Below are 264,947 nucleotides of genomic sequence, written 5' to 3' on the forward strand. Positions count from 1 at the left end.
GTCGGTGTGTCCTTGCTGGGTCGGTTGACATATGGGCTCAGATCATTTGAGTGGATCTTTGTCCAATTGGAGTCCTCTTCAAAGGAGGCAGATTGGGAAGTCACAGTCCTGCCCCCTTCTCCCAGGAAACGGTAGGCCTTGGAGCCAGGAGCATAACCCAAGAACCTCAGTCTCTGGGAGACAGATCTGGTCCACAACACTGCTCCAGGTGCAGTTTAAGGTGTAATTGGCGTAGTGTACCACCTCTGCCCAGTATGATTCTGCGACCCCAGCGTCTGCAATCAGACTGCGCATCATAGTTTGCAGGATTCCATTTCTTTTCTCTGCCACGCCATTTTGAGAGGGAGTGAATGGCGCGGTAAGAAAATGGCAGATGCCCTTACGCCTTACCCAGTCCTGGAATTTTCGGGACATGAACTCTGCCCCGCGGTCGCTCTGCAGTTGTGCGATCTTGGTCTTATACTGGGTCTCTACAAAGTCATACAGTGATTTAATGGCGTCAAAGGCTTCGGATTTTTCTGTGAGGGTATACACATGGCCGTATCGTGAAAAATCGTCAACAGCAGTGAGAAAATATTGTCTTTTCCTTAGGGATGGTGTGAATGGCCCAACCAAATCAACATGTACTAGTTGGTACGGGTATTGGGCCTTACGCAGTGACACCTTAGGGATGGGGGCAGCCTTCCTCTTTGTCCTCTTACAGATGGCACAGTCCAGGAACACCTCACAATCCTTGAGCTGGACTCCCTCAGCAAACTCTCCCATCTTTTTAACCACAGGGAAGCTTGCACGACCTAATCTTCGATGTAAGAGATGGGCACACTTATCGTGGAGCGGCTTCCCCACTGACACCCTCTTGGCTCTGGTTGCCTTGAGCGGTGCTGTAGGTGCCTGCTGAGATTTGAGTTTCTTGTCCACACTGCCTTTGGAAAGCCGTGGGGTTGGGTGAGGTGGCTTGGGTGCAACTGCTTCGGCCTTGCGCTCCTTAGACAGCCTTGGGGCTCGCTGTGGGGCCCCTTCTGAGGTGGCACCCTGTGGGCTGTCCTCTGTGGCTGGGTTCTCAGGGGAGAAGTATGGCAAACCATTAATGATGGCAATACTTCCAATGACCCTCTGGTTCCGGGTGACATGACCTCCCCCTTTGCAAAATAAAACTTCCACCCTGTCATCGTCACATAATTTGATAATGCTTAATAGGTTGTTGGCAATGGAGGGAGCATGCAATACCCCTTCAACTTTTCCCAGCCCGGGTACAGAAACAGTGCCCTCCCCAACAACCAAAGCCTTATCACCATTGGCCACCTTGACAGATGAGTTAATTTTCTTTAACCTTTTAAACCCTTGTTTCATATTGGTAATGTGAGATGAAGCTCCAGAGTCCAGTAACCATAAGTCAGTGGGGCTATCAGCCTTTGTGGTGGGGGTGAGAGGACAAGTATGCACAAAATTGCCCTTGGCACTACCTTTGCCCCTGCCACGCCCCCTTCCTTGCCCCTTGCCCCTTCCTTGATTGGGACCACGCTTGGGGCCTTGTTGGTGATGGGGGCAGTCCTTCTTCAGATGCCCCTCAGAGCCACAGATGAAACACTTAAGTAGAGCATTAACCTGCTCTGAGCTGTGGTGCTTCCTGCTGGTTCGCTCGGTGGTAAATCTGGCGTATTCTCCTGCATCTCTTCGTCTCCTATCTTCCTCAATGAGTCTGCCTGTGAGGTAGGATAGAGTCATGGCTTCCTTCCTGGTCCCCTCCAGTGAAACAATGAAGCTGCTCCAATTTTTGTCCAGGGAAGCCAGAATGACAGCGACCATGTTCGCATCAGGTACAAGGTAGTCTCTGGACATCAGTTCTGCCCTGAGTGTTTTCAATTTTCCCAGGTGTTCAGCGATGCTAGATCCAAATCTGAGTCTGGTTGTGTAAAACTCAGTTGTGAGTCTGGTAATCGAACCAATGCTGTCGCTGTTGAATAAATTGTATAATAACCGCCAAACTTCACCAGCTGTGAGCCCATCTGGAATGCTGGAGTACAAGTTAGTATCCAGTGAGCTCAGTAGAGTGGTGTATGCTTTCCTATGATACCACTCTTCTTGGGGTCCCCAGGGAAGAGGTGGGGGGTCCAGAACCATCTCTAGAGTCCCTTGCTCTAATAGATACATCTGCACTTCTTTACTCCATCTGCTGAAATTTTCACCCCCAAGTTGCAGTTTTTCAAATTTATTTAAGAATGCAGGAGCAGATGGAGGAGAATCTTCCATAGCTCTATATGCATTGTTATAGATCTGTGAACTTTCCATTGAACTGAATGGAAGAGGGACCCCTCTGCTGGTAGATGGTGGTATTTTTCTCTGATTTTTGGATGGCCCCGACTGGGCATGCTCAGAGCTCATTTCAGTCCAGGGAGCGGAGAGAACAGACGTGTCTCTTCCTGCTTTTGTGCTAGGCCCAGCCCTGGGCTTGTAGGCCGGAATTTGGGGTGAAGGCCGCAGCAGCCCTGAAGATTCCTCCTGAAGCCCCCCCGGCACTGGAACACTTACCGGGGGGCAAAGATCGCAGGATGGAGCTTGGATGACACATGGATTGCCTGGATTGCCCTGAGAAGCCCATCGCTGGTCCTGAAGACCCTGGAGGCAGGAGGGGGCCTCATCCGGAGCCCCCCCGAAGACCATCTGGCAAGCAGGGCATCTGGGCTGCAGCAAAAAGTAGGCTGGAGGGCCCGGGGGTTCACTGGGGGCCCTCTGGGGTTGCAGGACGTAGTTGGGAGGCTCCAGGCCGGACGCCTCCCGGCAGTTAGGCCCCGGAGAGAGGGTTGGAGGCCTCTGGGGGTAGCGAGGGAGGCTGGCTACCCCCGATGTGGCTGCGGTGGTTTTGGCCTCCAGAGCTGCAACCAGGGTTCGGATAGTGGTTCCAATCTCTGCTATAGCAGTCTCGGCTAGGCAGGCTTTGAGGCTATCATAGACCTTGAGGCTTTCTGGTGGGGAGGACCAGGGGGTTTCCATGCTGCTTTGGCTGGATGCAATCGATTGCTGGGCCTCGAGGCTTGGCTGAGGCCTATCAATATCGGGCCATGTGGGTGTCCTGGGGGCCGCCATCTTGCTTCCGGTTGCCCCAGGAAGCTGTAGGTCACAGTTTGGTGGGAAATTTCGCGCCAAAAGCTCTGGGGTCCCAGGGTCACTCAGGGTGGCCGGCACCATGTTAGGGGGCCTTGTGGGCACTGGGGAAGGACTCACCCGGTGTCCCGAGGCCTCCTGCGCTGGCATCCCCCGTGGAGAGGCTTGTGATGTCCTTTGTGCTGCAAGGAACTTTAGAAGCAGCTCCTTGCGTTCCTGGTCAGTCATCTGGTCCACGCGGCGCCTGTCTTGGGCCCGGGTCATTTCCGCTGCATCTGGGCAGTCTTGGGTAGACTGTAAGCCTTCCATGCTTCCCTCTGTGGCTTGCAGATGTAGGGAGGCATGTGAAGGGGTCCCTGGCGCTCCGCTGGGTCCTCTGGGGGAATAGAGGTCATCTGTGCTCCCACCTGGAGCGGAGCTTGCGTCAGGGGCTGGATGCAGGGCTGCCGTCTTTGATTGAAGACTCCTTGGCACAATCGGGGACCTCCTGCAATCCGTTTCAAATGGGTTCTTTGAACCTCCAGGCATCTTGCGTGGCTTGGAAGCATTGCCTTAAACCATCCTCTTGCTTCCAACTTGTGAGATGGTCTCACGAGGTCGATGTTCGTTAAGGTGCTTCCAAGTAAAAGGCATCACGCAAGGATGCAATCATTCAAAGCTTTATTTAACGATAAAGTAAATAGAAAGAGTTTCCTGGCATGGAGGCCTCCATGCCTGGATTGAGCTCATGGATAAGTAAGCAAGCAAAAGAAAGAACAAAAGAGAACAGAGAGCAAGCAGAGCGCAGCCCCTTGAGCAGAGTTATTTATGGGGGGTCTCAGCCCCTCCCTTACCATAAAACTCTCTCGCCAATGGGGCTGCAGGGGCCGGGGACCCCTGACCCACCAGTGGGAGCAAAGAAGCCTCTTTGTTCCCATCTGATGACCTTTTTGGGGAACTGCCATGGCTGGCACAAAACATCTAACATTCTATGACAGGACAAAGTATAACAAACTGTACATATAACATCTGTAAATTTTTGGGTAAACTGTTTTTCAGTCGTCCACGTTATATTTACTTATCTTTCAGTTGTGTCCTGATATAGGTTCTAATAAGAAGTCCTTACATTATCAACTAATGAAACAATAGTCATCTCAGCAATCCTCCTTATCTCTAACCAATCGTACAAATTTTGCCAAATTTCATAATATTCTGTTTCAGTTTTATTTTTAATCTCTAGGGTTAACCTGTCCATTTTGGTGCAGGATAAAATTTTATCTATTATTCTTCAGTGGGGGTTTCCTTTCTTTTCCATTTCTGGGCATATGCCAGTCTTGCTGCAGTTAAAATATGCAATAATAAGTAGAAAAATGCTTTGCTGAGTTTATCATTAATAATCCCTAATAAGAAGGTTTCTGGTTTTAAATCAATTTTTTGTAGTAATATTTCTTCCAACCAATTTTTTATCCACTGCCAAAAATTTTGCGCTTTTGAACATTCCCACCCCATGTCCCTGGAAGCCTTCTGCATTTCCAGCATGTCGGTGAGATTTTTTTGTCTATTTTTGCTAACCTTGTAGGGGGAAGGTGCCATCTATAAAACATCTTGTACAGATTTTCCTTATAGGAGGTGGCTAGCGTTAACCTCCTGTTTCTATCCCATAGTGATTGCCAATAATCTAGGTCAATACTGTAACCAAAATTTTTACTCCAGGTTAACATTGTTTCTTTTACCTGTTCTTCTAACAAATATTGTTCTAATAGATATTGATATATCTTTTTAATCATTTGGTCTTCTGTTCCTAGAAGGATTTTATCTAATTGTGTATGCTCTAATTTTATCCCTGGTTCTTTTTTGTCTTTTCTGTATCGTGACTGTATTTGTAAGTATGCCCACCATTCCAGCTCTATACCATTTTCTAATAGTCTTTTTCTTGTTTTCAAGTCTCCATTCTCGTCTAAGATGTCTTTATATGTGATTACTCTTCCTAAATTTATGAATTTGGGGTGCATGGATATCTGTAATATGGATAGCCAATTGGGGATTTCTATATAATTATTTTTTTTTATCCACACGTCTAATAGTGCCCGTCTAATATGATGATTCTGGAAGTACTGATGAGCCTTATATTTTCCGTCCCACGTTATAGCATGCCACCCTATTTGCACATCATGACCTTCTAGTGCTAGTAGTCTTCTGTTCCTTAAGTGTATCCAATCCTTCATCCATACTGATATTGTCGCTTGATAATATTTTTCCCAATTTGGGAGGCCGAGCCCTCCTCTTTCCTTTCAATCCTGTAATAATTTTAATTTAATTCTCGGTTTTCTACCTTGCCAGATAAATTTGGATGTAATTCTGTTTAAATTTTCAAAAAAATCCTTGCCTAATTTAATTGGTACACATTGGAATAAAAAGAGTAATTTGGGAAGTATATTCATCTTGATTGTCGCTATTCTCCCCATAAAGGAGAGCTGCAAGTTTTTCCATCTGTCTAAGTCTGCTGTAATTTGATCTATTAATTTGTCATAATTTTCTCTTTTGAGTGTAATACATCTTGCTGACAGTTTGATCCCCAAGTACCTTACTCTTTTAGATGTCTGGATAATAATTTTTTCTACTAGCTCAGTTTCCTGTAAATTGAACATATTTTTAACTAACATTTTAGTTTTTTCTTTATTAATCTTCAATCCTGCAACATCTCCATAATTTTCCAGCACCTGTAATAATCTTGTTCCAGATTCTAAGGGGTCTTCCAAAATGAAAACTAAATGGTCTGCATAAGCCTGTAATTTAAATGTCTCTTTTCTGATTTCTAATCCTTTAATCAGCTTATCTTTTCGGATTATTCTTGTGAGTGCTTCTAAAGAAAGAATAAATAATAGAGGAGATAGTGGGCAGCCTTGTCTCATGCCTTTTTGTATTTGAATGCTATTTGTTAATTCTCTGTTTATGATTACTTTTGCTTCTTGTTTGGAATAGATTGCTTTAAACATATTTATAAATTTCCCCCCGAATTCCATCTGACATTATCAAACGCTTTCTGAGCATCAACAAAAATCAATGCCATTTGTTTTTCGCTGTGTAATTCATAATATTCTAAAATGTCTAGTATGATCCTGACATTACGTCTAATTTGTCTTTTAGGCAAGAAGCTGTTTTGGTCAGTATGCATAAATTCAGCTAAATATTTTTTTAATCTTTCTGCCATTATAGTCATGAAAATCTTATAATCCGTGTTCAGTAAAGAAATGGGCCTATAGTTTTAATGCAGGTCAAATCAGAGTTTTCTTTAGGAATTAGTGAGATGATTGCTTCTTTCCATGAGTTTGGGGTTTTTGCTGTGTTTAGTACCTCATTAAATATGTCCAATAGGATTGGGGCCAAAGGTTCTTGGAGGTTTTTATATATTTCGGACGGTAATCCATCAGGGCCAGGTGTTTTATTACTTTTTTGTTTTTTAATTGCTTCTATAATTTTCTGGACTGTTATATCTTTATTTAATATATTTTGAAATTCTTCCAAAACCTTCAGTAAGTCTGCTTTCATAAGATATTGTGATATTCTTTCCTCAGTAATCTTTTCATCCTCTTTATAAAGATTTTTATAGAATTCATACGTCACCCATTTTTTTCCTTCATTTTGATGTACCTTCTCCCCTGCTTGATTACATAATTTACTAATCCATCTTTTATCTTTTTGTTTTTTCAATCTATAGGCCAACCATCTCCCGGGTTTATTTGCCTGTTCTAAAAAATTTTGTCTAATGCTTTTTATTTTTTGTGCCATTTCTCCCTTTTCTATAATATTCAATTTATGCTTATTTATATCTAGCTGTTGTTTTAGATCTCTACATTGTGGGGTTTTTTGTAGTTCTAATTCTATTTTTTTGTGTTCTTCCTCTAAACTTTTTCGATATTGCCTTTTCTTTTTATATTCATTGGCCATGTACGCAATTGCAGTTCCTCTCATGACAGCCTTGGCCATGTCCCATAAATTTTGAGTGCTAGTCTCCTCTTTCTTATTTGTCTGGAAGAATGTCCACATTTGTTCCTCCATCTTATGCTTAAATTCTGTTTGGTTTAGGATTGCCTTTTTTAGAGTCCACCTCCTTGTTGTTGTCTTCTGTTCTTTCCATTTAATTATAATGGGATTATGGTCTGCCCAAGTATTAAAGTCTATTACTATGTCATCAATATCTGAATTTAATTCTTTTGTTGTCCAGACCATGTCAATTCTGGACCATGATTGATGCCGCCCTGAATAGTATGTAAATTGCTTTTCATTCAGATTTCTCTCCCTCCAACTATCTTGAATATTTAATTCTTTCGCCATTTTAAAAAAAGTACCGGGTAATATTCTCCTGGTTCGTTTCCTTACTTCCTCACTCTTATAGTCTAATTCTCTGTCTATAATTGTATTAAAATTGCCAATTATACAAATGTTCTCATATTACATATCAGCAATAACCTTATGCAGTTTCTTATAAAATTGTCTTTGTTTTTCATTGGGGCGTAAATTCCTACCAGGGTGACCTTTTTTTTATTCAGGGAAATTTCAGTGATCAGTATTCTACCTTCCTCATCTCGATAGATTTGTTTTGCTGGGATTCTTTCTTTAACATATATCACAATTCCTGCTTTTTTCTGCTGTGAAAGTGATACAAATTTGATTACTAACTTAGGGTAGTTTAGTAGATCCTGATCTTGAGTCTTTTTTTTTTATTGAAAAGTTTTACAGTACATTTTATCTTTAACAATCCCCCTCCCCCCACCCCTACCTAGCCCTCCCTGTCCCTCCCCCCCATTTCCCCCTCCTTCCCCCCCCCGACTTCCCAGAGCTAAGTACAAGGTATAAAAACAAAGAACAATCATAAACATCCATATGCTAACAACAATAAACTATTAAATCTATTGCTCTCTAGCTCATATAAGATAACTACAAGCAATATTAATATTACATATAAAAAAAAGAAAAGAAAAAAGAAAGGAAGACTTATTCAAATGCTAAATGAAACTTTTTAGTCCCATATTTGTTCTGGATATAATCAATCCATTTTTTCCACTCCATAATATAACGTTCTTGCGAATGATCTTTCAAGTAAGCCGAGATCTTTGCCATTTCCGCCAGGTCAGAAACCTTTAGAGTCCATTCTTCTATAGTCGGCAGATCCTCCTTCTTCCAATATTGACCTATTAAAAGTCTTGCTGCTATAATTAAATTCAACATCAACTTAATGTCCACAACAGTAGCATCTGTAATTATGCCCAACAAAAACAATTGTGGACAAAACTTTATCCTTTGCTTGAAGATCTTCTGCATATTCCACCAAATTTTTATCCAAAAAGCCTTAACCTTTTTGCAGGTCCACCATATATGAAAATATGTTGCATCTTCGCCACCACACCTCCAACATTTTGGCTGATAGTTCGGATACATACTTGCAAGCTTTTTAGGATCTAAATGCCATCTATAAAACATTTTATAAAAGTTCTCTCTTAGGTTTTGAGCTTGTGTGAATTTTACGTTCCTCACCCAGATCTTTTCCCACGTATCCATTGTAATAACTTCTTGGATATTCTGGGCCCATTTTATCATACAATCTTTAACAAGTTCTATTTCTGAGTCAATTTCTATCAATGCAAGATATATCCGTTTGATATGTGCTGGACCCTGATTTCTAATTTGCTTTATCAAATTTTCATCAGTCATTGCAAAACCAATTTTCTGATCTTCTTTCCACCTGGCCCGTAGCTGAGTATATTGAAACCAATTCTGAACAATCTTCTCATCTCGCAAGAGACTATATGGTTTCAAACACCAGACATTTCTTTCCAAGCTTAAAATCTCCTTATACGTAGTCACATCATGTTTGAAGCCAAAATTTATGTTTTCTATTGCGTGTTTTGGAATTGCCTACAACGGCATCTTGTAATCTAATTTATGTCTATACTTCTTCCAAACTCTCAACAATGCCTGTCTTAAAATATGCACTTTAAACACATTATCTACCTTCTTATCATACAACAAATATGCATGCCAGCCAAATAACAAGTCATGGCCCTCAAGATTTAATAATCTCTCTTGTGTCAAATTAATCCAATCACTTATTCCTGATAACGCAGCAGCTTCATAATATAATTTAAGATTAGGCATTTTAAGACCACCTCTTTCACGAGTATCCTGCATAATCTTAAGTTTAACTCGTGGCCTTTTCCCTGCCCAAACAAATTTATTGATACCCCGTTGCCATTCTTCCAAATTAGAATCTTTTTTAAGGACCGGTATCATTTGAAATAAAAATAAAAATTTAGGCAGGACATTCATTTTCACTGCTGCAATTCTTCCCAGCAAAGACAATTACAGTTTTTCCCAGCTCTCCAATTCTTTTTGACCTGATCTTGAGTCTTTATATGTGTTTCTTGCAAAATTGTTATATCTACGTTTTTCTTACTGAGCTTATTCAAAATTATATTTCTCCATGGAGACATTTGTTGTTATTGTTAGTTGCGAAGTCGTGTCCGACCCATCGCGACCCCATGGACAATGTTCCTCCAGGCCTTCCTGTCCTCTACCATCTTCTGGAGTCCATTTAGGATCACGCCTACTGCTTCAATGACTCCATCCAGCCACCTCATTCTCTGTCGTCCCCTTCTTCTCTTGCCCTCAATCTTTCCCAGCATTAGGCTCTTCTCCAGTGAGTCCTTCCTTCTCATTAGGTGGCCCAAGTATTTGAGTTTCAACTTCAGGATCTGGCCTTCTAAAGAGCAGTCAGGGTTGATCTCCTCTAGGACTGACTGGTTTGATCACCTTGCAGTCCAAGGGACTCACAGGTGTCTTCTCCAGCACCACAGTTCAAAGGCCTCAATTCTTTGGCGCTCAGCCTTTCTTATGGTCCAACTTTCACAGCCATACATTGCAACTGGGAAGACCATAGCCTTGACTATATGCATTTTTGTTGACAGGGTGATGTCTCTGCTTTTTAGTGCGCTCTCTAGATTTGCCATGGCTTTCCTCCCCAGGAGCAAACATCTTTTAATTTCTTGGCTGCAGTCCCCATCTGTGGTGATCTTGGAGCCCAAGAAAATAAAATCTGTCACTACCTCCATTTCTTCCCCATCTATTTGCCAGGAATTGAGAGGGCCAGATGCCATGATCTTAGTTTTCTTAATGTTTAGTTTCAACCCAACTTTTGCACTCTCCTTCTTCACTCATAACAAGAGGCTCTTTAGTTCCTCTTCACTTTCTGCCATTAGAGTGGTATCATCTGCATATCTTAGGTTGTTGATATTTCTCCAGGCAATTTTAATTCTAACTTTTGATTCATCTAGCCCTGCCTTTGTCATGATGTGCTCTGCATATAGGTTAAATAGGCAGGGCGACAGTATAAAGCCTTGCTGGACTCCTTTCCCAATTTTGAACCAATCAGTGGTTCCGTGTCCAGTTCTCACTGTTGCTTCTTGACCCGCATATAGGTTTCTCAAGAGACAAATAAGATGGTCTGGTACTCCCAACTCTTTAAGAACTTGCCACAGTTTGTTGTGATCCACACAATCAAAGGCTTTAGCATAGTCAATGAAGCAGAAGTAGATGTTTTTCTGGAACTCCCTAGCTTTCTCCATGATCCAGCGTATGTTGGCAATTTGATCTCTCGTTCCTCTGCCTCTTCGAAATCCTGCCTGTACTTCTGGTAGTTCTCGATCCACATACTGCTGGAGTCTAGCTTGTAGGATTTTAAGCATAACTTTACTAGCATGTGAAATGAGTGCAATGGTGCGATAGTTTGAACATTCTTTGGCACTGCCTTTTTTTGGAATTGGAATGTAAACTGATCTTTTCCAATCCTGTGGCCACTGTTGAGTTTTCCAAATTTGCTGGCAAATTGAGTGTAACACTTTTACTGCATCGTCTTTTAAGATTTTGAATAGCTCAACTGGAATACTGCCAACGGGCCTGAGGAACCCAGAATGGGATGGAGCCCATCAAGGGGCTTATTTGACTATGTCATAAGTGTGAGGATTAGTTGTAAGTCACTCTTTTCAGTACTGCTGTAACTTTGAATGGTTGCTAAATGAATGTTTGTAATTCAAGGACTACCTGTAGATTTGGAAAGGCTATGCAGTATATGCAGCAGGCAGGCAAACCTCAAGGAAGCTTGCCAGCTACATGTGCCAAACTTGTGCTGAACCATGACTGCTACAAACCCTCATCTCTGCAAACATTTTCACATATATTTGCTTACAAGCTTCATAAAAACTAGGTTCAGATGAGAAAAAACAGTCTTCCCACCTTGCATTATTTGTCAGATGGGCGTTTTGGAGCAGAGAAAATTGAGTTATAAAATATATCACAAAAGGAACATAATGTGATTCTTTTTCTGTCATCTTTTGTGCAAGGGAAACTGGGAATCCTAAAAGTTAATATTAGAAAATTTGCACAGAAATAGCACATCCCCACTTCCAGCGGAAGTTGTCAGACTTGATGGCAACAATCTTTTTAGATTGTTACAGACTCCCCTGCAGTTATATGTTTTAGAAAGCTTTCTAAGGCAGAAGAAACTTCCCTGGAGAAAGGGGAAGTTCTGGAAATCAACCCTTTTGCTCCCACGGACAGCTGGGTGCTCTCAGAAAGCTTCTGAAAGAAGAAGCACTGGTCGGGTGAGTCTCTGGCTGGGGGCTGGGCAACCAAGAAACAAGTTCACTGTGGAGGAACCAGCCGTTTTAAATGGACAATAAAGTCTGTCACCACTTCTTAGAAACTAGCTTTTGCATACTTACCTATGCTTCTTAAAAGAGGCTTCCTCTGGCTGCAGCCTGCCTTTTCCTTTTTGTGGAATAATTGTCATTTCTGAGGCTTCGGGATTTTAAGATGGTGAGCTGAGGAGTTGGTGCATCTGAGCCAAATTAAAGAAGTTAGTAAACACTGTGGAAACTATTTTTGAAACTTTTGGATTTAAAATACTTAGAGGACTTCTTATCTTCAACAGACTCTGCTGAACACTTTTACTTTTATATCAAAGCTTCGGTGCTTTGTTTTGGCTGGAAGGAGTGGGAGAAACAGTTTCAGTTTCTTTTACTTTTGATTGGCCTAGCAGCAGACAAAGATGTGAGATGGCCTCATGAGATCGATGGTTCGTTAAGGTGCTTCCACGTAAAAGGCAGCACGCAGGGATGCAATCAGTGAAAGCTTTATTTAACGATAAAGTAAATAGAAAGAGTTCCCTGGCATGGAGGCATCCATGCCTGGATTGAGCTCATGGATCAGCAAGCAAGCAAGCAGGCAGAGAGAAAAAAGAGAGCAGAGCAGAGAGCAGCCCCTGAGCACAGGTTTTTATAGGGGGTCCTCAGCCCCTCCCTTACCAATTAACTCTCTCCAATGGGGCTGCAGGGGCCGGGGAACCCTGACACACAAGTGGGAGCAAAGATGCCTCTTTGCTCCCATATGATGACCTTTTTGGGGAACTGCCATGGCTGGCACAAAAACATCTAACAATTCCCCTTCTTGCCAGCCAATGACAGGGACCAGTGAATGTATGTGAGGGGGCGAGCAGGTGTCATAGACATGCATATACACGTTTAGAAGACCAAACACAAACGCTTACACAGAAGGTTGTGCCGGTCAATGGGAACAGGTTTGGTGAACAGGTCAGCTATCTGGTCAGTTGTGTTACAATGCTCAACATGTATAAACCCCATTTTAATTTAATTTAATTTAATTTAATAACATTTATATACCGCCCTTCTCCCTGAGGACTCAGGGCGGTTCACAGGGCAGAATAAAATAGCAAATACAAACATTAAAAGGAGATTAAACAATTGCCCTAATTAAAACAATAGAAGTACAATTCTAAAAAACCCCGAGATAAAATTAAAAGACCAAAGATAAAACAACCCCACCGATCCCCATCAGGCTAGGCCAGCTTGTACAAACAATAATGTCTTAAGATCGCGACGAAAGGAGCGAAGATCGGGCGCCATCCGGAGCTCTACCGGTAGCTGATTCCACAGCTCCGGAGCGCCCACAGAGAAGGATCTCCCCCTGGGGGCCACCAATCGACATTCTCTGATCGGTGGCACCCTGAGGAGGCCCTCTCTGTGGGAACGCACAGGGCGCAGGGAGCTTGATGCCGGCAGCAGATGTTCCCTGAGGTACTCCGGCCCCATGCCATGGAGGGCTTTAAACACCGTTACCAGTACCTTGAATCTCACCCGGAAGACAACTGGCAACCAATGCAGCTCACGGAGCAGAGGTGTAACGTGGGAGTATCGGGAGACTCCCAACACCACTCTCGCGGCTGCATTCTGTACCAGTTGGAGCTTCCGGGTGGTCCTCAAGGGCAGCCCCATGTAGAGAGCGTTGCAGTAGTCCAGACGAGAGGACACGAGCGCATGAGTGACCGTGCACAAATCATCCCGGCTAAGATAGGGCCGCAACTGGCGCACCAGGCGAACCTGGGCGAAGGCCCCCCTAGTCACAGCTCCTATGTGGTCTTCTAAGGTGAGCCGTGAATCTAGGAGGACTCCCAAGTTGCGAGCCCTATCTACGGGGGGTAATAGTTCACCCCCCATAGCCAGAAGTGGAATGTCCGAATAAACCCGGGATGAAGGTATGCAAAGCCACTCAGTCTTGTCGGGGTTGAGTTGAAGTCTGTTCCTCCCCATCCAGACCCGAACCGCCTCCAGGCAACGGGACATCACGTTGAGGGCATCACTGGGGTGGTTTGGGGTCGAAAAGAAAAGTTGGGTATCATCAGCGTACTGATGATACCCAACTCCAAAGCCACGAATGATCTCACCCAGCGGCTTCATGTAGATGTTGAACAGGAGAGGCGAGAGGACCGACCCCTGAGGAACTCCACAAATGAGAGACCTCGCGGTCGACCTCTGCCCCCCTGCCAACACCGACTGCGAACGTCCCAAGAGATAGGAGGAGAACCACTGTAAAACTGTGCCTCCCACTCCCAATCCCCTGAGACGCCGCAGCAAGATACCATGGTCGATGGTATCGAAAGCCGCCGAGAGGTCTAATAGGACTAGAACAGAGGAATGCCCTCTGTCCCGAGCCCTCCAGAGATCATTCACCAGCGCGACCAATGCCGTCTCCGTGCTGTGCCCGGGCCTGAAACCCGATTGGTAAGGGTCTAGATAATCCGCTTCATCCAGGACCAGAGGGAGCTGATGCGCCACCACACTCTCAACAACCTTCGCAAGAAAGCGGAGGTTGGAGACAGGACGAAAGTTGTTCAATACAGCTGGGTCCAGGGCAGGCTTCTTGAGGAGAGGCCTAACCACCGCCTCCTTCAAGACGGCGGGGAAGATACCCTCACTCAAAGAAGCCGATATAACTGCCTGGAACCAGCTGCGTGTCCTCTCCCGGGCTGCATAGACCAGCCAGGAAGGGCACGGGTCCAATAAACATGTGGTGGTGCTCAGCCTCCCCATGATCCTGTCCACTTCCTCCGGAGTCACAGAATCAAACTCCTCCCAGGTGATATCGACAAGACCACCCATGTCCTGATCGTCAGACTCTGCCCAGTCAGAGTCCAGACCGGTCCGAATCCGAGCGATTTTGTCCGACAGATGTTGGTTAAACTCCTCGGCACGACCCTGCAAGGGATCCTCCCTCACCTCCTGATTTAGGAGGGAGCGAGTCACCCTAAACAGGGCGGCCGGGCGATTATCTGCGGACGCAATAAGGGTGGCGAAGTGGTTAGACCTCGCCTCCCTTATTGCAGCGAGATAAGACCTAATATAGGCTCTTAGTCGCAATCGGTCGGATTCGGATCGGCTGGACCTCCAACCGCTCTCTAGGCCCCGTCTCCGACGCTTCATCTCCCGGAGCTCCGCAGAGAACCATGGAGCTCGACGGGATCTGCACCGGGTCAGGGGCCGCAGGGGTACAACTCGGTCAAGAGCCTCAGTGGCCGTCCTTTCCCAGGCTTCCACTAAGGCATCAGCCGAGCTGTGAGCAAGGAAGGCAGGTGGGGACCCCAGCGCGGCCTGGAACCTCTGGGGATCCATTAAGTGTCTGGGGCGGTACCATTTAAGTGGTTCCAAACACCCACGGCGAGGGGTGGCAAAACGGAAGACCAGCCGCAGGAGATGATGATCGGTCCATGACAGGGGCATAATAATTGGAGAGCCCCCACCAAGATCATCTAACCACCGTCCAGACAAAAAAACTAGGTCAAGGGTGTGGCCTCCTTCATGAGTCGGTCCCAAAATTACTTGCGTCAGGTCCATGGCCGTCATGGAAGCCATGAACTCCCGAGCCAACTCAGATGATCCTCCCAGCGATGGTAGGTTGAAGTCCCCCAAAACTATAAGTTTCGGGAACTCAACCACCAGCCCAGAGAGGACATCGAGCAGCTCAGGCAGGGCTGCTGCTGCGTGACTAGGCGAAAGGTACACCAGCAGCAAGCCCAACTGCGCACCAGGGCCGCATCTCAAAAAGAGAGACTCACACCCGACTATCTGAGGAACGGTGGCCTCCCGCGGACACAAGGTCTCCCTCATAACAACAGCCACTCCCCCACCCCTACCCTGAGCCCGAGGCCGGTGCAGCACCCGGAAACCTGGTGGGCAAAGATCAACCAGAGGAATACCGCCCTCTGGGCCCAACCAAGTTTCCGTGATGCAAGCCAGGTCAGCCTGCTCACCCTCGACCAAGTCTCGGACGAGAGGAGCCTTGTTAGCGACCGACCTGGCATTCAAGTACACCAGCCGGAGCTCAGGAGGCTGCACATCCTCACTCCCGGGACCTCGGGGCGGAACCAGAGGGTCGGAGTGCCTCACCGCTTGTAGGCAGCGGAGAGGCCTTCCCTGAGACCGATACGGCCCTCTTTTCCTACACCTGCTGCCATTCCCTATCGTCGTGGGGATGGATAGTCCCACGACTGGCCCTGGAGCCCCAGAAGCAGCCGACCCCCGCTCCCCCCCTCCGCGATCAGCCTCAGCACTAGCCTGAACAGAGGTAGTTGGACTGCCCCCCTCATCCAAACAACCAAGAAAAGAACCCTCCCTCCTCCCTAACCCCCAAAAAAATTTTGACAAAAAGCAAACCAAGGACCTCCTATTAGGTCTACGTCGGAGGCCCATAGCCGTGCCCGGCCATCTCTCAGGATCCCAATAAATGGGACCTTCCTCGAGATTGTACTCGGCTGGAAAGGCGGGCCGCCTCCAGGAAGGGGGAGCACCCCTGAGGGCGAGCAAGTCCGTAGAGGAGTACCTAAAACAAGGCATAAGAGCAGTCCAGATATAGGCAGTCCATAGTCAATTGATTTAAGGAGGAACCAAACAGAGAGCAAATAGGTGTCCCGAGCCTCCACCCAGCCACTGCCACTCAGCTGGGTGCCACCCCAGGACAGGCCAACCACCGCCCTCTCACGACAGTTGGAGAGCCTATACCAGGGGGAATGGTCCGAAACATCCATCCTGGGTACAGCATGTCCCCTAGAGCTCTCACCTCTAGGGGCAGCAGATGTAAGTTCAGGCCACCCTCTCACTGTGGCCAGTACCCAGGGAACTCTGAATCCTTTGGGGACGATATGTGAATGGCAATAAAGAACAGTCCGAAGGCAGGGATGAGATAGTGTATTTCATCATCAAAGTCTGCACTACTAGATGGCCAAATCCTCCGTTGCTCTGTCCTTCGAGAAGATTGGTCATGGCCAGTTCTGCAGTCATTGGGGTCTTCCAAATTATCTAATTCTTTTAGGTCCACAAATCCAATGGCACCAACCAAAGTCACAACTGGTGCCACGGGAAGCATAGATGTTTCAAGGGACCACTGGGCTCCACTGGGATCCACCGGAATTAACCGGCTAGCCCAGGAACCTTCGAGGCCACCAACAGCAGTGAGAGTACCAGGCCATCTAGAAAGAGTAAAGCAAGCAGAGGAAGCGATACGTTGAGTGCAGCATCGCCGCTGAGTCGCCAGGGCCACTGCCACCACCGGAGCGTTGCTGCAGACGCCGCCGCCATTGCTGCCGCCGCCAGGACGCTGATGGAACCAAGAATAATCCAGCCCTTCCCGCCACCGATCGAAAACGGGCCAACAAGGCTCAGGCGGGAACGGGCAAACGGTCAGACAGACAACCCAGCAGGCAGTCGATGGAGAGAAAGGCCTAGAGCGGCCCTGGAGCAACGCCGCCGCCACCGCCATCCCCGTCACCAACGGAGCGAGCCAGGAACGCCGCCACCACCACAGCCGCGGGAGAGCAAGCCGACCACAGAAGCGGCCCGAAATGGCCCGAAACGCCTCCACCGAGACCGCCAGCAGCGAGGGACCATCCGAGGACCGGCTCCGCTACCGCCGAGGACGCCCAGCAAGCTGCCGATGGAAGGGAAGGCCTAGAGCGGCCCTGGAGCAACGCCACCGCCGCCGCCGTCCCCGTCGCCCTCGAACAAGCCAAGAACGCCGCCGCCGCCACAGCCGAGGGAGACCAAGCCGACCCCAGAAGCGGCCCGGAATGGCCCGAAACGCCTCCGCCAAGACCGTCAGCAGCGAAAGACCCTCCGAGGACGCCGGGTCCGCCACCGCCGAGGACGCCGCTGCCGAAACCGCCGGCCGCCGAAACCACCAGGTACCGCGAAAACGGCCCAGAAAACGCCCGAGGGAGCGGGTCGGCGCCGCAAGCATCCAGACCGAAAAAGCAGCAGGGCCGGCAGCAAAACAGCAGTCCAAAACCTTCATCCTTCAGCTGCCACATCAATTGCCCTCACTATCCCCCCAACCCAGAGGGTATAAACACCCCTGGGGGGCTCCTAGGACGCCTATTTTCTGAGACTTGCAGAGCTCACCCTAACAGATCCGCCTGCACGTCCGCCATCTTTAAACATGAAAATTTTGGCAAGCTGCCTGACATTTTTATAGCATATGTCTATGTGGCGGGACCTAGAGCCGACCGCATATGCCCCCAAGATCCCAATTGTGGCTGTATTGTCTTCTTGAATCTGGATGGGCAGAGGAGGAGGTGCCCAGATGCTCGTTATCAGAGCATCGAACCAAATCAAATCATTGGCCGTGTCCGACAGGCTGGCATATTCCGCCTCGGCCGTGGAGCAAGAAACAAATTTTTGCTGCCTAACATTTATTATTTATTTATTTATTAATTTAATTTATATACCGCCCTTCTCCCGGAGGACTCAGGGCGGTGAACAGGGCAATACATAAAAACTAGATACAAAAATTTAAAATTATTAAAACGTGATTAAACAATGCCCATAATAAATTAATACAGATTAAAAATTGAAGTCCATTTATAAAAATCCCAATGCCAATGGATAGGACAGCCATTTAGCAATATGAGGAAACCAGAGGTGCTCCGTCTACTCTTGGTGTCGCCAGGCCAGTCTGCGTCCGAGTAAGTGGAGAGCTGGGCCGTCTTCCCCTTCTCTGGTTCCAGCACAAGGAGAGGATCGGTCATGCCCCTGAGGTACCTAAGTACCCTCTTAACAGCAGTCCAGTGGAATTCCCTTGGGTGTTCCACATGCCTGGACAGTAGATTCACAGCTAAAGCTATGTCAGGCCTGCTCCAATTGCTGATATATAGCAAGGAGCCGATCACAGATCTGTAAAGCATATTGTCTGTGAACTCAGGACCGTCCTTGTGAGTGTGATTGTAATAGTCACTTTATATCGGGCTACGTGTTGGGATAGATTCTGCCATTTTGCATTTGGCCAATAACTCCTCAATCCTTTCTTTCTGAGATAGGGCGAACCCCCCCTTAGTGGCCAAGATGTGCACACCCAAGTACTTGTCAACCTGCCCCAAAGACTTCAGGGTAAACTTTTCCTCCAGGGCCTTGGCAAATTCATCACACCCTTCCTTGTCAGGCCCTACATATAGTAGGTCATCCACATAAACTAACACCCGTTCTGTGGTACCCTTGGAGTTGCGTGTGAAAACACATTCATCTGCATGGGATGCAGTGAAATCAACTCGTTCTAAACTTTTTCTAAGGCAGTCGTACCATAGTTTCCCCGACTGCTTAAGGCCATATAACCCTTTGTGGAGCAACCATGTATTTCCCCCTTCCTGCTGGTAGCCAGGAGGGGCCCTCACGTAGATCTGCCGGTCCAAGCTGGCGTGGAGGTAAGCCGTCTGGATGTCGAATTGGAAGACTTCCTCCCGCAGAGCAGCTGCAGTTACGAGGGCGGCCTTGACGCTCTCTGCCCGGACGGTTGGAGAGTAGGTCTCCCCGTAGTCCTCCATGTAGTGCTGGGCGAACCCCTGAGCTACCAAACGGGCCTTATACAGGTAGAGGCCATTGGCAAGTGGTTTGGCCTTGAAAACCCACATTGTGCCAATGACTTTCCTCTCCTTTGGTGGTTGCTGGGGGGTGAAGACCTTAAGCTTTTTCAGGCTCGCCATCTCCTGCTCCATCGCGAGCTGCCATTTCTCCTGTTCTTCGATGGGCAGCTCCTGAATGTCAGAGAAGGATTTTGGGGTGACCACAACGCTGTTGACAGATGCAATGTGCCCAATGTCGATTCTCTTTGGCGGGATCCCTTTGTTGGACCGCTTTGACCTCCTGACCTTCTGCCACTCACCGCCCATTTCTTCTGCGGGTTCCACGTCCGCCAGCATTTCATAATTGGGACGTGTAGACCCTCGGTCCCAGGTGCTGGGCATCATGGGTCTTTGAGGCGTTGCTGGGGGTGAAGACGGCGTGTCTTCCCCCTTGGGACTGGACGGCTCATCCTCCCCATCTGAACCAGGTAGGATGACATCTTCATCTTGTTCCTCACTTTCGTCGGTGGCAGGGTATGTGGTCGTATCAGGTGATGTTGTGGTCGGTGCGTCTTTGCTGGGTCGGTTGACATATGGGCTCAGATCATTTGAGTGAATCTGGGTCCAATTGGAGTCTTCTTCGAAGGAGGCAGATTGGGAAGTCACAGTCCTGCCCCCCTCTCCCAGGAACCGGTAGGCCTTGGAGCCAGGAGCATAGCCCAAGAACCTCAGTCTCTGGGACACAGATCTCCCCTTCTTCCGCAGCTGCTTGGGGATGTGCACCCAAGCGTAGGAGCCAAACACACGCAAGTGTCCCAGACTTGGTTTCCTACCGTGAACCAGGAAATATGGGGTCTGGTCCACAACGCTGCTCCAGGTGCGGTTTAATGTGTAATTGGCGTAGTGCACCGCCTATGCCCAGTATGATTCTGCGACCCCAGCGTCCGCAATCAGACTACGCATCATAGTTTGCAGGATTCCATTTCTTTTCTCTGCCACGCCATTCTGAGCAGGAGTGAATGGCGCTGTAAGAAAATGGCGGATGCCCTTACGCCTTACCCAGTCCTGGAATTTTCGGGACATGATTCTGGGAGATGCAGAATCCTTTTTTGATGAATATACAACCCGAACACATGAAGCTATACAGGCAATGGGAACTAAGCTTGAATTAAAAATCAATACATTGGTAAAGGAACTTTGTGAGGAGATACAATGTCTGACAGGAGATATTAAGCAGGTAAAGTACAGGGTTGATCTTATGGAGCATAAAGTAAAAAAAACAAGACAATTTGTTTGAAGCTGAGCTGGATAAGAGGGTGTTCTTGGAAGCTCAGGAAAAGAGTTTCAATTAAGATTTAGAGCAATCCCTGAAAGACCTGGAGAGTATACTAGATCAAGGATGATTAAAGAAAAGTGCCTCGATCTTGAGATCAATAAGGCCTACAAAGTAAACTCAAGATTTACTACTATGAGAAAATTGCCAAGGGATGTCTTAGCCCATTTTGTAAGAAAAATAATGAGAGATTGTGTTCTGGACTGCCACTATAAATCTAAATTACGAATGGAATATGTGGACGTAATTATTTTGAAGGAAATTCCTGTAAGAATTTTGAGAAAAAGGAAAGCCTACTCATTCCTTACAGATATTTTGAAGATGAGAAAAATTCCCTTTTGTTGGGATAAGCTTGAGGGGGTGATACTTACATACTGTGAACAAAGATTTTGACTGAACTCTATAGAAAAAGTCAAGGACTTCTTGTCCAGACACAAATTAATTTCAGAGCCAGTTGAGGAGACGGAGATAGATAAGACTTTGGAGGTAGACCAACTTCAAAAACCATCACTGAAGATGAAGAGATGAGGTGCCATACAGGAATTTGATATTTCACCCAAAGATGGAAAGTAACTTTATTACATGGAACATTAATGGGGCCAATGCCCCATCTAACCATAAAAAAGTAGTTCACTATTTGAGAAAACTTAATGCTGACATAATTTGTCTTTAAGAAACACATATTAAGAAACAAGAGGAGAAATATTTAATAAATAAAAGACTAGGGGAGGAATTTATATGTGCTGGGCTAAAAAAGATTAATGTAGTGGTTCTATATACAAAAACCCCAATTTAAGCCCAGGCTACTTTTATCTGATGAATATGGCAGATTTGTAATAGTGGAAATTGAATTTAATGGAATAAAATCCATAGTAATTGGTCTCTATGTGCCAAATGAGGGGAAAAGCAATTTTTTGAGTATCTTATGGACCAACTCTTGCCTTTTTTATATGAAAATTGGCTTATGCTGGGGGATTGGAATGAAGTGACTTCGCCACTTTGGGATAGAACATCTACTAAGGGGATCAAACCATCCCAGGGCAAACTACCAAAGTCATGTTTTAAAATGATGGACAATTTAATACTAATAGACTCATGGAGGCATAAAAATGACTCCACAAGAGAATATACCTTTTTTTCAGAAAGGCACAAATCTTTCTCAAGGATCGACATGATATGGACCTCTAAAAACGTAGCAAATAGAATTTTGAAAGTTGACATCCTACCTACAGTAAATCTTTTTCTGACCATAACCCAGTTGTTTTGGTCCTTAGAAAAAAGAGTTTGAGTTATAGATGGAGATTAAATGAATCTATTTTACAAAAGGAGACAACGGTAAAGGACTGCAAAAAGAAATTGCATGAATATTTTGATAATAATTTAGGTAAAGGGACAGATCTAATAATGGTTTGGGAGGCTAGTAAGGCAGTTATGATGGGCTATTTTATACAATACAATCGGTTAGAGAGGAAAAAAAATCTTTGGAAAAGACCCAAAAGATACTCGGTGTAATCAGACAGAAAGAAATTGATCTGCAAAAGTCACCCACAGACCCTAAAATTCTGCATCAAATTAACTTACTACACCAACAACTGTCTACATTAACAGTCCAAGAAATAGAAACAAAACTGAGTTATGTGAAGTAAAAATATTTTGAGTTTGCAAATAAACCAGGGAGATGGTCTGCATATAGATTTTGGCAGAAGGACTAAAAAAAGTTTTACAGGTATATATATTCATGACAACCAAGCTGACTTTCTGTCAAAAAGACAGCTAAGGAATAATGTGACAATGGTTTTGAATATTATTGAATACTTACAATATCATAACAAACAACAGTCATCTTTAATATTCTTAGATGCTGAGAAAGCCTTTGACAACTTAAATTGGGTCTTTATGTTTAAAGTTCTGCAAGAAATGGACTTTGGGAAGAATTTTATTCAAGGGGTCAAAGATGTTTATACATTAGAGCAAGCCAAATTGTTATTAATGGAGATCTAACTAACTCATGTGAAATTGGAAAGGGTACAAGACAAGGATGTCCGCTGTCTCCACTGTTGTTTATTTTGGTGCTGGAAGTCCTGAATAGAGATATCAGGCAAGACGAGAAAATAAATGGTATAAAGGTCATGTTTGCCATTGGTTTACATATATGCAATTGAAAAAAAGATTTAAGTTAAATAAAAAGAATCATGGGTTTAGTTTTGTTAAAAATGAATTGGAAATCCTACTGTGCAGTACTGATGAACATATTATTGCTAAAGTTTATGAAATGTTATTGAATTTAAATTTGGAAAATGAACAAGTAAAACATTGTATGATTCAGTGGGCAAGGAATCTAGGGTATAATACAATGCTTGAACATTGGGAGAATATGTGGAATAAAGGATTAAAATTTACATTAAATTATAATTTAAAAGAAAAATTTTACAAGATAATGTACCATTGGTACGTAACACCAGACAAGTTATCAAAAATGTATAAAGGTATTTCAAATGAATGTTGGAAATGTAAAGGTAAAGAGGGGACGTTTTACCATTTATGGTGTACGTATGACAAAGCAAGAAAATATTGGAGTAGGATTCATATGTTAATACAGAAAATTCTTAAGTAAATATAGAAAGAAAACCAGAGACTTTTCTCTTGGGGCTAATGGACAAAGACCTGGGAAAAAATATATGGAACTTTGATGTTATATGTAATGTATTGGCCTTAATTGCTGTAATCAGTTGAATGATTGCTTAACGGCTGTATTGTTTGAAACCCAGACTGCTTGTCTCCAGGACTGTTAACTGTGTTTTTGCACGGGAATTAATGCTTTAATTCTATTGGTTGCCGCCTAGTGGTGATCCATATAAATAGTAGTTCAGCAGCCATTAGGGCTGCTTCTGTTGCTACTGAATAAACTTGTTGCTGTTTCACCACTCTGCCTTGTCATTGCCTAACCGAACCGAAAACATAACAGTGGAGACGAGGGTGGGATGTGCTGCTTAATGAAGAGAGCCAGAAGTCACTAGGGGGTGAGGCCAGCATCAGAGTCTGGCAGGAACCACGTTCCCCCCCCCTCGGTCTGCCAGCAAGCCACACTGGAGACCACCACGCCCTAAGGATCCATCCTAGGGCCAGCACAGAAGCCTAGCAGCACAAGGCATTGTGAGCACGAAGACAACTCACCATGGCCAAGGTCGGCAAATTGGAGGAATTCGATGTGGCGCATCCTGAGAGGTGGAGTTTGTACATCTCTCGCATCGAGAATTATCTGCGAGCTAACCAAGTTAGCGAAGATGGCTTGAAGACCATGACTCTTCTGTAGGTGTGCAGCCCGGCAATGTTCGACATAGCCGAGAACCTAGTGGCCCCTGCTACACTCGAGTCAGTCACCTACGCAGATCTCAAAAAGAAGCTCAAGGACCACTTCGAGCCAAAACTCTCCATCATTGCATGGAGACAGGCGTTTGAGCAGCGGGAGCAACAGCTAGGAGAGTCTGCCACCGAGTTCATAGCCACCCTCTGACAGGCGTCTCGGCTTTGCAACTTTGCAGACCTCAAGGAAACACTAAGGGACCGTTTAGTCTGCGTACTGAGAAACTGAGAGCTCCAGCAGAAGTTATTCGCGAAGGAGACCCTCTCATTACAAGACACCTTGAAGCAGGTGATGGCCGATGAAGCTGCCAGAGGGGCTGTTAAAGCTTTGCGGCCCTCCAAGAACACTCCTAGCCCAGAAACTGTCCACCACAAGGATGCCGAACGAGCAAAAGATTCCGACTTGGACCTCGAGGTCGACCAGCTGTGGAAGCAACTGGAGAGGAGACAGCAACCAACTGACAAGGCAGTTTCCTTCCCTCGATGTGTGGGCTGTGGAGGCTGACATAGATGCTCGGAGTGCAGGTTCCGAACAGCAACGTGCCGGGCATGTGGCAAACCAGGCCACATTGCCGCCATCTGCACAGGTCACCAGAGGGATGGACCACAAGAAAAGCATTCAGGAGAGGTACCAGTGCCCCGGAGCAACACAGGGTAGGCTTTTGTTCCAGCCGGAGGAGCGTGTTCAGAACTGGTGCCCATCACCCCCTTAAAGAGAAGCTTAGACTCAAGGTCAAGCTTCAGGGAGTTCCATGCAACATGGAAATGGAGACAGGGTCAGCCCTATCCATAATTTCCCAAGGAACTTTCAAGCATATTTGCAGTCGCAGCAGCCAACGAGCTAAACTCAGGCCATCTAACCTTTTGCTGATGGATTTCCAAAACTCCCACATAGCGGTCAAAGGAGAGGCCATGCTCAGTGTGCAGTTCAAGGGTTTTGAGGGTCCACTAGACGTCGTAGTAGTGGAGGGCCATCGCACAAGCCTCATCAGCTTAGACTGGTTTGATGCCTTGGGCATCTAAGTAACCAGCATTCACAGAACACAAGTGGCAGACCTGTCGGCAGTTTGCCAGGAGTTTGCTGATGTCTTCAGCTCAAGTCTAGGGAAGTACAAGGGTCCTCCTATTGCCCTTCACCTTGATCCCACCCTAACCCCAATAGGGACCAAGCCTCGTAGAGTGCCTTTTGCCGTCAAACCCAAAATCGATGCAGAGAAGGACAAGCTGGTGCAACAAGGGGTGTTGCAGCCAGTAGACAGTGGGGTGTGGGAGACCCCCATAGTCATGCCACTTAAGGCCAAAGGTGAGGTGCACATACGCGTGGATTATAAGTGCACTATCAACAGGGCACTTTAACAGCATGCATATCCAGTGCCTGTAGTCAGCCATATTCTGGCGTCACTACAGGGAGGTCGCGTATTCGCCAAGCTAGATTTGGCACAAGCCTACCAGCAACTGCCTGTGGACAAGGCCATGGCAGAAGCTCAGACCATTGTCACCCACAGGGGGACGTTCAGGGTTAAGCGCCTACAGTTAGGGGTTAGTGTAGCCCCAGGGCTTTCCCAGGGAGTGATGGAGCACACACTCAAGGGCATTCCAGGGGTGTGTGTTCTGTTCCAGCCTACGACCATCCCAGTTGACTTCAAGGACAACCCCTTTTGTCTTTGCAAATGAATAGGCTGGAAAAACCCCAACCCAAATTTATTTACAGTTCCAGAATAATAAAGTCTTACAAACAAAAAAGCAGCAGAATATTTTCTTCAAACAAAAATAAGTGATTCAAAACATCAAACGAGTCAAACAACAAACAAGAGTCAAACAGATTAGCAAGAACAGACCAGGATTCTCTTTGAATGTCTATGAACGGTTGCCTTCAGCAACCAGCACTGCCCACACCTTCCCCTTTTATTATCAGTCCCAAGGCATGGCTTCTCAAATGCCTTTTCCTCCTTTCACTGAGTTGCCTCATTGATTTTCTCTGGTATGCTCTGCTGGATTGCCTTCTGCTTCTAGCGTCTCTGAACAGATTCAGCTGTGACTCCTCTGAGTCCGACACCTCCTCCTCACACAGCTGAGCCTCATGAGGAACATGAGGGGCCAGGCTGAGAGTCCTGCAGTGCATCAGAGCCTCCCTCCAACACGCCTTCAGTCTCCAAACCCCTCCTCAGATTCCTCGGACTCAGCTGCTGGGAGCACAGGCTGATACTGAATCACAATAGTGTGCCCCTATTTCGATGATGTCCTCATAGCACGGGAGTCAGTGGAGATTTTGACAAAATGACTTAAAGCTATCCTTCAACATTTCTGCGAAGTGGGGCTGAAATTAAAAGGGAGAAATGCAAGATTGGGGTTGATTCAACTGAGTTCCTAGGTTTCTGCATAGATGCTGCAGGCAGTCATCCTGCAGACTCCAAGCTCAAAGCAATTCAGCAGGCCCCCAGTCTGAAGTCTAAGGGGGAGCTTCAGGCCTTTTGGGGGCTTTTGAACTTTTACCATGCCTTTCTTCCACACAAGGCTGCAGTGGCAGAGCCGTTACACCAGCTCTTGGACAAAAAGGCACAGTGGCAGTGAACAAGCGTCCATGAGAAAAGCTTCTTGGCAGTCAAATCACTGCTGTCTTCGAACTCAGTGCTCACCCACTTTAATGAAAAGCTTCCTATCTGCATTGCTTGTGATGCATCTCCATATGGGGTTGGGGCCGTGTTGAGCCACTTCTTGGCTGACGGGAGACAGACTCCCATCGCTTAATACTCTAGGACTCTGTCGTCAGCTGAACGCAATTACACACAAATAGACAGGGAGGCACTGGCCATAGTGGCTGGTATAAAAAAGTTCCATGACTACTTGTATTGCTGCGATTTCACGGTCTTCACGGACCACAAACCACTTCTAGGGTTGTTCACCACAAACAAGCAGACACCTCAGATTCTATCTCCATGAATGCTGAGGTGGTCTATCTTTCTTTCAGCTTACAGCTACAGGCTGATTCACAAATGGGCCATGAGGATGGCCTTAGCAGGTTGCCCCTGCCACACGTACAGCCAGATCCTGCTCTGGCTGCATGCATCCTGGCTATCCAGGATTTGCCGGAGTCTCCCCTTCACGCTGGGGACATGGCTGCTGAGACAGCCGCTGACATGACGCTTAGCCGCGTGTTGAATTGGGTGCACACAGGATGGCCAGACAAATGTCCAGGGCCAGACTTCCAGAGTTTCTACATGAGGAAAGATGAGCTCTCAGCTCATAAAGGGTGCATTCTTTGGGGGAGTATGGTCATAGTCCAGAGCTCTTTGAGGCCCAGGGTTTTAGAGTCTCTGCATGAGGGACATCCGGGAATAGTCCGGATGAAGGAACTTGCGAGGAGCTACCTTTGGTGGCCTGGACTAGATAAAAAAAATTGAGGCCCAAGTACACGGCTGTTACACTTGCCCACAATCCAGGCCCGAGATGTCACAAGCTCCTGTCCACCGATGGGAACCCGCACATGCACCGTGGTCAAGAATCCACATCGACTTTGCAGGGCCATTTCAGGGACAGCTGTTCCTCATTGTGGTGGACAGTCACTTGAAATGGTTAGAGGTCGCACCAGTCCCTACTATGACTACTGCCAGGACCATCCAGGAACTGCACAGGATCTTTACATCGCGTTTAATTACTACGCTGGATCGTCTGCACCCTGACCAAGTTGCCTCGGACACAGCACAGCCAAAACCACCGCAAAGTTTGCAAGTTGGTGACTGGGTTTGGGCCCGGAATTATGGTCAAGGGGCATTGTGTGTGGTAACTGTGGTTGCTAAGGTGTCAGGGCCAATTTGTATGAAGTGGTCCTGGAAGATGGTTGAGTAATTTGACAGCAGATTGACAAACTGTGTCGGAGGCTAGTGAACCAGTCACTGGCTCAAGACTCTCAAGAGGGCCAACTACAGGGGCAGCGTGACAGTGGCCCAATGGTGGAGCCTGCATGCTCTGACAGAACTCTCAGCCAAGGAGACCGGGGGTTGACCGTAGGTGAATTTTCTCTGGACACACAGACTGCACCCACTTAGCAGAACCAGCAAGCAGCTCCGATTTCCAGCCCGGCAGACTCTGTTCCTCAAATGGACTTTGGCTGGGGCCTACCGGAACAGGCCAGTCAAAGGGACTCGAGTTGGCCCGAAGCAACCGGGTCTCAAAGTCCTGGTCTACCCAGCCTGGCAGGTGAGCAGGTAGACCGGGAGCCTCCAGCGACCTCAATACATTCAGAATGGTCGCGAAGCCTGCCTAAGTATTTACAGGACTATGTCAAGTATTTGAGATTATGAACTATCTAGGGGGAAGGAGTGTAATGTATTGGCCTTAATTGCTGTAATCAGTTGAATGATTGCTTAAAGGCTGTATTGTTTGAAACCCAGACTGCTTGTCTCCAGGACTGTTAACTGTGCTTTTGTGCGGGAATTAATGCTTTAATTCTATTGGTTGCTGCCTAGTGGCGATCCGTATAAATAGTAGTTCAGCAGCCGTTAGGGCTGCTTCTGTTGTTACTGAATAAACTTGTTGCTGTTTCACCGCTCTGCCTCGTCAATGCCTAACTGAAGCGAAAACATAACATTATATATGTTGACAGCAGCAAAATTACGCTCAGAAATGGAAGACTACATTGATTCCCACAACAGAGGAATGGTTACAAAAACTGATGGAGCTAGCAGAGATGGCTAAACTGACTGTACTAATATTATTTAACAATAGCAAGAAATAAAAGACTAAGTAAAAACTGAGCCTAGACTTTTGTATGAGAGGATTGAATTGAAATGACTAGTTGCATATCAACCAGTCCCATAGTACATTATAGTTTGTTATGAAGTGAGATAGGGGAAATCTTGGTTACCCAAAGTCTGAAAATTATGGATATCAAAGGTTAAGTTGGAATATTGATGAGAAGTTAAAAATTATGTAAAAATTAATAACAGGATATGGATTGTTTATGAAGATTGAATGTAGTTAAGATATGTATAAGCTAAAAATTTATTGATAAATTTAATAATGATATCTTTATTGAGTTGATATAATTAGAAATGTACTAGTTTGAATACGAGACAGAAAATGTTAAGGGAAAAAGAGAAGAAATATCTGATGTTGTAACCTGAGATTTGCACTAAAGATTTTGTTGTTGAACTATTGATTAACCCAGTCACCATGTTGCTTTTTAAATACTCAAATGGAAAATTGGAAAATTAATAAAATATTATAAAAAATTCCAAGTTTGAAAAACAGTGAGTTAAATGGTTTTGTCTCTTCATTCCCTTCATCATTTTGCAAAGTTTTACACTATTATCCACAACCTAAATTGCCATCTGTTAAACTAAAATATCCCACATGTTTTAGATAGCCTTCCCAAGCTCGAGCCCAAATACATTGGGATTGCAACTTTCAAAATTTTCAGCCCACCTCCTGTTTGGGAGAGGTTAGGTAGGAACACTTTAACCCTTCATACAGAAGATCTTTAAAACTCTTGCTAATTACAACTATACATTTTCTGATCCTTTCCCAGTACCACAAATACTATTTATGGTTCAGGAACAATTAGAATGATACACAATAATCTAAATGTAGATGTACCACAGATTGGTGTAAAAACTTTACTGTATAGCAGTGCCTTTCTTTATAGTAGTGTATCTCAATCTTGGTGATTTCAAGATGTATGGTGTTCAACTCCCAGAATTCCCCCTCTTGGAATTCCTTATTGCTGGCTGTGAAATTTTGGGAGATGAAGTCCACACATCTTAAAGCTGCTAAGGTTGAGAAACAGTACTTTATAGTTTCTTTCTTAACATTTGCCAAAATGCTCTTCAATTTATGCTTTTTATATATTTTATTGATTTTTTTAACATAGTCACCTTAATATTTGGTAAACGGTGTGTTGTCTGGGTTTACATTTAAAAAACATTCACTAACAGTTGGTTTCTATGATCTATAATCCACATAATAGCTTTGCTTGATTTCCTCTTTTTCCCATAATGATCTCTTTTGCCAACCTCAAGTTAATACAATTCTTGTTGTTTTGGTAGAAAACAAATTGAGTATAATTTTTTTTCTAATATTTCTACAGATAATCATATCAATATAATATTTCTTTCTTATCTAGTCATTCTGGTTGCCTCATCATAAATCCTGTTTACAGTTCTTGTTTACATTTATTTTTCCCACCAAGTTCAAGACATTCTTACTGGTTAAGTTTTTCTCAAAGTTATTACATTTACATATTTAAGTCTATTTTTTCTCATGTAAGCCATTCCAATACTTTTACCTTTCTTAAGGAATAAATAAGACTAAAAAAAGAAAAAAGAAGAATAGGAGTAAAGAAAAAAAATGATAGTATGCTTCTTAAAATCCATGTTTCCTATAAGAGCCTTGGTGGAGCAGTGGGCTAATGCCTCCTTAAGTAACACCAGCTGCCTGCGATTAGTGCAGGTTCACATCCCACCAGGCTTAAGGTTGACTCAGCCTTCCATCCTTCCGAGGTAGGTAAAATGAGGACCCAGATTGTTGGGGGCAATAAGCTGACTTTGTAATAATGCCGCTTGGGGGGGGGTACGAAAGCCCTAATAAGCAGGCATATACATAGAATGAAGGCTATTGCTAAGCACATTGATTTGTGCTTTAAATTGTAAGCCGCCCTGAGTCTTCGGAGAAGGGCGGGATATAAATGGGATTTTAAAAAAAAAAAGCTAATACATATTTATTTCCAAAAACTTTTCTTTCTTTTTTACCATAATTAAAAATATATGTAATCTTTAAACGTTCCATTTAATAAATCTAGTCATCTGGTCTTTTAACTCTTATTCAAAACATTTTTAATCCATTGTAATTTTCTTAAAGTCAAACACCTTTAAATATCTAAAACATTTCCTTTATATAAGCCATTCCAACTCTTTTATATTACTCATATCAAGAAATAAAATAAGAAGAGAGAAGAAAAAGAGAGTACTATGTTACTTGAGGGGCTCCTCCCTCTTAAAACAAATTCATATACAAAATCTTTCTATTTCTTTAACCATATTCAAACAGGTGTTTCTTTTTTAAATATTCTCTCTGATAGGTCCCATTGTCTATTTTCCTAATTTTTACTTTAGCCTTTTTCTTTTGCCCAGTATCTTTCTTAATCAATATGTTCTGCTGAATCAAAGAATCTTTCCATATTCTTGTGTTACTGTAGATATAAAAGGTAAGTCAAAGTTTTCTTTTCTCTGCAAATAGCCTTCTAATCTCAGTTAAGTAAATACTTGTAATCCAGAAAGTTCAAAAAAAAAATAATTCTGAAGTTTATAAGTCTCTCTTTGCAGCCCAGATTATTTTCTTTTTTGTCACAGCTTTTCTCTATTGTTACAGCTTTGAAGGTCACAAGCACAGATTAATGTTTTCCAAATTTTGCCAATTCCTGTATGAAAGCCATAGCTGTCATAGTCTTTATCCACCACTAGACGTCAGCACCGGTTTATTTTTCAATTTTCAAAGTAAACTGTTGCCTTTAAAATGAGAATCTTAACCATTCAGCAATTTCAAACTTATCCAAATTTAGGTTTTATATTAATTTCATTTCATTTCAATATGTTTTGGTCCTCCATAAAAGGTTTAATTCGCCACTTCTGTTAGTAAAAGGGTGGGGCAAAGATCCCCCTCCTTCACTTTCGGAGGTTTTTTGCTTCTTGGGATTTTTTTTCTTCAGGAAAGTTGATAAGTAGGATAGAGAAAATTGATGTTCTTACCCAGATTCAAACATGCTGTTTACAATCAGCTTAAAGTAGTACTTTTTTTTACTTTGGTTGCTTGTAGCTTGGGCTAAACTCTGAAGTTAGGCTAGCCTTTCTCCTGTTGGTCTCTGGAAGGCTTCTCCTGGACCTGGACCGATCGGGTTGGCCACCATCTCTTTGTGGTCCATGGGACTTCCTTCCTTCTTTCCTTCCTCCTCTTCGGGGCAACTTCTAGCCCATTTAGGGTCCCCTAACAGGAAGAAAATCAGCTGAAGGGCACGGAGCCCCGAGATCCCTCGGCTGCTGCACTACTGCGCAAGACCAGAAGTCCTCTTGAATTTATGCTTTCATTGAGCAATCCACATCCCCAAATTGCTTGTTCTCCTGGACCTTTTAGACTTCAGTGTTTTTTTAGGGGTGCATGCATACGCGTGTACAGGTTCATGTGTACATATATATAATCAACTGAAATCTATCCACTCTTCTTTGAAGATTGTGGACTGTAATCTATCAACATGATCCAGTGTGGGTTGGCAGATACATGTTTTTGACTTCCCTAGCTAGGGCTGAGAGAAAGCAACTAACCCAAAGAACCTTAGCTGCCTAGTTATAAATCTGTACATCCATAATAGTTAGACCGCCCCAGAAAGTCAAGCACCACCAAACCCAAACCACCACATGTCCAGGAGAAACACCTTTGTGGCTGACGTTCCCAAGCCACTGGAGCCACAAGCGGCTCCCAAGCACCAGCCAGGGTACCAATCAAGTGCTACCGGTACGGTCAGATGGACCACCATGCTGTGGGGCACCCAGCTCCTAACCCTCAACACAGGAGCATGCCAGTCACCACTGCAAAGCCACTGTTAGGAATTAAAGTCCTAACGTGGTTTGGGTGAAATACATATAATATGGTTGTGTACCTTTAAGAAGAGAAAAGGCCTAAGGGTGTGACTAACTCTATTCAGCATAAATGAATTTCAGATGTTAGACTTTCTCTCTCTCTCTAATGTTTTTTCTCTGACTGACTTGTTACTGTGTGTATTGATATTTGACTTTTAACTGGTAAGGATTTTTTTATTAAAGAGTTTTACAGAAACAAGATTTTACAATATATCCCCAAATCCCCCCCACCCCAAACCACCCCACTTCCCCCCCCACTTCCCAGAGCTAAATACAGGATTATAGTTATAATAATTATATTCTAAATAAGAATTATCCATAATATACAATTAACCAAATTCATAATGTGCTTTAACTCCCCTTTAACATAGATACATACAAAGTACTAACACTAAGATAACAATATTCCTCTAAAATCTACTCATAAGCTAAATGGAACTTTTTAGTCCCATATTTATTCTGAATATAATCTATCCATCTCCTCCAAACTGAAATATATCTTTCCTGTGAATGATCTTTCAAATAAGCAGAAATCTTAGACATTTCTGCAAGATTCGAAACTTTAAACACCCATTCTTCTATAGTAGGCAAACTATCCTTCTTCCAATATTGTCCCACCAGTAACCGTGCTGCTGTTATCATATTCAACATCAAATTAGTTTCTTTAACATCACAATCTACAACAATACCCAATAAAAACAATTGCAGAGAAAACTTTATCTTCCTCTTAAAAATCTTTTGAATGTTCCACCAAATTTTAATCCAAAAAGCTTTTATATTTCTACAAGTCCACCACATATGAAAATAGGTGGCTTCTAAACTACCACATCTCCAACATTTAGACTGCAAGTTAGGATACATATTAGACAACTTCTTGGGATCCAAATGCCATCTATAAAACATTTTATAAAAATTTTCTCTTAAGTTTTGAGCCTGAGTAAATTTAACATTTCTGACCCAAATTATCTCCCAAGTATCCAGCGCAATTGGTTCCTGAATATTTTGTGCCCACTTTATCATACAATCTTTAACTAATTCCGTTTCCGAGTCCAATTCAATTAAAACATTATATATCCTCTTTATATGTGCACAATTTAAGTCTCTAATTTGTTTTACTAAATTTTGATCTGTAATTGTGATGCCAACCTTTTGATCTAACTTCCACCTAGCTTTCAATTGGATATATTGAAACCAAGAGTAGCTTATATTTTCTTGTCTTAACTCCTCTAATGATTTAAGTTGCCAATCATTCCCTTCCAATCTAAGTAATTCCTTATAGGAAACCATATCCAAACTCACTCCCATAGATACGCCCTCTATCGCGTGTCCAGGAATTCCCCAAATCGGTATTTTATAATTTAACTTATAATAATACTTTTTCCAGACACGCAACAAGGCACTTCTAAGAATATGAGATTTAAAAGCCCTATCCACCTTCTTGTCATAAAGCAAATATGCATGCCATCCATATACCAAATCCCAACCCTCAAGATGAAGTATTCTCTTATTAGTTAAATTAAGCCAATCACTAACCCACGTCAAGGCAACCGCATCATAATACAATTTCAAATTCGGCGCCTTAAGTCCCCCTCTTTCCCTAGCATCTTGTAAAATCTTAAATTTAACTCTTGGTTTTTTCCCCGGCCAAATAAATTTATTAATACCCTTCTGCCATTGATCAACTGGTAAGGATTTTTGACTTTGATTTTGTTTACTCCTGAACTGTTATTCAACGGTGATTCTTCGTTACTGACCTTGGATTGAAAACTGGACTCTATGTAATTGTGTTTTTTTGTTTTGTGTTATATTGTCTGAGTAAAAATATTGTTATGATACAACTCAAGTTAGTTTGCCTTTTACTGTTTGCTTCTTAAAGGTCCCAGTACACTTTCCTTTGTGCATTGCAAGCCTTGTATAAGGCATTTTGCACATTCTAATTTTGTTTCTTATTAACAGCCACAAAAATCTCCCAGAGGGGGAATAGAAAAAACAAACTGAGCACATCAGGACCTGAGTGTCAAGGCCTCCCCTCCCACCATGCTTGAGGCCAAAACCCAATCTGAGCCACAGCAGATGCTGGCACCTTATGACAGTGACAAGAAAGGTGAGGAGGACCCCATGGTGAGTCAGCCCATTCCCTCCTTTGCCATTCCTGCTAGGCTAGTAGTTCCCAAAACAGGGGGCCACATGAATTTGAATGTCCTAATAGACTTGGGGTGCACTAGGTGCTTAATTAACTTACCCACCGTCCTCAAACTGGGCATCCGAGCCAAACTACTACCCCTACCCATGAGGTTTGAACAAGCCAATGGGTCCCTCATCGGAGGTACCCCTGCAATGCACCTAACAGAACCTGTGCATTTGAAAGCGGGTTGGCATTGGAAAATCATCCATTTTGTGGTGGTTCCAAAGATGACTGAAGCAGTAATTTTGGGACTAGCATGGCTTGATAAATGGTGTCCCAACATCTGGTGGGAGGAGGGAATGCAGAAATTAAGACTGGGGACAGGACCCCTCTCACCTGCCACTGACTGATAAAATAAGACACTGGCCATCAGCAAGATTCAAGGGGAGCCCCGTGAAACCCTAAAGACTGTAGCCAAAAAGCTGCTGGGGATTGGATATTTTTGCTCTGACAATATAAGAGGCAGCCTTTCACTTTAAATTGTTTGCTTTGATAAAAATGAATGCTAACCCGGTTGTTTTAAACAAGATAAGGCGCTACAGACAGGAAGTGAAACTTGGCATGTTACAGTAATTGGAGAATGTGAATTATGATGTGCAATTAAGGGAGAGAATTGTGTATGATACAATGTGTTCAGGGGAGGAGAATTCAGATTCTGGCATCCATCCATGACTGCTGATACTTCGTTCTCATTATTATAGACTTTTAGAAAAAACAATGCTGGAATGTTCTTTGATCTGTCTCATTAATCAGAACCATGACATCATGCCAGAATCTATTTTCTTTCAAACAAAATGGGGGTCCTGAGCCCCAGCCGCTGTCTCTAGCCTTGAGAGAAGCTGGCAAAGATTCAGGGAAAAATCTTCATCATGGGAAAAGAGAAACTGCTTGGAGACGGTGACCTGCCAGCTACTGACACCTCAGAAGAGGAAGTAACAGACGGCATGCTGTGGGAAGATGAGTTTGTGCAGGTCTCCCAATTTCGGGGAGATCACAAGCAGTTAGAAGAGCTTATCTGGTTATCAGGCTGGAACCACTCCAGCAGAGAGTACAGATGCCTCGAGACTGCCCTGCCAAGGACCTCAAAAGCAGAATGGTGGAGTGCTACCAGATCATCTGCCACTGAGAATTTGGGTGAGTGGAAAATCCTGTCTTCAGACCAGACAGCCTGCCAGCTCCAGGAGTCCCCTGCCAGGTGCTCCAGACCCACAGAGACAGAGAACCCCAGCCTGGGGCCTCTGCAGCAATGGGAGAATGGGGAACCCCTGCAAGTGAAAGGCCAACAACCTCTGAGATGGCACAGCTAATACAGGCCTTGCAACAGCTTGGGGTGGTGCAGAAGCCTGGAAATCAGCATCTGGTGGGAGGATGACCACAGCAAGACGATTGGTCACCGCCCCCGAACATGCAGCAAATGCTGAGGGGCCCGCAAATGAGGGAGACCCAGCAGCCTCCCCTCAGACAACCACAGCAAGGGGGGCAGCAGCAGGCCATGAACGTGCAACCCCTGGGCATACAGCAGGACCAATGGGGTCGCCAGCAACTGGGGGTTAAACAGCAGCAGTAGGGGCCCCATGTTGTGATTCAGTGTCAGCCTGTGGGTTCAGCAGTTGAATCGGACAATTCTGAGGAGGAGGAGGAGGGTGTTAAGGAATTTGTTGTGCAGAGGTCTCCTTGTGCTACCAAAGAGTTGCACAGACAAGGAAGGGTACTGAGAGCAGTAAGAGTCACAGTAAACACAAGAGTACACTGAGTTGTAAAAGCAAAAAGTAGTTTACTTTGAGGTGGTGTAAAAACAAAAATGCACAGTCAAAAATAAACAGTCCAGGTCCATTAACTAAACATTTATTCCACTCATAGCCTGATTGTTTCAATCCATAGAGGCTTTTCTTTAATTCCCAACAATCATGGTCTCTATCATTGGTCAATACTGGTGGTATTCTTAAATAAATAGTATATTGCAATGGAGCATGTAAATATGCAGTTTCAACATCTACATGGTTAACCATATATTGGTTTTTAGCCGCCCATAATAAAGCTGCTCTTAAAGTAGTTGCCCTCAGACTGGGTGCAAACACCTCGCCATAATCCTCAGTAGTTTGGGCAAAACCTTGTGCAACCAAATGTGCCTTATGGGTTACGGTCCCTTCTACACCCTTCTTTATTTTGTATATCCATTTGCAACCTATAGCTTGCTCACCAGGTGGCAGTTTTGCTTTCTCATAGACCTTAAGATCCTGCAAAGACTTCAACTCCCTGTTCATTGCAGCTTTCCATGATGCCTGTTCCTTTTCAGGATACATCCTGATCTCATCATAGTTAGAAGGCTCTAAACTAACTTGACATATTACACTGGCTTCATAGTGATCAGGTGGATGTCTGATGCGCGTTGAACGCCACGGAATTACAGGGCTTTGAATTTCTGACTTTTTTCCTTCCTCTGATTCATCTATTCTCTCCCCTATCTCCTCTTCATCTTTTATATTTACAGGAGATGTATTATCATTACTAGTTACGTTATCAAAGGAGTCCTCAAACACTAGAGGATCAGTATTAACAGTTTCTTGCTCTAACCTATCCCAACCAACGTGCTCAAGGAATTTGGCACTTGCACTTTTATATACATTAGTTGTGCCTTGTTCCCAGAAACGATATGATCTGTGATTAGCTTCATAACCTACAAAGTATAATTGCCTAGCCCTATGTTGGCCTTTACTCCTGAGTTGTGCAGGAATGTGGACCCAAGCTGGGGTGCCAAACGTGTGCAGGTAATCAAGGTTTGGTTTTCTACCATGCCATATTGTGTATGGTATTTTACCGGTAGAAGTATTAACAACTATATTCAGAACATGGTTTGCACATTTTGCTGCCTCCCCCCACAGTCTATCTTTTAAGCCAGAATCTTTTAACATGGTTCTCATCATGGCTTATAACGTTTGCCCACGTCTCTCAACAAATGCATTATGTTGAGGCCTATAAGGGGCTGAATGTTTATGCTCAATGCCAGCTGATTCAAGCATATCTACAAAGCGCTTGTTTGTAAATTCAGTGCCATTATCAGTAATTATGCACTGAACCTTTCTCTTTGTTTTTCTCTCAACGAATTTGAGCCAGTTTGCAAATTGTTGGAAAGTGTCTGCCTTTGACTTAAGCAGATAACAAAATCCATATCGAGAGTAATGGTCAAGTATACTTAAAATATAACATGACCCTCCTAAACTTGGTTTCATGGGTCCAATTAAATCTGCAAACACAACTTCCAAAGGAACAGTTGTTTTGAAGCCATTTAACCTTTTTGCAGGAGTTGCCTTACTCTTTTCCTGATTACAGGCATTGCAATTCAAATACTTACTAAATGGCTTCAGTTTAATTCCTTCTACTAACTCAACTGTTTTACGTAGTGAGTTAAAGTTTACATGCCCTAACCGCCTATGCAATAAATGTATACATTCATCATGTGGCTTCTTGTTCTCACATATCGAATTAGCTTTTACTGTACTAACCTGGTTACTTGTGAGAACGAATAAACCATTTTTCAAATTAGCAGTTACACAGGTTCCATTCCTTTCAATAGTGCATTGCTCCCCTCTGAATGTTACCACAAACCCAACTTTAACCAATTCCCTTACAGATAACAGGTTGAATCTTAACTTAGGTATATATAACATAGGTAACTGTTCATTAATGCATGGACAATAGGAATTACCTTCACCAGAAGCCTTCATTCTCCAACCGTTTGCCAGTGAAACATATTGGTTGCTGTTTTTCATATAAATAAACCTCTCTTTCACTTTAGTAATGCATTGTGAAGCCCCACTATCAACAACCCACAATTCATTGTTTCTGGATGTTAGTTCACCAGAAACAGCCAAACCAATGCCCTTCTTAGCCTTCCCACTGCTATTTACATTCTGTTTTCTTCCCTTTCTACAGAATTTGGCTATATGCCCTTTAGCCCCACAAGAATAACATTTCTTGACGTTGTAAGCAGTGGTAAATGGCTGCTCCTCTCATGGCTATGTCTCTCTCAGCTGGTCTCTGTCACGCCTCCTTCTGGACTCTTCCAGCAGTCTCCCAGTAATGTTAGTCAATGTCAGTTCCTCTCTGGTCAGGACTTCCAAAGAAGAAACATACCCATCATAACTCTCATCCAAAGATGACAGAATAATGTAGACCTGATGCAACTCTGAAAAAATCAGCTCCTTTTCATGAAGCTCTTGAAAGGTTGCCTTCATGTAGTTTAAATGGGTCAGCATATCTCCATTCTTCCGCAGACGAGCCCTAAACAGCTTACATGTAAGGTGTATATGTGCACCCACACTGTCTCGAACATAAAGCCTTCGCAAAACGCCCCAACACCTAGCAGCGGACTCCTCACCACAAATATGGACAAGCTGCTGGTCATTCAGTGTTAGTCCAATAATGCAAAGAGCTTTCTCATTGTTTCGTTTAAAGTCGTCTATCTTCTTTGCATCCTCTTCGTCATTTGCATCCCAAGCAGTAGTATCTGGTGGGTTATTTACAACAGTCCATAGTCCTTCCTTGCGCAAAAGCAAGCAGCATTTTGTGGACCAGGAAACATAGTTTGTCCCATCCAACCAGGTTATCCAGGAGATGCCTGACAACAGTTCCTGTGCCATTTTACACCAAATAGCTAACACAAACTCAGCTAGGAATACTGTGTGTACTAACTCTCAGTACAGGCCTGGGCCCATAACCAGTGTTAAGGAATTTGTTATGCAGAGGTCTCCTTGTGCTACCAAAGAGTTGCACAGACAAGGAAGGGTACTGAGAGCAGTAAGAGTCACAGTAAACACAAGAGTACACTGAGTTGTAAAAGCAAAAAGTAGTTTACTTTGAGGTGGTGTAAAAACAAAAATGCACAGTCAAAAATAAACAGTCCAGGTAGCAATCCAAAATACAAAGTCTTCTTACCGGTCCAGAGGTCAATACACAGTTCAGGTAACAGAGCAAAAACAGTAACAGTAGAGAGCAGTGAATTCAGAGAGAGAGAGAAGCTACGTTCCTAGCTTCCTCTTATGGCCATGAGAACACTTACACACCCATTGGCCAATTAACTTCCTTTTTTTTATTGAAAAGTTTTACAATACATTTTATCTTTAACAATCCCTCCCCCCCTCCCTCCACCCAACCCTTCCTAACCCTCCCTAACCCTCCCCCCACCCCTTTCCCCCTCCCCCCTCCCCGACTTCCCAGAGCTAAATACAAGGTATAAAGGTAAAAACAATCATAAACAACCATATGTTAACAACAATAAACTATTAAGTCTATCGCACTCTAGCTCATATAAAATGACTACAAGCAGTACTAATATCACATAAAAACCTTATACAAATGCTAAATGAAACTTTTTAGTCCCATATTTGTTCTGGATATAATCAATCCACTTTTTCCACTCCATAATATAACGTTGTTGCGAATGGTCTTTCAAATAAGCCGAAATCTTTGCCATTTCCGCCAGGTCAGAAACTTTTAAAGTCCATTCTTCTATAGTCGGCAGTTCCTCCTTCTTCCAATATTGACCTACTAAAAGTCTTGCTGCCGTAATTAAGTTCAACATCAACTTAGCGTCCACAACAGTAGTATCCGTAATTATGCCCAATAAAAACAATTGCGGACAAAACTTTATCCTTTGCTTAAATATCTTCTGCATATTCCACCAGATTTTAATCCAAAAAGCTTTAACCTTTTTACAGGTCCACCATATATGAAAATACGTTGCGTCTTCACCACCACATCTCCAGCATTTAGGTTGATAGTTCGGATACATACTTGCAAGCTTTTTAGGATCTAAATGCCACCTATAAAACATTTTGTAAAAGTTCTCCCTTAAGTTTTGAGCTTGCGTAAATTTTACGTTCCGACCCAAATCTTTTCCCAAGTGTCCATTGTGATAACCTCTTGAATATTCTGAGCCCACTTTATCATACAATCTTTAACAAGTTCTGTTTCTGAGTCAATTTCTATCAATGCAAGATATATCCGTTTGATATGTGCTGGACCCTGATTTCTAATTTGCTTTACCAGATTTTTATCAGTCATTGAGAAACCAATTTTCTGGTCTTCTTTCCACCTGGCCCGTAATTGACCATATTGAAACCACGTTTGAACAATCTTCTCTTCTCGTAAAAAATTGTACGGCTTCAAACACCATACGTTCCTCTCCAAACTTAAGATTTCCTTATATGTAGTCACATCATGTTTGACGCCAACATTTATGTTTTCTATTGCATGTTTCGGTATTGCCCATAAAGGTATCTTGTAGTTTAGCTTATGTCTATACTTTTTCCAAGCTCTCAGCAATGCCTGTCTTAGCCAATTAACTTCTTAAACACATAACATCTTGGTTAATATATTTTCAACCCAACATTGTAGGCTAACACCATATGCCTAAGAGAGGGGATTGGAGCGTCTGCAGAGGACAGTTCTGAGGCATCACAGAGCTCTCAGCCAGGCCCCTCCTGTCTGGTTCCTCCTCAGACCCAGCTGTGTGAGCCTCACAGCTTGGACGAAGACGACCCACAGCTGGCCTTGTTCAAGGACGCCCAAAGCAGGAGGCAGGCAAGCAGGAGTAAACAAAGGAAGGCAATGGGGCACCTAACAATTAACTGATTGACCTTGTGCTGAACAGGTGGTTTCATTATGGCTCATCTTCAGGAGACTGAGAAACAATTGTTTCAGCTGCGCTTCTGCAGCCTGCAATAATTTCCCTACATCTCCTTTTTTGTTTAACTGCCATACAGATCTTTATGTTGATTCAACAGTTTGTAGGCGTATAACACCTCTTTCCAGGGTGGTCATAACTGCCCACACATAAACCATAAATTTGGTAAGCATTGTATACGACAGCACAAACCAATCAGCAAACACACAACTCCAATTATGATGGGGACAATTTGTCGCACCCATCCAAAATCAGGTAGCCAAGACCATAACCAATCCCATGGATTTGTCACTGCAGAGCCAATATAAACTAAGGAATTTTTATTTAACCATCTTTTCCATAACATCAATTGTATGAGTAATATTAACATGAAAATCAGAAATATAAACACAACAGTGACTATGAATTAAAGCAGACACCCCTCTTTTTGCGGCTAACATAATATCTAAAGCCATGTGATTCCACAATACAACATCTCTAATGTCTGAAACTTCTTGTTTTAACAATTTAAAGTCTTGATAGTTCGATTAAACATAGCTACAATCCAATGATTCAAATATATGCAAATCCCTACAATTCATAGCAACCCCCGATGGTGGTATAAGTCCTCTCGCCATTTGCGTTTCAATCCTTCAGCTTATTGGACTTTGACCAAAGTTCATGTTTCTTCTGTTTCTTAAACAACCAAATGGCAACTCATTCGTTTTGTAGATTGAAAGTGCAACACATATACATTATTTCCCCAGGCTCCTTGCTCCGGTTTCCCTTTTCCTCAATTGAACTGAATAAACATTGACTTCATTACACAACATACCTAAACAAATCCCAAATATTATACATATAAAATTAACAAACATTTCAATTTTAGCTGAATGTATAATTTCCTTCTCCACATCGTTTCCAAGAGTTTTCTCCTTATGCGATACAGATTGTTCATCCTGAGGTGGAATTTCCTTTGGCATTTTGATTGTTATCCTTTGATTCTTTCGGAAACCCGGAATAGGATCGTATAACCCTTGATGCCATGGGTTCATGATATGGTCTCACACACCTGGCTGGAATCCAGACTGGACCTGTTGGAGCAAGCCCAGCAGCATATCCTCGCCCCCATGTTAACAAAGGCATAGGACCATGCCAAATGGGATCAGGTGGAGTTCTATGCCAAACTTTAGCCTTTTGCACCTCTAACTGTTGATCAAAATGTCGTTCCACAGCTGTGGAGTCCAAAACTGAATCTAATTTCAAAATATTTAAATGATTTAAAGTAAATAAAGTTAAAGATAACCATTCCTGCAACACTGGTAAATTAGTCACAGTTCCTCCTTTTTTGTTTTTATGTTTGTCAAGAGCCTCCTTTAATGTCCTATTTGCTCTTTCTACTATTGCTTGACCCTGAGAATTGTAAGGAATACCAAATTTATGCAAAATATCCCATTTATCACAAAATTCCGCAAAAGCCACACTGCAATATGCAGGTCCATTGTCCATTTTAATTTGTACAGGTTTTCTCATTATTGAAAAACTTCTAATACAATGATTGATCACATGTTTCACTTTTTCTCCTCTTTGAGGAGAAACAAAAATATACCCAGAACACGTATCAATAGAAACATGTAAATATTTCCAAGGAGAAAAAGGAGGATATTGAGTAACATCCATTTGCCAAATTTCATTTGCTTTCAATCCTCTGGGATTGACACCCATAGAAGGACCGAAAACATTCTGACCACAGGATGTACACTGCTTAATAGAGATTCCAAATTGCTTACATAAGGCTTTCACATTTTGATGAAAATAAGAATGACTCTCCCATGGCGTAATCATGGCCGCCAAAGCAACCCCTGCTGTAGCCGCATCTGCCACTGCATTGCCTTCTGAAAGCCATCCAGGAAATGGTTGATGACTTCTAATATGAGACACATGTAAATAATATCTTCGGCTAGCTAATAACTGCTGCAGTGTAAGAAAAAGAGAAAATAAATTGTCTTCCACACTGGGAGAAACATAAGCATGAGAAAGATTCTGAATAACATTAGCAACATACAAACTATCAGTAATTAAATTAAATGCTTGATCTTTAAACAATTGCAAAGTCAAAATTACTGCGGCTAACTCTGCCCTTTGCACAGACTTCTGAGGAGGGGTAATTTTCGTTTTCCATTGGCCTTTTTCCTGCCAGGATCCAGAAAAAGGCCTCCCGTTAATAAAACAAATTTGCCTAGGTTTCTCCTTTTGTAAATTTTTTATAATAGCTAAGATTTGAGGATCCACAGTATCTGTAGAGCCAAACCCTCCAGTTCCTCGAATCCGATCAGAATTCCCCCCCAGGTGTTACATAAGAAAGCAGTATTAATTGAGCCACGGAGTCCCCTTTTCTTGCCAATTGAGGAATTTTCACCATTATTTGAATCATAATCTGTCCTAAATAGTCCGAATCAATTACTCCAGGAATTATGTGAAACCCTTTTTTCGCTGCTGAGGAACGAGGAAGGATTAAACCTACTGTTCCTTTAGGCAATGGTCCCCAAAGTTGAGTTGGCATACAAGTCACAACGTCGGGAAAATCCAAATTAATATCTTGCTGATTAATCAAATCTATACCTGCACTACCCTTGGTGGCTGTGGGAACGTTCTGAACAGACAATTTTTCACAAATAGGTGCAGCATTGCCCTTATAACTTTGTTCATTTTGGCAACAAGCAGCTTTACTTCCTGGGCTAGCTTCTAGCCCGCATCCCAGTTTCCCGAAGTCTTAACATTTCTACATTGGTTTGCCCAATGAAATCCCTTCTTGCATTTTGGACAAGGCTGTTTCGGGCGAACTCCAGATTTATTATTTCCCTGTCTACTTCCAACACTATTCCCTCCTCCTGGAGCTCGACATTGTGCCTTAAAATGACCAGGTTTCCCACAGTTGAAACAATTACCCGTTTGTTGACCAAATTTTCATTTTTGCAAAGCATTAGCTAAAGCACTCATATTCCACACCCCTGTTCCCACAGAGGAACATGCTCTTAACATATCTGCTATTCCATAATTTGGTTGACTCACTATATTAGTTAGAGCTTTTTTACAGTCTGCGTTTGCAGCTTCATAAGCCAATTTCAACAAAAGTTCTTGAACTGCTTCTGCGTTATCAATTTGTTTCTCAATAGCCTCTTTCAATTTATCAATGAATTCTGGATAAGGCTCAGTTGGCCCCTGTCGGACATTAGTAAAAGACTTAGTGGGTTTGCCTGACTGAGGTACCTTTTTATACGCGCTTATCACACAACGGCCAATTACAGGATAAGCGGCATCAGGAATTCCTCCTACTTGTTGTAGAACAGTGGTAAATTGACCAGAACCATAAAGTTGATCTGGAGTGTAAGCTCCTCCAGAGTTGTTTCCAGCTACAATAGCATTAAGCTGATATTCAGAATCCCAAACTACATACTGTGCCGGTGTTAAAAGCATTCTTTACAAATCCTTCCAATCTTGTGGAACCATATTATATCCTGTAGATATCCCTTCTATGGTTCCTTGCACAAAGGAGGAATGCAATCCTGTCTCAGTTATACTTTTCCTAATTTTTCTCAAAATAGAAAAAGGCAATGGCTGCCAACGATATTGCCTATTTCCTTGACCATCTATCTCCACCGTTACGGGAAAAGCCTCCAAACCTTCTACCAATTCCTCCGGTGACAATAACCCTTTCCCTTGAGCTTCGTCAAATCCTGCTCTAACTACCCCAACTGCCCCTTGACACTTTAAACTTTTTGTACTTGCTTCATCAACTTTTTTGGAACCCTCCAAATTGTTAATTTCAGGTAATGATGTATATGACTTGGATATTAACTTAATCTCTTCCGGAGCCTTTGGGGTTACTAAACGAGGCATTGGAGTCAACACATAAGGTAGTGGGGCGGACAGTTCTGGTGAAAGGAACAAAGGATTAGAATGTGCTATTAAAGCTTCCAAATTTTTTTCCCAAAGAAGTAAATGATTAATTGAGGCTCTTGGTTCCTCATGTAAAATTTTCCCTATCCTTTTCCAATCCTGAACTTCTAAAGTTCCTTGTTCAGGATACCAGGGACATTGAGCTGAAATAACCCTGAGTAAGTTTTATATGTCTCCTAAACCTAGTTGACAAAAAGCAGGAAACATATTCTTTAAGATCTGGCGTAACTCCTTCGCATGGAGTTTTTGTGACGCTGAAAAATCATTCCCCATACCTATGAATATTCGGTCCCGTCCTGCAACATCCGATGAAGTGCACTGTGCCTATGCCAGGCGTAGGTCTGAGGGTCTCAAAGAATCACATCGGGGTCACCACATGTGGTGGTCTCTCATGAAAATAAGACAGAGTCTTTCCTGCCTCGGGATGAGAGCCCAGAGCAATGTCCAAAGCTCCCTTTTATTTACAAGGAAATACACTCATTGGATTGAGCTCGTGTACAACAAAAAATCCCACCTTTCCATTGGCTCTGAACCTGCATGATATTCCCCCGGCTTGGTTATGTCAGCTGCATTTTAATAGCTAACAATTAACTGATTGACCTTGTGCTGAACAGGTGGTTTCTTTATGGCTCATCTTCAGGAGACTGAAAAACAATTGTTTCAGCTGCGCTTCTGCAGCCTGCAATAATTTCCCTACACAGATGACACCGTTCTTGGCCAATGTGGGATATCACCCCTGGTTTTTCCCCCTTTCTCCAGTGGACTCACCAGAGCCAGCAGCGAACGACTACATGGCAGAGTTACAGGCAATCCATCGATTGGTGCGACGTCAGTTACAGAAGGCCAAGGCCGATTACAAAAGGTTTGCTGATCGGTCAAGGCGGGATACACCTCCACTATCGGTGGGAGATTGGGTCTGGTTGTCCACCAGGAACCTACAGTCAACACGGCCGGTGAGAAAGTTAGATCACCGATATTTAGGACGGTTCCCAATCGAGGCTGTCATCAATCCAGTCGCCTATCGCTTAACTCTGCCATGTTCCCTGCACGTGCATCCAGTCTTTCATTGGTCTCTGTTGGACCCCGAGCAACCAGCCTGTCCACTCCGCCGAGCGGAACCTCCCCCATCAGGACATCATGATGGAGACAGCACCCCCAAGTATGAGGTCGCCAGCATCAGGGTCTCCCGTTGGCTGAAAGGTCGTTTCCAGTACCTGATTGAATGGAAAGGCTATGGACCAGAGGAGTTCACCTGGGAGGATGCGACCACCGTTCATGCTCCTGCTTTGGTGTCTGCTTTTCATGAACAATTCTCATCCCGACCGCATCCGGATCGGCAGACCTGGGGGAAGGGCCCTGCAGTGCAAGATAATGTTGTGATTTAGTGTTAGCCTGTAGGTTTGGCAGTTGAATCGGACAATTCTGAGGAGGTGGAGGAGGAGGGGTTTGGAGAGCCTGCAGAGGACAGTTCTGAGGCATCGCAGAGCTCTCAGCCAGGCCCCTCCCGTCTGGTTCCTCCTCAGACCCAGCTGTGTGAGCCTGACAGTTTGGACGAAGACGACCCACAGCTGGCCTTGTTCAAGGACGCCCAAAGCAGGAGGCAGACAAGCAGGAGTAAACAAAGGAAGGCAATGGGGCACCTCGGGAGGAGGCAAAGAGAAGCCACGCCTTGAAACTGTTTAAAAGGGGAATGTGTGGGAAGTGCTGGTTGCTGAAGGCAACCGTTTGAACAGCTTCTGATTTAGTCATGGTTTGTATTTGTTTTGCTCTGTTTGTTCTGTTTTGGATCTGTTTTGTGTAAATAAATTTGGCGGGCTTACTTCCAGCCTATTGACTTTCGAAAAGGGGTTGTCCCTGACATTTCTGCAGGGCCGGTAGTAGGGTGGAACAGAACACCCCAGCAGCTGTTGAATCAACAACCAGGATGGAGCCAGCAGCAGTGGGGGCCCCAGTCAAATGACACGCGAGGATACAATTGTGCCTGAATGTAATGTTATAGCACCATCTGCTGGTGAATCTGTTTTACAAGATGCATTTCAAAGAATGCAGAATGCATTTTCACAGATGTCCCTTCATCAGGCATCGCTCCAAGCTGCCACACCTCCTCATTCATTGGGAGCTTCAGCTAGAATGCCTATTAATACTGCTACTATTCAGGTTCCTGTCTCAGATGGAGCACAGCAGCCTTCAGCCCAAGTGCAGCCTCCACTGGTTCCTCAAATACAAAGGCCAGTGCTAACTGCAGGCCAACTTAATGTAGCAGCTCAAGCGCCAGCACCTTCTGCTGGCCAGGGTGGTATTGCAGCTCAGGTGCAGCCACCCCCAGCACCAGTACCTGTAGCAGCTTCAATGCAACTGCCGCAAGCCCTGGCACAGGCGGCACTGGTGCCCCCTGCTGGTTATGTCCGGATGGCACAGCCAGCACAACCAGCGCCTCCTGCAGGCCAAGTCCAATTTGCACAACCTGCACAACCAGTACCCCAATTGCATGTTCCTCAACAGGCACCCTCTATTGTACCACTGGCTGGTGATTCAAAATTGAAGCGGTCAGGACAGAATTACAGGGCATGGGTCAGTGAGGTTGGACTTCTGCTTCGTAGAGAAGGTACCCATGTGATGGTGTTTAATCCTCCTGCCCAGCCATGGCCTCCTGTCATATGGGACTTAAATAATAGAGCATGCACAACGTTATTGATGTCCATGGACACTGAATTGCAGCTCACATTTTCACAAGATGCAACTGCCCAACAAATTTGGGCTCAGTTAGAAGCATGTTACCGGCCTACGTCCATTGAGTCTACATGTTTGCTTTTGTCCGAGTTCCATGGTTCTAGATTAAAACCTGGTGAGCATATTGGAGAACGCTTAACTAAAATGAAAGGAATAAGAAAAGAACTGGGTGAAAAAGGCTATCCTATTAATGATTTTCAAATGATCAGCATTATCATTAACTCATTGAATTATGAATTGAAAGATGCTATTTCCAAGATTAATCAAGTGCCTATTGCTCAATGCACAGTGGATCATGTATGCAGGATTTTAACTGAAGAAGAGGCACTTATGCAAGCCACGCCGCATTTAAGGGAACCACCTGCATCAAAAGCTTCAGTGAGGCGTTCCTTCCGTGGAAGGGCCTATGTTCCAAGGATGCCAAGATGCTACATCTGCAATCGTGTGGGACATGCCACCCGGGATTGTCCCCAACGATTTCCAGCGCCCATCACGTACCAGCCCAGAGGAACAGATTCCAGAGGAGGCAGAGGTAGAGGCGGACGACAAGGTCATGGTCGTGGTCCCAGGCATCATCCGCAAGCTCCACTTGCCACATTGGTTGTAACCAACAATCCACAGCCTCAACCAGAGTACGACAGATGACTTCTTTGGACTTTGGACAGTGGAGCAGCATTACATGTTACCTACAGAAAAGAGCTGTACACAGAGATGCACGAGTCTGAACCTGAACTTCGTGAACTGTACTCTTTTTCAAATCATCCTGTTCAGGTCATGGGAAAAGGAACTGTTTATATTGAAGAGCTCGGTGCATTCATTCCTGATGTTTACTACGTACCATCAGCTAATAGTAGTTTGCTTAGTCAGAGTCACTTGTCTAGGGTGTCAAAATTCCAGGTACATCATCTCGAAAAAGCAAGTTATGTAGTTAAAGATGGAGATATTGTTGCTGAAACAATGTTGATTGGTGGTGTTTATTACTTAAAGCCAAAGACTAAGCCGCAAGAGCAGGCAAGTATACAAGCTCCAAAAAGGGAGAGCACAGGCCCAGTGAGAGATATCCCAGAGAGAGATCCTGTTGCTACCCCAAAGGCTCCTAAAGCCAACAGAAAGACAAATAAGACACAGGTTGCTCACGGCAAGCCTGAGGTTCCTAACAAACATGCTAATGTTGAGAATTCACTAACAGTAAACCTTTGCATTCCAGGTGTATCCATAAGTGGCATAGAAGATTGGGTCATGCCAGTTTCCGTGTTCTGAAGAAGATGCCAGAGTTCGCAAGAGGTTTGGATCTAAAGGGGTGTAAGGTGTTCTTGGACTGTGCTGTCTGCAAGAAAGCCAAATCCAAAGCAGCAGCAATTCCAAAACGTGCTACACGCCTGTCAGCACGCATTTTTGATTTGGTACACACTGACATAGTGGGTCCTTTTGCACCAACACTTGGTGGTAAAAGATATTTCTTGACAATTGTTGATAATTATTCTAGATATGGATATGTATTTCCTATGAGAGAAAAATCTGAGACCTTTCAGATCTTTAAAGACTTTGCCAATCTTGTCTATACCCAATTCGAAGTCAGCATCGCCAGAATTCAGAGTGATCGTGGTGCTGAATTCATGTCTCAGCGTTTTCAGGACTGGATGCGTAGGAACGGCATACTACACCAGACCTCAGCTCTTTACACTCCGGCTCAAAATGGAGTGGCAGAACGCAGAAATGGAGTTCTGCAAACCATGATGCGTTGCCTTCTTGAAGATGCTAACCTCAGTCTTCCATACTGGGGTGAAGCTATTAAATATGCTAATCATATCATCAACCGTACTTGGAGTAGTGTGATAAATCAGACCCCTTATTTCATGTTATATGGACACAAGCCTGACCTCTCACATCTCCATATTTTTGGTTCATACACTATGGTCAATATTCCTTTAGCCCAAAGAAAGAAAGGGGGTCCTGCAGCAAAAAGAATGCAATTTATGGGTATTGATGATAATTCAAAATGGAGCAAATACATGGACTCTCATCACATCGTAGTGATTTCACAATCTGCTATTTTTGAAGAAGATGCTGACTGGTCCAGGATTCATTCTAACGATCCTGGAGTTTATTTTCCTAGAGATGATGCTGCTGATGCCACGCAGCCTGTTGATCAAGATGCACAGGCGAATGTTCCTTCCACGAGTTCTTCTCAACCCATTGTTCTGTCTTCGCAAGCCACCGATGCTGCTGCTGGTGACGATGAAGATGAGGACGAAATGGAAGAAGAATGGATGGTTGTTCCGAGACGTTCCAAGAGAACCACAAAGGGAATTCCTCCAAAACGGTATTCGTGGCAAGTAACGAAAGCACCTTTACCTTTGATTTGTAATGTTACACTTCCTCCTGAGAAGTTCACACAGATCAAACATCTTCCTGAATCAGAGCAAGATAAATGGTTTGAGGCAATGCAGGCTGAAATGGACAGTCTAAAGAAACTTCATGTGTTTACACCTGCAAGTCCTCCAGCAAACAAGAAAGTTATTGGCACTCGATGGGTCTACTGAATTAAAAAGAAGCCAAATGGTGAGTCGTTGTACAAGGCCAGACTTGTAGCCCAGGGTTTCGCTCAACGTTATCCTGAGGACTATACAAATACCTATTCACCCACAGTGCAGACTGAGAGTGTGAAAATCGCCTTAGCCACTGCAACTATCCTTGGTTTCGAAGTTTTCCAGTTCAACGTTGAAACGGCTTATCTACACGCTGATCAAGATGAAGAAATTTATGTGAAAGGTCCTCCAGGTTTCCGACAGCAAGAAGGGGATACTTGGTTTCTACACAAAGGTCTTTATGGTCTGAAACAGTCTGGTTTAATGTGGTACTTATGTCTTTCTGACAAACTAAATTCAATGGGCTTTATTAAGTCTGAAACAGATGAATGCGTGTTTACAAAAAGATCTGATAATAGGTATGAAATAATTCTTGTTTATGTTGATGATATTGTTTATATTGGTCCAAATAAGCAGATGAGTGAATGTTTTGCTAAAGCTTTACAACAGTTTTTCACATTGAGGTCTTTAGGACAGATTAACACTTATTTAGGTGTTCAAGTTACCAAAACTCAGAAGGGGTTTAGTCTTACACAGGAAGATAAGATTGAACAACTGTTGCATCACTGCAACATGAAGGATACTAAACCAGTGAGTATACCCATGCAAACCAACTTTCACAACTTGACACATGAACCGAGTCCTGAGTTCGAGGATCAAACACTTTATTGCTCAGTCATTGAGTCGCTGCTATATATTAGTAGTTGGACTAGACCTGACATTGCACTTAGTGTTAATCTCCTATCATGACACGTAGGCAAGGCAAAACAGTTTCATTGGACATGTGTTAAGAAATTATTGAGATACCTAAAACATACTAAAAACATGAAGTTATTGTTAGAACCCACACATACTGACTATGCAGAGTTATGTTGTTATGCAGATTCTGATTGGGCAAATGATAAAAAAACGTAAAAGCACTTCAGGTTATATGATGTTTTTAAATGGATGTCCTGTTTACTGGCATGTGCATAAACAGAATTTTGTTTCTCGTTCATCTACTGAAGCTGAATATGCTTGTGTTTCAGATGCATGTAATTCTCTAATGTGGTTTGATGCCTTAGTCACAGATATCTGGACACCTCCGATTCGACCAATCACTGTGATGTAGGACAACGAATCTGTGGTTTATATATCTGAGAATTGCTTTACAGGTTCCAGGTCTAGACACATTGACATCCGTTACCAAAACATAAGACAAGCAGTTAAACAAGGTTTTGTCAAATTGCAGTATGTGCCTACACATGACCAAATTGCTGATATGCTGAACAAACCACTTCCTACAGCCCAACACGAGTATCTGCGCAAGAAGATGTGCCTTATCCGATTTTCTGCTTTGCTGACAAAAGGAGATGTCACTGCCGTTTTTTTAAATTTTGTCAGCAGCTCGTTTCTATCTGTACATTTTTCCCTGCTCTCTGCACCTGTGTTATTATCTTATCATGTAACCATAGTGAATCTCATATGTCCAGCTATGTTATGGTTTAAGACTGTTTTGTGCGCATGCCTAGAAAAAGTTTCTCACAGTTACTTCTTACTTTTCTCTTCTGCCTGATGAGAGAATGTAGTCAGTTTAGGTCTTTTGTTTTCTCATTAAACGTTTTACAATAGACTATGCCTCGGATTTTCTTTCTTTGATATTCACCATGCAAATGAACCACGGTCCATCCTCCTCTGGTTGGAATGTTAATTATTCCGCGACAGCCTCCAACGTCGAAAGACCCGTCGGACTGTCTAGGAGCTGCCCACGCCGCCGTCTGCACATGTACCTCCGTGTCCTGCACCAACACCGTCTTGGGTTGCCCCACGTTTCGTGGCAACTGCAGAGGAGCCAATGGAGCTGGGAGCAGCCAGACCTCACCTGACAGCCCAGGAGAGAACTCGGAAACATCAAGGGGGGGTTGTGCCTGTATTGTGGGGAGCCCGGACATTTTGCCACCTCCTGTCCCAGGAAGCGAGGTGGGGCACCAAAGTTTGAACCTAGGTCTCGTGCTCGGACTGACCAGTTGGGAAACGGGGCATGTACCACACCCCCCACCAGGAACAGCAGACATGGAGTATGGACCCCATCAACATCTGATTGTGGACACTCGGGTCTTTTTGTCTAACCGACTGGGGGGGATCCAGGCACATGCACTGGTGGATTCGAGGGCCACGACCAATTTTATGGACCAGGCCTTTGCGGCCCATTTTGGTGTTCCCTTGGATCTGGTGGACCCTACATTGAGGGTAGAGACCATTGATGGGCGGGAACTTGTATCGGGCCCCATTAAGTCCGCCACCCAGCCTTTGCGCCTAACCATTGGGGCACATGAGGAGGCAATTCAGTTTTACATCACAGCAGACCTCCATTTTCCTTTGGTCCTGGGTATGGCCTGACTTCAGACCCACGATCCTCAGGTGACATGCTCGCGGAACGCCATCTCCTTTCCGAGCCTGCAGTGCATAGACCACGTCCGCCACACCTGTGCCAGCCAGGAAGTCTCCACCCCTGCTGTCTCCTTGCCTCCTGACCTGGCGGACTTCGCAGATGTGTTCAGCGAGAAGGAGGCAGACCGTTTGCCCCAAAACGGTCCTATGATTGCCTCGTGGACCTTCTGCCCAATGCGCCACTGCCAGTGGGACGGCTGTACCCCATGTCAGAGCCCGAGTTGGCTGCTTTGCGGGACTTTTTGGACAAGAACCTGGCCAGGAGATTCATTTGGCCTTTGTCGTCCCCTCTCTCGGCCCCAGTCCTCTTCGTCAAGAAGAAGACGGGGGATCTACACTTGTGCTGCGACTACCGGCGACTGAACGCCATCACGGTGCAGAATCGGTACCCCCTGCCGCTCATCCCGGAGCTGATGGAGAGGCTGTGTGAGGTAACCATCTTCACGAAGCTCGATCTCTGAGGGGCCTACAACCTAGTACGGATGCGAGAGCGGGACGAATGGAAGACGGCGTTTGGCACCCGATACGGTCATTTCGAATACACCGTTATGCCTTTCGGGCTGACTAACGCCCCAGCAGTCTTCCAACACCTGATAAACGATGTTTTTCGGGACATGCTGGACCAGTTCGTGGTGGTCTACCTGGATGACATTCTGATCTACTCCCGGTCCAGGTAAAGCCATCTGAAGCACGTCCGCCTCGCCTTGTAGCACCTTCGGGAGCATCAACTCTATGCGAAGCTGGAGAAATGCCTCTTCTTCCAGACTTCCATAGAGTTCCTTGGCCACATCATCTCTCCCGAAGGCATCGCCATGGACCCGCGCAAGGTGGAGGCCTTGTGTAGTTGGGAACCCCCTCATCGGGTGAAGGAAATCCAGCACCTTCTGGGGTTCGCCAACTATTTGTCAAAGCTCGTCCTGCAACAAGCAGGGTAGGTGCCGAACACAGGAACGAGAGACTTCTGCTGCAGTCTAGAAGCACTTTATTCTTCAGAGCAATAGCCGCAACGAGAAACAAAGCCAGCGTTGGCTGCTATCTGCACCCAACGCTGTTATATACACATCCGAAAACCCCACCCAAACTCCACCCAAACATGCCTCCGCCCTCCCATTCCCTATAACTTCTCCACCCCTCCCCTACAAGGCCTTTCGCCCGTCGCTCAGGCAGGTAAGGCCCTCCCAACGTGTCGCCACCACCGTGCCCTTTTCCCTCACCCACTCCCCGCTGCACCCACCCCCGAAGCCCCCTGTCACCCAGCCACCCGGACACCATAGGGGGGAGGGACCCATCCTCTATCGGCGTTGCCACACAGTCCCGCGCAGGCATGGCGTCGGAGTCCTCCCAGGCCGCAGAGACGTTGAGGCTCAGGCCTCCACCGGGCAGGCTGCAGGCCGGGGTCCGTTGCTCACCCTTGCCGCCGACCGAGCACAGCAGCCGCGGCGCATTCCGAGGGAGCAGAGGCCGCAGCGCAGGTCCCGGAGCCGTCCGAGCCGGAGAGCCGCGCGCAGACGCGCCGCAGGGCGAGGCCGGCAGCCGCGGCGCGTCTGGAAGCACCGAAAGAGGCGACGCGGGCCCCGGAGCCGGCCGAGCCGGGGAGCCGCGCGTAGTCACGTCGCCAGGCGAGGGCTGCCGCTGCGGCGCATCCGGACGCGCCAGAAGAGAAGGCTCGGGTCCCGGAGCCTTCCTCGCCGGGGAGCCACGTGATGACGCGCCGCCGGGCGCTGGAAACAGCCGCGGCGCGTCCGGAGGCGAAGAGGGGAGCGTTGCGAGCCTCTGAACGCTCCGGACCATGCGGGAACCAGGTGGGGCCGGTGGGAGGGAAGCCGGGTGTGCCGGGGGGGTGGAGGGGCCCCCCTTCGTGTGTCGGGCTGCCGAGGCCCGACATGCTGCCCCCTCTACCAGGGGCCCACCTGGAATGCAAGAAGAGAGAGGTGAGCGATCCGTAACGTGAGCAACTGTCCCCCCCGAGGTCTCCCCCGGCTTCCCCGGATGTTTCCGGTGGAAAGCACGGAGAAGGCGTGGTGCACACACATCCTCTTCCCGTACCCAGGTGGCCTCCTCCATGGGGTACCCCTTCCAGAGCACCAAGTATTGCACCCGCCCCCTACGTTTCCGGGAGTCCAGGATCTCCTGTACCTCATAGTGACTGCCCTGTACAGGTCCCGGGCCACCCTCCCCTGCCGCCGCGGAGGCGGTCGTAGCAGGCTTCAGCAGGCTGCTGTGGAAAACGGGGTGTATCTTTCCAAGTAGAGGAGGTAGCCGGAGTCTGACGGTGACGGGATTGATTACCTGTATAACTCGGAAGGGTCCGAGGTATTTGGGTCCTAGCTTTCTACATGGCACCTGCAGCCGCAGGTATTTTGTAGAGAGGTAGACGAGATCACCTACTTTGGGAGGTGCTAACGGCCGTCTTTTCCTGTCCGCCTGCTCTTTGTATGATTCTGCTGCTCGCTCTAACGCCTTCTTAGCCACCCCCCACACCTCCTCCAACCGGTGCATCCACGCCCCAGGTGTGCAGGATGCTGGGGCCCCCTGATCGCACCCTGCGATAGGAACAAACTCGTAACCGGATACCACTTTAAAGGGGGAGAACCCAGTGCTGCTATGCACTGCGTTGTTGTAGGCAACTTCCGCGAAGGATAACAAGTCCACCCATTCGGACTGTTGGTATGACACATAACAACGCAGGTATCGCTCCACTGCCGCGTTTGCACGTTCCGCGGCTCCATTCGTGCTTGGGTGGTACGCCGAGCTCAGACCCTGTGTTGCTCCAATATAACGTACGAACTCCCTCCAGAACCGAGCCGTGAACTGGACCCCACGGTCGGAGATGATACGCCGTGGCACCCCGTGGAGACGATAGATATGTTGGACGAACAACCAGGCCAACCGACGGGCCGAGGGCAATCCCTTACAGGGGATGAAGTGGGCTTGTTTCGAGAACAAGTCTACTACTGTCCACAACACGTTATATCCCCTGCTTTCCGGTAGCTCAACCACAAAGTCCATTGCAATGTCCTGCCAAGGTCTTACGGGATCTGCCACCTGTTGCAGGAGGCCTGCCGGTTTCTTGGTAGAGGGCTTAGTGGTCGCGCAAATGCGGCACTTCTGCACATAGCTTTCAATGTCCCGTCTCATGGTTGGCCACCAGAACTGGCGGCGGGCCAGATGCAGGGTTTTCACGAACCCGTAATGACCTGCCTGCCTAGCGTCATGGCATTGGTAGAGTGCCTGATGTCGTGCCGCTGCAGGCACATACAACCTGGCCCCGTGCCAAGCTAAACCATCCCGCAACGAGAGGGTGTCGGGGTGCGCCCGCATCCAGTCGTCGGTCGCCAACGCTCCCTTACACGTCCGCAGGAAATCGTCTGTCACGGTGTTGGCCCTGTGCTCCGTCTCCTCCACCGGGCGGGGCGGCGGTACCAGTGCCTGCACTACCTCCTCCTTCCGGCAATCGTACTGCGGTAGCCGAGACAAGGCGTCCGCCAGGAAATTCCTACCCCCAGGCACGTACTTGAGGCGAAACCGGAAGCGTTGGAAGTACTGGGCCCACCGTACGTGTTTCGGGGACAGTCGGCGGGGGGTTTGCAGGGCTTCCAGGTTTTTATGGTCCGTCCAAACCTCGAACTCCTGGCTAGCCCCCTCCAGAAGGTGTCTCCAGGTCCCCAGGGCCCAGCGGACCGCAAAGGCCTCTTTCTCCCAGATAGCCCAAGCCCTCTCCGCGGTCGTTAGCTTCTTGGAGGCGTACGCGCAGGGCCGCAATCCTCCCTTCGCATGCCGTTGCAGAAGAACAGCTCCAACAGCCACGTCGCTTGCATCAGCCTGTACTACGTAGGGCAGGTCAGGGTTCGGGTGTTGCAGAACGGGCTCCCTGGCAAACTGCGCCTTGAGCGCCTCAAAAGCCCGCTGGCATGTAGTGGTCCATGCAAGCTTCTGCCCTGGCCGCGGCGACGTTGCCATCTGTTTAGTTCGCAGTAGGTCCGTGAGCGGCAGGGCGATGGAAGCGAAATGCGGAATAAATTGCCGATAAAAGTTAGCGAAGCCTAGAAAACTCTGCAACTGTTTTCGGGTCCGTGGGGCTTGCCACTGCTGGATAGCCTCCACTTTCCCCGGGTCCATCTCCACCCCGCTGGAGGACACCCGATACCCCAAATAGTCCAGCCGGGGCTTGTGAAACTCACATTTAGAAAGCTTCACATATAACCGGGCATCCCTCAACTTGGTCAGCACACTCCGCACTAAGGCGACATGCTCCTCCAGCGTGGACGTATATATGAGGATGTCGTCAAGATAGACAAGAACCCCCCGGTACAAATGGTCATGCAGGACTTGGTTAATCAACTGCATGAATACCGCGGGGGCTCCTTGCAGGCCAAACGGCATTACCCTAAACTGGAAGCTCCCCAACGGGCAGTTGAAAGCCGTCTTCCATTCATCACCAGCTTTTATCCGAACGCGGTAGTATGCCTCCCTTAGGTCTAACTTGGTGAACACCCGGCCCGTAGCCAAATGAGCTAAAAGGTCCTTCACCAAAGGGAGGGGGTACAAGTGCTCCACACATACCGCGTTGACCCCCCGGTAATCAACGCACAGTCTTAGGGTCCCGTCTTTCTTCTCTCTGAACAAGACAGGGGCCGCCATCCTAGACCGAGCGGGCTGGATGAACCCCCGCCGCAGGTTCTTGTCTATGTATTGACGGAGCTCCTGCATCTCCCGGGGTGCCATTGCGTACATGCGGGGTTTCGGCAATTTTGCCCCTGGCTCCAGTTCAATAGCGCAGTCCGTGGGGCGGTGGGGTGGCAAGGCGTCACACTCCTTCTCATCAAAAACGTCTGCGAGATCGCTGTACTCCCGTGGTACCTGTGTCTCAAGCCCAGTACCCACCCCTGCGGCCCCCTCTGGTCCACCGATCCCCTCCGGACCCAGGAAGGAATGCTTTTCAGGAGGCTGGGGCCCTGTCCCAAGACGAAGGTGCCGGCATCCCCCCTCCCACCAAACCGTGGGGCCCCACCTGTCCAACCATGTAAGCCCCAAGATGACTGCCTCCGTCATAGACGGCACCACGACAAACCGGAGAGTCTCCCAGTGTGTACCCAATTCCATCCTCACCGGTGCCGTTACATGCGTAATAGGTGCTCCACCCAAAAGAGACCCGTCTACCTGCTGAAAACGGATAGGTTTGGGGAGCCGCTGAAGGGGTATACCAGCCTCCCTTGCCATCACCAGGCTAATTAGGCAGCGTGTGCTGCCTGTATCAATCAGAGCCTTACACTCCCTTCTCTCACCCGTTCGTGGACTTATCAACACCACGGGCAGCACAAAAGGACACACCGGAGCGCTTACCATCGGGTCCTCCTCGTACTCGGGATCCTCAGAGCCGTCGGACGTGTCCGTTCGTCCATCCGCCGGGCCCACTGGACGTATCGGTGTCGATGTTCGGGGTGTGTTGTCAGCCACCTGGTACGCTGTTCTGGAGCGGTCTGCAGCTCTTCTGGGGGTCGGGACCCGCGCCTCCGGAGGGTTGGGCCCCGGTCGCGGCGGAGGCAACGGGCAGTCCACCGCCCGATGGCCCGGTTGGTCGCAGCGAAAGCAGCGGATTGTTGGACGGGGCGCCGGTGGGGGGCCGGGTTGTGTCGCCGCCGCCACAGGCTTCCGGCTCTCTGTCTTCGGGCCCTCCGGGGTCCTCCAGGCTCCAGGGGCCACTATTGGTCTGCCCCGGGTATCCTGCAACCCAATGTCTAGCTCCACCGCCACCCGGAACCAGTCCTGAAGCCGTGCAGGTACCCCCCGCACCACACATGCCCGCCGGAGAGCTCCATCAAGACCGGCCCGGAAGTGGTGCACCAGCAAGCGCTCGGGCCACGAGCGTAACCTGCCCGCAACCCTGCGGAACTCAAGCACGTACTCCTCCGCCGGCCGTCCTCGCTGCCTGATGGCCAACACTTCGGCTTCCGCGCGATGTAAGCGGGATACATCCTCGAAGCGGACGCGTAGGGCTTCCAAAAACAGCCCCACGTCCCCGAGCTCACGGGCGTGGTCACTGTAGAGGTCCGCTGCCCAGGTCGCAGCCTCACCCTGAAGGCACGCGGTGACCGCCACCACCATCGCCCACTGTGATGAATAGGTATGGGCGTACCCGTCCAGATGGTTAATCACCTGCCCTAGGAACATGGCCAGGCGGTCGGGATGCCCATCATAGGTTGTAGTGAGCGGTGGGGGTCCCCACACCACGCCCGGTCCCCAATGGCCAACAGGTGGTCGGGTCTGAGCCTGGGACACCCCCACCGACCTGGGTGCGGGACGTCCAGGGCCCCGGTCAGGCGTTGGCCACGCTTCACGCCCCCCTTGTGCTCGTGTGGATGGGGGCCGAACGCCCCCCTCCCCGGGCACCTTGAACTTTGGGCTAGCCAGGCGGAAACGGGACGTTGCTGTCTGACTGGGTGCCCCCCCCAGAGACCACTGTCCAATGTCTTCTTCAGGAGCCATGACTCCCCAGGAACCGCCGTCACGTGCCCCGACTTCTCCGAACCTTTCGCGCAGCACATCCATAGTTTGGCTCCCGGGTGCAGTTGAATAGCTGTATTCCTCGCCATCATCATCGGTAAGCCGACGCTCCCTCCAACCCAGTGGAGCCCCACCGGGCCGGGCCGTTCGTCCTTGCTCGGGCCCCGTGCGCCCCAGGATCGAGCTCAGCCACCACTCCCCCCCCTGGGTTTGGCTACTGACGCCCTGGGACTCCACCGCAGGGTCTGTTGGCTGCACGTCCCGCACTTTGGGCCTCACAACCGGTTGGACGTCCTCCACGTCCCTCTCCACAGGGGTTGTCACCTCCGCCCCGGCCACACCAGCCTCCTCCGAAGCAGGCTCCAACGCGGCCCCTTGCACACCCTCCGCCATGGCGCACGAACGGAACACAGCCGAGAGGCAGTAGGGCCGCAATGCTAGAGGCAACGCTGGCTTTCTGTCAAAGCTCGTCCTGCAACAAGCAGGGTAGGTGCCGAACACAGGAACGAGAGACTTCTGCTGCAGTCTAGAAGCACTTTATTCTTCAGAGCAATAGCCGCAACGAGAAACAAAGCCAGCGTTGGCTGCTATCTGCACCCAACGCTGTTATATACACATCCGAAAACCCCACCCAAACTCCACCCAAACATGCCTCCGCCCTCCCATTCCCTATAACTTCTCCACCCCTCCCCTACAAGGCCTTTCGCCCGTCGCTCAGGCAGGTAAGGCCCTCCCAACGTGTCGCCACCACCGTGCCCTTTTCCCTCACCCACTCCCCGCTGCACCCACCCCCGAAGCCCCCTGTCACCCAGCCACCCGGACACCATAGGGGGGAGGGACCCATCCTCTATCGGCGTTGCCACACAGTCCCGCGCAGGCATGGCGTCGGAGTCCTCCCAGGCCGCAGAGACGTTGAGGCTCAGGCCTCCACCGGGCAGGCTGCAGGCCGGGGTCCGTTGCTCACCCTTGCCGCCGACCGAGCACAGCAGCCGCGGCGCATTCCGAGGGAGCAGAGGCCGCAGCGCAGGTCCCGGAGCCGTCCGAGCCGGAGAGCCGCGCGCAGACGCGCCGCAGGGCGAGGCCGGCAGCCGCGGCGCGTCTGGAAGCACCGAAAGAGGCGACGCGGGCCCCGGAGCCGGCCGAGCCGGGGAGCCGCGCGTAGTCACGTCGCCAGGCGAGGGCTGCCGCTGCGGCGCATCCGGACGCGCCAGAAGAGAAGGCTCGGGTCCCGGAGCCTTCCTCGCCGGGGAGCCACGTGATGACGCGCCGCCGGGCGCTGGAAACAGCCGCGGCGCGTCCGGAGGCGAAGAGGGGAGCGTTGCGAGCCTCTGAACGCTCCGGACCATGCGGGAACCAGGTGGGGCCGGTGGGAGGGAAGCCGGGTGTGCCGGGGGGGTGGAGGGGCCCCCCTTCGTGTGTCGGGCTGCCGAGGCCCGACATTATTACTGCACCTTCATCCCGGGCCTCGCTACGCTGACAGTTCCGCTAACACAGCTCCTTCAGAAGGTCCCGTTCCGGTGGGGTCCCCCGCAGCAACAGGCGTTCAAGGCCCTCAAGAAGGCCTTCATCACAGAACCCATCCTGAGGCACCCCGACCCTAACCGCTCCTTCATAGTGGAGATGGACACGTCCAACGTGGCTCTTGGGGCACTGTTATTACAGGCCCCTCGCTTACTATTCATGGAAATGCAATCCTTCCGAGCGCAACTATACTATCTGGGAAAAAGAGTTGCTGGCTATCAAGGTGGCGTTCGAGGCTTGGTGGCATCATTTCGAGGGGGCCCGACACCAGGTGGAGGTCCGGACGGACCATCAGAACCTAGAACACCTGAGGACGGCCAGGAAGTTGAACCAGTGGCAGATCTGGTGGTCTTTGTTTTTTGCCCGGTTCAACTTTCATGTGACCTACATCTCCAGTGGTCACAACCAGAGGGCAGATACCCTGTCCCGCAAGCCGGAGTACCTCCGCACCAAGGACCCACTGCCCCCGCAGATGGTGCTGCCCGCGGAATCCTTGGCCACAGTCCATGAGCCGGTGGACTTGCGGGCTCAGGTGTGTGAGGCACAGTGCCTGGACGACTGGTCGCAACAGAGGAAGGCTGAGGTTGGTCCCGCATCCCCGTGGACTTTGGAGGAGGGCTTGCTGAAACATTGGGGGTGACTATATGTATTCACGGGGCTGCTCCGAACCTTCGTGATGTCCCAGTGCCATGACAACCCTGCAGCGGGGCACTTTGGGTTTTTCAAGACCCTCAACTTAGTGACGCGGACCTTTTGGTGGCCTCGGGTATGGCACGACGTACATGCATACGTGACGTCCTGCGTGCCATGACGACAAGCAAAGGCCGTCACGGGCGCACCTCCCAGACTCCTCCAGCCCCTGCCTACACCAGAGAGACCATGGGGAGCAATCTCTTAACAGACTTGCCACCGTCCTCAGGGTTTACTACCGTCCTAGTGGTGGTCGATATGTTGACCAAAATGATGCATTTTATTCCGTGCCATGGGCTGCCAACAGCCCATACGACTGCCCGGTTGTTCCTGCAGCACATCTTCCATCTCCACGGCTTGCCAGACAGGGTAGTTTAGGATTGTGGCATGCAATTTACAGCACAATTTTGGAAAAGCCTGATGGCCGCATTGGAGGTGCAGGTGTGTTTGTCATCGGCACACCATCCAGAGACCGACGGGGGGACGGAGAAGGTCATCGGCATCCTGGAGCAGTACCTGCGCTGTTTCGTGAACCAGCAGCAGGACAACTGGGCTGATTACCTTTCCCTAGCGGAGTTTGCCTTCAACAACTCCCAACACACCTCCACCCAGACCACCCCGTTCTATGCCAACGTGTGGTACCATCAGCGGCTCTTCCCTCTGGCTCCCTCAGATTCTCTGGTTCCCAAGACCCAGAACTTCCTGTCCGAGTTGCAGGCAGTCCAACAATTGGTACGTCGCCAATTGATCCCGGCCAAGGAGGACTATAAACGGTTCGCCGACCGCTCCCGATGGGCAACGCCACCGCTGGCGGTTGGAGATCGAGTGTGTTTATCCACGAAGCATCTCCCGACTGACTGCCCAGTAAAGAAATTGGACCATCGATACGTCGGCCCATTTCCGATCAAAGCGGTCATCAACCCTGTGGCCTACCGGTTGACCCTGCCATGCTTCATGCGGATCCACCTGGTCTTTCACCGATCCCTGCTGGTCCCTGAAGCCCCCTCGTGTTCTGTCCGATGCCCGACGGCTCCTGCTCCACCACCTACACCCAACCAGGATGGCTCAGAAGAATATGAGGTGGCCAGTATCCGGGACTCCCACTGGCTAAAGGGGCGCTTCCAATATCTGGTCGAGTGGAAGGGGTACGGACCTGAGGACTTCTCCTGGGTAGACGCTTCCGCAGTCCATGCCCCTGACCTCATGCGGGTTTTCCATGAACAATTCCCATCTCAACCGCATCCCGACCGTCAGACCCGGGTGAAGGGCCCTGCGGTGAGGGATAGTGTTGTGGCCCCAACCCCCGAGCCTGTCCTACCTGAGGAAGAGGACTCTGAGGATGATGGGGAGGAACTGGCAAGGCCTCCCTCTCTGGGACCCTCCCCTCTGGCAAGGTCTCCCTCTCCGGGGCCCTCCTTTCTGGCATGGCTTCCGTCTCCATCTGAAGGCCAACAGGAGCAGCCTGTAATTAGTCAGGCTGGGAACGAGCCCAAGCAGCTGCAGCAGATGGGGAGTGACGAAGATGAATCATGGCTGGATCCCCGAGAACGACACAGAGCCAATCGTTTACAGCAGCGTAAGAGTAGGAGGGCCAAGGATTAGCTGAGTCACTGAGCCACACCCCACAAGGTACAAAAGGGGGTGTGGCTGCTCTCAGGACTTTGTGATGAACAATAATTCAAACAACTTCTGGTCACGTCTTCGGAACTCTGTTGGATTTTCTACCTGTGTGAAACCCTGGTCTGGCTTCTTGACAACGTTTCTGTATTTCTGTATTTCTGGACTGTTTGTTTGGACATTATCTCATTTCAGAAGACACTTGAGGTAACGAGTTTATTTTGGCAGACTGCTTGTATTTTGCTGCCAAGGCTTTATCAGAAGGCAAATTACTTCAGCCAGAGCAATTAACCCTTGCTAGTCGTGCCTGCTTGTCTGTCTGTTTGTACCTCGGGGGGGGGGAACAGAACAAATGGTGAGCCGACACGTCCGACCTTTCTCACTACCTGCCAGATTTCATGGTTCCGATTAAAAAACACATTAAAGAGTACAGCATAATTATTTATTCTAAAAAGTCTATAATGAACAGAAATGGAGCATCGGCACTCATGGATGGATGCCAGAATCTGAATTCTCCTCGCCTTGACACACCACCTCATACAAAAATACCCTCCCTTATTTAAACGTTCTGAGTCACATTTACCAATTAATTAAACATACAAAGTTTCACTCCTCTTCTGAAGCAGCTATCCCTTATCTTGTCAAAACATCCTGTTGCATTTCAACCGGGCTTTTGTGATTCAAAACCAAACAGTTAAAGCAAAAGGCTGCCTCTTATATTATCAGTGCAAAAACATGTCAATGTTTGTAGCATTGACATCTGGCCCTCTGTACAAAAAAGATAGATCCTGTAATGTAAATAAAACACAAGTTAGGAGCTGGCTTTTGGTTTGTTGGGGTGTTTCTCATAAAACCTTTTGATAAGTCTGTCAGCTTTCACATCACTAGATTTCACCCAAATGGCTTCAGATAATGGGTATCCCTTCCATTGTACTAGGTACTGCAATTTTCTCTCAAAGATTCTAGAGTCAAGAATACGTTTCATTTCATAATGGGTCTGACCCACTACTACGAGGGGTCCAGGTGCCTTCTTAGGGGGAGGTCTTAAAGTGGAGGCCCGAAAAGGTTTCAGTAAGCTACAATGGAACACTGGGTGAATTTTTCCCAAAAATCTGGGGAGTTTTAATTTTACTGTGACCGGGTTGATGATTTTCACAATAGGGAAAGGCCCCAAGAATTTCGGTCCTAATTTCTTGCTGGGTAATTTGAGACGTAAATATTTAGTTGACAGATAAACCTTTTCCCTCACTTGGAATGTTCTTTGGGGAGCTCTCTTTTTATCAGCTTGTTTCTTATAAGTCTCAGAAGTCTTTTTTAATGCGATTTTCATGTTTCTCCAAACCTCTTCCCACCCCCTCACCAATTGATCAAGTGTCTGGGAAGCAGAGGGCACCTGAGGATAGTCAGGCATCAGGCTGAACTCTTTTCCTGTGGCTACTCTGAAAGGCGTGTAGCCAGTGCTGCTGTGGACAGAATTATTGTAGGCCACTTCAGAGAAAGGCAGGAGGTCAGTCCACTTTGTCTGTTGGTAGGAAACATAGCATCTGAAGTATTGCTCCACCATTTTGTTAGCGGATTCTGCAGCCCCATTGGTAGCTGGATGAAAAGCAGATGATAAGCCTTGAGATGATCCAATTAGTTTAAGGAAATTCCTCCAAAATTTCACTGTGAACTGCACTCCTCTATCTGAAATTATTCACTTAGGGGTGCCATGCAGTCAGTAGATATGTTTCAGGAACAATTTAGTCAGTCATTGGGCAGATGGGAGTCCTTTACAGCCGATAAAATAAGCCTGCTTCGAAAACAGGTCTATCACAGTCCATATGACAGTATTTCCTCTACTGTTGGGTAGGTCTACAATAAAGTCCATAGCTATTTCTTCCCATGGTTGAGAAGGGTCTGCCACCGACTGCAGTAACCCAGGGGTTTTCCCTGGAATTCTTTTCATGGTGGCACATATGGTACAACTCCTGACATAGTTTTCTGCATCTCGATTTAGCCCCGGCCACCAAAATTGCTGGCGGATGAGGTGTAGAGTTTTTAAATATCCGAAGTGTCCAGCCTGCTTTACATCATGGCTGTGTTTGAGAGCATTGAGATGGAGGGCTTCAGGTAGATACAATTCCCCCCCCCTTGTATGCCAAACCATCCCTGCATGTTAGGGTGGTTTGATTATCTTTGAACCATTGATTGGTGAGGAGCTCTCATTTTAATTTCTTCACTCCAGGGTCATCAGGATTAGGGGTTCTGTGAGGTGTGAGTTGTGCCGCAGGTTGTGAACTGGGCATAATTGCCTCGTAGACCTCTTTGCATTTGCTTTTGTACTGTGGCAATCAGGATAGCGCATCAGCTGGGAAGTTTTTTCTTCCAGGTATGTACTTTAGAGTAAAATTAAAACAGTTAAAGTACTGTGCACATTGCACTTGCTTTGGGGACAATTTACGGGGAGTTTTTAGTGCTTCTAAATTTTTGTGATCTGTCCATACTTCAAAAGGCACCTTGTTCCCTTCTAAATAGTGTCGCCAGTTTAATAGCCCCCACCTAATTGCGAAGGCCTCCTTCTCCCAGACTGTCCATCTCCTCTCGCTTTCAGTGAATTTCTTAGAGGTGTAGTCACAAGGTTGCAGGACCCCACTTTTATTCTTTTGCAGTAACACAGCTCCAACTGCCACGTTGCTGGCGTCCGCTTGAATTATGAAGGGCTCCCCTGGGCAAGGGTGCTTTAGAACCAGTTCAGCCGCAAATAGTCTTTTTAAATTCTCAAAAGCTTTCTGACAACTCTTAGTCCGTGCTAGTGGTTGGCCAGGTTGTGGTTTTCCCCCTCCCTTACCCGTTTTGAGTAGTTCTGTAAGGGGTACAGCAATCTCAGCAAAAGAGGGAATGAATTGATGGTAGAAGTTGGCAAAGACTTCCGGTTCCTGTTTTCCAGCGAGCAGTCTGAAGATTCGGAATGCCGAACTCTTCGGCTGAAATTTCTTTTTGTTGGGGACCCTAAGGGGCCAGAACCCACCCTGAAGGGGTGGAATGAAGGAAGGAAATCCCAGGGACTTAGGAGAGATGGCAGTCTCCCCGAACGGTCCAGGAGAAGCCTCCCAGAAACCAACAGAAGAAAAGGCTGGCTAACTTCATGTTCAGCCATAGCTGGTGACAATGGAAGTCATAAGATTTAAACTAAGTGGATTTGAAACAGCATGCTTGAATCTGGGTAAGAATATTGATTTTCTCTATCCTACCTATTTTCCTGAAGAAGAAAGTCCCAAAAATAAGATGTCTCTGGGGGAAAAAAGGAGGGGGATTTTACTCCTTCCTTTTGGTTACCGGAAGCAGCGAAACTTACCCTTTAGAGAGAGAGAAAAAAAAGACTAGAAAGACCTGAAAAATGAGCAGACGCTGACACCTACTGGTAGGTGAGGATTTTATTTTTCTCTCTGACCCTCAAAGTTCTTAGAAAATGCAGCTGTGTAAACAAAGTGAGAGTAACAAATCTGAAGCAATGAATACTTTACAAAAGGAAACATATGATAAGTGGCAACAATTTCAAAGGACAATGATTTTAAACTACAAAGAAATACAGAACAACTTTGAGAGTATGAATCAACTTATCTCCAACTTAATTTCACTCCAAGAAATTTCCCAGGAAAATACAGTACAGATGACTGAACATAATACTGAGATAGAGACTTAAAAATGGAACCGTATAAAATAAAAAATCATGATTTAATTCAAATGGGAAATATTTCAACATGTCCAAGCAACTTTGAAGATAAGGAAAAGAATGAGAAAAAATACTTTACAGGGAAATGAATGATGCAACAAAACACACTGATTAAGAAAGGCAATGGCCAGAGAAAAAAGATTAAAATGGAAATCAAGAAAATAGATGATGGGACTTATCAGAGAAGAAGAAAGAAACATTTGTTTGAATATGGCTAAAAACGGAAAAACGTTGGAATATATTACTCTTAGAGAGATGAATTTCTTTTTTTGTTAACAAATACAATAAGAAACATTTGTTTGAATATAACTAAAGAAATGGAAAAACTTTGAAATATATTACTCTTAGAGGGATGATTTTTTTAAATTAATACAATATTTTTTTTTCTTTTTCCTTTCTGTAAAAAAAAGTTGAAATGATTTAAACAAAGCAAACATTTTAGTTATTTAAATGTGATGATAAGAAAAACATTAAAAATGTGTTTTGAATGAGAGTTAAAGGATTAAATGATTAGATCTACTGAATGGAATGCTTAAAGTTTAAATAGATTAAATACACTCTCAGCTATGGTAAAAAAAAATAAGAAATTGAGGGAATAAAAATATATTAAATTAGGAGGGATACACATTTTAAGTTGTATGTTATTTTTTGTATCTCAGTGCTTTTGTCTTTTTTTCTTTCTTCTTTTTTTCCTCTTTTTTGTCTCTCTCCTCTTTTCTCTTCTCTTTCTACTTTTTTACTTATTGATTAAGAAATATAAAAGTATGAGAGGGCTTATATGGAAAAAATAGAATTAAATCCACCAATGTAAATGTAGTTAATTGTTGAAAAATTGTCACTAGTAAGAATATTTAGAATTTGGGGGGAGAAATAAGCTGAAATAAGCACGGTAACAGGATTTGCAATAAGGCAACTAAAATGAGAAATAGGATTATTGGAAAAATTATATACTTAATTGTTGTTAATCAAAATAATGAGAATTGTCTTAACCTAATGTTTTGCAAAGAAAGATACTTTGGGGAAAGGGAAAATCAAATGAAATTAACATATGGAATATAGATTATAGAAATCAATTGTTAAAGATTATCTTATAAATGTTACCCAGACAACATACTGTTTACAAATTACTGAATGATTTATGTTATGTTAAAAAATATCAATTAAATATATACAAAAAAAGAGAAGAAGTTGGCAAAACCTAGGAAGCTCTGGAGCTGTTTGCGAGTCTTTGGGGGCAGCCATTCAATTATAGCTTTCACTTTGGCTGGGTCCATTTTGATGCCCTCGTCGGAAATTCTATAGCCAAGATAATGTAATTGGGTTTGGTGAAATTTGCATTTCGAATATTGGAATTCAATAGTTTCTTTAACACATCTTTGACCAGTCTTATGCGGTCAGTCATATCCATACTGTATATCAGGATGTCATCAAGATACACCAGAACCCCTTTGTATAAATGATCGTGTAGGACCTCATTAATCAACTGCATAAATACGGCTGGGGCACCCTGCAGTCCAAATGGCATGACTTTGAACTGGTAGCTTCCCAAGGGGCAGTTGAAGGCAGTTTTCCACACATCCCTCTCCTTTATTCTCCCCCAGTAATATGCTTCTCTCAGATCTAATTTAGTGAAGACACTCCCCTTTGCCAGGTGGGTTAGTAAGTCTTTTGGGGGGGGGGGGTGTATTTATTTTCCACACTCACTGCATTCAGACCTTTATAGCCCACACAATGATGAAGAGACCCATCTTTTTTTTCTTTGAATAACACAGGGGCTTCCACAGTAGACTTGCCCCATTCAATGAATCCCCTTGCTAGGTTTGTATCCACATACCGCTGCATCTCCTCCATTTCAAGGGGGGACATAGCGTACATTCTTGCTCGTGGAAGTTTGGCCCCTGGCAACAGTTCAATGGAACAATCATTGGGCCGGTGTGGGGGCAAGGTATCGCATTCTTTCTCACTAAATGCCTCCTCTAGGTCCCAGTACTGTCTGGGGATGAGCGGCCTGCCTGGTGGCTGTGAGGCAGCCATGTGCGCTCGCTCATTGTGTGGGCTAAAATCCCTTGTAACATCTGTTGAATCAATGGGGGGATAGGGCCCTATGGGTAGTCTCAGTTCTCATTCCTTTCTCCCACCAGATAAACGGCTTCCATTTGTTCAACCAGGCTAATCCAAGAATCAGAGCCTCAGTCATTTTTGGAGCCACAAGGATGCAAATAAATTCCAAGTGCTCACCTATTTATAGGCATAGGGGCTCCATTAATTGCGTGACTAAAGTCCCTCCCATCAGGGAGCCATCGGCTTGCTCGAACCTCACAAGTTTGGAGAGCAGTTTTGCTCGTATGCCCAGTTTCATGGCAAATGGCAAGCTAATGATGCATCGGGAGCATCCAGAATCAATTAGCACCTTTAAATCTACCTGCATACCCGATTTAGGGATTATGAGCTTGGCAGGTAGCGAGAAAGGTGGGACATGTCGCCTCACCATTGGGTCATTCTCTCCTTCGTCGTTGCTGTCAAAAGAGGGTAGAATGGGGGCAGGTCCAGCCTGAGTTCTGGCGTCCTCCCATGTGGGGGATGTGACCTGGGCAACAGGTTCCTGTGTCATCCAGTTGGACTTCTCTCCAATTAGCCGCTGTGCAGGTTTCTTTCTCACTACTGGTCCTGGTCTGTTCTGCTGTTGGGGGAAGGGGACTGGGCATTTCGCTGCTCAATGACCCTGCTGCCCGCATCGGAAACACTTATGTGCCAGGCCTACAGGTGTCCTGGGTCTTTGAGCCATCACAGTAGCTGGAGATTTTCGTGGGTTTGATTGTCATTTGGGTTGTTCTGACCTCGGCTCGGCTTCAAGTAGGAGAGGCTTCTTATAGCGGGTGAGCTGAACATCTAATTTCACCACTGCCTGGTATCATTCATGCAGCTGGTCAGGCACAGCTTGGTAGATACATGCCTGAGAAAGGTGGCCATCTAACCCTTCTCTAAAAAGATGAATTATGGATTGCTCAGGCCATCTCTCTATCCGACCAGCCATCTTTTAAAACTCCCGCACGTACTCCAGGCCAGGCCGGCCAGCTTGTTTTATCTTGTGGATTTGTTCTTCCACTTTGAGGGAAATGGATGGGTCCTCAAATCTTTCCCTCAGCCCTAGGAGGAAAAGGTGGGGGACCTCCAAGTCAGGGGCTTGATCGCTATATAAATTCTTCAACCATTCGGATGCTTCTCCCTCTAGGCTGTACACAATCACATCGACCATAGCACCTGGGTCCGGGTAGAGATGGGCCCAGCAATTCAAGTGAGAGCATACTTGGTTGAGGAAGAATATCAGTTTTTCTGGGTCCCCATCGAAGGTTGCTCTGAAGAGTGGGCTCATCATTGGTTGCTGGGGCTCCCATGGCTGCTGGCCCCAGCCTAGTTGTTGGTTCAATGGTTGCTGGGGGCCCCACTGCTGTTGTTGTGTCTCCAGTTGCTGCTGGCCCCATCCTGGTTGTTGATTCAACGGCTGCCAGGGCCCCCACTGCTGCTGCCCCCACTGGTCCTGCTGTATGTTCAGGGGTTGCACATTCGGGCCCTGCTGCTTCCACCCTTGCTGTTGTTGTCCTCCCACCAGCTTCTGATCTCCAGGCTTCTGCACCACCCCCAGCTGTTGCAAGGCCTCTATTAGCTGTGCCAAGCTCAGAGGTCATTGGGCTTTCACTTGTGGGGGTTCCCCAACCTCCCATTGCTGCAGAGGCCCCAGGATGGGGTCCTCTGTCTCTGTGGGCCTGGAGGGCCTGGCAGGGGACTCCTGGGGCTGGCAGGCTGCCTGGTCTGCAGACAGGATTTTCCACTCACCCAAATTCTCAGTGGCAGTTGGTCTGGCACCTCTCCACAATTCTGCTTTTGGGACCTCTGGCAGTGCAGTCTCAAGGCCTCTGTAGTCTCCACTGGAGTGGTTCCAGCCTGACGACCCGATAGGCTCAATTAGCTGCTAAGGGTTGTAGATCTGCCCAAACTCATCTTCCCACAGCAAGCTGTCTATTACTCCCTCTTCAGAAATTTCACCAGCAGCCAGGCTTTCTCTTTCCATTGTCGGATTCTTCCCTGAATCTTTGCCAGCTTATCTCCCTGACTCGAGACAGCGGCAGGGGCTCAGGACCCCACAGGATGTTTGAAAGAAAGTAGATTCTGGCATGATGTTATGGTTCCGATTAAAAAAACACATCAAAGAGTACTTCATAATTATTTATTCTAAAAAGTCTATAATGAACAGAAACGGAGCATCGGCACTCAAGGATAGATGCCAGAATCTGAATTCTCCTCCCCTTGACACACCACCTCATACAGAATTACCCTCCGTTATTTACACGTCATGTGAGAGCCCTCACAAGGCCAATGGTTCGTTGAGGCGCTTCCAAGAAAAAGGCAGTACGCAGGGATGCAATCAGGTGAAGCTTTATTTAAAGATAAAGCAGAGAAAAAGAGTCTCCTGGCATGGAGGTATCCATGCCTGGATTAAGCCCATGGATCAGTCCCTAAGGGAGCTAGAACAAGAGCCAAAGAGCAGCCCCTGTGCAGGGGTTTTTATGGGAGTTCCCAGCCCCTCCCTTACCAATGAGAGTGAGGGGGCTGGAGGGCCATTAACTCTTCCCAATGGGGCTGCAGGGGCCAGAGGCCCCTGACCCACCAGTGACCATCTGGTGACCTTTTAAGGAACTGCCATGGCTGGCATGAAAACATCTAACAATTCCCCTTCTTGCCAGCCAATGACAGGGACCAGTGAGAGTATGTGAGGGGGCGAGCAGGTGTCATAGACATACAGATGCATTGTACACGTTCACAAGACCAAACACAAACGCTTACACAGAAGGTTGTGCCGGTCAAAGGGTACTGGTTTGGTGAGCAGGTCAGCTACCTGGTCAGTTGTACTAAAATGTTTGACATGTATGAATCCCATTCTGGCAAGCTGCCTGACATTTTTATAGCGGATGTCTATGTGGCGAGACCTAGAGCCCACCGCGTATGCCCCCGAGATCCCAATTGTGGCCGTAATTGTCTTCTGGAATTTGGATGGGTAGAGGAGGAGGTGCCCAGATGCTCGTTACCAGAGCATCGAACCAAATGTGCTATTGCTAAGCACATTGATTTGTGCTTAGATTGTAAGCCGCCCTGAGTCTTTGGAGAAGGGCGGGATATAAATGGGATTTTTAAAAAATCAAATCATTGGCCGTGTCCGACAGACTGGCATATTCCGCCTCGGCCATGGAGCAAGAAACAAATTTTTGCTGCCTAACATGCCAATGGATAGGACAGCCATTTAGCAATATGAGGAAACCAGAGGTGCTCTGTCTGCTCTTGGTGTCACCAGCCCAGTCTGCATCCGAGTAAGCGGAGAGCTGGGCCAGCTTTCCCTTCTCTGGCTCCAGCACAAGGAGAGCATCAGCCGTGCCCCTGAGGTACCTAAGTACCCTCTTAACAGCAGTCCAGTGGAATTCCTTTGGGTGTTCCACATGCCTGGACAATAGATTCACAGCTAAAGCTATGTCAGGCCTGCTCCAATTGCTAATATATAGCAAGGAACCAATCACAGATCTGTAAAACTTATTATCTGTGAACTCAGGACTGTCCTTGTGAGTGTGACTGTAATAGTCACTTTGTATTGGGGTACGCGTCAGGTTAGATTCTGCCATTTTGCATCTGGCCAACAACTCCTCAATCTTTTCTTTCTGATATAGGGCGAACCCCTTCTCAGTGGCCAAGACGTGCACTCCCAAGTACCTGTCAACCCACCCCAAGGACTTCAGGGTAAACCTTTCCCCCAGGGCCTTGGCAAATTCATCACACCTTTCCTTGCCAGGCCCTACATATAGGAGGTCGTCCACATAAACTAACACCCGTTCTGTGGTACCCTTGGAGTTGTGTGTGAAAACGCACTCATCTGCATGGGATGCCCTGAAACCAATTCGTTCTAAGCTTTTTCTAAGGCAGTCGTACCATAGTTTCCCCAACTGCTTGAGGCCATATAACCCTTTTTGGAGCAGCCATGTGTTTCCCCCCTCCTGCTGGTAGCAAGGAGGGGCCCTCACATAGATCTGCCGGTCCAAGTTGGTGTGGAGGTAAGCTGTCTGGATGTTGAATTGGTAGACTTCCTCCCCCAGAGCAGCTGCAGTTACAAGGGTGGCCTTGACGCTCTCTGCCCAGACAGTTGGAGAGTAGGTCTCCCTGTAGTCTTCCATGTAGCGCTGGGCGAACCCCTGCGCTACCAAGCGGGCCTTATACAGGTAGCGGCCATTGGCAAGTGGTTTGGCCTTGAAAACCCACCTTGTGCCAATGACTTTCCTCTCCTTCGGTGGTTGCTGGGGGGTGAAGAACTTGAGCTTTCTCAGGCTCGCCATCTCCCGCTCCATCGCGAGTTGCCATTTCTCCTGTTCTTCGATGGGCAGCTCCTGAATGTCAGAGAAGGATTTTGGGGTGAACACGACACTGTTGATGGACGCGATGTGCCCAATGTCGATTCTCTTTGGCGGGACCCCTTTGTTGGACCGCTTTGACCTCCTGACCTCCTGCCACTCACCGCCCTTTTCTTCTGTGGGTTCCTTGTCAGCTGGCCATTCACAACTGGGATGTGGAGGCCCTCGGTCCCAGGTGCTGGGCATCATGGGCCTCTGAGGCGTCGCTGGAGGCAAAGAGTCAGGCAAAGATGACGTGTCTTCCCCCTCGGGACTGGACGGCTCATCCTCCCCATCTGGACCAGGTAGGCTGACCTCTTCATCTTGTTCCTCACTCTCGTCGGTGGCAGGGTCTGTGGTCATCTCAGGTGGTGTTGTGGTCGGTGCGTCTTTGCTGGGTCGGTTGACATATGGGCCCAGATCATTTGAATGGATCTGGGTCCAATTAGAGTCCTCTTCGAAGGAGGCAGATTGGGAAGTCACAGTCCTGCCCCCCTCTCCCAGGAACCGGTAGGCCTTGGAGCCAGGAGCATAGCCCAAGAACCTTAGTCTCTGGGAGGCAGATCTCCCCTTCTTCCGCAGCTGCTTGGGGATGTGCACCCAAGTGTAGGAGCCAAAAACACGCAAGTGTCCCAGACTTGGCTTCCTACCGTGGACCAGGAAATATGGGGTCTGGTCCACAACGCTACTCCAGGTGCGGTTTAAGGTGTAATTGGCGTAATGCAGCGCCTCCGCCCAGTATGATTCTGCAACCCCAGCGTCCGCAATCAAACTACGCACCATAGTCTGTAGGATTCCGTTTCTTTTCTCTGCCACACCATTCTGAGCAGGAGTGAAGGGCGCTGTAAGAAAATGGCAGATGCCCTTACGCCTTACCCAGTCCTGGAATATTCGGGACATGAACTCAGCCGCGCGGTCACTTTGCAGCGGTGCGATCTTGGTCTTGTGCTGAGTCTCCACAAAGTTGTATAGCGATCTTATAGCGTCGAAGGCTTCGGATTTTTCTGTGAGGGTATACACATGGCTGTACCATGAGAAATCATTGACGGCAGTGAGGAAATACTGCCTTTTCCCTAGGGATGGTGTGAATGGCCCAACCAAATCAATATGGACTAATTGGTATGGGTATTGAGTCTTACGCAGTGACACCTTAGGGATGGGGGCAGCCTTCCTCTTTGCCCTCTTACAGATGGCACACTCCAGGAACACCTCACAATCCTTGAGGTGGACCCCCTCAGCAAACTCTCCCATCCTTTTAACCACGGGGAAGCTCGCATGACCTAATCTTCAATGTAAAAGATGGGCACACTTATCATGGAGCGGCTTCCCCACAGACACCCTCTTGGTTCTGGTTGCCTTGAGCGGTGCCGGGACCTTAGGCTCCTTTTTGGGCTTACCTGCCTTAGGTGCCTGCTGAGGCTCGGGTTTCTTGCCCACACTGGCCTTGGAAGGCCGTGGGGCTGGCTAAGGCGGCTTAGGTGCAACTGCTTCGGCCTTGCGCTCCTTAGACAGCCTTTGAGCTGGCTGTGGGGCCTTTCTCTTTTTCTGTGTGCAGGCCCCTTCTGAGGTGGCACCTGGTGGGCTGTCCTCTGTGGCTGGGCCCTCAAGGGAGAAGTATGACAAACCATTTATGATGGTAACACTCCCAATGACCTGGTCCCGAGTGACATGACCTCCCCCCTTACGAAATGATACCTCCACCCTGCCATTATCACATAACTTAATTATGCTCAACAGATTGTTAGCAATACCCCTTCAACTTTTCCCAGCCCCGGTACAGAGACAGTGCCCTCCCCAACAACCAAAGTCTTATCACCGTTGGCAACCTAGACAGAGGAGCTAATCCTCCTCAACCTTTTAAACCCTTGCTTCATGTTGGCAATATGGGATGAAGCTCCAGAGTCCAGTAACCATAGGCCACTGGGGCCACCAGCCTTTGCGGCGGGGGTGAAAGTACAAGTACATACAAAATTGCCCTTGGCACCACCTTTGCCTCCGCCACGCCCCCTTCTTTGCCCCCTGCCCCTTCCTTGATTGGAACCACGCTTGGGGCCTTGCTGGTGATGGGGGCAGTCCTTCTTCAGATGCTCCTCAGAGCCACAGATGAAACACTTGTGTAGAGCATTGACCTGCTCTGAGTTGTGGTGCCTCCTGCTGGTGCACTGAGTGGTGGCTCTGGCATATTCTCCTGCATCTCTACGCCTCCTGTCCTCCTCATTGAGCCTCCCTGTGAGGTAGGACAGAGTCATGGCTTACTTCCTGGTCCCCTCCAGCGAAACAATGAAATTGCCCCAAGTTTTGTCCAGAGATGACAGAATAACAGCAATCATGTTTGTTTCAGTTACAGGGTAGTCCCTGAGCACCAGTTCTGCCCTGAGCTCCTTCAATTTTCCCAGGTGCTCTGCCATGCTAGCCCCAAACCTCAGGTTGGTGTTATAAAACTCAGATGTGAGCCTGGTGGTGGAGCCCAGGCTGTCGCTGTTGAATAAGCTATATAACAGGCCCCAAACATCGCCAGCTGTGAGCCCATCTGGAATGCTGGGGTACAAGTTAGCATCCAGTGAGCTCAGTAGAGTGGTATATGCTTTCCTATGATACCATTCTTCTTGGGGCCCCCAGGGAAGAGGTGGGGGGTCCAAAACCATTTCTAGAGTCCCTTCCTTTAAGAGACAAACCTGCACTTCCTTATTCCAGCTGCTAAAATTTCCCCCTCCAAGATGCAACTTTTTAAAATTATTTGGAAGAGCAGAAGTAGATGCAGAGGTCTGGGAATAAAGGAAATTTTCCCCAGCTCTTTGTCCATTTCTATATCTCTGTGAACTTTCCATTGAGGTGAAAGGAAGAGGGATCCCTCTGCTGTCAAGTGTTGGTATTTTTCTCTGATTATTTCCCTCCTTTTCAGATGGCCCCGACTGAGCATGCTCAGAACTCATTTCAGCCCAGGAGGCGGAGGGAGCTGATGTCTCTCTCTCCACCTCTGGGCCAGGCCCAGGTCTAGGCCTGCAGGCCGGGGCCTGGGCCCGAAGAGGGGCCGAAGGCTGCAGAAGCCCCAAAGATTCCTCCAGAAGCCCCCCTGGCACTGGAACACCTACCGGGGGGAGAAGACCGCAGGCTGGTGCCAGGAAGTCCCGAAGATGCTGAGGATCGCCCGGAGGGACCCATCGCTGGTCCCAAAGACCCCGGAGGTGGCTGGAGATGGCACTGGAGGTTTGGGCCTCATCTGGAGGCCCCCCGAAGATCATCCGGTAAACAGGGCATCTGGGCGGTGGCGTAGGGTAGGCCGGAGGGCCTGGGTGTTCCCCAGAGGCCCTCTGGCATTGCAAGGCACAGCTGGGAGGCTCCAGGCTGGACGCCTCCAGGCAGTTAGGCCCCGGGGAGAGGGTTGGAGGCCCCAGAGCTCCTTCAGAGGCCCTCTGGAGGCACAGGGTACAGCTGAGGGGCTCCGGATTGGATGCCCCCCTGTAGTCAGGCTCCTGGGGGTAGCGAGGGAGGCTGTCTACCCCCGATGTCGAGGCCGTGGTTGTTGTGGCCTTCAGGGCCGCAACCAGGACCTGGATGGCTGCTCTAATCCCTGCTGTAGCAGGTGCAGCTGGGCAGGCTTCGAGGCTTGCATAGGCCTCGAGGCTTTCCGGTGGGGGGGCGGGTGGTTTGCGTGCCGCTTCGGCTGGCTGCTACCGGTTGCTGGGCCTTGAGGCCTAGCTGAGGCCTACCAATCCTCGCTGGGGTAGGTGGCCTGGGGGCTGCCATGTTGCTTCCAGTAGGCCCCGGAAGCTGCAGGTCACAGTTTAGTGGGGAATTTCCCGCCAAAAGCTCCGGGTCCCCGGGGTCCCCCAGGGTGGCCAGAGCCATGTTAGGGGGCCTCCTGGGTGCTGGGGAAGGACTTACCCGGTGTTCAGAGGCCCCCTGCACTGGTATCCCTCGTGGAGAGGCTTGTGGTGTCCTTCACGCTGCAAGGAGCATTCGGAGCAGCTCCCTGCATTCCCAGTCAGTCAGCTGGTCTACGCTGGGGGTGGCCTGGTCCCAGGCCGCTTCCCTGGTGTCTGGGCAGTCTTGGGTGGACTGCAGGCCTTCCATGCTTCCCTCTGTGGCTTGCGGCTGTAGGGAGGCATGCGAAGGGGTCCCTGGCGCTCCGCTGGGTCCTCTGGGGGGATAGAGGTCATCTGTGCCCTCACCTGGATCGAAGCTTGTGTCAGGGGCTGGATGCAGAGCTGCCATCCTTGATTGGAGGCTCCTGGTCACAATCGGGGATCTCCTACCATCCATCTCAGAGGGGTTCTTGCTGGAACCTAAAGGCATCTTGCTTCTGCTGCTGGCTTGGAAGTGTTGCCTCGAACCATCCTCTGCTACCCATTGTGAGAGCCCTCACAAGGCCAATGGTTCGTTGAGGCACTTCCAAGAAAAAGGCAGTACGCAGGGATGCAATCAGGTGAAGCTTTATTTAAAGATAAAGCAGAGAAAAAGAGTCCCCTGGCAAGGAGGCATCCATGCCTGGATTGAGCCCATGGATCAGTCCCAAAGGGAGCTAGAACAAGAGCCAAAGAGCAGCCCCTGTGCTGCATATGCATATGAAACATATGAAGTTTCACTTCCCTTCTGAAGTGGCTATCCCTTATCTTGTCAAAACATCCTGTTGCATTTCACCCAGGCTTTTGTGATTCAAAACCAAACAGTTAAAGCAAAAGGCTGCCTCTTATATTGTCAGTGCAAAAACATGTCAAGGTTTGCAGCATTGACATCAAGCTCATAATCCCTAAGTTGGGTACACAGGTAGATTTAAAGGTGTTAGTTGATTCTGTATGCGCCCGATGCATCATTAGCTTGCCATTTGCCATGAAACTGGGCATACGAGCAAAACTGTTCTCCAAACCTGTGAGGTTCGAGCAAGCCGATGGCTCCCTGATGGGAGGGACTTTAGTAACGCAATTAATGAAGCCCCTATGCCTAGAAATAGGTGAGCACTGGGAGTTTATTTGCTTCCTTGTGGCCCCCAAAATGACTGAGGCTGTGATCCTAGGATTAGCCTGGTTGGACAAATGGAAGCCATTTATCTGGTGGGAGAAAGGAATGAGAACTGTGAGACTACCTATAGGGCCCTATCCCCCCATTGATTCAACAGATGTTACAGAGAATTTTAGCCCATCCAACGAGCGAGCGCACATGGCTGCCTGAGAGCCACCAGGCAAGCCGCTTATCCCCAGACAGTACTGGGACCTAGCAGAAGCATTTAGTGAGAAAGAATGAAATACCTTGCCCCCACACCGGCCCAATGATTGTTCCATTGAACTGTTGCCGGGGGTCAAACTTCCATGACCAAGAATGTACGCTATGTCCCCCCTTGAAATGGAGGAGATGCAGCGATATGTGGATGCAAACTTAGCAAGGGGATTCATTGAACGGGCCAAGTCTACTGTGGGAGGCCCTGTGTTGTTCAAAGAAAAAAAAGATGGGTCTCTTCATCATTGTGTGGACTATAAAGGTCTGAACACAGTGAGTGTGGAAAATAAATACCCCCTCCCCCTCCTGAAGGACTTACTAACCCACCTGGCGAAGGGGAGTGTCTTCACTAAATTAGACCTGAGAGAAACATATTGCTGGGTGAGAATAAAGGAGAGGGATGAGTGGAAAACTGCCTTCAACTGCCCCTTGGGAAGCTACCAACTCAAAGTCATGCCATTTGGACTGCAGGGGGCCCCATCCATATTCATGCAGCTGATTAATAAGGTCCTACATGATCACTTATACAAAGGTGTTCTGGTGTATCTTGATGACATCTTGATCTACAGCACAAATATGACTGATCATATAAAGCTAGTGAGAGAAGTGTTAAAGAAACTATTGAAGGCCAAGCTATATGCCAAATTGTCAAAATGTGAATTTCATCAGATCCGATTAGATTTTTTTGGCTACAGAATTTCCAACGAGGGCGTAGAAATGGACCCAGGCAAAGTGAGAACTATAATTGAATGGCAGCCCCCAAAGACTTGCAAACAGCTTCAGAGCTTTTAAGGTTTTGCTACCTTTTATCGCCAATTCTTCCCCTCCTTTGCTGAGATTGCCCTACCCTTTACAGAACTACTCAAGACAAGCAAAGGAGGAGGGAATCTGTGACTGGCCCAACCACTTGCTTGGAGGATGAGCTGTCAAAAAGCTTTTGACAATTTGAAAAGACTATTTGCTGCTGAACCAGTCCTAAAGCATCCATGCCCAGGGGAGCCCTTTGTAATCCAAGCTGATGCCAGCAACGTTGCAGTCAGAGCTGTATTACTGCAAAAGAACAAAAGTGGAGTCTTACAACCCTGCACCTACACCTCCAAAAAATTCACTGAAAGTGAGAGGAGATGGGCAATCTGGGAGAAGGAGTCCTTCACCATTAGGTGGAGCCTGTTAAACTGGTGACACTATTTAGAGGGGAGCAAGGTTCCATTTGACTTATGGACAGATCACAAAAATCTAGAGGCACTGAAGACCCCTCACAAACTGTCCCCAAAACAAGTGCGGTGGGCACAGTACTTTAATCATTTCAACTTCACTCTAAGGTACATACCGGGAGGAAAAAACATCTTAGCTGATGCACTATCCCAATTGCCCCAGTACCAAAGTGAACGCGAAGAGGTCAAGGAGGCAATTATCCTCAGTTCACAGCCTGTGGCACAACTCACACCTCGCAAAACCCCTAATCCTGATGACCCAGGAGCGAAGAAGATAAAATGAGAGCTCCTCACCGATCAATGGTTCAAATATAATCAAACCTCCTTAACATGCAGGGATGGTTTTGCATACAAAGGGGGGAAATTGTATCCACCTGAAGCTCTCTGTTTCAATGCTCTCAAACACAGCTATGATGTAAAACAGGCTGGACACTTCGGATATTTAAAAACTCTACATCTCATCCGCCGGCAATGGTGGCTGGGGCTAAAACGAGATGCAGAAAACTATGTCAGGAGTTGTACCGTACGTGCCACCATGAAAAGAATTCCAGGGAAACACCCTGGGTTACTGCAGTCGGTGGCAGACCCTTATCAACCATCGGAAGAAATAGCTATGGACTTTATTGTAGACCTACCTGAAAGTAGAGGAAATACTGTCATCTGGACTGTGATAGACCTGTTTTTGAAGCAGGCTCATTTTATCGGCTGTAAAGGACTCCCATCTGCCCAACGACTGACTAAATTGTTCCTGAAAAATATCTACCGACGGCATGGCGCCCCTAAATGAATAATTTTGGATAGAGGAGTGCAGTTCACAACGAAAATTTGGAGGAATTTCCTTAAATTAATTGGATCATCTCAAGGCTTATCATCTGCTTTTCATCCAGCTACCAATGGGGCTGCAGATTCCGCTAACAAAATGGTGGAGCAATATCTCAGATGCTATGTTTCCTACCAACAGACAAACTGGACTGACCTCCTCCCTCTCGCCAAGGTGGCTTACAATAATTCTGTTCACAGCAGCACCGGCTACATGCCTTTCAGAGTAGCCACAGGAAAAGAGTTCAGCTCAATGCCTGACTACCATCAGGTGCCCTCCACTTCCCAGACACTTGATCAATGGGTGAGGGTGTGGGAAGAGGTTTGTAGAAACATGAAAAAGGTGTTAAAACAGACTTCCGAGGCTTATAAAAACAGGCTGATAAAAAGAGGTCTCCCCAAAGAACATTCCAAGATGGAGAAAAGTTTTATCTGTCAACTAAGTATTTATGTCTCAAATTACCCAGCAAAAAATTAGGACCGAAATTCTCGGGGCCTTTCCCCATTGTAAGGATCATCTACCCAATCACAGTAGAATTAAAACTCCCTAAGCTTTTAGGGAAAGTTCACCCTGTCTTCCACTGCAGCCTGCTGAAAGCTTTTCGGGACTCCACCTTAAGACATCCCCCTAAGAAGGCACCCGGGCCCCTTGTAGTAGTGGGTCAGAGACACTATGAAGTGAAAGGCATTCTTGACTCTAGAATCTTTAAAGGGAAATTGCAGTACCTAGTTCAATGGAAGGGGTACTCACTGTCTGAAGCTACTTGGGTGAAATCTAGTGATGTGAAGGCTGACCGACTCATCAAAACGTTTCATGAAAAAAAAACCAACAAACCAAGAGATAATGCCTGACATATGCTTTTGTTTACATTACATGATCTACCCTTTTTGTAAGGGGGGGGCCTGATGTCAACACTGCAAACATTGGATATTTTTGCTCTGACAATATAAGAGGCAGCTGTCATGTCCATAATGGTCCTGGCCTTCCCCAACACCAACACAGGAAAGAACAACACAGGAAACCGGGAAACAGGAACAAATTTTAACAGATGCTGAAAACGCAAACAAAGTTAGCACTGGGAATGATTGCTCCCAGTGCTCTAAGTACCCTGCTCCTGCTGCTCCACCCTTCCCTTCCCAGCAGACCAGCATCCTGGTAGTTAGGTACAAATCCCTCCCCCCTCCCTGGCCACAGCCTTTGTTTGTCCTTTGCTTGCCCGTGCAGCTCTCCGTCCCACCGTCAGCTTCGTTGTCCACTAAGCCTCCTGTTTTCATTCAGACGTATAGCCAGTAAGGGGGGGGGTGGAGGGAGGTTCAGCTCCAGTATGCCAAGCCTGTCTGCAGAGGCCCTCCCAGTAACCCGGAAGTGCTAGGGGCATTCACCAGGCCCACCAGCTGTTTGGCAGCTGTGGAGCGCAGGCGCCGTCGTTTCCAGCTGACCAGCACCCCCGGGAGGACGCAGCTGCCACCTCTGCTCCTCTGGTGGCCGCTGAGGTCTCCCGCAGTCCACCGGTGGCGAGCCCGACATCCAAGCGACCCAGCTGATTGGCGGGGCTCCCAGGTGGCGTGGTGGTGTTGGCTCCGGCATCCCGACCTCTCAGCTGAGCGGTGGAGCAGCACGTGGCTGGCAGGTCAAGTGGTGGCAAAAGGGACGGTTGGCGGGCTGCATCAGAAGGTATCCCCCCCACCCAGCTGAATGTCGAGCCTGGGGCTTGACAGGCGGCTCCCCCTACCAGGGGTCCATCTGGAAGACAAGAAGACACATGTAAGGACATGTTGAGGGACCGGACGGCCACCTCCCCCCCGGCTTACCCAGGTATTGATGATGGAACCTGCGCACCAACCGGGCGGCATGTACATCTGGTTCCCACACCCAAGAAGCATCCATCACGGGATACCCCACCCACCTTACCAAATATTGCAGTTGTCCCCTTTGGAACCGGGAGTCTAGGATTTCCTGCACCTCATACTGGTCCCCTTGGACGGGACATGGTTTCCCTTCCCCGGGTCTACAGGGGGTGTTCCCAGCCGGTTTTAAGAGGCTACAATGGAACACCAGGTGTACCTTTCCTAAGACCCGGGGTAGATGCAGTCTTACGGTCACCGGGTTAATTACCTGTGAGACCCGGAAGGGGCTGAGGTATTTAGGGGCTAATTTCCTGCAGGGCACCCTTAACCGTAGGTATTTGGTCAAGTACACTTGGTCCCCCGCCCGGAACTTGTTCTGGGGACTTCGTTTTTTGTTGGCCTGGCCTTGTGTGCTTGCCTCTGCTTTTACCACGGCCCATTTCACATTACCCCATACCCCCCCCGATGTGGGTTATCCACTCCTGTGGTTGGTAAGGCATGGGGTCCCCTTGTGGGTACTCAGGGATAGCGACAAAGTCCTGGCCATTCACCACTCAGAAAGGGGTGTATTTGGTGCTGCTGTGCACCGTGTTGTTATAGGCCACTTCCGCGAATGGTAAGAGGTCAAGCCAATCCGCCCGCTGATAGGAGATGTAACTTCGTAGATACCGCTCCACCATTGCGTTGGCGCGCTCTGCTACTCCATTAGTACTGGGGTGGTACACAGAACTGAGGCCTTGCGATGACCCAATGGACCGGACGAAGGTCCGCCAAACCCTAGCTGTGAATTGTACCCCCTGATCTGAAATGATCCACCAGGGCACCCCATGTAGGTGGTATACATGCTGTATGAACAGTTTCGACAATTTCCGAGTGGACGGTAACCCCTTGCATGGTATGAAATGGGCTTGTTTTGAAAAAAGGTCCAGATTACTGTGTACCCACGGCTCTCTGGCAGCTCTACAACAAAATCCATCCCGATGTCCTCCCACGGTTGGGTCGGGTCCGCCACCGACTGCACCAAACCTGCTGGTTTCCCTGTTTGGTGTTTTGTGGTGGCACAAACATGACAGCGCCGAACATATGCCTCTATGTCTCTTTTCATGTGCGGTCACCAGAATTGGTGTCACACGAGGTGCAGGGTCTTGAGGAATCCAAAATGCTCTGCTTGTTTTGTGTCATGGCATCACTTTAGCACCTCTTCCCATAGAGTCTGAAGAATGTAGAGTTTATCACCCTTCCATGCCAGGCCCTCCCTTTGTGTCAGGAGATCCGGGTGTTCCTGTACCCAAGGATCGCTCTGGACTGCCTTATGTAGTTCTTGCAGCATATCAACAGCCAGGCTATGGGGTACTGCTCGCACTGCTATCTGTCGGTAAGGAGGCATGATTGATTGCACCACCTCCTCCCGTTTACTATTATATTGTGATGTCCGCGAGAGGGCATCAGCAAGGAAATTCTTGCCTCCTGGTATGTACCGTAGCCGGAAACGGAAACGTTGGAAATATTGCACCCAGCAGATATGTTTGAGAGAAAGGCATCTGGGCATTTGCAGCACCTCGAGGTTTTTGTGGTCCATCCATACCTCAAATGGTTCTGCTGCCCCCTCCAACAGATGTCGCCAGGTAGATAACGCCCACCGGACTGCAAACGCCTCCTTCTCCCAAATAGCCCAGGCCCTCTCGGTTTCCATCAATTTCCATGACATGTATGCGCACAGTTGCAACGACCCCTGCCTATTCTTTTGCAGTAAGACCGCTCCCACCGCAACGTCACTGGCGTTGGCCTGAACCACAAAGGGTATCTCGGGATTTGGGTGCAGCAAAACCGGGTCCCTAGTGAACAAGTTCTTCAAGTCCTCAAATGCCTTTTGGCATGCCATGGTCCACTGTAGCGGCTGGCTGGGCCGTGGCTTTGTTGCAACATGTTTTGTGCAGAGTAAGTGCATCAGGGGCAGGGCCACTGCCGTGAATGAGGGGATAAAGTGCCTATAGAAATTAGTGAACCCAAAGAAACTCTGCAATTGGCAATGAGTTTGAGGGGCTTGCCACTCCAACACAGCTTTTACCTTGTTCAGGTCCATTTCCACTCCTGCCCCTGATATCCTATATCCAAGGTAATCGAGTTGGATCTGGTGGAATTCGCACTTGGTAAGCTTGATGAACAGGCGTGCCTTCAACAGTTTTTCCAGCACCTGTCTCACCTGCTTCACATGCTCATCCAAGGTATCAGTGTATATCACAGTAGAATTAAAACTCCCTAGGCTTTTAGGGAAAGTTCACCCTGTCTTCCACTGCAGCCTGCTGAAACCTTTTCGGGACTCCTCATTAAGATCTCCTGCTAAGAAGGCACCTGGGCCCCTCATAGTAGTGGGTCACAGACACTATGAAGTGAAAGGCATTCTTGACTCTAGAATCTTTAAAGGGAAATTGCAGTACCTAGTACAATGGAAGGGGTACTCGCTGTCTGAAGCTATTTGGGTGAAATCTAGCGATGTGAAGGCTGACCGACTCATCAAAACGTTTCATGAAAACAACCCCAACAAACGAAGAGATAATGCCTGACATATGCTTTTGTTTACATTACATGATCTATCCTTTTTGTAAGGGGGGCCGGATGTCAACGCTGCAAACATTGGATATTTTTTCTCTGACAATATAAGAGGCAGCCTTTCACTTTAAACTGTTTGCTTTGATAAAAATCAATGCTAACCTGGTTGTTTTAAATGAGATAATGTATGGCGCGCTACAGACATGAAGTGAAACTTGGCATGTTACACTAATTGGAGAATGTGAATTATGACGTGCAATTAAGGGAGGGAATTGTGTATGATACGATGTGTTCAGGGGAGGAGAATTCAGATTCTGGCATCTATCCATGAGTGCCGATGCTTTGTTCTCATTATTATAGACTTTTAGAAAAAACAATGCTGGAATGTTCTTTGATCTGTCTCATTAATCGGAACCATGACACTTGTCCCCACAGAGTACCATGATTTAGCAGAAGCATTTAGTGAAAAGGAATGTGACATCCTTCCCCCACACCAGGCTACAGACTGTGCTATTGAAATTCTGCCCAGTGCCAAGCTCCCAAAACCAAAGATGTACTCTATGATGCCCAGAGAGATGAAAGAACTGAGAGAGTACATTGATAAAAACTTAAGACGGGGTTTCATTCAGCCAGCCAAATCATGCGTGGCTGCTTCCATGCTATTCAAGGAAAAAAAAGATGGATCTCTTAGATTATATGTGGATTTTAAAGGTCTGAACACGGTCAGTATAGAAAATATGGACCCCCTCCCCCTGATGAAGGACATGTTAGCCCAGCTGGCTAAAGGAAAAGTTTTTACCAAACTGAATTTAAGAGAGGCTTATTACCAGATCCGGATTAAGGAGGGGGTCAAGTGGAAAACTGCCTTTAATTGCCCTTTGGGGACATTCCAATTTAAAGTGATGCCTTTTGGACTGCAGCCCCCCCCCGCCCCCTGCTGTGTTTATGCAATTGATAAATCAAGTGCTCCCTGATCATTTATACAAGGGGGTTTGGCTTTATCTTGATGACATCCTTATTTACACCAAAACCAAGGATGAACACATTGAATTGGCCCGTGAGGTGTTAAAGAGACTGTTAAAAGCCAAACTGTATGCAAAGCTTTCAAAGTGTGAATTTCACCAGACACGCCTTGATTATCTGGGGTATTGGATTTAAAATGAGGGGATAGAGATGGACCATGCCAAAGTAAAAGCGGTGCTAGAATGGCAACCCCCATGCACCCGTAAGCAGCTTCAAAGCTTTCTGGGTTTTGCCAACTTTTACTGTCAATTTATTCCCTCTTTCGCAAAGATAGCCATGCCAATCACCGATTTACTCAAAACAGGAAAACGAGGGGGAAAACCCCAACCTTGACAGCCATTGCAATGGTCATTAGAGTGCCAGACCATGTTTGAGAAACTAAAGAGACTCTTTGCAGCTGAACCAGTCCTTAAGCATCCTGACCCTGAACAACAATTCATCATTCAAGCCGATGTAAGTGAGGTGGCTGTGGGTGCCATTCTCTTACCAAAAAACCACAGAAGGGATTTACAATCCTATGCTTACACTTCCCGAAAATTAACTGACATCAAGAGGAGGTGGGCTATTTGGGAGAAAGAGGCTTTTGCAGTTCTTTGGGCATTGGTGACATGGCGTCACTTCTTGGAAGGGGGGAAATACCTTTTGAGGTGTGGACTGATCACAAAAATTTGGAGGCTCTGAAAACCCCCCATAAATTATCTGCAAAACAAGTTCGGTTTGCTCAGTACTTCACCAATTTTAATTTCACTTTAAAATATTTTCCTGAGGGTAAGAACATTTTGGCTGCTGCCTTATCTAGAATGCCCCAGTTCAAGAGCCATCGAGAGGAAGTAATTAACTCCATTATTCCTCTGCCACAATCCGCTTCTCAAATAACAACCAGATCGCAAACACAGAGACCCCTGCTGGTCCTGAGATCGCTTACTGAAGGAATTGAAGGAAAAGTTAGAGACTGACACCTGGTTTAAAGACAACAAATCTATTTTAACCCTAAGGGGGGGACTAGCTTGGAAGGGCTCTAAGTTATACCTCCCAGATGGCCTCAGACTCCAAGCACTGCAGTGGAGCCATGACACTAAGCAGGTGGGTCACTTTGGATTTTTGAAGACATTGTATCTGGTGCGGAAGCAATTTTGGGAAACACTGTAATATGGACTGTGATTGATCTATTTTCCAAACAGGCACATTTCATCGCTTGCTAAGGACTTCCCTCTGCCCAGAAGCTAACCAAGCTGTTTTTGAAACACATATATTGACTCCATGGTGCCCCAAAGCAGATTATTTCTGACAGAGGGGTTCAGTTTACTATGTTCTGGAGGGAGTTTGTTAAACTGATTGGGTCCACCCAGGGGCTTTCATCGTCTTTTCATTTGAATACTAATGGAGCTGCTGAAAAAGCTAATGCAATGGTGGAAAAGTACCTCAGATGTTATGTAAATTACCAGATCTCCTGCCTTTCACAGAGGCAGCCTACAACAATACTATGCACAGTAGCACTGGACTCACCCCATTTAAGATGGTAATGTGTCGAGATTTTGTGCCCATGCCTGAGTACCCACAGGAGCCTCCTACTTCCCAGACTTTGGATCAATGGGTGACATCCTTCCAGGGGGGTTGGGTGAATGTGAAGAAAGCATTGGCTAAACCTATAAAGGTTTACAAGGAGTAAGCAGATAAATGACGCTCCCCTCAGAAACCTTTTCATGTTGGGCAATTGGTTTATCTTTCAACAAAATATTTAAGGTTAAATTTACCCAGTAGAAAATTGGGTCCAAAATTCCTTGGTCCTTTTCCTATTACTAAAATCATTAACCCTGTCACAGTGGAATTGAAACTTCCATGGTTGTTGGGAAAAGTTCACCCTGTGTTTCATTGCAGTCTATTGAAACCTGTGTCAGAATCTTCTTTGAGACTTGTCCCAAAGAAGCCGCCGGGTCCAGTAGTAGTAGAGGGGGAGACACATTATGAAATAAAACAAATTCTTGATTCTAGGTTGTACAAGGAAAAGTTACAGTATCTCATTCAGTGGAAAGGCTACCCCCTTTCAGAAGATACATGGATGAAATGTACTAATGTGAAAGCAGATAGATTAATAAAAAAGATTTACAATAAATATCCTCACAAGCCTCGAGGGAATACTTAACCTGCTTTTTGTTTCCCCTACAGGAGACTCTTCCTTTTTGAGAGGGGCCGACTGTCAACTCTACAAATGAGCAGGCATTAGGAAAGCCACACCTTGGCTGCATAATAAAAGAGAAGGTGTGAGAGGTGCTTGTTGCCAAAGGCAACCGTTCGGGTTAAAAATCAAGTTGCGATGAACTGTGTTTGTTTTTCCTCAAGTCTGTGAGTAATTAAAAGGTGTTTGGGTTTGTCCTGTGGTTTCTGCCTGGTTGATTTGAAGAGAGGTTTCTCCTTGTGAACTTAACAAGGAGCTCAAGTAGGCTTGGAAAGAACACATACCAGATTCACCTAGTGGCATCCACTATGACTTGGATTCTGCAGTGTCCCCTTGAATGGCATATGAATTCATAGAAGGCAGCAGGGAGTTATAGGCCTACCATCTGGGACTCACCAAAACCCTTCTTTAAAATCTGCCTCATACTATTCTCTATACTGTTCTACCTCCCCCCTCTCCAAAAATATTTTTGTAAGGGTTTGTACAACTGGGACAATAGTGCTTGGGGTTATGTGCTGTGTTGTCATCCATTTTGTGGTGGAATCCACATATTGGTTCCCCCTTGTAATTAGTGAGTCATCCTTTTGATGTGCTTTGCAATGGATGACGGATAAGGCTGAAGGCAATTGAATGGCCTGCCACAGTTTGGAAACTAGACATTCATGGTCAATAGGGTGTCCTGCTGAGGTCAGGAACCCTTGTTGTTTCCATAGGGCTCCTGTGGCATGACATATGCTGAAGGCATACCTCGAGTCCATATAAATGTTGGTAGACTGGTTCCTTGCAGCTTCGCACACTTGAGTTAAAGCCACAAGTTTACCCTCCTGAGCACTGTAAGATGAGGGTAGCAGGGAAGCCCAGATGATCTCATGGAGGGAGACAACTGCAGTGCTTGAGATCCAGGTTCCTTCATGTATGTAGGATGATCCATCAGTACAGAGTTCTAGGTCCAGGTTTTGTAGGGGGGGTGTCAAGTCAGGTCGGGGTACCTCTGCTTTATGGACGAGATGGAGGCAATCATGCAGTATGTCATTGGAATGTTCAGTAGTCAGTATGGTGGCTGGGTTCAAGGTGGTACAATGTTCAAAGGTAATGTGGTTTGAGTTAAAAAGTTTGCCTTCGTACTGAGCCAGTCGTTGCTGGGTGAAGGCTTGGGTTTGAGACTTTAGAAGAATGACATTTTTGACAGTTGCAGCAACTGCTCACAGGCAGCAGATGGCTCCTCGGGCTACTGGATCCAGCTAGATGGAATAATAGGTGACTGGCCACAGTGTGGGACCGTATCTTTGTGTTAACACTCCTGAGCCTATTCCCTGATTCTCGTGTATGAAGACAATAAAGGGTTTGTGATAGTCTGGCAAACCTAAGACAGGAACTGAGGCTAATGTCCATTTTATCTTTTCAAAGGCCTGGGTTAATGTTTTAGTCCATGTGATGGGGTCTGTCATGTCTTTAACTGTCAGCTGGACAAATGGTCTAGCCAATTCTCTGAAGCAGGAGATCCAGGGGTGGCAGAATCCCAGGACCCCCAGAAGGGCTCTGACTTGGCACTTGGTGTTGGGAGGTTTCATGCCCAGTATGGTTTTGACACATTCTGGAGCCAATTTGTGGGTCCCCAGGGTGATGATGTAACCCACATAGGTTACCTCCTGTTGCAGGTACTGGAGTCCAGGTCTACTGGAATGCTAAAGAAAGCTGCACAGAGATCTATTATGGTGAAGTAGGTGGATGAAGTTGGGATTTCAGTAATGATGGTGGCCGGGTTAGGCATCACTGGAGCCCTCAGTATTACATAAGCTTTCACAAAATTTGGATCATGCACGAAACAAAAGATGGGGTTGCCTTCTGAATCAGTTTGAGGTTTTTGTATGGGGAAGATTGTGGTATTACATGGAGATCTGCATTTTTGGAGGACCCCTTGCATCACATGTGCCTTAATTAGTTTCCTCACAGGTTCAATTGCCTCAGCCAGAATTTTGTATTGTGGTATTGTGGTATGCCTGGGGGTGGTCCTGCTTTAACCCGTATTTTAACTCAGGTAGCCCCTTTCAGGAAAGCTACCTTGATGAAATCCCATCCCACTGAAGTAGCCAGAATCCCTTCTGTCATTTCACAGGGCTGCGAAGATTTTTAGGTCTTCCTTTTTTTCAGCTCTCCTTTTCCTCTCTCTCCCTCTCTTTCTCTTTCTGCTTCCTTTCTCTTTTTATCTTTTTCTTTTAACTTTTCCCTTTGGTCAAATACAAAATTGACAATTCTGTGCAATTCTGAGATTTCCATGGTTGACCAGTTGCATACAATCCTATGGAAGTGGCTCCTAACGTCGCTAGCCGACTGGTCAACGAAAGCTGAGGCTAAGATTCACTGGTCCTTGGGATTGCTGATATTCAGATGGGCATAGGCAACCCCTACTTCTAGGAGATGAACCCAGAAAGCATCAGGTGTCTCTCCCTCCCATTGTACAGTATGTTGAAACTCTGACCAGTTCAACGGTTTTTGCCCAATTTTCTGTAGAGCTTCTAGTAAATTCTCCTTAGCCCAACTATACTTGTCCCAGTGGAAGGTGGTATTATAGTCCCAGTTGGGATGGTTCAGTGGCCATGCAACTCTTACCAGGGCCACTTGCCCAGGTATTATACTGGTGGGCCATTTCACAATCTCTTCAGTTTTCTCAAACAGCTTGAGAATCTTGTCCTTTGTGAGGAAGATATGAAGCAATTGCATCATATCTCCCCAGGACAGATTGTGGCTGTTAATGATCAACTGAAGGGTGTGAATCACAGTTTGGGGATCTGATTGGAAGGAAGGTGTCCTTCTTCCAGATCACCAAGTCAAATGGGGAAAAGGGGGTGTAAGTAAGGGCATACTCAAACTGTCATCTCCCTCATCCAGGGACAGGCTTTTGTAGCAGGGGGGCCATGAACTTGGTTCCTGCATTATCATCTAAGTGAGGGGTATTTGCATCTGGTTGGGATCCCTTGTTGCTAATTGATTGGGGTTTTTCCAGATCCTACAGCTCTGCCCAACAATACCAATACAGTACTTGAGAGGGTTTTAATAGAGAGACAATCGTTATTACTTAGGATTTTCAGGTGGCTTCTTCTAATGTCCTTTAGACTCATTAGAAATTTCTGAATAATATTTGATTCCTTTCAGGCAGGAAACCCTATACCAGGGGTAGGCAACCTTGGCTCTTTTATGACTCGTGGATTTCAACTCCCAGAATTCCTGAGCCAGCTATGCTATGCTGGCTCAGGAATTCTGGAAGTTGAAGTCCACAAGTCATAAAAGAGCCAAGGTTGCCTACCCCTGCCCTATACCAACTTTATCAAATGTCTTACTGAAGTCCAAGTAAATTGTATCCACAGCATTCCTCTGGTCCACTAATTTTGTCATTTGGTCAAAGAATGCAATAAGATTTGTTTAGCATGATCTGTTTTTGACAAACCCATGTTGGCTTTTAATAATGACTTTGTTTGCCTCTAGGTGTTCACTGATTTGTTGTTTGATTATCTTTTCCAGAATCTGCCCAGGTGAGGTCAGGCTGATAGGTCTGTAGTTTCCTGGATCTTTTTCTTTTTTATTTATTTTTTTCTTGTTTCTTCCTCCTCCTCCTCCTCCTCCTCCTCCTCCTCCTCCTCCTTCTTTCCCTTTTTTTTAAAAGATGGGAAGTACATCAGCTCTTTTCCAGTCCTCTGGTAGTTCCCCAGTGCTCCAGGATCTTTGAAAAATATAGTTCAGTGGTTCTGAGATCATATCTGCCAGTTCCTTGAGAACCTTGGGGTGTAATCCATCTGGTCCTGGTAATTTGAACCCGTCTAAGCTGGACAGGTGCTCATTTACCATTTTCTTGCCTATCTTAACTTGTGTCTCTAATCTATTTTTTTATAGTACTGTTTTTGATAGGTTTGACTGTTTTTTTCTTTCTCTTTGTGTAAAGACAGATGCAAAAAAAGAGTTAAATAGTTCTGCTTTCTCCCTGTTGCTTGTCACCTTCTTGCCACAATCATTTCTTTAACTTTTTTCTTGTTTTTTTACATGTTGAAAGAGGTTTTTTTGTTGTTAGTTTTGACTTTGGTCACAAGCCTTAGTTCATTTTGAGCTTTAGCTTTCCTCACTTCATCTTTGCATGCTTGGACTATTTGCTGATATTCTGCCTTAGTTATGTGCTCCTTTCCACTTTTTATACTTCTCTTTCTTATCTTTCAATTTATCAGAGAGTTCTTTGTGCAGCCATGCTGGTATCTTTTGAGAGCTGTTATTTTTCTTTTGTTGGTATTGTGCTAGACTTTTTTTTTTCAAAATTTCCCAAGCTTTTTGAGTTGTTTTCCCCTTGAATATTCTCATCCATGGAATCCTTCCCAAGCCTTCTCTAAATTTATTGAAATTAGCTCTCTTAAAGTCCAAGACTCTAGTTTGACTGTATTGCTTGTGCTTCCATAATGTTGAATTCCAATATTGTATGATCACTCCCCCCCCAAGGTTCCTGTGGCTTCAACACCTTCTATCATTTCATATCTGTTAGTGAGAATTAGATCCAATATGGTTAATTCCCTAGTTCCCTTCTTTACTTTTTGTTTGATCTTCCACTTGGTGCAGTTTGTCTCTCAGTTGATGCCAGGATAATTAAACTCCCCCATTACTATTGTGAAGTGCTTCCTACATACCTTAGTTAGCTGACTAGCAAAAAGTTCATCTATTTCCTCTGTTTGGTTGGGTAGCCTATAGTATACACTTAGGGCAATGTCATTTCCTCCCCTTTTATAGTGACCCAAATGCATTCAAGACAGTTTTCATCATTGTTGGGCTCTATTTGGAGGTCCAGCCGATCCGAATCCGACCGATTGCGACTAAGAGCCTACATTAGGTCTTATCTCGCTGCGATAAGGGAGGCGAGGTCTAACCACTTCGCCACCCTTATCGCGTCCGCAGATAATCGCCCGGCCGCCCTGTTTAGGGTGACTCGCTCCCTCCTAAATCAGGAGGTGAGGGAGGATCCCTTGCAGGGTCGTGCCGAGGAGTTTAACCAACATCTGTCGGACAAAATCGCTCGGATTCGGACCGGTCTGGACTCTGACTGGGCAGAGTCTGGCGACCAGGACACGGGCGGTCTTGTCGATATCATCTGGGAGGAGTTTGATTCTGTGACTCCGGAGGAAGTGGACAGGATCATGGGGAGGCTGAGCACCACCACATGTTTATTGGACCCGTGCCCTTCCTGGCTGGTCTATGCAGCCCGGGAGAGGACACGCAGCTGGTTCCAGGCAGTTATATCGGCTTCTTTGAGTGAGGGTAGCTTCCCCGCCGTCTTGAAAGAGGCGGTGGTGAGGCCTCTCCTCAAGAAGCCTGCCTTGGACCCAGCTGTATTGAACAACTTTCGTCCTGTCTCCAACCTTCGCTTTCTTGCGAAGGTTGTTGAGAGTGTGGTGGCGCATCAGCTCCCTCTGGTCCTGGATGAAGCGGATTATCTAGACCCGTACCAATCGGGTTTCAGGCCCGGGCACAGCACGGAGACGGCATTGGTCGCGCTGGTGAATGATCTCTGGAGGGCTCGGGACAGGGGACATTCCTCTGTTCTAGTCCTATTAGACCTCTTGGCGGCTTTCGATACCATCGACCATGGTATCTTGCTGCGGCGTCTCAGGGGACTGGGAGTGGGAGGCACAGTCTTACAGTGGTTCTCCTCCTATCTCCAGGGACGTTCGCAGTCGGTGTTGGCAGGAGGGCAGAGGTCGACCGTGAGGTCTCTCATTTGTGGAGTTCCTCAGGGGTCGGTCCTCTCGCCTCTCCTGTTCAACATCTACATGAAACCGCTGGGTGAGATCATTCGTGGCTTTGGAGTTGGGTATCATCAGTATGCTGATGATACCCAACTTTTCCTTTCGACCCCAAACCACCCCAGTGATGCCCTCAACGTGATGTCCCGGTGCCTGGAGGCGGTTCAGGTCTGGATGGGGAGGAACAGACTTCAACTCAACCCCGACAAGACTGAGTGGCTTTGCATACCTTCATCCCGGGTTTATTCGGATATTCCACCTCTGGCTATGGGGGGTGAACTATTACCCCCCGTAGATAGGGCTCGCAACTTGGGAGTCCTCCTAGATTCACGGCTCACCTTGGAAGACCATGTAGGAGCTGTGACTAGGGGGGCTTTCGCCCAGGTTCGCCTGGTGCGCCAGTTGCGGCCCTATCTTAGCCGGGATGATTTGTGCACGGTCACTCATGCGCTCGTGTCCTCTCGTCTGGACTACTGCAACGCTCTCTACATGGGGCTGCCCTTGAGGACCACCCGGAAGCTCCAACTGGTACAGAATGCAGCCGCGAGAGTTGTGTTGGGAGTCTCCCGATACTCCCACGTTACACCTCTGCTCCGTGAGCTGCATTGGTTGCCAGTTGTCTTCCGGGTGAGATTCAAGGTACTGGGAACGGTGTTCAAAGCCCTTCATGGCATGGGGCCGGAGTACCTTAGGGAACATCTGCTGCCGGCATCAAGCTCCCTGCGCCCTGTGCGTTCCCACAGAGAGGGCCTCCTCAGGGTGCCACCGATCAGAGAATGTCGATTGGTGGCCCCCAGGGGGAGATCCTTCTCTGTGGGCGCTCCGGAGCTGTGGAATCAGCTGCCGGTTGAGCTCCGGATGGCGCCCGATCTTCGCTCCTTTCGTCGCGATCTCAAGACTTTTCTGTTTGTACAAGCCGGCCTAGCCTGATGGGGATTGGTGGGGTTTTTTATTTTTGGTGTCTTAATTTTAACTTGGTGTTTTAGAATTCTATTCCAATTGTTTTAACATGGGCAATCATTTAATCTCTTTTTAACGTTTGTATTTAGTATTTTATTCTGCCCTGTGAACCGCCCTGAGTCCTCAGGGAGAAGGGCGGTATATAAATATTATTAAATTAAATTAAATTAAATTATTTCTGTAGAGATGTAGTTATTTCTTATATAGAGAGAAACTCCACCTCTTTTATTTGGTCTGTTTCCTATAAATAATTTAAATCCCTCTAGATGTGTGTTCCATTTGTGGGTTTCATCCCACCATGTTTCCATAATGGCAACAATATCATATCTGCCCTCATTTACATGAATTTCTAGTTCACCCTGTTTACTGTTCATACTCTGGGCATTGGTGTATAGACATTTGAGTCCTTTATGACTGACCCTGTGTTTACTTTCTACATAACCTGTGTGTGGTGCCTGAGTTCCCCTATTTTCTTAACACCTGTTTGGTTAGTGCATTTTGTGTGGCACTCGCTATTAAAAGCTTGATTTTGCTTGAGAGCAAGGTTGATATTCTTGTCCACACACACATCTATGTTACATGCACTGCTAACCCTATAATTTTTTGATTGCCGGGGACAGGGATGTTCTGTATCAATTAACTCACTGTCCCCATTGTTTAGCTTAAATATTCCTCCAGCAAATCTGTGAGTTTATTGCCAAGTAACTCAGTCCCTTTCTTTGATGGATGCAAACCATTTTTTTACATTGTTTCATTGGACCAGCTACAAACATTGTGACTAATATAACCTTAAGTCCTAACATGTTACAAATGTTCAGTTCAGAAATGAGACCTTTCATGTATGTTCTCTTACCAGAATCCAGCCTTTCTTTTTTCCTCATCTGTGATGTCCTCATTTTGTCTGCCTATCTGTTTCTTTACAAGCTACCCCCCTCCCAAGTCTACTTCTTCTTTTTTATCCTTTGTTCTCCATGCCTTTGTCTACCTTTCCTGGGAGAGTTCACCCAGAAAGGGGGGAGGAGTTCTTGTCATGTCTTTCAGCCCTGCACAGATGAACCCCCCCCCCAAACCTTTGGATGCAGAGCACACTGACCCAGATGCTGCCTCCATCCATTTGAGCCATGGAATTGAGTTTTGAATCCAGCCATCCACAAAAAGCCACCATGCAACCTGAGGATTTCTCAAGTCCTACCAGTCCCCCAGATGCCTGTGAAAAACTGAAGAAAGAAGGAGTCCTAGAGCCATGGGTTCCCATGTGAAGCCTTAGAAGAAAATTAAGACTATGGGGGAGGGTGGAAACTCATTGTAAAGTTTTATTTCTTGCTCCATTTGCATTGTAATAAGCCAGTTGAATGTATTTATGGAGAGATGGCATTTGGGAATAGTTGGCACAAGTCCTGAACACCTTGGAACTTCTGTCTGGTGGGAGGGAAAATTTAACCAGAATGTTTGTATTGCCTGTTTGTATTAGTAGCTGCACACACACACACCATTTAGAATCACATTGAGTCTATCCCGTCCACTTACCTTCAGTAAAGCTCCAGCCTGATTCTTCCCCTGTGTCATTAAAACTTTGTAGGAACAACTTCTTGCAAATTCCAAGGGGGAGGGAACCAGCACCCCCTCAGGTGATTTGCAATTCATATGCCCTGACTGAGGAGGTAGCAGGAAAGAGATATCCTACCTAAGCCCTGAATATCTTGCACTTGGTGGACTCACATGCTTTGGTAAGGCCACACCTGGAATACTGCATCCAGTTTTGGTCACCACGATGTAAAAAAGATGTCGAGACTCTAGAAAGGGTACAGAGAAGAGCAACAAAGATGATTAGGGGGCTGGAGGCTAAAACATATAGGGAACGGTTGCTGGAATTGGGTATGTGTAGTTTAATGAAGAGAAGGGTGAGGAGTGACATGATAGCAGTGTTCCAATATCTCAGGGGCTACCACAAAGAAGAGGGAGTCAAGCTATTCTCCAAAGCACCTGAACACAGGACAAGAAGCAACGGATGGAAACTAGTCAAGGAGAGAAGCAACCTAGAACTAAGGAGAAACTTCCTGACAGTTAGAACAATTAACCAGTGGAACAACCTGCCTCCAGAGGTGGTGAATAATAATAATAATAATAATAATAATAATAATAATAATAATAATAATAATAATAATAATAATAACAACAATAACAACAACAACAACAATAATAATAATAATAATAATAATAATAATAATAATAATAATAATAATAATAATAATAATAATAATAATAATAATAATTTTATTTGTATACCGCCCTTCTCCCGAAGGACTCAGGGCGGTGAACAGGGCAAACATATAAAAGTACAGGAATACAAAACCTAAAAAAGAATTAAACAAGGTGCCCAAGTTAAAACAGTAGATTAAAATACATTTAAAATAGCAATAAAACCTAAACCCATCCCCCATCAGGCCAGGCCGGCTTGTTCGAACAAATAAGTCTTCAGATCGCGTCGGAAGGAGCGAAGGTCGGGCGCCATCCGGAGCTCAACCGGCAACTGATTCCATAAATCCGGGGCGCCCACAGAGAAGGACCTCCCCCTGGGGGCCACCAGACAACATTCTCTGACCGGTGGCACCCTGAGGAGGCCCTCTCTGTGGGAGCGCACAGGGCGGAGGGTAGTTGACGCCGGCAGCAGGTGATCCCTAAGGTACTCCGGACCCATGCCATGTAGGGCTTTGAAAACCATTACCAGAACCTTGAATCTCACCCGGAAGACAACTGGGAGCCAATGCAGCTCACGGAGCAAAGGTGTAACATGGGAGTATCGGGAGACTTCCAACACAATTCTCGCGGCTGCATTCTGTACCAGTTGGAGCCTCCAAGTGGTCCTCAAGGGCAGCCCCATGTAGAGAGCATTGCAGTAGTCTAAACGAGAGGTCACGAGTGCATGAGTGACCGTACGTAGGGCATCCCGGTCTAGATAGGGCCGCAACTGGCGCACCAGGCGAACCTGGGCGAAGGCCCCCCTAGTCACAGCTATTATGTGGTCTTCCAAAGAAAGCTGTGAATCTAGGAGGACTCCCAAGTTGTGAGCCCTATCTACGGGGGGTAATAACTCACCCCCCATAGAAAGAGATGGAATGTTCTGAATATCCCGAGATGCCGCAGCCACTCAGTCTTGTCAGGGTTGAGTTGAAGCCTGTTCCTCCCCATCCAGACACGAACCGCTTCCACGCAACGGGACATCACGTCGAGGGCATCACTGGGGTGGTTTGGGGTCGAAATAAAAAGCTGGGTATCATCAGCATACTGATGATACCCAACTCCAAAACCACGAATGATCTCACCCAGCGGTTTCATGTAGACGTTGAACAGGAGAGGTGAGAGGACCGACCCCTGAGGAACTCCACAAGCGAGAGGCCTCGAGGTCGACCTCTGCCCCCCTGCCAACACCGACTGCGAACGTCCCAGGAGATAGGAGAACCACTGAAGAACCGTGCCTCCCACTCCCAATCCCCTGAGACGCCGCAGCAGGATACCATGGTCGATGGTATCGAAAGCCGCTGAGAGGTCTAATAGGACTAGGACAGAGGAATGTCCTCTGTCCCGGGCCCTCCAGAGATCATTCACCAGAGCGACCAATGCCGTCTCCGTGCTGTACCTGGGTCTGAAATCCGATTGGTACGGGTCTAGATAATCCGCTTCATCCAGAACCAGAGGGAGCTGATGGACCACCACACTCTCAACAACTCCCAAGCCGCCTTGGCCCGCTTTGGTGGTGGTGTCGCCCTCGGGCCGTTTTGGCGGTGGAGAGGGTGACTATTATTACTCACCTTGGCGACGATGGTTGACCTATTCCCTTGCTTCAGGCCGCCTCTTATGGCGACGGCGTCTTCGGACCGCTTGGCTGGCGAAGAAGACGACTGGGAGTCATCTTACCGGAGCAAGGACGACATGGGGCTCCTGCATTGTGTATCATCTTTGGACTGCTCTTGCAGTGACGCCGGTGATTCAGACTACTTTTACTCTGGCCTGCCTATCCTCCTTGTCTTGGACACACTTTTTACCATCTGCCTGCCTATCCTCTCCCCTCTCCCTTTGGACTTTCGACATACCTGGGTATCGGCCACGGTGGGAGAGTGGCTGGACTTTTCCATTTGCAACCTCATAGAGGTGGGAGCTCTATGGGGTTTGCCTACCCAGAGGATATCTGGTCCACCCCCAGGAACGGAGTCTCTACCCGTTGTGAGAGAACGGGCTGCGGCCTGTCTTGGGGGCCACCCAACTGAGTGGCAGTGAAGTTGGGTGGGGATCCAGACTTCTGTCATGTTCAATCCTCCCATGGACAACTAAGGGATGCCTATCCTGGACTGTTTGGACTTTTTTATACTTATACTTATGCGGCAATATACGAGTACACGTTTGTACGCCCTCAGGGGTGCCCCCCTCTCCTGGGTGCGACCTGCCTCCTTAAACGTTGATGACCTTGATGACGGGCCCGAGTTTTGGGTCTCTGAGAGATGGCTGGGCAGGGGCAGGGGCTATCCATGTAAATCTAGAAAGCCTCTGATTATTTTTTTATCCAAATTTTTTATAAGGTTAGGGAGCGGGGTGGGAGATAGCGGTGGTTTGGCTATGGGGGGTGGCCGATCTACCATGGTTCAGACCAGCCTTGGGTCTGATAGCACGGGGGGAGAACGGGGTGGCGTTGTCGCCGGGGCTCATGAGCGGGTCGTGGGATTATCAATTCCCACGACGGGGAATGGCAGCAGGCGGATAGACAGGGGGCCGTATCGCTACCGGGAGGGCCGTCCCCGCTATTTGCAAGCGGTGAGGCGCTCCGACCCTCTGTGTCTTCCCCGAGATCCCGGGAGCGAGGATGTGCAGCCTCCTGAGCTCCGGCTGGTGTACCTGAATGCCAGGTCCGTGGTTAATAAAGCTCCCCTCATTAGGGATTTAGTTGAGGGTGAGCAGGCGGACCTGGCTTGCATCACGGAGACTTGGTTGGGCCCAGAGGGTGGGGTCCCTTTGGTTGACCTCTGCCCACCAGGCTTCCGGGTGCTACACCGGCCACGAGCTCATGGTAGGGGTGGGGGAGTGGCGGTTACCATTAGGGAGACCTTATGTCCGCGGGAGACCACCGCTTCTCAGATAGTCGGGTGTGAGTCTCTCTTTATGAGATTTGGTCCTGGGGCGCAGTTGGGCTTGCTGCTGGTGTACATTTCGCCTAGTCGCACAGCGGCAGCCCTGCCTGAGCTGCTCGATATCCTCTCGGGTTTGGTGGTTGAGTTTCCCAAACTTATAGTTTTGGGAGACTTCAATCTACCATCCCTGGGAGGTTCATCTGAGCTAGCTCGGGAGTTCATGGCTTCCATGGCGGCCATGGACCTGACGCAAGTAATTTCAGAGCCAACTCATGAGGGAGGCCACACCCTTGACCTGATTTTTTTATCTAGACGGTGGTTGGATGATCTTGGTGGGGGCTCTCCATTTATTATGCCCCTGTCATGGACCGATCATCATCTCCTGCGGCTGGTCTTCCGTTTTGCCACCCCCCGCCGTGGAGACACGGAGCCAATTAGATGGTACCGCCCCAGACGCTTAATGGATCCTGATAGATTCCAAGCGGCGCTGGGGTCCCCACCTGCCTCCATTGCTCACAGCTCGGCGGATGCCTTTGTGGAAGCCTGGGAAAGGGCAGCCACTGAGGCTCTTGACCGGGTTGTACCCTTGCGGCCCCTGACCCGGCGCAGATCCCAGCGAGCTCCATGGTTTTCCGCGGAGCTCCAGGAGATGAAGCGTCGGAAACAGGGCCTAGAGAGCTGCTGGAGGTCTAGCCGATCCGAACCCGACCGGTTGCGGTTAAGAACCTATATTAGGTCTTATCTCGCAGCGATGAGGGTGGCGAGGTGCAATTACTTCTCCACCCTCATCGCGTCCGCAGATAACCGCCCGGCCGCCTTGTTTAGGGTGACTCGCTCGCTTCTTAATCAGGAGGTGAGGGAGGATCCCTTGCAAGGTCGTGCCGAGGAATTTAGTCAACATCTGACGGATAAAATCGCTCGGATTCGGACCGGGTTGGACTCCAGCTGGGCAGAGTCTGGCGATCAGGACACGGGCGGTCTTGTCAATGTTACCTGGGAGGAGTTTGATTCTGTGACCCCTGATGAAGTGGACAGGATTATGGGGAAGCTGAGTTCCACCACATGTTTATTGGATCCGTGCCCTTCTTGGCTGGTTTATGCAGCTAGGGAGAGGACACGAGGCTGGCTCCAGGCGGTTATATCTGCTTCTTTGAGTGAGGGTTATTTCCCCACCGTCTTGAAGGAGGCGGTGGTGAGACCTCTCCTCAAGAAGCCTGCCCTGGACCCAGCTGTACTGAACAACTTTCGTCCAGTCTCCAACCTTCGCTTTCTTGTGAAGGTTGTTGAGAGTGTGGTGGCGCATCAGCTCCCTTTGGTCCTGGATGAAGCGGATTATCTGGACCCTTACCAATCGGGTTTCAGGCCCGGGCACAGCACGGAGACGGCATTGGTCGCTCTGGTGAATGATCTCTGGAGGGCTCGGGATAGGGGATATTCCTCTGTCCTAGTCCTATTAGACCTCTCGGCGGCTTTCGATACCATCGACCATGGTATCTTGCTGCGGCGTCTCAGGGGATTGGGAGTGGGAGGCACAGTTTTTCAGTGGTTCTCCTCCTATCTCCTCGGACGCTCGCAGTCGGTGTTGGCAGGGGGGCAGAGGTCGACCCCTAGGACTCTCGCTTGTGGAGTTCCTCAGGGGTCGGTCCTCTCGCCCCTCCTGTTCAACATCTATATGAAACCGCTGGGTGAGATCATTCGTGGTTTTGGAGTTGGGTATCATCAATATGCCGATGATACCCAACTTTTTATTTCAACCCCAAACCACCCCAGTGATGCCCTCGCTGTGATGTCCCGTTGCCTGGAGGCGGTTCGGGTCTGGATGGGGAGGAACAGACTTCAACTCAACCCTGACAAGACTGAGTGGCTGTACATTCCGGCATCCCGGGACATTCAAAATGTTCCATCTCTTTCTATGGGGGGTGAGCTCTTACCCCCCGTGGATAGGGCTCGCAACTTGGGAGTCCTCCTAGATTCACGGCTCACCCTGGAAGATCATATAGTGGCCGTGACTAGGGGGGCTTTCTCCCAGGTTCGCCTGGTGCGCCAGTTGCGACCCTATCTGAACCGGGATGCCCTGTGTACGGTCACTCATGCGCTCGTGACCTCTCGCCTTGACTACTGTAATGCTCTCTACATGGGGCTTCCCTTGAAGACCACTCGGAGGCTCCAACTGGTACAGAATGCGGCCGCGAGAGTTGTCTTGGGAGTTTCCCGGTACTCCCATGTTACACCTTTGCTCCGCGAGCTGCATTGGTTACCAGTTGTCTTTCGGGTAAGGTTCAAGGTTTTGGTTACGATCTTTAAGTCCTTACATGGCATGGGTCCGGGATACCTCAGGGACCACCTGCTGCCGGCATCAACTCCCCTCCGCCCTGTGCGTTCCCACAGAGAGGGCCTCCTCAGGGTGCCGCCAGTCAAGGAATGCCGACTGGTGGCCCCCAGGGGGAGGGCCTTCTCTGTGGGCGCTCCGGCATTATGGAACCAACTGCCGGTGGAGCTCCGGACGGCATCAGACCTCCGAACTTTCCGTCGAGGCCTGAAGACCCACCTATTTGAAATGGCTGGTCTGGCCTGACGGGGGATTATGGGTTTTAATTTGTTGTTTTAGATTTGTATTACTGTTTTTAACTGGGCATGGGTTTAATCTTTTTTAATTTTTGTATTGTCTTTTTTATATATGCCCTGTGAACCGCCCTGAGTCCCTACCAAGGAGAAGGGCGGTATACAAATTAAATAAAACTTGAAACTTGAAACTTGAAACCTTCGCAAGAAAGCGAAGGTTGGAGACCGGACGAAAGTTATTTAACACAGCTGGGTCCAAGGCAGGCTTCTTGAGGAGAGGTCTCACCACTGCCTCCTTCAAGACGGCGGGGAAACTACCCTCACTCAAAGATACAGATATAACCACCTGGAGCCAGCCTCGTGTCCCCTCCCGAGCCGCATAAACCAGCCAGGAAGGGCACGGGTCCAATAAACATGTGGTGGAGCTCAACCTCCCCATAATTCTGTCCACTTCCTCCGGAGTCACAGGATCAAACTCTTCCCAGATAACATCGACAAGACCACCCGTGTCCTGATCGTCAGACTCTGCCCAGTCGGAGTCCAAACCGGTCCGAATCCGAGCAATTCTGTCCAACAGATGTTGACTAAACTCCTCGGCACGACCCTGCAAGGGTTCCTCCTTCACCTCCTGATTAAGGAGGGAGCGGGTCACCCTAAACAGGGCGGCCGGGCGGTTATCTGCAGACGCGATAAGGGTAGCGAAGTGATTAGTCCTCGCCGCCCTTATCGCTGCAAGATAAGACCTAATACAGGTTCTTAGTCGCAATTGGTCGGATTCAGATCGGCTGGATCTCCAACAGCTCTCTAGGCCCCGTCTCCGACGCTTCATGTCCTGGAGCTCCGCGGAAAACCATGGAGCCCGCTGGGATCTGCACCGGGTCAGGGGCCGCAAGGGTACAACTCAGTCAAGTGCCTCCGTGGCTGCCCTTTCCCAGGCTTCCACTAATGCTCCAACACTGGAGGTTTTTAAGAAGAGACTGGACAGCCATTTGCCTGAAATGGTATAAGGTTTCCTGCCTGAGCAGGGGGTTGGACTAGATGACCTCCAAGGTCCCTTCCAACTTTATTATTATTATTATTATTATTATTATTATTATTATTATTATTATTATTATTATTATATTAATTTAAGGAAAATTTAATAGCCTGGCTTGCATACTGGCTAACCTCAATTGGACATTACAATCCTGGATGCACTGAACTAAGAGCTAAGACAGGAAACAACTCTTGAAAATGGGCAGCCAGTGTTTATGTACTAAGGCAAACCATGGCTCTGAAGAATTTTGGGAGGAATATGCAAACCTGACTGGAAGCTAAAAGTGACATCCAACATTTGAAAATGATTGGCACAGAATATTGGACACTATAAATTTCTTTTCCACCTAACAAAAATTTTGTCCTGAGTTTTAAAACTTTATGGGTTGAAAGCTCCCCTTTGGGAGCCAATGCAGGGACCTTTTTCTGCTTGCTTCTATTAGTGTCTTCCTTTTTGTGGCATAACAGTTTAAAGCTTGTTTACCAAGTCTCCCTGACCAGATCAATTTTAATCTTGTGCCAGTAAGTGTGTCATTCACACACTTATGGCACAAAGGGGGATTTGTGGGAAGTCAGCTCCCCAGAGAAGGAAATATTAAAAGGGAAGAAAAATATATTTCCTGATAGAAGTAAATGAAAGGTCTTCAAATTTTAATATTGAAAGAGAAATTTAAAACTGAATATGCTGCAGTGGAAATTTACTAGGTGAATGGAGAAGATGAGAACCAGGAAAGGAGAGCACAAAGAAAGGATGTTAAGTGAAACAGGTAGGCAAGAGCAAGTAGCCAGGAGCGCATAACATTTCCTAAAAAGCTATTGAAGAAACAGAAAAGCATGCCCAGTTTGCTTAATAGCCCCAGCTCTCCCTCCCCCAAGCTCTGTACAAATGCAGATGTAGAAGGCTAGAAGCTTAGGAAGACAAAGACACCTAAAATCTACATACCCCCACCCAAACTCTAAGACAGGACATAATAGGATGGATTGACCCACAACCATTGAGAATACCAGAAAGGCACACCTAGACTCAGGACAGAATATGTGACACAGGAAATACAAAGCCTGAAACAGGAAATAACCAAACAATAGACACCAGGGGGTATAAAAACCCACTCCCCACATGTGCTCAGTCCTTTTCTGCTGGATCCATCTTTCTGTCTGGCTTTCCTCTGCAATAAACTGTAACCTTCTTTCTAAAGCAGTCGCCATGTTGTTTATCCCCAGCTTGGATGGAACCATGATGAAGACATTTCTTTCAACATAACTGAGACACAGGATTGGCTGTGAGAAGCATGTGAGCCAGCCTAGGTCTGGGCGTGGTTTAATCTTTCACTGTGTCCTGATCTTCTGAGTAGAGTTGTTATCTACCATGTTGCCAAGAACTGAATGAAACTGTATGTGTCATGTGTGTTTGTGTGTGTGTGTGTGTTATGTGCTCCTGGCCACTTTCCTTCATGACCAGAGACAAGCTTGCCTGACCAATAACCAGCCAAGACACAGTGAAGGCCTTTTGTTTCATTTATTGTAACAAGCGGGGAGAGTAGCTATCAAAGCTTGGTTCTCTCCAAAGTTTCAACCCAAAATATTCCCATTTTTATAGATCCCTGGCCCTGGCCGCACATCCCTCCTCTTTCCTCATTGGCTGAGGTACTATGAGGTTACACTCTTTCAGACCGCCTCCTACATATTTCCTGCTACATACTAAATCATACATCCCATGTACATTAAAATTAAGAGATAATTTATGCAAGGTGTGTCAGTTAATATTAATCAACTAATTGCACATGCGCAGTTGCTTGAGTTCTAGCCCCCCTTTTATGATGTTGCAGAATCAAGAGACTCAGACCCCGGAATCAAAAGAAGTTTGGTTTATTTTGCACAAAAGGTTCAGAACAAAAAGCAATGTCAATGTCTGAACACCTTGTCATGGAAAAGCAACTACATATATAGTCTCCAAAAGTAGCAAAACACGGAAATGTAACTTATGATCTCTGATTGGTTACATGAATTCTAAGCCCCCTTCTAGCTCATCTCTAGCCCCCCTTTGCGTTGCTAAATTATAGCTAAATATCTTGCAACCCTGTCTCAAGCAAAAGTCACAGGTGTCTTGCGAAACATCTAAGTTTCCGGCACCATTTGTGGTTTAGCTACAAGCGAGACATATGTGGTAAGCGGTAACTGACCTTTGTGCTGGCCTACGAGGTGTGACCTACAGTTGAACTTGTGGTTTGGCATTCTCCATTTCCTTGTTCCTCTTCTAACTAATACACGCATTTTCTTCATGCCTCACTTTTATGTCCTACCTCACTTTTATGACATGCAGCATTTTTATGTATTCTTTGTATCTTTCTTGAGACTCTATTTCATCTGACAATTGAGTCTCACCTTCAGAGTTACTCCTTCATTTCAGCAAGTAATTACATTTCTTCCAGCAAGTGAAGATAGACTATCAGAAACATTGTATACAATAGGCAAAATGTAGGGAAGAGTAAAACTTTAAACTGGCACTCATGTTTTCTGTTTCCTGCTGACAGTTCAAGAAAGACACAGATAGCAACAAGAAGAGAGAGAGTAGAAATCTATAAGGTAGTTCTTAGAACTCATCCACCTCAGGCACTTCCTCTAATCCCCAAGGTCCAGACCGTACATATATTCCACCATCTGGATCCTCACTCTCCCTTAGGATACCAGGTGTGAATCCATTTTCCAAAGGTCCCTCTATTACAACCAATTCCTTTTCAAACTTTATCTCTTTTATTGACCTCATGGCCAATTGTCTGAGTAGGGGTATTACACACGGGTTGAAGGCTAGTCCTGCTATCCCACATAACAACAAGAACAGCAACTGTTTGACCCAAGCTGTTCCTGGTAACCATGAGAACCATTGGTCAGTTCCTTGTATTCTCTGACCAATTCTGGATGCTCTGTCTTGCAGATCCTTTGCCACCTCCCTGACTACTCCTGATTTATTCATGTAAAAGCAACATTCTTCTCCAAAGAATAAACACAATCCACCTTTCTCAGCTGTCAGGAGGTCTAGGGCATGCCTGTTTTGCAAGACTACTGCTGCCAAGGAATCTATTTGGTCTTGTACTTCGACCAAGGTCCCAGCAATCTGAGTTAGACTTTGTTGAAATTCCTCAGAAAGCTGCTTAAATTGTATTGTAGAATGGGCTAAGCCTCCCACTCCTGTTCCAATTGCAGTACCTATCCCTAGGATAGCTAACAATGGTATCACTAGGGGTACTCTTTTTTGCAGATGTCCCATCAGAGGGATGGGGACCGCTTGCTCCCCATTAACAACACCCATCTTTGGGGAGAGGTGTACCAGAGTACAAGCTCCAGTCCAGTTAGTAGGCAAACATACATACACATTTTCTCCACACAAGAAAAAGACTCCATTCTCTTCCAAATACACTGCCATACTCAGGGAAAAGGCATGAAATCTATGATTATACTCATTACTCCAAACCTTGTTTTAGTTTAGGAATAACACGCTTAGGTTTAGGAGCTGGGGTTGGCCTGGGGTGCACTCCCCACCGGGAAATAAGAACCTGAGTGGGTTTGCTCCGGGGCCTCTTTGCCGAGTATCTCCAGTGGCCCCAAAGCCTGGGCTTTCCTTGTCCCTTCAGGATCTTCAACAGCCCGAGGCTTCCTCAAAGGTGAAAGGAGTTAATTGGCCATTCTCACAACATTTAAGACTACCATGCAAGGCCTTCTTACCCAATAGGCCACTTGCCAATAGTAACCCAAGCCACAGTATCCTCATGTTTGACAATCTAAAATGAGTTACAGGTGAAACTCGAAAAATTAGAATATCATGCAAAAGTTCATTTATTTCAGTAATGCAACTTAAAAGGGGAAACTAATATATGAGATAGACTCATTACATGCAAAGCAAGATAGTTCAAGCCGTGATTTGTCATAATTGTGATGATTATGGCGTACAGCTCATGAAAACCCCAAATCCACAATCTCAGAAAATTAGAATATTGTGAAAAGGTGCAATATTCTAGGCTCAAAGTGTCCCACTCTAATCAGCTAATTAAGCCATAACACCTGCAAAGGCTTCCTGAGCCTTTAAATGGTCTTTCAGTCTGGTTCAGTAGGAATCATAATCATGGGGAAGACTGCTGACCTGACAGTTGTGCAGAAAACCATCATTGACACCCTCCATAGGGAGGGAAAGCCTCAAAAGGTAATTGCAAAAGAAGCTGGATGTTCCCAAAGTGCTGTATCAAAGCACATTAATAGAAAGTTATGTGGAAGGGAAAAGGGTGGAAGAAAAGGGTGCACAAGCAGCAGGGATGACTGCAGCATGGAGAGGATTGTCAGGAAAAGGCCATTCAAAAGTGTTGGGGACTTTCACAAGGAGTGGACTGAGGCTGGAGTCAGTGCATCAAGACCAACACACACAGACAGATCCTGGACATGGGCTTCAAATGTCGTATTCCTCTTGTCAAGCCGCTCCTGAACAAACAACGTCAGAAGCGTCTTACCTGGGCTAAAGAAAAACAGACCTGGTCTGTTGCTCAGTGGTCCAAAGTCCTCTTTTCTGATGAGAGCAACTTTTGCATCTCATTTGGAAACCAAGGACCCAGAGTCTGGAGGAAGAATGGAGAGGCACACACTGCAAGATGCTTGAAGTCCAGTGTGAAGTTTCCACAGTCTGTGTTGATTTGGGGAGCCATGTGTTGGTCCACTGTGCTTCATTAAGTCCAGGTCAACGCAGCCGTCTACCAGGAGATTTTGGAGCACTTCATGCTTCCTTCCGCAGATGAGCTTTATGGGGATGCTGACTTCATTTTCCAGCAGGACTTGGCACCTGCCCACACTGCCCAAAGCCCCAAAACCTGGTTTAATGACCGTGGGATTACTGTGCTTGATTGGCCAGCAAACTCGCCTGACCTGAACCCCATAGAGAATCTATGGGGCATTGCCAAGAGAAAGATGAGAGACATGAGACCGAACAATGCAGAAAAGCTGAAGGCCGCGATTGAAGCATCCTGGTCTTCCATAACACCTCAGCAGTGCCACAGGCTGATAGCTTCCATGCCACGCCACATTGAGGAAGTAATTGCTGCAAAAGGGGCCCAAACCAAGTACTGAGTACATATGCATGCTTATACTTTTCAGAGGTCCGATATTGTTCTATGTACACTCCTTATTTTATTGATTGCATGTAATATTCTAATTTTCTGAGATTGTAGATTTGGGGTTTTCATGAGCTGTACGCCATAATCATCACAATTATGACAAATCACGGCTTGAGCTATCTTGCTTTGCATGTAATGAGTCTATCTCATATATTAGTTTCCCCTTTTAAGTTGCATTACTGAAATAAATGAACTTTTGCACAATATTCTAATTTTTCGAGTTTCACCTGTACAATTAGCTTTTGAGGCCTTCCCTTCACAAGGTGTCTACATGTACAGTTGCAAGAAAAAGTATGTGAACCCTTTGGGATTACGTGGAGTTTTGCATGAATTGGCCATAAAATGCGCTCTAAACATCATGTAAGTCACAACAATAGAAAAACAGTCTGCTTAAAATAATACTACACAAACATTAGCTGTTGTCATGTTTTAATTGAACATAACATGTAAACATTCACAGTGCAGGGTGGAAAAAGTATGTGAACCCCTAGCCTAATGACTTCTCCAAGAGCTAAATGGAGCCAGGAGTGAGCCAACCTTGACTCCAATCAGTGTGATATTGGATGTGTTGCTGACAGCTGTCCTGCCCTTTAAAAACACACACCTGTTTTGGGTTTACTGGTCTCAAGAAGCACTGTCCGATGTGAACCATGCCTCGCAGAAAAGAGCTCTCAGAAGACCTACGATCAAGAATTGTTGACTTGCATGAAGCTGGAAAGGGTTACAAAAGTATCTCCAAAAGCCTTGATGTTCATGTGTCCACGGTAAGACAGACTATCTACAAATGGAGAAAGTTTAGCACTGTTGCTACTCTCCCTAGGCGTGGTCGTCCTGTAAAAATGACTGCAAGAGCACAGCGCATAATGCTTAATGAGGTAAAGAAGAATCCGAGAGTGTCAGCTAAAGACCTACAGAAATCTCTGGCACATGCTAACATTTTTGTTGACACATCTACAATAAGGAAAACATCAAACAAGAATGGAGTACATGGGAGGACACCACGGAGGAAGCCATTGCTGTCCAAAAAAAATATTGCAGCACGTTTGAAGTTTGCAAAAGAGCACCTGGATGTTCCACAACACTACTGGCAAAATATACTGTGGACAGATGAAACCAAAATTGAGTTGTTTGGGAAAAACACACAACACTATGTGTGGAGAAAAAAAGCACAGCACACCAACATCAAAACCTCATCCCCACTGTAAAACATGGCAGAGGGAGCATCATGGTTTGGGGCTGCTTTGCTGCCTCAGGGCCTGGATGGATTGTTGTCATTGATGGGAAAATGAATTCCAGAGTTTATCAGGACATTTTGCAGGAAAACGTACGACCATCTGTCTGCCAACTGAAGCTCCGCAGAGGATGGGTGATGCAACAGGACAATGACCCAAAGCATACAAGTAATTCAACAAAACAATGGCTTCAACAGAACAGAATACGCCTTCTGGAGTGGCCCAGTCAGAGTCCTGACCTCAACCCGATTGAAATGCTGTGGCATGACCTTAAGAGAGCAATTCACACCAGACATCCCAAGAATATTGCTACACTGAAACAGTTTTGTGAAGAGGAGTGGTCCAAAATTACTCCAGATCGTTGTGCAGGTCTGATCTGCAACTACAGGAAATGTTTGGTTGAGGTTATTGCTGCCAAAGGAGGGTCAACCAGTTATTAAGTCCAAAGGTTCACATACTTTTTCCACCCTGCACTGTGAATGTTTCCATCTTATGTTCAATTAAAACATGACAACAGCTAATGTTTGTGTAGTATTATTTTAAGCAGACTGTGTTTTTCTATTGTTGTGACTTACATGACGTTTAGAGCGCATTTTATGGCCAATTCATGCAAAACTCCATGTAATCCCAAAGGGTTCACATACTTTTTCTTGCAACTGTAAACCTGTATTGCAATGGTTTTTTCAGAATCCACCAGCTATTCATGTCCCTTGGAGAGACACTTGGGGGAGAAGGAATACAGAGAGAACAGTTCCACCCTGTTCTTGGATGTAATCAGCTTTTTCAACACCCAAAGCTGCAGGATACTTTGAGCAGCAGAATGCCCTCTCTTATATCTGGAAGGTAGTGCAAGAACAGCTGGAAAGATACTGCCTATGAGCATAAAGGATCTTTAAAGAGAGAGGTGGGTACAAGCATGGATCCATGTATATTACTAGGCTGATGGCTGAATGCAGTCTTTCCTACCAGAATGGCTCCATGCTTCAGATCACCATGTGCATCAATAATCAGCTTTCTTCCAGTTTTCTAAAGGCTTAGAGTAGGTTCTAAAAGTCCTGGATCTTCTCTAGAAAGAGTTAAACTTTCCACGTTTAAAATAAATCAGAAGTCTGGAACCTTTTCTATATCATTGATGCAATCTGGAAGAATGGTTTTATGGCAGATTTTATAGAAAGACTCATCTACTACTGTGCAATGCCATATTTCAATTTCAACAAACTATTAAAATAAGACCCAATCCTTCGACAGGATAGTTCAATTTACTCCCCAGGTTTAACAGTCTAATAGGCACTGATCATGTTTCTTCTTTCTCTGTCACCAAAATCCTAGCTATGTTCCCCCCCCCCCCAAAAAAAGCTTGGAAGCCAGAGCTACTTCAGATAAGCATGCTAATCTGTTGGTAATGCTGCACTTATTGGTACTTTTCTTCTGCAACCATTACTTCTCCTAAACTATAACCCAACCCACAAATTATTTTACCAAGGGAGAGAAAAATTCTCCTTTAAAGACACCAAATATGGCCATTAAAAGGAGGTAAAATTTACTTTGGAAAACTGAAGTCTGATTTGCACAGTAGGCTGAAAACATGAATTTTAATTCTTTTCCTGGGTTGCGTTTTACTCCTTTCTTACTTGAACTCTGGGTGAAAGTCAGGGAAACAAGAATTTAGTAAAGTTGTGGAAACTGTTTTTTAAGAAAAAAATCAACACAAAGCCCAGTTCCAGCAGAAATTCTTCCTCTTTGGTCAGTCTAGGACAGGTAATATCAACCTAACTGGGAAGCTACAATGCACCAGATCTGAAGAAATAGGATGTGATGTACAAATGGTCAAAAATTGTTTTAACAGACTCAATTGTTAGGAGCCTCTCAAGGTGTAGAAACAAGCTGGGAGGGAGGTGCTAGGAATATGCAGTACATTTCTGAAACAAGAACAATGGAACAAATAGCCATGCTTTATCTCATGCTTCTTTGAGAACTGGGGGGGGGGGAAAGAGGACATAAACCTGCCTACCACAGGTTTTTCCAAAATGCTTTTTTGTGTCATTCTCTCAGAGGTCTCTTCCAGAGGGAAGGGTCATTTCCAAAACGCAGCCTGTCACAAGCCCAGATCAGTTTTCGCATCAAATCCTCTTTTAACAGAATGTACCAGAGCACTTGATGGAGATAACAAAAAGCCCTTTCTCCACTTGTGTGCTCACTCTGAAACCTAAACCAGTTCTTAGGTCTCTCGGGTCCTCCACAACACCTGGAGTTGGAAGATCCCACCCCCACGTTTTGGATTCCCAAGTGATCAGATGGGAGGTATCTAAATTTTAATGCTCCCCTGAGTGTCCATCTCTGTTTCTGAAGAGCTGCTTTCCGAGTCTATGTCTCGATTCTCCTGCTGGTGCTTCTCCTGCACCTTCAGGTGGATTCCTTGCAAACGTGCTAGAAGGGACTGGTAGTCAAAGTGTCCTCGCTTCTCCCCAAAGGGGTCCTGAAAGGGAAAAATGCAAAAAAAGTAGATTTCAGGGTCAATGGCAGATCAATCAGAAACGAAATTGGACATTGAGTTAACTATTCCAGCAATAAAATAGCTCTTCCCCAGCCACTCTAAATTGCATTAGCAAATGAAGAGAGCCTGGAGAAGCTGGGGATATAACACCATGTATGTAAATTCTGTGAGCAATATGCAGTTTTGGTACTAAAAACTAATTGGTGGGTTACAAATTCTTTCATTCTAATGGTAAAGCTTCTGTTTTGGGCTTCAATTTAGGGACCAGTTCTGGATCCTCAGCTGCTTTGGCAGTCTTGATGATATCCTTGATCCTACAGTAGAACAGTATCTCTGATATCCTCTATTTATTCACACAGTGTTTTCTTCTGCATGGACAATTACAATTTATTCTGGACAAAGCAGAGAGTTGGTTTTGGCCATGCTGCCCTGCCTCAAGAATCTTCATCCATCTTCTGCCTTCACCCAAAAAGGGAAAATCCAAATGAAACCCCCGCAGATTTGGCTCTTTCTAAATTGGGTTGCTTCATACCGTCTCCTTTTGAAGCAACCTTTATACTGCAGAGGAGGAGGAGGGAGGAAAAAAAGCTAATCAAACTATGTTTTATAGAATTAACTTGCATAACACACTGAACCATACAATAACCTCAACTTAGTTCAAAAACATACTGAGTGACCAAGCCAACCACAATGTAGCCTAGCATGTTGTGTATTCCAGCCAGTCTGTACACACATCTGAAACAAAACCACAATGGCATCCTGTAAACACAAATATAGCTTATCTTATGCACACTGAAACTTTGACTATAAATACAACATGCATTTTAAGAAGCTGTTATGGTCTAGAACAGGAGTGTCAAACTCAATTTCACTGAGGGCCGCATCACCATTCTGGTTGCCCTCACAGGGCCAGGTGGGTGTGGCCAGCTTGGCATGGCTGTGTCTTGATTTCGCTCATGTCAAGAGGCACTTGTGCTAGGCTGCAGGGTCCCGGTGCCCCAGGGGCTCGAGGGCTGGGCTGGGTGTTTGCCCTTCACTGCCCAGGGTTCCGGGCAGTCCTGGGGACTATCAACACTAACCAGGTGCCTGGATCCTCCTCCGGGCAGGTCCACGCCCAGTCTCCTCTCTGCTTGGGCTGTGGTTCCATCAGCCCCATCTCCTTCTTGACAGTGTGACTCGTGCATCGCTGGGGGCCCAACCATTCCAGGCTGTGGCTCTGCTTCCGGTGTGAGTGCGGTGTTCTCCTTTCCGGCCCTGCCACACAGCAGAGAGGGCAACCCAGAGGCAGCCCCTGCCAATGCTCGGCTTGTGCCACTCCGCAGTCCCATCTCCCCTTTTCTCCCACAGGCCAGGTCCCGTCCGCTGCCTGGCAGACACAAGGCCAAAAGAGCGGGCACCCAGCCCGTGTGCTGGGCAGAGAGAAGGCCGGGCATGGACCTGCCTGGAGGAGGATCCGCCGCCCAGTTAGTGTTAATGGCCCCCCAGGCTGCCCGGAGCCCTGGGCAGCAGAGGGCAAGCACCCAGCCTAGCCCTCAAGCTCCCAGAGCACTGGGACCCCACAGCCCAGCCCAGCCCCACTTCCCCAAGAGGGTGCCTGGCTGCACTTACCTCCCCCTCGAGGCTGCTGCTGCCAGTGCTGCTGCAGGATGAGGCAAGATGAGGCGGGACCTGACAAAGCAAGGGCCGGGCGAGGGCAAGAGAGGCCCGGCAAGGCGATGGCTGGGCGAGGGCAGGAGAGGCAGGGTGTGACAAGGGGAGGCCGGGAGGGGTAGGGCAAGGTGGGGTGGGGCGAACAAGCTGCAGCTACTGCCAGGCACTGCCAGCCCCCAAATGCTCACCGCCTTCTGTGTGTGTACTGGGGGGCACCTTGCCAGGTTGGAGTGGTCTATGCCCAGGGCACTGGGGGCCAGTCCCTTGCCATCTCCGGGGTGGCCCTGTGGGCCAAATCTGGGCCCATCGTAGGCTGGATGTGGCCCGTGGGCCTTGTGTTTGACATGTCTGGTCTAGAAACAGAATTCACCAAAAAATCTTGTGATTTCAGATGAGCTTGCATAGAACTTTGAGCTGGACCACAGTCAGTGGCTAAAACTACTAAAAAAAGTGTCAATATCAAAAATGTGGAAGCCTTCATTAACACCAATATATTAAAAATTGTCAGTCTACATTTAGGAACTTGTATTGAGAAAATATGGTCAGTACAAAAATTAGTGCAATGAGTGTAAAGCCTGAGATGGGTCTTCTATGAAGAAAACAGGCATCTCTAAACAAACTTCTTACTAACTCCAGAAAAATGCAGTGACCAGCTTCATTTAGGGTTAGGGTTGAACAACTTTTTTGGAGGGCATAGCTTCATATTTTACATGGGGTGTAGGAAGCAAAAGCAATGGCCCAAAGTAGGCAGGGTCATGTCACATATATGGGAAGGCCAAGATCCTTGGGGGTCTTTTTGTGGGGGGAGGTTTTCGGATGTTTTTAGGAGGTGGGGTTCCCCCCCCTTTTTGCAAAAGGATTGTACTAAAGTAAGCTAATTTTTCAGGCAAACCTTACACTTTATGTTTCTTCTTCAAAATGGATGGAAAAGGAACTACTAATTTTCAGCAATCATGCCACTGTAATTTAGCAGCTCAGCCCCAAGACCAACAAGAAGGTATTTGGTCCCCTGCATAGGCTTAGACCACATGAAGTTCTCTTGTGCTTTGAAATTAACTTGTGCTTGGGCAACTTTTACAAACTCTGCTTTGCAGAAAAGCTGTCCTGAAATCATGTAATAATTCCTGTTCCACTTGAATGAAACAATCCTGCATTTTAAAATAACATAATACTAAATTGTGCCAGTCAAATACAGGTGGTAGAATCACATGCTTAAACATTACCCAATTTTCCTTAATATATAAAAACCCCTCTAAACAAACAAAATGTTAGGATAGTTCAGAGAAAGTTTCTCTAGACCTCTTCTCTATTACTTGACTGTTTCTGTCTACAGGTGAAACTCGAAAAATTAGAATATCGTGCAAAAGTTCATTTATTTCAGTAATGCAACGAAGAAGAAGAAGAAGAAGAAGAAGAAGAAGAAGAAGAAGAAGAAGAAGAAGAAGAAGAAGAAGAAGAAGAAGAAGAAGAAGAAGAAGAAGAAGAAGAAGAAGAAGAAGAATTTTATTTGTATACCGCCCTTCTCCCGAAGGACTCAGGGCGGTGTACAGGGCAAACATATAAAAGTACAGGAATACAAAAACTAAAAAAGAATTAAACAAGATGCCCAAGTTACAACAGTAGATTAAAATACATTTAAAATAGCAATAAAAACTAAACCCATCCCCCATCAGGCCAGGCCGGCTTGTTCGAACAAATAAGTCTTCAGATCGCGTCGGAAGGAGCGAAGGTCGGGCGCCATCCGGAGCTCAACCGGCAACTGATTCCATAAATCCGGGGCGCCCACAGAGAAGGACCTCCCCCTGGGGGCCAAAAGACGACATTCTCTGACCGGTGGCACCCTGAGGAGGCCCTCTCTGTGGGAGCGCACAGGGTGGAGGGAAGTTGACACCGGCAGCAGGTGATCCCTAAGGTACTCCGGACCCATGCCATGTAGGGCTTTGAAAACCATTACCAGAACCTTGAATCTCACCCAGAAGACAACTGGGAGCCAATGCAGCTCACGGAGCAAAGGTGTAACATGGGAGTATCGGGAGACTCCCAACACAACTCTCGCGGCTGCATTCTGTACCAGTTGGAGCCTCCAAGTGGTCCTCAAGGGCAGCCCCATGTAGAGAGCATTGCAGTAGTCTAAACGAGAGGTCACGAGCGCATGAGTGACCGTACGTAGGGCATCCCGGTCTAGATAGGGCCGCAACTGGCGCACCAGGCGAACCTGGGCGAAGGCCCCCCTAGTCACAGCTATTATGTGGTCTTCCAAAGAAAGCTGTGAATCTAGGAGGACTCCCAAGTTGCGAGCCCTATCTACGGGGGGTAATAACTCACCCCCCATAGAAAGAGATGGAATGTTCTGAATATCCCGAGATGCCGGTACACACAGCCACTCAGTCTTGTCAGGGTTGAGTTGAAGCCTGTTCCTCCCCATCCAGACCTGAACCGCTTCCAGGCAACGGGACATCACGTCGAGGGCATCACTGGGGTGGTTTGGGGTCGAAATAAAAAGCTGGGTATCATCAGCATACTGATGATACCCAACTCCAAAACCACGAATGATCTCACCCAGCGGTTTCATGTAGACGTTGAACAGGAGAGGTGAGAGGACCGACCCCTGAGGAACTCCACAAGCGAGAGGCCTCGAGGTCGACCTCTGCCCCCCTGCCAACACCGACTGCGAACGTCCCAGGAGATAGGAGAACCACTGAAGAACCGTGCCTCCCACTCCCAATCCCCTGAGATGCCTCAGCAGGATACCATGGTCGATGATATCGAAAGTCGCTGAGAGGTCTAATAGGACTAGGAAAGAAGAAGAAGAAGAAGAAGGAGGAGGAGGAGGAGGAGGAGGAGGAGGAGGAGGAGGAAGAAGAAGAAGAAGAAGAAGAAGAAGAAGAAGAAGAAGAAGAAGAAGAAGAAGAAGAAGAAGAAGAAGAAGAAGAAGAAGAAGAAGAAGAAGAAGAAGAAGAAGAAGAAGATGATGTTGGAAGGGACCTTGGAGGTCATCTAGTCCAACCCCCTGCTAAGGCAGGAAAACCTATACCATTTCAGACAAATGGCTGGCCAGTCTCTTCTTAAAAACTTCCAGTGTTGGAGCATTCACCACTTTTGGAGGCAGGTTGTTCCACTGGTTAGTTGTTCTAACTGTCAGGAAGTTTCTCCTTAGTTCTAGGTTGCTTCTCTCCTTGACTAGTTTCCATCCATTGCTTCTTGTCCTGCTTTCAGATGCTTTGGAGAATAGCTTGGCTCCCTCTTCTTTGTGGCAGCCCCTGAGATATTGGAACACTGCTATCATGTCACCCCTCACCCTTCTCTTCATTAAACTACACATACCCAATTCCAGCAACCGTTCCCTATAAGTTTTAGCCTCCAGTCCCCCAATCATCTTTGTTGTTCTTCTCTGTACTCTTTCTAGAGTCTCGACATCTTTTTTACATCGTGGTGACCAAAACTGGATGCAGTATTCCAGGTGTGGCCTTACCAAGGCATTGTAAAGTGGTATTAGTACTTCACGTGATCTTGATTCTATCCCTGTTAATGCAGCCTAGCACTGTGTTGGCTTTTTAGGCAGCTGCAGCACACTGCTGGCTCATATTTAAGTGATTGTCCACTAGGACTCTGGGATCTCTCTCACAGTTACTACTATCGAGCAAGGTACCACCTATACTATACCTGTGCATTTGATTTTTCCTGCCTGTTATTCTAATTTTTCGAGTTTCACCTATATGAGATAAAAGAACTAAGATCCCCCAACGTAAAGAGATATGAATCTTTGCCCAAAAAGTGAAGAAAGATTCAAATTGCCATCCTTCCATTACCTCTTAGCCACTTCCTGCTTGCACTAATATACTAGCAGCCCATTTCTCTAACTTCTGTGAACATTTTGAGGGTTTCTAACTCAGGTTTCTATATTCCTGTTCAGAAAAAAATGTGAATGAAAAAGTTCTTTTCTCAGATCAGAAGATGAGAACTCAATCCCCAATTATCGCTATTGTTTTAACAAGTATGTCTGTAACAGTCGACATGTACACATCAACTTGTCCTTACCTGCATGGACTGTCCCTGGAGGTGAAGCCTCTCTTTGCACACCCCCTCATAAAAATCATAATATTCCATGAAGGACTTCTCCATAACTCCACTAGCAGAAAAGAAACAAAGTGTGAGACCACCCAGCAATAATGCCATGTTTTTCCCCCCTATTGAGCGAATGCTTGGTTTTAAAAACTGTATTTTTTAAAATCCAGACACAAAACAGCAGCTTTGTTCAACAAGTGCACCCTCATTATACATAATATTCCAAAATCCGTTAGTACAAGGTTATACATAATATTCCAAAATCCCTTAGTACAAGGGCAGACTAGATTTTCACTTATGTTTATTACATAAAACTAAATATCCGTATAGACCAAGGATACCCAACCCCTGGGCTGGCCTATTTGGAATTGGGCCGTGTGAGTGGCTGGCCGGAGCGCACATGTTCGCAGCTCAACTCATGCAAGCAGAGGGCTGGCAGGGAATCGTACATGTGCGCAGTGTGTGCTCACACAAGTTGGGCTGCGTGCATGTGTGTGTGCCGACCCACTACTCATGTGGCCCAGTTCCCCTCTTCCTTCCCCCAGCCGGGCTGCCAAGTCGCAAAGGCTGGGGACTGCTGATATAGACCACACTATTTTCTTCTCTAAGAGTAAAAATAAGGATTTTTGTCCCCATACGAAAATAATTTCAAACAATATCTCCTCAGCATCTATTCGTAGCTGTGCCTGTACAAATTAAAAAGGCAAAATTCTGAGAATCTTTATCATTCAAGTACACCACTACATGCTACCCTATTAGTCCAACTTGAGTTGAACAAACAAAAAAAACCAGTGTTAGGTCCTCGTATGTTGCTTCTTCAATATACAAAAATCTAAAGTGCTTTATTATTTTGTGCTTGTTTGGGAGACAACAAATCAGGAGCTGATTTAGACATGTCAAGAGCTAGGTTTGAAGAACCATTTAAGTAATAAAGTAGGAATGAATACACCTCAGAACTCAAAATAACGAAGTTGGAAAGGACCTTGGAGGTCTTCTAGTCCAACCCCTTGCTCAAGCAGGAGACCCTATACTATTTCAGACAAATGGCTGTCCAATTTCTTCTTAAAAATCTCTAGTGAAGGAGTACCCACAATTTCTGGAGGCAAGCCGTTCCACTGGTTAATTGTTTTCACTGTCAGGAAATCTCTCCTTAGCTCTAGGTTGCTTCTCTCCTTGATTGCTTTCCATCCATTACTTTTTGTCCTGCCTTCAGATGCTTTGGAGAACAGGTTAAGCCCCTATTCTTTGTGGCAGCCCCTTAGATGTTGGAACACTGCTATCATGTCACCCCCTAGTCCTTCTTTTCAATAGACTAGACATACCCAATTCTTGCAACTGTTTTTCATGTTTTAGCCTCCAGCCCCCAATAATCTTTGTTGCTCTGCTCTGCACTTTTTCTAGAGTCTCAACATCTTTTTTATACTGTGGTGACCAAAACTGGATGCAGTATTCCAAAACTGTGGTCTTACCAAAACATTACAAAGTGGTACTAACACTTCACGTGATCTTAATTCTATCCGTTAATGTAGCCTAGGACAGCACACTGTTGGCTCATATTTAAGTGGTTGTCCACTAGGACTCCTAGATTCCTTTCACAGTTATTGCTATTGAACCAGGTACCACCTATTGTGTACCTGTGCATTTGTTTTTTCTTGCCCAAGGGTAAAACCTTATTTTTCTCACCATTGAATTTTATTTTGTTAGATAAGGCCCAGTGTTTTAGTCTGTCAAGATCCTTCTGGATCTTGAGCCTATCTTCTGGGGTATTGGCTATTCCCACCAGATTGGTGTCATCTGCAAATTTGATGAGTTCCCCTCCTATCCCCTCATCTAAATCCTTTATGAAAATGTTGAAGAGTACTGGGCCTAGGACAGAACCTTGGGGTACCCCACTGCCTTCTTCCCTCTATGTAGATGTAATTCCATTGAGGACACTGAGTGCAGTTGGTCAGCCAGTTATGAATCTATCTGGTGGTTATGCTGCCTATCCCACATTTTTCTATCTTACCAAGAAGTAAGGTTGTGGTCTACCTTTGCCAAATGCCTTTCTGAAGTCCTAGGTCCACAGCATTTCACTGGTCCTCTAATTTAGTCATTTCATCAAAGAATGCAATAAGATTTGCTTGGCATGATCTGTTTTTGACAAAGCCATGTTGGCTTCTGGTTATAACTTTGCTTGCTTCTAGCTGTTCACAGACCTGTTGCTTGATTATATTTTCCAGGATCTTCCCACATATTGATGTCAGGCTGATTGGTCTGTAGTTTCCTGCATCCATTTTTCCCCTTTTTTTGAACCTGGGAACATCAGCTCTTTTCCAGTCATCTGGTAGTGCCCTGGTGCACCAGGATCTTTGAAATACAGTGTATAGTTTAGTGGTTCCAAGATTATGTCTGTCAGCTCCTTCAGAACTCTGGATGTAATTTACTGTATCTGGTCCTGGTGATTTGAACTCCTCTAGGGTGGACAGGTGTTGTCTTACCATTTTCTTGCCTATTTTAACTTGTATTCCCAGTCTGCCTTTTAGGATTCTGCTTTTGGTAGGTTGCAGCTCTGCTTTCTCACTACTGCCCGTCACTTCCTTGCTATCTTCTCCCATTAGTAGACCAATTGTTTCCTTGACTTTTTTCTTGTTCCTTACATACAGGTGAAACTCGAAAAATTAGAATATCGTGCAAAAGTTTATTTATTTCAGTAATGCAACTTAAAAGGGGAAACTAATATACAGGTGAAACTCGAAAAATTAGAATATCGTGCAAAAGTCCATTTATTTCAGTAATGCAACTTAAAAGGGGAAACTAATATATGAGATAGACTCATTACATGCAAACCAAGATAGTTCAAGCCGTGATTTGTCATAATTGTGATGATTATGGCTTACAGCTCATGAAAACCCCAAATCCACAATCTCAGAAAATTAGAATATTGTGAAAAGGTGCAATATTCTAGGCTCAAAGTGTCCCACTCTAATCAGCTAATTAAGCCATAAAACCTGCAAAGGGATCCTGAGCCTTTAAATGGTCTTTCAGTCTGGTTCAGTAGGAATCATAATCATGGGGAAGACTGCTGACCTGACAGTTGTGCAGAAAACCATCATTGACACCCTCCATAAGGAGGGAAAGCCTCAAAAGGTAATTGCAAAAGAAGTTGGATGTTCCCAAAGTGCTGTATCAAAGCACATTAATAGAAAGTTATGTGGAAGGGAAAAGTGTGGAAGAAAAAGGTGCACAAGCAGCAGGGATGACCACAGCCTGGAGAGGATTGTCAGGAAAAGGCCATTCAAAAGTGTTGGGGACTTTCACAAGGAGTGGACTGAGGCTGGAGTCAGTGCATCAAGAGCCACCACACACAGACGGATCCTGGACATGGGCTTCAAATGTCGTATTCCTCTTGTCAAGCCGCTCCTGAGCAACAAACAACCTCAGAAGCGTCTTACCTGGGCTAAAGAAAAACAGACCTGGTCTGTTGCTCAGTGGTCCAAAGTCCTCTTTTCTGATGAGAGCAACTTTTGCATCTCATTTAGAAACCAAGGACCCAGAGTCTGGAGGAAGAATGGAGAGGCACACACTGCAAGATGCTTGAAGTCCAGTGTAAAGTTTCCACAGTCTGTGTTGATTTGGGGAGCCATGTCATCTGGTGTTGGTCCACTGTGCTTCATTAAGTCCAGGGTCAACGCAGCTGTCTACCAGGAGATTTTGGAGCACTTCATGCTTCCTTCCGCAGATGAGCTTTATGGGGATGCTGACTTCATTTTCCAGCAGGACTTGGCACCTGCCCACACTGCCAAAAGCACCAAAACCTGGTTCAATGACCGTGGGATTACTGTGCTTGATTGGCCAGCAAACTCGCCTGACCTGAACCCCATAGAGAATCTATGGGGCATTACCAAGAGAAAGATGAGAGACATGAGACCGAACAATGCAGAAGAGCTGAAGGCCGCTACTGAAGCATCCTGGTCTTCCATAACACCTCAGCAGTGCCACAGGCTGATAGCTTCCATGCCAGGCCGCATTGAGGCAGTAATTGCTGCAAAAGGGGCCCAAACCAAGTACTGAGTACATATGCATGCTTATACTTTTCAGAGGTCCGATATTGTTCTATGTACACTCGTTTTATTGATTGCATGTAATATTCTAATTTTCTGAGATTGTGGATTTGGGGTTTTCATGAGCTGTACGCCATAATCATCACAATTATGACAAATCACGGCTTGAACTATCTTGCTTTGCATATAATGAGTCTATCTCATATATTTGTTTCCCCTTTTAAGTTGCGTTACTGAAATAAATGAACTTTTGCACAATATTCTAATTTTTTGAGTTTCACCTGTATTGAAAGAAACATTTTTTATTACTTTTGACATTTGTTGCAAGTCTTTGTTCATTCTGAGCTGTAGCTTTCCTGACTTCATCTTTGCAAATTTGGGCTATATGCTGGTATTCTGTCTTAGTGTTATGTCCCTCTTTCCATTTATACTTTTCATTTGTGACTCTGTTTGTCGGAGAGTTTTTTATGCAACCATGCTGACTTATTCTTGGATCTCTTATTTTTCTTTTCCAGTGCCACTGTGCTGGACTGGGCTTTTATAATCATATTTGTCAGAGTTTCCCAAGCTTCTTGAGTTGTTTTCCCCCATTACTACTGTGGTGTGTTTCCTGCACACATTAGTTAACTATATAAGGCTAAGTGCTATTGCTACTAGCAAAGATGAAATGATAGAGGCGGTTGAAGTTGCAGGAACTTTGGGGAAGAGTGACCAGGTCATATTGGAATTCAACACAAGAAATAGAACAAAACCAAACTAGTGTTTTAGACTTTAAAAGAGATGATTTCAACAAACTTTAGATTCTAAAGACTCTCTCTCCCCCACCCCAATTTTAGTTTAAAGCCCTTTGAATAAGCTGAGCCAGTCATTTTCTAAATACATTCTTCCCGGTTCTTGTGAGGTCTAGCCCATCCCTTGCCAGAAGCCATTCATGTAGGTAATGCAGACTGTGGTCTAGGAATATGAAGTTCTCTTAATGGCACCATCACTTACGCCAGTGGTTTATTTCTAAAATCCTTTGTTCCTTCATTGGATGTTGACCTTTTGTTGCAAGTACAAATGAAAACACTACCTGCGCTAACTGTTTCACTTTCTTGCCAAGCTGCTCATCGTCTCTTGATATTGTTTTCAGGTTCACTGTTTTATCATTTGTCCCCACATGAAAGAGGATAAAGGGATAGTAGTCTGTGGGTTTGATTATTTTAGTAACGCTCTCAGTCACATCTTTGATTTTTGCTCCTGGGAGACAAGATACCTCAGTAGATTGATTGTCTGGTCTACAAATTGCTGATTCTGTTCCCCTGAGAAGTGAATCTCAGGTTGAGTCTCAGAGTGGCTAGAGTTGCCTTTAGAACCTTTACTTTTTCTTCAAGTAATTCATTTGGTACATGGGCATAAGCACATACACGGAACATATTTTGCAAATCACAAGAGCATCAAACTCTTTTTCCATGATTATGTTTCTTTTCCCAACTAGTTCATTTAAAAATTAAAAATTTCATTTTCAAAAATTCCAAAAAAATTAAAAGATTTTTTTCACAAATTTTAAACTAAAAATTTCTATTCTTAAATGTTAGTCTTTTGGTCCCTCTTGTGGCTAATGTCGAAGTAGAACTTAAATGCAAGTGAGGTTGCCCTCTAGATATAGTTTGTAATCCACAGATGTATAAAAGAATGACAGATGAATAAAGATGAAAAGAAAAAAATAAAATCTCAGATGAAAATAAAAAAATGAAATATCAGCTTGTTGTTAGTGTAAAAGGTTATAGAAAAATATCCTGTCCAGTCTGATTTGTGCTAATGCTACTTTTGTTTTGACACTATGTTATATTCATAATCAAGAGAAGTGTTTAAATTAGCCTTTAAATTAGCCTAGCACCAGAGGAGCATTTTGCTTTTTTCCATTAGTTGCATTAAATGGTTATCCCTGAAAACAACTTGCACCAACATTTCTTAACTGATGAGCTCCAGATAAACTGCAACTCTCAGAATTCCCTGCCAGCATGGCTATTGTGAATACATCTGGAAAGCACCAGTTGGAAAAGACCAACACTCTGGCAATGCTATCATCAATGAAGGATCACAAAATGTTTTCCATACAGTATACACATTCCTTACTATCTTATTCTATAAACTGTTCTAAATCTTTGAGGATAGAAGCACAGTGAAGATCATAAAGTGAAGCTACTGGTGCAGCCATCAGGAAACAAAAAATAAACGTAATGATTTTACTACATCTGCATTACAAGATTGGAGTAGTGGGGGGGAAGGAGGGAGTGAACAGCTTGGCTAAACACCTAAGATTGTGAAGGAGAGATCTGAACATGGTCCTTCAAATTCTGTACCACAGGACATCTGAACTTTTTAACTCATGTGAAAAGGGAAAAAAAACACAACCTATTGAAAAGTCAGGCATTAAGTAATGGGATTTCTTTGCTCCCTATCAAACTTTTTGTCTATATCCAATCCTTTGTCCCATCTTGACCAAAGTAAAAAGAAAAAAAATTTGCCACATCTAAATAGTGCAATCCATTACTTACCTAAGCCAGGCTTCCTCAATCTGGTACACTCCAAATATGTTGACTAGAATGCCCATCTTCCTTAGCCAGCATTCAACATAACTGGAAGGTACAAGTCTTGAGAAGCCATATTATAGAAATAGAAAGTTTTTCTACAGTGGCATGCAGAATCTGCCAGACTATTAACTATGCAGCTATAAAAGGAGTGGAGATTGAACACTCAAATGATGAAGTATACATTGACAGTTTTCCCAGAAATGGGCAAAGCCTAGCTAAGAAATATATCCAGTTTCTCAATGGAGTACAGAAAGTGAATCTGCAAGTTAAACCATGATGTCTCTCCACACATACCGTAAAGGCTCTGGAGAAGGGCATTTCCCTTCCAGCATGTCACATACAGCGATGCGGATAGTCTCATGTCGAATGCACTCATTGTAATTTTTACTGTCTCCTGGATGTCTTTCCTACAAAACAACAACAGCTGAGTACCTCTCCACTTAAAATGTAGAAACAAACAAAAAGAATTATTTACAACATACTCTACCACCAATATAGTCAAACTATAATTAAAATGATTAATTCAGCTAAAACCAAAGTAAAAATTGAATACAATAAAATCAATATATTTGAAGATATATCCCCCGTGTGTCCAGCTTCCTCCTTTCCCATCTGGTATGAATGATTTCATTTGTCAATGATTTTATTTGTTGTGTTCTATGATTGTTGATTTTAATGTTTTTTAATATTTTAATGTCTGTAAGCTGCCCAGAGTCGTTAGATATGAGATGGGCAGCAAATAAATTTCATAAATAAATACACTCACCATAAAATAGCATACAGTCTTTCATACAGCAATATAAAAGCTCACACCTATAACCCATTATCAGCCTTCACAAATACACTTACAACAGGATGGCCCTATCTTCTAGTTTTATTAACTGCCAGTCTCAAAATCTATTCATGATTGAATAGCTCACTGGACTGATCTACCAATCAGTCTAGATTATTAAATAGATATGTTTTCAAGTATGTCTCAAATACACCCAAATCATAGTGGGACCAGAGTAAGAAAGGAACAGAATTTCATAATCAATGACCCATGCAAAGGGTGTGCCACACCATAAGAAGAAACAACAGAGAAGAACCCCTGTCCTGCTGATCATATTGTATATTTAGGAGCATGCCAAGATAGGAGCTGGGACAGATAATATGAATGGCTAGCCACAGGGCCTTAAACACTAGTGCCGAAAGCTTTAGTGGGGTTCCAACCCTAAGAGGGCTACAGGCAGTCCTCAATTTATGGCCAGTCGTTTAATGATCATTCATAAGTCATGGCAGCCTCTGAAAGGGTTGTAAAACATTGCATTGCGCCTGCCCCGTCACGATCTGGGTGCTTGGTAACCTCTTCACACTTACGACTGGCTGCCAAGCACCTTGCAATGATGTGATCACCCTAACCCTAATTTTTAAAAAATGAGATCATAATATGCTGGAAAAACAAAACACCAGATTTGAATAGCATCCTCCTTCCAAGAACACCTCTGGGCACCACAGGCAACCTTAAAAAATAAGCAAATGACTGTAACAATTTTTGGTTGGAAATGTGCCCCTTTGCCCTGAAAATAAGAGGATAAAAGTAAGCGAGAGTATCTTAGAATTTTAAAGGAAGTGTCAGGGAGCAACTTCACCAGTTCCTTTTGGTAAATGGGTATTTTGTAACAGGTTATTCTCACTATGGCAGACATGTCAAACTCACGATGTTGCGTGACGTATCAGAACTTTCCCCCCATTGCCGGCAATGGGGTGGGCGCAGTTTCCTCGTGACGCATCCAGCCTGCGGGCCAGCAGTTTGACACCCCTGTACTATGGGGTCCTTGGTGCTCCCTGAGCTTGGTTGTTTTCTTGCAGATGTTTCATTACCAAACTATGTAACATCATCAGTGCTAGAAAGGAGTGGGCTTTGCTCTTTTTATATACTAGTGGCTTGCCCTGTCAGTGCTGGGAATGTTCTTGGTGGTCCCTTGATTAGGCTGTTGTTTACTGTTAGCTTGTTTGTCTGAGTTGGTAGTTCCATGATTTGGGTATTGTTTCTTGATTGTTGGTCTAGTATTAATCTTATGAATGAAGGCAAATATATGTGTCCCAAGATGATGTTGCAGGATCCAATCTGGGTTGGTCACCAGGACCAGCGGTCTAGTCTTCTGAGTTTTTGGACTAGTGCTGAAACCCATCCTCAGGGATCCTCTCTACCGGAATGCACACATAGTACAGAGTGGATGTACAGATTGGATCGTGCAGTATTAATCTTAGTGTTAATCTCAATTTATCTTGGTGTTGATTGTTGCTGAGGTGGTGTTTTGGTCTTTTTGTTTCCTTTTTGGCTTCTTGATTGCCTCTTTTCAATGGTACGTAGATGTTGTTTATCTCTGTGTGCCTGTTGATGGATGATTTGTGTGAGTGCCAGGCTTCCAGGAATTCTCTAGAGCAGGGCTTTTTAACCTTTTCACCCATTGTACCACTTTTAGGATAAGGCAATATCCAAGTACCACCAGTCACCCAGCAAGGTGTTAAACACTTGACCAAAAAAAAGGAAAAAAATGATAAAGTACAGGTAGTCCTCGACTTACAATTCACTTAGTGACTGTTCAAAGTTACAACGGCACTGGAAAAAGTGACTTATGACCATTTTTCACACAGAAACCCCAGGGTCATGTGATTTACATTTGGATGCTTGGCAACTGATTCATACTTATGACGGTCACAGTGTCCCAGGGTCATGTGATCAATGGCCGGGGGAGCGTGGCCAGCTCATCACTCAGGTTGCGGGGTGCCTGTGGGGGGGAAATCCATGGGTCTCTGGAAGAGGGGTGTGGGGCTGGGGTGGGTGCCTTCCTTCCCTCCCTCTCTCCCATTATCCCATCCTTCCTTCTTTCCTTCCCTCCCTCTTTGTCCCTTCCTCCTTTCCTCCCTCTCTCATTGTCCCTCCCTCCCTCCCCTCTTTGTCCCTTCCTCCTTTCCTCCCTCCCTTCCATTGTCCCTCCCTCCCTCTCATTGTCCCTCCCCTCCTTCCTTCCTTCCCTCTTTGTACCTTCCTTCCCTCCCTTCCACTGTCCTGCACTACACCGCCCAGACCCCAGCCTGGTTTGGCAGGCAGTAACGCATTCTCACCACACGGACTGGCTGGTGAGGTGAACCAGCGACATCACGGCCCTGCCTGTGCATGTGCAGAGGCAGAGGAGAGTGCATGCACCCCAGCCTCTGCACGCGCACAGGCAGGGCCAGGATGTCGCCGGTTCACCTCACCGGCCGCTCCATGTGGTGAGAAGAATGTGCCGCTGCCTGCCAAACCAGGCTCGTTGTGCGCAGCTACAGCTGAGCTGCACTCAGAAGCCGCCCACGCTCAGAAGCTTCTTGCGCTCAGAAGCCGCTCGGTGCTCAGAAGCTGCCCCTGCTCGGTGCTTAGAAGCCCCCCGCATGGGGTGCTCAGAAGCCACCCGGCACTCAGAAGCCACCTGCACGGGGTACTCAGAAGCCACCTGCGCTCAGAAGCTGCCCGTGCAGGGCGCTCAGAAGCTGCCCACGCTCAGAAACTGCTCGGCGCTCAGAAGCCACCTTGCACTCAGAAGCCACACGCACGGGGCTCTCAGAAGCCACCTGCGCTCAGAAGTCACCCACGCGGGGCGCTCAGAAGCCGCCCATGCTCAGAAACTGCTTGCCTCTCAGAAGCCGTCTGTGCTCAGAAGCTGCCCAGCGGTCAGAAGCCGCCCGCGCTCAGAAGCCGCTCGGTGCCTGGCGCTCAGAAGCTGCCCAGCGCTCAGAAGCTGCCTGGCGCTCAAAAGCCATCTGGCGCTCAGAAGCCACTCACACTCAGAAGCCGCCAGCGCTCAGAATCTGCCTGTGCTCAGAAGCCACCCCGCCCATCCTCAGAAGTCGCGCTCTGGGCGCAGAAGCACAGCTCAGCTGTAGCTGCACACGCCAATCCTGGGCTCCTGCCCAGCTCACTTGCTTGTGGAAAACATGCTGCTTGCTAAGTGAAGCCCCAGGATCAGTGGGCTACAGCTGATACAGTCGAAGAACGGATCAGCCATAGCCCGCTGATCCTGGGGCTTCACTTAGCAAGCAGCATGTTTTCCGCAAGTGAGCTGGGCAGGAGCTGTTCACTTGCTAGCCCTCCCCCCAAAACATGCCATTTGCTCACTCACTCTTCCTCGCTCTCTGTTCCTCCGAAAACAGGCTGGTCTGCCCCTTTTATACCTTTTCTTCTCTCCGCCCTCCTCTTCTCTTCTGGGTGCACCAGAAGCTCTAATTAGTATGTCGCCACAGATCCTGGGGATTCTGGCAAGCTCTGCAGCTCTAGCTGATCTCCTCCAGGTCTGTGCAGCTCCGTTTTAACTGGTTCCCTCCCCCACTCCAATTAGAATAGTCAGGGTTGCTGCAGTGTGTTTGTGCTTGTCTGAATAGTGTTCTCACACAGCTACTCTTCTGGGAAGTTGAGTTACTTTAGTAGTGGAGCACTTGGTGTGGGTAGTTTTACAATAGACTTGTTTCTAATTTGCCATCATTGCCTCTGCTGATGAGGCTATCCACAAAAGGTACTGTTTTGTTTTCTTCCCTTGTGAGTTTTATTCATTTGAAGATGTTGATAGTTTCATGTGTCTTCTCCAGTTGTTCCTTTTTTAGTATGACAAAGGTGTCATCCACAGACAAGATCCATACTTTGGGTTGTATGTGTGGGAACACTATAGATTCTAGGCATTGCATTACAGTCTTTGCTATGAGTCCTGAAAGCCATAATTCCATGGGTGTTCCTTTGATTTGTTGGTATACAGTGAGGGGAAAAATTATTTGATCCCCTGCTGATTTTGTACGTTTGCCCACTGACAAAGAAATGATCAGTCTATAATTTTAATGGTAGGTTTATTTTAACAGTGAGAGAACAAAAATCCAGAAAAACGCATTTCAAAATAGTTATACACTGATTTGCATTTTAATGAGTGAAATAAGTATTTGACCCCTTTGCGAAACATGACTTAGTACTTGGTGGAAAACCCCTTGTTGGCAATCACAGGTCAGACGTTTCTTGTAGTTGGCCATCAGGTTTGCACACATCTCAGGAGGGATTTTTGTCCCACTCCTTTTTGCAGATCCTCTCCAAGTCATTAAGGTTTCGAGGCTGACGTTTTCTATGGGATTAAGGTCTGGAGACTGGCTAGGCCACGGGTTGGCAACCTGCAGCTCTGGAGCCGCATGTGGCTCTTTCAGCCTTCTAGTGCGGCTCCCAGTCCTCCTCTGCCATTTGCAGAGAGACAGAGACAGAGACAGAGAAAGGCACTTGCGTTTCCCTTCTCTCTCTCTCTCACCCCCCGATCTGCTCTTCTCCAACAAGCTGACACACCGCGGACATTCTTATTGGGCAGTGTCTCCACTGGCGCTCGTCTCCTGCCCTTTCTGTGTCTCCTGCAGAGACAAGTGAGCCAGAGCAGCTGGCAGGATGATTCCTCGTCCTCGGTGCTCTTCTTCTATTGTCTAGCTTTGTGGTAGGGGAGAGGGAGAAAGGCTCGGTAAGCGCAGGGTGCGCGTCTCCAGGGAAGCCAAAAGAGCGCACGGGGCCAGGCACTGCCCGCATGGGCCTGCCGCTCCTGTGCATCGCCAAGCGAGGCAGAGAAGTGATGATCAAGGAAAGAGGAGAAGCTATATAAACTGGGCTTTGCTCTTCTGCCGCTCACAAAACAGCACTGACCCTGAACTTCTGGGGAACTGGGGCGCTGTGGCACAGAAAGTGTCCAAGAAAGCCGTGGCACCTCCAAGTCCGTTGGTTTACCAACGAGCCACTGCCTCCTTCTCCTCCTCGGCTTTGGCAGCAACACAGACCACTGAGCAGGAGGACTGGCTAATCAGAGTGCGGGTCCCTCCTGCCCAAAGTAGCGATGGTTGGAACGGAACCTCGCCTGATCTTTTGTCGCCACAGACCTCCATTGACATCCATGGGGACGCTTGGCAATGAAGGGGCCGACTGAACTGCTTCAAGGATTGAGCTGCAAGATGGCTTTGAGTGGCAGAGTGAGAGACAGACACACAAATGCATCTCCACAGGAGACGCAGCAAGAGCAGATGACTGCCGCTGCCCACTAAGAATGTCCGCGGTGTGTCAGCTTGTCAGAGTAAAGCTGGCCAGGTGAGCAGAAGATCGGAGAGAGAAAGAGAGAGAGAAGCTCAAGTTCCTCTCTCTCTCTCTGTCTCTCTCACACACACACTAAGTGGGGGAAGAGGACTGGCAGACCAACGGCAGGAGATGAGCGCCACTGGAGAGCCAGCCCACTAAGAATGTCCGCGGTGTGTCAGCTTGTCGGAGAAGAGCTAGTCAGGTAAGCAGATCGGAGAGAGGGAGGAAGGGAGGGAGAAGCGCAAGTGGCTAGGCCATTACAGGACCTTAATGTGCTTCTTCTTGAGCCACTCCTTTTTTGCCTTGGCCATGTGTTTTGGGTCATTGTCATGCTGGAATAACCATCCACAACCAATTTTCAATGCCCGGACTGAGGGAAGGAGGTTCTCACCCAAGATTTGACAGTACATGGCCCTGTCCATCGTCCCTTTGATGCGGTGAAGTTGTCCTGTCCACTTAGCAGAAAAACACCCCAAAAGCGTAATGCTTCCACCTCCATGTTTGATGGTGGGGATGGTGTTCTTGAGGTCATAGGCAGCATTCCTCCTTCTCCAAACACGGCAAGTTGAGTTGATGCCAAAGAGCTCGATTTTGGTCTCATCTGACCACAATACTTTCACCCAGTTCTCCTCTGAATCATTCAGATGTTCATTGGCAAACTTCAGACGGGCCTGTACATGTGCTTTCTTGAGCAGGGGGACCTTGCGGACGCTGCAGGATTTCAGTCCTTCATGGCGTAGTGTGTTACCAATTGTTTTCTTGGTGACTATGGTCCCAGCTGCCTTGAGATCATTGACAAGATCTTTCTGTGTAGTTCTGGGCTGATTCCTCACTGTTCTCATGATCATTCTAACTCCACGAGGTGAGATCTTGCATGGAGCCCCAGACCAAGGGAGATTGACAGTTATTTTGTGTTTCTTCTATTTGTGAATAATTGCACCAACTGTTGTCACCTTCTCACTGAAAGGAATAAAAGTATTATTCAGAAATTTCTAATGAGTCTAAAGGTTTAAGCAGAAGCCAACTGAAGATCAGAAATAATATTTTATCTAAGTATTGACAGGTACAAATGTGAAAAGCAGAAGTTACAAATTGTAAGAGGAAATATCGAAGCAACATAGGAGACGGACTGTGGTAACAGAAAATCAGATGGTGAAAGATAGGATATGGACAAAGGGCCACAGAAGGATCAAAGAGGGGACTCCCAAGATCAGGGAAAAGGAACTAAAGATGTGGGAAAGGGAGAGAATGTTTTCATCCCTCCTCACAGTCCCCTGGGAAAGATCCTGGCTGGATGGAATCATCCTCCTTATAGTAGAATGGTAAAAGATTTAGATAAAGACCTGATGATTCAATACTGTTATTTTATTTGGGGACAAAAACGAATAGATGAGGGAACTCAATGGCCACAGTTAGGTAGTTTTAATTACTTCATTTGAGGGCAAGGTTGGCAGAATAAACCATATACTTGAGGTAAAAGTAAAAATATTATGATAAAGTATTGCTGTTTTAAATGTTAGCAGGATGGGATGGAGTCATCTGGAAAATACATCTGGGATAAGAGTAAAGGTACCATGACTCAATATTGTTATTTTGAGTGGCCAAGAAATCCTATTAAAAGCATTAGTGCATTTTGCTCAAAATATGGAAGTTTTAAAAATTGGCTATGTCAAGCACTAAACATATAGGTTAATAAAAGAAGTTTATATGCCTGTTGGATCCCAGGCAATATATAGTCCATTTTTGTTAGAGGAGTGTGGAGGTAGTGTCTGCGTGTCTGTGTTGTGTCTAATGATAATAATTAATAAAAAGGCCTTATTTACAGATTAAAAAAACAAAGGAGCTCATTGGCTTGTGAACAGCTCCTTGTAATTATAATAATAGTTATTGATTTGTCAGAAGAAAGTATGAAATAAAATATCTGTATGTGAAATTGTTTATGCAAGCAGTTTGAATGGAAGTGAATGTATAGATATGCTAATCCTCTGTCTGTGTGTGTGAAAGAGAGATTCTCCCCCACCACAGACTGTGAAAGAAACAGTAAACTGCAGAATTTTGTTTGTTTATTGTTGCTGTAAAAGTGAAATGAAAAAGCAATATAAGCACTTGCATGAGAAGAGTCTCATGGAAGGACTTCCGGTGGCGACGCGACGCTGAAGACAGCCATCTCCGGGCTGTCCGCTCCGCGGCTTTGTTGAATTGCTGAAAACAGCGCCGATCAGCTGTTTTGGTGATTCGGAAGCCCCCTCCTCGGGAGAAGAGGAGGGGGTGAGGCCCCAGGTAGGGGTTGAGCTCTCCGGGGCTGCTTGAGCTTTTAGTTTGGGCAGCTGAAGGATTGAGCCCCCCCCCCGAAGCCTGGGTTTGCTCCGGGCTGCGCAGCGCTTCTGCAGAACCAAGCGTTAGCAACCACCCCTGCCAGAAGGAAAGACTTTCGAGTGTGAAGAAGCAGGCAGAGCGGTACAGGAGGTCAAGGTGAAGTGGACTTTTATTCTCTAGTTCATTGGACTTTATGGCTTTTAAAAGTGAAAGTGCGCAGTAAGTGAAAGTGGGGGAAGATGGCGACTAAAACTGCTAAAACTCTCCGGAGTGCCGGGGCTTCCCCGGTGCAACAGACCTCGTTGCAAGCCTTACTTCCTCCTGCACCTGCTCCGGCACTGACGCTTAAGGATTTACAGGATGCCTTGGAAAAGCATTCACAACAAATATCAGACATGATGGATGAAAAGATGGAAAAGCTGGAGGAGAAGCTGGAGGAGAAGATGGAAGAGAAGTTTAGAGCAATGAGGGCAGACATCTTGCCTGCAATTGAAGGTGTGGCTGTTTGTATTCAATGTTTGGATGAAAAAATGGAGGATCTTAGTCAAAAGAATTCCAGACTAGAAGCAAAAGTATTAGAGAATGAAAATATAATGGATAAAATGGATGGAGATTTGACTCTCGTCCAGTACCATCAGATGGAGTTTGCTATCAGAATCAGAGGCTTAAAAGAGAACCCTAAAGAAGATTTAAAGCAGATGGTCTCTGAGGCTTTGGAAGCGGTACTGGGACAGCCAGCAGCTGAAATTGAGAGAAGTATAGACAAAATCTTTCGTGTGAATTCATGGATTGCAAGGCAGAGGAAGTTACCTGGAGATGTGGTGGTCTACTTTACAAAGAGAGCAATTAGGAATGAAGTTATCCAAGTTGCTTATGATACTAAGCTTGTGGTTGCTGAGCAAGAAGTTTTGGTTTTAAAAGAAATTCCTCCAAGAATTTTAAGGAGAAGGAAAGATTTTGCTTTTTTGGCACAGGAACTTAAGAAACGTGACATCAAGTTTAGATGGGATATTCCAGTGGGCATGGTGGTGATGCATGAAGGCAAGATACACCGTTTGGTTACAGTGAGTCAGGCACGCGACTTCTACAGTAAAGTTCTAAAAGCAACCCCTCCATCACTTCTGGAATCTGCAAAGAAAAATGGTGAGGGAAAGCCTCAAGATGCTGAAGGAATACAGACAGAGGAGAATGGTACTGGAGGGGATCAAATTACAGCTTCATCGGCAGATGTTAGAGAGCAGAGGATGACGCGTGCCGCCTTAAGACGAGTGAGACAAGAGCAAGAGCAAGATCAGCAGAAAGTTATGGAACCTCCAAAGCGTACCTATAGCGAAGCTGTGGGAGGGGCGCGGCCTAAGGAAGTTAAAGGGGTTCTGGCAGGCGTGCTCCAGAAGCTTCGGGATGCCAAGAATGGCGACTAAGTTCCTAACCTGGAATGTCAATGGATTAAACTCACTACAGAAGAGAAAGAAAGTTTTTCAATATTTAAAACAATTTAAGACTGATGTTATTTGCTTGCAAGAAACGCATATTAGGGTTATGGACCAAAAGTACTTGATGAACTCAAGGTTGGGTACGCAATTTATTGCTTCTGTGATGAATAAGAAGAATGGAGTGGTTATTTATGTCAAGAATACTTTGATAGCGGAACTAATCGAAGCAGATAAACAAGGAAGATATGTTATGATAGATTTCCTGTTAGAAGGCAAAAAAACGCTTTTAGTTGGATTATATGCTCCTAATCAACAACAAGCTGACTTTTACAGTTCGTTACATACAAAGATTACCCAGTTGGATTACAAATCTTTTATTTTTATGGGAGATTGGAATGGTGTCTTGGATGTACAACTGGACAAATCTGGTTTTTTTAAACATGCCCCGAGTTATGCTAGATTGCCTAAATCTTTTTTTGAAATGAAGGATGATCTGGAACTGCGTGACATTTGGCGAGAAACACATTTACATGATAAGGATTATACTTTTTTTTCTGACAGACACCAATCTTTTTCTAGGATTGATTTTATACTACTGACTAATGATTTTTTTTCTAGGATTAAGAAGACAAAGATTTGTGCAAGAACTATATCTGACCATAGTCCAGTCTGGTTAGAGATCAACAAGGATAATAGAGATAGGCGCTCTTGGCGCGTAAATGAGAATTTGTTTAGAAACCAGAGTAATGTGGAAGAATGTAAAAAGCAGATGGACTTTTTTGAAATTAATATGAACAAGAATACGTCTATGGACATGGTTTGGGATGCTAGTAAAGCCTATATGAGAGGGGTGTTAATATATATGAATAATAAATACAGACGTAATTTGGAAGTCAGGAGGAAAGAATTGGAGAATGAAATTAGGGAAAAAGAAAAGGCCCTAATTTTGAATCCATCGGATGTGAAGATTAAAGAGGTTATTAATTTGCTAAGAGGACAATTTAATAAGTTGATGGCTGACCAAGTGGCAACTAACTTACGGTTTGCTAGGCACAACACTTTTTGCAATGCCAATAAACCAGGTAGGTGGTTAGCTTACAGGTTAAGGAAAAAACAAAGGGCTTCTAACATAGATAAAATAGAACATAAAGGCAAGGTTGTGTTTCAACAGGATCTTATTAAGGAAGCCTTTGTGGACTTTTATTCCAAATTATATGTTAAAGATAAGATTAATGAAACAGACATTGACGTATATTTGAAGAATGCTAACATCCCGGTTCTTACACAAGAACAAAAGGAAGAGATTAATCAATTGATAACAGAAGAAGAAATTTTCTTAGCAATTAAGCAATTGAAGGTGGACAAAGCGCCAGGTACGGATGGACTGACTGCGGTCTATTACAAAAATCTACAATTGGAGCTGATAAAGCCATTAAGGGAATTGTTTCAGACAATTCAAAGGGGAGGAAGGGTGCCTCCGTCTTGGAGAACTGCTTTTATTTCCTTGATCCCGAAGGAGGATCAGGATGTTACTCAAGTAAGAAACTATAGACCAATATCACTTTTAAATATGGACTACAAGATATTTGCCAAGGTTTTAGCTAATAGATTGATGAGGGTTTTGCAACAGATGATTCATGGGGATCAAACTGGGTAGACAAATGAAAAATAATGTGAGGCATATAGTTGACGTGGTGGAGTTTTTGGAAAGGAACAACCAGATCTCTGCGGTGTTAATCTTTCTAGATGCTGAAAAAGCTTTTGATCAACTGGATTGGCAATTTTTGATGAAAGTTCTAGATAAAATGAATTTTGGGGATAAATTTTTACAACCAATTAGGGCATTATATCAAAAGCAAACGGCCCGAATAATAGTAAATAATAGCTTGACTGAAGTATGTAATATTGAAAAGGGCACAAGACAAGGGTGTCCGTTATCACCTTTATTATTTGTGTTAACATTGGAGATATTATTGATAAAATTACGGAATTCGGAAAAAATTAAGGGTATTCAAATTAGAGATCAGGACTACAGATTGAGGGCGTTTGCAGACGATCTGGTTGTTACGGTGACCCAGCCAGAAAATTCTGTTGTGGACCTGATGGAGATAATAATGCAATATGGGAAGGTTTCTGGATTTAAGGTTAATGCACAAAAAACTAAAATACTAGCCAAAAATATGACAGTATCGCAAAAGGCCCTTTTAGAAGGATTAACTGGATTTGAGATTGTTAAAAGGGTCAAATATTTGGGGGTGTATTTGTCATCCTCAAATGCAAAGTTATATAAAAATAATTATGAAAAGTTATGGGGAAAAATTCAAAAAGAATTGGAGAGTTGGGAAAAATTGCAATTGTCTTTACTGGGAAGAATCGCAGCAGTGAAAATGAATGTTTTGCCTAAATTTTTATTTTTATTCCAAATGATACCGATTCTTAAAAAAGACTCTAATCTGTAAGAATGGCAAAGGGGTATCAATAAATTTGTATGGGCAGGGAAAAGGCCACGAGTTAAACTTAAGATTATGCAGGATACGTGTGAAAGAGGTGGTCTTAAAATGCCCAATCTTAAATTATATTATGAAGCTGCTGCGTTGTCAGGTATAAGTGATTGGATTAATTTGACACAAGGGAGATTATTAAATCTGGAGGGCCACGACTTGTTATTTGGCTGGCATGCATATTTGCTATATGATAAGAAGGTAGATAATGTGTTTAAAGTGCATATTTTAAGACAGGCATTGTTGAGAGTTTGGAAGAAGTATAGACACAAGTTAGACTACAAGATGCCGTTGTGGGCAATCCCGAAACATGCAATAGAAAACATAAATGTTGGCTTCAAACATGATGTGACTACGTACAAGGAGATCTTAAGTTTGGAGAGGAACGTCTGGCATTTGAAGCCGTACAATCTTTCCCGAGATGAGAAGATCGTTCAAACTTGGTTTCAATATGGTCAATTAGGGACCAGGTGGAAAGAAGACCAGAAAATTGGTTTCTCAATGACTGATGAAAATTTGGTAAAGCAAATTAGAAACCAGGGTCCAGCACATATCAAACGGATTTATCTTGCATTGATAGATATTGACTCAGAAACAGAACTTGTTAAAGACTGTATGATAAAATGGGCTCAGAATATTCAAGAAGTTATTACAATGGACACGTGGGAAAAGATCTGGGTGAGGAACGTAAAATTTACGCAAGCCCAAAACCTAAGAGAGAACTTTTATAAAATGTTTTATAGATGGCATTTAGATCCTAAAAAGCTTGCAAGTATGTATCCGAACTATCAACCTAAATGTTGGAGATGTGGTGGCGAAGATGCAACGTATTTTCATATATGGTGGACCTGTAAAAAGGTTAAGGCTTTTTGGATAAAAATTTGGTGGAATATGCAGAAGATCTTTAAGCAAAGGATAAAGTTTTGTCCGCAATTGTTCTTATTGGGCATAATTACAGATGCTACTGTTGTGGACATTAAGTTGATGTTGAATTTAATCACAGCAGCAAGACTTTTAATAGGTCAATATTGGAAGAAGGAGGAACTCCCGACTATAGAAGAGTGGACTTTAAAGGTTTCTGACCTGGCCGAAATGGCAAAGATTTCGGCTTATTTGAAAGATCACTCGCAACAACGTTATATTATGGAGTGGAAAAAGTGGATTGATTATATCCAGAACAAATATGGGACTAAGAAGTTTCACTTAGCATTTGAATAAGTTTTCTTTTCTTTTTTTTTCTTTTTTTCCATGTAATATTAGTACTGCTTGTAGTCATTTCATATGAGCTAGAGTGCGATAGACTTAATAGTCTATTGTTGTTAGCATATGGTTGTTTATGATTGTTCTTTGTTTTTATACCTTGTACTTAGCTCTGGGAAGTCGGGGGGGGGGGAGGGATAGGGAGGGTTAGGTAGGGGTGGGTGGAGGGAGGGGGGGATTGTTAAAGATAAAATGTATTGTAAAACTTTTCAATTAAAAAAAAAGAGTCTCATGGAAGATGTGTGAGAGAATTCATGGAAATGCATGTGAAGAAGAGAAAACTATTTTGTTAGTGGTGAGATTTTTGTGTAATTCTTTTTTTGTCTCCTCCCCCGTTGCTGGTTGTGTTGCTTTAACAGAGAGAGAGAGAGAGAGAGAAAGGAAAAGGGGGGGGTTCTGATCTTTTTAACTATTTTTTTTCTGCTTAGAATTCTGGTTTGAGGAAGCTGGGGTGGATGTGAAAATTAATGTTTTAACCTACTTAATGGAAATTTGTTCCATCTGAATGGAATCTGATTAAATTGGAATTTGACTAAATTTATATTAAAAGCAGAGTTGATACTAGAGTTGATACAAAACTATTTCAGTAACTCAGAATATCTTATTAAGCTTGTTTATTTATTTATTCTTTTGTGGAGTTGCTTTTTGTTGTCGTTTTTTTAATGTTTTTATGTCTGTGTGCAGGACACACTGGTAGAAAATAATACCTAAGAGAATTGAAGAAATTGTAATTCAACCCTTGTTTAAAACAAAGGAGTTGAGAAAATTTGGGGGATTATAAATGAGCTATGTTGTTTTGAGTAAACATTTGTGTGCAAGCAAAATGAAGCAGAGTTTGGTGAGCATTCTTTTGCTGGCTCTTTACTAAGCAAATTGTTTGTAAATACGGACAAAGAAATGGCTAGAGGAAGGGGTTTTACACCCAGAAGTGGAGGAAAAGAGGCAACCAGTGGCATTTTTGTCTAAAATTGACATTTGGGGAAGTCTTGATGGTTAGCATTGTTGAATAAAGCAATAACTCGGACACAGAAGCAACCACTGAAGGAGGGATGGTTGATACTTTTCTATGGTTATTATATGGTTGGTTGCATGATAAGTATGATATGTAGACAAGTAAATAAAATGCTCTATGACATCTAGTGATGATACTATTTCAATGCATTCAAGTTGATTTTAAATTACCTCAAGTGGGAAAATCCACAATATGAAACTAATGACATGTTTATAAAAATAGATACTGGGGCTGTTTTCTGCTTTGTCTTTTCTCAGCAAGCAAGGATTCTTAGCCCAGACACCTCAATTGGAGTTTGCTGTCCACAAGTTTCTGCCTGGTGACTGGGTCCTGACAGAAAGCTGGTGTGAAGAAAAACTTACTTCAGCCTGGGGTGGTCCCTACCAAGTCCTCCTAACAACTGAAACAGCAGTTTGAAAGAAAAGAAAGGGTGGAGCAAAAGAGTGGAAAATAATTCCTGGAGAAGACCCTCTCGGAATAAAAATTTACAGAAACCTGATGTGGTCATTGTGGGGTGAAGAAATAATAGCCTGGGTTTGTTTGTGATTTTTCTCATTGCAGGAGTAGCAGCTTTCCATCCAAGGATTCCAGAAGAAGCTGTGGACCTCTGCATTCTACAAACTTCTACATAATGTGTTGGTTCTGTGATTGCAATAGTGTCATTGAATGTTCTTATCACTGTTGTGATTGTGGACAGTCTGTCCCTGTGAAGAAATTTGTGACACAGTAATAGTGGAGGATTGGTTAAAAATATGTAAAGGTCTGACATCAACAGACTCTTTAGCCCACATACCCAATTATAGAAGAAATTGAAATTTACAGGTGAAACTCGAAAAATTAGAATATCGTGCAAAAGTTCATTTATTTCAGTAATGCAACTTAAAAGGGGAAACTAATATATGATAGACTCATTACATGCAAAGCAAGATAGTTCAAGCCGTGATTTGTCATAATTGTGATGATTATGGCGTACATCTCATGAAAACCCCAAATCCAATCTCAGAAAATTAGAATATTGTGAAAAGGTGCAATATTCCAGGTTCAAAGTGTCCCACTCTAATCAGCCAATTAAACCATAAAACCTGCAAAGGGTTCCTGAGCCTGTTCTGTACCAGCCTACTACCGGCCCTGCAGAAAAGGCAGGGACAACCCCTTTACAAAAAGGCAAGAGGCTGGAACTAAGCCTGCCAAATTTATTGACACAAAACAGAGCAAACAGAGCAAAACCAAAACACGAACCATGAAACAGGAGCTATTCAAACGGTTGCCTTGAGCAAACCAGCCCTCCCACACATTCCCCTTTTAAACAGTTCAAGGCGTGGCTTCTCTCTGCCTCCTTCCGAGGTACCCCATTGCCTTCCTCTCTTTACTCCTGATTGACTGCCTCCTGCGTCGGGCGTCCTTGAACAGGGCCAGCTGTGGTTCATCTTCATCCACGCTGTCAGGCTTACACAGCTGGGTCTGCGTAGTGACCAGATGAGAGGGTCCTGGCTGAGGGCCCTGCGAAGCCTCAGGGCTGTCCTCTGCAGGCTCTCCAACACCCCCCTCCTCCTCTTCTGAATCGTCCGACCCAACTGCCGAACCCACAGACTGACCCTGAATCACAACAGAGCCTTTAAATGATCTCTCAGTCTGGTTCAGTAGGAATCACAATCATAGGGAAGACTGCTGGCCTGACAGTTGTACAGAAAACCATCATTGACACCCTCCATAAGGAGGGAAAGCCTCAAAAGGTAATTGCAAAAGAAGTTGGATGTTCCCAAAGTGCTGTATCAAAGCACATTAATAGAAAGTTATGTGGAAGGGAAAAGTGTGGAAGAAAAAGGTGCACAAGCAGCAGGGATGACCGCAGCCTGGAGAGGATTGCTTGTAGTCCAGTGTGAAGTTTCCACAGTCTGTGTTGATTTGGGGAGCCAAGTCATCTGCTGGTGTTGGTCCACTGTGCTTCATTAAGTCCAGGGTCAACCCAGCCGTCTACCAGGAGATTTTGGAGCACTTCATGCTTCCTTCCGCAGACGAGCTTTATGGGGATGCTGACTTCATTTTCCAGCAGGACTTGGCACCTGCCCACTGCCAAAAGCACCAAAACCTGGTTCAATGACCGTGGGATTACTGTGCTTGATTGGCCAGCAAACTCGCCTGACCTGAACCCCATAGAGAATCTATGGGGCATTACCAAGAGAAAGATGAGAGACATGAGACCGAACAATGCAGAAGAGCTGAAGGCCGCTATTGAAGCATCCTGGTCTTCCATAACACCTCAGCAGTGCCACAGGCTGATAGCTTCCATGCCACGCCGCATTGAGGAAGTAATTGCTGCAAAAGGGGCCCAAACCAAGTACTGAGTACATATGCATGCTTATACTTTTCAGAGGTCCGATATTGTTCTATGTACACTCCTTGTTTTATTGATTGCATGTAATATTCTAATTTTCTGAGATTGTGGATTTGGGGTTTTCATGAGCTGTACGCCATAATCATCACAATTATGACAAATCACAGCTTGAACTATCTTGCTTTGCATGTAATGAGTCTATCTCATATATTAGTTTCCCCTGTTAAGTTGCATTACTGAAATAAATGAACTTTTAATTTTTCGAGTTTCACCTGTAATGTGAAACCAAGATTGAATGATTGCTTCTATTAACTGGGTTTTATTGCTGGGTCGCTTCTGACTAACAAGTTCCTTTAGTCGGCTCCATAGATTTTCAATTGGGTTAAGGTCTGGGCTATTCCCAGTCCATTTCAGCAGTGGAATATGATTATCTTGAAACCACTTTTTGCACACAGCAGCAACATGACATGGAGCTGAATCCTGTTGAAATATAAATGTTTCATTGTCTTGGAAAAGATCATGTGTGGAAGGCTTCAGTTTGGGCTCAAGTATTTCATTAATGTATTTTTGGCCATTTATATTCCCATTAATCACACAAATTCTGCCCACACCTTTTGATGTCATACAACTCCAGATCATAACACTGACTGGGTGTTTCACGGTACATGTAATTCAATCAGGATGCAAATCTCCGATTCTTCTCCTTACGTATTTTATGTCATCAGTACCAAACAGGGAGATGTTGGTCTCATCACTCCAAATAACACTGTCCCATTGTTCCTCTGTCCAGTTGACATGGGTTTTAGCCCAGTTTAGTCTTTCAACCTTTTTTTGAGAGATAAAAGTGGGTTTTCTTGTGGAATTCTAGATTTTAGGCCAAATTCCTGCAGTCTGCGCCGAACAGTCCTTGCACTCAACTTCACATTGCATTGCACCATTTCATCTTGTATACTCCCAGATGATTTTCTTCTGTCACATAGGCACAGTCTCTTAATTCTTCTATCATCACTTGCTGTTGTGCACCTTTTCCTGCCTTTACCAGTGTGGTTTTGTAGTGACTGAGTCTCCTTATACATCTTCAAAAACTTAGAAATGCCACCTTTGGTTAAGTTTCCACCAATCTTTCTTCTAATTTCTTTATAACTGTAGCCTTGTTCACTTAATAATACTATTTTACATCGCTTTCTGGGTGACCAGTCAACTTTTCGCACCATTACTTTAATTTTATTACGTTTTACAAGCTCACTAAATGAAAGAACACAAAAAACCCCAACCAACTTGATAGTGATCATATAACACACTGACAAATGTCCTCCTCTCAGCTTCAATACATGACATCAATAACTGAATCCTGTGATCTGATTGGCTCATTGCCAAAACAAGATGACACCTGATTGGCTTTCTAAACACTCATGCTCACTGGCTACAATCATATGAAGGAAAGCTACCTGATAACAACCTAAGCAAGCTGTGCTTCCTTTTCCTGGTTATTTGGCTATAACGTTTCATAGAATACAGATAATTGAACAAACTTTGTTGCATTACATTCTTGATCAAATTATCTTTCCATTGATATATAATTTTATGGTACTACTCCAAAAGAAAGTGGTATTATTAGCCATCAAACCTCAAATGTACACTTTTCCCAAAAGGTTTCCACAATTTTGGCCACTACCGTATATAAAAAGAGAGCTCTATCCGTACCATTCTCACTATAGCAACCACTTTGTAAATACAGAAAGCTCCCACCTCCTCTGAGTTTGTGGGAATAGTAATATGTTCTCAAAATGGGAAACACCAGTTCTTAAAAGTCCAAATGTATTTACCAATCAAAAAAGCTTCTCTGCTCCTGGCCTAGTACATACATAATGTTAGGGAGAAAAAGGAGGATTCAACATATATCTAGTCAAACTAATCTAATTTCAGAGACCAGACAGTCACTTCACTCAATTACACACACAGAGATAAATACATACACAAATATACAAGATGCACTTAAAATCAGAGATATAACCTACAAATTGACAACAAAGTTATGTAACATGGCATCTGCCTCTTGCCTACGCTTTGCTTCTTCTGCACAGCAATACATTCCCATTTGTGCTACTGGGATCTTTTTCCTTAAGACTAACTGTGATAGTGAGAGGAGGTTTGGTGAGGACTGGTACTTGGTACATGCTGTCAGTCATTAACACTGACCCTCTCCACACAGTATTTAAAAAAAATGCTCCCATATGCACAAATGTGACATTTAAAAAACTAATCCTTGCTGCTGCATGGCTTTCAATAGAACTAGCCTAAAGAAGATGGTCATACACGGCTGAAAGAAAATTCCCACTCACTGCTAACTCCTATCCAGCCCCAAACTGATAAGGGACCTTTCTGAAGAAACATGGTCTTTGCTTTAAAGAAGATGCAGTGCTCACATTCTGCTTCTCAGACATCACTTAAGCCTACCAAACAACTCAAAGTTGACAGATTCCTAAAAAACAGACACTTGCCCTAAGTAACTAAACCTCTCCTACATTTCCTGATAGCCTCTCAAACAGATATGACCCCCTGGAATAGGATTTACAAGCAATGTCTACTGATGGCACAAATAGTATTGTCAATTTTCAAGCTCTTGACTACTGTTAACAACAAAGTGGACACTCTAAGAGTCCTTCATTAAGACTAAACATAGCCAAATGATGCCACTGAGTCACCTAAAACAAACTCATGCAGAGGGAAATGTGTGTTGTGATTCCATGCCGGCCTGTGCTACCGACAGCTGAGTCCGGGGAATCTGAGGAGGAGGAGGAGGAGGGGTTTGGAGAGCCATCAGTTGGAGGGAGGCTCTGATGAATTACAAGACTCACAATCAGAGGAAGAGCCTGGCCCCTCCAATGTGTTCCAGATGAGACTCAGCTGTGTGGGAAGGATGAGTCAGACTCTGAGGACTCACAAATGGACATCATTATAGACGCTCATGCAAGAAGGTAGTTAACTAGAGCAGGTCAGAGAGAGACAATACGGCAACTCCAAGGGAGGAGGAGAAGGCATTGAGAAGCCACTCCTTGGGGTTGCTTAATAAAAAGGGAAGGTGTGGGCAGTGCTGGTTGCTGAAGGCAACCATTTGGAAAGAACTTCAAGGGAATCATGGTCTGTTTGTTTTACCGGTGACATTCTTGTTTAACTCCTGCTCTGTTTTGCTTTTTGAACCAATTATTCATTGGAAAAGTATTCTGTTGTTTTTGTTTTGAGGAAATAATTATCAGGACTGTATATGAAATAAAAACGGTTGGTTTTTCCAGCCTACTGATAAAAAAGGGGTTGTTCTTGTGATGCAACAAGAACGGTCGTAGGCTGGGACAGAACAGTTTGCCTTCAGCCTAACCCCCTACTATTATGGAGCAGTTACCTGCGGAGAATGCCCAGCTCTCCCAGCAGCTGGCTTTGTTATCAGCTCAAGTGGCTCAGCTGCAAGCACACGTCCCTGCTGCTTCACCACCACCCAGGAGAAAATGCCAAGTTGTGATGCCAGACAAATATGATTGCAATCCAGATAGGTTTCCTGCTTTTCTGGGACAATGCCATTTGTATATCAGCGTGAGAGCAGCTGATTTCCCCACTGACTGGGATAAGGTGGGGTTTTTGTTAAGTCTTCTCTGGTACTGCAGCTCATTGGGGCACACCCTTGCTAGCCCAACCTAGTCCATTGTTGGACAACTTTGTGGGGTTTTGTGATTATATACGTCTGATGTATGAGGACCCCATTAAGATGCAGACTGCTACCCAATGCCTGAAAGCTCTGAGGCAGGGCCGACACCCCCTACAGGGCTATATAAGTGATTTTCAGCTGCTTAGCCAGGATTCAACCTGGAATGAGGCTGCACTTGTGGACGCTTTCCAGGATGGATTGTTGGAGGAGCTGGCCCGTGTTGATGTTCCTCCAGACCTCAATGGGCTGATACATCTCTGTATGCGGATCAACGCTTGACTGCAGCAGTGAAAGAGTCGCTGTGCCACCCCAGAGACCCGTGCGGCCCCTGTTGTGCGTGGCACCCCAGTCCAGAGGGAGGAGCCCATGCAGTTACGTGCTGCCAGACCTCACCTATTGGTGTCAGAAATGAACAGGCGACGTTTGGGGGGGGGTTGTGTTTTTACTGTGGGGGCCCTGGCCATTTGGCTGCTTTTTGCCCCAAGAAGCGACGCAGGGCGTCTGTGACCGAGCCTGTCCCGAGAAAGCCACCTGCTCCTCTGTCGGGAAACGGCCTGAGCCAGACCTGAAAAGCATTTTGGGTTGGGCATCCCACAACACCGAGCGACGCCCTTCAGATGCTGCCCACGGACCTCCACGGCATCAGGTGTGCCTGATTCTCCCCGGGTTGCCCAAGGGGATTCCTGTCCATGCGTTGATTGACTCTGGGGCCACCACAAACTTTATGGATGCAGCATTTGTGGCCAAATAGGCGGTTCCACAGTGCCTGGTGGAACCACCGATGTTAGTGGAGACCATTGACGGTCGACTGCTCCTGTCTGGGCCAAATAAGGTTGCCACGCAACTGTTATGTATGGCCATCAGTTCACATGAGGAGGCCACCCAGTTCTATATCACCTCAGATCACCTCAGATCTGCATTTCCCCATGGTCTTGGGACTGGCGTGGCTCCGGATGCATGACCCACAGATATACTGTTCACAGAACGTGGTCACCTTCCCAAGCTTACAATGCGTGGACCACACCCATCATATCTGTGCTGGCCAGGTGGAGGATCCCCCAGGGGTTTCCTTGTCCTCTGAACTGACAAGTTATGCTGATGTATTCAGCAAGACTGAGGCAGATCAATTACCCCCGCACAGGGCCTATGACTGCTCCATCGATTTAGTTCCTGACACGCCTCTCCCAGTAGGGCGTTTGTACTCCATGTTGGACCCCGAGTTGGCCCTGTTGTGTGACTTTCTGGACAAGAATTTGGCTCTGGATTTTATTCGGCTCTCGTCCTCGCCACTGTCTACACCCGTGCTCTTTTTCAAAAAGAAGTCCGGCGAATTGCGGCTATGCTGTGATTACAGGAATTAAATGCCATCATGGTGCGCAATCGATACCCGCTGCCCCTCATCCCCGAACTCTTGGACCGGCTCCGAGAGGCAAAGATCTTCATGAAACTGGACTTGCGTGGAGCTTACAACCTTGTCAGAGTTCGGTTGGGTGATGAGTGGAAGACAGCATTTGGTACTCGGTACAGGCACTTCGAGTACACGGTGATGCCGTTTGGCCTGACCAACGCCCCCGCAGTGTTTCAGCATTTTATAAATGACATTTTCTGGGACTTCTTAGATCAGTTTGTCGAGATCTACTTGGATGACATCCTGATCTACTCGGATGACATCCTGATCTACTCCCCGTCACGAGAGGTGCACCATCAGCATCTCCATCAGGTCCTGCAGCGACTCCAAGAACATTGGCTGTATGCCAAACTGGAGAAGTGCCAGTTCTACCAGGTGACCATCAATTTCCTGGGTCACCGCATTTCTCCTGAGGGTATCGCCATAGAGCGGAGTAAGGTCACGTCTCTGCAGAGATGGCAACCCCCATGTCGTGTGAAGGATGTCCAGCGACTTCTTCCCCAGGTTTGCTACCATGACAGCCCCCCTCACTCGGCTCCTGCAGAGAAAGACTCGGTTTCAGTGGGACGCTCCAGAACAATAGGCTTTCCAGGCTTTGAAGGAAGCCTTCATGAAGGAGCCCATCTTGAAGCATCCTGACTTGCAACGGCCGTTTGTTCTGCAGGTGGATGCCTCCGACACCGCCATTGGGGCGGTGTTACCCCAGGCGACAATGCCCAGCGGTGCCCTCTTCCCTTATGCATACTACTCGCGGAAACTGAATCTGGCAGAGTGCAACTATACCATCTGGGAGAAGGAGCTACTGCCCATCAAAGTGGCGTTCGAGGCTTGGAGGCATCATCTGGAAGGGGTGTGGCATCAAATCGAGGTCTGGATGGACCATAAAAATTTGGAAAGCCTGCAGACGGCTCGGAAACTGAAACACCAGATTCGGTGGTCTCTTTTCTTTGCGAGGTTCAATTTCCGTGTAACGTACATACCCAGCGGTCGCAACCAAAGAGCGAATGCTCTGTCCAGAAAGCCCGAATATTCCCAAGCGGAAGACAAGCTTTTGCCCAGGACAGTGCTCCCCATCGAGTCTTTTGCTGAGGTGCGGGAGCCAATAGATGTACGGGCTCGGATTCGGGAGGCCCAGCAGCAGGATGTGTGGGTGGCACAGCGAAAGGAGGAGGTGGGGCCAGATTCCCCATGGACGGTCACGGAGGGACTCTTACACTATCGTGACTGGCTTTATGTTCCGGGAGGGCCACTTAGGGGACTCATCCTCAGCCAGTGTCATGATAATCCGGCGGCGGGGCATTTTGGCCTGTTCAAGACCCTGAACTTGGTCTCCCATACCTTCTGGTGGCCCCGAGTCTGACACGACGTCCAGGCCTATGTCACGTCCTGCATCCTGTGTAGGCAGGCCAAGTCAGCGACGGGGGCCCCACCCGGATTACTGCAGCCCTTGCCAACACCCAAAAGACCCTGGGGGACTGTGCCCATGGACTTTCTGACGGACTTTTGGATTCACGATGGTGTTCGTGGTGGTGGACATGCTGACCAAAATGGCGCATTTCATCCCATGCTGTGGCTTGCTGTCAGCCCACGCCACCTGTCGTATGTTCATCCAGCAGGTGTCTCGGCTGCACGGCCTCCCTGATAGGGTCGTGTCCGATAGAGGGGCCCAATTTACAGCCCGTTTCTGGCAGGGGATGATGCGGGCGTTGGACGTCAAGATCTGCCTCTCCGTGCATCACCCCCAAACTGACGGAGGGACCGAGGTCATAAGGATCCTTGAGCAATATCTGTGCTGCTATGTAAATCAGCAACAAAACAACTGGGCGGACTATGTGGTGGTAGCCGAGTTCGCGTTCAACAACTCGCAGCACACCTCCACGCAGATGACACCGTTCTTGGCCAATGTGGGATATCACCCCAGGTTTTTCCCTCTTTCCCCGCTAGACTGACCAGTACCAGCAGCGAATGACTACATGGCAAAGTTACAGGCGATCCATCCATTGGTGCTGCCGCTGTGAGGTGAGTGAAAAAGACACACACACCCCGGAAATAAGACCTGGTGCCTCTTTTGAAGGCAAAAAAAAAAGACTGGGTCTTATTTTCAGGGGGAAAAAATAATTTTTAGGGAAACAGTATGTTTCTGAACTCAAAACAGGCCCAGACCTGGAGAAACTCAACTTCCTCCTTTACCCAAGGTTCAGATAAAATCCTGAACCCAATATGTGGATCTGTGTCATTCAATGAGAAAAATTTTAATAGACAACTTCCTACTAAAAGCCATCAGCAAATAAGCTCCAATTGGTTTGATTCTGACTGTTTATGTAGCAGAAAGTTATTGAGAGAAGCAATGCACCAGGTCCTGGGACACCCTACCACAAAAAACCACACTAAAATGCTAAATCTGTAAGTGGCACAAAGTCGCATTATAAGGGACATAGGCGACATACAAATGTAATAAATAAATAAAATAAAAATTAGACGTGACTACAAGAAACAGAGAGCCTTTTAAAAAGCCTCCTATAGAGTTAAAATATGGTCAGATCTGGAAGTTTCAGCGAAAGTGACAAATTCAGTTTTCTTCTGGAATACTGTTATAAGGTTTTTTAAAGGAACGTAAATTACAATTTGAGATTCCAATTCCAGACCCAATTTGGGAGGACTTTTATGCAACTCTAACCAGGGCCTTTCATACAAACAAATTACCAATACTTTAGGCTTTGAAAACCTTCCCCCTGGCCTCCAGTGTTAGTAACAGAAATCACATTTATCATTCAATCTCTAAAATCTAAAAAGGTGCTTGAAGATTTTCTACCACCAGAACTCTTTAATACTCGTATTGGTGGGTCCCACTGTTAGCAGAGCTGTTCACCTAGATATAAATAACACAGGTTGCATTCCAGTCAGATGGGAAGTCACCATTATAGTCCTCCTGTATAAAAAGGCAGACAAAGGTGAGCCAAAAAACTACCAATGAGCCTCATTGGAATTGTGGCTAAAATGTATGTGAAACATTTGTTGAGCAAAATAGAAGACTGGGTAATGGAAAGAAATCTCTTAGTGGAGGAACAAGCTGGATTCAGACCAGAGTGCTCCACAACAGACAATTGTTTCACTTTATACTATGTCATAACAAAACAATTAACAAATGGCAAGAAACTGTTTACCACATTTATATATCTTAGTGTGGCTTTTGAATCTATAAATAGAAATATTCTGTGGGTGAAATTGGCCAGCTTAAAAATGGAACCCAGACTATTACTCTTGGTTAAGGCCCTCTACTCAAACACCCATTTGAAAGTCTGTACAGGTGTAAATATTTCTTCTCTAAGACAGGGCTTTTCAACCGGTGGTACGCGTACCACTGGTGGTATGCAAACACCTGGCTGGTGGTACACGGCATCGCCTTCCTCCCCCTTTGCCTTCCCCCCCACTCCACTCCTTCCCAGCTTACTTGCTGCCGGAAAACATGCTGCTTGGTGGTGTCCTGCAGGAACCCTAACGAGGGCGTGCGAAGAGCGCAGGCGCAGAGCGAGGCCCCGCCCTCCCCAGGGACTCATTGTGGAGCATCTGGATTGACTTCTTCTCGTGTGGGATCCATGTCGCTCTTCCCCCCCTCTTCTTACTTCACAAGTAAGCATGAGCCTGATGGGGACAGAGCCATCCACTCCCTCGGCAGGTAGGTGTTTGAGACTGCTTGCGTCATGGCCCTGAGCACCAACCTCACAACCACACCCTCCTTCTTTTCCCCCTTCTCTCTCTCTCTCTCTTTGTTGCGGCCTTCCATCTTCTTTTCCTCTCCCCCCGCGCGAGGTTGCAATACCCCTCATGGCGCCTCCTGGGGCTCGAGACTTTTCCCACCTCTCTTTCCAAGGTGCCTGGCTTTACGGAGGGGAAAGCAAAGTGGCCAGACGGCGCACGCCCTCCCCGAGGACTCATCCCGCAGCAGCAGGTGGGAATCGAGGCCGTTTGTTTTGCTGATGCGCACCAGGCTAAGCCATCAGAACGCGGGTGTGGAGGGAAAAATGCACCCGCCTGACTCCCTCCCCCCCACTGTTGGTGACTCCGTACAGCCGGCCCCGACCTCCGCCGACAGGGTCCAGTCCACGGAGAGCTCCCGTACAGCTGGCCCCGACCCGCCAGGAGCTCTCTGTGGACTGGACCCCGTCAGCAGAGGTTAGGGCCTGCCATACAGAGTCGCCAGCTGATCGACGCATCTTCGGGGCTGCCAGGGCTCAGCAGAAGTGCTGGGATCAGTGCTGCTTTGCAGCTGATTGGTGCTTCTTTGGGGCTCTCGGGGCTCAAGTGCCAGGATCAGCACTGCTTTGCAGCTGATCAGCACATCTTCGGGGCTGTCAGGGCTGAGGCACCAGGATCAGCACCTCTTTGCAGCTGATCGGTGCATCTTCGGGGCTGCCAGGACTCAAGCGCCAGAATCAGCGCCGCTTTGCAGCTGATCGGCACATCTTCGGGGCTGTCAGGGCTCAAGCGCCAGGATCAACACCGCTTTGCAGCTGATCGGCACATCTTCGGGGCTGTCAGAGCTCAGCGGAAGTGCTGGGATCAGCGCTGCTTTGCAGCTGATTGGCGCTTCTTTGGGGCTGTCAGGCCTCAAGTGCCGGGATCAGCGCCACTTTCCAGCTGTTTGGCGCTTCTTTGGGACTGTCAGGGCTCAGCGGAAGCGCCAGGTTCCAGCTGGAGCTCGGCGCTGATCCTGGTCCTTCTGCTGAGCCCTGAATAGCACCAATCACCTGGAAAGCGGCACTGATCCTGTCAAGTCTGCTGAGCCCCGAAGAAGCACTTATCACCTGGAAAGCAGCACTGATCCCTGCTCACACACAAACACATGCGAGCAGTTACAGCTGAAGGCGTTTCAGCCTTCAACTACGGCTCGCAGTCCTCCACCATTTGGAGAGAGAGAGAGAGGCACTTGTGCTTCCCTTCTCTCTCTCTCTTCATGCCGGCTTGCCCCCTAGCAGGGCTCATGATTGGCTCTGCGCCCGGGCACCCCACCCCCTGGGAGAAGTGCGGCCCTGTCCAAGGCACACATGGCCGGGAAGGTGCGTTGGAGTCCCAGGTACCAGTAAGGCGATCGGCCTGCTCCTCCCCCATCGCCCGCTCTGCCCAGTACTTCCAAAGGTGGCTGCTTCAAGGTCACATGGGCAGCCCTTGGCTGCTCCCCTCCCCTCCACGCCTCCAAACCAATCCCCAGGCCAGCGTGTCTGACTGAGGAATTCTGGGAGTTGAAGTTAGGAAGCGATGATGAGCTCATGTTGATTTCTTAACCGGACAGTTTGGGCTATACCGAGTATTAATTTTCCTCAATTTATATCTGTAGTGATTTGAGGGGTGTGATTGCTTGGATTATGATAGAAGTGTTAAAGTTAAGTGGGCATCAGGTTTCTTGGTAAAAATAGATTTGGAAGGAAGGAAGGGAGGGAGGGAGGGACAATGGGAGGGAGGGAGAGAGGGAGAGAAGGAGGAAGGGACAAGGGAGGGAAGAAAGGAAGGAAAGAAGGAAGGGACAATGGGAGAGAGGGAGGGAGAGAAAGAGACAGAGGGAGAGAGAGGGAGAGAAATAGAGAGAAAGAGAGAGGGAGGGAGAGAGAAAAAGAGAAATAGAGAGGGAGAGAAAGGGAGGGACAGAGAGAAAGAGAGGGAGAGAGAAGGAGAGAAAGAGGGAGGGAGAGAGAGGGAGAGAAAGAAAGAGGGAGAGAGAGAGAGAGAGAGGGAGGGAGAAAGAGGGAAGGAAGGAGAAAAATAGAGAGTGGGAGAGAGGGAGAGAAAGAGAGGGAGAGAGAGATAAAGAGGGAAAGAAAAGGAGAGAAAGAAAGAGGGAGGGAGAAAGAGAAATAGAGAGAGGGAGAGAGAGAAAGAGAGAGGGGGAGGGAGAGAGAGATTAAATTAGTAACATGGTTGTTAAGTGAATCTGGTTTCCTCACTAACTTTGCTTGTCAGAAGGTTGCAAAAGACAATCACATGACCCTGGAACAATGTGACCATCATAAATATGAATTGGTTGCCAAGCATCCGAATGTAAATCACATGACCCTGGGGATGCTGCAAAGGTCATAACTGTGGAAAATGGTCATAAGTCACTTTTTTCAGTGCCGTTGTAACTTTGAACAGTCACTAAACAAACTGTTGTAAGTCAAGGACTACCTGTACCTTATCACTTTTTCCCATTTTTTTTTGGTCAAGTTTCTGACACCTTGCTAGGTGACTGGTGGTACTCGAATGTTGCCATATTCTAAAAGTGGTACAATCGGTGAAAAGGTTGAAAAGCCCTGCATTAGGCTACCACCACTGCCTGGAGCACCTGGCCCGCCCAGCACAAAGGAGGTGAAACGGCTGGCTAGCAAGCTCAATTAGAGGTGGTAGAGCATGCCCATGCTGGCAAAGGCCACCCCAAGCGGGGAAAGCTGGATCCCCATCGGCGCCATGGCCCCACCAGTCCCAGCTAGGCTTGCATGCCTCCCTCCATCGGTGCTGGGCCTGTGCAGCCATGACGCCTATGGGGATCCGGCTTTCCCCGCTCAGGGTGGCCTTTTGCCTGCTGGTCCTGGGCATGGTCTACCACCTCTAAGTGGGGCTTCCTAGCTGACCGCCTGCAGCTCTGGGCAGTGGCCTAATGGACCTGTGCGAGTGGCTGACGGCTGCGGTAGGTACTGAGGTGTGCGAGGGGAATGCGCTCCACCCACGGGCCAATGGCAAGACCCTCAAGGGAGCTGAGATGACCAGCGGAGACCAGCTCTCTAACCAAAAAGCCATTTCAGTGGCTACAGTACTTCCAAGTCACACGGATTATAATAATCCTAAATGGGAAGATTAAAATGGTCTCACAATCAACAGTTCTTCTCTTTTAAGCTGATCTATTCAGAGGAATAATTAAAAAAAACACTTCCATTGCTCGAATTTCAACAAGGCCACAAGGCAGCAACATGAAAGACAATTTGTGTTGTTGGTTAAGTACTAGGCTAGAAACAGGGAGATTGCGAGTTCTAGTCCTGCTTTAGGCATGAACTTTAGGTCAGTCAATCCCTCACAACTCTCAGGGTTGTCGTTGCTGTGGGGAAAATAGGTTGAGGAAAGAGTATTTGGCTTGAGTTATTTATAAAGGCAGGATAAACATGAATAAACATGAGCCAAGATGTACCTCAGCAGAAGTGATGGAGGGAGGGGATGGGAGCCAACCGAGTAAAATTATTAAACAGACCATGATGTTAACAGCGCTATGAAGGCTACCACCAATGGCTTAATAAAATAACCAAACACCTTCATGGGATTAAAAACGGAGGGAACGCGAGTATGAGAAAAGCTATGCCATTTCCCCCCCACCCCCACACAGATCACCGTCACCGCCACCGTTCCCCCCCACCTCCCACACGGAGTGCCCTGCCACTATGACCGTTTCCCCCCACCCACCCTGCACGGAGTGCTCTGCCACCGCCCCTGCTGTTGGCCCTCCACTTCCGTTTCCCCCCACCGCCTGCATGGAGTGCCCTGCCGCCAAAGCTGTTTCCCCCCACCCCACCCCCCACACGGAGTGCCATGCCACCATTTCCCCCCACCGCTGCACAGATCACCCTGCCACTGCCGCCGCTCCCCCATGTCGGGCCCCGTGGGGCCGACATTCAACGGGGGCCCTCTCCACCCCTACAGCCTTTCCTGACCTGGTTGCCGGGTGCCCTGACAGTTCGACGGACCTCCCCCCTGGACCGCCCTGCTCCTTGCTGGCCCAGGAGTCGCCGGACGGCCATTCCGTGGCAGCCGGCCGCGCTGCTGCCGGCGGGACTCTCGTTTGTCGCCACACAGGCGCAGGACATGCCAGTTGACGGCAGAGCCATCGGACGGCGGTTGCTGCCCCGGGAGCCCCTCTTTTGCTACAGGACTGCTGTCCTGAGCGGGGAAAGGGCCCGCAGACTCAACAAACAGCGGGTCTTCAGCTACAGTCTCTCTGCACGGCAGGACTATCCGGAGCAGCTGTGCAGCAGGTGCCGGCAAGACCCGCAGCCTTTTCGTCGGGGGACGGGCTCGTTCCCACCACGGTACTCGTGTCGGAGCTGGCACCCGGAAGGCTAATGGGGCTGGACGCTGGCGGTCATGCAGGGACCCAGGGCCGGGTGGGGCCCGTTTTGGGATGGGGCGTGGGGGTGGGGCAAGGTGGTGGAGGGCGTTGGGTGCGAGCTTACCTGACGGAAAGGGAGCAAGAAGCAAAGGGCTTTGCCGGGGAGGGGCGGGGTGTATATAGGGACTGGGAGTATGTGGGCGTGTTTGGGTGGGGTATGGGCGTGTGCCATCGGCATGTATTTAGTAGCGTTGGTTACGGGTAGCGGCCAACGCTGACTTTGTTTTCCTGCTTCGGGTTGTTGTCTTGAAGAATAAAGCACATACAACCCTTTTGCGGGGGGTCTCTCGTTCCTGTCCGGCCATTGTTCTGCCTGCTGCAGGACGAGTTTGACAGTAAGTCAGCGTTTTTCCAACTTTGTGGCCTTTCGGCCTTGCTGCTGTGTGCCTTTTCCCTGGTGTGTGGAACATGGCAGAAGGTTCGCAAGGAGCTGCTCCGGAGACTGGGATGGAGGAGGCCGTTTCAGCCGGGGCAGTGATGAAGCCACTCAAGGAGGCGGGGGTGGAGAACGTCCAGCCGGCAGTATGGCCCAAAGTGCGGGAGATGCCACCAGCGGGCCCTGTGGTGGAGTCTCAAGGCGCCAGCAGTCAAACCCAGGGAGGGGAGTGGTGGCTGAGCTCGGCTTTGGGGCTCACGGGCCTCGACCAGTGACGGATGGGCCGGCCCAGCAGGGCTCCAACGGGCTGGACAGAGCATCGGCTAACCGAGGACGACGGTGAAGAATGGAGCTACTCCACCGCCCCTGGTAGCCAGACCATGGAAGTGTTGCGTGACAGGTTTGGGGAGGTAGGGGCCCGCGACTCCAGCTCTTGGGCGGCCACGGGCCCTAAAACAGACGCGGGCCAGTGGTCCCTTACGGGTGCTCCCTCTCTACCAACAACATCCCGTTTCCGGCTGGCTAGCCCGAGGTTTAAGGTGGCAACCGGCTCGGGTACCTCCTTCCCCGGGGAAGCCAGCGCACGGCCCTCAACCACGACAGCACCGAGTGGGCAAGACGCTTGGCCAACACCAGAAAGAGCTGCCAGACGACAAGCACCCAGGCCGGTGGGAGGCCTTCCAGGGCCAAACCCCCGTTGGTCATTGGGGTCCAGGCGTGGTATGGGGGCCACCTCCGCTCACCGTAACATACGATGGCCACCCCGATCGCCTGGCTATGTTTCTGGGCCAGGTGATCAACCACCTAGATGGGTATGCCCAGGCCTATGCATCCCAGTGCGCGATGGTAGTGGCGGTCACCGCGTGCCTTCGGGGAGAGGCCGCAACCTGGGCTGCGGACCTCTACAGCGACCACGCCCGTGAACTTGGTGACGTCGGGCTTTTCCTGGACGCCCTGCGGGTCCGGTTTGAGGACGTCTCACGGATAAATCGTGCGGAAGCCGAGATCTTCAACATCCGGCAGCGGGGACGGCCGGCGGTGGAATATGTGCACGAGTTCCGCACGGTTGCAGGCAGGCTACGCTCATGGCTGGAGCGGCTTTTGGTGCACCACTTTCGGGCCAGCCTCGACGGGACTCTCCGAAGAGCCTGTGTGGTACGGGGGGTCCCTGCACGGCTACAGGACTGGTTCAAAGTGGTGGTGGAGTTAGACATCGGGTTGCAGGACACCCGGGGTAGGCCTGAAGCGGGTCCTGGGGGCTGGAGGGTCACCGAGGGGGCAAGAGTGGAGGGGCGAAAGCCCGGGCCGGCGGTGTCGCAGCCTTCCCCCCTGCAGGCACCACGTCCAACGTTCCGATGCTTCCGATGTGACCAGCCGGGCCACCGGGCGGCGAACTGCCCGTTACCACCATCCCAGGCAGGGTCCAACCCCCCGGTGGCACGGGTCCCAACCCCCAGGAGGACCACGGAGCGCTCTAGGGCAGCGCACCAGGTGACCACCGAGACACCCCGAACGTCAACCCCGCTACGCCCGGAGGGACCAGCAGACGGACAGACAGACACCTCTAACGGTTCTGAAGACCACGAATACGAGGAGGACCCGATGGTAAGCGCTCCAGTGTGCCCTTTCATGTTGCCTGTAAGTCCACAGACAGGCGAAAGGAGGACGTGTAAAGCCTTGATCGATTCAGGGAGCACGCGCTGCCTTATCAGCCAGGTGGTGGCGACGGAGGTCGGGATCCCCTGGCCAAACCCCTTCGGTTTCAGCAGGTAGATGGGTCCCTTCTGGGTGGGGCACCGATCACGCATGTGATGGTTCCAGTTAGGTTGGAACTAGGTACACATTGGGAGACCCTAAGGTTTGTGGTGGTGCCGGCCATGACGGAGGCGGTCATCCTAGGGCTCACATGGCTGGACAGGTGGGGCCCCACGATCTGGTGGGAGGGGGGGGTGCCAACACCTCCGCCTGGGGACAGGGCCCCAACCCCCTGCAAGGCATTCCTACATGGGTCCAGAGAGGGCCAGAGGGCCAGAAAGGGCCGCAGGGGTTGGAGCCGGGTTGGAGGCACGGGTGCCACAGGAGTACGCCGACCTGGCAGACATCTTCGACGAAAAGGAGTGTGATGTGTTGCCGCCCCATCGTCCTACGGACTGCGCCATCAAATTGGAGCCGGGAGTAAAGTTACCAAAACCCCACATGTACGCAATGGCACCCCAGGAAATGCAGGAACTCTGGCAGTACTTCTATAAGAACCTGCGAAGGGGGTTTATCCAGCCCGCCCGGTCGAGAATGGCGGCCCCTGTCCTGTTCAGGGAAAAGAAGGACGGGACCCTTAGGCTGTGCGTGGACTACCGGGGGGTCAATGCGGTGTGCGTGGAACACTTATACCCCCTCCCCCTCATGAAGGACCTCCTGGCCCACCTAACCAAATGTCGGGTGTTCACCAGATTAGACCTTAGGGAGGCGTACTACCGTATACGGATCAAGGCTGGGGACGAGTGGAAGACGGCCTTTAATTGTCCACTGGGAAGCTTCCAGTTCAGGGTGATGCCGTTTGGCCTGCAAGGGGCCCCCGCGGTCTTCGTGCAACTGATTAATCAGGTTCTGCATGACCATCTGTATCGGGGGGTCCTGGTCTACCTAGACGACATCCTCATATATACATCAACAATGGAGGAACACGTCACCCTGGTCTGGCAAGTATTAACCAAATTGAGGGAAGCCCAATTATACATGAAACTCTCCAAGTGTGAGTTTCACAAGTCCCGGTTGGACTACTTGGGCTACCAGGTGTCCTCGGACGGGGTGGAGATGGACCCAAATAAAGTGGAGGCCATCCAACAATGGCAGGCTCCGTGAACCCGGAAACAGCTGCAGAGCTTCTTGGGTTTCGCGAATTTCTATCGACAGTTCATCCCCTGCTTCGCTTCCATCGCCTTGCCGCTCACGGATCTGCTGCGCACAAAACAGACAGTGACACTACCGCGACCAGGGCAAAAGCTGGCATGGTCTACTGCGTGCCAGCGAGCCTTCGAGACGCTCAAGGCCCAGTTCGCCAAAGAACCCGTTCTACAACACCCGAATCCTGATCTGCCCTACGTGGTGCAGGCTGATGCAAGCGATGTGGCCGTTGGGGCTGTTCTTGTGCAGCGGCATGCGACAGGAGTGCTTGGGCCCTGCGCATATGTGTCCAAGAAGTTGACCGCCGCGGAGCGAGCCTGAGCCATCTGGGAAAAGGAGGCCTTTGCGGTTCGCTGGGCCTTGGGGACGTGGAGACATCTCCTTGAGGGAGCTAGCCAGATGTTTGAGGTGTGGACGGACCACAAGAACCTGGAAGCCCTGCAAACGCCCCGCCGTCTGTCCCCGAAGCATGTGTGGTGGGCCCAATACTTTCAGCGGTTCCGGTTTCGACTCAAGTATGTGCCAGGGGGTAGAAACCTCCTAGCGGACGCTTTGTCACGGCTACCGCAATACGATTGCCGGAAAGAGGAGGTAGTACAGGCATTGGTACCACCCTGCCCGGCGGAAGGCACGGGGAACATGGCCCACGCATTGACGGATGACCTATTGTAGGACTGCAGGGAAGCGCTGGAAACCGACGAATGGGTGCAGGCACATCCTGATACGCTTACGTTGCAGGATGGCTTGGCCTGGCACGGGGCTAAGCTGTACGTACCAGCAACGATGAGGGATCGGACACTCTATCAATGCCATGACGCCAGGCAGGCAGGCCATTTCAGGTTTGTAAAAACCCTACACCTAGCCCGCCGCCAGTTCTGGTCGCCGACTATGAGGCGGAACATTGAGGACTATGTACGGAGATGCCGCGTGTGCGCGACCGCCAAACCCTCTACCGGCAAACCATTAGGGCTTCTGCAACAGGTGGCGGACCTCGTTCGGCCCTGGCAGGACATCGCCATGGACTTTGTGGTCGAGTTGCCGGAGAGCAGGGGCTACAACGTTCTGTGGACTGTGGTAGACCTGTTTTCGAAACAGGCACACTTCATCCCCTGCAGAGGGTTGCCTTCGGCCCGCCGGCTGGCCTGGATGTTTGTACAGCACATATACCGCCTTCATGGGGTGCCGCGGCGTATCATTTCGGACCGCGGGGTGCAATTCACGGCCCAATTATGGAGGGACTTCGTGCGGTACATTGGATCAACACAAGGCTTGAGCTCAGCGTATCACCCATGCACTAACGGGGCTGCGGAGCGTGCGAATGCAGCGGTGGAGCGATACCTACGGTGTTACGTCTCGTACCAGCAGTCTGATTGGGTGGACCTGCTAGCCTTCGCGGAAGTGGCCTACAATAACGCAGTGCATAGCAGCACTGGGTTCTCCCCTTACAAGGTGGTATCTAGTTACGAATTCGTTCCCATCGCTGGCTGCGACCAGGGCGCTCCTGCGTCCTGCACACCTAGGGAGTGGATGCACCAACTGGAGGAGGTATGGGGGGTGGTAAAGAGGGCATTGGAATGGGCTGCGAGAACGGACAAAGAGCAGGCAGACAAGAAGAGGAAGCCATTCGCCCCCCCCCCAAAGTGGGAGACCTGGTTTATCTATCCACCAAATACTTGCAGTTACAGGTACCCTGCAAGAAGCTGGGGCCCCAATACCTCGGCCCGTTTCGAGTAGTAAAAGTAATAAATCCTGTCACCGTCAGGCTCCGGTTACCCACGCTCCTGGGGAAGATCCACCCCGTCTTCCACAGTAGCCTGTTGAAACCCGCGATAACCACTTCCGCGGCAGGGGGGGAGGGAGGCCCAGGACCTGTGTGTGGCGACCACTACGAAGTGCAGGAAATCCTGGACTCCAGGAAACGGAGGGGGCGGGTACAATATCTGGTCCTCTGGAAGGGATACCCTGTAGAGGAAGCCACCTGGGTACGGGGGGGGGGAACGTGTGTGCACCCCGTCTTCTCCGAGCGTTCCACCAAAACTATCCAGAGAAGCCGGGTGGGAGCCAGGGGGAGACCGGAGAACGAGTAACTGAATGCTTACCCTTCTCCCCTTACATTCCAGGTGGGCCCTGGTAGAGGGGGTAGCATGTCGGGCCCCGTGGGGCCAACATTCAACGGGGGCCCTCTCCACCCCTACGGCCTTTCCTGACCTGGTTGCCGGGTGCCCTGACGGTTCGACGGACCTCCCCCCTGGACCGCCCTGCTCCTCACTGGCCCAGGAGAGTCGCCAGACGGCCATTCCGTGGCAGACGGCCGCGCTGCTGCCGGCGGGACTCCCGTTTATCGACGCGCAGGTTTGTCTGCACGGCAGGACTATCCGGAGCAGCTGTGCAGCGCGCGCAGGCGCGGGACAGCCCTGCCCAGGTGCCGGCAAGACCCGTAGCCTTTTCGTCGGGGGACGGGCTCGTACCCACCGCGGTACTCGCGTCGGAGCTGGCACCCGGAAGGGTAATGGAGCTGGACGCTGGCGGTCATGCAGGGACCCAGGGCCGGGTGGGGCCCGTTTGGGGATGGGGCGTGGGGGTGGGGCAAGGTGGTGGAGGGCGTTGGGTGCGAGCTTACCTGATGGAAAGGGAGCAAGAAGCAAAGGGCTTTGCCGGGGAGGGGCGGGGTGTATATAGGGACTGGGAGTATGTGAGCGTGTTTGGGTGGGGTATGGGCGTGTGCCATCAGCATGTATTTAGTAGCGTTGGTTACGGGTAGCGGCCAACGCTGACTTTGTTTTCCTGCTTCGGGTTGTTGTCTTGAAGAATAAAGCACATACAACCCTTTTGCGGGGGGTCTCTCGTTCCTGTCCGGCCGTTGTTCTGCCTGCTGCAGGACGAGTTTGACACCCCCCCCCCCCGTGGCACCTTCTTTTCAGCTCTGACGCAGTCCCTCATCACTTCCTCCGCCGCTGTGTTGGACTACAAATAAAGTTCAATCAATCAATTCCAACTTTGTGGGATCTTTTTTTCCCCACAAGAAGTTGAAATTGATTGCTTGCCTTTTTTTTTTTTTGCACATGGCGGTGGAGGCCTAAAGTGAAAAGGTTTTATAAAACCCAGCTTGCCCAGGGAGAGTTTGATGCAGGTTGCTCATGGACGGGACTGAAGGCCTAGGACTGGGGTGATGGCACACGTGCCCACAGAGAGGGCTCTGCGTGCCACCTGTGGCATGTGTGCCATAGGTTCACCACCACGGAACTAGAATGAATGTGAACAGTGTGCCTGGAACTGGGTGAGAATATTGATCTCTTCTATTTTGTAACTGATTTCCTGGAAAAGATCCCCAAGAAGCAAAAATCCTCCAAAAGTGAGAAGGGAGGGGACTACACTCCCACCCTTCCATAGACAGAAGCGGCAACTTAATTTTTATGGGGGACAGAAATATATTGAAATGAACTTAATAATACTACAGTCTGGATAAATCTGAAAATCATGAAAACCGTTAATACTTTACATTTGAAAGAATATTGATAAAATTACAAGAAAATAACTTTTTGCTTTAAAAGTTGGAAAATGAGTGGCTACTGACATTTAGTGGAGGATTAGAGCAGGGCTTTTTAACCTTTTCACCCATTGTACCACTTTTAGGATAAGGCAATATCCAAGTACCACTAATCACCCAGCAAGGTGTTAAACACTTGACCAAAAAAAGGGGGAAAAATGATAAAGTATAGGTAGTCCTCGACTTACAACAATTCGCTTAGTGACTGTTCGAAGTTACAACGGAACTGAAAAAAGTGACTTATGACCATTTTTCACACTTATGACTGTTGCAGCATCCCCAGGGTCATGTGATTAACATTCGGATGCTTGGCAACTGATTCATACTTATGACGGTCACAGTGTCCCAGGGTCATGTGATTAATTGCCGGGGGAGCATGGCCAGCTCATCACTCAGGTTGCAGGGTGCCTGTGGGGGGGAAATCCATGGGTCTCTGGAAGAGGGGGGTGGGGCTGGGGTGGGTGCCTTCCTTCCCTCCCTCTCCCATTGTCCCTTCCTTCCTTCTTTCCTTCCCTCCTTGTCCCTTCCTCCTTTCCTCCCTCCCTCTCATTGTCCCTCCCTCCCCTTTGTCCCTTCCTCCTTCCCTCCCTCCCTTCCATTGTCCCTACCTCCCTCTCATTGTCCTTCCTTCCTTCTTTGTGCCTTCCTTCCTTCCCTCCCTCCCTTCCATTGTCCTGTGCTTCAGCGCCCAGACCCCAGCCTGGTTTTGGCAGGCAGCAGCGCATTCTCATCACACGGACCGGCCGGTGAGGTGAACTGCCAACATCACAGCCCTGTCTGTGTGTGTGCAGAGGAGAGCACATGCACCTCAGCCTCTGCGTGCGCACAGGCAGGGCCAGGATGTCGCTGGTTCACCTCCCCGGCCGCTCCGTGTGGTGAGGAGAATGCACCGCTTCCTGCCAAAACAAGGCTGCTCCGCTCGCTGTTCCTCTGAAAACAGGCCGGTCTGCCCCTTTTATACCTTTTCTTCTCTCCGCCCTCCTCTTCTCTTCTGGGTGTACCAGAAGCTCTAATTAGTATGTCGCCACAGATCCTGGGGATTCTGGCAAGCTGTTCAGCTCCAGCTGATCTCCTCCAGGTCTGTGCAGCTCTGTTTTAACTGTTTCCCTCCCCCACTCCAATTAGCTAGGACTTGTGTACCACCAGCCAGTTGCTCGCGTACCGCTGGTGGTACGCGTACCACCGGTTGAAAAGCTCTGGATTAGAGCATAGAACAACAGCTGCATTGACTCAGAAATTGGCAAGATGCCCAGAAATAAAGAACTTGTTCCTTTGAACCTCAATGACTTCTCACCAAATGGAGAACAGCTGGGAACAAAGGAAAGAAAATACACTGGGCTATCTACTACAAAGTGAGAACTATGTTTTAAAAACTGCTGACCTTCTGGGATTATAAATACTTACTGAGCTATGATTTCTAAGCTCAAGAATTGTTTGCAGAGAAAGAAAAACCTTGAGTTTTGGTTAATCTTCTAGGGGGAAATTTACTGGAAAACTCCTGGGTGGGTAAATATTCTGGACTCTAAATCTGACTGACTGATAATGGTAAGACCCCTGAATAGAAGAACTATTATAAAATACTGCTTTTAACGGTGCTTTGATAATTGGAAACACATTGGATTATAAAAACCATATATAAAGACAAGAACTATATAAGGTTTGGTTGTTTGGACTTTAAGATTGGCTGGTTTGACAAGGCTAATTACAGAGACTATGGTACCGGTGAAAGACTATCTGGAGTGGGGTGACAAAATGGATGTTACATACCTATCAAAAAGAGGCAGAAAACCACACCAAATATCTCTTTCTGAAGGCCCTAGCCTAGAACATCAAAGATCTACAGGAGAAATACTTCAAGACAAGGCAAATATTTTCCAGCAGGAAATATATGCAATGCTGCGACAGATTCAAATGGCAATGGTTTCAAATCATGATGAGATTAAAAACAACTTTGACAACATAAATGAACAAATCTTTAACTTAAACCTACAATTAAAAAACTCTCAGAAAATGATGACAAAGAATGAACAAACAAACCAGATAACAGAATACAAACTAGAGGACAGGGACCCAAAGAGGGATGCTACAAATGAAGAGAACTACAGTCTAATACAAACAAAAGAAAACTTGCAAGATTTTCCCACAACAATGGAAATGGAAAAGATGTTTTATTTTTCAGAACATCAAAATAAACTTGAAGATAAGAAAGAAGATCTAACAAAATGGATTATAGAGCAGCCAGGAGAATTATTAGAGTTTGGGAGACAAAAAACGCACATTCTACCTAACTTGTCTTTTCTATTCCCAACAACATTCACAAAAATACAGGAAGAATCTCCTGGCAACCTGAATAAACTGACTTGGAAAACTACTTCGCAAAAGAAGGCTAGAGTTAGATTTGAGAGATTTGATTTGAGCTACCAGATGGAGTACTATATGATTAAACACTTGTTTGAATATGGATATAAAGGGGCCCTACAGTAAGAGGGATAAGATATATAAGTAGTATTCTTTATAATATATAAAATATAAAAATATTGGGATGGTGTATGTGAATGAAAAGTTTGGATATTTAACGGTAACTAACATTGAGAAAAATATGACTGATAAGAATGGTTTGAATATAAAGGGGAAATTAAGCTTAAATTTTAGAATTTGATTTACTTGGTTTGGGGCTAAATTTAATTTAATTTATTTTTAACTTTGTATGCCATGTTTTAATTGCCCTGTACACCGCCCTGAGTCCTTTGGGAGAAGGGCGGTATATAAATCTAATAAAAATAAAAATAAAATAAATAAGAATCTTGAAAACAGGATATATAGTGACTTAATAAGATGACTTTTATGAATATAATTGAAACATAAATGGATCAGAAAAGATGTTATATGCTGATGTTACTGTTATTTGTATAAACACAAGAAAAATATTTATATTCAACCTTGTATATATTGAAAGTATTAAGAACTATATTTGCTTAATGTTGATAAAAGGAGAATACTATTGGAAGAAGAGAATATCAAAGAAATATATCATTAATAGATTATGGAATTATAGAAATTATTGTTTTTTAAATATATACTGTAAACCCAGACAATACACTGTCTACTAAGCACTAAAGATTGTTATTGTAAAAAATCAATAAAATATTTTTTTAAGTATGAAATATAACTGGCAGATCAGTGGGGATCCCACTGAACAAGTGAATTCTTTTACCTATTTAGGAATGACTTTTGTCAACACTGGGTCAGGGTTAAATCATTTTAAAAGAAGCTCAGCATAGACCGTGTTAAGTACTGAAAGACTACATAAACTATTTAACTACAATTACCCAAATACCTTGTCCCCTATACTGAAAGTATTCAGGGCAAAAATATTCCCAGTGCTGATCTATGGTGCAGAATAGTGGGGCCTTAATAAAGCTACTGTCAAACCTGGCTCGACTCCATAGTTGCCTACACCTGCTTTCGCTCACAGCTTTGTCAAACAGTGACAGGAGGAGGGTGGTGAATTCCTAAGGGCAGGGGAGGCTATGGAATACAAATGCACCTTCTGTTGCCAGATAGACATTATCTACCAAGGCCAAGTCATGAAGAATATTTGACCGGCGCAGATAGTTTTTCCCAAAGCAAAAGAACTGAACTCAAATGGTGAACTATGAACTGTGGGAGTTACCTATGTGGGTTTTTGCAGGGAAATCCCAGAACTGACTTAGCTTCTGCCATGCCTAGATGGATTTTTCAATAAAGCTATATTCTTGGTCAATCTAAAGAGCCGGGAATTTCTTTCCTTGAAAGTGCCTTATGGGAAGTTTGACAGCTACCCCACTTGAATAAGTTCAGACCCGTTTTTTAAGATGCATACTAGGAACTGACAAGAACACATATGCCCCTGTGGTCAGAGCAGAAACAGGTATCCATCCCATACATAGCCAATTAATAATTAAATTTTTCACATACTGGCAGAGGGTCCATTCAATAGACCCTGATAGGCTACCCAAAATATGCTTAACAGAACAGATTATTATATATATAAATTTTTTACAATAACAATCTTTAGTGTTTCATGAACAGTGTCTTGTCTGGGTTCATATATTTAAAACAATCAATGATAATTTTTAAAATTAAACAATATGTTGGTAATATATTTCTTGATCCTCTCTTCTTCCTGTAATATTCTCCTTTTGTCTACATTAAACAAATATAAGGAGCCTTGGTGGAGCAGTGGGCTAATGCCTCCTTAAGTAACACCAGCTGCCTGCAATTAGTGCAGGTTCGCATCCCACCAGGCTCAAGGTTGACTCAGCCTTCCATCCTTCCGAGGTAGGTAAAATGAGGACCCAGATTGTTGGGGGCAATTAAGCTGACTTTGTAATAATGCCGCTTGGGGGGGTGTGAAAGCCCTAATAAGCAGGCATATACATAGAATGAAGGCTACTGCTAAGCTTGTAAGCCGACCTGAGTCTTCAGAGAAGGGCGGGATATAAATGGAATTAAAATATATAAATAAATAAATAAATAAATAAAATAATTCTTAAAATTTTCAGCACAAACCAAGTTGAATATAAACATTTTTTAATATTTATGCACATATAAACATATAACATGTTTTCAATCAGCTTATTTCCATCGTATTTATAAGTCATCTTATTAAATTATTACGTTTTACGTTTACGTTTTATTTAATTTGTATACCGCCCTTCTCCCTAGGGACTCAGGGAGGTTCACAGGGCATATAAATAACAATACAATACAAAAGTTAAAACAAAGATTAAATCAGTGCCCAATTAAAAAACAATAATGTAATTCTAAAACAACAATTTAAAACCCAGCTCCCCCGTCAGGCCAGACCGGCTAATTCAAATAAATGGGTCTTCAGGCCACGACGGAAAGTTCGGAGGTCTGATGCCATCCGGAGCTCCACCGGCAGTTGGTTCCACAAAGCCGGGGCACCCACAGAGAAGGCTCTCCCCCTGGGGGCCGCCAGTCGGCATTCCCTGACCGGAGGCACCCTGAGGAGGCCCTCTCTGTGGGAACGCACGGGGCGGAGGGGAGTTGAAGCCGGCAGCAGGTGGTCCCCGAGGTAACCCGGACCCATGCCATGTAGGGACTTAAAGATCATAACCAAGACCTTGAACCTCACCCGGAAGACAACTGGCAACCAATGCAGCTCGCGGAGCAAAGGTGTAACATGGGAGTACCGGGAAACTCCCAAGACAACTCTCGCGGCCGCATTCTGTACCAGTTGGAGCCTCCGAGTGGTCTTCAAGGGAAGCCCCATGTAGAGAGCATTACAGTAGTCAAGGCGAGAGGTCATGAGCGCATGAGTGACCGTGCACAGGGCATCCCGGTCCAGATAGGGCCGCAACTGGCGCACCAGGCGAACCTGGGCGAAAGCCCCCCTAGTCACGGCCACTACATGATCTTCCAGGGTAAGCCGTGAATCTAGGAGGACTCCCAAGTTGCGAGCCCTATCCACGGGGGGGTAAGAGCTCACCCCCCATAGAAAGAGATGGAACATTTTGAATGTCCCGGGATGCCGGAATGCACAGCCACTCAGTCTTGTCAGGGTTGAGTTGAAGTCTGTTCCTCCCCATCCAGACCCGAACCGCCTCCAGGCAACGGGACATCACAGCGAGGGCATCACTGGGGTGGTTTGGGGTCGAAAAGAAAAGTTGGGTATCATCGGCATATTGATGATACCCAACTCCAAAACCACGAATGATCTCACCCAGCGGTTTCATATAGATGTTGAATAGGAGAGGCGAGAGAACCGACTCCTGAGGAACTCCACAAACGAGAGACCTATGGGCCGATCTCTGCCCCCCTGCCAACACCGACTGCGAACGTCCCAGGAGATAGGAGGAGAACCACCGAAGAACTGTGCCTCCCACTCCCAATCCCCTGAGACGCTGCAGCAAGATACCATGGTCGATGGTATCGAAAGCCGCTGAGAGGTCTAATAGGACTAGGACAGAGGAATATCCCCTGTCCCGAGCCCTCCAGAGATCATTCACCAGAGCGACCAATGCCGTCTCCATGCTGTACCCGGGCCTGAAACCCGATTGGTAGGGGTCCAAATAATCCGCTTCATCCAGGACCAGAGGGAGCTGATGCGCCACCACACTCTCAACAACCTTCGCAAGAAAGCGAAGGTTGGAGACTGGATGAAAGTTGTTCAATACAGCTGGGTCCAAGGCAGGCTTCTTGAGGAGAGGTCTCACCACCGCCTCCTTCAAGACGGTGGGGAAATAACCCTCACTCAAAGAAGCAGATATAACCGCCTGGAGCCAGCCTCGTGTCCTCTCCCTAGCTGCATAAACCAGCCAGGAAGGGCACGGGTCCAACAAACATGTGGAGGAGCTCAGCCTCCCCATAATCCTGTCCACTTCATCAGGGGTCACAGAATCAAACTCTTCCCAGATAACATTGACAAGACCGCTCGTGTCCTGATCGTCAGACTCTGCCCAGTTGGAGTCCAAACCGGTCCGAATCCGAGCGATTTTATCCGACAGATGTTGACTAAATTCCTCGGCACGACCCTGCAAGGGATCCTCCCTCACCTCCTGATTAAGAAGTGAGCGAGTCACCCTAAACAGGGCGGCCGGGCGATTATCTGCGGACGCAATGAGGGTAGAGAAGTAGTTACACCTCGCCACCCTCATTGCTGCGAGATAAGACCTAATATAGGTTCTTAACCGCAACCGGTCGGGTTCGGATCGGCTCGACCTCCAACAGCTCTCTAGGCCCCGTTTCCGACGCTTCATCTCCCGGAGCTCCGCGGAAAACCATGGAGCTCGCTGGGATCTGCGCCGGGTCAGGGGCCGCAAGGGTACAACCCGGTCAAGTGCCTCAGTGGCTGCCCTTTCCCAGGTTTCCACTAAGGCATCCGCCGAGCTGTGAGCAATGGAGGCAGGTGGGGACCCCAGCGCCGCTTGGAATCTATCAGGATCCATTAAGCGTCTGGGGCGGTACCATCTGATTGGCTCCGTGTCCCCACGGCGGGGGGTGGCAAAACGGAAGACCAGCCGCAGGAGATGATGATCGGTCCATGACAGGGGCATAATAAATGGAGAGCCCCCACCAAGATCATCCAACCACCGTCTAGATAAAAAAATCAGGTCAAGGGTGTGGCCTCCCTCATGAGTTGGTTCTGAAATTACTTGCGTCAGGTCCATGGCCGTCATGGAAGCCATGAACTCCCGAGCTAGCTCAGATGAGCCTCCCAGGAATGGTAGATTGAAGTCTCCCAAAACTATAAGTTTGGGAAACTCAACCACCAACCCTGAGAGGATATTGAGCAGCTCGGGCAGGGCTGCCGCTGTACGACTAGGCGAAATGTACGCCAGCAGCAAGCCCAACTGCGCCCCAGAACCAAATCTCACAAAGAGAGACTCACACCCGACTATCTGAGAAACGGTGGTCTCCCGCGGACATAAGGTCTCCCTAATAGTAACCACCACGCCCCCACCCCTACCTTGAGCTCGTGGCCGGTGCAGCACCCGGAAGCCTGGTGGGCAGAGGTCAACCAAAGGGACCCCACCCTCTGGGCCCAACCAGGTCTCCGTGATGCAGGCCAGGTCCGCATGCTCACCCTCAACTAAATCCCTAACAAGGGGAGCTTTGTTAACCACGGACCTGGCATTCAGATACACCAGCCGGAGCTCAGGAGGCTGCACATCCTCGCTCCCGGAACCTCGGGGAAGAAGCAGAGGGTCGGAGCGCCTCACCGCTTGCAAGTAGCGGAGATGGCCCTCCCGGTAGCGATACGGCCCCCTGTCTATCCGCCTGCTGCCATTCCCCGTCGTGGGAATTGGTAATCCCACGACCCGCTCGTGAGCTCCGGAGACAGCGACACCCGCTCGTGAGCTCCGGAGACAGCGACACCCTGTCCTGTTTTGAAGATTCTTATTAAAGCTTAGTACTCAGACCACTCTTATCAGTCATAATTTTCTCAAAATCCATTACCTTTAAATATCCAAACTTTTCATTTAAATAGACCCTCTCAATGTTTTAACATTTCATATATTCTAAAAGTATTATACTACTTATATATCTTATTCTTCTTACTACGCTGTTGTTGTTAGCTGCAAAGCCGTGTCCGACCCATCGCAACCCTATGGACGGTCCTCCAGGCCACGGGTCGGCAACCCGCGGCTCCGGTGCGCACGCACTTCTTCGAACGGGCAGTGGTGGGCGCGCACCTCTCCAAACCTTTGGAGAGGTGCGCACGCACCTCCGCCCGAACAGGCAGTGGCGCCGCTCGTTGGGAAAGCTGCGGCGGCCCGTTTGCACGCTGCCGCCTTCCTCTGAAGGCGGCAGCTGTGCAAACGGGCCGCGGCAGCTTTCCCAACAAGCGGCGCCGCTGCCCGTTTGGAGAGGTGCACGTGCACCTCCGCGCGAACGGGCAGCGGCGCCGCTCTTTGGGAAAGCTGCCGCGGCACGTTTACAGGCTGCCGCCTTCCTCCGAAGGCGGTAGCTCTGCAAACGGGCCGTCGCCATCGCGCAACCGGTTCCATCATACATTAAAAAATGGCGTCCGCGCATGCGCAAAATGTTTTTTGCACATGCGAGTGCATGGACGCACGCACGCACGCGGCTCCCACTTTTTTTTGTGTGTGATGGAACCGGTTCCCAGTGGCTCTTTTCCTTTTTCAGGTTGCTGAACCCTGGTCCAGGCCTTCCTGTCCTCTACCATCTTCTGTAGTCCATTTAAGCTCACGCCTACTGCTTCAGTGACTCCATCCAGCCACCTCATTCTCTGTCGTCCCCTTCTTCTATTGCCCTCAATCTTTCCCAGCATTAGGCTCTTCTCCAGTGAGTCCTTCCTTATCATTAGGTGGCCAAAGTACTTGAGTTTTAGCTTCAGGATCTGGCCTTCTAAAGAGCAGTCAGGGTTGATCTCCTCTAGGACTGACCGGTTTGATCGCCTTGCAGTCCAAGGGACTCGCAGGAGTCTTCTCCAGCACCATAGTTCAAAGGCCTCAATTCTTTGGCGCTCAGCCTTTTTTATGGTCCAGCTTTCACTGCCATACATTGAAACTAGGAAGACCATAGCCTTGACTATACGCACTTTTGTTGGCAGGGTGATGTCTCTGCTTTTTAGTATGTTGTCTAGATTTGCCATGGCTTTCCTCCCAAGGAGCAAGCGTCTTTTAATTTCTTAGCTACAGTCCCCATCTGCAGTGATCTTGGAGCCCAGGAAAATAAAATCTGTCACTACCTCCATTTCTTCCCCATCTATTTGCCAGGAATTGAGAGGGCCGGATGCCATGATCTTGGTTTTCTTAATGTTAAGTTTCAACCCAAGTTTTGCACTCTCCTTCTTCACCCGCAACAAGAGGCTCTTTAGTTCTTCTTCGCTTTCTGCCATTAGAGTGGTATTATCTGCATATCTTAGGTTGTTGATATTTCTTCCGGCAATCTTTAATTCCAACTTTTGATTCATCTAGCCCTGCCTTTCTCATGATGTGCTCTGCATATAAGTTAAATAGGCAGGGCGACAGTATACAGCCTTGCCGGGCTCCTTTCCCAATTTTGAACCAATCAGTGGTTCCGTGTCCAGTTCTCACTGTTGCTTCTTGGCCCACATATAGGTTTCTCAAGAGACAAATAAGATGGTCTCGTACACCCATCTCTTTAAGAACTTGCCAGTTTGTTATGATCCACACAATCAAAGGCTTTAGCATAGTCAATGAAGCCGAAGCAGATGTTTTTCTGGAACTCTCTAGCTTTCTCCATGATCCAGCGTATGTTGGCAATTTGATCTCTAGTTCCTCTGCCTCTTCGAAATCCTGCCTGTACTTCTGGTAATTCTCGATCCACATACTGCTGGAGTCTACCTTGTCTGATTTTAAGCATAACTTTACTAGCATGAGAAATTAGTGCAATGGTGTGATAGTTTGAACATTCTTTGGCACTACCTTTCTTTGGAATTGGAATGTAAACTGATCTTTTCCAATCCTGTGGCCACTGTTGAGTTTTCCAAATTTGCTGGCAAATTGAGTGTAGCACTTTTACTGCATCGTCTTTTAAGATTTTGAATAGCTCAGCTGGAATACTGTCACCTCCACTAGCTTTGTTGTTGCTCAGCTTTTCTAAGGCCCACTTCACTTCACATTCTAGGATGTCTGGCTCGAGGTCAGTGACCATCTCATTGTGATTATCAGGGATATTAAGCTCATTCTTGTATAGTTCTTCTATTCTTCTTACTATAGGGCCCCTATACAAGCTTTATCTATTCTTTTGGCTATATTCCAACAATATTTAATCCTATAATACACCATCTAATAATCTTTCTCTAGGGCCTCTTTATATCCAAACTTATATCATATAATATTCCATCTGATAAGTTGAATCACATCTCTTGATTCCAACTCTAATCTTCTTTTGCCAGGTCGCTTTCCAGATCAGTAAGTTTGGCTTGCCGGGTTGTATTTTTGTAAGTGTTACTGGGGACAAAGAAGACAAATCAAGTCAGGTATCAGTTTTTGGTTTTTGTTTTGATTATTCTTCTGACAGTTCTTTAATCTATTATATTTGTTCTTTTTTATCCTCAAATTTGTTTTGAAGTCCTGGAGGATAAAGCATCTTTTTGTCTTCTTTATTATAGTAAGGTTTTGCAGATTTTTTTTGTTTATATTAAATTGTAGGCTTTTTTCATTTGTAGCTTTTCTATTTAAGTCAGTTTCATTTAATTTATATTCTGTTTTCTGATTTGTTTGTTCATTCTTTGCTGTCATTTTTGAGTGTCATTTAGTTGTAGGTTTAAGTTAGAGATATGTTTGTTTATATTGTCAAACTTATTTCTAATCTCATCATGGTTTGAAACAATTATCATTTGAATCTGTTGCAGCATTGTGTATATTTTCTCCTGGAATGTATTTGTATTGTCTTGAGTCATTGTTCCTGCAGATCTTTGAAGCTCCAAACTGGGTTCTTCAGGAAGAGGTGTTAGGTATGGTTTTATATTACTTTTAGATAGGTATAATATCCATTTTATCTCTCCCCTCTAAGTAGTTTTCCATCGGTGTCATAATCTTTTTAGTTTTATCAAGCCAGTCCATCTTAAAATCTAAACAGCCAAATCTTACATAGTTCTTATCTTTATATAATGATTTTATAATCCAGTATGTTTCCAATTGTCAAGGCACCACTGAAAACAATATTTTGTGTCAGTTTTCTTTTCAGGAGTCTTATAATTATCAGCCAGTCAAGAATCAGTTCAAAGTATTTGACCATCTAAAAGTTTTCCAGTAATTTCTCCTTTAGAAGATTAGCCAAAGGCCAAAATTTTTCTTTCTTTGCAAACAGTTCTTAGGTTAAGATTTAAGAATGCAGTTCAGTGTGTTTATAATCCCAGAAGGTCAGCAGTTTCTAAACATATGTAGTTTCACTCAGTAGTAGATAACTCAATGCTTTGTTCCCAGCTGTTTTTTGCTGTTTCTAGATGTCTTGCCAAATTCTGGGTCAGTGCTGCTGTAGTTTTCTCTAATCCTCCACTAGGTGTCATTGTTCATTTTTCAACTTTTTAAAACAAAGAGTTATTTTTGTTCTTCTTTTTATATATATATATAATTTCATCAATGCTTTTTCAGGTATAGAGTTTTAACAATTTTTTTAGCTTTCAAATTTATCCAAACTGCAGTATTTTATGTTTTTATTCCCCATAAGGGTTTAATTCGCCGCTTCCGTCTATAGAAGGGTGAGGTAATTCCCCCTCCCCCCCTTCTCACTTTGGGAGGCTTTTTGCTTCTTGGGGAAGTTTTCCAGGAAATCAAATATAAAAAGGAGAGAGAAGATCAAATTCCTCACCCAGTTTCAAGCACGCTGTTCACTGTTGTGCTGTTTAGTGCCTTTAGACTTCGGCTGCAAGTAGCTTGGCCTGATCAATGGGATGTGAGCAGCCTTTCTCCTGTCGGGTTAGAAGGCTTTCCCCGAACCAAACGAAATTACCGCCGTCGTTCCAGAGTCATCGGGGCACCCTTCTTTCTTTGCTGCCTCTCCGGGGCAACTTAGATCCATTTAGGGTCCCCTGGCAGGATGAAACTAGCTGCGGGGTGCGGAGGTTCGCAATTCTGTGACCGGGCGCTATGGCGCAAAACCAGAAGTCCTTAACAGAACAGATTAGTATGGCACAACCCAAATCCTGGGACAGCCAACTTTCCAAAGTTATTTCATAACATGGGTTTTTTACCCAGCATCTCCTCTCAATGGCCTCCCAGGCAAGCAAGATTTTTAAGCAGTGTTCTAGATATTAGTGTTCAAACTGACATGGAATTATTGGGTAAAAATAGATTCCTAGGTTGGTTGGCTAAGAATAAACTATTTTTCAACTTGAAAAATACCTGTCATCGAGTCTGACAAAAATTTTAAGAAGGGCCTACTCTAGAGCAAGATTTGAGTTGTTGAACTCCATGGTCAAATATGGGCCCTTCCACTGTTTGCCATATTATGAGAGAACCTGTGCTGTCTCACTCTCACACACAAAAGGTGTAAGGAGTCTTTATTAAGGGTTCCAAGCCTGAACTGGTATTCCCCAGCAATTCTCTGTGCCAGCACCAGCTCAACCCCAGTGAGTTCCACAGGCTACTCAAATGAAACCAACACTAGTCCTCGAGGCAAAGGCAAGTCCAGTCCACTAGGCAAAAGCAAGTTCCCAAGGCAAAGGCAAGTTCCAAGACAAGGCAGGTTCAAAGGCAAATCCACAGGGCAAAGGTAAGGCCACAAGGCAAGGCCATAGTTGAAGAGACATTATCCAAAGTTCAAGGCAAGAACATACAGCAAGGAAATAAACACATTATTCCCAGCATCATTTCACTCCACTTTTTGAGCTAAATAACTTGCTTCCTGGTGCTGCATATCAAGAGGGGCAAGTCTACCTCCTCATGAGTAGCCTGGCTGACCTTTGTGCCTGCCTCCTCTCAGCCCCATGTACTCTTGGATCTGGAGGAGGAGGTAGTTCTTCTTCATCTCCATTGACTAGCTGCAGCTCTGTACCCTCTCCACTGCAGGCCTCTGGTCTTCCCAGCTGCAGCTGAGCCTTTCCTGTCTCTAGCTCAGCTGGCTGCTTGTCTGGTTGCTCCCTTGTACTCAGCTCCTCCACTCCTGGCTCATAGCCCTCAGCTGTCAGCTCATCCTCCTCTGAACTAGCATCTGGAGAGAGGTCTGGGGACACGTCTGGGGGAGTCATCACAGAACCTGCAAATGCAGTACCCCAGCCATTGCAAATATTTCTCATATTTTGTTCAACTGTCAATTGTATGCCCCCATTAGGCTTAAATACTTATCCCTATTGGAAAGAACAACCCACTGGGATCTGAACCCACAGATCATCATATTTCCTCCTGGGCTCTGTGTACTACATACAATATTTCCTCTGGTACATATTGTATGCAGAACTGCTAAGTTTATAACTAAGCCAGTGGTTCTAAGAACCCAATATATTGAACAAATTGGGGTACCCTGTAAGGTCGATTCATTTAGCTGATTACTGACTACTTGTTGTCGGGCTCGGCATGCCCGACATTCGGGGAGGCCGCGGAGCGACCTGCCGGCCCCCGAGACCCGCCGCCGGCGCCCGCAGTCTCCCGAAGAGCCGGGGAAGGGCGCAGCCGGCAAGACAGCCCAGCAGCCGCCCGCCCGACGCCTGGTGAGGCCGCAGAACGACTTACCGGCCCCCAGGAACAGCCGCCGGCGCCCGCATTCGCCCGACGAGCCAGGGAGGAGCCAGGGAGGAGGGCCCGGATGACACGGGGAAGCGGGAAAAGGCTTGCGGGATTGTGGAGGACCCGAAGGTGCACGTGCCCCGAGTTTACTCTGACCTAATGGACGTTTTCGACGAACGGGAATGCGACTCGTTACCGCCCCACCGGCCTACGGATTGTGCCATCGAGTTCGAACCCGGTGCCAGACTGCCTAAGCCCCGTATGTACGCCATGTCTCCAAAAGAGATGCAGGAGTTACGGCGGTACATCGATAAAAACCTGGAGAGGGGGTTCATCCAGCCAGCACGGTCTCGAGTGGCGGCGCCGGTGCTCTTCCGTGAGAAGAAGGATGGGGGCCTGCGGCTGTGTGTGGACTACCAGGGGGTTAACGCGGTGTGCGTGGAGCACCTCTATCCCCTTCCTTTGATGAAGGACCTGTTGGCCCATTTGGCGACGGGCCGGGTATTCACCAAGTTGGACCTGCGGGAAGCCTACTACCGGGTTAGGGTCAGAGCCGGGGACGAGTGGAAGACTGCATTCAATTGTCCCCTCGGTAGTTTCCAGTTCCGAGTGATGCCGTTCGGTTTGCAGGGAGCCCCAGCTGTGTTCATGCAGTTGATCAACCAGGTCCTGGATGAATTCTTGTACCGAGGGGTCTTGGTGTATTTGGACGACATCCTCATTTACTCGGACACCTTGGACGAGCATGTCACCCTCGTGCGACGGGTATTAACAAAACTGCGGGAAGCGCAGCTCTATGTTAAACTGTCCAAGTGCGAGTTCCATAGGGCCCAGCTGGACTACCTTGGGTATCGCATATCGGCAGCAGGAGTGGAGATGGACCCCAGGAAGGTACACGCCATTCAACAGTGGCAGGCTCCACGGACCCGTCGACAGTTGCAGAGTTTCCTCGGCTTCGCCAACTTCTACAGACAGTTCATCCCACGCTTCGCGGCCATCACTCTGCCGTTAACAGACCTCCTTCGAACACGACAACTGAAGATACGGCCACGGCCAGGGCTTAGATTGGAGTGGTCCATAGCGTGTCAGCGGGCATTCGAGGAATTGAAGTCCCTCTTCGCTAAGGAGCCCATTTTGCGGCACCCAAACCCCGACCTGGCCTACGTAGTGCAGGCGGATGCGAGCGATGTTGCTCTTGGGGCCGTCCTCCTTCAGCGGAGCAGTTCCGGGGTCCTGCAGCCGTGCGCTTATGCCTCCAAAAAGCTGACTCCCACCGAGCGGGCCTGGGCGGTGTGGGAGAAGGAGGCCTTTGCAGTACGTTGGGCCTTGGAGACTTGGCGGCACCACTTGGAAGGGGCCTCCCGTCCATTCGAGGTGTGGACGGACCATAAAAACATGGAGGCCCTACAGGCCCCTCGACGTTTGTCGCCTAAGCATGTCCGATGGGCGTTGTACTTCCGTTGCTTTCAGTTTGTGTTGAAGTATGTGCCGGGGGGACGGAACTTTCTGGCGGATGCTTTATCCCGCATGCCGCAGTTTGACAGCAAGAGGGAGGAGGTGGTGCAGGCCCTTATACCAACACTGATGGAGGAGGGGGTTGGAACAGAGAGCGCTGGACAGGTGACAGAGGAGGGTCTGGACCAGGCAATCCAAAGGGCCCTGCAGGAGGACGCTTGGTTGCGGAGCAATCCGGGACTGTTGACCATGCGGGAAGGCCTGGCTTGGCATGGGTCATGACTGTATGTCCCCGAAACTGTGCGGCCACGGGTCCTTTTTGGCTGTCACGACGCCAAGCAGGCGGGACATTTCGGGTTCGTGAAGACTTTACATCTGGCACGCCGACAATTCTGGTGGCCCCGCATGAAGAGCGATATCGAGGAGTATGTGCGGCGCTGCCATGTTTGTGCTACTACAAAACCCCAGGTTGGAAAGCCTTTGGGGCTGCTGCAGCAGGTGGCTGACCCGGCCCGGCCATGGCAAGACATCACCATGGACTTTGTCGTGGACCTCCCGGAGAGCAAGGGTCACACCGTCATTTGGACAGTAGTTGACCTGTTTTCTAAACAGGCACACTTTGTTCCTTGTAAGGGATTGCCATCAGCCCGTCGGCTGGCGTGGCTGTTTGTTACTCAGGTGTACCGATTGCACGGGGTGCCGCGCCGTGTGATCTCGGACAGAGGGGTGCAGTTCACGGCTCGGTTTTGGAGAGAATTCCTGCGACATATCGGCTCGTCGCAGGGGCTGAGTACGGCCTACCATCCCAGCACCAACGGGGCTGCAGAACGCGCCAACGCCGCCGTAGAACGGTATCTACGGACCTACGTCTCGTTCCAGCAGACTGACTGGGTGGACTTGTTAGCACTTGCCGAAGTGGCGTACAATAATGCGGTTCATAGCAGTACTGGTTTCTCTCCATACCGGGTGGTCACCGGCCACGAATTCGTCCCCTTCGCTGAATGCGCCCAGGAGGAGGGGCCTACGTGCTCACCGCGAGAATGGATGCGACAAATCGAGGCCGCATGGGGGGCGGCGAAGGAAGCATTAGATCGGTCCGCCGTTGCGACCAAGGCACAGGCAGACAAGAAACGGAGGCCCTTTGTTACACCACGGGTGGGGGACCTGGTTTACTTGTCCACCAAGTATTTACAGTTACAGGTCCCGTGCCGCAAACTAGGACCCAAGTACCTCGGGCCGTTCCGGGTGGTGCAGGTGGTGAACCCGGTAACGGTGCGATTGCGGCTACCGAAGTTTCTGGGTAAGGTCCACCCGGTATTTCACAGTAGCCTGCAAAAGCCTGCTCCCGCGGCTACTGCGGCGGCAGGAGAGGGGGGCCCCGGGCCAGTTCATGCCAATCAGTACGAGGTGCAGGAGGTATTGGACTCCAGGGTGCGGAGGGGCGCCATACAGTACCTTCTTAGGTGGAAGGGGTACCCGGTGGAGGAGGCAACGTGGGTGTCGGGGAAAGATGTCCACGCTCCACGCTTAGTTCGGGCGTTCCACCGTGCGCACCCTAACAGGCCGGGAGGTCGGGGAAACGGTGGTGTATGCGGGGTGAGTGACTGTGTGCCTTTGCCCTCTACATCTGCAGGAGGACCCTTGGTAGAGGGGGCGGCATGTCGGGCTCGGCATGCCCGACATTCGGGGAGGCCGCGGAGCGACCTGCCGGCCCCCGAGACCTGCCGCCGGCGCCCGCGGTCTCCCGAAGAGCCGGGGAAGGGCGCAGCCGGCAAGACAGCCCAGCACCCGCCCGCCCGACGCCTGGTGAGGCCGCAGAACGACTTACCGGCCCCCAGGAACAGCCGCCGGCGCCCGCATTCGCCCGACGAGCCAGGGAGGAGCGCAGGCGCCGAGACGGCTCGGCAGCCACCCGCCTGTCATTCGGAGAGGCCGCGAAGCAACCCGCCGGCCCACGTGAGCGGCCGACAGTGCCAACGTTCTCCTGACGAGCCGGGGAGGAGCGCGGCCACCGAATCGGCTCAACGGCCACCCGCCCCGCACCTGGAGAGACCGCAGGGCGTCTTACCGGGCCTCGGAAACAGCCGCCGGCACACACGTCCCACTGACAAGCCGGGGGAGAGCCCAGCAGCCCTGGGGCCGTCCAGAAGGCCGGGGAGCAGCCATGAGGAGGCACGGCCGGCAGTTGCCCAGCGGCCGAGCAACAGACGGAGGAGGGGCGCCGGGGCGGTCCAGGAGGCGGCAGGGCCGCAGATGACGCATTCCGTTGTTTTGCCGGCCTCCTTGCGTGCTAAGGGACTGTGTGATAGGCTCCAGCGGCGGATGGTCCGAGCGGCGCAACTCACGGCGGTTTGGGGACCTGAGGGGTGAGGCGAGGTCGTGCGGGGCTCAGGGGAAACGGAGGGCGGTCTGGGCTGGGGGGTGGCTTACCGGCTGCAGTGGTGGTGGGACGGGGAGGATACGTACCTGGGGGCGGGTGCCGAAAGGCAGGAGCCAGGGGGGGCAGTAGTTAAGTAGGGTGAGGGCGTGGGTAGGCAATTAAGGGTGTGGTGGTGGGTGTCGGTTCTGCCGGCTACTTAACAGCGTTGATTGTGCTGTGAAATCAACGCTGACTTCGATCGTCTTCGAGTGTCTGTTTGTGAAGTTAATAAACGTGGCTCAGGAGAACCAGCTCTCGTTCCGGACTCATTCTTCCTGGTGATTCGTCGGACGGGGGCTGAAACTTGTATTACCACATATGTATTTTATCACTCTAGTTCCTCCTACCTGTTTTATTCTGGAAATTGACTATGTACTATATTTTATTTTATTGATAAGGTTGCAAGACTAATCAATTAATAAACAACTGCTACTTATGAAGGCTATAATAGCTACAGAACATTTTAATAATTCTATATTTCTGTCATAACATAATATTTTAACATAATTGGGAAGCAGATATGTATGTGGAAGTCCCATTACCCTTTGGAATTGGAATGTCTGTTTAAAAGGATATCTAGGCACTCAATAGGTCCTGCTGCTTTGCCAGAATTCTTTGCATTTTTTCCAACCCAATGAAACATTTGAGAAAAATCAGGTAAAAGGACTCAGGATTCCAGTCTGTCAGTAGGATAACTCTCTGAAAAGAAGAGAATAGGCCCACTTTTTGTGTTAGAAGAAAAGCTAGCAAAAGAAAATGAGTCTGAAAAAGGGATTGGGATATAGAGAAAAAAAATACAAAAAATATTTCCCCAGTGCATCTCTATCATATCATAGTTCAGCAGTGGATTGCAACATTGATGATTCCTCCATTCTAAACCCCTCTCCAACCTCCTTGGTCATGTAACCCAAAGTGGAGCTGTGATAAAGAAAATGTAAAAAAAATATCTAGAAGCCATGTTCTGCATGCTCTCACTTTAAATCTGCCTGTTGTACCAATCTTTTCAATTACCTAATTGGAGAAAGTCCCATAAGCCATACAATTCAAAATCAGCATCCTTACCTGTTCAAATCCAGGTTCATTGTGATAGGGATTCTCAGTCATTAAAGACTGTATAGATATAAGCACCGAAGAAATGCTCTGTGCAGGACTCCAGGCTGGACCAGTCCACGTGCTGCCAGATAGCAAGAAACAGGAGCTTATTTTCATACATGCAAGCAAAAAAAATTCTTAATGGACACAGATGTGAGACAGCGCAAACTCAGGTACCAACTCAGGTGTGACATTTTTACCCAAAGATTGGACAGAAGGCCTGAAGGTTTGAAACTTTGGTTCAGGCTATAGCAGAGCTCTCAAGGCCTAAGCCTCTGACACATGTCCTACTTCCCTCTACTTGTCAGCCAACAGCTGTGCTCAGCCGTTAGTATTTTTGTCTTGACCCAGACATATGCATCCTGTTGTTTTCCTCTGGGGTAGCCATATATCACATGTAAACTCCTTTTTCTGTTGTTTATCCACACTAAGCATATTTCACTTCTCCATATGATGTTATCTACATTACCATATATTATTCCTCCCTATGTAATGCCTATACTATGATGTATGAATACCAGATGAATGCAACTGTATAAATGTATGCTGATTTGGACCTTTCGGGGTTCAGACATTTTTTTAATGCTTTGTTGGCAGTTTGAACCTACGCAAATAAAATCTTTCCTACATTGAAGAGCTTGGCCTGGTCTCTGTCAATCTTCCTACTACAGATGGACTTCAATGTATTTTGATGTAGCTTGTCACATTCATGAATCCAGTTAAATAAACAAGATGTATCTAGTAGAAATCCCCTTCATGGATTACTGCCTTGTCGTGGCGAAGGGGCTTGCGTAATTCAATGAAGCTATGAGCTATGCCGTGCAGGGCCACCCAAGACGGACAGGTCATAGCAGAGAGTTCTGACAAAATGTGATCCACTGGAGAAGGAAATGGCAACCCACTCCAGTATCTTTGCCATGAAAACCCTATGGACAGTACCAAAAGGCAAAACGATATGACGCTGGAAGATGAGCCCCTCAGGTCGGAAGGCGTCCAATATGCTACTGGGGAAGAGCAGAGGGCTAGTACTAGTAGCGCCAGAAAGAATGAAGCGACTGGGCCAAAGCCGAAAGGACGCTCAGCTGTGGATGTGTCTGGTGGTGAAAGGAAAGTCCGATGCTGTAAAGATTTTTTCTCCATAGGAACCTGGAATGTAAGATCCATGAATCAAGGAAAGCTGGACGTGGTCAAACAAGAGATGACGAGACTGAACATTGACATCTTAGGTATCAGCGAACTAAAATGGACAGGAATGGGTGAATTTAATTCAGATGACCATCAGGTATACTACTGTGGGCAAGAATCCTTCAGGAGTAGCCTTCATAGTCAATAAAAGAGTAGGAAAAGCAATACTGGGATACAATCCTCAAAATGACAGAATGATCTCAGTTCGAATCCAAGGCAAACCATTCAATATCACAGTAGTCCAAGTCTATGCCCCAACCACCAGTGCTGAAGAGGATGAAATTGACCGGTTCTATGAAGCACTACAGCACCTTATAGAACTAACACCAAAAAATGATGTTCTTATCATCATGGGAGATTGGAATGCTAAAGTAGGAAGCCAAAAGATAACTGGAATAACAGGCAAGTTTGGCCTTGGAGTACAAAATGAAGCAGGGCACAGGCTGATAGAATTCTGTCAAGAGAATGCGATGGTCATAGCAAACACTCTTTTCCAACAACCCAAGAGACGGCTCTACACATGGACATCACCAGATGGTCAACACAGAAATCAGATTGACTATATGCTCTGCAGCCAAAGATGGAGAAGCTCTATACAGTCAGTAAAAACAAGACCAGGAGCTGACTGTGGCTCAGACCATGAGCTTCTCCTTGCAAAGTTTAGGCATAAACTGAAGAAAGTAGGGAAAAGCACTAGGCCACTCAGGTATGAATTAAATCATATCCCTGTTGAATATACAGTAGAGGTGACAAATAGATTTAAGGAATTAGATCTGATAGACAGAGTGCCTGAAGAACTATGGACAGAGGTTCGCGACATTGTACAAGAGGTAGCAACCAAAACCATCCCAAAGAAAAAGAAATGCAAGAAAGCAAAATGGCTGTCTGAGGAAGCTTTGCAAATAGCTGAGGAAAGGAGGGAAGCGAAAGGCAAGGGAGAAAAAGAAAGATACGCCCAATTGAATGCAGAATTCCAGAGAATAGCTAGAAGAGATAAGAATGCCTTCTTAAATGAACAGTGCAAAGAAATAGAAGAAAACAATAGAATAGGGAGGACCAGAGATCTTTTCAAGAAAATTGGAGAAATGAAGGGAACGTTTAATGCAAAAATGGGCATGATAAAGGACCAAAATGGCAGGGACCTAACAGAGGCAGAAGAGATTAAGAAGAGGTGGCAAAATTACACAGAAGAACTATACAAGAATGAGCTTAATATCCCTGATAATCACAATGAGATGGTCACTGACCTCGAGCCAGACATCCTAGAATGTGAAGTGAAGTGGGCCTTAGAAAAGCTGAGCAACAACAAAGCTAGTGGAAGTGACAGTATTCCAGCTGAGCTATTCAAAATCTTAAAAGACAATGCAGTAAAAGTGCTACACACAATTTGCCAGCAAATTTGGAAAACTCAACAGTGGCCACAGGATTGGAAAAGATCAGTTTACATTCCAATTCCAAAGAAAGGCAGTGCCAAAGAATGTTCAAACTATCGCACCATTGCACTCATTTCTCATGCTAGTAAAGTCATGCTTAAAATCCTACAAGCTAGACTTCAGCAGTATGTGGATCGAGAACTACCAGAAGTACAGGCAGTATTTCGAAGAGGCAGAGGAACGAGAGATCAAATTGCCAACATACGCTGGATCATGGAGAAAGCTAGGGAGTTCCAGAAAAACATCTACTTCTGCTTCATTGACTATGCTAAAGCCTTTGATTGTGTGGATCATAACAAACTGTGGCAAGTTCTTAAAGAGATGGGAGTACCAGACCATCTTATTTGTCTCTTGAGAAACCTATATGCGGGTCAAGAAGCAACAGTGAGAACTGGACACGGAACCACTGATTGGTTCAAAATTGGGAAAGGAGTCCGGCAAGGCTGTATACTGTCGCCCTGCCTATTTAACTTATATGCAGAGTACATCATGAGAAAGGCAGGGCTAGATGAATCAAAAGTTGGAATTAAGATTGCCGGAAGAAATATCAACAACCTAAGATACGCAGATGATACCACTCTAATGGCAGAAAGTGAAGAAGAACTAAAGAGCCTCTTGTTGCAGGTGAAGAAGGAGAGTGCAAAACTTGGGTTGAAACTTAACATTAAGAAAACCAAGATCATGGCATCTGGCCCTCTCAATTCCTGGCAAATAGATGGGGAAGAAATGGAGGTAGTGACAGATTTTATTTTCCTGGGCTCCAAGATCACTGCAGATGGGGACTGTAGCCAAGAAATTAAAAGACGCTTGCTCCTGGGGAGGAAAGCCATGGCAAATCTAGACAGCATACTAAAAAGCAGAGACATCACCCTGTCAACAAAAGTGCGTATAGTCAAGGCTATGGTCTTCCCAGTTGCAATGTATGGCAGTGAAAGTTGGACCATAAGAAAGGCTGAGCGCCAAAGAATTGAGGCCTTTGAACTGTGGTGCTGGAGAAGACTCCTGCAAGTCCCTTGGACTGCAAGGCGATCAAACCGGTCAGTCCTAGAGGAGATCAATCCTGACTGCTCTTTAGAAGGCCAGATTCTGAAGCTAAAACTCAAGTACTTTGGCCACCTAATGAGAAGGAAGGACTCACTGGAGAAGAGCCTAATGCTGGGAAAGATCGAGGGCAATAGAAGAAGGGGACGACAGAGAATGAGGTGGCTGGATGGAGTCACTGAAGCAGTAGGCGCGAGCTTAAATGGACTCCAGAAGATGGTAGAGGACAGGAAGGCCTGGAGGAATGTTGTCCATAGGGTCGCGATGGGTCGGACACGACTTCGCAGCTAACAACAACAATCTAGTAGAAATAGTCCTTGGGATTCAGGGACACATAGGTAACGCTTGTCTGCAAGTCTTTAAGTAGTTGTGCCTTTTCCTGGGATAATGTGACCCCTGCAAACGACACCTAAGAGATGGTGGGACAAATGCAGCTTTATTAAAGAGTTTCAGATGAGTGCTATGCAAATGCTCCAAGAGGCTCAAACACCTTTTTCTGCTTGAATCAAAAACATTCTATCTAGGTCCATAAAATGGTATGTCAAATTGAAGATTACTGCCAAGACTTAGAAGCAAAGAAGAAAAATGTTACATTCATGAAATGTCTAGCTGTATGAAGAAAAACACCAATGTTATAAAGATCACTATTCACTTTCCAGAAATAATATTCATTGATCAGCAATAATAAACTTACATTCATCTCTGGGGAAGAGAAGGTATTATTTGGTCAGGGCTACATTGTTTCAGGTTACTATGTTGATTATTGCAGGCCTATAAGTAAGTTGTCCAAAGTCAGCAACAGGTAAGGCTAGACCTTAATGTCAATTATGCCTCCTGTTCTCTGATTTTTCTGAGCTATTTGGGAAGGGAACACTACCAGAGATCTGCACTTACTGCCGGAGTCTTCAGAAATTATTCCTAAGGCCATATTCAGTCCTAGGATTGCAGGTTATCCTCCCACTCTAGAGATTAGAATGGATTTGGAATCTCACAAAAGCACCATAGTACATGCAGATGTTCAGAGCAGTCACAGAATTCAGCATCTTAAGAACTCTTAGCTAGAATGCTTTAGTTCTTACGGTAATACAGAAGATAATACCCAATTGTCAGTACACAAGACTCCAATGCCCTACTTAGCTCCTTGGCTTCCTGTATTGGCACCATAGAAGACTGCTGAGGAATTAGTGGTGTGGACTTTTCCCCTTTATATGTGTAAGAAATAGCTGTGCAGAAAGGGTTATTTAGCAGCAGAGACAATTTGTATGTTATTGCACAACCCCCCCCCACAGGTGCATTTGGAAGAAATTACTTAGCAAGCTTTGTGGATTCCAGAATTATATTGTTAATCACTCTTGCCTGCCTCTTATCTCTATTCTTATTTATCACCATTAAGATAAAAGAGGACAACATCAGCTCCCTCATCTAATAACTGCCAAGGGGAAAGGGAACAATAGATGCTAAGAGCAACATTCTCATAAACAAAGGGTTTCTTATTTGGGGTCTCAAGGTATTCACCAGACAAATCATCACACCATCATCAGATGCTGTCTATTAGAGACCCTGTCTCCTAAAAATATCCTTAGCAGAAGTTCCACTGTCTAAGGTTATGATCAAATCCCTGATAAGATGTGTCATCAAGCCATCCTGAAGTGCTATTTTTATATCCACCACTCTTAAGAAAAGTATTTTAAAAAGTACCCAAAGCCCCCAGACAGGGTAAGAATTCAGATTTGGAGAGCCCCTAGTCCTTGCTGGGAACTATTTTCTGCAATAACCTCCTGTCAAAAGCCATTTCAGTATATAGGGTTATTAAAGGAGAACATGAAGGATCAGGTAGCAGTTGTAGACAGGAAGTGTTAAAGGTGGGCAATGCAACCATACTTCTAGGGAAGTAGCCCACAATTCTGTGTGGGGCAGGCTTCTTCTATATCTTGATCCATCCGAACACCACCTTGCAGGTCCAGGTGGTATGCCTGAAGTCCTCTTTATTTCAGTCAAAACCAAGACCCAAATTCACTGTTGTTATAAAACTTGGCTCTAGGTATAGAATAATTGTGTCTCACTGGATGATGCAGAGCTCCTTCTTGGTAGGTAGAGACATCTAATTCTGACATTCCTTTGGCTGAACGTACAGTAATTAGGAAGGCTGCTTTCCACATTAGATGTTCCATGGCACAAGGACTGATCTGGGCTCCAGGTAGGATTTGGAGTCCTAACTGGAGATTCATGAATTGTAGCTACACTACAGAAGAGACCTCCACACAAGGAAAAAGGTTCTACATACTATTTAACATAAAAAAATAGCAGTTAACAACAACAAAAAGCTTACAAATGTACTTGTGCTTATGGGTTAATAAACACGCTACAGAAAGTAATTACAGGTTGGAATGGGACAACTGGCAGTGGCCATATTGCCATACCCACTTCACCACAGGCCCCCACTGCAGCCAACCCACCACAGGCTTCCATCTTTGGCTGGCCCTCCACTAGCGCTCCTCCCCCGCCCCCTTGTCCCAGGCGATTCACTGAGGGACACTTGTCCCTGGGCAAATCGCTGTGAGGGACAATTACTCACGCCTCCCAGTGGCTGGGTGGGGCGGGCAACAGCCTCAGGCTCTTGGCTGGGAGACGCGGCATTTGCTGTGTGGGGCAACTGGCTGTGCAGCACCTCTAGCCAAGGGCCCTTTGAAGCAGCAAAAGGGGCAAAGAGGGGTAGTAAGCGGGACAGCTCCCTTGCCCTTCGCGGGATGGGGAGAGGAGGGCCCGTCCCTGTCCAAGCCAGGCCACTGTAGGAGGCAACATGTGCCTGGCACGCCCTCCCCCCCGGGCAGAGCACTGCAGCAGCAACAACAGCAGCAGCAGCCCAGCCAGCAGTTGCTCCCACCGCAGCCAAGCTGCATTTGTAGCTGGGCAGAGAACTCTATAGTAATAAAGCTCCTCTTGTTCAAGATCTTATTGAAGAGGAGCAAGCCAACCTGGCATGCATTACTGAGACTTGGCTGACCCTGGAAGGGGCGGGGGGGGGGTGTTCCCCTCTTGCAGATGTGTCCAGCTAGGTTTCAGGTTTGGCACCAGGCAAGACCCCAAGGCAGGGGAGGTGGGGTGGCAGTAGTTATCAGATTTGCTCCACAAATCTCTGGTTGTGAGTCCCTGGTCCTGAGGTTGGGTTCACGGGGTCAGATGGGATTCTTACTAGCATACCGGCCTTCCTGTTGTGTGGCAAACTCCCTGCCTACACTGCTGGAAGCCATCTTGGGGCTGGCGGTAGAGTTCCCCAGACTTATGGTTCTGGGGGACTTCAATCTGACATCCCTGGGTGCGGCCTTGGAAGCAGCCCAGGAATTCATGGCCACCATGGCCCTATCTCAAATTATAACTAACCCAACTTGGGACAGTGGTCGCATGCCAGACTTCATTTTTTTTTGTTGGAGCAATGTCAATGTGACCTGGTGGGGGATGTAAGATTATCCCCCTTGTCAAGGTCAGATCACCCCCTGGTGTCCTTGACACTCTCTGGAACATCTTGCCCCCCGTGAGGTTGTCCCCAAATGTCCTATCTTTTCATAAGGGTGTAAAGACGTGGCTTTGCCAGTCAGCTTGGGGCCCCAATGGGGGAACAGTGCAATGGAGGTAGTTGATTAATAACAGATCCCACCTCCCCCCCCCCACTCCACCCCTGCCCTCCCCATGTCTCTTTGGTTTTAAGGTTTGATTTTAACATTTTATGTTTTAACTAAGATGTAACTGTAAGCTACCCAGTTACCCTATAAATAAATAATAAGCACTGTTTCCCTGAAAGTAAGACCTACCCCCCAAATAAGCCCTAGCTTGATCTTGAGGACCCAGATTGTTGGGGGCAATTAAGCTGACTTTGTAATAATGCTGCTTGGGGTGTGTGTGAAAGCCCTAATAAGCAGGCATATACATAGAATGAAGGCTACTGCTAAGCTTGTAAGCCGCCCTGAGTCTTCGGAGAAGGGCGGGATATAAATGGAATTAAAATAAAAATAAAATAAATAAAAAAATCTCCACAAAGAAAAAAACAGCTGTTCCAGTTTTGCCTTCAATGGCCGCCCATCTGCCTGTCTTTCCTCCTCACTGTACAAGCCACACATGGCGGCACCTTCTGCAACTGCCAGGGATGCTCCCACCAAGCGAGAACCGCCATTTTGGGTGGCAAGAAGGAATTCCTGCCTAGCGGAGGCATCACTGGCGGTTTCAGGAGGTGCCACCACATGGGGCATGCCCAGTGGGGAGGAAAGAGAGGCGGGTGGGGGGGGCGTGGAAGCAGCCGTATGACTGGGTGGGCTGCCTCCAGCTCTGTGCGGCAGAAGCTAATATTGATAGCTATACATATAAGCACTAGAAAGGATTACTTGCTCTTTAAAGCCTTTTCCCTAAGTTCTTTAGAAGTTCTGTCACTTCCTAGGGTGGAGAGGCATGAAGGCAAAACCGGAACACCTGTTCTTGTCTTTATGGAAGTTGGGGGGGGGGGAAGGATTGGAAGCACGCTAAGTGAAAACCTACTTGGCATCTTTGAAAAGGCAAGTAGAAATCCAACAGGTTAAAATACTTTATTGAATTTCTATCTTGACCCAAATGATTGTTTGGGACACAGCTGTTAAAAAGCCCACCATGAGTCAGTATGGAAAGGAGTGGCACAGTGGTGAGATATAGAACTAAACCCTCATTTAACTATAGAGTACTCCATGCAGCTACAAACGCATCCTGGCTATAGCAGGAGTCACCGCTGGCTGGGCTGCCGCTGATGTCACAGCTACTGCTGCTGCAGCGCTCTGCTGGGGGGAGTGTGCCAGGTGTGTGTTGCCTCCTCCGGTGGCCTGGCTCAGGCAGGGATGGGGCGGGCCCTCCTCTCCCTGTCCTGCGAAGGGCAAGGGAGCCCCAGAGGGATGGGCTGGGAGGGAGGGAGCTGCCCTGCTTCCCACCGCTTTGTCCCCTTTGCTGCTTCAAAGGGTCCTTGGCTGGAGGCGCTGCATGGCCGGTTGCCCTGCACAGCAACCGCTGCGTCTCCCACCTCCTGGCCCAGCCCCCAAAGCCACTGCCTGCCCCACCCAGCCACCAGGAGGTGCAGCTAATTGTCCCGCACAGTGAATCACCTGGGACAAGAGGGCAGGGGAGGAGTGCTGGCAGAGGGCCAGCCAAATGAAGCCTGTGGTGGGTCAGCTGTGGTGGGGGGCCTGCAGTGAACTGGACTCGGCAATGTGGCCCGTCAGTTGCCTTAGACCAGTGCTTTTCAACTGGTGGTACGCGTACCACCTGCGGTACATCAGCACATGGCAGGTGGTACACAGCCCTGCCAAGTGTAGTGGGGGAGGGAACGAGCCAGCACAGCACAGGACTTACTGTGAGAGAGTCCTCTGGAGCTGCAGAGTGGCTGGGGCGACGCAAAGGCCCCAGGCTCACGTCCGGCTCACCTGGATGAGAAAGGAGGAGGGGGCGGAGACAGGAGAGGCTATAAAAGGAGGCAGTTTGGGCAGGAGAGGGAGAAAGAAAAAAAGAGGCAGCCTTGGGAGGAGGCAGTGTCAGCTCTAGCTGCACCGAAGGGAAAGAAGAAGGAGGGTGGGGAGAGAGGAGAGGAGAGAAGATCAAGCAGGCCGGCCATGAGCTGATCTACAACCTCTGTGGCAGCCATTCATGCTGGCAGCAACAAACAGGCAAGAAACACAGCAGGGGAGGGGTCGCCCTCCACAAGGAATGAAGAAAGGCAGCAATGAAGAAAGGCAGCATCGGCTGGAGGTGAGGGATGGAGGGAGGGAGGGAGAGAGATGGAGAGTGGAAGGATTCTTATGTGCTTTTGTAACTTTAAAGTTCTGGGATTTGTGCAATGTGGGCTGTGTTCTTAAGGAGTTTTTTGGCAATTTCTATTTGGCTGATGGCTGATGTCTTGTGTTAGCTTCTATTGCTGTGCTAATGTTAGCTGCAAGTTTTGCTGCAAGGGATTTTGAAGTATTTTTCTCCTGAATGGATTTTGCCTGTAGCATTCCTTTACATATGAATGGAACCATTTGGGGAGGCTGCCTTAGCTGGCAGCCAATACTTACTACCTTTTTTTTTCTTCCTTAAATGCCGGCTGCTGGCTCCTTAACTTTCCTTTCTAGCCAGTAGCTAATTCTTAAAGGGGAATGCACCTTTTTAAGCTAGTTCCCTCAGCAGCTTGTCTTTTCTGTCTGGAGGCTTTTCCTTGGTTGATGAATATATGGAAGAGGGAAATATGGGTGTGTGTGTGTGTCAAATTCTTCCTTCAGAAAGAGATGGGAATGAGAAAGAGGGCCTTAGCACTTGGCCACCAGCAGCCCTGCCATTGACTTTGCTTGTTAAAAGGTTGCAAAAGGGGATCACATGACCATGGGACACTGTGACCATCATAAATATGAATCAGTTGCCAAGCATCCAAATATAATTTTAATTTTAATTTAATTTAATAATATTTCTATACCGCCCTTCTCCCAAAGGACTCAGGGCGGTGAACAGGGCAAGAATAAAAATACAGGATTACAAAAGTTAAAAAATAATTAAATACATACCCATATACTAAAAACAATTAATACATCTTAAAACCCCAATAAAATAACAATAACAACCCCCCCAGTCCCCCATCAGGCCAGGCCAGCTTGTTCAAAAAAGTATGTTTTTAGCTCGCGGCGAAAGGAGCGAAGATCGGGCGCCGTCCGGAGCTCAACCGGTAGCTGATTCCATAGCTCCGGTGCGCCCACAGAGAAGGATCACCCCCTGGGGGCCACCAATCGACATTCTCTGACCGGTGGCACCCTGAGGAGGCCCTCTCTGTGGGAACGCACAGGGCGGAGGGAAGTTGATGCCGGCAGCAGGTGTTCCCTAAGGTACTCCGGACCCCTGCCATGTAGGGCTTTGAACACCATTACTAGTACCTTGAATCTCACCCGAGATTCACATGACCATCACATGACCCTGGGCATGCTGAAATGGTCATAAGTGTGAAAAATGGTCACAAGTCATTTCAGTGCAATTGCAACTTTGAACAGGTTTTTTTTGATCATCAAGTTTTTGACACCTTGCTAGGTGGTATTAGAATACTGCCATATCCCAAAAGTGGTACAATCGGTGAAAAGGTTGAAAAGCCCTGTCCTAGAGCCTTACATGTAGTCCTCATTCAGCAACCATTCAAAGTTACAATGGTGCTGAACGAGACTTATGACCAGTTGCAGCAGTCACAGTGTGACTATGGTCACATGATCGTGATTTGGGCACTTGGCAACCAGCTCAAAATCACAATGTCACAGCATCTTTCAGTCACATGATCACCATCTGAAACCCTCACTGCTGGCTTCTCACAAGCAAAGGCAATGTAAGCCACCAGGTCGTCAGAAAAGGTGATCAATAACATCACACCTAACAAACATTCAGTATTCACCTAACAACAGTAAATGGAACTGCTGTTGTGTGGTCATGTGATGTGCTTTACGACCATGCTGCTTAGCAATGGAGTTCCCAGTCCCAATTACAGTATTTAAACAAGGACTACCTGTAATTAGCTTTAGAACATTCAAACCCTTCCTCTCCACATATACCTTTCAAACAAGCAAGTTTGTTTGACATAATGTTGCTAGAAAGGGTCACAAACTTAATGGTTACAAGAATAACCACTTTTGATTCCGGGTCTCATTTTTCTCAAGAACACTGATATACTATCTATATTCAACTAGTTATTTTTTCTTTATAAAAAAAGAAGAAAAAGAAAAAAAACAGAATTTAAGCATCCATAGGAACTGTAATACAAACAAGAGGCTTCTTCAGTCTTTCTCTACTGGCCCCACACAACTCCAAGTAACTGGACTCAAACTGGATGGCATACAGGAACAATCTTTCAAAGGAATTGCTTTGTGGTTTCAAAAAATGCAATACATGTGCACTCTTTCTTTCTATATGTATACACCAAACATATACACACACTTTCACATACCTACAGAAAAGTTACATAGTATTCATTGCTCAGTTGAAAAAAAAGCAGCTTAGAAAGTTAAAATAAGCTTCACTGACCACGTCCACAGCTGTCTCTGGCATAGAACTGGGCGTGGGGGGAATTCCTTCTTTTAATGCTCAAAACCTAAAAGGGTGTAGAGAATTGCCCCAAGCTTGCGTCTATATTAGAAAATGGTAAACAGCAGATTCTGGCCATGCATGGCTTGCAGTTATGTGGCTGGTTTTGCCCTAGTGTGTTGTAGATCTCATGCTTTCCCTCTGCCCTATTCTGTTGAAAAACACACATCCACACATGGTCCTTGAGAAAAGAACTGCATATAAGCCTTCCCACAGCACCCACCTGGGCTTCCCCTGCAGAAGAGCTTGAGCTGAGCTACTCCTTACCCTAGAATACTGAGGCAGACCTTCCCATTTCGGTAGAAGTTAGGGTTAAACCTCACTGTATTATTCCCAGTTGTCATCAGTTTGACCCGCGGCGGATGGATAGGATAATCTGGAGGACAGCGAAACAGGAACAAGAAGAAACCCCCTTCGTAAGGCGTGTCAAAGGGACCTGTGATCAACGCATGAATCTGCAAGAGAAAAGCCCAGGCTTGCGCAAACACTTCTGACTGGAAGCATCACTAGCAGCACCTGCTCAAATGCCAACGGCGGCTGACACAAGTCAGGGGAGGCAGAGAAGGCTCTTCTCCAAGCAGTTAGAGAAAACTCAAACACTTCTTAAACAGTTGAAGCCTCAGACTTCATTCCTACCTATTGAGTTGAAGCAGTAAAAAATACTGTGCTCTGCTGTCCCAGCTGACCTTTGCCATCTTTTTGCTCTCACTGCTGGGCCAGGCTGGGACTGGCTTTGTGCTGGGGGAAAAAAATGGGGGCAGCCTTTTTACTTCTTTGCAGTGTGAAGCCAGTCCCAGCAGCCAAGGCTTATCAGCAGTAGAAAGAAAGAAGATGAAGGTGAGATGGGGCAGCAGACCCTAGGGTGGCAGGGGTCTCGTCTCAGAGTGCAGGGTGGCAAGGGTAACTGACACTGGGCTGGGGTGGCTGCGGCTTTCCGGGGCATGGCAAGCATCCCCAGAGCCACGTAGTTCTGGGGATGCTTGCCACCCTGCAAGACAGGGTGCAGGGTGACCAAAAGGACAGAGACGGAGGGGAATAGGTGAGTCTGGGGAGTGGAGGCAGTTGCTTACCTTACTGAGACTCAGGGCTGGGAGGAACCAAGCCTGGAATGGTTTGGATTGGGGTGGGTCCTTGGCTAACAATGGTAAAATTTCCTTAATGACACCAATGGGAATTACTGGGACTGTGGTTGCTTAGCAATGCGGCCACATGACAACTTACTTTGTAAATGTACTACTTAGTGACTGAAATTCCATTCCAATTATGGTTGTAAGTCAAGGCCTACCTGTAATTAAACTGAACCAGTAGTTTTGAATGAGAAGTTGCCTCACTGGGCTGTTTACTGGACCCCCACTAAGACCTGATTTTGAAGTGTGCAAGGCTCATTTCCATCCCTGCTGGTTAACACAGCAAGTGTTTGCCATGAATAAGCAATGTTTTAATTTTTGTTAAGTTGCACTGGAAGACTTTCTGAATGAAAACTGGGACAATAGACTTTTATAGTAAGTAAACATTTACTTAAATTCCAAATTTGCTTGAAAATCGGAATGCTTACTAAAATGTCACAAAATCATGGTGTGTGTGTGTGTGTGTGTGTGTGTTCTCAATGAGAATTTCAATTTCCAAGAGAGCCTTGGGCTATATATCAACCTTGGATTGACACGCTATTCATCTTAAATATCAATTATTGTAACTGACTGGTGAAGTGATCATTATTTGACTCTAACCATATGTACTAAAAATATCATTGTGTGAATGACAACTTCAAAAAAATATAGTTAGCAAAGGTTAGACTGAGGCTTGCTGCCTTCCCTTAGTGCTACAGCATTTAGGGAAAATCCAGAGATGCAGCAAAAACATTTTTACTAGCCATCTGTTATAACTGCAGGCATGCCCAGACAAGAATACTGCCACCAGAGCTGAAACTCAATGTCCAGTGCTTAAAACAATGGACTGTAACAACTTTTCAATTCTCATTCAACCATGATCTTGTTAGAAAATATAGGGTCATTGAACACTGTTGGCCAAATTTCCCTCATAGGGCAGTTTTGAGGGGAAAAATGGGAAGGAGACTATGCACTCTAAAGAGCTTTTGGAATGAAAGGCAGAATACAACTGCAATAAATCAATGATCTTGGCTCATATTTACCACTACCTGTTTTATTTTATTTTATATATTTATTATTCCAAGTTAACCAGATTCACAGATTATTTTCTTTGCAGTTCCAATGGCAGTGCTTAGGACACTTGATAAAATTTGATCAGTCAAATGGCTTAACCTGGCTAACCCACAGCTAAAATAAAAGAACTAGGTAAACAGACCCAAATATATGCATATATGAATAACATACAACTTAGATGAGATGTACAATTTGTTTCTCTTCTGTAAGGGACTCAAATCAAAGGAAGTCTCTGTGAGTTTGACACATTCATGCATTTAAAAAAATGCTATGTTCATGCCTCAGTCTTTTCTTTCATAAACACAATATTTTGTAACTGAAAAATCAAGTCTACAGGACTAAGGATGTCTGCCTAAAGATCAATAGCAAAGGAAAAATTAGCCCAGTTCTGTTTCTATGTGAACAACTTTTAACAATTTCATCTCCTCCTCAATTTCCTAACCTGCTTCTGTCTTTTTGACTGCAAGCCTGAAAGACAGAGCCTGTGCTTTATATTTTATACAGCAATCCACAGAACATAAAAATATTAGGAATAGCAATCCAATGGTTATATACTGCTTTTTAAAATATCACCACTCCCTTTGTTTTTTCTCATTTCAACTAATTTCTCAATATAAACACAGTATGAGCTGTCCAGTACTGAAAAGTTTCTTAAGGTGAAGAAATTTGTATTGCTAGCAATTAATCGCACTTTGTTGTTTATAGTGGTTTCTCCAATAACGGCAAGCGCATATATGCCAAGTCATTATATTATTAACTACTTCTTTCTAAAATGGTTAGAAAAACCTTTTGGTACAACTACAGAGCAAACATTTCAATACCACCTACCTTGGTCATATCATGGGGGTCAGGCACGACAAACATTCCAGGAGGTGGCTCCTTATAAATTGACATGATATCCCTGGGAAAGAAAACACACAAATAAATTTCTGTAGTTTGCATCCTATTAAGTTTCCTCTTAAATTGCTGACAAATAATCTTGCTTAAAAATACAAAAAGAAATTTAAAACATGTTCAAAGTCTACCCTAAACAGTGCTCAAAATAAAAATTCTTGACCTAAATTTAAGACTCATCTGTAATGTTAGGTTAATATTTCCTCTGGTCACATAGTACCTCATGTTAGTCAGTATACTAATACTATACTATTTCTGCTTATTTGCAACATGTTACTCACAGCTCTTTTTATATCGTGCACACTTATGGATAGCCCCAAAGCACAATGAGAGAAAAAGGAACCTTCCACGGGGGGGGGGGATATGAGGAATCTAACAGGAAGGGACTTATCACTGTCCACACTTGTCCATAAAGAACTGTTCCTTCACATTTTCCTCAATCTGACAGCATAAAATTATCAACAAAAATGTCTATGATGAACAACCTACAACAGATATAAAAAGTCTACAAAAGGTTTAACCACTGGGTATGTAAAAAGCAAAAATCAGACCAAGATAAATCACTTCAGAATTTTTTTCACCTTTAATATAAAATATAAGCTGTACAATTGAATTGAAATACAATCTGAAATCTTTTAGGGGAAAAATAACAATAACAATATACAACGTGATTTCATAAGTGTGCACACCCTCTTATAAGTAGGGATGTGGCTGTGTTCAGAATTAACCAAGCACATTCAAACTGATGTACAATAGTACTCAGTACACACCTGCCATCAATTAAAGTAACTCTAATCAAGCCCATATAAACCAGCTGTTCCAGTTGCATTGTTCTGACATTTACTCAGTTGCCTCTTACAGCAAAAGCCATGGTCTGCAAAGTGCTCATAAAGCATCAATAGAATCTCAATATTGGAAGGCATCAGTCAGGAGAAGGGTACAAAAAACTTCCAAGGCATTGGATATACTATGGAACACAATGAACACAGTCATCAACAAGTGGAAAAACTATGGCACAACAGTGACATTACCCAAGAACTGGATGTACCTCCAAAATTGATGAAAAAAGAAGAAAACTGGTCCAAGAGGTTGCCAAGAGCCCTACAGCAACATTAAAGGAGATGCAAGAATTTCTGGCAAGTACTGATTGTGTACTACATGTGACAACAATCTCCCGTATTCTTTATATGTCTGGGCTGTAGGGTAGGGTGGCAAGACAGAAGCCTTTTCTTACAAAGAAAAACATCCAAGCTTGGCTACTTTTACAAAAACCTATATCAAGTCTGACAAAAGCATGTGGGAAAACGTGTTATGGTCTGATGAGACCAAGTTTGAATTTTTTGGCTATCATTTGAAAAAGCATGTTTGGGGCAAAAACAACACTGAGCATCACCAAAAGTAAACCATACCCACAATGAAGCATGGTGGTGGCAGCATGATGCTTTGGGGCTGCTTTTCTTCAGCTGGAACTGGGACTTTAGTCAAGGTGGAGGCAATTATAATATGCAAGGGAAGAGCAAGATGACGGATGTGGACAAACCTACAGGTGACACTCGAAAAATTAGAATATCGTGCAAAAGTTCATTTATTTCAGTAATGCAACTTAAAAGGGGAAACTAATATATGAGATAGACTCATTACATGCAAAGCAAGATAGTTCAAGCTGTGATTTGTCATAATTGTGATGATTATGGCGTACAGCTCATGAAAACCCCAAATCCACAATCTCAGAAAATTAGAATATTACATGCAATCAATAAAACAAGGAGTGTACATAGAACAATATCGGACCTCTGAAAAGTATAAGCATGCATATGTACTCAGTACTTGGTTTGGGCCCCTTTTGCAGCAATTACTGCCTCAATGCGGCATGGCATGGAAGCTATCAGCCTGTGGCACTGCTGAGGTGTTATGGAAGACCAGGATGCTTCAATAGCAGCCTTCAGCTCTTCTGCATTGTTCGGTCTCATGTCTCTCATCTTTCTCTTGGCAATGCCCCATAGATACTCTATGGGGTTCAGGTCAGGCGAGTTTGCACAGTAATCCCACGGTCATTAAACCAGGTTTTGGTGCTTTTGGCAGTGTGGGCAGGTGCCAAAGTCCTGCTGAAAAATGAAGTCAGCATCCCCATAAAGCTCGTCTGCGGAAGGAAGCATGAAGTGCTCCAAAATATCCTGGTAGACGGCTGCGTTGACCCTGGACTTAATGAAGCACAGTGGACCAACACCAGCAGATAACATGGCTCCCCAAATCAACACAGACTGTGGAAACTTCACACTGGACTTCAAGCATCTTGCAGTGTGTGCCTCTCCATTCTTCCTCCAGACTCTGGGTCCTTGGTTTCCAAATGAGATGCAAAATTTGCTTTCATCAGAAAAGAGGACTTTGGACCACTGAGCAACGGACCAGGTCTGTTTTTCTTTAGCCCAGGTAAGACGCTTCTGACGTTGTTTGTTGCTCAGGAGCGACTTGACAAGAGGAATACGACATTTGAAGCCCATGTCCAGAATCCGTCTGTGTGTGGTAGCTCTTGATGCACTGACTCCAGCCTCAGTCCACTCCTTGTGAAAGTCCCCAACACTTTTGAATGGCCTTTTCCTGACAATCCTCTCTAGGCTGCGGTCATCCCTGCTGCTTGTGCACCTTTTTCTTCCACACTTTCCCCTTCCACATAACTTTCTATTAATGTGCTTTGATACAGCACTTTGGGAACATCCAGCTTCTTTTGCAATTACCTTTTTTTTCTTTTTTTCTTTTTTTTAATGTTTTTTTTATTAAACAGTTTTACAGAAACGGCTTCCGGTAGCGCTGCCGCGCTGAATGGCGGCGTTCTGAAGCCGCCCGATCCTGGGAAGCGTCAAAACACCCGGAGGCAGCGAAAATCAGCTGTTCCGCGGCGCTGGAGCTTCTTCCTCGGGAGAAGAGGGAGAGGCGAGCCTGCCTGGATAGAGGTAGAGCTCCCCTGTGATTCTCCCAAGCAGTTTGGGGGATAACAGGGTGAGCCCCCTCGGAGCCCAGGCTTTCTCGGCTCCCAGGACATTTTCGCTCCAAAAGGAGTGGAACAAGACGCGACAACTACACCTGCTGCTTAGAGGGGACTGTGAGTATTTTGTTCCTTTGGAAAGCAGGCAGAGCAAAGCAGGAAGATCTGAATTTATAAATTGGATTTCAACTTTAACTCAGTTTCATTATCTTCTTCAAGTTTCAAGTTTGAAATGGAGTAAAAATGGCGCTGGAATGTTTCTTTCCTGTGTGAAGAGACTGTGTTTGAAAATTGTTATATTTTGCTACAAAGCAAGAGATACAATTTGCAACTGACTTTATCCAGTATCGGATTTTGTGTATTTGAAAGCCTGTTCCCTATTCTTCTTATTGAAGATTAAGAACTTTGAGAGAATTGTTATTTCTTCTCTCCCCCCCCCCTTTTTTTTTCTTTTGAACTCTGATTCTGCTGGGTGAAAGAGGAAATTGAAACTTAAGAGATGGCTGCGAGACGTGGGGGAGGGCCCCCGCTCTCTAAGAATGTTATCTCCTCACCTATACCACAAGCTGCAGGGCAGACTTCGATGAAACCTACAGTACAACCACCCTCTCCCCCACCTCCTGCATTTACACTGACAGACATCCAGCAAGTTGTGATGCAGTCAATGCAAGTTTTGCAACAAGAAATAAAGAATCAAAACAACCAGATGAGGGAAGATATAGTGTTTGCACTCCAGGGCTTAGCTGCACATATAGAACGCCTGGATGTTCGTGTGGATTCAGTTATGGAGTATGTGGAGAACTTGGAAAATAAAATTATTGATGCTGAACAGAAGATTGATAGAGCAGAGGCCAAGATTGACAGAACAGAAAACGAGGTTATTATATCAGAATATAAGAACATGGAGTTTGCTTTGCGTATCAGAGGCCTCAAAGAGAATCCTAAAGAAAATCTGGAATGGGAAATATTTATTTATTTATTTATTTATTTATTTATTTATTTTGTATACCGCCCTTCTCCCGGAGGACTCAGGGCGGTGAACAGGGCAATACATAAAAACTAGATACAAAAATTAAAAATTATTAAAACGTGATTAAACAATGCCCATAATAAATTAATACAGATTAAAAATTAAAGTCCATTTATAAAAATCCCACCCCGTCCCATCAGGCCAGGCCAGCTTGTTTAAAGAGATGGGTTTTAAGATCGCGCCGGAAGGAGCGGAGATCGGGCGCCATCCGGAGCTTGACCGGAAGATGGTTCCATAAATCCGGTGCACCCACAGAGAACGCCCTCCCCCTGGGGGCCACCAGTCGGCATTCTTTGACCGGTGGCACCCTGAGGAGGCCCTCTCTGTGGGAGCGTACTGGGCGGAGGGAAGTTGACGCCGGCTGCAGGTGCTCCCCAAGGTATTCCGGACCCATGCCATGAAGGGCTTTGTAGGTCATTACTAACACCTTGAACCTCACTCGGAAGACAACTGGTAGCCAATGCAGCTCGCGGAGCAAAGGTGTGACATGGGAGTATCGGGAAACTCCCAATACAACTCTCGCGGCTGCATTCTGTACCAGTTGGAGCCTCCGAGTGGTCTTCAAGGGTAGCCCCATGTAGAGAGCGTTGCAGTAATCAAGACGAGAGGTCACGAGCGCATGAGTGACCGTACGTAAGGCATCCCGGTCTAGATAGGGCCGCAACTGGCGCACCAGGCGAACCTGGGCGAAGGCCCCCCCTAGTCACAGCTACTATATGGTCTTCTAGGGAGAGCTGTGAATCTAGGAGGACTCCCAAGTTGCGAGCCCTATCTACAGGAGGTAATAACTCACCCCCCATAGTGAGGGGTGGGATATCCTGAATATCCCGAGATGCCGGTACGCACAGCCACTCAGTCTTGTCAGGGTTGAGTCGAAGCCTGTTCCTCCCCATCCAGACCCGGACCGCGTCCAGGCACCGGGACATCACGTCGAGGGCATCACTGGGGTGGTTTGGGGTCGAAATGAAAAGTTGGGTATCATCAGCATACTGATGATACCCAACTCCAAAACTACGAATGATCTCACCCAGCGGTTTCATGTAGATGTTGAACAGGAGAGGCGAGAGGACCGACCCCTGAGGGACTCGACAAACGAGAGGCCTCGCGGTCGACCTCTGCCCCCCTGCCAACACCGACTGCGAGCGTCCCAGGAGATAGGAGGAGAACCACTGAAGAACTGTTCCTCCCACTCCCAATCCCCTGAGATGCCGCAGCAAGATACCATGGTCGATGGTATCGAAAGCCGCCGAGAGGTCTAATAGGACCAGAACAGAGGAATGCCCCCTGTCCCGAGCCCTCCAGAGATCATTCACCAGCGCGACCAATGCCGTCTCCGTGCTGTACCCGGGCCTGAAACCCGATTGGTACGGGTCTAGATAATCCGCTTCATCCAGGACCAGAGGGAGCTGGTGCGCCACCACACTCTCAACAACTTTCGCAAGAAAGCGAAGGTTGGAGACCGGACGAAAGTTATTCAACACAGCCGGGTCCAAGGCAGGCTTCTTGAGGAGAGGTCTTACCACCGCCTCTTTCAAGGCGGCGGGAAAACTACCCTCACTCAAAGAGGCAGATATAACCGCCTGGAACCAGCCTCGTGTCCCCTCCCGGGCTGCATAAACCAGCCAGGAAGGGCACGGGTCCAACAAACATGTGGTGGAGCTCAGCCTCCCCATAATCCTGTCCACTTCCTCCGGAGTTACAGGATCGAACTCCTCCCAGGTAATAGCACAAGCAGTGGCTCCTGTTTTGAAATGGGAACCTGAAGAACTACTTAAGGAAATGGATAAGATATTTAGGGTTACCTCCTGGATTGCTAGGCAAAAAAGTCTACCTAGAGATGTAGTGATTTATTTTTCCAGGAGATCAACCAGAAATTCTATTATCCAGGCCTTTTATCGGGAAAAAATTCAGATTGCAGGCCAAGATATTATGATTTTAAAGGAGATACCTTCAAAAATTCTTAGAAAGAGGAAAGATTTTGCCTTTTTGTCTGATGAGCTTAAGAAGCGACAAATCCAGTTCAGATGGGAAATACCTATTGGAATTGTGGTAAATCATGCAGGGACCAGATACAGACTGGATACAATCTTAAAAGCAAAAGATTTCTACACTAAGGTCCTGAAAGCAGGTTTACCACCATCTCCCCGAATTAAAAGAACAGAAGCTAGACAAGATGATAAACAATTGAGTGAAGGGGCAATGTTATTGCCCCTTGAGGAGACGCAGAAGCCGGAGGCCATGGAGCAGAGTTTGGCATTAAAGGAAGATCTAAAAGAACAGAGGATGACAAGAGCTGCACATAAGCGTATGGAAAAAGAGCAAAAACAAAAGCCTGTAACTGGTCCAGCTACACAAGATGCGGTTGTTTCAGAGCCTGTGGGAGGAGCACATCCTAAGAGAGCAACAGCTGATCTTCAGGCCTTGTTCCAAAGGCTTATGGTCACCAGAGATGGTGAAGTTCCTGACATGGAATGCTAATGGGTTAAATTCACCACAGAAAAGAAAGAAAGTATTTTTTTATCTGAAACAACATAAAAATGACATTGTTTGCTTACAAGAGACACATATTGCATTAAAAGATCAAAAATATTTGATTAATTCCCGATTGGGAACACATTTTGCATCTTTTGCTCCGGACAAGAAGGCTGGAGTGGTCATTTACTTAAGAAAAGACTTTTCAGCAAGATTGATTGAATCGGATAAACAAGGGAGATATGTTAGTATTGAATTAACATTACAAGGAAAGAAAGTTCTTCTTATTGGATTATATGCTCCAAATCAGCAACAGCAAAATTTTTTTAAATTTTTACATCAGAGACTAATTGAACTGGATTACAAATCTGTTATTATGATGGGGGACTGGAATGGGGTTTTGGTGCCATCTGAAGATAAGAAGGGATCTTCTAAAAACTTTTTTAATTCAAAATTGCCTAAAGCTTTTTTTTGATTTGAAGGAAGATCTGGAATTAAGAGATGTATGGCGGGAAAGGAATATGAGAGACAGAGATTTTACTTTTTTTTCGGATAGACACAAATCTTTTTCAAGGATTGACTTCATTTTGATTACTACTAACGTTCTTCGGTTAAGAGCGTTAAGATTTTTCCTAGGACAATGTCTGACCATAGTCCTGTTTGGTTGGAGTTCTTTGCTGAAGACACTAGTAGGAGATCCTGGAGGCTGAATGAGAATTTATTTACAAATGACTTGTTCTTGCAGAAATGTAGAGAACATATGAAAGAATTTTTTGTCATGAATATGCATAAAGGTACCTCGACGGAAATGGTTTGGAAATGGCCTATATGAGAGGGGTTTTGATTTATATGAATAATGCTTATAGGCGTAAGCAAGTGCAAAAACGCTTAGATATTGAGGAAGAGATTAAAACTAAGGAGAAAAAGTTCATTTTGAATCCATTGGATAATAATTTAAAGATCTCAATACATTTATTGAAAGAACAATTTAATATGCTATTGGCTGATCAAGTAGCAACTAATTTGCGTTATGCCAAACACAATACTTTTTGTAACGCCAACAAGCCTGGTAGATGGTTGGCTTATCAATTAAGGAAGAAACAGAAATTACGTACTATAGACAAAATAGAATATAAAGGAAAAGAAGTCTACCAACAAAATTTGATTAAGAGGAGTTTTCTAGATTTTTACTCGAAATTATATTCTAAAGAGAATATACAAGCTTTAGATGTAGACAAGTATTTACAGGGAGCTCATTTTCCAAGACTTTCACAAGAACAACAACTTGAGATGAATTGCCCAATTACATCAGAAGAAATTTCTTTAGCTATTAAACAGTTGAAATTGGGCAAAGCTCCGGGAACAGATGGATTAACAGCAATCTATTATAAAAAGTTGTTGCCTGAAATGATTGAACCCTTAAAGATTTTGTTTAATGAAATTCAGACTGGAGGCACAGTTCCTCCATCATGGAGGACAGCTTTTGTATCGTTGATCCCAAAGGAGGATCAAGATCTTACTCAACCTAAAAATTATAGACCTATATCGCTTTTAAATACAGATTATAAGATTTTTGCTAAAGTATTGGCTAACAGATTAATGCAAGTTTTGAAACAAATGATTCATAGTGATCAATCGGGATTTATATCTGGGAGGTATATGAAATATAATGTAAGACAAATTGTTAACTTGCTTGAATATTTGGATAAGAACAACCAAGTCTCTGCAGCATTGATATTTTTGGATGCAGAGAAAGCCTTTGACCAATTGAATTGGCAATTTTTATTAAGAGTTGTTGAGGAGATGAATTTTGGAGAAGGCTTTCTACATGCTATTAAAGCTATATATCAACAACAAACTGCACAAATTATAGTTAATGGGGGATTAACAGAGACTTTTAAAATTGAAAAAGGTACAAGACAGGGTTGCCCCCTATCACCATTATTGTTTGTTTTAACATTAGAGATTTTACTAATTAAAATTCGAGAGTCCTCTTTGATAAAGGGAATTAAAATAAAACAGAATGATTATAGATTGAGAGCTTTTGCTGATGACTTGGTTGTGACAGTATCCCAACCGTTACAGTCGGTTATAGACTTGATGGAAATTATAACTCAGTATGGTAAGGTTTCTGGGTTTAAGGTGAATAGTAATAAGACTAAGATACTATCCAAGAATTTATCTATGAGTGAAAGGGATATGTTATCTAAATTAACAGGTTTTGAAATAGTGAAGAAGGTTAAATATCTAGGAGTATATATTGCAGCTTCAAATGTAAAATTGTATAAGAATAATTATGAAACACTATGGTTGAAGGTACAAAGGGACTTAAATAATTGGAAAAAATTACAATTATCATTAATGGGAAGAATTGCAGTTGTTAAAATGAATGTTCTACCAAAGTTTCTCTTACTGTTTCAGATGATACCTATATTGAAAAAGGATGCCAACCTTGATCAATGGCAGAAGGGTATTAACGAATTTATCTGGGCGGGGAAAAACCAAGAGTTAAATTCAAGATTTTACAAGACACCAGGGAAAGAGGGGGACTCAAGGCGCCGTATTTGAAATTGTATTATGATGCGGTTGCCTTGACCTGGGTTAGTGATTGGCTTAATCTAACTAACAAGAGAATACTTCATCTTGAGGGATGGGATTTGGTATATGGATGGCATGCATACTTGCTTTATGATAAGAAGGTAGACAGGGCTTTTAAATCCCATATTCTTAGAAGTGCTTTATTGCATGTCTGGAAAAAGTATTATTATAAGTTAAATTATAAAATACCGATTTGGGGAATTCCTGGACACACGATAGAGGGCGTATCTATGGGAGTGAGTATTGATATGGTTTCTTATAAGGAACTACTTAGATTGCAAGGGAATGATTGGCAACTTAAACCAGTAGAGGAGTTAAGACAAGAAAACATAAGTTACTCTTGGTTTCAATATAGTTTAGTTTAGTTTAGTTTTATTGGATTTCTTCTTTTTTTTATTGAAAAGTTTTAACATACAGTTTATCTTTAACAGTCCCCCCTCCCCCTCCCCTCTCCCTCCCTACCCCTCCCCCCCTCCCCCCCCCCGACTTCCCAGAGCTAAATACAAGGTATAGAAAAAAAACAATCATAAACAACCATATACTAACAACCATAAACTCTAAAATCCATCACTCTCTAGCCTGTATAGGATAATACAAACCTTAATGATATTAAATATATATAGAGAGAAAAAAAGAAAAAGAAAGAAATAAAGAAAGAAAAAGAGAAGGAAGACTTATTCAAATGCTACATGAAACTTCTTAACCCTATATTTGTTCTGGATATACTCTATCCATTTTCTCCATTCCATAATATAACGTTCTTGCGAGTGATCTTTCAAATAAGCCGAAATCTTTGCCATCTCTGCCAGGTCGGAAACCTTTAAAGTCCATTCTTCTATGGTCGGCAGTTCCTCTTTCTTCCAATACTGACCTATTAAAAGTCTTGCTGCCGTAATTAAATTCAACATCAACTTAGTGTCCACAACCGTAACATCTGTGATTATTCCCAACAAGAAGAGTTGCGGACACAACTTTATCCTTTGCTTGAAAATCTTCTGCATATTCCACCAAATTTTTATCCAGAAGGCCTTAACCTTTTTACAAGTCCACCATACATGAAAATATGTTGCATCTTCATCACCACACCTCCAACATTTTGGTTGATAATTCGGATACATACTTGCAAGCTTTTTAGGATCTAAATGCCATCTATAAAACATTTTATAAAAGTTCTCTCTTAGATTTTGAGCTTGTGTAAATTTTACGTTCCTCACCCAAATCTTTTCCCACGTGTCCATTGTAATAACTTCTTGAATATTTTGGGCCCATTTTATCATACAATCCTTAACAAGTTCTGTTTCTGAGTCAATCTCTATCAATGCAAGATATATCTGTTTAATATGTGCTGGACCCTGATTTCTAATTTGCTTTATCAGATTTTCATCAGTCATTGTAAAACCATTTTTTTGATCTTCTTTCCACCTGGTACGTAATTGACCATATTGAAACCAATTCTGAACAATCTTCTCATCTCGCAAGAGACTATATGGTTTCAAACACCAGACATTTCTTTCCAAGCTTAGAATCTCCTTGTACGTAGTCACATCATGTTTAAAACCAGCATGTATATTTTCTATTGCGTGTTTTGGAATTGCCCACAATGGTATCTTACAGTCTAACTTATGTCTGTACTTCTTCCAAACTCTCAACAATGCCTGTCTTAAAATATGCACTCTAAACACATTATCTACCTTCTTATCATACAACAAATAAGCATGCCAGCCAAACAACAAGTCGTGGCCCTCAAGATTTAATAATCTCTCTTGTGTCAAATTAATCCAATCACTTATACCTACTAACGCAGCAGCTTCATAATATAATTTAAGATTAGGCATTTTAAGACCACCTCTTTCACGAGTATCCTGCATAATCTTAAGTTTAACTCGTGGCCTTTTCCTTGCCCAAACAAATTTATTGATACCTCTCTGCCATTCCTCCAAATTAGAATCTTTCTTAAGAACCGGTATCATTTGAAATAAAAATAAGAGTTTAGGCAGGACATTCATTTTTACTGCTGCGATTCGCCCCAACAAAGACAGTTGCAATTTTTCCCAACTCTCCATTTCTTTTTGGATTTTTCCCCATAATTTTTCATAATTATTTTTATATAACATTGTATTAGAGGGCGACAAAAGCACCCCCAAATATTTGACCCTTTTGACAATCTCAAATCCAGTTAACCCTTCTAAAAGGGCCTTTTGCGATGCTGTCATGTTTTTGGCCAAAATTTTAGTTTTTTGTACATTAACTTTAAATCCAGAAACCTTCCCATATTGCATTATTATCTCCATCAGGTCCACAACAGAGCTCTCCGGCTGGGTCACTGTAACAACCAGATCGTCTGCGAATGCTCTCAATCTATAATCCTGATCTCTAATCTGTATACCCTTAATTCTTTCCGAATTTCGTATTTTTACCAATAATATCTCCAATGTTAACACAAATAACAAAGGCGATAGCGGGCACCCTTGCCTTGTACCCTTCTCAATATTACATACTTCTGACAAGCTATTGTTAACTATTATTCGAGCTGTTTGTTTTTGATATAATGCCCTAATTGGTTGCAAAAATTTATCCCCAAAATTCATTTTATCTAAAACTTTCATCAAAAATTGCCAATTCAATTGATCAAAAGCTTTTTCAGCATCTAAAAAGATTAGCGCCGCAGGGATCTGGTTGTTCTTTTCCAAAAATTCCAACACATCAACTATATGCCTCACGTTATTTTTCATTTGCCTACCACTAATAAACCCAGTTTGATCCCCATGAATCACCCGTTGCAGAACCCTCATCAATCTGTTAGCCAACACCTTAGCAAATATCTTGTAGTCTGTATTTAATAGTGATATCGGTCTATAGTTCTTTACTTGAGTAGCATCTTGGTCTTCCTTCGGAATCAGAGAGATAAAGGCAATTCTCCAAGATGGAGGCACCTTTCCCCCTCTCTGGATTGTCTGGAACAATTCCTTTAATGGTTTAACCATCTCTAATTGTAAATTTTTGTAGTAGGCCGCAGTCAAACCATCTGTACCTGGCGCTTTGTCGACCTTCAACTCCTTAATTGCTGTAAGTATTTCTTCTTCTGTTATCAATTGATTAATCCCCTCTTTTTGTTCTTGCGTAAGAACCGGGATGCTAGCATTCTCCAAATATTCATCAATGTCTTTTTCATTAATCTTCTCCTTAGCATATAATTTAGAATAAAATTCCACAAAGGCTTCCTTAATAAAATCCTGTTGAAACACTTATCTTCCCCTTATGTTCAATTTTGTCTATGTTAGAAGCCCTCTGCTTTTTCCTTAGTCTATAAGCTAGCCATCTACCTGGCTTATTAGCATTGCAGAAAGTATTATGCCTGGCAAACCTCAAGTTGGTTGCCACTTGATCAGCCATTAATTTATCAAATTGTCCTCTTAATAGCTTGATAGCCTCCTTAGTCTTCACATCCAATGGATTCAAAATCAAAGCATTCTCTTTTTCCTTAATTTCATTCTCCAATTCTTTCCTTCTAGCTTCCAAAGTACGTCTATGTTTGTTATTCATATATATCAACACTCCTCTCATATAGGCCTTGCTAGCATCCCAAACCATATCCATAGAAGTATCCTTATTCATATTAATTTCAAAAAAATCCTTCATTCGCTGTTTACACTCTTCCACATTTTTCTGGTTTCTAAACAAATTCTCATTTACGCGCCACGAGCGCCTATCTCTGTTGTCCTTATTAATCTCTAACCATACTGGGCTATGGTCAGAAATAGCTCTTGCACAAATCTTTACCTTCTTAATCCTAGAAAAAAAATCGTTAGTCAGCAAAATAAAGTCAATCCTAGAAAAAGATTGATGTCTGTCAGAAAAAAAAGTATAATCCTTTTCATGCGGGTGTGTGTCACGCCAAATATCTCGCAATTCCAAATCATCCTTCATTTCGAAAAAAGACTTAGGCAGTCTGGCATGACACGGAATACGCTTAAAAAAGCCAGCCTTATCCATCTGTACGTCCAAAACGCCATTCCAATCCCCCATAAAAATAAACAATTTGTAATCCAACTGAGTAAGCTTTGTATGAAGTAAGCTAAAAAAGTCAGCCTGTTGTTGTTGTTGATTAGGAGCATACAGTCCAACTAAAAGCGTTTTTTTGCCTTCTAGCAGCAAATCTATCATTACGTATCTTCCATGCTTATCTGCTTCAATTAAGTCCGCTGTTATAGCACTTTTAACATAAACAACCACTCCGTTTTTCTTATTCATTGCAGAGGCACAAATTGCGTACCCAATCTTGAATTCAGTAAAAACTTTTGGTCCATAGTCCTAATATGCGTTTCTTGCAAGCAAATAACATCAGTTTTAAATTGTTTTAAATATTGAAAAACTTTCTTTCTCTTCTGAGGCGAATTTAATCCATTAACATTCCAAGTTAAAAATTTAGTCGCCATACTTGTCGCCCCGAAGCTTTTGGAGCACCTCTTCAATGGCCCTGTCTCCTTTGGGCCGCGCTCCTCCCACTGCCTCGCTGTAAGTGCGCTTTGAAAGTTCCATAAACTTCTGCTGGTCTTGTTCTTTTATTTGTTTTGCTCTTTTTAAAGCAGCACGCGTCACCCTCAGCTCTCCAACATCAGCCAACAAAGTTGTAGTTTGATCCCCTCCAGCACCATCCTCCTCTGTCTGGCCATCTTCAGCCTCATGAGGTTTTTCTTCACCAAATCCCTTTGCCGCTTCCAGAAGTGATAGTGGGGTTGCTTTTAAAACATTATTGTAGAAATCACGCGCCTGTGCCACAGTAACCAGACGGTATCTTTTACCTTCATGCATCGCCACCAGCCCAACTGGAATCTCCCATCTGAACCTTATATCACATTGCTTAAGTTCCTGCACTAGAAATGCAAAGTCCTTTCTTCTCCTTAAAATCTTTGGAGGAATTTCCTTTAAAACCAAAACTTCTTGGTCAGCAACCACTACTTTAGTATCATAGGCAGCTTGAATAACTTCATCTCTGATTTCTCTCTTTGTAAAATAAACCACCACATCTCTAGGTAACTTCCTCTGTCTGGCAATCCATGAATTTACACGAAAAGCTTTATCCATGCATCCCTTTATTTCAGATGCTGGCTGACCCAATACTGCTTCCAGAGCTTCAGAAATCAGCTGCTTTAAGTCTTCTTTAATATTTTCTTTTAAACCTCTGATTCTAACAGCATACTGCATCTGGTGAAACTGAACAAGGCTTAACTCTCTGTCCATTTTGTCTCTTAAATCTTCATTCTCCAATACCTTTACTTCTAGTACAGCATTTTTTTGAGTCAAATCTTCCACTTTTTCTTCCAAACCTTGCACACATTCAGCCACACTTTCCACTGAAGACAAAATGTCTACCCTCATCGCCCTAAATTTCTCTTCCATCCTCTCTTCTATTCTCTCCTCCATTTTTGCCAATTTGTCACCCAATGTTTCTAAAATTACCTGGGCATGCTTTTCAAGGGCATCTTGTAAATCCTTCGATGTCAATGCAGCAGGAGGAAGCAAGGCTTGCAACGATGTCTGTTGCACCGGAGAAGTTCCAGCACTCCGAAGAGTTTTTGAGGGAGGTTTAGCCGCCATCTTTTACTTTCACTTGTGACGCACTTTCACTTTAAGTTTAAAAAGTCCATTAAGCTCGAGAGTAAAAATAAAGATCCTCTTCACCTTTTCCTCTTGTACCGCTCTGCCTGCTCCTTTTATTCCAGAGTCTTTCCTTCTGGCAGGGGTGGTCGCAAACGCCTGGCTCTGCTCCAAGAAATCCGGAGCAGAGACGCTGACCAGCTGGGAGCAACCCAGGCTACGGGGGAGTTCGATCCTTCAGCCGCCCAAGCTTTAAACTCAGGCGGCCCCGGAGAACTCGACCCCTACCTGGGGCCTCACCCCCTCCTCTTCTCCCGAGGAGGGGGCTTCAAATTCACCCGAACAGCTGATCGGCGCTGTTTCGGGTGAAAACTACACAGCTGAGCCGCGGGCAGCCCGAAAAGGCTGTCTCCGGCGCCGCACCGCCACCGGAAGTCTGTTTTATTGGATTTCTATACCGCCCTTCTCCCTAGGGACTCAGGGCGGTTCACAGGGCATATATAAATAGGTATACAAAAATTAAAAGAGAATTAAACCATGCCCAATTAAAATACAGCAATAAAAAATAATAAAACCAGTTGGAAAACCCATATTCCCCTTCAGGCCAGACCAGCTAACTCGAACAAGTGGGTCTTCAACCCGCGACGGAAGGATCGGAGGTCCGATGCCATCCGGAGCTCAACCGGCAGTTGGTTCCATAGTGCCGGGGCACCCACAGAGAAGGCCCTCCCCCTGGGGGCCACCAGTCGACATTCCCTGACTGGAGGCACCCTGAGGAGGCCCTCTCTGTGGGCACGCACAGGGCGGAGGGGAGTTGACGCCGGCAGCAGGTGGTCCTCGAGGTATCTCGGACCCATGCCATGTAAGGACTTAAAGATCATAACCAAGACCTTGAACCTCACCCGGAAGACAACTGGTAACCAATGCAGCTCGTGGAGCAAAGGTGTAACATGGGAGTACCGGGAAACTCCCAAGACAACTCTCGCGGCCGCATTCTGTACCAGTTGGAGCCTCCGTGTCACTGCACGTTTTTTTTATGTTCGTCAGAAAAGTTCATTTCTAACTGTACATTTCCCCTGCTTTCTGCACCTGTTGTGATAACTTATCTGGTAACCATAGTGAATCCCATATGACTAGCTATGTTATGGTTTCAGTCTGTTTATTGCGCATGTCTAGAGAAAGTTCTGAGTTATTATCTTTATTGTTTTATTCACTTTGCTGTTACTGTTACGTTAGGATGTAGTGAGCTAGCTCTGTATAATATATATTTAGTAAAAGGTATTTAGTAAGATTATGCATCGTGTTTTTCTTGCCTTCCTGCAAGTGTATCATGCATTCTCTGAAGCACGGTCCGTCGCCCTCTACAAAGGTGATTTTTACCTAGACATTTTGGTAGCAGAGGATGGTTTGATTTATGTTTTTGGAGATGCATGTTTCTGCGGCTGTTATCAGTTAGTTAGTGCTAGTGGGGCAGCGGTGATTAACTGCTGAAACATGTCAGGAGGGAAGCCACGGCTGAAAAGGAGTCTTTCTGTGGGGCAGCTCCCTTCTACTATAAGAACTCCGATAGCTTCGGCCACACGCCTTGGAGAAGACGCACCTGCTCCTGTCGACGATGCAAGGTCAGTCACTCCTTTTTCTACTTTTCCAAGCTCCCTGGCAGCTGCTTTTGGAAATGTTCACACTCCAGGGGCTCACGATGAATTTCAAAGGCTTGGAGTGAAACCTAAAGTTCAGCCAAAGAAAATTTCTTCTGCTCCTTCAAGCCTCAAGCAAACTATGCGAGATAGGGCTATGCAAGGCTACTGTGAACTAATTGGGGTTTTTGAAAGGCGTTTGCAGCAGGCAAAGGAATATGTGTCAATGGTTCAGCAATATGAGAGGAATTATGAGCATGAATTGCCACACCCACAAGGAGAAGCCATATTGCCTCCTTCTTCCCCAAAGCCAAAGTCACGCCCATCATTGAGTGTCATGCAAGACGAATGGGAACCGGAGGCTCCTATGTCACATGATTATGGGCTGTCTCAAAGGCCATACAGAGCCACAGTGATGCCTGAAGCAAATGTTATAGCACCATCTACTGGTGAAGCTGCATTAAAACATGAATTGGAGCTCTCACTCTCGCAATTGTCTATGGAGGAGTCTTTGCTCAGAGATACAAGATTTCTGCCATCATCTGAGGCTCCAGTCCCTGATGGTGCTAGGATTTCTGTTACTATTGCTTCTCCTGTTAATATTGCTTCTATGCAAGTCCCTCTACCTGGCAGAGCACAGCCATATTTAACCCACATGCAATTGCCACCGGGTTCTTATATGCAAAGGCCAGTGTCATCTGCAGGTTATGCTACTGCACCAGCCCCAGCACCAGCGCCTCCTGCTGGCCAGGGTGGAATAGCAGCTCAAAGACAGTCACAGCCAGCACCAAGGCTGCCGGCAGCTTCAATGCAACTGCCGCATGTCCAGGCACAGACGCCACTGGTGCCCCCTGCAGGTTATGGTCGGATTGCACAACCTGCACAGCCAGTACCTCAATTGTATTTTCCTCATCAAACACCTTCCATTGTACCACTGGCTGGTGATTCAAAATTAAAGAAGTCAGGACAGAATTACAGGGCATGGGTCAGTGAGGTTGGACTTTTGCTACGCAGAGAAGGTACTCACATGATGGTGTTTAATCCTCCTGCCCAGCCATGGACTCCTGACATATGGGACTTGGATAATAGAGCATGCACAACATTATTGATGTCAATGGACACTGAATTGCAGCTCACGTTTTCACAAGATGCAACTGCCCAACAAATTTGGACTCAGTTAGAAACATGTTATCGGCCTACATCAATTGAGTCTACATGTTTGCTTTTGTCTGAGTTCCATGGTTCCAGATTAAAACCTGGTGAACATATTGGAGCACATTTGACTAAAATGAAAGGTATTAGAAAAGAACTGGGTGAAAAAGGCTATCCTATTGATGATTTTCAAATGATCAGCATTATCATCAATTCTTTGAATCATGAGTGGAAAGATGCTATTTCCAAGATTAATCAAGTGCCTATTGCTCAACACACAGTGGATCATGTATGCAGAATTTTAGCTGAAGAAGAGGCACTTATGCAAGCTGCGCCACATTTAAGGGAACCACCTGCATCAAGAGCTTCAGCGAGGCGTGCCTTCCGTGGAAGGACCTACGTTCCAAGAATGCCAAGATGCTACATCTGCAATCGTGTGGGACATGCCACCCGGGATTGTTCCCAACGAGTTCCAGCGCCCGTCACATACCAGCCCAGAGGAACAGATTCCAGAGGAGGCAGAGGTAGAGGCGGACGACAAGGTCGTGGTCGTGGTTCCAAGCGTGATCCACAAGCTCCACTTGCCACGTTGGTTGTGACCAACGATCCACAGCCTCAACCAGAGTACGACAGACGACTTCTTTGGACTTTGGACAGTGGAGCAGCATTACATGTTACCTACAGAAAAGAGCTTTACACTGAGATGCACGAGCCTGAACCTGAACTTCGTGAACTTTACTCTTTTTCAAATCATCCTGTTCAGGTCATGGGAAAAGGAACTGTCTACATTGAAGAGCTCGGTGCTCTCATTCCAAATGTTTACTATGTTCCGTCTGCCAGTAGTAATTTGCTTAGTCAGAGTCATTTGTCTAGGTTTTCTCATTTTCAGGTCCACCATCTTGAAAAAGCAAGTTATATAGTCAAAGACGGAGATATTGTTGCTGAAACCATGTTGATTGGTGGTGTTTATTACTTAAAACCAAAGCCTAAGCAGCAAGAGCAGGCAAGTATACACGTTCCAAAAAGCACAGGCCCAGAGAGAGACGTCCCAGAGAGAGATCCTGTTGCTACTCCAAAGGTTCCTAATAATGATAAAAATACAAAAAAGACACAGGTTGCTCACAGCAAGCCTGGGGTTCCTAATAAAAATGCTAAAGTTGAGAATGCACTAACAGGTAAACCTTTGCATTCCAGGTGTATCCATAAGTGGCACAGAAGATTGGGTCATGCCAGTTTCCGTGTTCTGAAGAAGATGCCAGAGTTCGCAAGAGGTTTGGATCTAAAGGGGTGTAAGGTGTTCTTGGACTGTGCTGTCTGCAAGAAAGCCAAATCCAAGGCAGCAGCAATTCCAAAACGCGCTACACGCCTGTCAACACGCATTTTTGATTTGGTACACACTGACATAGTTGGTCCTTTTGCACCAACACTTGGTGGTAAAAGATATTTCTTGACAATCGTTGATAATTATTCTAGATATGGATATGTATATCCTATGAAAGAAAAATCTGAGACCTTTCAGATCTTTAAAGACTTTGCTAGTCTTGTCTATACCCAATTCGAGGTCAACATTGCCAGAATCCAGAGTGATCGTGGTGCTGAATTCATGTCTCAGCGTTTCCAGGACTGGATGCGTGAGAATGGGATAGTACATCAGACATCTGCTCCTTATACTCCAGCTGAAAATGGAGTGGCAGAACGCAGAAATGGGAGTTTGCAAACCATGATGCGTTGCCTCCTTGAAGATGCTAACCTCAGTCTTCCATACTGGGGTGAAGCTATCAAATATGCTAACCATATCATCAACCGTACTTGGAGTAGTGTGATAAATCAGACCCCTTATTTCATGTTGTATGGACACAAGCCTGATCTCTCACATCTTCATATTTTTGGTTCCTATGCTATGGTGAATATTCCTTTAGCCCAAAGAAAGAAAGGGGGTCCTGCAGCAAAAAGGATGAGATTTATGGGCATTGATGATAATTCAAAATGGAGCAAATACATTGACTCTCATCATGTTATTGTGGTTTCACAATCTGCTACTTTTGAGGAAGATGCTGACTGGTCCAGGATTCATTCTAATGATCCTGGAGTTTATTTTCCTAGAGATGATGTTGCTGATGCCACGCAACCTGATGATCAAGATGCACAGGATAATGTTCCTTCCACGAGTTCTTCTCAACCTACTGTTCCGTCTTCGCAAGCCGCTGATGTTGCTGCTGGCGACGATGAAGACGAGGACGACACAGAAGAAGAATGGACGGTTGGCCCGAGACGTTCCAAGAGGTCCACAAAGGGAATCCCTCCAAAACGGTATTCGTGGCAAGTAACAAAAACACCTGTACCTTTGATTTGTAATGTTACACTTCCACCTGAGAAGTTCACACAGATCAAACATCTTCCTGAATCAGAACAAGATAAATGGTTTGAGGCAATGCAGGCTGAAATGGACAGTCTAAAGAAACTTCAAGTGTTTACGCCTGCAAGCCCTCCAGCAAACAAGAAAGTTATTGGTACTCGATGGGTCTACAGGATCAAAAAGAAGCCGAATGGTGAGTCGTTGTACAAGGCCAGACTCGTAGCCCAGGGTTTTGCTCAACGTTATCCTGAGGACTATACAAATACATACTCACCCACAGTGCGGACTGAAAGTGTGAAAATTGCATTAGCCACTGCAACTATCCTTGGCCTGGACGTTTTCCAGTTCGATGTTGAAACGGCTTATCTTCACGCTGATCTTGATGAAGACATCTACGTCAAAGGTCCTCCAGGTTTCAGACAGCAAGAAGGGGATACCTGGTTTCTACACAAAAGTCTTTATGGTCTGAAACAGTCTGGTTTAATGTGGTACTTATGTCTTTCTGAGAAACTAAATTCAATGGGCTTTATTAAGTCCGAAACAGATGAATGCGTGTTTACCAAAAGATCCGGTAATAGGTATGAGATAATTCTTGTTTATGTCGATGATATTGTTTATATTGGTCCAAATAAGCAGATGAGTGAGGTTTTTGCTAAAGCTTTACAAAAGTTTTTCACGTTGAAGTCTTTAGGATGTATTAACACTTATTTAGGTGTTCAAATTGCCAAGACTCAGAAGGGGTTTAGTCTCACACAAGAAGAGAAGATTGAACAACTGTTACATCACTGTAACATGGAGGACGCTAAGCCTGTGAGTATACCCATGCAAACTGATTTTCACATTTTGGCACATGAACCAAGTCCTGAGTTCGAAGATCAAACACTATATCGCTCAGTCATTGGGTCGCTGCTGTATATTAGTAGTTGGACTAGACCCGACATTGCACTTAGTGTTAATCTTTTATCACGACACGTAGGCAAGGCAAAACAGTTTCATTGGACATGTGTTAAAAAGTTATTGAGGTATCTAAAACACACTAAAGACATGAAGTTGTTGTTGGAACCCACACATACTGACTATGCAGAGTTATGTTGTTTTGCAGATTCAGATTGGGCGAGTGATAAGAAGTCACGGAAAAGTACATCAGGTTACATGATGTTTTTAAATGGATGTCCTGTTTACTGGCATGTGCGTAAACAGAATTTTGTTTCTTGTTCCTCTACAGAAGCTGAGTATGCTTGTGTGTCTGATGCATGCAATTCTTTAACCTGGTTTGATGCTTTAATCACAGATATCTGGACACATCCGATTCGACCGATCACAGTAATGGAGGATAATGAATCTGTGGTTTATATTTCTAAAACACGTTTTACAGGTTCAAGGTCCAGACACATTGACATCCGATATCAAAACATAAGGCAACTGGTTAAACAAGGTTTTGTGACGTTACAGTATGTGCCTACACGTGATCAAATTGCTGACATGCTGAACAAACCACTTCCTACAGCCCAGCATGAGTATCTGCGTGAGAAGATGTGCCTTACTTGAGTCTTCACTTTGCTGACGAAAGAAGGGGAATGTCACTGCACGTTTTTTTTATGTTCGTCAGAAAAGTTCATTTCTAACTGTACATTTCCCCTGCTTTCTGCACCTGTTGTGATAAATTATCTGGTAACCATAGTGAATCCCATATGACTAGCTATGTTATGGTTTCAGTCTGTTTATTGCGCATGTCTAGAGAAAGTTCTGAGTTATCTTTATTGTTTTATTCACTTTGCTGTTACTGACTGTTACGTTAGGATGTAGTGAGCTAGCTCTGTATAATATATATTTAGTAAAAGGTATTTAGTAAGATTATGCGTCGTGTTTTTCTTGCCTTCCTGCAAGTGTATCATGCATTCTCTGAAGCACGGTCCGTCGCCCTCTACAAAGGTGATTTTTACCTTGACACTCCGAGTGGTCTTCAAGGGAAGCCCCATGTAGAGAGCATTACAGTAGTCTAGGCGAGAGGTCACGAGCGCATGAGTGACCGTACACAGGGCATCCCGGTCCAGATAGGGCCGCAACTGGCGCACCAGGCGAACCTGGGCGAAAGCCCCCCTAGTCACGGCTACTATATGGTCTTCCAGGGTAAGTCGTGAATCTAGGAGGACTCCCAAGTTGCGAGCCCTATCCACGGGGGGTAAGAGCTCACCCCCCATAGAAAGCGATGGAACATTTTGAATGTCCCGGGATGCCGGAATGTACAGCCACTCAGTCTTGTCAGGGTTGAGTTGAAGTCTGTTCCTCCCCATCCAGACCCGTACCGCCTCCAGGCAACGGGACATCACAGCAAGGGCATCACTGGGGTGGTTTGGGGTCGAAATGAAAAGTTGGGTATCATCAGCATATTGATGATACCCAACTCCAAAACCACGAATGATCTCACCCAGCGGTTTCATGTAGATGTTGAACAGGAGAGGCGAGAGAACCGACCCCTGAGGAACTCCACAAACGAGAGACCTAGGGGCCGACCTCTGCCCCCCTGCCAACACCGACTGCGAGCGTCCCAGGAGATAGGAGGAGAACCACTGAAGAACTGTGCCTCCCACTCCCAATCCCCTGAGACGCCGCAGCAAGATACCATGGTCGATGGTATCAAAAGCCGCCGAGAGGTCTAATAGGACTAGGACAGAGGAATATCCCCTATCCCGAGCCCTCCAGAGATCATTCACCAGAGCGACCAATGCCGTCTCCGTGCTGTACCCGGGCCTGAAACCCGATTGGTAGGGGTCCAAATAATCCGCTTCATCCAGGACCAGAGGGAGCTGATGCGCTACCACACTCTCAACAACCTTCGCAAGAAAGCGAAGGTTGGAGACTGGACGAAAGTTGTTCAATAAAGCTGGGTCCAAGGTCTCACCACCGCCTCCTTCAAGACGGTGGGGAAATAACCCTCACTCAAAGAAGCAGATATAACCGCCTGGAGCCAGCCTCGTGTCCTCTCCCTAGCTGCATAAACCAGCCAGGAAGGGCACGGGTCCAATAAACATGTGGTGGAGCTCAGCCTCCCCATAATCCTGTCCACTTCATCAGGGGTCACAGAATCAAACTCCTCCCAGATGACATTGACAAGACCGCCCGTGTCCTGATCGCCAGACTCTGCCCAGCTGGAGTCCAAACCGGTCCGAATCTGAGCGATTTTATCCGACAGATGTTGACTAAATTCCTCGGCACGACCCTGCAAGGGATCCTCCCTCACCTCCTGATTAAGAAGTGAGCGAGTCACCCTAAACAGGGCGGCCGGGCGATTATCTGCGGACGCGATGAGGGTGAAGTAATTACACCTCGCCACCCTCATCGCTGCGAGATAAGACCTAATATGGGTTCTTAACCGCAACCGGTCGGATTTGGATCGGTTAGACCTCCAACAGCTCTCTAGGCCCCGTTTCCGACGCTTCATCTCCCGGAGCTCCGCGGAGAACCATGGAGCTCGCTGGGATCTGCACCGGGTCAGGGGCCGCAAGGGTACAACCCGGTCAAGTGCCTCAGTGGCTGCCCTTTCCCAGGCTTCCACTAAGGCATCCGCCGAGTTGTGAGCAATGGAGGCAGGTGGGGACCCCAGCGCCGCTTGGAATCTATCAGGATCCATTAAGCGTCTGGGGCGGTACCATCTAATTGGTTCCGTACCCCCACGGCGGGGGGTGGCAAAACGGAAGACCAGCCGCAGGAGGTGATGATCGGTCCATGACAGGGGCATAATGGAGAGCCCCCACCAAGATCATCCAACCACCGTCCAGATAAAAAAATCAGGTCAAGGGTGTGGCCTCCCTCATGAGTAGGTTCAGAAATTACTTGCGTCAGGTCCATGGCCGTCATGGAAGCCATGAACTCCCGAGCTAGCTCAGATGAACCTCCCAGGGATGGTAGATTGAGGTCTCCCAAAACAATAAGTTTGGGAAACTCAACCACCAACCCCGAGAGGATATCGAGCAGCTCGGGCAGGGCTGCCGCTGCGCGACTAGGCGAAATGTACACCAGCAGCAAGCCCAACTGCGCCTCAGAACCAAATCTCACAAAGAGAGACTCACACCCGACTATCTGAGGAACGGTGGTCTCCCGCGGACATAAGGTCTCCCTCATAGTCACCGCCACACCCCCACCGCCATACCCAATTGAAAGCTAGGTGGAAGTCAGATCAAAAGGTTGGCATCACAACTACAGATCAAAATTTAGTAAAGCAAATTAGAGATTCAAATTGTGCACATATAAAGAGGATATATAATGCTTTAATTGAATTGGATTCGGAAACGGAACTGGTTAAAGACTGTATGATAAAGTGGGCACAAAATATTCAGGAACCAATTTCCCTGGACACCTGGGAGATAATTTGGGTCAGAAATGTTAAATTTACCCAGGCTCAAAATTTAAGAGAAAATTTTTATAAAATGTTTTATAGATGGCATCTGGATCCCAAGAAGCTGTCCATTATGTATCCTAATGTACAGTCTAAATGCTGGAGGTGTGGTAGTTTAGAAGCTACCTATTTTCACATGTGGTGGACTTGTAGAAATATAAAAGCTTTTTGGATTAAAATTTGGTGGAACATTCAAAAGATTTTTAAGAGAAAGATAAAGTTCTCCCCGCAATTGTTTTTATTGGGCATTGTTGTAGATTGTGATGTTAAAGAAACTAACTTGATGTTGAACATAACGGCAGCACGGTTACTGGTGGGACAATATTGGAAGAAGGATAGTTTGCCCACTGTAGAAGAATGGGTGTTTAAAGTTTCGAATCTTGCAGAAATGTCTAAGATTTCTGCTTATCTGAAGGATCATTCACAGGAAAGATATATTTCAGTTTGGAGGAGATGGATAAATTATATTCAAAACAAATATGGGACCAAAAAGTACCATTTAGCTTATGAGTAGATTTTAGTGGGATATTGTTATTGGTACGTTGTTTGTAGTTATGTTAAAAGAGAGTTAAAGCGCATTATGAATTTGGTTAATTGTATATTATGCATAATTTTTATTTAGAATATGATTATTGTAACTATAATCCTGTATTTAGCTCTGGGAAGTGGGGGGGGGAGTGGGTGGGTTTGGGGTGGGAGGGATTTGGGGATATATTGTAAAATTTTGTTTTTGTAAAACTCTTTAATAAAAAAAAAGTTTTACAGAAACAAGATTTTACAATATATCCCCAAATCCCCCTCACCCCAAACCACCCCACTTCCCAGAGCTAAATACAGGATTATAGTTATAATAATCATATTCTAAATAAGAATTATCCATAATATACAATTAACCAAATTCATAATGTGCTTTAACTCCTCTTTAACATAGATACATACAAAGTACTAACACTAAGATAACAATATTCCTCTAAAATCTACTCATAAGCTAAATGGAACTTTTTAGTCCCATATTTATTCTGAATATAATATATCCATCTCCTCCAAACTGAAATACGGTATATCTTTCCTGTGAATGATCTTTCAAATAAGCAGAAATCTTAGACATTTCTGCAAGATTCGAAACTTTAAACACCCATTCTTCTATAGTAGGCAAAGTATCCTTCTTCCAATATTGTCCCACCTGCCTTTTGAGGCTTTCCCTCCTTATGGAGGGTGTCAATGATGGTTTTCTGCACAACTGTCAGGTCAGCAGTCTTCCCCATGATTGTGATTCCTACTGAACCAGACTGAAAGACCATTTAAAGGCTCAGGAACCCTTTGCAGGTGTTATGGCTTAATTAGCTGATTAGAGTGGGACACTTTGAGCCTAGAATATTGCACCTTTTCACAATATTCTAATTTTCTGAGATTGTGGATTTGGGGTTTTCATGAGCTATACGCCATAATCATCACAATTATGAACATCCATGTCTTCAGGTCACGGTGGAAGGACCGAAGGTCAGGGGCCGTCCGCAGCTCCGGAGGCAGTTCATTCCAGAGGGTTGGCGCGCCCACAGAGAAGGCTCTTTCCCTGGGGGTCGCCAGCCGGCATTGCCTAGCCGACGGAACCCTGGGGAGGCTGACTGTGTGGGAGCTTTTGCACAATATTCTAATTTTTCGAGTTTCACCTGTAGTCATTTCTTATATAGAGAGAAACTCCACCTTTTATTTGGTCTGTTTCCTTTAAATGATTCCATTTGTGGGTTTCATCCCACCAGGTTTCCATAATGGCAACATTATCATATCTGCCCTCATTTACCTGAATTTCTAGTTCACCCTGTTTACTGTTCATACTCTGTGCAGTGGTGTACAGACATTTGAGTCCTTTATAATTAACCCTGTGTTTACTTTCTACATAACCTGTGTGTGGTTCCTGAGTTCCCCTTATTTTCTTACCACCTGTTTGGTTAGTGTACTTTGTTTGGCACTTGCTGTCAAAAGCTTGATTTTGCTTGATAGCAAGGTTGATATTCTTGTCCACACACACATCTATGTTACATGCACTGCTAACCCTGTAGTTTTTGATTGCCGGGGACAGGGATGTTCTGTATCAATTAATTCACCGTCCTCATTGTTTAGCTTAAATATTCCTCCAGAAAATCTGTAAGTTTATTGCCAAGTAACTCAGTCCCTCTCTTTGATGGATGCAAACCATATTATTGTTGTTGTTATTTCATTGGACCAGTTACAGACGTTGTGACTAATATAACCTAAGTCCTAACACGTTAAAAATGTTCAGTTCAGAAATGAGACTGTTGGGAGGAATTCTCCCATTCAGACTCTTCCAGCTGGGATTCTCACAATCAGTGCAGAGGGGAACAAATAGAATGTGAAGCCAGCTACTGGAAAGATAGGTTTGATCACTGACATTAAAGTTGAGTGACAGTTCAGCATGAAACCCCGGCTAGCGAGACAGAATGGTCCTAAGCTTGAGTTCTTATACCTTTTCATGGTTTCCAAAATTGTCATTTCTTTTGGTGAGTTTAAATTTGTCTTTTCTGATTTGTTGGTCAGTGTCTATTGTTGGGTTTGGGTTAAATTCTTTCTCAAATCTGTCTAAAAGGTGTTAATATTTGCTCCAGGAGGGATCCAGTGTTATTTTATTGTTATGGACCTTTTGGTGTTCCTATTCTAATTCTATCAGTTCTAATTGCTGTTAGCCAGTTCTATATTCCTTGTAGCCAGTGTGTGTGTTAAGTGTTTGTTTATTTAGCCTCAGGCTGCCACTGAGTCAGACTAGTTATTGGGTTCTTCCTGTATTTGCCAAGATATTTTTTCTTTGGGGTGAGGAGGGGATGTCCTTCTTTTATCAATAACTTTCAAGTATGTTCTCTTACCAGAATCTTTAACAAATGCAGTATTAATGCCTTTTCAAAACTCTGCCTGCAAATTACCCCCCTCCCAATTCTACTTCTCCTTTTCTTATCTGTTGTTTTCGATGCCTTTGTCTGCCTCTCTTGGGAGAGTCCACCCAGAAAGGGGGGAGGAGTTCTTGTTCTCATGTCTTTCAGCTCTGCACAGATGACACCCCCCCAACCTTTGGAAACAGAGCACACACTGACCCAAATGCCAAGGAGCCATGGAATCCAGCCATCTACAAAAAGCCACCATGCAACCTGAGGATGCCCCAAGTTCTACCAGTCCCCCAGATACCTGTGAAAAGCTGAAGAAAGAAGCCATGGGACCACACGTGAAGCCTTAGAAGAAAAATTGGACTATGGGGGGAGGGTGGAAACTCATTGTAAAGTTTTCTTTCTTGCTTCATTTGTATTGTAACAAGCCAGTTGAATGTATTTATGGAGAGATGGCATTTGGGAATAGTTGGCAGAGCAAGTCCTGAACACCTTGGGACTTCTGTATGGTGGGAGGAAAAAAATTATCCAGAATGTTTGTATTGCCTGTTTGTATTAGCCCCCCCCCCCACACACACACACCATTTAGAATCACATTGAGTCTCCCTTCTACTTACCTTCAGTAAAGCTCCACCCTGATTCTTGCCCTGTGTAGGAACAACCTCCAGCAAAATTCCAAGGGGGAGGGAACCAGGACCCCTCAGGTGATTTGCAATTCATATGCCATGAGGAGGTATCAGGAAAGAGATCTAAGCCCTGAATATCTTGCTCTGGTGGACTCAGATTGGGCTCACTATGTGCAGTTTAAAGGATGGAATAGCCTTACTTGGACACTGGCTAACATTAATTGGACATTACAAATTACAAACCTGGATGCACTGAATTAAGAGCTAAGGCAGGAAACAACTCTTGAAAATGGGCAGCCAGTGGTTTAGGTACTGAGGCAAACCATGGCTGTGAAGATTTTTGGGAGCAATGTGCAAACCTGACTGGAAGCTAAAGGTGACATCCAACATTTGAAAATAATTGGCACAGAATATTGGTAACTATAAATTTCTTTTCCACCTAATTTTTGCCCTGACTTTTAGAACTTTATGGGCAGGAATCTTTTTCTGCTGCCTCCATTAGTATTTTTCTTTTTTCATTAACAATTTAAAGTTTGTTTACCAAGTATCCCTGATCAGACCAATTTTAATCTTGTGCCAGTAAGTGTGTCATTCACACTTATGGCACAAAGGGGGGAATTGTGGGAAGTCAGCTCCCCAGAGAAGGAAATATTAAAAGGGCAGGAAAATACCTTTCCTAAAAAGAAGTTAAAGAGGCAGAAAAGCATGCCCAGGTTTTCTTAATAGCCCCAAGTCTCCCTCCCCCAAGCAGAAACCAACTCTATAGAAATGCAGATGTAAACCATTCAGGAAGGTTGAAGCTAAGAAGACTTCAGACATCTAAAATCTACATACCCCAGCCCCAGGGAGGTGGGCTGGGACAGACAACCAGCAAGAATCCTAGAGGGGCACACCTAGGCTCAGGACAGAATACATGACAAAGGAAATACAAAGCTTGAAACAGGAAATAACTCCAGACAATAGAGTCCATAGGGTATAAAAACTCACTACCCACATGTGGTCACTCTCTCCTTCTTTTTCTGTTGGATCCATGTTTCTGTCTGCCTTTCCTCTGCAATAAACTACAACCTTCTTCCCAAAGCAGTTGCCATGTTTATTCCCCGCTTGGAGGAACCATGATGGAGACTTTTCTTCCTACACTACCTTTCACTGAAACCTGGATATGTATGTTGGGTATCTTTTAAACAGATAAATCTGTTTTCTATTTGAGTAAGAACTCCACAAAAAAAGCACACAAAAGAAATGAACTGGAGGGTAGAATCCAAAACTATTTCTACCATCAATTCAACATATGGCATTGGGCAATAACGTCAACAAAACAATGCTGATTGGCCTGCCTTTAAAAGGGCTTTTGATCCAAGATAAAATGCATACACAAAAGACTACAAAATGATATGCAATCAAAGAAAGATATAGCACTGTTTGGATCTCTACTTCCCTGGACAGCTATAAATACACAGAACATATTCTTGGAGACTTCTCATTAGTAGAAATTTAACTCCAGTTTTAAATATGTTAAATACCAATTGCTTTTTGATGCAAAATAAGGAAGTTAATTTTAGAATGGAGGTAAACTTTGTTCAGTGTCTTCATTAAGGTTCAATTGACACTGGATTTTTGTGTTCAGGGGTAGGGAAGTAAGAAGGCATTTATAATCAGAAGTGCATTACATTTGTATTTAACACGTTTAGAGATCTGTATTTTTACAAGAAAATGCAGGAATGAGAGAGATGAAGCTGTCCCAACCCTGTAATCTATCACCAGCAAGAATATAAAATAATACTTTATATAAAGGACTGAACTTTGAAAGCCTAACCCCACCTTATGCCGAAATACTAAGGACAGAGGGAAATGCCTGGGTGGAGAACGGAATTACACTGCACAACGCTCAGAAACACCGCGCCCTTTCTTACAAGGTACTGGCTAAATTCTTTAATGGTAAAACGGGATTACTAATATCTACTTCCTTCTTCCATTTTCCGGAGCTCCTTACCGTTTGATGCGGAGCAGGCAGGCAGCACTGGGCCTCTCTTCGTCCCAGTCGCCACTAGTCGTGGGGTCCCAAAAGGCCGAATGTGAAAGGAGTACTCCGGCGGCGGCGGCGGCGGTTGGGGGAATTCCGGGCACCGAGGCTCCCGCAGACCCGACTCCGGATCCTGATCCGCCCCCCGCTGAACCCAACCCCGCCACCGCCCACAGCTCGGCTGGCAGGAAGACGCCCGTGCCTCCGCCACCCGCTTCAGGTTCCGGCCCACTGCCTGTCGAGGCCGCCAACATCGCGCCCGAAGCTACCTCCTCAGCAGCTGGACTCTCCGCCATCATCGCCAGGAATCCCGGCTACGCTTCCGGGACCTCCCACACCATCGATAGAGACGGGCAGAGAGGATCACGACTCACCACCATCAACAGCGGGACACATCAACCATTGAGATAGAGTCCCAGCGCGCCCTACGTTGTTCGTTCCTGCAGTAGCAGCTAGTGAAACTTTGATTTCGTAAGAATGCTAGAGCATTGTCCTTCACTTCCGGTTCCGAATATGTAGTAAGTTCCAATAAAGGAGAATATTTGTAGCTCGAGATTAAAATGAGGGGTCCTTGGTGTTTTCTTGAGCTTGGTTGTTTTCTTGCAGACGTTTAGATAGATACCTTTATTGTCATTTTTTACTGTGGGCACAATGGCACACATTAAAAATGAAATATAGTTCTGTTAGACACAAAAATAGTCACAAATTGAAATTCACTCTGTTTGTGTTACAAATAGAAAAGAAGTTTATTAGACTTCACAACAAAGTCTAAAAAGTAACGGATTCAGGAAGGCAAACAATGTAGCCAAACACTGAACCACACCCCAAATTCCAAAATCACATATTATTATACATCCTATCGCGACGCCCCATTCCCTCCCCCATGGCCCCATTGGCTTAGGCTTTGGAGGTTACAATCTATCAGAAGCGCCTAAACAAAATATATTATCTCTGCCCATTTGCTTACATTATACTAATAAGATCCCTCCCCTACTATCAATTCTAGATGAGAGATATCTCCCATGTTTTACACCTGCCGGGGGTACCAGGCACCAGAAGGTACTTAAAAACAATTCCTAGATGGTGACTCACCCTGGGCCCCATGGTAACTCCTGTTCTCCCCCTCCCTCCACTTGAGGCCTGTATTTTTCCCCATATTCTCAAAGCATCTACTCAAGCAATTGATTATAAAATGATTATTATAAAATATAAAATATGATTACATGATAATACTAAAAGCATATATCTTTTTATTTTTAAACTTCCTCATTACTTCCAGTTATTTTCCACAAATCCACCCTTTTTCTTTTTAACCATTCTTTAAAAATAAAACATTAAAATCTTTCCAAATTTCTTTGTATTTCTAATTTCCTTTCATATTCTACAAAATTAGTTTCTTCATTGATTTGTGTAAGGTTATACATTTTTCTCCCTAATGATTCCTTCTGATTAATTTGTATTATTCCTTCCACAGTCCCAATATATGTTTGATTAGCCTGTATACACCTTAAATCTATCCATTCTATATCCTCCAGTGGAATTTGAATATCACTATCTCCCAATATAACTGAATTTAGGTCAGGTTGTGTTTCCGCTGTCTCAATTTCAATTTCTCCTATAATTGGGTATGTGGGATAAAAAGGCTCTTTTGGCGTCAGACCTTTACACATTTGTAACCAATCTTCCACTATTACTATGTCACAAGGTTCTTCATAGGGACAGACTGGTCCACAATCACAACATTGATAACAAAAACAGCATTCAGTGATACAATTGCAATCACAGAATCAACATATTATGTAAGGGTTTGTAGAATGCGGAGGTCCACAGCTTCCTCTGGAATCCTTTGGATGGTACAGCTTAGGCCACCACTCAGATCGAAAAAGCCAGAAAGCTGCTACTCCTGCAATGAGAAAAACCACAAACAAAATCCAAGCTATTCATCCCACAATGATCACATCAGTTTTTGGTAATTTTTATTCACAGCGGGTCTTCTCCAGGAATTATTTTCCACTCTTTTGACTCCACCCTTTTTCTTTTTTCTTTTTCAAACTGCTGTTTCAATTGTTAGGAGGACTTGGTAGGGACCATCCCAGGCTGGAGTAAGTTTTTCTTCACGCCAGCTTTTTATCAGGACCCAATCACCAAGCTGGAACTTGTGGACAGCAAACTCCAATGGAGGTGTCTGGGCTAACAATCCTTGTTTCCTGAGAAAAGACAAAGCAGAAAACAGCCCCAGTATCTAATCCTTTATAAACATGTCATTAGTTTCATATTGTGGAATTTCCCCCACTTGAGATAATTTAAATTCAACTTGAACGCATTGAAATAGCCTCACCACTAGATATTATAGAGCTTTTTATTTACTTGTTTACATATCATATATTTATCACATTTATTTAACTAGAGTATAAATACAACCATCCTGGTTTTTTTTAAAGTATCATTCATCCCTTGCAACCCCCTTTCAGTGGCTGCTTCTGTGTCCTAGCTATTGTTTTTTTTCTTTCTTTTTCCAAAAGTATGGACTACACCAAAGGCATATCCAGAGTCTGTATATACATTTCCTATTTTACCTTGCAACAATTTCAATGCCTGGTTTAGGGCATATAATTCGCACATTTGTGCTGACCAATTAGTAGGTAGGCCACCAGCCTCCAATAATTCCTTGGTGTGTCCATTCACAATAGCATAGCCATTTTTCCTAATCCCTGCCTCTACTCGGGACGACCCATCTATAAACAGGGATTCCCCTTTTTCCAAGGGACATTCCTCCAGGTCAGGTCATATTTTTGTTTGCATCTCAATTACTTCAGAACAAAAATGCTCCAAATTCTCTTCACTTGTTTGTGATATATTCACTAAAAATTGAGCCTGATTCACATTATGATCCGTTGTCAAAACCAAATCATTCTTTTCCATTAAAATTGCCTCATATTTTAAAATTCTCGAATCAGTCAACCAGCGACCTGCTTTTTGTTGGAGAATTGTTCTTACTTGGTGAGGTGTGCTTACAATGAGAGCCCCCCCCCCAAAAGTTAATTTTCTGCTTTCCTGTACTAAGAGGGCCATTGCTGCTATAGCCTGTACACAGACTGGCCATCCTCTTACTACAGGATCCATAATTTTTGACAGAAATGCTACAGGTTTGTGTTGACCCACCCAGGTTTGAGTCAAAACCCCCATAAGCTATTCCTTCTTCTGCATTTACAAACAAATGAAAAGGTTTGTCTAAATTGGGAAGGCTCAGCACAGGAGCTTGGGTCAAAGCTTCTTTAATTTGCTTAAAATCTTCTTTTTCCTGAGTCTCCCACTCCAAATCCCATGGTTTAGATTCAATCAATTTAGCATATAAAGGTTTAGTCAGACTAGCATAGTTGTCAATCCATAACCTACAATAGCCTACCAAACCTAGGAATTTTCTCCTTTTATCTTTAGGAAGAGGCTGTTTAACCACCTCTTCAGTTCTATCCAGTGTTATTTTTCTACTGCCTTCACTTATCAAATGTCCCAAATACTTCACCTCTCTTTCAACATATTGTAGTTTCTTCTTAGAAACTCTCAACCCCTTTTCTCCCAAAAATTCTAGCAATTTATCAGTTGCTTCTTTCACTTGATGTTGTTTCTTTCCTGAGATTAATAAATCATCTACATACTGTATCATGTATGTTTCTCCAGGGACCTGGAATTGTTCCAATACCTGTTCCAACACTTGTCCAAACAGGTTTGGAGATTCTGTAAATCCCCGAGGAAGCACAGTCCATTGGTATTGTTTCCTTCCTGTAAAGGGATCCTGTATGTTCCATCTGATTTCTTTACAGGAAGTATAGGTGTATTAAAAGGTGACATGGTAGGTTCTAATAACCCATCTTTCACTAAACCATCAATTACAGATTGAAGACCTTTCCGACCCTCCATTGACAAAGCATATTGTTTCTGTCTTACTACTTCATCTGGACTTGTTAATTCTATTTTTAGGGGTTCAATTTGCAAACCTCCCCTGTTTCCTTCCCCAACCCACACCTTTGGGTTTATCCGCGTTTCATCTTCTTCTGTTAATCCAAAAAGAGGATTCGTTTCTTCCTTAAATGTAATTGTAAGTCCCAATTTTCCTAACACATCTCTCCCTAGCAAATTCACACCTGCCTCCGGTATATACAATAATTTTGCCCTTATATTTTTTCCTTTGTCTTGCCCAATTTGAATTTCCTCCAATTCTTTTACATAAAATCTTTCTCCTTTCACTCCAGACACTTTAATTTGATCCTGACTAATCTTCGTGGTAGGTATTAAAGTTGACACTGAAGTGCGCGCTGCCCCAGTATCAATTAAAAACACTACCTCTTCCTTCTCGGGTCCCACTTCTAAATTTATCAAGGGATCGTTGTGGGACCTAAAAATAAACTGCCCCTGACACCCCTAGTAAAAACTATCCTCTTCTTCCCACACTGAGTAAATTTGCTGCTCTCTTTCATGTTTAGGGCAATCCTTTTTAAAGTGGCCCTTCATTCCACATCCAAAGCACATTCTCTCCCTATTCTGGTATCCACCCGGAAATCCTCCAAATCCCCTTCCTCTACTCCCATTAACATACTGGTTCCTTTCACCTCTCCTATATCTTGTCTCAAAGGAACTCTGCTTGTTCCCAAACTCTCTTCTAGGAGGTTTTTCCTGCTTATCACTTGCTGTACCTGTTGCTACCATCACCTTACTTTTCTGCCTTACTTTCACTTTATCCCTCTGAATATACACTTTCTGAGCCTGTTTCAATAAATCATTGATTGGTTTGGCTGTCCAATCATCCAATTTCTGTAGCTTCTTATTTATATCAGGCCAGGATTTAGTAACAAATTGAACTCTGACCAGTGGTACATTGGCAGCAGCATCTGGATCCATCCCTGTATATTTACGCATACCATCTTTTAGCCTTTGCAAAAAGGCAGCTGGGGATTCGTCCTTCTCTTGTTCTATCTGCAATGCCTTGGTCATATTTTGAGCCTTTGGTATTGCTTTTTTCATTCCTCTACTTATAAGATTTCTCATATCTTCCATATTTTGTCTTCCAGCCAAATCATTGTTATCCCAGTTTGGTCTGGCAAGAGGAAGCTTTACATCTGCCACTACCCCCCCCCCCCCAATTTGGGTGTTCCCTAGTCCAAATTGCTGCTGCTGCAGTTCTAATTAATTGTCTTTCTTCAGCCAAAAATAAAGAATTTAAAATAGCCGTCAGTTCATCCCAGGTATAAATGTTTAGTCCTAATAAATTTTCCAACTGTTCAGCAGGGTTCTCAATTAGATTTCTCAATTCTTTTTTAAATGTCCTTACTTCAGATGCCTTTAACGGCTCTTGGACAAAACTTATCCTTGGGACATTGTTCCCATCTACCCCATTTGGCACCTCCCTTAAGGGGAAGGCTGATATATTTGGATGTTTATCAAAGGGAAAATTTTCAATGTCCTTTTTACACTGTTCAATTTCTCTTAGGTATTATTTTCTATCAGTGTGTCCTGCACACAGACATAAAAACATAAAAATAAAAACAACAACAAAAAGCAACTCTACAAAAATAAATAAATAAACAAACTTAATAAGATTTTTTTTGAGTTACTGAAATAGTCCTATATTAAACTTTAATATTGCTTTTAATATAAACATAGTCAAATTCCAATTTAATCCTATTCCAATCAGATGGAAACAAATTTCCATCAAGTAGGTTAAAACTTACAAATCTAAGCAAAACAACTCAAAGTAATTTCTTTTGGTTGATGAATATATATGTCTAACTAAAACTCAATTTCCAAAAAAAAGATTGTCCAAAAATTAATCTCTCCTCTTTCGAGTAAAAAAAAAAATTGCAAGCTGAAACTGCAAGAGTGGGCATTAAATTTCACATCCACCCCCCTTCCTCAGACTGGAATTCTAAGCAGAGAAAAAAATGGTTAAAATGACCCCCCCCCCTCTTCTGGCTGTCTCTCTTTCTCACTCTTAAAGTAACACAGCGGGGTTGGGGGGGAGTAAAAGAAACTTTACAAAAATCTCACCACCAAAAAAAAATAGTTTGCTCTCCTTTACATGCATTTTCTCTCACACATCGTCCATGGCTTTTACAACAATAAAATCTGCAGTTTACTGTTCCTTTTACAGCCTGGGACGGGATGGGGGTGGTAGGTGGGTTTGAGGGCTAACACACTCACATTTACATATCAGCAAATTAACTCATTCATTTCCATTCCAACTGCCTGCATAAACAATTTCACATACAAAAATTTCATTTCATACTTTCTCCAGGCAAACCATAAATTTTTAAATAAGGCCTTTTTGTTTATTTTTATTAGATACAACACAGATAGACACACATACACTACTTCCACACTCCTCTAACAAAAATGAACTATTCATTGCCTGGAATCTAACAGGCATAAAAACTTCTTTTATTAACATATATGTTTAATGCTTGACATTGCCAATTTTTAAAAGTTACATATTTCCATATTTTGAGCAATAGGATTTCTTGGCCACTCAAAATAACAATATTGAATCATGGTACCTTTGCTAACCTTGCCCTAAGGGACTTTCCAGGGGACACCTTATCTGTTAGATGTTTTGTGCCAGCCATTGGCAGTTCCCCAAAAGGGTCATCAGATGGAGGCAAAGAGGCTTCTTTGCTTCCACTGATGAGCCAAGGGTCTCGGACCCGACAGCCCCATTGGCGAGAGAGAGTTTTATGGTCAGGGAGGGACCAAGACCCCCCATAAATACCTCTGCACGAGGGGCTGCTCTTTGTTCTAGTCTCCATTTCTCCTGCTAGTTCCAGTTCTCCTCTCCTAGCTCTTAGTCCTTCTTTTAGTCATGTAATGCTAGCTTGTTTTATTTTATTTCTCTCTCACATGCAGGCATGAATGCTTTCATGCCAAGTATTTCTTTCTCTTTGATCTATCATTGAATAAAGCTAATATGATTGCATCTCTGCGTGATGCCTTTGCTTGGAAGCTCCTTTAACGATTCATCGATTCATCGTGAGATCACCTCACATTATCCCCTTACTGGCCTTATTGCCCATGACTGATCTTTCCCTGCCTGTGAGGCCCCCAACACACACAGTCAACCCATTAATAAGAGTCCCAAAGGATTCTCTTTATCTACATTTAGTTTGGGATTTTCCCCTAATTTTCTTCACACATTTCTTTTCTGGGAACACTCCGAGAATTGCCTATACTGGTTTACCGTACTGTTATCTTATCCTTACCAATCTAATGAGACCAACTTTCGCTTCACCAAGCTCCTGCTTCCCCTCTTACAGAAGGGTCAGCTCCCACTCCGTCTTGCTACCCCCAGTGGTACACGGGACGTCTAATGCACTCCTCTCACAGATCTCAGATGCAAACAGTCCTACCCAGTCCTCATCTGCTGGTTTACCGTACTGCTATTTTATCCTTACCAATCTAATGAGACCAATTTTCGCTTCACCAAGCTCCTGCTTCCCCTCTTACAGAAGGGTCAGCTCCCACTCCATCTTGCTACCCCCAATGGTACTCGGGACGTCTAATGCACTCCTCTCACAGATCTCAGATTCAAGCAGTCCTACCCAGCCCTCTCCCAACCGCCTAGGTGGTTTTCATCTGGCCACCCCAGATCTTACTCACCTAGGTCCGTGCACGAAGTTACCCGGTATTTCCTGAGGCCGGCAATCTCTGTTCCTATTCCCCTTCACACTTCTGTTCTATTTGTAAGTTCCACAGGTTCTTGGGGCTCTAGGGTTCATTCAGCACTCACCACTCCCGGAGTTCGAAGCTGGACTGTCGAACTCGACAGGGCATGCCTTCCACATCGTCCACCAAGTTAGGGAGTCCTGAATGAACTCCTGTTGAGTCCCGGGTTTCGGCACCAAAAATTGTTAGACACAAAAATAGTCACAAATTGAAATTCACTCTGTTTGTGTTACAAATAGAAAAGAAGTTTATTAGACTTCACAACAAAGTCTAAAAAGTAACGGATTCAGGAAGGCAAACAATGTAGCCAAACACTGAACCACACCCCAAATTCCAAAATCACATATTATTATACATCCTATCGCGACGCCCCATTCCCTCCCCCATGGCCCCATTGGCTTAGGCTTTGGAGGTTACAATCTATCAGAAGCGCCTAAACAAAATACATTATCTCTGCCCATTTGTTTACATTATACTAATAAGATCCCTCCCCTACTATCAATTCTAGATGAGAGATATCTCCCATGTTTTACACCTGCCGGGGGTACCAGGCACCAGAAGGTACTTAAAAACAATTCCTAGATGGTGACTCACCCTGGGCCCCATGGTAACTCCTGTTCTCCCCCTCCCTCCACTTGAGGCCTGTATTTTTCCCCATATTCTCAAAGCATCTACTCAAGCAATTGATTATAAAATGATTATTATAAAATATAAAATATGATTACATGATAATACTAAAAGCATATATCTTTTTATTTTTAAACTTCCTCACTACTTCCAGTTATTTTCCACAGTTCCTTGCTTTTGTTGGAAGAAAAGTCTTCATCATGATTCCATCCAAGCTGGGAATAAACATGGCAACTGCTTTGGGAAGGTTAGTTTACTGCAGAGGAAAACCAGACAGAAAGACAGTTCCAGCAGAAAAGAAGGGCTGACCATATCTAAGAATAGGTTTTTATACCCTCTGGATCCTTTTGTTTGGACTTGCTTCCTGTTCCTGTTTGAGGCTATTTCCTGTGTCATGAACTTTGGACCTGAGTCTGAGTGTGCTCTTCATTCTGATGGTGATGGGTTAATCCTATTGAAGGGATTTTATTATGCTTAAGATTGAAAGGAATAAAAGTATTATTCAGAAATTTCTAATGAGTCTAAAGGTTTAAAGGAAAATAAATAAAAGTTATTCTTTTATAAATGGTACCAAATGTAACACCAATGAATTGTATAAAATGTAACACTAAGATGTGGGGCTATCTACAGTTTTTCCTGCTTAGACAGAGAATTCACACTTGGTAATCAACAAAGTTCTTTTGAAATGTTAAAAAGGATACTCACCTCAAGAAGGTGAGTAAAACAAGATAGTGTAGTGACGGATGTAAGGAAGTTGTTACAATAAGTCTTTTGGATGTAAAAGTTCAAAGAGGATCTTTTAGAAATGTAAACGACTTCAAAGACTAACTTAAGTTTCTTAGGGGGGCATGTATCGGGAAAAGAAAGTATAAATGCCTAGTTTGAAACTTGCTCAGTGCGCTCTTTGAACCCAATCCAACTTGGGAAGGGTCTAAGAGGCGGCGCTTGCAAACGCTTTCTTTCTTCTTTGTTTTCTTTACTATTTTCAATTTTCTTTTCAATAAATCTTTGTTTTTGTTAACCAGACTTGTCTTTGAGTTGTGAGTATCAAATTTTGGGTTTTTAAATCTCACAATCTTGGCGACCAAATGTGGCTTGAAAGAGCCTCTTGGGGCGAGCTGTTCTCAGTAAAGTCCAGGGGCACGCCTGTTGATTTCAACTGCCTGGAGTTGTCTGAGATCTAGCTTCCCATTGCAGGCTCCGAGCCAAACTAAATTAACAATTCTGGTCTACCAAATCAAAGAATAGGAAAAAGGAAGAGAGTCAACAACTGAGGCCCAGGACCAGGTAACCCAGTGCACTGGCCCAGGTAAGAAACTTTTGCCCCGAAGGAGGGAAACACGCAATTGTACCTGGGTGGTCAGGAGAGTGATTGTGGGAGGTTTCTGCGATAATGGCTGTGTGAGTGTGATGGGCTGTGTTCTGGGAACACTGGTAAGTCCAAAGCGAGTGCGGACCTGAAAGGTTGCATTTCCTTAACCCGCGAGGGGAAAGGACAGCCTGAAGGGAAGCGAACTGGTGTTGAAAATTTTGAGTGGCCATAAAATCGAGAACGTCAGGGAACCATAATCAGGGAAACTCTCAAAGAAGATGGGCAATTGTTGTAGTTGTTGTTGTAAACCTAAAGAAAAGAAAATTCAAAGAAATAAAAGCAAGTTTTTCTTCTATCTTTTTCTTTTAATCTAGCTCTTTGGACTATTCAATTCCCTTTGTCAAAGGTGAGGTGAGGAGGGTGCTACTTTTCCCCTCCCCCTTTACACTTGCAAAAGACCCCAGGTTCAAAATTCCTTTTAGTCTTTCCCCACTGTCTTTTGAAGTTGGTGGGATAAATTGGAGGTAACCATAAATGTTTTCCCCCCCTTTTCAATTAAAAAGGGGAGACCTGTTTTGGCCTAAAACCCCAAATTGATATGTGTGTTTTGTTTTGTTATATATATATATTTGGACATTTGGAACATTAAGCTTGGACTTGGAATGGTGAGAAAAATAGGAGATGGTTAAAGGGCTGTGAGATTTAAAAACCCAAAATTTGATACTCACAACTCAAAGACAAGTCTGGTTAACAAAAACAAAGATTTATTGAAAAGAAATTGAAAATAATTAATTTAATTTAATTTATTAATATTTCTATACCGCCCTTCTCCCGAAGGACTCAGGGCGGTGTACAGGGCAAGAATAAAATACAAAATTACAAAAGTTAAAAGTAATTAAATACATGCCAGTTAAAAGAACAATTAATACATAATAAATAACCCCAATAAAATAATAATAAACCCCCCCAATCCCCCCTCAGGCCAGGCCGGCTTGTTCGAACAAGTATGTTTTTAGGTCGCGGCGGAAGGAGCTGAGATCGGGCGCCGTCCGGAGCTCAACTGGTAGCTGGTTCCATAATTCTGGGGCGCCCACAGAGAAAGATCTCCCCCTGGGGGCCACCAATCTACATTCTCTGACCGGTGGCACCCTGAGGAGGCCCTCTCTGTGGGAACGCACAGGGCGGAGGGAAGTTGATGCCGGCAGCAGATGTTCCCTAAGGTACTCCGGACCCCTGCCATGTAGGGCTTTAAACACCATTACTAGTACCTTGAATCTCACCCGGAAGACAACTGGCAACCAATGCAGCTCATGGAGCAGAGGTGTAACGTGGGAGTATCGGGAGACTCCCAACACAACTCTCGCGGCTGCATTCTGTACCAGTTGGAGCCTCCGGGTGGTCCTCAAGGGAAGCCCCATGTAGAGAGCGTTGCAGTAGTCCAGACGAGAGGTCACGAGCGCATGAGTGACCGTGCATAAATCATCCCGGCTTAGATAGGGCCGCAACTGGCGCACCAGGCGAACCTGGGCGAAAGCCCCCCTAGTCACAGCCACCATGTGATCTTCCAAGGTGAGCCGTGAATCTAGGAGGACTCCCAAGTTGTGAGCCCTATCTACGGGGGGTAATAATTCACCCCCCATAGAAAGAGATGGAATATCCGAATAGACACGGGATGAAGGTATGCAAAGCCACTCGGTCTTGTCGGGGTTGAGTTGAAGTCTGTTCCTCCCCATCCAGACCCGAACCGCCTCCAGGCAACGGGACATCACGTTGAGGGCATCACTGGGGTGGTTTGGGGTCGAAAGAAAAAGCTGGGTATCATCAGCATACTGATGATACCCAACTCCAAAGCCACGAATGATCTCACCCAGCGGTTTCATGTAGATGTTGAACAGGAGAGGCGAGAGGACCGACCCCTGAGGAACTCCACAAACGAGAGACCTCGTGGTCGACCTCTGCCCTCCTGTCAACACCGACTGCGAGCGTCCCTGGAGATAGGAGGAGAACCACTGTAAAACCGTGCCTCCCACTCCCAATCCCCTGAGACGCCGCAGCAGGATACCATGGTCGATGGTATCGAAAGCCGCTGAGAGGTCTAATAGGACTAGAACAGAGGAATGACCCCTGTCCCGAGCCCTCCAGAGATCATTCACCAGCGCGACCAATGCCGTCTCCGTGCTGTGCCCGGGCCTGAAACGCGATTGGTACGGGTCTAGATAATCCGCTTCATCCAGGACCAAAGGGAGCTGATGCGCCACCACACTCTCAACAACCTTCGCAAGAAAGCGAAGGTTGGAGACCGGACGAAAGTTGTTCAATACAGCTGGGTCCAAGGCAGGCTTCTTGAGGAGAGGCCTCACCACCGCCTCTTTCAAGACGGCAGGGAAGCTACCCTCACTCAAAGAAGCTGATATAACTGCTTGGAACCAGCTGTGTGTCCTCTCCCGGGCTGCATAAACCAGCCAGGAAGGGCACGGGTCCAATAAACATGTGGTGGAGCTCAGTCTCCCCATAATCCTGTCCACTTCCTCCGGAGTCACAGAATCAAACTCCTCCCAGGTGATATCGACAAGACCGCCCGTGTCCTGATCGCCAGACTCTGCCCAGTCAGAGTCCAGACCGGTCCGAATCCGAGCGATTTTGTCCGACAGATAATTGTTAAACTCCTCGGCACGACCCTGCAAGGGTTCCTCCCTCACCTCCTGATTAAGGAGGGAGCGAGTCACCCTAAACAGAGCGGCTGGGCGATTATCTGCGGACGCGATAAGGGTAGCGAAGTGATTAGACCTCGCCACCCTTATCGCAGCGAGATAAGACCTAATGTAGGTTCTTAGTCGCAATCGGTCGGATTCGGATCGGCTGGACCTCCAACCGCTCTCTAGGCCCCGTCTCCGACGCTTCATCTCCCGGAGCTCCGCAGAGAACCATGGAGCTCGACGGGATCTGCATCGGGTCAGGGGCCGCAAGGGTACAACTCGGTCAAGAGCCTCAGTGGCCGCCCTTTCCCAGGCTTCCACTAAGGCATCTGCCGAGCTGTGAGTGGGGGAGGCAGGTGGGGACCCCAGCGCTGCCTGGAACCTCTCGGGATCCATTAAGCGTCTGGGGCGGTACCATCTAACTGGTTCCACACACCCACGGTGGGGGGTAGCAAAACAGAAGACCAGCCGCAGATGATGATCGGTCCATGACAGGGGCATAATAATTGGAGAGCCCCCACCAAGATCATCTAACCACCGTCCAGATAAGAAAACTAGGTCAAGGGTGTGGCCTCCCTCATGAGTCGGTCCTGAAATTACTTGCGTCAGGTCCATGGCCGTCATGGAAGCCATGAACTCCCGAGCCAACTCAGATGATCCTCCCAGAGATGGTAGATTGAAGTCCCCCAAAACTATAAGTTTCGGGAACTCAATCACCAACCCAGAGAGGACATCGAGAAGCTCGGGCAGGGCTGCTGCTGCATGACTAGGGGAAAGGTACACCAGCAGCAAGCCCAACTGCGCACCAGGGCCGCATCTCAAAAAGAGAGACTCACACCCGACTATCTGAGGAACGGTGGCCTCCCGCGGGCACAAGGTCTCCCTCATAACAACAGCCACTCCCCCACCCCTACCCTGAGCCCGAGGCCGGTGTAGCACCCGGAAACCTGGTGGGCAAAGATCAACCAGAGGAATACCGCCCTCTGGGCCCAACCAAGTCTCCGTGATGCAAGCCAGGTCCGCCTGCTCACACTCGACCAAATCACGGACGAGAGGAGCTTTGTTAGCGACAGACCTGGCATTCAGATACACCAGCCGGAGCTCAGGAGGCTGCACATCCTCACTCCCGGGACCTCGGGGCGGAACAAGAGGGTCGGAGTGCCTCACCGCTTGCAAGCAGCGGAGAGGCCTTCCCTGAGATTGATACGGCCCTCTGTTCCTACACCTGCTGCCATTCCCTGACGTCGTGGGAATAGGTAATCCCACGACTTGCCCTGGAGCCCCGGGGGCAACCGACCCCCGCTCCTCCCCCCCGCGATCAATCCCGGACCTGGCCTGAACAACGGTTGTTGGACTACCCCCCATATCCGAACAACCAAAAGAAGCTCCCACCCCCCTCCCTAACCTCCTAAAAAATTTAGCCAAAAAATTAACCAGGGGCCTCTTAGTTGATTTATATCGGAGGCCCCTACCCATGCCCAGCCATCTCTCAGGGTCCCAACAATCGGGCCCTTCATCAAGAGGAGGTGTAAAGAGTAAGGCGGGTCGCTCCCAGGACGGGGGGGCCCCCCTGAGGGCGAGCAAAACTGCTAGGATAAGTCAGACGCATGATGATTATTAAACAAGTCCGACAAAAAAGGCAGCAAGGCAGACCAGATCGATATGGGAGGATCTCAACATAAGTCGAAGGCAAGTGACCAGAGTGCCAGCCCAGCTCCACTGCCACTAGAGCTGGGAAACCCCGAACAGATCGAATCCCGCCCTCTCACGGCGGTCGGGGCCGGGGAGCAGCCTGGTACATACAACCGGGGGGAAGCAATACCACCCAGAGCTCTCACCTCTGGGGGCAGCAGATGTAAGATCTCAACCACTCTCCCACAGTGGTTGTAACCCGGACCTTCGAAAATTATAAGGGGAGGAGAGAGGAGGGAATTAGAGCAAAAAAGTCAGCGAAATACATCAGGGCTGATAAGCCTGTAGAGACATAGAATGGTGGGAGAGCTCCGGTTACACAGTTCAATTTCATATTGTAGGAAGACCAGATGATAGTCAGCCGGGAAGGGAAACCGAGACCATGGTAGTTCAACAGAACCACAAAACATGGTCTAGTCAGTTCTGGCGGCGCAGGGGTTAAATTGTGTCTCATTAACGTCTGAGGCACCAGCGTCCGCATTCCCCCACCAGGCCAGGTCGCCATACCAGAAAGGCCGCGGTAATCCACTCTCTCCGTCGCCAGCCATCTCAGACACCAACCAGGCAATATCTCGACCACTTCAACACTTCCACGCCAACGCTGCTCCAAGCCGCGATTCATAGTTAATCAGTCAACACGCGGCTCCCCCAAGCAGCTGAAGGGCGCTCCGGAACACCGCCAAGCTCTAAAAAGTTGTCCCGGGCTCCACAGGCTTCGAGAACGCCTCCAGGATCCGCAAACTCCATCAGGGCTGACAGTCAGCTGGTCGGCGTAACGCAGGCCTCCAAAATCCTCCACCCGGCTCCAACAAGTTCTTAATCAAGCTCTCAAAACTCTCAAAAAACTCCCGGCCCCAACAGTCAGCTGGTCGGCGCCGCGTAGAGTAGAGCTCCGCAGAATATCTGGGTCTTCCAGGCACTCCAGCAGCCCCCATTAGAGTTCGCCAAGTCCGCAAGCCTCCCGACAAACAGCTGGTCCGACGAACAGCTGATCATGCAGCACGGAGTGCTGCTCAGCTCCTCCGCGTCCTCTAAGGCCTCTAAAAACTCTTCCGGGCTCAGATGGAAAATCCTTGGAGAGTTCAGGGCTCGCGGGGCCAAAAGACAGCAGTACAGAGGCTCACCTCGTCCTCGTCCCCCATCCAAGTCCTTCACAGAAAAAAATGTTCCTGTGAGGCTCCCAGGGTCGCCACATTGCTGGAGCTCCAAACGGAGCTTAGCCGAGCACGTCCGCCATCTTGGGCATGCTCAGTAAAAAAAAAAAGAAAATAATAAAGAAAGAAAGCATTTGCAAACGCGGCCTCTTAGACCCTTCCCAAGTTGGATTGGGTTCTAAGAGCGCGCTGAGCAAGTTTCAAAGCAAGTATTTATACTTTCTTTTCTCGATACATGCCCCCCCTTAAGAAACTTAAGTCAGTCTTTGAAGTCAAAAAGATCTTCTTTGAACCTTTACTTCCAAAAGACTCATTGTAACAACTTCCTTACATCCATCACTATACTATCTTGTTTTACTCACCTTCTTGAGGTGAGTACCCTTTTTAACATTTCAAAAGAGCTTTGTTGATTACCATGTGTGAATTCTCTGTCTAAGCAGGAAATAGATGGCCCCCACATCTTAGTGTTACATTTGATACAATTCATTGGTGTTACATTTGATGTTACATTTGGTGTTACATTTGGTACCATTTATAAAAGAATAACCTTTTTTTCCCTTTAATTCCACCCTTTTTCTCTTCTACCTGAATTATTCTTTTATACTTTTAGGAATTCATCATTTCCTTTTTTTTTTCAAATTTGTGTGGAAGCAAGTTATTGTATTCTGAATCTTCTTTCCCCAACCCTTGTTTTCCTACCTTCATTATTAACATTGTTTCTTTTTTCCCATTTTCAACTGAAGATGTTATTAAGGTCATACTTTTCATTGTTCGTCTTATTAGTATTTGTATGAGAGGAATCAAACATGGTAAAAACATAATAGCCAAGAATCCTAGTATTGCAAATTTTGCTAGTTCTTTCCAATTTGCAAACCACCCTCCAAACCAATTATTTACCCCATCTAAGGTCAACCCCTTCCCGGTTTGGACTGGGACATGAGCTAATTTTATCATTTTGTCTGTAATTTCCTTTACTACCATACCACTCTCATCTACTTCAATGCAGCAATTGCTCAGATTAAATTTTCCACACACACCTCCTTCTTGAGCTAATAAGTAGTCTAAGGCTAACCGATTCTGCATAATGTAAGTTCGAGACTTTACACTTTCCTTAGCTAAATGCGTTAGAGTACTTACAGTGTCATTTGTAATTACTTCAAGTACTGCTTGTAGCCTAATTACCCTATTTAGAATATAGATGGGCTCTCTGGCACCTAAAGTGCCATCTTCCGCCCATGTAGCTGGTCCATAATAGTTGATGATCTTCTCTGGAGTCCAATCATCATCTTTCCAGGTTCCAATTTTCATATTGCTTGGTTGTATGGCTGTTTTCTTTCGGACTTTATCTGATAAATCATCATATACAGTTAGTCCCAGCGATTGTTTTTGTTCGATGGGAAGGAGGAAAAAACTTGGCTTTATTATTCCTAAGATACAAGATCCATACCACCCCTTGGGTAGATACCCATAGGCATATTTTCCATATATCCAATACATACCTTCCGGGGCTACCCAGTCCAGGGTGTCATTTTCAGGATCTTTTAAATAAGCCATCTCAGTTATTTCACTTAATGTCTCTTTCTTTGATATTCCACTTCCTCCCCACCAACTGTCATTGTTCCTTACAGCCAAGCAAATCATGTCTCCTACTGCGACTTTCCTATTCTTTCTTTGTCTCTCATAACATACTTTCCCTACTAAATTTGTGGTTAATGCCCATGTTCCTTCTTTTCCTTTTGTGAACTTGAGAGTTTTATTTTTCCACATTTCCACCACAATGTCATGTTTTAATTCTTGAGCCTCCCATGGCCATTGTTCTCCCATATTTGTTCCTCCACAAACAAAACAATTTCTTACTGTTAGAGTTTTAGCAATTTCTTCAGCCAATTGTACAAACATATTCACTGTTTTCTTAGGAAATTCAGGTAATTCTAATTTTTCGAATTCCTGATAATATGACCAAAAGATACTCTTGCGTATTGGTTTTATTTTAGTTGTTTCTATTTTTAATACTAGCCACCCCCACGGGTCTTTTCCGGTTCCATCTATTCCTATTCCAAAGTCCTTATATTGAATTCCTTTTTCTAATGACTGATTTATATGTATACACATTGGGTTCCATTTTCCTTGAGTGCAATCAGTCCTGGTACTTCTGATACTAATATTCACTTCCTTTGGACCTATACTTCTCTCATTTGGGACCGTAGTAGTATACCAATAATCATAGCTTGGAGTAAAGGCAACAGGTACTACACTTGATATGTGCACTTTGTGAAATAAATACTTCCTTTCTTTTATATAATTTCTTTCCCACTCTAAGTTTTCACATCTCACCCCAAACGAGTTATCAGATCCTTGTCCATTATTAATAGCTTGGCAAGCATCAAAGCACACCCCCACACTAGTTCCGCCCCTGGTTTCATTATGGGCTATGTAACCTCGTCTGATTTGACTTAATGAGAACATCTGAATTGCACCTATCCCTCCCTTATAAGCATACACCCACATTTTTGCAGTTACTGGTCCTATTGCTTTTGGGTCATAACATTCTACCCCTATGTTGGTGTGACAACGCTTATATTACATTGTGTGTCATTTTGAATGCAGTCTGTTAAGTTAGTTTGTAAACATTCAGGAATCATAGTATGGTATATCATTGTTTTCTCAATTTTCCCTTCCCTTTTTGTCATTTTTACACATTGCGTACATGGTTCTAGTGGTTGGACAGGTTTTAAGAGTATAATAAGAAGAACTCCCAAGTACCACCCAGTAACGTTCCAATACATCCTCTATGCTCTTAATATCACACTCTATCTTACACCCCGTACATAAAATGCAATCAATATAATAGGAGCAACAACAACATCCACAAAGGCACTTACAAAACCAGCACCTCCTGGAGATATGGAGATATTGGATTTTTCTCAATCTTGGCTTTTCTCTGGGAGTGGAAGCATTAAAAAAATGCAATGTTTAGTCCTTATGTCTCTTTTACCCCTCCTTCTGTCAAGAGTCCGTTAGGTCCTCCGAAGCTTTAACTTCAGTGGATCTCCTTGGTGAGATTCCACCTTCCACCTCTCTGGGGCTGGCACGGGCCCTTTCACTCGGGAGTAATGAGTCCAACCTCTTTCAGCTGTCCGGATGGCTGTTTCAGTAGTTAACAAGACGATGTAAGGTCCCTCCCAAGTTGGAGTTAGTTTTTCATCTTTCCAGGCTTTTATCAACACCCACTGCCCTGCTTTGTATCAGTGTACTGCAAAGTCCAAGGGTGGAGTTTGAGCAAGAATGCCTTTCTGTCGCAAGAGAGAAAAACATCTGGACAGCTCAAGTACATATTCTATTATTTTATCGTTCAGTTCAACTCGTGGCAATCCCTCCCTTCTATTACCATTCATTCACTGCCCTTCTGCCACTCTGGCCTAATTTCTGTCTTTTCTGCTTCCACAGCTTCTATCAACTTTTGCATGAGCCAACTGTTTCCCTTAGCTATTAATCAATCCTCTACATTTCTCTTCTCCAAAAGTATTGAAGATTCCATAATCCTATTTGGAGTCAGTGTATATGTTCCCCTTTTCCTTTATTAACAATCTCAGAGCTTGTTGTAAGGCATAAAATCCACAGGTTAGTGCTGATTAAGGGAGGGAAATTCTCCCAGCTTCCACTTCCATTTTCTTTCCATTTAGTATCCCACCTTCATTGTGTCTTTTTTTTCTTCTTTTTCTTTTCCCAACTACTTTGCTATGAGCAAGTGGATACCTCCTTTCGGCTTTCTGATTTAAAATTACCCACACTTAACAAGAGGTGCTAACCACCAAGACTTCCCCAAATGTCAATTTAAGACAAAAATGCCACTGGCTGCCTCTTTCCCTAATAGTTCTTCATGCAAATCATTAGTCAAAACAACATAGCCATTCACAATCCTAAAAAAAATCTTCCCAACTCCTTCCCTGTTCCAAACAAGGACAGAATTGCAATTCCCCCAATTCTCCCAGATATCACCTTCCATCAATGTGTCCTGCACACAGACACAAAAACATAAAAAAACAACTCCACAAAAAGATTAGAGTAATTTCTTTTGGGTGATGTTTAACTAAAACTCAAAGATTTCCAAAAACTTGTCCAACAATTACTGTATCCTCTTTCCAAAAAAAATTACAAGCTGAAACTGCAAGAGTGGGCATTACATTTCACACCCACCCACCCCTTCCTCAGACCAGAATTCTAAGCAGAAAAAAAAAATGGTTAAAATGACCAGCCCCCCCTTCTCTCTCTTTCTCTCTCTCTCTTTCTCTCTCTCTCTCTCTCTCTCCAGGGGAGGGGGGGAAGAGAAAGAGACAGGAGTAAAAGAAATTTTACAAAAATCTCACCACTAAAATTTTTTGCTGTCCTTCACATGCATTTTCCATAAATTCTCACACACATTGTCCATGAAACTTGTCTCATTGTTTTTTTTTACTTTTACAACAATAAAATCTGCAATTTACTATTCTTTTCACACCAGGGACTGGTGGGGGTGAGTGATGTTTGAAGGCTAACACACACATTTACATATCAGCAAATTAACTCATTCACTTCCATTCTGACTGCTTGCATAAACAATTTCACATACAAAAATTTCATTTCATACTTTCTCCAGACAAACCATACATTGTTAAATAAGGCCTTTTTGTTTGGTGTTATCAGAGAGGATTTTGACCCTCTTCCAAGTCTTGGAAATAACACAGAACAGCACAGACAGACATATATACACAGATACTATTAAAACAACATTTATTTAGACATATGGCTTGTCTTACAAGAGGTGAGAAAAATCATGAGGTGATTCCAACCGAACATGGTTTCTATAGGGCCCTTTGACCATCTCCTATTTTTCTCACCATTCCAAGTCCAAGCTTAATGTTCCAAATGTCCAAATATATATATAACAAAACAAAACACACATATCAATTTGGGGTTTTAGGCCAAAACAGGTCTCCCCTTTAAATTAAAAAAAAGGGAACCATTTATGGTTACCTCCAATTTATCCCACCAACTTCAAAAGACAGTGGGGAAAGACTAAAAGGAATTTTGAACCTGGGGTCTTTTGCAGGTGTAAAGGGGGAGGGGAAAAGTAGCACCCTCCTCACCTCACCTTTGACAAAGGGAATTGAATAGTCCAAAGAGCTAGATTAAAAGAAAAAGATAGAAGAAAAACTTGCTTTTATTTCTTTGAATTTTCTTTTCTTTAAGTTTACAACAACAACTACAACAATTGCCCATCTTCTTTGAGAGTTTCCCTGATTATGGTTCCCTGAGGTTCTCGATCTTATGGCCACTCAAAATTTTCAACACCAGTTCGCTTCCCTTCAGGCTGTCCTTTCCCCTCGCGGGTTAAGGAAATGCAACCTTTCAGGTCCGCACTCGCTTTGGACTTACCAGTGTTCCCAGAACACAGCCCATCACACTCACACAGCCATTATCGCAGAAACCTCCCACAATCGCTCTCCTGACCACCCAGGTACAATTGCGTGCTTCCCTCCTTCAGGGCAAAAGTTTCTTACCTGGGCCAGTGCACTGGGTTACCTGGTCCTGGGCCTCAGTTGTTGACTCTCTTCCTTTTTCCTATTCTTTGATTTGGTAGACCAGAATTGTTAATTTAGTTTGGCTCGGAGCCTGCAATGGGAAGCTAGATCTCAGACAACTCCAGGCAGTTGAAATCAACAGGCGCGCCCCTGGACTTTACTGAGAACAGCTCGCCCCAAGAGGCTCTTTCAAGCCCCACGTTTGGTCGCCAAGATTGTGAGATTTAAAAACCCAAAATTTGATACTCACAACTCAAAGACAAGTCTGGTTAACAAAAACAAAGATTTATTGAAAAGAAATTGAAAATAATAAAGAAAATAATAAAGAAAGAAAGCATTTGCAAACGCGGCCTCTTAGACCCTTCCCAAGTTGGATTGGGTTCTAAGAGCGCGCTGAGCAAGTTTCAAAGCAAGTATTTATACTTTCTTTTCTCGATACATGCCCCCCCTTAAGAAAGTTAAGTCAGTCTTTGAAGTCAAAAAGATCTTCTTTGAACCTTTACTTCCAAAAGACTCATTGTAACAACTTCCTTACATCCATCACTATACTATCTTGTTTTACTCACCTTCTTGAGGTGAGTACCCTTTTTAACATTTCAAAAGAGCTTTGTTGATTTCCATGTGTGAATTCTCTGTCTAAGCAGGAAATAGATGGCCCCCACATCTTAGTGTTACATTTGATACAATTCATTGGTGTTACATTTGATGTTACATTTGGTGTTACATTTGGTACCATTTATAAAAGAATAACCTTTTTTTCCCTTTAGGGCCCTATAGAAACCATGTTCGGTTGGAATCACCTCATGATTTTTCTCACATCTTGTAAGACAAGCCATATGTCTAAATAAATGTTGTTTTAATAGTATCTGTGTATATATGTCTGTCTGTGTTGTTCTGTGTTATTTCCAAGACTTGGAAGAGGGTCAAAATCCTCTCTGATAACACCAAACAAAAATGTATGATTTGTCTGGAGAAAGTATGAAATGAAATTTTTGTATGTGAAATTGTTTATGCAAGCAGTCAGAATGGAAGTGAATGAGTTAATTTGCTGATATGTAAATGTGTGTGTTAGCCTTCAAACATCACTCACCCCCACCAGTCCCTGGTGTGAAAGGAATAGTAAATTGCAGATTTTATTGTTGTAAAAGTAAATGAAAAAAAAAACCAATGAGACAAGTTTTATGGACAATGTGTGTGAGAATTTATGGAAAATGCATGTGAAGGACAGCAAAAAATTTTAGTGGTGAGATTTTTGTAAAATTTCTTTTACTCCTGTCTCTTTCTCTTCCCCCCTCCCCTGGAGAGAGAGAGAGAGAGAGAGAGAGAGAGAGAGAGAGAGAGAGAGAGAGAGAGAGAAGGGGGGGCTGGTCATTTTAACCATTTTTTTTCTGCTTAGAATTCTGGTCTGAGGAAGGAGGGTGTGTGAAATGTAATGCCCACTCTTGCAGTTTCAGCTTGTAATTTTTTTTTTTGGGAAAGAGGATACAGTAATTGTTGGACAAGTTTTTGGAAATCTTTGAGTTTTAGTTAAACATCACCCAAAAGAAATTACTCTGATCTTTTTGTGGAGTTGGTTTTTTTTGTTATTTTTAATGATGTTTTTGTTTCTGTGTGCAGGACACATTGATGGAAGGTGATATCTGGGAGAATTGGAATTGCAATTCTGTCCTTGTTTAGGAACAGGGAAGGAGTTGGGAAGATTTTTTTTAGGATTGTGAATGGCTATGTTGTTTCGACTAATGATTTGCATGCAAAACTATTAGGGAAAGAGGCAGCCAGTGGCATTTTTGTCTAAAATTGACATTTGGGGAAGTCTTGGTGGTTAGCATTTCTTGTTAAGTGTGGGTAATTTTAAATCAGAAAGCCCAAAGGAGGTATCCACTTGCTCATAGCAAAGTAGTTGGGGGAAAAAAACCCACAATGAAGGTGGGATAGTAAATGGAAAGAAAATGGAAGTAGAAGCTGGGAGAATTTCCCTCCCTTAATCAGCACTAACCTGTGGATTTTATGCCTTACAACAGGCTCTGAGATTGTTAATAAAGGAAAAGGGGAACATATACACTGACTCCAAAAAGGATTATGGAATCTTCAATATTTTTGGAGAAGAGAAATGTAGAGGATTGATTAATAGCTAAGGGAAACAGTTGGCTCATGCAAAAGTTGATAGAAGCTGTGGAAGCAGAAAAGACAGAAGTTAGGCCAGAGTGGCAGAAGGGCAGTGAATGAATGGATAATAGAAGGGAGAAACAGAAAAGTGGTTTTTAAGTTGGTTTGCACAGATTTGTGAATTGCATGCATTAAAATTGTTGGAAACAAGGGGATTGCCACTAACGGGGTCATCCTAAACGTGTGAATTGTATGCCTTAACACAAGCCTTAGAATGCTGAAGGAACAAGAATGTACTATAGAAATATGGAAAGGGAGAAACATGGGAAGTAGAAGAAAGTGAGAGGTGGATGTTGCATGATGGGAGTCGGATATTGAAAAGACAGAAAAAAATAGCTAGAACACAGAAGCAAAAAAAAAGAGATAAATGCTGGTGATACTACACAATGAACACTCCTCATAGGATGTGTAATAAATGAAAGACTGGTTTGCTTTATCAGAAACTTCTGAGATTTTTGCCATAAAGAATGTTAATTTCAAATTCTGTTGAAAAAGTGGAGATATCTGTATGATGTTTGTCATTCCATTCTTTGTTCACAAGTTCTCTCATTCCTATAATAGAAACTGTGAAGCAACTATTAAATCTTTGTTTTTGTTAAAAAATATTACAGATAAAAAAAGAGGTGTACGGTTGTATTTATATTTTAGTTAAACAAATCTGTGATAAATAGAAGTAAATAAAATGCTTTACAAAGTTTGGCGTTGAGGCCATTTCAATATAGGCCTCAGTGGGAAAACTGTCTTTGTCCCTTTCAAATGATGTATGGGAGACTTTTGTTACTTTCAAGAATGTCAATGAGGAAGAGTAGAAAATTACTCAATATTTAATCTGGCGTAGGTTTTCTCTTCTATCTCAGTACAGGCCCAGGCTGCCCTACCACCTGTCTCTGGCCATTGTTGTTCCTGGAGTGTGGGTTCACGTGAAAAGAACTGTCACCTAAAAATACCAGTCCTGAGTGGTCTCAACCATGACAAGTCCTCCTGATTTAAGGAATCAAGGCGTGAGTCCATGGAAAGTCCCATCATTCCCTCTCCAGTGACAAGCTCTGCAGCTGGACGGCCTGCAAATGAAATTTCAACCTGCCTCGCCTGTTGAACTGTTTCCATCCAAGTATGAGAAAAACCTCAATGGATTGGACTACCCTGGAAATCATGTTCCTGGAACCTGGACTGTGTATTGCAATATTTTTCTTCTGCTACTGTTGTTTCCCTCGTACCTTCTTTGGTAGAAGGAAGGACCATGGGCAAAAGGGAGTTGTGTTTATAACAAGGCTACGTATTCCACTTGCAAAGGGGCAACAGAGTCACTTGTTATGCTCCTGTCAATACAGTGCAGCTTTAACAACAACTTTAAATATGGACATATGGAGGAACATACAAACATTACCTTTTGGGGAAGAATAACACCAGACTTATGGACAGGTGCCAGAAACTTTTTTTTTGATGCATGTAAAGCTATTGACTTTAATCAAGCTAAATGGACTAAGTGTGGAGACAGGCATACTCATTAAATGCCAAATATGTTTGCACATCCTACCCAACCTGGCATAATCAAAGGATTCCTGCAACCTGGTGTGCTTCAAGATAACCAGACCAATGGATTTTTCAGTATCATTTGAACTTGCTATCAATTGAACCAGATACAAATATGGGTTCAAGTTGATCTTCCTGAACTGGAAACCACATTTGAGATTCCTTCAGTATCAAAGACATTTTTTTATTGATCTGGCCCAAACAATTGTTTCATTTTCAAATGTGAAGTTTGAGAGAACATCACTTCTTATTTTAATTTGACTTAGAAAGAAAAGGACTGTCCAACCAAATGGGTTCTCTATTTTGTCATTGTGGCCCTAAACTGAATTATTAGACCCCAGTCCAATATTACATATAAGGAATATGTCAAATAAGTCACTGACAGAAATGTGAAAGCTTGTAATCATGTATATGTATCTTGGATTATGTGCAAGCAACTTTGTAGGTGCTTTATATTGGGAAATTAGTTATATAAAAGCAAATGTTTCATGCTTTAGGTACAGGTGATTGCTTATATGAAAAGAACATGACTTTAATAACAACAAAAGACTGGGAAGAAAGAAACAATGTTAATAATGAAGGTAGGAAAACAAGGGTTGGGGAAAGAAGATTCAGAATATAATAACTTGCTTCCACAGGAATTTGAAGAAAAATTAGGGAATGATGAATTCCTAAAAGTATAAAAGAATAATTCAGGTAGAAGAGAAAAAGGGTGGAATTAAAGGAAAATAAATAAAAGTTATTCTTTTATAAATGGTACCAAATGTAACACCAATGAATTGTATAAAATGTAACACTAAGATGTGGGGCTATCTACAGTATTTCCTGCTTAGACAGAGAATTCACACTTGGTAATCAACAAAGTTCTTTTGAAATGTTAAAAAGGATACTCACCTCAAGAATGTGAGTAAAACAAGATAGTGTAGTGACGGATGTAAGGAAGTTGTTACAATAAGTCTTTTGGATGTAAAAGTTCAAAGAGGATCTTTTAGAAATGTAAATGACTTCAAAGACTAACTTAAGTTTCTTAGGGGGGCATGTATCTGGAAAAGAAAGTATAAATGCCTAGTTTGAAACTTGCTCAGTGCGCTCTTTGAACCCAATCCAACTTGGGGAAGGGTCTAAGAGGCCGTGTTTGCAAACGCTTTCTTTCTTCTTTATTTTTTTTACTATTTTCAATTTTCTTTTCAAAAATCTTTGTTTTTGTTAACCAGACTTGTCTTTGAGTTGTGAGTATCAAATTTTGGGTTTTTAAATCTCACAGGTTGAAGCAGAAGCCAACTGAAGATCAGAAATAATATTTTATCTTAAGTATTGACAAGTACAAATGTGAAAAGCAGAAGTTACAAATTGTAAGAGGAAATATCGAAACAACTATAGGAGACAGACTGTGGTAACAGAAAATGAGATGGTGAAAGATAGGATATGGACAAAGGGGCTTCCTGGAACATGGGAAGGACAGTGGTTTTAGGCGGTCTGGAAAGTTTATTGGATGATTAGGGAAGGGGTGTTGAGTGTGATAGGGGTGGTGGAATCTGCATCAGGGATAGGATATAAAAATGTGTCAAACAGCTCTGTAAGGTGTGGCTGAACTCCTGTATGTGTTTCAGTCCACCAAGCCTTTGCAAATGCTTCTTTTGAAATAAAACTTTGTTGCTAGAATTCCAAGTGAATTTGTTTTGTTTTGGATCTTGAGCCACGTTCCAAACAAGGTTGATGTTAGTAAAGGAAAATAAATAAAGGTTATTCTTTTATAAATGGTACCAAATGTAACACCAATGAATTGTATAAAATGTAACACTAAGATGTGGGGGCCATCTATTTCCTGCTTAGAAAGAGAATTCACACATGGTAATCAACAAAGTTCTTTTGAAATGTTAAAAAGGATACTCACCTCAAGAAGGTGAGTAAAACAAGATAGTGTAGTGACAAATGTAAGGAAGTTGTTACAATAAGTCTTTTGGAAGTAAAGGTTCAAAGAAGATCTTTTAGAAATGTAAATGACTTCAAAGACTAACTTAAGTTTCTTGGGGGGGGCATGTATTGAGAAAAGAAAGTATAAATGCTTGCTTTGAAACTTGCTCGGCGCGCTCTTTGAACCCAATCCAACTTGGGAAGGGTCTAAGAGGCCGCGTTTGCAAACGCTTTCTTTCTTTATTATTTTCTTTATTATTTTCAATTTCTTTTCAATAAATCTTTGTTTTTGTTAACCAGACTTGTCTTTGAGTTGTGAGTATCAAATTTTGGGTTTTTAAATCTCACAATCTTGGTGACCAAACGTGGGGCTTGAAAGAGCCTCTTGGGGCGAGCTGTTCTCAGTAAAGTCCAGGGGCGCGCCTGTTGATTTCAACTGCCTGGAGTTGTCTGAGATCTAGCTTCCCATTGTAGGCTCCGAGCCAAACTAAATTAACAATTCTGGTCTACAAAATCAAAGAATAGGAAAAAAAAGGGAAGAGAGTCAACAACTGAGGCCCAGGACCAGGTAACCCAGTGCACTGGCCCAGGTAAGAAACTTTTGCCCCGAAGGAGGGAAGCACGCAATTGTACCTGGGTGGTCAGGAGAGCGATTGTGGGAGGTTTCTGCGATAATGGCTGTGTGAGTGTGATGGGCTGTGTTCTGGGAACACTGGTAAGTCCAAAGCAAGTGCGGACCTGAAAGGTTGCATTTCCTTAACCCGCGAGGGGAAAGGACAGCCTGAAGAGAAGCGAACTGGTGTTGAAAATTTTGAGTGGCCATAAGATCGAGAACCTCAGGGAACCATAATCAGGGAAACTCTCAAAGAAGATGGGCAATTGTTGTAGTTGTTGTAAACCTAAAGAAAAGAAAATTCAAAGAAATAAAAGCAAGTTTTTCTTCTATCTTTTTCTTTTAATCTAGCTCTTTGGACTATTCAATTCCCTTTGTCAAAGGTGAGGTGAGGAGGGTGCTACTTTTCCCCTCCCCCTTTACACTTGCAAAAGACCCCAGGTTCAAAATTCCTTTTAGTCTTTCCCCACTGTCTTTTGAAGTTGGTGGGATAAATTGGAGGTAACCATGTTTTTCCCCTTTTTTTAATTAAAAGGGGAGACCTGTTTTGGCCTAAAACCCCAAATTGATATGTGTGTTTTGTTTTGTTATATATATATATTTGGACATTTGGAACATTAAGCTTGGACTTGGAATGGTGAGAAAAATAGGAGATGGTTAAAGGGCCCTATAGAAACCATGTTCGGTTGGAATCACCTCATGATTTTTCTCACCTCTTGTAAGACAAGCCATATGTCTAAATAAATGTTGTTTTAATAGTATCTGTGTATATATGTCTGTCTGTGTTGTTCTGTGTTATTTCCAAGACTTGGAAGAGGGTCAAAATCCTCTCTGATAACACCAAACAAAAAGGCCTTATTTAACAATGTATGGTTTGTCTGGAGAAAGTATGAAATGAAATTTTTGTATGTGAAATTGTTTATGCAAGCAGTCAGAATGGAAGTGAATGAGTTAATTTGCTGATATGTAAATGTGTGTTAGCCTTCAAACATCACTCACCCCCACCAGTCCCAGGCTGTGAAAGGAATAGTAAATTGCAGATTTTATTGTTGTAAAAGTAAATGAAAAAACAACAACGAGACAAGTTTCATGGACAATGTGTGAGAGAATTTATGGAAAATGCATGTGAAGGACAGCAAAAAAAAATTAGTGGTGAGATTTTTGTGAAATTTCTTTTACTCCTGTCTCTTTCTCTTCCCCCCTCCCCAGTTACTTTACAAGAGAGAGACAGAGACAGAGACAGAGACAGAGACAGAGAGGGAGGGAGGGAGGGGGGGGCTGGTCATTTTAACCATTTTTTTTCTGCTTAGAATTCTGGTCTGAGGAAGGGGGGTGGGTGTGAAATGTAATGCCCACTCTTGCAGTTTCAGCTTGTAATTTTTTTTGGGAAAGAGGATACAGTAATTGTTGGACAATTTTTTTGGAAATCTTTGAGTTTTAGAAATTACTCTAATTTTTTTGTGGAGTTTTTTTTTATGTTTTTGTGTCTGTGTGCAGGACACATTGATGGAAGGTGATATCTGGGAGAATTGGGGCAATTGCAATTCTGTCCTTGTTTGGAACAGGGAAGGAGTTGGGAAGATTTTTTTTAGGATTGTGAATGACTATGTTGTTTTGACTAATGATTTGCATGCAAAACTATTAGGGAAAGAGGCAGCCAGTGGCATTTTTGTCTTAAATTGACATTTGGGGAAGTCTTGGTGGTTAGCATTTCTTGTTTGTTGTTGTTAGTTGCGAAGTCGTGTCCGACCCATAGCGACCCTATGGACAATGTTCCTCCAGGCCTTCCTGTCCTCTACCATCTTCTGGAGTCCATTTAAGCTCACGCCTACTGCTTCAGTGACTCCTTCCAGCCACCTCATTCTCTGTCGTCCCCTTCTTCTATTGCCCTCAATCTTTCCCAGCATTAGGCTCTTCTCCAGTGAGTCCTTCCTTCTCATTAGATGGCCAAAGTATTTGAGTTTTAGCTTCAGGATCTGGCCTTCTAAAGAGCAGTCAGGGTTGATCTCCTCTAGGACTGACCGGTTTGATCGCCTTGCAGTCCAAGGGACTCGCAGGAGTCTTCTCCAGCACCATAGTTCAAATGCTTCAATTCTTTGGCGCTCAGCCTTTCTTATGGTCCAGCTTTCACTGCCATACATTGCAACTGGGAAGACCATAGCCTTGACTATACGCACTTTTGTTGACAGGGTGATGTCTCTGCTTTTTAGTGTGCTGTCTAGATTTGCCATGGCTTTCCTCCCCAGGAGCAAGCGTCTTTTAATTTCTTGGCTACAGTCCCCATCTGCAGTGATCTTGGAGCCCAGGAAAATAAAATCTGTCACTACCTCCATTTCTTCCCCATCTATTTGCCAGGAATTGAGAGGGCCGGATGCCATGATCTTGGTTTTCTTAATGTTAAGTTTCAACCCAGGTTTTGCACTCTCCTTCTTCACCCGCAACAAGAGGCTCTTTAGTTCTTCTTCGCTTTCTGCCATTACAGTGGTATTATCTGCATATCTTAGGTTGTTGATATTTCTTCCGGCAATCTTAATTCCAACTTTTGATTCATCTAGCCCTGCCTTTCTCATGATGTGCTCTGCATATAAGTTAAATAGGCAGGGCGACAGTATACAGCCTTGCCGGGCTCCTTTCCCAATTTTGAACCAATCAGTGGTTCCGTGTCCAGTTCTCACTGTTGCTTCTTGGCCCACATATAGGTTTCTCAAGAGACAAATAAGATGGTCTGGTACGCCCATCTCTTTAAGAACTTGCCACAGTTTGTTATGATCCACACAATCAAAGGCTTTAGCATAGTCAATGAAGCAGAAGTAGATGTTTTTCTGAAACTCTCTAGCTTTCTCCATGATCCAGCATATGTTGGCAATTTGATCTCTAGTTCCTCTGCCTCTTCGAAATCCTGCCTGTACTTCAGGTAGTTCTCGATCCACATACTGCTGGAATCTAGCTTGTAGAATTTTAAGCATAACTTTACTAGCATGAGAAATGAGTGCAATGGTGCGATAGTTTGAATGTTCTTTGGCACTGCCTTTCTTTGGAATTGGAATGTAAACTGATCTTTTCCAATCCTGTGGCCACTGTTGAGTTTTCCAAATTTGCTGGCAAATTGAGTGTAGCACTTTTACTGCATCGTCTTTTAAGATTTTGAATAGCTCAGCTGGAATACTGTCACCTCCACTAGCTTTGTTGTTGCTCAGCTTTTCTAAGGCCCACTTCACTTCATATTCTAGGATGTCTGGCTCGAGGTCAGTGACCACCTCATTGTGATTATCAGGGACGTTAAGCTCATTTTTGTATAGTTCTTCTGTGTAATTTTGCCACCTCTTCTTAATCTCTTCTGCCTCTGTTAGGTCCCTGCCATTTCGGTCCTTTATCATGCCCATTTTTGCATGAAACGTTCCCTTCATCTCTCCAATTTTCTTGAAAAGATCTCTGGTCCTCCCTATCCTATTGTTTTTTTCTATTTCTTTGCATTGTTCACTTAAGAAGGCATTCTTATCTCTTCTAGCTATTCTTTGGAATTCTGCATTTAATTGGGCATATCTTTCTTTTTCTCCCTTGCCTTTCGCTTCCCTCCTTTCCTCAGCTATTTGCAAAGCTTCCTCAGACAGCCATTTTGCTTTCTTGCATTTCTTTTTCTTTGGGATGGTTTTGGTTGCTACCTGTTGTACAATGTTGCGAACCTCTGTCCATAGTTCTTCAGGCACTCTGTCTATCAAATCTAATTCCTTAAATCTATTTGTCACCTCTACTGTATATTGAACAGGGATATGATTTAATTCATACCTGACTGGCCTAGCGCTTTTCCCTACTTTCTTTAATTTAAGCCTAAACTTTGCAACAAGAAGCTCATGGTCTGAGCCAGTCAGCTCCTGGTCTTGTTTTTACTGACTGTATAGAGCTTCTCCATCTTTGGCTGCAGAGCATATAGTCAATCTGATTTCTGTGTTGACCGTCTGGTGATGTCCATGTGTAAAGCCGTCTCTTTGGTTGTTGGAAAAGAGTGTTTGCTATGACCATCGTATTCTCTTGACAAAATTCTATCAGCCTGTGCCCTGCTTCATTTTGTACTCCAAGGCCAAACTTGCCTGTTATTCCAGTTATCTTTTGGCTTCCTACTTTAGCATTCCAATCTCCCATGATGATAAGGACATCATTTTTGGGTGTTAGTTCTATAAGGTGCTGTAGGGCTTCATAGAACTGGTCAATTTCATCCTCTTCAGCACTGGTGGTTGGGGCATAGACTTGGACTACTGTGATATTGAATGGTTTGCCTTGGATTCGAACTGAGATCATTCTGTCATTTTGAGGGTTGTATCCCAGTATTGCTTTTCCTACTTTTTTATTGACTATGAAGGCTACTCTATTTCTTCTGAGGGATTCTTGCCCGCAGTAGTATACCTGATGCTCATCTGAATTAAATTCACCCATTCCTGTCCATTTTAGTTCGCTGATACCTAAGATGTCGATGTTTAGTCTTGTCATCTCTTGTTTGACCACGTCCAGCTTTCCTTGATTCATGGATCTTACATTTCAGGTTCCTATGGAGAAAGAATCTTTACAGCATCGGACTTTCCTTTCATCACCAGACATATCCACAGCTGAGCGTCCTTTCGGCTTTGGCCCAGTTGCTTCATTCTTTCTGGCGCTACTAGTACTAGCCCTCTGCTCTTCCCCAGTAGCATATTGGACGCCTTCCGTCCTGAGGGGCTCATCTTCCAGTGTCATATCTGTTAGATGTTTAGTGCCAGCCATTGGCAGTTCCCCAAAATGGTCATCAGATGGAGGCAAAGAGGTTTCTTTGCTTCCACTGATGAGCCAAGGGTCTCGGACCCACAGCCCCATTGGTGAGAGTGTTTTATGGTCGAGGAGGGGCCAAGACCCCCCATAAATACCTCTGCACGAGGGGCTGCTCTTTGTTCTGATTCTAGTCTCTGATTCTCTTCTTTGTTCCAGTTCTATCTCTACTCCTAACCTCTATTTTAGTCATGTAATACTAGCTTGTTTTGTTTTATTTTATTTCTCTCTTACATGCAGGCATGAATGCTTTCATGCCAAGTATTTCTTTCTCTTTGATCTATCATGAATAAAGCTAAATATGATTGCATCTCTGCGTGATGCCTTTGCTTGGAAGCACCTTTAACGATTCATTGTGAGAACACCTCACAAGTTGGTAGCAGAGGATGGTTTAAAGGAAAGCTTCCAAGCCAGCCAGGAACCAGCCAACAAGATGTCTGAAAGGCCCGGCTCCAATCCATTTATAACAGATGGCAGGATTTCTCCCATCGTGACCAGAAGTCATCGATCGAAGACAGCCTCCCTGCCTACATCCAAGACTTCAGTTCCTGAGGCAACCTCAGCTGCAGATGAGAGCGCAAATGACCTTCATCCCGTCAGAGGATCCAGCAGAGCGTCCAGGACCCCTTCACATGCCTCTCTACAACTGAACGCCACAGAGGAGAGCATACAAGGTTTGCAAACTGTCCAAGATTGCTCAGATGCTGCAGAGACGGACCTGGCTGAGACCAAACGCCGCGTGAGTAAACTGACTGCACAGGAACGTGAAGAGCTGCTTAAAGAGATCCTTGCAATGCAGGGGAAAGGGAGGGGGAAGGCAGCCCAGGAAACCGAAGAGACCACGAGGCTCCCAAATATGGCGCCTGCCACCCTTAGTGACCCCGGGACCCCAGGGCTTTTGGCGGGAACCCCCCCTCCCAGCCGTGAGCTACAACCTCCTGGGGCAAGCGGAAACAAGATGGCTCCGCCCACGTGGTCTGGCACAGGAAACAAGATGTCGGCCCCCACTAAATCTAACAAAGACTTGATTTCTTTAAATCTGGAAAGCCAGCAATCCCTGGCTTCCAACCAAAATAGCCAGCACTCCCTGGCATTCAGCAGAAATGACATGCAATCCCTGGCTTCCAGCCAAGACAGCATACAAGATCCTGAGTTTTCCCCACCACAAAGCCTAAAATGCTATGACAGCAATGATGTCTGCCCAGCCAAAACTGTTACAACGGCTCTCCAGACAGCCATGCAAGCTCTGGCCACTGCCTTTGAGGCTAGCAAGACAGCGGCCAAACAGACATCGGGGGTGCCCACCCCCCCTCCAAGGCCTCCCATCCTCTCCCCAGAGCCCAACTGCCGGGGGGAATCCAGCCTGCAGCCTCCCAACAATCAACCCCTGCGGCCTCCCACCTTCTCTTCAGGTCTTCAGGACCAGCAATGGGCTCCTCAGGGCAAAACAGGCATTGATAACAATCCATGTGGTTTTAATTCTCGGGAGGATCCATTCAAACAACCCCGGGCTGGTAAATCTGGGCTCCGCCCCCCCAATGCCTCATGGGAAGAAGGGAGAACCCCTGAACAACGCCCTCCCCCGGATCACATGGTTTCCGGGCACGCCCATATGGAATTGCTAAATAAGCAACAAGAAAAAAGAGTGTCCCCTTTCACTGCAGAAACGGCTTCAGGAGTAAGCATTTTCCGCTTCCTTTTACATCAATGGACATCTCAGAATTCTTTGAATATGGGTCTGAGTTCCTGGTCACAGACCTTCCTAGTGATTTTAAAAAACTGCAAATAGCAGGAGAAAATTATAGCAGTTGGAGTAAAGATATACAGCTATATCTCTTAAAGCATGGGATTCTACAAATGGTTCGAAAACCACCCCCTCCCCCATGGGGACGTCAAGAAGAGCTGCTACACTTGCAGGCTTATTCTGCTCTACTCAGTTCCCTGGATAATAACTTGTTCCCTAGCATCCCAGCTGGTCTCAGAGCTGCTCAGGTCTGGGAACTGTTATTTAAATTATTCAACAGCGATACCATTGGTTCCATCACCAGATATACAACTGAGCTTTATACAACCAAACTGAAATTTGGTGCCAGCATGCCTGAACATCTTGCAAAATTAAAGGCACTCAGGGCAGAATTGATTTCCAGAAATTTTCCTGTGTCTGATGTCAGCATGCTCTCTATAATTTTTACTTCTCTAGACAGGAGTTGGAGCAATTTCATTGTTTCACTCGAAGCGGTCAAGAGGGAAGACATAAATCTGTCCTACCTCACAGGGAGACTGATTGAAGAAGATCGGAGAAGGAGAAATGCTGGAGAATACGCTAGAGTCACCACTCAGCAAGCCAGAAGGGGGCGCCACAACTCAGAGCAAATTAATGCTCCGCTTAAATGTTTCATCTGTGGCTCTGAGGAGCACCTCAAGAAAGACTGCCCCCATCAACATCAAGCCCCTAAACGTGGTCCCAATCAAGTAAGGGGCAAGGGGCAAGGAAGGGGGCGTGGCAGGGGCAAGGGACATTCACTGCATACTTGTTCCCTCACCCCCACAACAAAGGCTGATAGCTCCACTGACTTATGGTTACTGGACTCTGGAGCTTCTTCTTACATTACTAATATGAGTCAAGGTTTTAAAAGGTTAAAGAAAATTACCTCATCTGTCAAGGTTGCAAACGGTGATACTGCTTCAATTATTGGAGAAGGTTTTGTTTCTCTACCTGGACTTGGTAAAGTTGAGGGTGTCTTGCACACGCCTTCTATAGCCAACAACCTTTTGAGCATCACCAAATTGTGTGACGATGACAAAGTAGAAGTCCTATTTCGCAAAGGGGGAGGTCAGGTCACCCGGGACCAGAAGGTCATTGGAAATATTACAATAATAAATGGCTTGCCATATTTTTCTCCCAAGGCACCACAACCTGCCCCAAGGCTTTCCAAGGGCAGTGTGGGCAAGGAGCCTGAATCTCAGCAGGCACCTACAGCAACACTCAAAGCAACCAGAGCCAAGAGAGTGTACATGGGAAAGCCAATGCACAATAAGTGCGTCCACCTCATGCACAGAAGGCTAGGACATGCAAGCTTCCCTGTAGTTAAAAAGATGGGAGAGTTTGCTGAGGGAGTCCAGCTCAAGGACTGTGACGTGTTTCTGGACTGTGCCGTTTGCAAGAAAACAAAGAGGAAAGCTGCTCCAATACCAAAGGTGTCATCCCGTAAGACTCAATTCCCTTACCAACTAGTACATGTTGATTTGGTTGGGCCTTTTACACCATCCCTAGGAAAGAAAAGGTATTTTCTCACTGCCGTGGATGATTTTTCACGTTACGGCCACGTGTATACTCTCACAGAGAAATCTGAAGCCTTTGACGCCATAAAGTCGCTGTACAACTTCGTAGAGACCCAGTACAAGACCAAGATCGCACAATTGCAGAGCGATCGCGGGGCTGAGTTCATGTCTCAGAAGTTCCAGGACTGGGTAAGGCATAAGGGCATCCGCCATTTTCTAACTGCACCGTTCACCCCGTCGCAAAATGGTGTAGCTGAGAAAAGGAATGGAATCCTGCAAACCATGATGCGTAGTCTGATTGCAGACGCGGGTGTCGCAGAATCATACTGGGGGGAGGCAATTCATTATGCCAATTACACTTTAAACCGCACCTGGAGCAGTGTTGTGAACCAGACCCCATATTTCCTGGTTCACGGTAGGAAACCAAATCTGGCACATTTGCACGTGTTTGGTACCTATGCATGGGTGCATATCCCCAAGCAGCTGCGGAAGAAGGGGAAACCTGTTTCTCAGAGACTAAGGTTCTTGGGCTATGCTCCTGGCTCCAAGGCCTATCGTTTCCTGGGAGAAGGGGGCAGGCCTGTGACTTCCCAATCTGCCTCTTTCGAAGAGGATTCCAATTGGACCCAAATCCACTCAAATGATCTGAGCCCATATGCCAACCGACCCAGCAAGGACACACCGACCGCGACATCACCAGAGGCGACCTCGTACCCTGCCACCGACGAAAATGAGGAACAAGACGAAGATGCGTCCAGTCCCATGGAGGAAGACACGCCGTCTTCACCCCCAGCGACACCTCAGAGACCCGCGGAAGAAAAGAGCGGTGAGTGGCAGAAGGTAAGGAGGTCAAAGCGGTCCAACAAGGGGGTCCCGCCAAAGAGAATTGACATTGGCCACATAGCGTCTGTCAACAGCGTTGTGGTCACCCCAAAATCCTTCTCTGACATCCAGGAGCTGCCCATCGAAGAGCAAGAGAAATGGCAGCTCGTGATGGAGAAGGAAATGCAGAGCCTGAAACAACTTAAGGTCTTCACCCCCCAGCAACCTCCAAAGGAGAGGAAAGTCATTGGCACAAGGTGGGTTTACAAAGCCAAACCACTTGCCAATGGCCACTACCTGTATAAGGCCCGTTTGGTAGCCCAGGGCTTCACTCAGCGTTATATGGAAGACTACTCGGAGACTTACTCTCCAACCGTCCGGGCAGAGAGCGTCAAGGCCGCCCTCGTGACTGCAGCCGCTCTGGGAGAAGAAGTCTTCCAATTCGACATCCAGACGGCTTACCTCCACGCCAACTTGGACCGGCAGATCTACGTGAGGGCCCCACCTGGCTACCAGCAAGAAGGGGGAAATACATGGTTGCTTCACAAAGGGTTATATGGACTTAAGCAGTCAGGGAAATTATGGTATGACTGTCTTAGAAAGAGTTTAGAGCGAGTTGGTTTCCATACATCTCATGCAGATCAATGTGTTTTCACACGCAATTCCAAGGGTACCACAGAACGGGTGTTAGTTTATGTGGATGATCTATTATATGTAGGGCCAAACAAGAAAGGGTGTGATGAATTTGCCAAGGCCCTGGAAGAAAAATTTACTCTGAAGTCTTTGGGGCGGGTTGACAAGTACTTGGGTGTGCATATTTTGGCCACTAAAGGGGGGTTCGCTCTATCTCAAAAAGAAAAGATAGAGGAATTACTGGCCAAATGCAAAATGACAGAATCTAATCCTACGCATAGCCCAATGCAAACCGATTTTTACAACCAAACCCATAAGGACGGTCCTGAGTTCACAGATAACACGCTTTACAGATCTGTGATTGGCTCCTTGCTATACATCAGCAACTGGAGCAGACCTGACATAGCTTTAGCTGTGAATCTATTGTCCAGGCATGTGGAACACCCAAAGGAATTCCACTGGACTGCTGTTAAAAGGGTGCTTAGATACCTTAAGGGCACAGCTGATGCCCTCCTTATGCTAGAACCAGAGAAGGGGAAGACGGCCCAGCTCTCCGCTTACTCAGACGCAGACTGGGCTGGCGACACCAAAACTAGACGGAGCACTTCTGGTTTCCTCATATTGCTAAATGGCTGCCCAGTACATTGGAATGTTAGGCAGCAAAAATTTATTTCTTGCTCCACGGCCGAGGCTGAATTTGCCAGCCTGTCAGACACGGCCAATGATTTGACTTGGTTCAATGAGCTGATAACAAGCATCTGGGCATCTCCCCCTCTGCCCATCCAAATTCTAGAGGACAACACTGCCGCAATTGCAATCTTGGAGGCTTATGCAGTAGGATCTAGATCTCGCCATATAGACATACGCTATAAAAATGTCAGGCAGCTTACCAAAAAGGGTTTTATACATGTTGAGCACTGTAATACAGCTGACCAGATAGCTGATCTGTTTACCAAGCCTGTTCCCATTGACCGGCACAACCTTCTGTGTAAGCGTTTGTGTTTGGCCTTCTGAATGTTTTTCATACATGTCTATGACACCTGCTCGCCCCTCACATACATTCACTGGTCCCTGTCATTGGCTGGCAAGAAGGGGAATTGTTAGATGTTTAGTGCCAGCCATTGGCAGTTCCCCAAAAGGGTCATCAGATGGAGGCAAAGAGGTTTCTTTGCTTCCACTGATGAGCCAAGGGTCTCGGACCCACAGCCCCATTGGTGAGAGTGTTTTATGGTCGAGGAGGGGCCAAGACCCCCCATAAATACCTCTGCACGAGGGGCTGCTCTTTGTTCTGATTCTAGTCTCTGATTCTTGTCGGGCCTCGGGAGCCCGACACTCGAGGGGGGGTCCCTCCGCCTCCCCGGCAACCCCCGCCTGCCGCCCGCTGGACCAACCTGCCTCCTCGGGGAACTGCGTCCCTGTAGCGGCCCGAGAGACACCAGGGGCCGCGTCGCCGCCTCAGCCACCCTCGCCCAACGCCGCGCAGCACCTAACAACGCCTGGCGGCGCGTCGGCAGCCCGGAAGGCTCAGGAGGCCGCACCGCCGCTTCACCCCCCCTTGACCGACGCCGCGCAACAGCTGACTGTGCTGGGCGGCGCGGCGGCGGCTCGGAAGCTCCGGGAGGCTGCGCCGCCGCTTCAGCTGTCCTCCTTTTCCACCGCACAACGGCTGACTTCGTCTGGCGGCGTTGCGGGGGTTCGGGAAGCTTGGGAGGCCGCGCCGCCGCCAGGGTCGTCCTCCTCCGCACAGCTGACCGGCGGAGGCTCGGGCCCACTCACGGCGGCCGGGGGAGGTTCGGGACCTACGGCGGGTTCGTCGGGAGACAGGCTCCTTCCCGCCGTGGTGCCTGGGTGGCTAGGTATTTTGGGTGTAAAAGAGCATAGGGGGGTCCGGAGTAGGGCACGGCAGGGAGCTGGTGAGGGGGTGGAGCACGGTGATGGTAACGCACAAGGGGAGGCTTACCTGATTGAGCGGCGAGCAAAGGGATTTGTAGGGGTGGGGTGGGGCAGTTATAGGGAATGGGAGGGCGTGGGCGTGTTTGGGTGGAGTAAGGGTGGGGGTTTTGGGTGTGTATATAATAGCGTTGGCTGCAGATAGCGGCCAACGCTGGCTTTGTTTCTTGTTGCGGCTGTTGCATTGAAGAATAAAGTGCTTGCAGATCGCATTGGAAGTCTCTCGTTCCTGTGTTCGGCAATCTGCCCTGCTCGCTGCAGGACGAGTTGTGACAGAAAGCCAGCGTTGGCCGCTATCTGCAGCCAACGCTATTATATACACACCCAAAACCCCCACCCTTACTCCACCCAAACACGCCCACGCCCTCCCATTCCCTATAACTGCCCCACCCCACCCCTACAAATCCCTTTGCTCGCCGCTCAATCAGGTAAGCCTCCCCTTGTGCGTTACCATCACCGTGCTCCACCCCCTCACCAGCTCCCTGCCGTGCCCTACTCCGGACCCCCCTATGCTCTTTTACACCCAAAATACCTAGCCACCCAGGCACCACGGCGGGAAGGAGCCTGTCTCCCGACGAACCCGCCGTAGGTCCCGAACCTCCCCCGGCCGCCGTGAGTGGGCCCGAGCCTCCGCCGGTCAGCTGTGCGGAGGAGGACGACCCTGGCGGCGGCGCGGCCTCCCAAGCTTCCCGAACCCCCGCAACGCCGCCAGACGAAGTCAGCCGTTGTGCGGTGGAAAAGGAGGACAGCTGAAGCGGCGGCGCAGCCTCCCGGAGCTTCCGAGCCGCCGCCGCGCCGCCCAGCACAGTCAGCTGTTGCGCGGCGTCGGTCAAGGGGGGGTGAAGCGGCGGTGCGGCCTCCTGAGCCTTCCGGGCTGCCGACGCGCCGCCAGGCGTTGTTAGGTGCTGCGCGGCGTTGGGCGAGGGCGGCTGAGGCGGCGACGCGGCCCCTGGTGTCTCTCGGGCCGCTACAGGGACGCAGTTCCCCGAGGAGGCAGGTTGGTCCAGCGGGCGGCAGGCGGGGGTTGCCGGGGAGGCGGAGGGACCCCCCCTCGAGTGTCGG

General features: G+C 46.0%; 1 protein-coding gene and 1 long non-coding RNA gene across 2 annotated transcripts; both read right to left on the reverse strand.

The window, feature by feature from the left end:
• Positions 1 to 111,713: 111,713 nt before the first annotated feature.
• Positions 111,714 to 225,854, reverse strand: LOC310648264 (ubiquitin-conjugating enzyme E2 Z-like). Its single transcript, XM_083376015.1, has 7 exons — positions 225,394 to 225,854; positions 195,593 to 195,665; positions 192,852 to 193,039; positions 180,799 to 180,910; positions 125,473 to 125,585; positions 118,533 to 118,623; positions 111,714 to 112,826 (listed from the first exon to the last, which is right to left on the reverse strand). The coding sequence occupies exons 1-7, from the start codon at positions 225,720 to 225,722 to the stop codon at positions 112,656 to 112,658; spliced, it is 1,077 nt and encodes a 358-aa protein (XP_083232141.1). The 5' UTR covers positions 225,723 to 225,854; the 3' UTR covers positions 111,714 to 112,655.
• On the reverse strand, positions 130,020 to 140,555 carry LOC310648281. Its single transcript, XR_014494049.1, has 2 exons — positions 140,302 to 140,555; positions 130,020 to 132,244 (listed from the first exon to the last, which is right to left on the reverse strand). It is a non-coding gene; the product is annotated as an uncharacterized lncRNA (long non-coding RNA).
• Positions 225,855 to 264,947: the final 39,093 nt, after the last annotated feature.

Source organism: Vipera ursinii (genome assembly GCF_947247035.1).
Source record: "Vipera ursinii genome assembly, chromosome: W".
In the NCBI taxonomy this organism is placed as follows: Eukaryota; Metazoa; Chordata; class Lepidosauria; order Squamata; family Viperidae; genus Vipera; species Vipera ursinii.

Bases quoted from the DNA above. Each gene is read 5' to 3' on its own strand.
- LOC310648264 (XM_083376015.1), bottom strand. From the start codon at position 225,722: ATGATGGCGGAGAGTCCAGCTGCTGAGGAGGTAGCTTCGGGCGCGATG. The intron at 180,911-192,851 runs GTAAGGAGTAGC...GCTATCTGGCAG, and splicing joins GTCTGCCTCAGTATTCTAGG to CACGTGGACTGGTCCAGCCT. The intron at 118,624-125,472 runs GTATGTGTGGAG...CTTTTCTGCTAG, and splicing joins CCTTCTCCAGAGCCTTTACG to TGGAGTTATGGAGAAGTCCT.